Source organism: Grus americana, chromosome 8, assembly GCF_028858705.1.
Source record: "Grus americana isolate bGruAme1 chromosome 8, bGruAme1.mat, whole genome shotgun sequence".
NCBI classification, from domain to species: Eukaryota; Metazoa; Chordata; class Aves; order Gruiformes; family Gruidae; genus Grus; species Grus americana.
The window spans coordinates 35,831,806-36,074,281 of NC_072859.1; the positions used below are offsets into that span (position 1 = coordinate 35,831,806).

Sequence of the window (242,476 nt, forward strand, 5' to 3'; positions counted from 1 at the left end):
GGGCACTGCCACAGCGCTGCTCCGCCGGGGCGGGGGGCTGCCGGGACCCCCCCGTTCCGCTGCCCCGGGGCCGTGCGGAGATCCGCGCACACCACCCCGGCGGGGGGGTCCCAGGCAGGGTCCGCCCCGGTCGCTCGGGACACTTTCCCGCTGGTGAAGCCGACAGAGTTTATGTCTCAATCGCTCTTTGCGGCTTCTGGCTGGAGTCAGAAATTTAAGGTCGGCTGAGCGCCCGCCCCGTTTCGCAGACACGCGAGCTCTGCTGAGCGCTCTCTGCCCTTGGCCGTAGCCTGTCCCCCCCCCAGGGCCGTCAGCCCCCCCGGCCCCCTGCTCCCCCGGCTCCCGGGGCCGGCTCTGTCCCGGCAGCGCTGCCGGCGGGGGCGCAGGCTGAGGGCGGGCAGCGCCGGCGGATCTCGGGGTGCCCCAGGCCCGAGGGCCGTGCTGGCGGCACAGCCACGCAGCCCTCGGCAGCGCGTCCCGCGGGGATCCTGCCCTGCCCGTCCCGGGGGGAGGTGGGGGGGGGCTGCGGCTGCCTCTGCCCGGCACCGGCACGGGCGGGGGCGGCGGGACCGGCCGGGGAAGCGCTCGGGTCCTGCCACACGGTGGGGGGGTGGGGGGTGGCAGCTCCCTGCCCGCCGAGGCTTCCGTGGCGTGGAAAGCACCGTGTTCTCTGAGGGCTCTGCCGGGTGGGTAAACTCCGCTGCTCCCCCCGCCCCGCCGGCTTTGGGGCGCGTTTCCCGCGGCCCCCCCCGTGCTCTGCCCGGGGCGGGGGAGGAAGCGGCGGGGGGGGGGGGGGGAGCCGAGCCCGCACCGTGCCCCCCCCAGCGCGAGCTGCGTGTTTCTGCTGGCCCCACGTTTCGGCTGCGACACGCCGCTGTGACCGCGACACGCGAATTAACAACGCTCAGGGTTTTCAGGTGGATGTCGCGCTTTTTGGTGAACGCCGTGAACTCTCGGCGCTGCCGCGCTGCCACGGACCCGCGGGGAGCGGGGGGGGGGCGAACCACGGAGCGGTGCTGATGCGGCCGCGCGGGGCGAGCAGGTCCCTCTGCAGGGTTCAGCTGCACCCCTGAGCTCTGCAAACCCAGCGCTGCCAGTGCTGCCAAAGCCGGGTGATCAATAATCAGCCTCTTCAGCTTCCCCACAGCTTCCCCACCTCCTGACAGTGGCTTATGCATATTATAATCGTGTTTCGCTCAAGTGCGTTACGGCTTTTTTCTTTTTTTTTTTTTTTTTTTTACCAATGTCCTAAAAATAGTCCTTTATTAAGCTTCAGCTCAAAAATAATTTTTAAAATCTTGTAACTTAATCAGTTTTCCAAATCTGCACAATCAAATCTACTGACAAAAAAATGGCGCACAGCAATCATCACTTCTATTTTCAATAGTAAAAATCGGTGTGGCTATTTACAGGGCTTCAGAGATGTACACAATACATGTCCCACTTAACTGAGCAAACAATAAAATAGCAATAATTGCGCCGTCCCATATGTTTCCATTCAGATATTGATAAGAATGTTATCGCACTTTGGAGACACTGATTCATTGTGTTATGGAGTAGATATGAAAAAAAAAAATCTTGATGGAAGCTCTTAATGTGAATTCCCTCCATGTTAAGCATATTAAAGGAATTTCAACCCATCAGGAACTAATCACATTTCATTTTCTCTTTTTTTTTTTTTTTTTCCTCATGGTCAACACATACCAGCACAGCTGAGGTGTATGATAATCAAAGCCTTCTTCATGGTTGAATAAATTTAATACTCTTGCTTCATCAGTGCAGCGTATTAAAAAGTCCCTTGACATATTTAGCTTGATTGTTTAAGGCATTACTCTGGAGCCATGGTATTACAGATTTCACATACAATATGGGGGGCCTTTGCTTTCATTTATCTGTAACATGACATAAGAAATTGGATTGAAATAAGTTTCTTTGAAAAAAAAAGCCAATTGATAAAGCCATAATACAATCTCCACAACATAAGTGGAGAAATAAATGAACATTAATTCGGTATTTGTAATAGCAGCTAGCACAAATAACACAGGTATTTTGAGCTGTAAATAAATAATTCAACAATGTAATGTAATATGAAATAGATATTTGTTTTCTAAACAAACAAGTTAAAAACAGTTCCACTATGTTTAAAATGCTAACTTGCTTTTCTACGGCATAATTTAATATGGGTATTAAAAATGCACGGTCGGCTCCTGTAACTCCACGTGTGATTTCAGTTTGAATCATGCCTTTCTCCTGCTGTAACTTGTTGGGACACCGAACATTTGTGTTGACTTGCCGTAGAGGAGCCCCGGACTCGGGCTGAGTGGAAGCTGATGCCGATGCACGGTGAGGATCCATCCCGGCTCCAGGAGCCGGGTACCACCAGACGGAGGGAGAGATGCTCCTGCTCTAACGTTTGTAAACAGGTATGTGCAAAGCGGTTCGGGATGCTGACCTGGACGTGGTCATACAGAGGCAGTAACATGTCTTCACTATTGTTTTCTCTGGTGTGTTTTTCCCAAATAAAATGGTCTGAGAGCTCTCTGTGCGACTGCAGGAGACAGCAACGGATTTCCTCTGAGCTTGACCCGTTTCTTCTCAGGTCCGCCTGAGTCCCCCTCCTGCAAACTGAGAAATGGAGAAGTGAGAAGTGCGCTCAGCATCCAGGAGTCGCTCAGCACGAGGGCTCGGTGCGCTGGAGACTTGCCGTGTAAACCACCGAAAATTCACATCACAGCTCGGGCACGGGGCTCGTGCCACCGAAACAGACGGGATTCGCGCGCCGTCCGCCGTCACCGCATCCCTCCGGGAGGAACCCCGCAGGACACCTCCTCAAGGCAAGGATCTCGGGCCGTTGCAGGAAGGTCTGGCTCTCAGTGCCGAGGCAGCACGACTCACGGACAGGCACCTGGACATCCCTTCTGCTGAACGTCGAACGGCCGATTTATCCATCTTAGCTGCTAGACAATTTGAATGACTTTGGGCAAAAAATGTCAGAGATTTGGTCCCTGCTCAGCATGGTTACATCTAAATTAGAAAACACCAAAGAAGAAAACATCTTGATTTTCTAGTTAAGGTTTCTGCATTCAATGCCAGAATGCAATTGGAGTAAAATGTCTTCAACGGCATTGGAGAGTAAATCAGTGAGCCTAAAGCAAATGCCTGGGTCTGTGGTAAATTAAAATGAAGCCTTTCTGTTAAAGGCCAGGTTGCAACTTATATGAAATTCAATTAAAGTTAAAATATCTATTTTCCAGGTCTTGCTAATAGAACGGATGGTAATGACCCTGCCTCAATAACTTCAAACTTGCTTTGGGATATATTCAAGGGCGCAGATTTTCCTGTCATTAATAAATCATTTTGTATTCCACTGTGCCACCAGAATTGTCTCAGTACACCTGTGGCTGGAAATAAAAGGATATAGTGCTGAAATGCCTCTTAGTATTGTTTTTCCAAGAGCAGATTCCCTCTGAGATCGGGACAGAGGTTTTGAATCCAGCGGTCTGGACGGCGTCCCACTGCCCTGGACACGGACTGGGAGCCCTGGTGATAGACCAGCAGCGGAGATTTCTGCCGCATTAAAGACTTCTAAATGCCAGAGGGGAGAGAAATTAATTTCTTGCCAAACAGCCAGTGGAAATAGAATAGACCTAACCCTCTTCCTCCGACTTCAGCAATATGTCTGTCCTTCTCCCTCTCCTTCTAAACGCAGGGGTGCAAAGCCGTGGGTGAGTTTGGGGGCTCCAGCAGGATCTGGGGTCTAGATCCCTGGAACACAGCGTCGGTTGGAAAGAAGAAGTGCAAGTCTCCGTAGCAGTCCGTCCTGCGCTCCAGGGGTTTTGTTGGGAGGATGAGCAGTGACTGTCCTGGCCTTGAATGACTCCAGTCTAACCAAGCCCATCCATCGATAGCCGCTATATGAAGTCTGCATGTTTAGCTTCTGCTGGGGACGAAGCCACCTCTTTGCTTCGTGAGGTCGCCTGGAGCAGGGGACAGCCAGCCTTCCCCAGGGAACCCCACGCCCGGTGCAAAACGCCCAGAAAACATTCTGCTTCATGCCTCGTTATTTTCAGGTCACTCAGGCAGTGCTGAGGTTCAGTGTTGTTACAGAAGAGCTTGCTCGCAGACAGGCTTGAAAATTTGGGCTCTGCCAACCAGCTGCGCAGCTGTGCAGTGCCTGGAGCCGGCGCAGCGCGTGGAGTTTGGCACAGCCTTTGATTTCGTTGTGTAGGCTGTGTCCGAGGCAGCACCGTTCCTCAGATGATTTTTTGGAAAGGCTCATGCCATCTCTACATATCAATGCAGTTGTGCTAAGAGCAAGAAGCTAGTCATTAAAAAAAAAAAAAAAAAAAAAGAAAAAAAGAAAAGCCTGGCCTTGGGGGCCTGTTCGTATAAGCTTCAGATAGCCCGGGGGGGAAAGGAGACGCTGTGCCTCCCTCTAGAAGCGACTCTTGATTTATGAGCTGTTTTGGGGAGTCGCCGTACTCACAACATGAGCGCTGCACCCTCCAGATCTCGATCTGCATCCTTTTGCGTAGGAAAAAACTTTCAGGGTGGGTGCGGAGAAGCACCGAAGCACCGAGCCGCGCCGTCTTGTCCGCAGGAGTCGTCACTAATCCGCTTCAACACCTTCGGGTGAAGGAGAGTTCCCACCGCGGTGAGACTTCACAGCACCGCTCTGGCCAGCGGGGACCGGCCCTTTCAGGGTAGATCGGCCGCGAATGCCTCTGCCGAGGGACGATTAATCAGCGACGCGCTGGGCTTGCAGGGGAGATCTAATACCTGCGCTTGTGAAGAAATTCATTTGCTAGGTCTTGTTCCTGGCGATACTGAAGCGAAGGCTGGACAGGGTTTCTCCCCACCCGGGCGAGGGATGGGGACGGGACACCGGGAAGGCAGCACACACCCCCCACACCCCCACACCCCCCCCAGCGCTGGGGCTGCTGCACCTCCCTGCCCTGCCAGGCCTTCAGCAGACACCGCCGGCCAAAGCGCTCGCCGCACGGAAACGGCCCAAACCCACAGCGCGTGGGCCGGCACGGACGCGCAGCGCTGGGAGCGCCGTGCCTGCGGAGGAACGGGCTTGGTTGCCAGCTGGCGCACGAGCAGCCCCGGCACGAGGCGGTGTAAGTGTGCTTCCGCCGAGGATGACACGAACCTTTGCCTTCAAGTTAAAAGGGCTATTAAGTAAAACACTGAACTTATGAAAAGATATTTATTGTTAGTATGGAGTCTATTAGTATGTCATTAGTAATAATAATACACAGATAATGAATTGCACTGTTCTCCTAATGACTCGGGGTGTGGAATCATTCCTTCTAACTTCTGTTCTTCAGAAGACCACACGCCAGGCAATTAATATTGTCACTTGCATACCAAAGATCCTAACCCCACTGTGATTAGAGCAGATGAATAATTTGCCATTCAGCTATACTGAGAATAAACCTAGGATATGACTGAGAACAAAATTCCTGAGTTGCAAGCTGTAATAATTAACATCCAGCAGAGAAGCGGGGGAACGCTTTAGAAAGGCCTGATCTAAAGTCTTCTCAAGGGGCTAGGAAGCCTCTCCTCTCTTTTTTTTTCTTTTCTTTGGCTTTGGATCAGACCTACCCTGTAAAAAAAACCCCACGATCATCATCCTGCATTTTGAAAAGCAGAACAATAAAGTCTCTCTGCAAAATATTGTGGCCCCCACCACCGTGGGCAATTATTTGTGAATCACCCAAAATGCGAGGAGGGTGCATCTGTGCTCAGCAGAAGTTGCACATAAAGCAAGTCAAGGAAGAGGAGGACAGAGAAGGGGAACCATTCGGCACCACCAGTGCCAGGGTACGGCCACGGTGCCGCCATGGTGCCGCCGGTCACGCTTCCCACGCTCCCTGGCACGACTGTTAACAACAATGCCTGTCGTCCTGCGGCAGCACTGGGCTCTAACATGGGAAGGAGTTTTTGTTGGTAATTAAAGGTACGGGTTAGCACGACAACCCAGGTGACCCTTTCCAAACTGGATTCCTAAACCTGAGGTCCTACAGCCGCGTCCTTCAGAGGTGACGAGTACGCTAACGCTCACTGGGAATGTCACTTTAAAATGAAGCGAGTTGTGAAGAGCTCCGACCACTCTCCCTAATCAGCTGGCAGAGGCGCAGGGAGATGGTTCCCCCCACGCAGCCTGCAGCCCCTCCGGGCAGAGCCCCCAGCTCCGTCCCAAACACCCTCCCTCCTGTGGGAACCTCTGGCTTTTCTTATTCTCCTCCGCTTGCTAAAAGCTACTTGAACTGATAGCGTGTTTCCAGGGGAGCTGAATGGCGACTGATGACATGGGCGTTTTAAAGTTAAAAAAATAAAAAAGCAACCAGAAAGACCTTATTTGAAGAGGAAGAGAAAAAAAAAAAACCCATCACATAACGTTTATCATGGAGAAAAAACTATTAAAAGTTATTATGAAAGGAAATGAAGGATGAGTCATTTAGTGCTATGATGTTTTTAAAATAACAGTACTTGTTTAACGTTAGCCCCGAGTCTGGAAAATGGGATTGAAAACGGATCGAGGAGCACCTGGGACCGCAGAGGATCCGTAAGAAATAAATGAATTAAATACCCTCGTAGCACAACAGCGTGTAATGCGTCCTGCCATCCCAGAGAGCGAAGTAGCAGGTTGTGTTACACGGGACAGCCGTGCCGGGGGCCGGGGGCAGCAGCCCCCTGTGCTGCGGGAACGCGCCTCGGCCTTCGTTTGCTGTAACGGCGATGTGGCGAGGTTCGTTAACAGGATACGTTTGCTCTTTTGCATCTGGATCTAATTAGAAACGGAGTTAGCTTCATTTTTGGGTGTAAACCGCTCCGTTTTGTATTCTCAAGACTGTGTCAGGAACCAGGCGTGCCATTACCCTCCCCGGCTGGGTCTGACTTGCTGGGAGGGCTCCCGACTGCAGCCTGGGAGAGACCGGGGGGGTGCGTTCTCTGAACATTAGTGTGCAAATGGAGCCTGAAGTGTTGGTCATGTCCCATAAACCCCTAAATAGACCAAAGAGATTTAGGTGGGGAGTGTGTCCCTGCCCGGCCCCGCAGGGAGCACACGAAGGATGCCTCCTGCACGGCTGTGGGGAGCGGGACGTCAGCGGGCGATGAGCCACGCTGCTCTTTCAGTCATTCTTTTAATGCTTTGGGGATTTTGCGGTACTTACCAATACCGCGTTGGAGAACCTATAGTCCCTGTAAGTGTACTTAACAGAAAAGCACCTAAACTGCTCTACCGTGGGCTGGAATAGCAAGAGGGATTGGCAGCCCTGCCCTTACAGCATCGCTGGGAACGTCGCTCACGCCATGCACCCGAGGCACTGCTCGCACCGGCCCCTCTCCCCGGGTGCCGCAGCATTCTGCATCCCGCGCAGGCAGGGCACCGGTGTCCCGACTGGAATAGTTCACACAAATGAGGGCAGGCACGGGCTGTTTCAGATCTGCTCGTGGCGTTCTCTAACCACCTCGTTGGAGTTACACTTGTTTAAAGCCACGACCAAGCGTGCTTCAGATCCAAATTTCACCACACCCAAACTGGCGAGGGGACTAGAGGCTTGAGTACCAATTTTGCCTGCTGTGAATGACGATGCAGGACACCGTTTAGCCGTGCTCTGAAGCGTAATTGCTGCTCTTTATTTCCACAGGGGCTTTGACCTAGAATTACCCCCTGTTACCCACTCCCACTCGAGCAGAGTGGGAGCCGCCTCTTCCCGCAGCTCCAGCTCTCGGGCGATGCGGCAGTGAACCAGAGACCGCTTCCAGCCCCTCGGCTCAGCCGTGAGTGTAACTCCACGGCGTGCACACACACATGTTTTATTTTTATTTTACCTTTTCTGAATAATTAAAATTCCAAATCTCTATGAAACTACTTCATTCCCATTTCCCAATGCAATTTCCCTTTGCTTTGGCTTCAGGAAACCCCTTTCTCTGCTCCGTCCTGACATCCAGCTCAAACTTCCCAGGTTTTGCACCACCGTCACCACCGACAGCCCGCTGGGCTCCTGGTCGCAGCGTCAGATAAGCGTGGCTTTGGAAAGCTGAGATGCTTTTGGGAGCTTTCTGCTGGTGATGTTGACCTTAGCATTTGCACAACCGTTCTGCAAGCACAAAGAGCAGATTGGCCAAACGGTGCTGCCGTGGCCCTGCTCTCCGTCCGCACTTGTGCGCTGGGCATGCACGGGCGGGTCGTGTCCAGGGGTGGGAGCACAGAGACATCTTGCGTTGCTGGGCTTTTTGGTTGGGTTATTTTTTTTCTTTTCTAAAGGGCTGCTGCATATGGCACTTGATCAGAAGTGAACCGAGCTAAGCTTATGCCAGCTTGCTGGGCAGTCAGGCCAGGTTTGGGGCTTTATGTTCCATCCATTTTACCCGGACCTCACCGACGACCGTAGGAGCTGTGCATGCAAATGATGACACAGTATGACCTCCACCAAGAATGATTGCTAGCTATAATTGCCCAAGCAAAAACACAAGCGGCCAAGCTTAAAGTGCTCTGAAAGGCAGGCAGGGTCTGTCTCGGCGCAGCCCTGCAATCCCATTAGGTTGTAGTAAACCCCCATGGCTGGGACATCTTCTTCTAACTCCTCTGTAATGCTGTTTCTTTCTCTGAGGACGCAAAAGAAAAGCGCTTTTATTGCCACATAGGGTTCCTGCGAGTTTATTCTTCCTGCCTCAGGTGGGAAGAAATCCCATTCTCAATTGAAGCTTACTTATGATAATTCTGGGGTTTGGATTTTTTTTAAAATAGCAATTCCCTGTAGCCACCGGCTAGTGTTTGCAAACTAGGGTGCCTCAAGTCAGGTACCTCAGATCTGTGTTCATCGTATGCTGACTTATCTTTTCAAGGCAAAATAAATAGTCACCAAAGTACTTCTTCATGACACTGGAAATGCATGAAATGGTGTTTGTGCAGTTACAATCAGCCCAGCAAATTTTACAAGTGAATCTTTAAAAATACCATTTGGGTTCTCAAATGTTTTTAAATGGAAAATGAAGAGCTGCTGAATACTGTTAAAGAAAAAAAGCAAGCAAGACAAGGAAGGCGTTGTCTGAAGAGTCCTGCGTGCACAGGGCTTGGCCGCCTCCTCCAGCTCTGCCGCGCTCGGACCCAGGGACGTGCTGTACGATGGGGCAAGCGGGCTCTCGCGCCGGTGCCAGCCGTGCCCCGAGCAGCAATGGCTCGGGAAGCAAAAGCTCATGTTTTATTTGCAGTAAAAATTTTACATTTTACAGCCATTCAGATTTGTTCTTTTCCTCCCTAAAACTAGATTTAAAAAAAAATATTTTCTGTTTTTTGGTTATCTTTTTTTATTTTCACTCCTGCTGAAAACAGGAAGAGGACAAGCTGTTAAACTCGTCTGCCTCTGGTCTGTAGGAAAGAGGTTCCCAGGACAGCACAACCCATGGAGAAAAGGAAATACAGAGTAATACGGAATTTGCACGTTTGCCACGTTTCGCTGATCATTTAACAGCATATTTTGCACAAGTGTAATTTGATCGTGAGGAAACATCTTTAACCGGTATTCATGCAACTTCATTTTGCTGAAGGTTTTGTGCAGTCTGAACTTTGCGGCAAGCACAGATTGATTCTACACCGTGCCCCCGTCCCTTCCTGGAAATGATTCATGTTGTGACATTTTCTCTTCTTGCTACAATTTTTGTCACTGCACTGGGGTATCTGGGATGGTATTGTCTCATTTTCACATTGCCATGCCATCCTCTGTTGACCTTTTTAATATTCCATAGATTGAATGGTTGACCGTTGCACTCCTCCTCTTCCTATCAAAAGGGGAGCCCAACCTGTTGCAAAGGACTGGGGTGACCAGCCAATTGAAATGAAAAATTCTGAAAAGGTCAGATTAGTGCAGTGCTCCATATATTTCACAAAATATATTAGGTATTGAAATCCGTACGCCTCCTCTCCGTGGCAAAGGCTGTTCCAGCAGCAAAAATAAAAATAGGTACAACATCGATCTAGTGTTATGCTAACAGCAGTGCTAGAAAAATTGTGGGACTGTATAATTTATCCCATTGTTATTATGGTTTTTAGCTTCTGCTCCTCTTTGGATGGATTATTACAAAAATGTAGCAGAAAGCTTAATTTACATTTGATTCAGGAATCTATTTATGGTGCTGTTCAGGCTCCTGGCATTTCTGAGAGACTCCTCAGCTGTACGCCGTCTCCAGATGAAAAGGTAAAACGCATTCAAATCAGAGACATACATTTTTCTGCTTCTTCAGCAACTTTGGAAACATTTTCAACACAGCATCTGCACCGACACTGCCGTTATCAATGGGCATCTGCTCCCCATTGTCCCCTGCCCAAGCAGCCCAGTTAAGCCCAGTTTAGCACAGTCAGGACCAGTGCTGCTCCCAGGAACTCCCTGCGGCTAACAGGCCGCGCTACAGAATGCGACAGCATACTTCCAATTATCTTCTGATTCATAATTTACTTTTAAATCACTAAGAGCACAACTGATTGAATTAGATCACATCATTTTTTTTCCAGATCTGTGGGGAAAAAGGCAAGAAGGGTTGCTTGTTTCTCTTTCTTCTCCAAGGCAGCAGTTACACCACCAGTTACTGTCCAAGAGGTTTACTGCGCCCTGTAGGAATTATTCCAGCCAAAGTCAAGTCAGGGTTAAAGCCCTGGTGCGGTAGGTGGTTTAGAAATAAGAACACAATGAATTAATATTATTACCATTTAAATTTGTCAGTTTATCAATACTATCACCTGTCACTCATAACAAATGACAGCCAGGTCAAATTTCACTTCTTTTTCTTTTTCCTCCTTCACATAACCAATTTAGATACTGGTTTACACGTTGCGCTGAAGGCAACGTCGGCTGTAAGGATCAGCTTTTCCAGCCTCTTAAACAGGAACAAGAGACCCGAGTCAATTTGCAACCCAACTGTTTTAAAAAAAAAAAAAAAAAAAAAGTGAAAGAATCGTTCTTTGATAGGAGTTTCTTTTGGCATTACATGTGCTTTCTTGCCAAAATTAACCGCTGGGCGCACGGGACGGGGATGCCCTGTGCGAAGGCAGAGTTCCCGGCAGGCATGGGCTGCGTCACCGCCCCGTCACACCCAGTCCCCGCCGCGGCTCGTCCGCACAACGCCGGGCTGCGATGCTCCGAGAGCCGGCCACCTCCGGCTGGGCTGCTGCTCCCTGTCACCAGCTTCAGCCTATCCCACGCTTCTCGCCGCTTTGCCGGCATTAGGGCTGTCATGAAGCTGGTTTGATTGACCAAGTCCTTTTACACACTCTGAGCTCTTACCTCTTACTCTGCCACCAACGTCATTCAAAGACTTTTGCTCGCCGAAAGGTCCGATGTTCCCCGACGCCGATGAACATCACCCAACTCCTCCTTTGCACAGGGCGCATAGTCAGCTGCTCTCCACATAGCAGAAAAATTACAGATGGATTCTCAAAACTCTTTATTCCTCTCTGCCCTCTTTCTCCCAAGAATTTTGTGGAAGGGAAGAGGAGTTATGCACAGCGAGCAGACAGGATTAACACCAAATCTCTGACAGAAATTATTTGTAAAAATATTTCTGAAATTAATGTAATAAGGAGCTAATATATCGATTGTTTAAACAGATGCAGCTACCCAATAAAACTGGATTGCGGTGGCATCAGCTCCCTAAAGGGCAGCTGTAAGGCTGTGTCATTTCGCTGTACAGGCCTTGCTATATTAAGCACATAGCATGCGTCTTTTCTAAGATATAGCGAAGTTTTACAGGCCTAAAAAATAAATTACACTCATCATTTCAACTGTTGCAAACATCTGCAGCGAAGATCCCTGCAAAGCTGCTGCCAGCGCAGCGACCTCAGCGTGCTCCACCTCTCGCTTAGATCCCGCGGTAAAGGTTTATCTTATTTCCGTCTGTATTTCCCTAAAGAAACAAATCTCAGCCTCATCTCGGTTTCCCAGAGGAAACGGACTTCAACAAAATCTTTAAAGCCCAGAGGGCAGCGCCGTGTCGGCAGGCAGCTCTGCCGGGGACAGTCCCTGGGATGCTGTGCCGGGCGACGCCGGGTGCCTGTGGGGAGCCGTGCCCCGTGCCGGAGCGGGGACAGCCCAGCCGCGGGGCGTCACAGTGCGGTCTGCACCCGCGGTGCGGTAGGGGAGACCCGAACCACCCGCCCGAACCGTCGCACCCACCAGCCCGCGGCAGGGCCCCTGCACGAGGGACCACGTCTGTAATCGCTCCTCTGCTTTGGAGCACGCGTGGCACTAGCAGCGTTTGGGTGTTTTTAAGAGATTCTGAAAAAGTTGCCCTGGTTTGCAAGGTCCTGTTGCTCTAGCACTAGAGACGTGTCTGTCTGCTTGTTTCGGATTAAAAAGTATAATGTTAAAGGGAACACAAAACTCTGGGAAGCGCCTGTAAAATAGACAGTTCCTATAAAAGTTCCGATGCAAGAGTTATCACAGCCAGAACGGAGATGGCCGCAGGTCCATTAATGTTATTCCTGTACTGGAGAGGAGAACAGACAACAACGAGAATAAATTCAAGCCTTATGAAATATTTTACTTTTATGCCTCACTTTTCTTTTCTAGAATTATATTTGTCTGTAACCATCAGCCTCAACCTGCTTCTCCAAAGCCGGAGAAGGACCAGCATGAACGGCCAGACCTTCGGTGGGTTACGTGGACGGCTGAAGGTAGCGGTGGGCACAAGAGGAGCCGATCGGCCGCCTCTTCCGAGGACTACCGACACAATTTCCAAACCTCCCATGTTTGTGTCTGAGAACTGCTGCTGTCCACAGGTGTTGATTAAACCCTTATTTGAATGACTTCGCAATTTTTCTGCTCTAGCCCAGCGCCTTCTGTAATAGTACTGTCTGTAAAAACTTGCGTATTTATTACCTCTTTTCTGACAAGATCACAGAACTGGCCCCAGCTAAAGAACAACGGGTTTAAAACAATCACCGGAGCGTGTTAATCAGTGAAAATGCTTTTGTGCTGCAAGAAGCAACGTACACTGCATGCACCTGAGTGATTCAGTACACAGTTCTCCAAGACACATTTTTTAACCTTCACTTTCATTTTATTATTTAAGTGCCTTCAGCATTTCCATTCAGTCACCCTTCACCGTGTCTCCTCGTTACAAGAAAATGATTTCTCCTGTCCTTTCAAATGAATAACCGTGGGGTCTCTTTCTGCACGGGAGGTGATCTCGGGAGTGAGTTTATCTGCATCTCCCAGGGTCTCGGCTGGAGAGGAGCTTTGCCAGCCGGCACGGGGACCGCGGGCTCTGCCTGCTGCGGGCAGCACGCGCTTCGGCGCATTCCTGCAACACGGCGTGAGTTACCGCCGTGACTTCTGGAGCTACCTGCATCCTCACTTTCTGTCTATCCCTGCCAAAGGAAGAAGATGCCGCGTTATTCCCCGGTCACAGCGACGGTCGCGCTGCCCCGTCCCCAGCTGCCCCGGGGAGGGGTGCTGGGCCCCGGCACACGGCAGCGCTCCTTACCCGCTGCTTCTGCGGGCAAAAGGCGCAGCAGCTCGAAACGGTTAACTCGCCTTCCGTAATCATACTTCACATCACGCAAGGCTGATTAGCATAAGGAAATGCAGAAGAAATCAAAATGCGGAGAAGAATTTCCTCAGAAACAGATTTTCTCCTCCCTCAGGAATCAAAGAACACCCCCCGCCCCGACAATTCTGCAATCACCTCTCCACAGTTTGCTCTCCGGTGGCCGTGCTCCCAGGAGCCGGCGAGACATCTCATCTTTTTCTCTGGCGCAGGTAAATTTCTTAACAGGATGTAAGCTCAAGCCCCAGTTACAGATAAACCAGACCGGTTTTTTCCTTTGACACCCTTTCCAATTATATTTTAAAATCTTCTTTGGATTCATTATATCCTGTAATCCTGCCAATTTGCATCATTCACTGTGATGCCTTCCCTTTGGAAGCAACAATCCCTTACGCATTCACCACCCTGTCAGATTTACGGAACGGGGAAGCGTTCAGATTATCTGTGTGAAACGGTTTCCCAGACATTTGGTAGCCCAGTTTATTTTTCTTGAGCTCGACGGAGAGTGATCAGGAAGACACATCAATAACACGTCATTGCACAAAAGCATCTCCAAGAGGTTGTAATTATTTACTATCTGGCCTTCATTGTGCTCACACCCTGCCCCGTTATGGGGAATTACCTCTGCTTTGGTGTACACGCCTCGACAAATGAAGTGCAGTAAATCAGAGACCTGAGAACGACACTGGCTGCGCTTCGCGCGGTGCAGGCCAGTTAATAACGATCACTCAGTTCTAATTGCAGGCGACTTCACGCTGCTTCATAACCCGTTCCTCCAGATACGCTACCTGGGAGACGTTAAAAGCAGAATTTTATTTTATTGAGCTACTGTTGCAATTCGGCCATAGCAATTAATGACTTGCAAACCAGCAATATTAATTTAGTGTTGATGGCTACTACCAACCCTAACTCTTTAAGGTTAAAATGAAATTAAACACCTTAATAGATTGAAAAGAAAAATTTAAAATGCTATTGACAACCTGCAAGTTCCCTAATGCCAAGCACAAATTATGGGCATGACCTCTTTCTCTTTTTATTAACTCAATACTTAATCCAAACTCAAAGCTTACTACACGATACTGGTGAACGTTTCGGAAGTCGCTTCAACGCAAATACCGAATGGGCTGTGCAGAGGCACGAGTCGAGCAAGCGAGCGACCGCCGCGCCTCTCGAGGCGGCTTTTCCCAGTTTCACGTTTGGTGTCTTAATTGTACCTAGGTCACGTTTCGTACATGTTATTAATGAACCTGCTGAACTACTGGAGCGTGGCAGGCAACCACAAACTAAAAGAAATATTTACCCTTCACTTTACAGATTGAAGATGGAGAAGAAAACACTTTATTCCCCTCACGCGCTTCATCCCCCCCATTTCCACCCTTGGCTGCCGTGGGTACGCGAGGACCAGGGTAAAACCCCAAACTCGCCGTGTATTTCTGGATGGTCCCGCAGCAAAGGATGGATTACTACCCTGCGCACGAGGCACCACCGCCTCTCTCTCCGGGGCTGGCCCAGCCGCGGGGTTCTTTTCCCCCCCCAGTAACTTTCTAGTGCAAGAGTTTTGTAGAAGTTCATCTAACTCCTTGCTTCTAATTGCTTCGAATGTCATTAAAAAATGGCAATACATCCTTCTGCTTGTAGTCCTTGCTTTTTGATTGCTTTCTGCCTTGTAAGACGACAGAGGAATCTTGACATTTTTAAAGGAATGTTCATAAATACGAGTTAAGATGATAAATCATGGCATCGCAAAAGCCAAATTTTATCCTTGTAAGACACCCGTACGGTGACAGTAGTTACCTATAAACATCAAAAGAACATTTGCCCTTCTAGAAGCCACGTGTGAAACTAGCCAGCTAACCCTGACCGTGTAGTTTTGCTCTTTACTGTTACCTGTGCAGGATTAGGGTGATCAGAAACACTCGGAAACGAGCGCCCCGATATTGTGTGTGATGCACCAGGACGGTGGGCAGGACGGGAGACCCTCAGCACACCCTTGGTGTCCCAGAGAGAAAATACTCGAGATTCCTGAACAATCGTAGGTCAGAGGTGGCTGAAGGCAAAGAGAAGGGAGAGAAGGAGAAATTTTCTCTGTAAAATGAGCATAGGCGTCAAATAAACGTCCCTACGCGGTTGAGGCCAGCAATGCTAAAAAGGGTCTCTGCCGGCACGGTCCTCGCCGGGTGCTGCTGTACCCGTGCCCGTGGCACCAGGGACCCCTCCATCCCGGCTTCGCCCCCTCGCACGGAGAGTGGCGGATGGTGGGAACGGCTCCCAGCCTGGCTCCATCCACCCCTCCCGTCACCTACAAGCACGACTGCTCCTATTTTTAGAAAAGAAATGTTCCTAAAGAAACAAATACCTTTCTGCTTAAAACCATGAGAGCCAAGGTGGTTCTTCCTTTCACAAAAGGAAGGTGAAATCAGAGTTTGTTTCCTCCCCTCACGGCAGGCAGGTGAGTCGCAGCCGACACGGAAGACCTCGGTCTACGCAGGGTCAAACGGGGGTCCCACAAACCCCCCGTAGCACCCCGGGGCCGTGAGCCTCACGAGAGCGCGGACGCAGGGCTGTCAGCAGGCATCGCGTTTCGTTTACGCAGCAAGAGTTTGTCGCAGAGTCTTTAGGAAAAAGGCAGACTGAGACGTGCTGTATTTCGTAAGGGCATCGTGTGCTGGGTGCGTCGGTGAGACCGCTGTACCCTGCTAACCACCCGTGCGCCTTCGTTAGTACGTAATCGGCTTGTCTGTACGCGTCCCGCGTGATGCCACCGTTTTCCCAGTCTCACCAGGACCCGCGCCCGTCCCCAGCGTCCCAGCCGTGCCCACACGGACAGACGGACCACGGGCTCCCCAGGAGAGGGTCAGAGCACAAACCCAGATGCAGCAGATGGACACGCCAACGGGCAACCGAACGGGTTGTCACCGGTAGAGGAGTCAGCAGCAGCCAGGCAAGAAACGCGACCCGAACGCTTCCGACCGAGAAAACAGCCGCGGCAATGCTGCCTGGGGACACGGATTTGGGAGGCACCCGAGCCCCTTCGCCTCCCCATCTCTTGTCCCCAGCCGTGCACAGCTCTGGCAGTCGGTACCTCTCCTCACGTCTCGGGAAGCTATTGTTTTCAGCGAGCTCCCAGCCCCCTTCCCCTCATCATCCCCGAGCAGGTAACTGGAAATGCAGGTAATTATAGGAAAAGGTTTTCAAACACACACATTTCCTAACTGACACATGCTCAGCTCTTGATGTGTTCTGTGCCTGTTCTCATTAAATTTTATACACAGCAAACCTGAACAAAAAGCTTGTGCAGTGTTAGGGAACAATGATTCCTTTTTGCAAGTAAAGAGGAGATTTATGGAGAAAATCACTTGAATCTGACAGTCACTGACATCAGTTCTTAGTTCATGAAAAGTGAGTGGGACCTGATGGATCCTCTCCTTTTCATCAGAAAGCTGCTGTTTTTCTTGTCTTGGCTTAGAGTGGGAAGTGAATAATGAGCATGTTGATGATTAAAAAAATCTTACCTTTTACTTTAGCCAAAATTCTTTGCACTTCTGACATGAATCATTAAAAAAATTCTGATTACATACCCCAAAGCATTTCATTAAAGAATATTTTTTTCAAGCACCTTTTCTGAAAGAAAAAAAAAATAAAAATCTATTCTACGAGAGCTGCAGCCACAGCGGGGGAACACAAAAGAGGCTGATTTTTAAAAGGTGACCCCCTCCTGTGCCCGAGCGAGGTGAAGCATCCACACCCGTGCGTCCGCTGCCATGCAGCATCGCCGCCGGCACGCAGGCGGGAGCGACGCCTACACCTACCACTGGCGCATTTGTCCAAAGAGCCGCTCGCTTACGTCTGACACCTGCCTGATGCACGATCTTCCCTCCTCCCGCCAGCAATATATCTCTCGGCTCGCTGCAAAGGGAGCTCGCAGGACAGGGCTAAGAGGGAGGAAATTGCCTCTAACAAATCTTCCCCTTCAAAACAGAGCACCCGAAGATTACGCTTCCAAATGCCACCCCGGCGAGCAGCGCTGCTCAATTTTCTAGGTGTGTGAGAGTTTTATTTCACCTTCTGAAGCACCAGCTCGAGCCCTGACGGGAGCAGGCAGCTGCTTTGGTAGCCTATAGCTGCGCCCTACGGCCAGCCCTCTCCTCACAAAGACGTGGTGGAACAGACACGGGAACCTAACGCTTTCTAGTGATCCTTCCAGCCTTGTCCCAATTAAATAAAGGTCAGCTCCAGAGGCCAGACAGGTAGAGGCGAATAGGAAGACAAATCAAAGCACGCTGGTTTCAGCACGCTGATTCCTCCCCATTTATTTCTGTCTGGCGTCCATGCAATTTACTCGGAGCACGGACAGAAAGACAGCCACGTCAAAGTGGAGTTGTTAGAACAGTGTCAGGAAAGGCTGACCTTGTGGGGTGCATTGTCTGACTTCATTCCTTCCCATGGCGTTTTGCAGGGGAAGCTTTATTATACGGACAAAACATGCACATCTGATTGGGGGTTTTGTTAAATGACATTGTAGCAAAAAATAAATTTCCCTAGTGTATGCCTGGGTAAATTTGATTGGAGCTTAAAAGAGCCCCCCCCATTTTTTAGCTGGAAACCCACCTAAAACTCTGATTTTGAAAGGATGTGTCTGGGGAGGAGCGTCCAAGCTGGACACTCCAGATTGCCAGGACCACACGAAGGGTGAGCGTTCGCTTGAGAGGTCAACGCAACCCCCACCCGGAGAGCACAAGGAGGAAGGAGTGTCACTTACAGTCTTGAGCCCATTTTCTTTCTTGAACTCTTTACAGCCAGGAATGACCTTTTAAAGTTTCTAGTCACCACTCACTCATCAGGATTTCACCTTTTTCCTACCCCAGCCACTACCAGATCCCACACCAGCAGCTGGAGTCTCATGGACCAACTTCTCCTGTAACACTTGGGGACTTTTCTGATACTAAAGAGAGATTTTGGGATGTCCCTGGGAAAACTCTTTGACCTTTACAGGAACCATACGTCAGGCTAATTAAAGACTGCAGTCCCCAGGAGCGCCGGCTGGTCCCAGATCCAGGGGATGGGTTGGCAGGGACGCGGCTGCCGTGGTCCAGCTGGCCTCGGACAGCCATCAACGTGCCAAGGGGACCTGCGGGGAAGAGGGCATGCTGGCAGGTGTATGCATTTCTTTACATTTGAGATAGCTGCAAGTTTATACGGCAGGAAAAGAAATCAAGAGAACTGACATTACAGAAGAGTTTAGCTTCTCTGGTTTGACACCTTGGTTTCACAGTCACCAGAATTATTTAAGACTCAAATGGAGGGAATCGATCTTTTTGATCACAGTACGTTCACGTGATATCGCCTTTAAGGCACACCTGCCTGTGGCAAATATACATTTTGTTAGTTTTCTGTATGCAAAGAGTAGGTACAAATATCCACACGCACACAGAGTTTTTCATGTGCGCGTGTGGCGACCCTTGTGCAGAGAAAGCCTTAATTTGCCCATCGCCCACGAATGGGTGCTGTACTGGAAATGGGAGAGACCGCAGGTGCGTTAACAGCCTTTTGCACTTAAGCAGCTCCTGGATGCTCCCGCACGGCACCACCACGGGACCGCTGCTCGGCCAAGGGCACGGCCCTGCCCCGGGAGCCTGGCAGGAGGACACGGCTGTCCCGGGTTTGTGCTTCTGCGTGGCCGTGCCCATGGGGATGGACACCGCAGACCTGCGCCTACAGCACCCGCCCAGATGTGGAAGGACTTCTCCTGTCCCTCTCGACTGCCTGGTGACAGCCCCGTCCGCCAAGAAATAATTAGCCTCCGTCCCCTTACCTTGAGAGGGAAACACTCACAACCAGCCCCGGCTCATCTGCGGCCAGAAATTGGGTGGTTAATTGGTATTTTCCTTTGGTTTTACATGAGAAGCTTTTCAATAATTTTGTGAAATATTTTAGCTCAACCAGGAGAGAGAATGTATAATTTATTTTGTTACTTGATAGAATTAGTTGTTCGTAGCTTGCTGTGGCAGTATAAACTGTGAATGCAATATTTCCTAAAGTGTCCTTTTCCATGAGATTAGTAAATTTAATTTGAAATTCTGTATGCACAAATAGTGCACTGGCTGAAGGCAAGCTGTAGAACAGATGACAAAGGTTATTACATTTTTTAAATCATATTTTAAAGATGTTTAATAACTGTGGAGAAAAGACTTTTATGAAAATGGAAATTGGCAGATTAAAGAATAAGTTACACAAAGTTATTTTAAAAACACATGAAGTTACTTTTCCTATCACTCCTTAAAGGGCCAAGGTCTTGTTCTCAAGACCAAAATTCCAATTTGGACCAGCATTTAGCTGAATCCACAATTATATTCTATAAATTGATTCTAGATACCGATACAAAACATACAATGGTCATTGACGGTCAGCAATTTTCAAAAACAGTTTTAGAGTTTTTTCTTGTCGCCAACATTAGAATTTAAGCTGGGTTCAGCACATGGGTGTTTTTCTGTTCAAACCAAAGTTAAGCTTCTCAGAGCTAAATTCTACCTTGATCTTGAGCCAGCGATGTAAACAGGAGAAAAAGCCAACTCCACAGTGGGAATTTACAACTTGATCATACAATTTTCACATAACTGCAAGTTTTCTGTGAGTACGAATTCCAGTAGGACAGAGCCTGTGGGGGTTTCTGTACATAACACAGAGCCCACCCACCCCTTCATAGGCTTCTGCTGCTCCCGAAAAGAATAAATCCTGGTAAAACCTCATGTTTTCTGCTGAAGTCAGCAGGTACAACTGAAGACACAAAGGAATAGATCGCGCTTCAGAAAGCGACTTGCTGGTTTTCACCTTATTTTCAAACCACTTCCCTCTTGCATTTGAGAATAAAAGATAACAGGGAATAAATGATAAGAGAACCTCTTACCTTCCCACACAGAGGTAACCTACTAAAGCACACGTTGCTGGTGCTCACCTCATCGCCGGGGTGTGGGCACTCGCGTCACACACCCGCACCGACACAAGCAGCGGCTGTGCCAGCCTGGACACACCAGCCCCTCCCATCGGGTGGGAGCCCACCACAAACCTCGCCGTGACCCGTGCGCTCAGCTGGGCGGCCTTTGTTCTGCGCCACTGGCAGTCTGCCCCCCCCCCCCCCCAAATCATATATGACATCAAGTTGTACCCTGCAAGAGAAGAAACACGCACGTTTTGGTGAAATCTTGGCCCAGAGCATATTCGGCACCCTGTCTATTAGAAATGCCTTGGCTTTCTGATAAGGCTCCCAGGGTTTAATTATGGAAGTGACTCTCAAAGAATTACGTGCTTGGTGGCACATCAGTATCTGCTCGACACCCCCAGCCCCCCAGAGCAAGGTGACCGTGAGGAAAGGCAAGATGCAGCGGGGACCTGCGCACCGGCTGTCTGCCGGCCAGCGCCTGCTCACAAACCACCCCAGTGAGGTGTCCTCCCCCTCCTCCTCCTCCTCCTCCTGGGATAAGCAGATGTGGGAAGTTCCAATCAAGTCACAATCAACTGGTTTTACCCTGCTAAAATAGAAAAGCTGTTTTTAAGAGGGCGATCTCTGAAGCAAAGCACCTGCTCAATCTGCAAAGTCAGCCCTACTAGTCAAACCTAAAGAGCTGGTCAAACCCAAAGAACTAGTCAAACCTCAAGAACTAGTCAAACCCAAAGAACTAGTCAAACCTCAAGAACTAGTCAAACCCAAAGAGCTAGTCAAACCCAAAGAGCTAGTCAAACCTGAAGAACTAGTCAAACCCAAAGAGCTAGTCAAACCCGAAGAACTAGTCAAACCCAAAGAGCTAGTCAAACCCAAAGAGCTAGTCAAACCCGAAGAACTAGTCAAACCCGAAGAACTAGTCAAACCCAAAGAGCTAGTCAAACCCAAAGAGCTAGTCAAACCCGAAGAACTAGTCAAACCCGAAGAACTAGTCAAACCCAAAGAGCTAGTCAAACCCGAAGAACTAGTCAAACCTGAAGAACTAGTCAAACCCAAAGAGCTAGTCAAACCCAAAGAGCTAGTCAAACCCGCACACCCCCTGTATTTGTAACCTTATAAACTGTACTTTGGACTTTACATACATTTCCATTTCTTTGGTCAACTTTGTAGTACACATTAAGCTTAAATTACAGTTTGTGCTTCTAGCATTGTCTAAGGTAAAATCTGTTATCAATAGATTCATATCATTACCACTTTCTTCTCTAATTATTTGTGGGAGTAAGGTACAGCAAGTAGGATCCTTTTAAGTGATAATACAAAACATTTTCTACTTGTCAGTGTAACCGATATGTTTAACCTTTTTGTAGCCGTGGTGCTGGGATAGGTCGTGTAGAGTCTTTGTAACCAGGTGATGGGATCAGCAGCAATAGTACGGCCATGGTCGCATGGTTGGGGTGGCGGTACCCAGCTGTGCACAGCCCCCACCTCACCGGTAACCGGCAAAACCATTGTAAGAACGAGACCCCCAGCGCTGGGTGGTGCCGTGGAGCTGATCGCTTGCCTCACGTACCGACCGTACAAGTGAGATTTCATTTGCTGTCAGAACCGTGTCCTTCGAGTGCCCTCTGCTCGTTATAATCTCATTACAGCCCCAAACCCCCCCTCCGCTCTAGAAGCTGCCCCCTCCAAGGGCCGCCCCCCCCCCCCCCGGGTCTGAACCTCTTCAAGCCCAGAGCTTCAACGGGAGAAAGTTTTGTGGTAATGGGGAGGAAGGAGCAAAGGAGCTCTGGGGGGGAACTGTAGGGAATAACACCCCAACTCTGTGCTGTAACTGTAGGGAATAACACCCCAACTCTGTGGTGTGACTGTAGGGAATAACACCCCAACTCTGTGCTGTAACTGTAGGGAATAACACCCCAACTCTGTGCTGTGACTGTAACGAATAACACCCCAACTCTGTGGTGTGACTGTAGGGAATAACACCCCAACTCTGTGCTGTGACTGTAGGGAATAACACCCCAACTCTGTGCTGTGACTGTAGGGAATAACACCGTAACTCTGTGCTGTAACTGTAGGGAATAACACCCCAACTCTGTGCTGTGACTGTAGGGAATAACACCGTAACTCTGTGCTGTAACTGTAGGGAATAACACCCCAACTCTGTGCTGTGACTGTAGGGAATAACACCCCAACTCTGTGCTGTAACTGTAGGGAATAACACCCCGACTCTGTACTGTAACTGTAGAGAATAACACCCCAACTCTGTGCTGTAACTGTAGGGAATAACACCCCAACTCTGTGCTGTGACTGTAGGGAATAACACCCCAACTCTGTGCTGTAACTGTAGAGAATAACACCCCAACTCTGTGCTGTGACTGTAGGGAATAACACCCCAACTCTGTGCTGTGACTGTAGGGAATAACATCCCAACTCTGTGCTGTAACTGTAACGAATAACACCCCAGCTCTGTGCTGTAACTGTAGGGAATAACACCCCAGCTCTGTGCTGTGACTGTAGGGAATAACACCCCAACTCTGTGCTGTAACTGTAGGGAATAACACCCCAACTCTGTGCTGTAACTGTAACGAATAACACCCCAACTCTGTGCTGTGACTGTAGGGAATAACACCCCAACTCTGTGCTGTAACTGTAACGAATAACACCCCAACTCTGTGCTGTGACTGTAGGGAATAACACCGTAACTCTGTGCTGTAACTGTAGGGAATAACACCCCAACTCTGTGCTGTGACTGTAGGGAATAACACCCCAACTCTGTGGTGTAACTGTAGGGTATAACACCCCAACTCTGTCCTGTAACTGTAGGGAATAACACCCCAACTCTGTGCTGTGACTGTAGGGAATAACACCCCAACTCTGTGCTGTAACTGTAGGGTATAACACCCCAACTCTGTGCTGTAACTGTAGGGAATAACACCCCAACTCTGTGGTGTGACTGGATAACCAAAGGACCCTGTGATGTAACAAAGTAACACAGTAACACTGTGATGTAACAAAAAGTGACACAGTAATGCTGTGATGTAACAAAGTGACACAGTAACGCTGTGATGTAACTGTAACACAGTAACACCCTAACTCTGTGATGTGATTGTAAAGAACAACACAGTAACCCTGCACTGTAACTGTAACAAAGTAACACCGTAACTCTGTGCTGTAACTGTAACAAAGTAACACCGTAACTCTGTGCTGTAACTGTAACGAATAACACCCTAACTCTGTGGTGTGATTGAATAACAAAGTGACCCTGTGATGTAACAAAGTAACAGTAACTGATGTAACAAAGTGACACAGTAACTCTGAGATGTGATTGTAACGAATAACAAAGTAGCTCTGTGCTGTAACTGTAAGACTGTAACACTGTAACTCTGTAACTGTAAGGCTGTAACACTGTAGCTCTGCGATGTGATTGTAAAGAACAACAAAGTAGCTCTGTGCTGTAACTGTAATGAATAACACCGTAACTCTGTGCTGTAACTGTAAGGCTGTAACACCGTAACTCTGTGCTGTAACACCGTAACTCTGCGCTGTAACACCGTAACTCCGTGCTGTAACACCGTAACTGCGCACTGTAACACCGTAACTCCGCGCTGTAACACCGTAACTCCGCGCTGTAGCACCGTAACTAACTCCGCGCTGTAACCGTACCCGTGTGTGTTTTGAGACCATGAATCCGCGCGTGGCTGCAGGCTGGGTGGGCACGGCGGGAGCAGAGATCCCCCGTGCTCCCAGCGCTGAATAAACCACCGTTGGCTTTGGAACCGCGGTGCTGCTGGACAGGGTTTGTCGCCCTCGGAGCGGTGACATCGGCACCCAACCCATAGAAAGGTCATATGAAGGTTTTACAACTACTCTCAATCAAGGAGTAAAATTCACACAACTAGTTGCTCCGAGCAAATCCACTGACGTGACCGTCTTTAACATCTAGAAGCCAGTTTGCACCAGGGGAGGGGAGAGCTCTGCTGCCCTTGGGCGAAGGAGGGGGCGTCCCCTTCATCCCCACCTCACCTTCCTCGCGGGACCACTCCTCTGTGCATGCAGAAAGGTGCTGGGGGGGTCCCATCACCCCGCCCGCCACAGAAGTTGAACTTGAGACGCTGCCCCGGTGCGATCTCCGAGCCCTGTCCTGCCTGGTACCTCTGCTTGCCACCGGCTGCTTCTCTCTGCAACATTTCCAACAGCTTCAGAAGCGCAACTGCCCAGAGCTAAGGAGAGGTACGAGTTATACTCATGAGACTAGATACGAGAAGCACGTTGTTTTAAAATCGGTTTATTAAAGGCCCAAACATCCATAATCAAGAAAGAAAACTTTCAGCTAGCAGGAATGCAATAAAATGCTATCTGCTAATACTGATTATTTTCCAGTTTCTAACTGATAGAAGAAAATAGGCATCTCCACAAAGGCCCTGGCAGGAAGAGCTTTGAAAGAGGAACAGGTCCAGACAGCTTGAATTTCAAAACTCTAAAGGCCTGGTGAGAAAAGCCATAAAAAAATTTCATTTTTGTATGTTTTAACATATTAGGCAGATTTCAATGGTGCAATAGCACCAGAATCATACCAGCATTTCAAACTGTCCGGCCAAATGACCCAAATCAGTCGGCATTAAATTTGGACAATGTGTTCAATGCTACTAGGCAATTAAATTCAAAGTGCTAAAAAGGTAAAAATATACTTAATGCGATCAACATCGCTCTACAGGTTAAACAGCCCTGATTACATTATCCCATGTCTGGATAAAAAACCCTGCACAACTGGTGTGTCCTTAATTTTATTATGAATTGCTTTGGATGGGGAGCTTTATAAATGAGATCTGAAGAAAGTAGGGTTTGGTAGTGGAAGTGCTTGGGGGAAAGGAAGGTTAAGCACAGAGGTTAAACCAGTCCAACTGAAAACACCCACGTCTGGTACTGGCAGGGGACATTGCTCTATTAGGCACCAAGTATGCCGCTAAAATAACCTAAGCCAAGGCTTCATCCCTTTTTGTGAAGCGTTATTTCCTTATCCCTGAATACTGGTAGTTGTCCTCACCGAGGACCATCTCTGTGATCAGCATTAGTCACTAAACACTTTCACCACAGCCTTTTCCCAAAAACACACTCATCGTCGTGATAAGATTATTCGTCCCCCATCCCAGTCTCAGAGCTCACGATTGTTGAAAACTTGCCAATAAAACAGAAAACGAACAAACCCAAGAGCATTGCCCGCAGGCAGATCGGGCACAGAAGATTTCGGCCCAAGAGGGACATGTTCTCGCAGGTCAGGAGAGCGTGGAACCATCCTCACGTGGTGCTAACTTCCCATCACTGTTGGTATTCGGGCTGTCTTGCCTTGCACCCCCCCGAGGATGAGCAATTTAGTGCATTCTCCAGGTCTGCAGACTATCAGCAGAGTTTCACAACAGCACTACTTGCAGCCCATTTTTTGTTTATGTTACATTAGCAGCTGATAATTGTGCGTGTCTATTTTCCCCTGCCAACAGCTGTTACTTGATTCCTGCGACTGGCTTGCTTTTTGCACTAGCCGAGCAAGGATAGGCATTGCAGAGATAGAAAAGTATTATCTTTTGCTGGAATATACTTGGACCATCTTCAAAACTTGAAGTAAAAATAAGCCCGCAACCTTGGATTCAAATTCACATGTATTCATCTCGGTTTTTAACGTGAATGTTTCTATCTGGTATATTATAAAAAGCCTCCTTACACATACCCTGTTTCACAGTACCCTAAAACTCCTGTGCATCCTGAAAGAAGTTCTGACTTGCTTTAATCCTTCAAAATAAAACAAAATTTAGAGATAGTCTTAAACGCTTAGCCAAGTTACAGAGAAGTGACTGGTTTTCTTACTACATGTTTGTAAGACCTGAGGAGAGAACTGACACAGAAATGGCAGAGACGTTTGTTAGAAGGCTGGCTTTCTCTTCAGTCTACCAATGGACTCATGGGTTAACCAGGAAGAAGATATATCCGCTATTGCATGTTTATTCTGTCTGCTGACAGAGTTGGGGGGGTTCAGTCAATTATCCAGTGCTGCTTAGCACTGACAAGTTATTTCCATCAGTCCTTCTGCTTCCTGACTCTCGCAAAGCCAGAAAATGCAGATATTTCACAAACATTTCTAGAACATACTGAATTCTGAAAAACCCTGATGTTTGAGTGAACATTTGGCTGGCGTTTCACCTCCGCACGCATCCTGGAGCGGGCTGGTTGTTAGGACTGTGGATCGCCTGTCTGCAGCACTCAGCACACCGAACAGGTAGTCACCTCCGCCTGTTGTTAACTTCCCGGAGGTCAAACGCACACAGACCTCCTCATCACCTCCTGGATACCTGGGCTGGCTATTCTCCACCACCTCCTGCCCGCCTCAGCTCCTATTAATCAGCAGGAGGAGAAGGTGGTCACAGCCTGACCACACTTGTTCTGTGCAGTGTTTCTCAAGTGATAAATTATTGCTGAACAAATACTCAAGGCATCCAAGTTTCAAAATGTAGATTCAGACATCATATCTCTATTAACGGAGAAGTTTGTTCACTAGAGAACTCATCATACACAGTTTCTCAGAGCAATATTTCACCAAGTATCAGCCTTTCATTTCCTCCAGAAAGCACTCCTGGCCAGTATAATCCAGTCTCAGGAAACACAAGAAGGGTGCAATTAAATTCCCATTCGTGGCCTTGCTCCAACTCTTCTCATTCGTTACCACCCTGGAGTCCTGTGCAGACTTTGCTCTCCGGACGCCCACCTTCTGTTTGTCCCTCCGGTTTACCGGGGAGCAGCAGCTGCCCAAAGCCTCTCCTATAGCTCTGCCATCTGGTCAGAGAGAATTTGTCTGCAAACATGGGAATACCACTCCATGCCTTTGTTTCACGTTCTAGGAAAAAAATTGGCTCCTTTCAAAGCCCAATAGATGGATTTGGGTTTAGGTCTGCTAAAGATACCAGATTAGCCAGCTCTCGTGGGGAGGACTGAAGCTGCTCTACCTCGCTACAGAAAGGTTTTCCCTCTGGAGTCCCCGATGGAAAGCACTGACCACCACCCTGGCACATCTCACGCCAGTGGAGACAGGATGAGACCCTAGTGCTATGTCCCAGAAGAGGATGAGCACCCTGTGGGAAATACAGAAACCAAGTGTTCCTTTGCTCATGCAAATATTACCCATCTAGGGAAGAGTAATCCCGGCCTCATTCGAAAGCAGTCGCCAAAGCAAGGCTCTCAAAGGACTCAGACCGTGAAACCACGAGACCACAGCACTGGGTAGAGTTAGAGCCTGTACTCACGGTAGATTTACAGAAATTCAGCAAGACGTACTAGATCATGAGATGGTGCCCACAGAGCAGCGCTGTGGACACAGCAGCCGCGCATGTCGTGCTGCTCTCTGTAGCTGCCTGGATGTTTGTGCCCCAGCACAGCAGGCAATCCTTGCTGCAAGGTCGGGTCACCCCAGGGAACACAGGGCAACCTCGGTCTTGGAAGGAAGGGTTTATATGATGTACTCCAGCCATATCCTAAATAAACAAGCCACTTGAAATTTTAGCTTCATTACGCATGGTATAGTGTATCAGATCAGGAAACATTAACTCAGTTTAAAAATTTTCCAGATAAAGTCAAAAGATTCAGAATCTGGCTACAGTTTCCTTCCTTCCCATCGCTGCATTGCTATAGGCAGCGTTAAGCTGCTTTTGTGTCTGCCTCTCTCGAGCAAGTGCAGCAGAAGCGGCTCCACGAGCAAACACCTCCACCCCCCCTGCCCGTCAGCTCTGGTTCGGAGGTGAAGAGGAAGCTCAACATAGCCCCAAGTCGGTTCAAACCCCAACTACACGCCAAAGTCAGGCAAGCCGCAACGCCAGAAGTCCAAATCATTGCTAGCGGAATGCCATCAGCCTGTTTGTGCGCTAGCTACAGGAGTAACTCCTGTCCAAATCTCGCCAGCCTTGGTTTTAACAACCCACACCCCACCCGACTCCTCCAGTGTCATAGTAAGCTCATAAATCAGTTCTGCACCTCAGATTGTACTGGATGCATAGAAACATTTCTTTTACCGTCCCGTTTTGCTGGCCTAGCCCATTATTCCTGTAACAGTCGGCACCAAGTACGCCCTCCTCCCAGCATTACACGTGTGAGTGCTCAGTGCATACCATGAAATATTAAAGGACAATACCAAGATGATTTCAGGGATCTAGAAAGCCCGATGAGTAACGAGGCTGCCGCATCAGAGCTGCTTTCTCAGCCCACGACTCGCAGAGCTCCATCTTGCCTTTTACAGAGAAGCCTTAAAGAGCGAGTCAGCTTTTCCTGGTAATTACCAAGAGGTTTTGTGTTCCTGTAAGCAAAGCCAATCTTCGCAGAAATACACATGCTTTAATGCTGAAATACATTTGGAAACTATTATTATTGTTCCACCAAACAATAGATCCCCTGAGAAGCAAAACAACATTTTCTATTTACACATCTGTACGAACTGCTGTTTAGAGGGGGAAAGGCTGATTTGCTCGATACACGGGAGAATCGGTTAGTGCTCTTACTAACCCAAAGCGTACATTATGAGGGATTAATTTGTGTCACAAGGGAAAAAGCATCATTCGGCCCTTCGTCAGAGTAAGAGCTGGGGCCATCTTTCCTCTTGATACAAGACTCCTCCAGCAGCCCCATCGACGCTCTCCAGACCTTTGTGCTCTTGTTTTGTACTACAGCTCCGTGGAGGCGCAGGAGCTGCACACGCTGCAAGACACAGCTGGGAAGGGACGAGCCCAGCGGCTGAGGGAAGAGGGCTGCGATGGAGCGGCGTGGATCCCACCGGCGGGGACACTGCTGCAAGGCCCCCTCACCGCCAGCGAGGGAGGGGGCTGCTCAGGGCACTGCAAGGAAGAGAGGGACAACGCTCCCACTGCAGGCGTGGCTGATGAGCCGTTCCTGTGTCACTGCAGGCCACGATAATCCCGTGCTCCCTGCAGGGATCTCCTCTTCCCCCTTCCCTGCTGAGAGCATCTCCAGCTTGGCCATTACAGAGCTTTCTGGAAGCGCAGCCTGGTGAAGCAGACAAGCTTTCTAGTGCCATACGGGCTGTGTGTGCAAGACCCGACGCACAACAGATCTGCATGGGACATGCAGCAGCAAGGGCACAAGAAGAAATACAGCAAGAACCTTGCTGGGTGAATTTAAAACACGCTCACGCTGTGACACGGTTCAGCCCCAGCCCTGAGCCCCAGGCGGCCCCTCACTCACCCCCCCTCCCCCGGCGGGATGGGGAAAACAAGGGCAAAGCCCATGGGTCGGGGTAAGGACAGGTCACTGGGACGTGGGTCGGGGTAAGGACATGTCACTGGGACGTGGGTCGGGGTAAGGACATGTCACTGGGATGTGGGTCGGGGTAAGGACATGTCACTGGGACGTGGGTCGGGGTAAGGACAGGTCACTGGGATGGCAAGGGAGAGGAGCCACAATCGGTGACGGCACCAGAGAGCACTTTACTGATCCCAGGACCGACCGGAGCTCAGCCCGTCCCAGACCACGCCGAGCCGCCCCTCCCCACGCAGCCCCTGTATGGGGAATGTGACGGCACATGGCATGGAATAGCCCCCGGCCAGCCTGGCTCACCTGTCCTGGCTCCGGGGAACATTAACTCTGTCCTCGCCAGGACACGCTGTGTCACGCACATTTGTAAGGCTGAATAAATAACGGCTTTAAGTCAAGCTGAACTAAGGCAGGGCACCTATCTGATTTTAGCTTAACAACAAGGAAGAGACACACCTAGAGCTGGAAAGGTCCTGGTGAGAAACACAAGATGAGCCCTCACACCCTGCTGCAGCCCATCCTCATCCCCCACCGCCTCCAGCACCCGCCTGGCAGCCCGTCACCCACATCCCCACGTGCTGCCCACGTTGGTGCCAACTGCATGACCACACAAAGCACCCACAGCCCAGACCACCCTGCCTGCTCCTGCAGCACACCCTCCCAGCACCTCCTGCCCCCGCTCCTTTTACAGCCTCCTGGAGGAAACCAGTTAATTCTCCGCAGCTGGCCCGAGCCGGGCTGCCCCACAGATTTTCACACTCGGGAGAAGCCCCTTCTCCTGCTCGGAGCTCGCTGCCCTCCTCTGCGGCAGGCTGCAGCATTGCTGCCTTCCCTCGCTGGAGCAGCGCGGTTGCGTTCCCCGTCACGTGCGGTTTTCCCAGCGCGTTGCTCCTCGGCCACCTAGGTGTAAGCGCGGTGTCCGCGTCTCCGCAGCGCAGGTGGGGCAGGTCTGGAAGAAGGCATCCTCTGCTGGAAGGGCTTACCTGCCCGCTGCAGGTAGAAACCGTGTAATCAGGGTGTTCTTTGTGCTCTACTGTAATTCAATTTTAATTCAGTTGTTATAAAAGCGCTATTTAAACATGGAGTTGCATTACTTGTTTTGGAGATGTTAATAAGTCATATTTTTGGAGTGCTTTTTTCAGCCTTTTCTCCAAAAGGAGCTTGTCTAAACTTCCAGATTTCTGTACTGCTGTACAACTGGAAGAGACGGTGCCTCTTTTGAGGGGTGCTTCTCTGACAGTTCCGAGTTATTGCTGTCTCATTCACATTCCTCTCTAGCTGTGCTGTTCATAAAGGTGCAGATATGACATTATTTCACAGAAATTCATTGGGTAACTGAATAGTATCAGAGCATTGTAAATAAAGGTATGTATCTGACTTTCAAAACAAGTTTCAAATGCACTGAATTCCTATACATCCTATCTTTCTTTTTCATATTTATGTCTTTTCTTTTGCATTTTCTGTTTGAATTACTATTTTATCTGAGACATGATTTACATTTAGTATAGCTCAGAACAACAAAATGTAACATTACTTTATACAAGGCTAATCTTTCCTTATACAAATCTAATTCCAAGGAGTAGCGCATATTCACTGATCTAATATGATCTAGGATGGCAGATTGTTATATTTAAACAAGTCCCGGATAGGAATTTGTTACAGGTGACAGTCCCTAAGCTGTTACACATACACTTGAAACACGTTTCTAATGATAGCATTATGATCATGAGATGATGGTTAAAGAGTAGATGACATTCTGTTGACTGTGCTTTATGTTCCCCAAGATAGTAGGACTTTAATGACAGGAGAAGAATTTCACCTACTTATCTGTTTCTTGTGCTACCACATGCTGAAAAAATAGATACATAAAAAGATTATAACTAAACCCGTCCTCCTCTAACCAAAATATAGTTTTGGAAATATTGATTTGGGAACATTCTATAAATAAAGTTAAATTGGGGAAAGGCAGAAACCATACAGTGGGGTAATAGGGTCGTACTGAAATGCGCTTCTGAGAAGGATGCCAAGAGCAAACGAGGGAGGTGGGAAGGCGGCTCCAGCAGAAGATCGTTAGCACGTTAACTTCTTGTGCGAGGAGAGCAGCGAGACTCAGTGCTCCCGCCCAGGGCCCGTGCAAGGCTCCCACCATAGCGGTGGCCGGAGTCACTCGTGGGGTCGGGCTGCGGGTCTGGGGGGCAACTCCCGCCTCAAACCCCGCCGATGCCTCGGGACCCTTTGTGCACAAAACCACGTGCAGAGGAGCTGTGAGGTCTGTGGGCGTAAACCCTGTCGCTGCTTGTGAGCAGACCCAACGTGCGGGTTGCTGCTGGACTCCTCCCAAGTCTTAGTGCACGGAAAGACCGGAGCCGGCGGCTGCAGCAGCCTCGGCTGCCCTGCGCACAAGCTCTGCATGCGGTCGCTTCCTGTGGGGTCATACGGCACGGCATGTTTTGCAACCGAACCAGAATCGGGTCTTCCTGTAGGAAAGCTGGAGAACCAAAAAAAAAGGAAACTTCTGCTGGGTTTCTCTGACTCTTTTTTTTTTTTTTTTTTCTCCCTCAGCCACTTGGCTGGGGATGGGAAGGGGAGGGAAGTAGCCTTGATTTCCAGTAAGACCCAGCTCCCCAGCCCGGTGGATTTCTCAGCATTACTCAGGATGTTGGGGCTTCAGCCAGCAGCAGGATCAAGCTCCTGGTGCTCCTGCAGCCCACCCGCTCCGGGACGGGCACAGTCCCACAGCTCCTGCGGACAGACACGGCGGGTTGCTGCTTCTCCTCTGGGGATGGCAGCGATGGAAAATCCCTGTGGTCTGAAAATCCCTCAGCTGCCTGTCCGAGCTACCCACGAGAGGACCTGCTGGACCGCTCCACGCTGCTTAGCATCACGGTGTGGTCCAACCAGCAACACGCCTGTTCCGAAAATTGCTAATTATCCTAAATCAACTAACTTGGCATCAGTCAAAACTGGAACATAAATTTGGGTGTATAAAACTCGAGTGATTTTAGTTGGAGTCTAAACATTGACGCTTTGGCCTGTCTTTAAATACGCTGTGATAGAAACGGACAGGCTTGTTTCCCTAGAGGAGCTCTAAGCTGAATTGGCAAATAAGCTGAAGTAAGGATGGATGTGTGTTTTAAAAACCAGCTTTCTTTGAAATTAACTGCACAAACCAGAATATCTTTTGATATTGCTGCCCTGCCATAGCGTATGTGCGTGGGGGAGCGGGGAAGGGACGCCCTGCACCTTCGCTCCAAACCCTGCCAGCTTTGTGTCGTTGAAATCTCGCCCAGGATCTGGCATCGATATGACTTTCCCATCATATATTCTGAAATTGCAGTGTCGGGATGACAAAGCACTGACAATCTTAAAGTCAGGCCGTGGCTAGCCTAACCCTTCAACATTAAAATGGATGAAATGGAAGTCAATTTTTCAGCTTCCAAAGAGTCTGTGGTAGGGGAAAAATGTCTCCACTCTACTTGACTCTTATCTCCTTTTTCATTCCCGGCATGGCTGGAGGATTTAACATGTTTCTCGCTATCGCCGAGTGCTCTGCAGGAAAGCAGCCGGCGTTGCAGCGCAGGCAGCGTGCGTGGCACGGCACGTGCCGTGACAGGGAGCATCCTCCAGCCCCGATACCTCTGCCCTGTGCCGCTCCCCCCGCGGTGCCGCGCTCTCTGTGGTGAGGAAAGGCGGCAGATACTCGCTAATTCTGACTGCATCTCCCTAAATGCTGCGTGTGCCGGGGTCACTGCGCGGCGGCCGGGGCTCCCCATGGTGTGACCCAGCGGATCTGCTGGTGGAGATGGTACCCGGCCACTGGCTGCTGGGAGGTCAGGGCAGTCTGCACAAATATCTGGCAAGCTGCAACCTCCGTACTGAGGGGTTAAAAAATAGTCTAAAGAGTAACGCTAACTAAAAACTGAAGAATGGCAATGCAACTACGTCTGTGTTTACAGGGAGGTGACCAGGAGCACTCCCCAGGACAGTTACGTACTTTGGGTTGTGGGGCAGAAATGCGTCCGGGCAGCCCAAATCCCCGGCTGTGCCTTTACACAGCACTGCTCGCTCCTGATAACCGGGACAAAATACTTACCTTTCATTCTGGGACAAACCACTGTATAATAATCCTGATACTTGCTTTCCTTTTCTTCCGTTGAAAGTGGTGTCATAACAAGGAAAATGAGGCCAACCTCATCCAAGTTTTTGTGTTATGTCCCATTGCTTATTCCTTCTTCCATTAGGAAACTGAGCAGTGTCTTAAACCCAGAGTCCTTCCCTTGTTTCTGGCTACAGCACAAATGTATGTATTTAGGGACGGTACTTTTGTCATCCACTTCCCCAGTCTAACACTGGACATCATCTGATTTAAAGGACCAGAAAGATACTTTTCCATTAATTAAGTTAAAACTCCATAGACAAATATCTGGCTTCCTTTACCAACCGCTCCCGTACCCACACTCGGCTGGAGGGATAGGAGCTATTCACGATTCTTTTGTAGCAGTTAATTTCTCACCACAAAATACCCGCACGGGAAATAACCAAGTCCTTGGACAAGTGTCTGCAGGTTATTGTTAGCTCCATCACCAGCCTTTTGTTCAGAGATACAGGGAGTGTGGGGGAGAGCAAGCAACACATCTGAAAATCCAAACTTAGTATGGGACTATGGACGAGAGGGTAAAGGAACAAGATAAAAGTGAGAAATAATTTGGAGCTGGGATGTGATAAACAGAGGGGCAACAAACCCAAACGCAGCAGAAAGTGTTTCTGCCCAGCCTGGCACAGAGGATGACCTCTGCAGTGACTGGGCATCTCTCGTTCCAGATGGGGTGAATGGTTTGTGACAGATTTTTTTGAAACAATTACAGTTGGCTGGGAAAATATTGAAAAAAAAAAAAAAGGAAGGAAAAACTTCATGCCTGAAGGCACTTTCAGCAATGTATAAAATAAAAAAAGTATATTTGAAAGGATGAGGAAGAAAAAAAAATGCAGTTACAAACAGAAGTGGGGCACAAGTGTTTCTGTAAGTAAAATGAAAGATAACGCAGGTAGTGTCAGGGACACTGCCACCAGTGCCAGACCACCATGTCACCTTTGGTGCTGAAGACCTTCCTGGTCTGCAGAAATTTGCCTTCTCCTCTGAACAAGCCTTCTTCTCACCGCAGAGCCTCGGGCCCTACCTCCCTAACACACCAGGCTCTTCCGCTCCCCCAGGCAGCAGCCAGAATTCGGGCTTTGGACACGCTTCTAGATGCTGAAGGATTCACCGTACCAGGGCACAGCAGACAGACGCTGAACTGGCACGGCCGAGGGCAGGGAAACCTTAAAAATGGAGAACCGAAAGGGTGATTGAAGAGGATGCTTTTGGTCAACTACACAACACGGGTGCCTCACCAACACCATTGTCGCAGCTCCATCGCACGCATCCCCACCCATCACCAACCCTGAAATATTAGGGGAACAGTGACAGGCAACCTGAAAACCCTTTGAAATACGGTGAAAGTATCTAAAATGCATGACTGGTGATTATGCGCTCACCTCGTGCCTTTGGGTGCTACCTACTTTCTGTGGAAACCAGGAAACTCAGCTGGGGCTTCCCAGGCAGGTGCATCTCGCTTCGTTGACCTGAATTCAACCTGGAACTGTTGCATTTCATTTGCATGATCTTGTAAATGTGCGCTGTTTGTATCAGTCACACAGAAAACCTGGGACAAGCTACATCCCTGGTTAAAAATGGATGGGAGACTCGCACGTGCTCTCAGCTGCCCACGAATCTGCTCGTCGATGAGCGTTGTACGTGTCACAGGAAAAGCCCGGTAAATGCACATTTGAAAGCAGAAGAGAGAAAGTCTGATGAAGTTATTATGGACCCGCTGCATTTCTGCATGTGCAATCTTGAAGGGGCAGCTCCCCCAGCGAGGGGTTCCCAAACCAGACTTGGACATAAGGGCAAAAATCCAGGTGGCTTCCTGGGAATGGGAGTCACGATAGACACCCCCAACGATGAGTCTGCCTCAGCTGTGGTTCCTTTGAAAGGTATGGCCAAAATGTAACGATGCTCAAAAACAGTGTTTGCGTTCCATGGGTAGTTTTAATTCACATGTATTTTCTAAATTTCTGTTATTGCTGCTAGATTTCAAATGAACATTTATAAACCTAAAATGTTTTCCATTGCAGAGTTACTATTTTTTTATTGAAGATATTTTTTGCTTGTGCAGTTAATAAACTTTTGTGGCAAATTGAAACATATTAGCAAAACCAAATATTTCACATAATACATTTTGGTTCATGTCAAAAGCTCTTTGTTCATTGAAAAAGCACTTAATGGAAAAATTTTAATCAGAGCTTTAAAATATCAGATGTCTTCAATGAAAGGTCAGGCCTCCAGAGCAAAACAGGGAGCAAATAGCTCAGGAGGGTTAATTAGCAACGAAAGACTAAACAAAAGCCGGGAGTTTGAAAGAGAGTCTCTGAAGGAGAAAAAGCACTTAAGATACATTAACGGGTTTTGAAAAACAGGATGGAGTTTTTCCATAATAAGATCCCTGATGCACCGAGATGAAGTTCCAGCTCATGCTAAACAGCACGTTATTTAATGTAAATATGGGTTTGTGCTTACTAGGTTACTTAGTTTGTTACATTTTTTCACGGTCACCTGAACCATCCCAGGATGACTTGGCAAGGCGGCCGGCCTGCGTCCCGTCCCATCAGGTGGAGGGATGCAATGCCGGGCAGAGGGATGTGGTGGGATGCAGAGCTGGGTGGTGAGATGCGATGCCGGGCGGAGGGGTGTGGTGGGATGCGGTGCTGGGTGGTGAGATGCGATGCCGGGCAGAGGGATGTGGTGGGATGCAGCGCTGGGTGGTGAGATGCGATGCCGGGCGGAGGGGTGTGGTGGGATGCGGTGCTGGGTGGTGAGATGCGATGCCGGGCAGAGGGATGTGGTGGGATGCAGCGCTGGGTGGTGAGATGCGATGCCGGGCAGAGGGGTGTGGTGGGATGCGGTGCTGGGTGGTGAGATGCGATGCCGGGCGGAGGGGTGTGGTGGGATGCGGTGCTGGGTGGTGAGATGCGATGCTGGGCGGAGGGGTGTGGTGGGATGCGGTGCTGGGTGGTGAGATGCGATGCTGGGCGGAGGGGTGTGGTGGGATGCGGTGCTGGGTGGTGAGATGCGATGCCGGGCAGAGGGATGTGGTGGGATGCAGCGCTGGGTGGTGAGATGCGATGCCGGGCAGAGGGATGTGGTGGGATGCGGTGCTGGGTGGTGAGATGCGATGCCGGGCAGAGGGGTGTGGTGGGATGCAGCGCTGGGTGGTGAGATGCGATGCCGGGCAGAGGGATGTGGTGGGATGCGGCGCTGGGTGGTGAGATGCGATGCCGGGCAGAGGGGTGTGGTGGGATGCGGTGCTGGGTGGTGAGATGCGATGCCGGGCGGAGGGGTGTGGTGGGATGCGGTGCTGGGTGGTGAGATGCGATGCTGGGCGGAGGGGTGTGGTGGGATGCGGTGCTGGGTGGTGAGATGCGATGCTGGGCGGAGGGGTGTGGTGGGATGCGGTGCTGGGTGGTGAGATGCGATGCCGGGCAGAGGGATGTGGTGGGATGCAGCGCTGGGTGGTGAGATGCGATGCCGGGCAGAGGGATGTGGTGGGATGCGGTGCTGGGTGGTGAGATGCGATGCCGGGCAGAGGGGTGTGGTGGGATGCAGCGCTGGGTGGTGAGATGCGATGCCGGGCAGAGGGATGTGGTGGGATGCGGCGCTGGGTGGTGAGATGCGATGCCGGGCAGAGGGATGTGGTGGGATGCGGCACTGGGTGGTGAGATGCGATGCCGGGCGGAGGGGTGTGGTGGGATGCGGTGCTGGGTGGTGAGATGCGATGCTGGGCGGAGGGGTGTGGTGGGATGCGGTGCTGGGTGGTGAGATGCGATGCTGGGCGGAGGGGTGTGGTGGGATGCGGTGCTGGGTGGTGAGATGCGATGCTGGGCGGAGGGGTGTGGTGGGATGCGGTGCTGGGTGGTGAGATGCGATGCTGGGCGGAGGGGTGTGGTGGGATGCGGTGCCAGGCAGTGGGATGCAGTGGCACGCGGTGCCGGGCAGTGTGGCGGCAGGGGGGCAAGGAGCATCTCACAGCCACGGGACAGGCAGTGTCCCGCTGTGGGGGTCCCTGCTCCGGGGATCCTGGAGGAAGAGGTAATCCTGGGAAGCTGCCGTTGCTGCACAGCCCAAGGCACTCCGCAGAGGAGGGGCGTGCTCTGTCCCCCCGCCAAAGCATGAGTCGCAGACCGTGTTGGGAGAACCGCGCCTGGGAAGGGATGCCATCGCCCACCGAGGTACGGCTGCCACCTCTAACTCATAGCTCACCAGCCCCCGTCAAAAATGTTCTTGTAGAGGTCTTGTAGGGAAATAATTAAAGACGAGGATTTCTTCAGATCCCTACCCTCTGTAGGAATCAGTAGGTCACAAGAGTGCTGAATCTATTAAATATTTTGTCTGTGAATTTTTACAAAGATCCTTGGTGATGTGATGGATGCGTTTCCCCAGCAGTGTCCATAATAACAGGCACGGAAGCTGCCAGCAGCATCTGAGCAGCGTGCACGGGAACTGGGATGTAATATCAGACTTTCAAGTAAGAACAAACCTGCCATAGATATGTCTTACGTTCCTGATCCTTTCATGCTGTACATCCAATTAACCTTTATTTACTGAGGAGTGATGACACTCTAATTTGATTGGCAGCGCTGGTCCTGGCGCCAGTGGCTGGAGTTCAGAAACTCTGCTGGAGAATCATGCTTTATTAATACATCATTAAGCACTTTAAATGGATTCCAATGGCGTACGTCTAAGGAAGGAGATAATTCAGCATTTGTTAGTTACTGACAGAATACAGAATTGGAATTTATGGTGCAAGTCTTAATGTCAAAAACCCTAATGTGCCAGCAATTGAATTACAGTATCATTTTGTAGCTTGCACGTCAAGTGCTCCTTTAGCAGAAGGAACGGTGAATGCTAACGACAACGCTCCTCTCCTCGGACGTAAGGATACTGTAATACAGTTACCCCATCACGGCAAAGCTGAAGACAGAGAGCGCAGCAACTTGGTGCCTTTGTGATGTGTGTATGATGAGCGTTTAGTCCGCACCAGCGTTAACGGAATGGCATCCTTTAGAGGCAAAGCATATCGTTAGCATTATTTTTTCTTTAATGAGTGTTGAGGCTTTTCCAGCCTGAATCAGCATCTCCAACTTACAGTGAATTTTATCGATATATCTATATGCATACATAATTTAAGCAGCAAAAGGAGGGGTGTACTCCACATGATGCAACTGATGCTTACAGCATATCAATGACTAGAAGATACAGAGCAGCTTCCTGACCAGAGATGCTTTATGTCTTCATTCCTTCTTTTTTATGAACTCTGCAGAGACTTCTCTTCCTGCATCTCTTCTCTTCTTTAATCTCCACCCAGAAAGCATACAGGGCAAATAAAATGAGATTATTCTGCTTTAACAGAGACACCAGTATATTGACTATTTGTTTGTGAAACAGGAAACCAAAAGAAACTTCTGTCTAAAACTGGTGGGCAGCGCTATGACTGACATGCCACTCATGAATAAATGGATTCAGTGCTCTGCTATATGAAAGCGTGTAGGATTTCTGCCGAGAACACATTTCATGGGGATTAATGCGATTATTCGTGGCAGGCTGCTGAAGTGCACCAAGGTACCGAAGAGGCAGAAGGTGCCGCAGAGGTCGCTGCCCCGGTCAGCCTCCCCTCCAGCAGCACAATGGCTGCAGCGCGATGCAAATGCAGCGGAGCTGGAGACCCCGTCCTCCCCGAGATCACTGCTTTGAAAGCAGAAATTACAGGCGCAAGGGGTTCAGGCAGTAAAGAGGTAGAAATGGCAAAGGTGTCGCATTAGACAAGTGGAAGAAACCCAAAGAAAGAAATGACAGACACAAAGAGAGAGAATAAAAGGATGAAATGAAGAGAAAAGCCAGTTTGGCTGTACAAAAGAAATTGCAATCACGTAAAAATGGAAACTGAAGAGCGGGTTGTTATGGGGGGGCAATGGACCGACCATCAGCGAGTGGAAAACTCATGTGACAAATTATTCCATCTTTTTCTACATTAAACATTTCTGCCACAGAGTCTCAAACAATCCGTCCTCCCTCCTGACGCCACCTGGATCTCTGGATGCTGGCAGGGTACCCGGCCAGGTACGCTCGGGAGCTCGGCACCTGACAGCCCAGCCTCGCCAAGGGTCCCGCCCAAAGCGCTGCGAACTTGGCCAGAGTAAGTCTTACAAAAAGATTTCTTCTTACAGTTTATGGCAGAAACACTAACTCTGGGCTGGACACGGCTTTGCACTGGTTAATATATTCGCCAGAGGGGAGGTCTGACGTGAGTCTTACCGAGGGGCTGTGATTAGTAGGGATACCCCGAATTGCCTGATGAATTTACGTGCTTTCCAAATTTTCACGCTGAAGTGAGTCTATCCCCCGCCCCCGTGCCATGGACGTTGCGGACGCTGCGTTGCCTGTCCTCCGGGAAGAGCGTTCCCTTTGGGGAATCCAATCCCAATCCCGTTGTGTGGAGAATAAAAGCGGAGCCTCAGTGAGCAGAATTATGTTAATGGCTTCAGAGTCCACAAGTAGTTTGTGGGAAATCAAAAGTTCCTTTCTTCCCTCCCTGGTAGAGAGGACTTCGCCAGATTATCGGAATGAGCAAAACAAACTCGGATAACAGAATGATGAGGAGGAGGAGTGCGAAATGAGCAGTAGGAAACCCATCAGATAGCTGAGGGAAGAAAGCGAACATGGGAGATAAAGGGGAAAGCACCTATTTAGGTGTGTACAATTATTTCCTCGCTTCAGGAACAGAGCCTGGTCTATTTATCTGCAAAAGCAATTCACAGAAACACTGTTATTGCAACTCTCTTCATAAAAAAAGGAAATAATTGGAGGAGATAATTTTTTACCTCGAGGGGAAGGAGGTACTGGCGGGCCCGTGCAGCAGCATTTCGCTACCGCGCTTGGCTGGTGGGGTGGAATGCAGAGGGCTGGGGGCGGCGGGGAAAACCCCGACAGCTCAGGGGTGAGAAACGCTGGTAACGCTGCGGGTCGTGTCCTGCCACGTCGGGTGGGCTTCGGGCAGAGACCGGGAGGTTACGGGGTAAGGTCTGAAGGGAGGCGTCCGTTACATCTGCAGCCCCAATATTGCTGGAGGGATCGTGCGGATTACGGCAAACGATAGAATCAGTAGGGAAATGACGAACCGCAGTGGGAACAAGGGGAAAAGGCAGATTGAGAATGCGTATGAGGATAAGCAGAACCTGTGGCAGGGCTGCTGCTTTAATCAGGCAAGACTTTAATGACCCACGCTTTTGCCAGGCTGGTGCTGGAGAGCCAGGGATCAGCGTGTGAACAGAAGTCCCTGAGTAATTAGGAGCAAGAACAAAAGCTGACACCGCAAGGGAACTGGCTGTGATGATCGAACCATCCTGTGACTGATCTCTCATTTACAAAGACAAAACAGCCCAGGCAGTGTGCTCAGGGTGAAACCCCTTCGGCAGGATGGGATGGGAGTCTGGCACAGCCACACCGGACCGTGCAGGGTACCGGAGCTGCGGAAGCATCCCCGCTCCCACCAGCATCCCCACTCCCACCAGCATCCCCACTCCCACCAGCATCCCCGCTCCCACCAGCACCCCCACTCCCACCAGCATCCCCACTCCCGCCTGTGCCTGTGGCTCAGGGGCGTGAGGGCCGTGGGGATGGTGCGGCAGCCGGTCTCTGGCTGGTGAGGAGCCGGGTAGGGCTGTGAGAGGGATCAAGCTCCCAGAGGCATTGCAGGAAATCCTGTCTCTGGTGAACAGTGACAGCTTCTGCAGTGCCCAGACTCTCTCTCCCTTCCCACGCACGGATCCTGCAGGAAGCCTCCCCGCTGGGCTGCAGTATCGCTTTCCTTTCCCACCGTGCAGATACACCCCAGCACGTGGAGGGTAGGGCGGCACGTGTGCGTTTGCCTGTGGCCATGTTCCTGCTGCCAGCAGCGTTGCCTGTTGCTGCCTGGCTCTGGCAGGAGCGATGCACGGGGCGCTTCTGCATCCGCAGAACGGCTGCCCCCCCGCAACACTGACCACCGCTCCCATGGGTGCACACCGTCCCAAAGCCCCTGTCTGGACCCTGGATCAGGGGCTCTTCCCTGCGCCCCAGCGCTGGCTGATCTCCACCTCACTGTGAAGAGCCAGGGTCATCCCCTCCGGCTGGATCTCACCACCGACTTTGGGATTTTCCAGAACAGTCTCATTTCATCTCGAATAGCATCACTCCGTTGCCCTGTCATTACTGCCTGCGAAAATTGGATCCGGACGAGCTCAGGGTGACACTGAAGACCTGACTTGGCACAGTCAGATGCAGAGATAATATACTGCCGCTGGTCCTTCAAAGGAGCAGCACTCGAAAGGAGATTTCTTTTCTCTAGAAAAAAAATCGACACTGTTCCATTGAAATGCAGCTACGAGCTAGCGGCACGCTTTTCTACATAATGCGCCCTCAAAATTAGCTGCAGGAGGACAGGGCTGAGCATGCGTTTTGCTTCTAAATAGTTGCATCATTTCAATCGTGTGCAGCAGCAATTACAGTTTCCTGTATCTCTGTCATAAGTTCCTCTCTGCCCCTTCTTAATTTATTACTCAAGTCTTGGGTAGCTCGTCTAGGCTCTTTGTTCTTCCCGCAGGTTCGGACTCCTTAGGCAGCGCTGGGTGTATCGGCCACTCTGCTCGCCGACGCTTCTCATGGGGAAGATGATGCAGAACTGCAGGCACGGAGGATGCCAGGTTCACGCGTGGAAGCTGCTCACAGGCGTACGGAGAGCAACTGCTAAAGTTCGGTGAACGTGAGAGTCGGACGATGTCAAATCCTGCAGTCACCCTGTCTGAAAGGACAGTCACAGCCACTTTGATGGAGCGGTGCCTGGTCCGTACCCCAGCCTGGAGAGCATTGGCAGCTGGGACTGCAGTGCTGCTGCCCCGGGCAGGAGCCTGGGTACAGAGTTTTAAAGGTATTAGATATGCAAAGGTGCATACACGAGTCAGCGGGATGTTCAGAAATGCAATTCAAGCAGAATATCAGTTATTTCAATGGGCATTAGCTGGTCTTTTTCGTTTGTTGGTTTGCTTTTAATCCCCTGGAGTGATTTGCTCTAGAGTTTTGCTCATAAGCGTTACAGGAAGCATGTCCCTAAATGACCACGGTTAACGTTTTGAGGGTGGCTGAGTGCCTTAGGACCCAAAGTCTCATTTTCAAGACGTTCAGTCAATTAGCAGTTTAACCCTCTCTGAACGGCAGCAGAGTGTGCCCATTCAGGAATCTGAGTCCCGCTGATTTTCAGAGGGATTGGCTGTGTTTACTCCGCTGTGCACACTTTTCCCCAGGGTTGTGTGCCGGCGCTGTGTATATTTGCAGTCCTGAAGCCAACCTAGCTGTCTGTCTGCTCAAGAGAGAGCATGAGACCAGAGAGGAGCAGCCTTGCTCCCGTTCCCAGCCTGGTGCCAGGGCTTGGCCCAGGGCTCAGCCCCTTCCGCCCCTCTCTGCAGGGTGAGCACCGCTGCCATCGCCCCTGCGGCGCAGCACGTCCTCTGCAGGTTGTCATTGACCTGCGCTGCTTTGTACAACGGGACGCGTGCTGCTACACCACTCACCGCTGGGTCTTGAAAGGCGTCCGCGTGCCCCGAGGCAGACGGCTAATGGGTCTTTCAGTGGTGGCGACCTGCAGCCCTGCGCACGGGGTGGCACTTGGCCCACGGGAGGAGACGGATGGGCGGTGCGTGTCTGCCCACTTCTTTAGGTGTGTACCTGCTCCCTCGTCTCTCTCCTCTTTAGAAACTTTCAAAACAACCGCAGAACATCAAAGAGCCTCAAAAAGGCAAAAGTGCTGATCAGCAGGTACAGAGGAAACGTCGCCTTCCCTCCCACTGACAGCCCCTTTGCTCACTGCACTCATCCGTCTGAAACGGTAACTCCATGTGAGCATCTTATCAGCTACACGCACTTCTTACTCAAACAAATGAAGCCTGAATCTGAAAGCAGTGGAGACAGTAGTGCGGTAACCCTGGCAAGCAATGGGCTTTTAACCTGCCATAGCTCTGGAGCCAGTGAATCATTCGACAAGGACTGATACAGCCTGGTACGGAGTGCAGGAGAGAAACCACAGTATCAGGCAGAGCAGACATCACTCAGGGAGAGCACCGCGGGTCCTGCCACCCCTTCATCCCGGGGGGCATTTTCCCCTTTTCAGCTGGTCCAACACGCGCCGGTGAACCTCTCTGGGATGGGCACAAGCCTGCGGTGGGTGCTGAGGAAAGGCGGGTCTGGGTGCACGGAGGGCTGGCGCAGCAGGAACCTGCAGCAGCGGCACGGCGCTGGCACCGGCAACGCCTGTTCGGCCGCGGCACGGCCCGTGCACGGACGCGGCAGGTGAGACACAACCGGCCATGTCTGTCTCGGGCTGCCCTCCTCCGCCTGGTCCCTACAGGTGGGAGTGACGTGTGTGCCGTCTGTGCCTTAGGAGAAGGGTACTGGTATCAATATTCATGTTCTGTTTTAATTTTAAACCCTAGGAAGGCTACAGAAAGTGTTAGTAATGTAATTCTAGGTAGGAAATGGGTATGAGTAAGAACACACACTCCCTTGGGACTTTTCTAATCTTCTCAAGCAAATAAACAAATGAAATCCACATGCAAAAAAAAAAAATCCAGCATTAAAAATAAAAACCTTGAGGTGCAGCTAGAGCAGCTGTATTTGTGCAGGGGAAGTAACCTGCAGAGGTGACAGCGGGGACTGTTCCCTGGTGAAGGGGTGCAAATCAGAACGGCAGTGGAAGGTGTCCCTGGTCCCATGTGCCAGGGGGTGGTGTGGGCCACCCGGGAACCTCTTGTGCCGCTGGTACCATCCCCGTGCCCGGCCTGGCACCCCCGACGTTTTGCACGCTGCTCGTAACGTGCCCCGTAGCAGCCCCGCCGGCCCCTGGCACAGAGGCTTGTGCTGAGCATCCCCGAGCGGTGCTGCGACGGGCTGGATTGCCGCCCAAACGGGGCATTTCGCTCCTGTCAAAACGAAGCTGGAAAATCCCAGTTACCTGGCTGCCCTTTCAACGGGGGGATCAGAAACGGCGGCACTGCCCGTGGCTGCAGCCTGCACCATCGTAGCCGGGTGCTGTCACAAGCGACTCCGTCACCGGTGGGGTCCCTGCTGTGTAACGCAGAAGCGGCACACGCAATTGGATGCTCTGAGCCTTACAGCGAGCACGCTGATGAGCGTGACGTGCACCACCGCCTCGAAGAGGACAGCTTGGGTCAGTGCACGGGCTCCAAAGAGGACACAGCGACGTGGAAAGGCAGCCCTTTCCTTTCGTCTGCCTGCTCCTGACTAGTTTTTCTCTCACAGTGTCTCTCATTACGGCACTGATGAGACTGAGCGCGTTGGGCTGACCACTGACGAGCACATGGCAATCTTACGGCGTAGGAGGATTATAGCAATGAGCCAAGTTTTTCCTTTGGTGCTCAAGGTGTTTTCTGTCTGTCTTTGCCTGCTAATGAATTAAGGTACCAAACCGGGCTCCCTTTCCCCAAGCAATGACCGAAAGCCTTCCCTCCTGCCCATACTTCTTCCTCCGTCACGTTTGTGCTCGCTTCCCAGAAAGCACAAATACTTGTTATGAGAGTGAGGACTCAAATGTGCCAAAACCTGTCCTTTGTCTTCCGATTCCTCATCATTTATTAGCAGCGTGTGCAGATTTGTCTTTTGAGTCCTCTACTCTTCTTTTATTCTTCATATTTAATGAGGCGCAAAGAACTGTGCAATAAAGGCTCATCAAAGCTGTCATTTATCTATGTTTAACTGTCTTTGTTATATATTAGTAATAAACGTCCTAAAGCTTTCTGTATATGGATACATTTCTCCTCATTATTTCATGTTGTTTTCTCCAGAAATTCATTAACATACTCTTTTTTTCTGGTCTTCCTTCTCTGGTCTGTGGCTGAGAGGTGCCGAGTGAGCTGTGCGGCCATCGTGAGATGGGACCCAGGGTTTCATCCAACCCTTTCCCGAGAGTTTAGCACGGGCAGGGAGCTGCAATTTCCCCACGCCCCAGCCTTTCTGCAAACCTTCCACCGGGATGGACGGACGGGGCCTGACGAGGCGGAGCACCCCTTCTTCGGACCAGCGCTGCCCAAGGAGTGGATTGCAGCCGCAGTTCAAATGCCCCAGGCAGACGCAGCCCGGGGGGGTCTGGCAGGCGGCGGGGGCTGTCGCAGTCCTCCGCGCGATACCCCTGCTCCCCGCTCAGATACCGCAGTGATAAGTGCCGTGGGAACAGCATCAGCAGGGATGCAGATAAGGAAAAAAGCCGGATAGCCTAGTTTTTCTCTGCTTATCTCCTCTATCAAGGCAATGCCCGGCTTTCTGGCACAGGGGGAGGAAAAAAGCCATTACACCGTGCATGGGACAGAAAACGCCAGGGAGAGGGGAAGGGAGCAACACGCTCAGTGAGGACACGTCTCCTGCCCCGCACGGGGAAGGTGCCCCGTGGAAGAGCAGACCAGAGAGCCGGTGCAGCCCGGGGCCGCTCGCGATGCTGGTGCGAAGCACCGATACCTCCGGATCTGCGCTGCCAGGGACGATGCGGGGCCGTTTCTGCCTCCACGGCTGAGACCAAAGGGAACGATGTGTTTTGGCCTGTTCCTCCTCCCGTCACGCCGTCTCTTCCCGCCGCCTTGCAGGGGGGTCTGTCCCTGCCTGCGGCGAGGGAGCGGCACCGGGGCTGGAGGAGGCAGGGAAAGGCGAGGGGTCTTCAGCCCAAGCGAAGGGCGGGAATTAGTTTCACACTGCCCCAAGTTCTCACCGCTTTTCCTGCCTTAATTGTAGTTACATCAATTAGTTATATTTACTCATTAACTAAAAGAGCTCTTCGGCTGTTAAACCAGACAAATGAGGAGCCACATCATTTCACGCAGCTACCGCAGTAACGACAGGCTCGAAGCGGGGCTGATCCTGCCCAAGGCACCAGCAGGAGCAGGCACCACGGGCAGGACCACGCTGCTGCAGGGGCAAGCGCTGTGGCCGTGGCCGTGCTGGGGGTCCCGCAGCGGGACAAGACTCTGTCCCCAAAGAGAAAGCACGAGTGCCCCGAGCCCTCCTGGCCAGACACCTCGGAATGGCACCACCGACGCTTCTGAAGAGTTTCTCTTCAAGTTTAGGAGAATAATAAAAATGCATAAGTAAGCAGGAAACATAAACAGAGCAAATAATTAGCTAATTACAACCTGCTTTAGCAGAACATTTTTAATTATTAAAATAATTAGCAAGATTAAATTCAAAACAAAAACTCCATAAACTCAACCTGAACTTGTCCTTGAAGCTTTCAAGTGTCTCAGCTGAATGCACTTACCTGGTGATACTTCCACTAGCACAATAGAATTCATAAATACTCCTTTTTTTTACCTTCCAGTTTATTTCATTTGACATTCCTGAATATTGTTAGCGTTTCTGTTTTAGTCTGGGTATTTAAGAATACCTCTGTGTGTTCCTGAACTAAAAAAAAATATTTTCATTCACTTTTTTTCTGGTAACCTCTTCTATTTGTTTACTGTATTTTTGCATAGAAATCATTTCTGCTTGAGCACCCTATTTATCTCAACTTTCCCAAATCCTAGGACACTGTGTTTCTTCAGTAGAGTATTTTAAAAATATTTCATCAGTACGGGTCATTCATCTTGATCAGCGTTACAATCTCTGTTAGCGTTTCAAATCCCTCAGAAATTCCTATTCTCCGCTACCATGCTGGGGATGTCTTTGACATTAAAATATAGGACACTGTAAATAATCTAATCCTCTGCTTTCCAAGCACTTATTGCTTTTGCAGGACCTGGCTGCTATATTAATTTTTTGTGGATGTGATACGCACATGTACCCATGCCCCTGCATGTGAGAAGAGCCGTCGTGGACAGAGCGGTGCAGGTAGGAGGGATGGGAGGAAGCAGCGGCGCGGTGCTCAGCAGTGCAGTGCTCAGCGGCGTGCTGCCCGTGCTGGCTGTGGTTACGTGGACGTGCCCGAGGTCTGCAACACAAAGCGGAATGTCACTGTATTTAGCCGTTTGTCAGTGCTGATCGGCTTGTTGCCGAACTTTTGTTCACCAGAGAATGAAATTTCAAATAAAAATCCCTGCCAGCTCTCCGCGGCTGGAGCTGGAGCTCTCCCCCAGGACCCCACTGCGGATCAGGCCCTTGCTAATTTCCTTCTCTCTCCTCTTATCTTTAGAAGCTTTCCCTCTACAGAAATTTCCTAGCGTCGTCCCCCATTTTCTTATTTTCTCCTATTTGAACCTCTGTGGCACTTTCCGAGTTTCCAACCATCCGCGCTCTCACCCATGTGCTGGCAGAAATAAACCCTACCAAGGGAGCAGAAACGTCTGTTGGAAATAACGAGAAGGACTTGCTTCATGCCTCAGAAAAAATGCAAATCTGGAGTCAGAAAAATGGCAGGGCTCACAGGCGGGTGGAGGGTGCTGGCATGCAGATCCATCCCCCCTGCCCATCCTCTCGCAGGCAGGCAGCAGGCAGCAGGCAGCAGGCAGCAGGTAGCTCCGTCCTGCCCGCACCTTCCCCCCGTGAGCTGGGCCGTGCTCCCCACGGCTGACGCCTTGCCGGCCCCCCCATCCCCGCCACGCCGGACGGGTGCAGGGCCCTGCTTCTGCAGGCTCCCGGGGACGCCGATAAGCAAGCTACAATTTGTTTAAAACTCCATTACCGGGACAGGGTACGGTACCAAACAATAAATAAAAATCTGATCCTATCTCGCCAGTTCTGGTACCTTCATCCATCACCTCGTGAGACAGAGGGCTGATAGTACCGGTGTGTTTGATATTCAACAATCAGTCACTTCTTTCTATGCCCCAATGCATCTCTGATTAATTGATAAGATATTTATCGCTTGGATTTTTATGAATAAATATAATCTCCAAACACTGAGGCTTGTTCTGGAGCGTTCCTTTTGGCTCAGAGCTAATTACAGATAGAAGAAAAACGCAGAACTACTTCAGAAAGCTGGAGATCAGGCCAGCACAGAGCATGCTCTCTCTTTCCCCCCTCAGGACTTTCAAACCTCTTTGCTCATGAGTGACGTTGTTGTCGTTACGTAACTTTGCTGCTTCCTGACTTTTCAGAGCTCGTTAGGAATGGTTATAAAACCAAACGGAAGAATGAGGAGGATTCGAAGAGAGTTGTCCCTCTCTGGTGCTGGCATGGACCTGTGGCACTGCAGCCCGTGTTGGCTGGCGAGAACCTTCCCATTCTGTCGCTGGTTTGCCAGAGACCTGGGTGCAATTCTTTTCTAAAAATTACCCTTTAGAGTGACCGTGTAGGACCACCAGTACATTTCTGTGCCGCTATTTTGAAATCAAAATGGCAAGTCCGCAGTAGGCAGACGAGTCACCTCAGCCCTGCCAGCTTTGGGTGTGCCGTGCGGGCAATGAGCTATACAGAGTAATTCTGTAACTGGTGCTTCGTGGAAATATATTTGCTCAGCACGGTCTCAGTCAAGAGAGACTGCCATGGGCAGAGGACTCTGTGAGGTACATGTCTGCCGGGAGAAAGTGTAAGCATTCAGGAAGCAAAAAAAAGAAACTTAAATCAATGGTTAGTCTTCTGGCTGTGCAACCATCAACCTTCTTCCTTTTCGCCCTTCCTGCTCTAAACGTCTTTGTCCATTAGCGTCTCCATACATTGCGTTAGAATGAATCATGGTTAAATTAACCCTGTGCAAAAGGATCTACATTTAACTCTCAGATAAAGGTTAATCTCGTGCTTAGATGACAGGTGAAGATAAGTCTGGGGCAAGTCTTCCCAAGCAGACATGGGAAAGCCTTGGTGGGCCGCCATGCCGGGCCAGCATCACCCGCTGCCGTCGGGGGGTCGGGGCTGCCGGGCGGCTGCGGCCAAACCGCCGGTGCCCATCCCCGGGGCCGCCTGCCACCTCCTCGCTCTGAGCCGCACCGACTCCTGGCGCTGGGTCTGGTTAATTGGGTACATAATGAGTCTGATCTTGTTCTTAGTGGAGTCAATAGCAGGTCTGGGACCAGCATGTCATGCTTCTTTTCCTGTTTTAATTTACATTGATACTTTGCTTCATTTAAAGGCGGCTCCTTACTTCAAATGACTCTTGATCAAAGGGTGAGTCATCTGGGCTGGTTTAGCTGCATACATAAACAGGCACATATTTCTTCATTATCTACTTCGGGAAGCTCCTTGCATAAAGATCTCTCTGTCGGTTAGCTGAACTGAGCTTTTCTCATCACTTCCCAGAGAATTTCATCTTGGTCAGACAGAGACCCGTAGCTGCCTATTGCAGGAAAAGAAGTTGCAATATTAAAAAGTGTCACTGCTGTAAATATAGCAAAGATGAATAATTGAAATGATTTGTAGTCTCATTACAGAACCTATACGTTACACGCACATATGCAGCTAACGGTCACACTAACCATAAATAACTCTTCAGTGCGTTGCCTTATCTGGGATGTCTGTGAAGGTGGGAGAGAAAATATGAGATGATAAATGTGTTCGTAATGCTGTTACGGTCTTAAAGAACCTTGAGATGGAAAGTTCCCGATTACGGGTCAGACCCTGCAAGGTGACAGCTCTTCATTAGGGGCAGACGGAAGCTGACTGTGCCTCAGAATCACAGGTTTCTGTTCCAGTTCTCCTTGCCTGTCCATGGAGGTTTTTTTTCTTCCTCTTGCATCAACAACCATCTCATATCTTGGAGGGAGAACATAGGTATGCTGAAAAAAATCAGCATAGTGTAATCTGAAGCTGACGATTAAATCACATTAGTACCTGCACGGGTGGGTGCATACGCGTGTGCAAAGCAGAGAGAGAAACAGAAAAAAGGCAGGCAAAAAGCAAAACCTGTGAAAATTAGGTGACAGCGTGGATTGCAAATGAAACTTTTGGAAGAGTTTGTATCATCCTCGGGAAGTTAGGAATGAGTCTCCATCTCTGGTGTCTGCATCTAAATCAGCCTTGCAGCGGGAGAAAGATGGCATAGCTGCCTTGCGTGAAAAATATATCATTTTTTTTTCCAGGCAGGTAGAAAATGGCCTTAAAAAGGCCTGGAGAAGTTAAACGAGGAGCAGAGACCTGAAGTCACTGGTACAATCGACCAGACCCCACGTGAGGGAGGAATAAGGTGACCCCAGGCTTCCGCTGCTTCCATTTTGCGAAGACCCACCCCGTGGGGCACGCTGACTCAGGGCTGACTGCGCTGCTCGCCCCGGAGGATGCGTTAACACCAAGCGCCTCGGGGCAAACGGCTCGGCACAGCGGGCGTCCCTCCACGCACAGCGCAGGATCCCCGCCAACGGGGGCTTCCTACGGTCCTCATGCATCTTCTAAAGCAAGGAAAGCATGAGTCAGAAATCATTTCAGAGCAGTTTATTACCCAAGAAATTAAATCTGTTGACTCACACAACTAAACCCTCAATTTAACAAACATGACATGATTTCCATATTACCAGATAAGTTATGCCACATCCTAAATCACGAGATAATAGCGTAACTGGAGTGTATAGACGCTCCTCAGAGTTCTTGCAAAGCTTTTAGCACAAAAATAAGCAAACAAACAAACCCCAACAAAACTGGTTGTGTTACAGCAGCAGAGGCAGGATGTCAGGAGAAAACCAAGATCTTTGGTCTGCAGCTGAATAGGTGGTGAGCTGACTCGAGCTGAGATGAGAGTTGTCTGCTATTTAAAAGCATAAATTCTGGATGCACACTCCTATTTCTCACTGTGCTGCATAAAATGAACCTTCCCCCTATGCAGGTAGCCAACTTCTCAAAGATAAACCTCTACCTGTCAGAAAAGCAAAGCCCATGACGCTGCCTGAACAGATGTGTTATGGTCTTTCCGGCACAAGCTAATTTTTGAAGAGATATGCCCGAGTGCATTTTGTAAAATGCCCGTATCTGCTAGTTGCAAGCTTTTGACTCTTACGTGTTGGGGCTGGGGGAATGCTATCTATTAATTAAACTCCAACACCCGAGGGCATTCGCTCCAGCTGTGGGGTGCTCCTGGCTCTGCGCCGGGTGGGGGGTGCCTGTGGGGACGCAAAGCCTGACTCCTGGCCGTGCCGGAGGCTGTTTCGGGGCACTCTGCAGGGCCGGGGGCGCAGGGACCCACCGGCTGCAGGACCGGCCGGTGCGTGGGCAGAGCGAGCCGCCGTGCCGTGCCGTCCCCGGGGAGCCCTGCCAAGGGGCGAACGCTGCACGGGGAGGAACGGGACGGGACGGCCCTGGGCTGGGGGACCCCGGGGAAAAGCAGAGAAATGTGGTACCATTTGCAATGAGCTCTGCTGCCGCATGATACCTGACACACTTGGGAAAGGCTTCCTGGAAAAGCCTTTTTCAGCCCCATACAGAAGGACTATGGAGAGGGATTCCGGTTTTTTCCCCTCATTTGTTTATCACAAAATGGGTTAGTCAGAAGCTTAATGCTCATTGCAAATCCCTCTCTGTGAAAGGCTCCCTTCCTGTCGTGTGCACAAAATAAAGACACAAACAGGGGTTGCAGCACTGCGAGTTCACCCAGAAGCCAAATGGAAAGGCACAGCCCAGTCCGTGTATGAGACCAAGTGACCGCATTGCCACGTGCTGGCGCAGATATCCCACAATAAACAGAAGCACAGCGCGCTGTGAACCTCGCACCCACGGTGCTCGTCACCATACTCACCCAGAACAGATCTCGGCTCTTGCGCACGTCGAGTCGCAGTGTAGGAAATGTGTGGGCAGCATAGGCACCACCCGAACTTTTGCATCAGAGCCTTGCGATTCCCCACGAGGAATGGACATACGCCCTCAGCACCCTGTTTGCAGCCAACGGTCCCTGCCTGTCTGAGTGTGGGAGGAGAGACACGGGGCTGCTGCCGCCAGCATTGCAGCCAGGGACCCCAAGCAGCAGCGTGCTAGAGCAGCGCTGGGGAGGAATGGTGAGAAACTGTTTTATTAGCGTGAGCTCTTTGCTGAGAGCTTGGTTGGAAATTATCTCCACAGGTGAATCAGTTGTCACTCCCAACACAGTCTCCTATAATATTCTAGAGGCGCATATACAGTGTTCTCATCTGGCTTCGTGTGTTAATACTGCTTTAATCCAAAAAGGTACACATTTCTCGCCCGTGATCAGCACTGGCTTTAATGAAATCATGCAGATGGTTTTTCCCCCGGCAGAGACTAACACTCCTGTTGTGGCGATGAGGTTTATCGCTGCCATCCAGGCTGGAGTCACGTACGAGGGAAATTGTCCTCAGCACCAGAACGTGCCATCTAGCACAGAGTCAGGGGTCAGGAGAAGTCTGAAAGCTGCAGGCCTCCAGATAATCATTTCGGCCAAGTCTTTGACTGCAATACTGGATGGAGATATTTAAACTAGTTGGAAATCACCTCTCCTGGACCGAAGCTAGCAGCACAGCAGGCAGAGGAGCTCCTTCGCTCCTGCCTGAGCTGCCCACCAGGTTCCTGCTTGGCTTGAAGGTGGCGTTCGTGTGGCTGCTGCCTCCCAGCCCCAACCAACCGGCTGCTCGCAGGAGATGGGGCAGCCACGCCAAAATCCTCCTCTGTGGACCCCGAAGCACACCCACGTGCTAAGTCATACCTATGGGGTGAAAGCCAACACCAAGGGAGTCAAGGAAAAAAGTCATAAGGCTTCTTATGGGACCTGAGACCGGCACATGCCCTGGGAACCCCATCCGCACGGGTATGAGAGCAGCCTCGAGCCACTGCGTGAGGAGGGAGAAGCTAACTCCATCACTGGTAGGTACCCCTGGGGTCCCACTTCACGGACTCCCCGTTTTCCTGGTCTCGTCTGCCTCTGAAGGTACATTTTTTGTGTGCAGTAGATAGATAGCAGCCTTGACAAATGTTTGTCTTCAGCATGTATTCTGCTGCCTGGCATAAAAGAGTCAAAGATTAAAATCAAGAGAATATCATATCATGAATAATTTAGTCACTGAATTTAGCATCTTACTCTGCAGAGGCTGTTTGGAAGGAAATATGAGTTCCCTGGTATTTATCCTATGCACAAATGTATTTGAAAAATCTCAAAATATTCAGTCATTGGGTTGATCATGAATAGTCAAGATTAATACTGGTCAAATAGCTCACCCATTTTTGCTTCCTTCTCTGAATGAGGTATGAAGGCATTTCTCATATGCACATTTTTTGAAAGAAAATTTAGGGATTGACTGTCATTAGGTTTAGCCTTAATAAGGGGTGACACACAAACGAGCTGTCTTTGGAGCAGCTGGGTGAGGAAAACTTGCATTTGTAATTTTTCCACCAATGTTCCTTTGTTTATACCTACGAGTGCATTGCGGGACCCCCGGAGCACGTGCATTTATTTCCCTGTCCAGGTTCAGGTGAGGGTATGAGGTGTGTGAGAGCGTCTGGTGCATTTCCGTTCAGGGAGAATAATAATTAACAGGGCAGCTGATAAACAGAGTCACAAGCTGATAAGCTTTTGATGCGATGCTGGCAACAAAGAAGCCCAAAACTCTTCCTGTGAGACACTAGTGGGGAGTGTGTGTGTGTGCACACATGTGTGTGTGTGTGCTTGCATGTGTATGTGCACGTGTGCAATGCAGGTGTGTACATGTGTGTGCATGCACTTGCGTGTGTGCATGCATGTGTTCGTGTATACCTGTGCATGTGTAAATGTGTGTGTGTGTGTGTGTGTGCATGTGTAGTGAGTGTGCCCGGGGCAAGCGGTGGCCGGTGCCCAGGGCTGGGGGGCCACCCCACGTGCGGGGCAGCGGGGCAGGAGCCGCCCCTCCCCGCAGTGACCCCAGGCGTGTTTCTCCACGTGGCTGTAACGTGCAAGTTCATGATCTAATACTAAACATTCCGTTTTTCTAAAGGCCTATAAACAGGTCTTAAAAACATATTTGTCCGAACTTTGTTCAGATAAACCTAATTTTAGAAGATGGAATGAACACGGATTATGAACAGTTCATAAAGCAAATTCATTAAAAAAATCCCAATGCTTGTTGCGGGCATTTTTATTTTATCTTGTTTGAGTTATTGGATCGGCTCTCCCAGAGATTACTCACTCATTATGAATGTCTGCTGTTTCTCAAGCACTTGCTGCTCCCAAGTCCGGGCATCAATCAGCTGTCTGTGCGCAGCTCTGGTTGTGCCGCACGCTCTTGTTTTCATCTTTGGCATGGCATAATAAATTGGAAGAGAGAGATTTAATTGAGTCTTTTTGTTTCTTGCAAGTTTTTCCTTTTCTATAAATCTGTTAAGTTTTGCACAGGCCGATGGGGAATAAAGGTCTGGGGAGCCCGGAGCACTGGATGCTGCTGCTGCAAGTTCTGCCTTATCTCCATAAAAATCCTGTTGCGGTACCTTACCTCCGTGCCACAGCGCTTCAAAGGATTTGAAATCCTCCCTTGCAAATAGCAGATGAGCCGCTGTCGAATAAGCAAGCTATCTCGCTCAATTCTTTGCTACCAGGCCCAACCCGGGATAAGCGCGGGCCTCCCGGCGATCCCGGTGGCAGCGGGGCCGAGAGCCCCCAGCAATGCCTCCGGGGCCGGGGGGTGAGCGGGGGCCCGTCCTGCGGCACAGCTCCCGGCTCGGCAGGCGACACGCGGCGCGGGTCCAACACCGCTCCGCTCTGCCGGCGGTGACTTGAGTGCAGCAAATACGCGGGATCGCCTCCAGAAGAAACTTCGGGGAATTCGCCAGTCATCTGTACTTTTTCTCAAGGACAAACTGCCTGGGAGAACTTGGAATAAACCCCCCACCCGGGCAACCCAGCTGATTTTTATTTGTGTTGTTGCAGCGGAAATCTCATTTTCATCTTCCGTGGCAGGACTAACACCGGCTCTGGCCATCTCTGCGGCCCCCGTTAGGCCGCTAGGAAAGCCCCCGCAGGTGGTGAGCGTCGCAGGCCTGCACTGAGGTGCCCGAGCTCTCTGCCCCCCAAGCTGGGCAGGGTGCCGCCATAAGCTCCGCTCTCCGCAGCCGCGGGCCGCGCGTGGGGGCTGGCGCTCGCAGCATCCCCGCCGCACCGCTCCCCGCGCCAGCCCGCGGCGCCGCACCGGCAGGAGGACGGCAAACGCGCAGCCCCGCGCCGGTCAAGAAGCACCAAAATCCTCCATGCTTAGTGCTTAATTTGGGGCACGCCTGCTCCTGGAGCACCGCACGTGGCGCTTCCCTGGATGCCGCCGGGCTGCGGCCAACTGTGTTCACCCTCCTGGAGGTGGAAAGCTTGAAGGAAATTAAAATGCTTTACACAAACATACTTTCCATCCTATTTTTTTTTTTTTTTTTTACAGCATGTATATAAAAGGCATGAGGATAAAGCACTGATACGAATGCATGAGTGCTTTCACATCGCATCAGCAGATCGGGTGCCCACTTCTGCAACGACCTCGGCCAGCTGTCCCTCCCCCAGCGTAGCTGGGCTTTGCTTACCGACTGCTGCGTCTACAATAAGCGCTTGAAATGGCAATCAGCTTATTTGTTTAAAAAACAACAATACGCTATCAAAGTTTCACACATTCATCATGAAATTGATTAAACAGTGTAAGTAACGTGGTGGTTTAGAATATTAGAAAAATATTAGAAAGAAAATTAAAGCATTACAGGATTAGGACTTATCTGTTTGACTTGAAGTTTGCTATAATTCAATTAAAATTAACAGTTTCACACTGATTAGTGACAGCGTTATTCATCTTTCCATGCTTTTGTTTTTCTAAGTGGAGCGGCATACTGTTCGTAATGAGGTTAAGCTTTTTGACGGGGATGCTGACAAAGGTTTCAGCTTTATATGTCAGGAGGGCACCCTCCATTTACAGAGGTCCCTCTTCTTCATCCTCCTCTGACATCTCTCGGAGCAGCTTTTCTCCCATAGTCTTCATTTTTGTGACTCTTTGAGTTCCCTACCGTCATTTATTTTTCCCTACATGAAGCACAGGAGTATTTGTTTCATGTTATTGATGATGAAGTGTTCTCTGTTCATTTTTATTATTGTTACGTATTGATATTTTGTTTTCACGGAAATTCTGATCCGTGGCACTAAAATTCTATTAGGGATATAAAAAATATTGAATTACAATGTTGAGTGCAAGGGGGACGGCAACCTTGGGTTTCTTGGGTTAAGGACAGATGGGTCTGTATTTGCGTGACTGACGGTTTGTACGTACCCGCACTGTTTGCACACAGAGCCCCTGAAATCTCCCTTTTCCTAAGGCTGCGCGATGCCCTCGGCTGTGCCGTGGAAAGGCGGAGGGTCTGTTTGCCGGGACGGGGCAGCGGTCTGCTCCCTCTCCCGCCGGCCCCCACGTCTGGCCACGGTCGGTGCCTGCCCCGGCGGTGCTCGCCCAGGCTTTACCAGCGCCCTGCAAGGCGGAGGCTGTCCGGGGTGGGGGACCCGGGGGGAGCCCTGCCCCGCGACTGCTGCGTGCCCTGCGGTGAAGGGGGCTGCTAAAATAAACCGCAGTAAAAATGGGTAAGTGTATTAATGATGGCACGTGTGTCGCGTTGGCTCCAGAAGCTGGTAAATCAGCCCCGGAGGCCACGGGAACCGGCTTCTGTAGCTGTTACGCAGCATTCAGCATCAAGGGACCACTGGGAATTCACGGCAAAAATAAATGTTATAAATTTGCAGGGCTGAGTCAGACTATTACCTGACCTAAGTAGATACTAGCAAGTCTTAATGCTTACGATGATATAGTTCTGCAAAAGGAAAAAATATAGCTGAGATTTCCATCATTTGCTCGTTCATTTGAATCCACATTCTCACATATTTTTCACAGTGTGTATTAATAAATCTGAAAAGGTTAATCTTGAAAGGTGACAGAAGCTCTGCGTTTTCCAGTAGAAGTCCTGGGGGAGGGCGGCAGCGGGGCGGGCAGGATGCAGGGTCTGCTGGGCGGGCAGGCATGGTGCTCCCCCGCATCCCACCCGGCCACCGCACCCTGCAGCCCCACACTGGCACCCACGGCCACAGCACCGCTGCACCCCCAGCACCCAAACTGCTCCTTTCCGCTCACAGCAGAGGAGTCACTTTTGCTCACACAAGTATTTTCCGGCAACAGCAAAAATCAGTGGTTACATATATATATATATGTATAGGTGTATATGGGGCATAATGCACCTTGTTTTAACAGGGGAAATTGTGCTTTGACACAAATGACAGTAATCCTGTCTTTTGCAAAATTATTTCAAAGAGAGAGACAGCAGTTGTGATAAAACAATACTTTGTGAATGAATTTCATTGTTCTTACTTCTTATTTTTTTCTTAGCGAAAGGTCTGAGCCACGCGATTTATCACTTTGTAAGCAAAAGCGCTGCCGAAGCTGAAAGAAAGAGGCTGGGGCTGGTGTTTGTGCTCCGGTGCCCGCTCGTCCCTGATGACGGAGCCCAAAAGCGCGGAGGGAGCATGCTGAGCTTGCCTGGGCGGGGGCAGGAGCAGTGGCCCCAGCAGCGTGCCGCTGGCCCACGCCGACCGACGCCATCCATCCCGCTGCCAACACGAGGCGAGTTCTGCAGCACCTCGGGGTGGGGGTGTTGTGAAGCCTGAAAAGTGCCTTTTCCTTTTTCCAATTTATGTATTCAGCTAAGAATTCAATATCAGAAGGCTACAGGAAGCCAACCGTGACATTTAATTAATATGTTCCATCTGCTTTTTAGCACCATTTTAATTACAAATGGTTAATTTAGTCATGGGGTAAGTTGATCGTAGACAGAGAAGCCGGCCAGAGCTCTGTACATCCTAAAAGCACTGCGGGGGTCTCTTCCTGCGAGGAGGCTTCTCCACCTGAGAGATCTCACCCACGCTCGGCATAGCAGCGCTCGGTAACGGGGCGTGGGGCGGGACGTGGTACACGGAAACGTGGAAAAGCAGTGAAGCCCCCTCGGCATGGAGGCCATTTGAGATAAAATAAGCTTCCCCAAGCCCTTGGGAGGACCTCTGGGAAATCCAGGTGGAGTTTCCGTAACTCTTGCTAAAAGCTGGTGCCCGCTGAAAGCTGCTACGCCCCGCGGTGCTGGCGATGCGGGCGATGCTCGGGGCTCAGCCATCTCCAGCTCGCCCACAGGCAAATTGGCTGTAAAAAGTGACTTAAGCTAAACTTAAATTCAAACGCTGTTTACAGCTTCAGCACCCTTATTTTTTGCTTCCTTCCCGCTCCCTCTGAAATATTTCCTTTTGATATTTTAATTTCTCTTGGGCTGACTTTAAGGAAAAAATTTAGGTTGAAACAGATGGTTGTCAGCAAACCAATGCCTGCGAAACACAATTGAGAATTAGCGTACAAAAACCTAAAACTTGGCACCATCGAATGCTCTTGATATAATTGTCAAAAGAAATCTGGCTTGGAAATTTTTTTGGAATAATATTTTCAAAATTCAAATGACTGAAACTTTAAACAAACAAAATACAATTTATTTGAGTGGTAGCGGGACCCCCGAAGGTAATTCTAGAAAGGCCGAGCGTGTGACCCACAAAATGACTATTCCAGGCTCTTTTTCGCGAGCGCTCTGGGGTAGCTGGGTCAGCCGCTGAAGAGCAGGACGCGTCGTCCAAGCTTCCGGGTTCGGCATGAGAATATTAAACGAGTAACCTACGTCTTCCAACTTTCCAATGGCCGTGCCCCCCATGCTGCTGGCAGCGGCGCAGCACTGGCGCCGAGCTCTGACACACAGCCCTGCAGATGCAAAACCAGGAGGGGCAAAAGCAATCTGAAGCAAGCCACGTCTATCTTCCAGTACGAAAACGTTCATTGCTAGGCTTCTATTAAAAGTTTATTTTCTGTTTTCTTTTTACAGAGAGAATTTGATTACTTTGGCACAAATTTCCTATGTGGCCCTATTAGACATTTTTGTCGAGAAGACAAAAAGCTCTGTAAATTGTTGCTTACTCCAGTAAGGAGAGCGCTGGGTTTTCTCAGAGCGGAAGCATGTCCCAGGTTGAACCTTTTGCTCTTTTGATCTTCAGCCGTTATCGCTTTCTTTATGGATGAGGAGGTGCTTTCCCACGAATCCAGTGTGAATTTATTCCAGGCTGTAAAAATAATTACAGATGAAAAGCGTGAGCACAGGAAAAAGGAAAAAAAAAAAAAAAAGAAAAAGGTCTCTCTTCTGGTTTCATTTTTCCATTTAAGTATGATATTTATTTTTTTAAAGAAGAAAAGAAACTGAGAATGTTTTAGCAGGAAAGCCAGCAGCCCCAGCAGAGCCTGGCCGTGCCCGGCGGTGCCTGGGGCGGCAGAGTGGCTCCGTGCAGCAGCCCCGGCTGGGCAGAGCGCGTCCCACCGGGAAGGACGCCCGCGGAGCGATGCCCAGGCTGCCCCGGGGAACCCTCTGCTTCTGCGGCCTGGGCATGGTTCGATCTGCTTTATGACACTTCTCAAACAAGTGAATGCCACGTGTCCGGCTGACGCGAGAGCCGGCGTATGCCGAGGCCGTGCCTGGTTCCTGCGCGCGGTCCCCGGGGAAGCGCTTCCCTCCGGGACGGGTGGAACTGCAGCCCGCATCCTGCCTGGGTGCTGAGCACGGCAAGCCAAACGCCGTGCTGTCCCGCCCGGCACCCCCAGCGACGCCAGCCGAGCGTAACCCAGCAAGTCGGGGTTTGTTAGAGCTTCGCCCACGTTACGGCGTGTTCAATTCCGTTGCGCTGCGGTGGGTGTAAGCGCTGGCCCGCCTTTGCGGGTACGCCGGGGGCTTCCCCAAAGACCGTACTCCCAGAATAGCGTCAGAGGGAAGAAGTTTTCGGTCAGGAAGCTGGATGGGACCGTGATGACGTGTAGCGATGAGCCGTTATTGCCGTGCTTTCCCGTGGAGCCCAGGACTGGCGGGTGGGTGTGGGCACTGCCCGGGATGGCGCCCGCTCTCCCAAACACCCTTTTTGTGCGGCCGGGACGTGACAAACTCACACGTCGAACGCGATGGACGGGGCCGGCCTCCCCTCTTGCTCCGCTGAGGAACGGGCACCACATCATCCACGCGCACAACACGAGCGGCCGTCGGGTCTGTGCTGAGGGAGAGGAGGGTGCCGGGAGCACAGAGCGGGGCCGCAGCCCCCCCCCCACCACGTCCTGCCGCAGCCCTGCCTCGTCAGTGGCGATGCTGGGTCACCGGTAACGAACTACGCGCAGCAGATGAGGTGTAGGTGACTTCTTGAAGGATTCATGGAATTTATCTGATGCCTCCATTAACATTATTGTCAGGTAAACAACTCAAAATGCACCACCTAATTGTTATACGTGTCATTTTGTTTGACAGCTTTCCTAATTTGATACTCACAAGAAAACTAATACCCTGTATTGTCCCCTCTGCCTAATTAGCAGACAAAAGGCCATTCATCACGCGGTGACGGGCGGTGTGTGACGAGGTCGAGGTAATCCATCACTGCTCGCACTCCTCAGACAGACTCTCCGGGCAGCTCTCCTGGGCTGCGGCGGCCGGGTTCCCAGGACGGTGCTGGCTGCTGGTGCTTGTGGGGGGGGTGACGACTGACTTGGGCTTGCAAAGGCACGATGGGCACGGGCCGGGGCTCCTCTGCTCGCAGCTATGCCCTGGTACCGCAGCGGCCAGACCGCTCCCCGCGGGGCACCTCCAGCTTTGGCTCTCGCCGTGGTGGCCGGCACATCCCCGCGCCGCCGTGCCAGCCTGCCGTTTACAGACACATCCGCAATACATGGCCAGTGCTCGTGGCTTTTTAGCTTTTTCTCTTCAATCTTGCATAAAGAACACTGTTAATTTCAGTATATTTTCCCAGATTGCATTATCTAACCATCGTCTATGTAACCATGAAATTGAATCTAACCTTCAGGGTAATGTTTACCATTTCCATTAGTAATGATCATTAATCCATAGGTTTGGGGTTGAGCACTTTTAATCATCAGAGGAAAGGTAACTTTTTATTGCAACAGGAAGCAGCCTGTGAAAATAAAAGCAATATGACAGCCAAAAATACAAAAGGATAATTCAGTGCGAGCAGCAGAAACTCATTTGTGGGGCAGATCCAGTTTAGTGTAAATAGTAACCACTGTGGTAGCCGTAGGTGCTGGGTTTGGTCAGGACTCGGGTGTGAAGCGATGCGTGAATGTACGCGGGGTATGAGACAGACCCCGTCCCGGCACCCCTGCGATGTGCGTGGTGCGGCTGGATAGCAGGACAGCAGCTCGCCCCTGCACCGGGACAGCGGCCTCCACCTCCGCTGCCGTCACCCCCCTCGCACGGGGGAACTTTTCTTTTCTTGTGGAACCTCAGAAGTTTGAGGGAGAGGCAGAATGCAACTCGTCACTCAGCCGTAGCCATGGGGCGAGCAAAACGAGGATTTCTGTCTAGGGCTGGAGTTAGCGAAGCTCTGCTGGTGTCCTCTAACAAAGAGCTGGCTTGTGGCTAATTCGGCAAGCGAGATGCTGTGATAACTGCAAAAGACAGTGAAAAATTAATCAAATTAGATGAATCTGTTATTTTTAATAAAGGAATAAAAACACATATTCTTTCATTAAATTCATACCCAGAAGGGACCATTAAGATAATCTAATGTGATCTTCTGCACTTCATCTACTAATTTCTTCATATCACGTGACTGCTTGTTCCAGCTTCAGCACTGCTTCCAAATAATCCCCCGGTTTTCATGTGGAAGATCTTTACGGTGTGCAGTCCCCGGGTCCCTGGGCTAGCTCTTCCGGCCGCTAATTGCTTTTGGTAATCAGAATAGTCTTGTCCCCAGTACGAGTTTGCTGCTTTTGTTTTTTAGCCATTGCAGCCGACTGTGCCCATGCCCCGAGGCCCCACATGCCCGGTCTCCGTGGGGTGCCCGCGGACGGTGGTGGTGCTGCCCGCTGCCTGTCAGACATCCCTGGAAGACCTCCCTTGGGGGTCTCATAACGGGAGGACGTTACAGGTCCCACCTCATCTGGCACCTCTCTCCAAACAGTTTGGCAAAAACGTGCTCCACGGAGGAGTCTGGCAGCGTCCCCTCCCTGTGCTGCCTCCCTCTTCCATCCTGCCCGTATTTCCACGGGTCTTCTTCACCCTCTCAGCTACTTCAGCCATGGGGCTTCACACCAGGAAAACTACATCCACCACCTGCCCTTCATCCACCGGGCAGGTGACCTTGTCATAGAAGGATATCAAATTAGTTAGGATTTTCCCTTTGTGAGCCCATGTTGACGGTGCCTGATGATGTCATTGTCCCTTAAACGTCTTTCAGTAGCACCCAGCAGGATCTTCTCCATTTTTCCAGGTGCTGAGGTTAGACTAACAGGTCTGGATTTTTGGGTCCTCCTCCTGTCCTTCTTGTAAATTCTCACTCCTGCTGCATCCCTGGACTTTGCCTCCTTCCTACCAGAACATTCCTCATCTCTTCCACATGTATGCCCCGGACTGGGCTCCACCGAGCGGGATGTCCACGTGAGCCCCCCCTGCCCCCCCATGGCTGATCCGTGGGGCTGAGCTGTTGCCACCCAGACCATTAGCACTCGCTGATGTATGTCCTCTGCAACGCAGTATTGTGTTAAGGAGAGATCCCTATGGCAACTTGCTAGAAACACACCAAAGAATGATGGCTTCCTGGTTTTGATTACATTTTTAGATCATTTAACTGTTTTTAATCCATTTAATTTCTGAGGCATTACTGGGTATAAGGCAATTTTTCAAAGTGCCTGGGGCAGTAAATCAAATTATTTTAGGAAACCTGTTTTGTGACAGTTACCTTCAGTCAGCAAAGTTATCATCTCCCATGGCAATTTTCTTTAAGACATATGCTTCATACAACCACTTTGCTTGGCATTAATTGCACTATAGAACTGAAGAATTCATTAGTGATGACATCTCACATGAGTTTTTCCATTATTATTTCTGGGCCTGACAACTGGTTATTGGTTACCAGAATTTTTATATTTACCCTTTTTAAGCACAGATACTAATATAATTTCTCCTTCTTAGGAATCGACCCATTGTTCCGGGGTTTGTTAAAAATTTTTATTAATGGCTCAGAGTGTTCAACTAATTTAATTTAATTCTCCTATGTACAAGCTATCCGATCATGTCAATGCGCGTGCTTTTAAGCATTACCGTGCCCAAATAGGTAAGACAGGATTTTGATTGTTACTGAGATGTGCAGATAATTTCTTTCCCTTGTTCCTAATTTTACCAACCAGCATCGTTCTCTCTCACGCTCCCCTCCCCTCCCTGAGGACCCCTTGCACTCATCGCTCTCCAGCCCCCATTGCCATCCCTGAGGTGCACAAGGGCAGCGCTTGAAGCCCTTTCCTCCGCGTCTCTGGTGGCTGCCAGGCACGCGGTGCCAGGTGCCCCTCCGGTCTTGCGCTCTGTTGCCACTCTCTCCTCGTTTTCCCAAACCTTTCCCAGTTTCAATACGAAAGAACCCACACGGTTGGTTGTTGGTTTTTTTTTTTCCCCCGGTGTGATTGCTAAAGCTTTCTTGTTCTTTTCCAAGAGTGTAGCACTCTCGTCTGTGTACTGAGGATCTTTCTCTTCTTATGTGTCTTGAAGCCTTAATTCTCTGCGTTCAGCTGTGTTGTGTCTCAGCCATGTCTGAGCATATGCACCGTGTTTACCCCCTCCGCATCTTCGCTCTTCCCTGCAGGAGACGGGGGGAACAGCATCACGATGCACCTCGTCAGTACGTTTTGCTGGAAAGGTGATTGAGTATATCTGTAGATAATATCTCAGAAAGCAAACAAAACCTCAGAAGAAAGAAAAACAATTTGCTCTGGAAAACAATACGAATTTCTCATTAAAAGCTGCACTCAGGCTTGCTGCAGAGTGCTACAGTTATCCCGGCTGGAAAACACCCAGTTGCTGCCTGCACATCTCTTCTGTCTCCTTTGACATCTTCAACTTAAAATCTTCTTTATGCTTTTCCAGCAGTTTTTCTTCAGCATCACCTTTTCTGGCAACCGGACCAGAGCCCAGATAACGAGCTGGAAACCTTCCAGACGCCAACCCCGTCAATCCCACCTCGCCAGACTCCCGGGTGCAGACCGCAGCGCAGCCCGGACCAAGACCCCGGGCAATCCCACACCCCGCCACGATGCTCTCCGTGGGGGCTTACATGGTTTGAGTGACGCCTTCCTTGCTAGCCATTGCAAAGCGACTTGTCGATGGATTAAGCTGGCAAAACGGAAGAGGAACGAGAGCGGTCGCGGCGCTGACTCCCACGGCAGCCGCGTTTGCTCCAGCCAAGCAGCACGACAGCTCCTCGTGCAGAGAAGGGGGGAACAGAGAGGAAAATCATACGGGATTTATGTGCCCAGCAGTGCACAACCGACCAACTAATGCCCTATACTATAAATATAACATTAAAGGCTATATTGCATACTCATAATCTGGAAATTCATAAATTCCCATGGCTATTTTGGCTTGATTTTCGAGGTATCGGCTGATCCGCAGAGAGGTATTTGCCTGCTTGGTACAAATGTACCCCGTGACTAAACTGTGCTCACAGCAGACGACTGAAATATTAGCAACAGTATCACGCAAATGTCCTTTATCTTTTGCTATAAATTCAGAATTCTTTAAATTATTCATTAAGGTCCATAAAATCTCTAGAAAAATTAGGCGGTGTTCTTGTTGAAAAAAGCCAATGTGATTTTGTGAAGAAAACATGTGAAAAGAGCAGTCTGAGAGACAGCTGATGTCAGAGGTGTCTAAATTAACTGATCCTGATTAAATCTGGCCTTGAGATAGCGAACGAGTTCAGCCCCGAGTCTCACAGCAACACGTGGAGGGTGCGGGCTGAGGTGGACCGAAAGCCGGAGCAAATCTTGTCACAAGCCCCCGTCAAGTGAAACCAATGAGTTTTACACAGCTCTACTTAAGGGATTTATGTGTGTAAAATCTCAGCCGTAACACCGCGCTGATGTCTCTTTCTTCTTCATTTAGTTTTCATGGTTCTCTTTTAAAAATACACGAAATAAAAGCAAAAACATGCACGAGCAATGGTAAAATATGGAATAGGATCCCAGAAATCACACACGTATAAATAATGAGCCGGTATTTCCTTCTGCACCAGTGGAGGACCCAAAGAAAAGGGTCTGCGGGTCCCCCCCAGCCGCCCCGGCCGGGTCTCTGGCTCTGCCTTTCCCGGTGCCGGGTGGATGAATTGGGAGGAGGAGGCAAGAGTCCGACAGATTTTCAGGCTTTAAGATTAAATGCTTGAAAATACAGTAAATAAAATATATTTGAAGAAATACAGCAAATAAAATAAACTTGAAGAAAAATGATCATTTCCCCACACATTAATATTAATACAGGAGTATAGAAACTTCACATGAAAGATGCTCCTGAAGATTGAAAGTACAAATCTGTTACAGCTCCGCAGCTGCTTGGGAGAGGCTAAAGCTGCTGTAAACAGCCCCGCCGCAAAGCGCAGCTACCTCGGCTGGCAAAGCCCGTTTGCGTGTTAGATAAAACCTCTTTTTTCCTCATTTCCTTTTAATCTATTTCTTATTCTGCAAGGAACGCCTGAAAACAGTCATAACAATGTACTCACAGCTAAGAAGCTGTAGACATATTTTAAGAGTGCTCAACACCCCCCCCATGTGAAGTTCAGCGGCCAACACGGGGGGTCTGCGTGGGTGCAGCGAGATGGTGGAAACCAGGAAAGGAGCTGATCCGCCCAAAGCCCATTGCCTCTGCCAAAGGCTGTTATGGTTTGCTGCAGCCCAACTACACCTTTATTCTATATCATACAGATTCTAGCTCTGGATGGTAAAAAAACCAGACGACGTGGTGTTTTGATTGAAAAGTTCTCGATTAATCACTGTGACAGCAATGAAATCAAGTTTCTGTGCTGACGATGTGGACAATGTGGTTCTGTGGTGTGTCGTCAACAACTGACAAGGTACTGATTTGGTCAACATCGTAATTTCACTATTAATCCAGCCCAACAGTTTATTTCCCCAAAGATACGTGCAAGATGCTCTGCTTTTCTTCCCCTGAAACGAAAATGAAGCGGTGACTAAGCAACAGCTACCACGCTGCGGGGCTGCGCGGTGCTTCGTGTTTCCAGAACAGGGGAGGGAGGCGTTCGGGAGGAGAGGACCGATCCTCCGGCCCTGGGGCCCCGCGGGCAGCGCCGGTGGGTATCCATCAGTCCGGCCGCCTTCGCCCGAGGGTCCCCTAAGTGCTGCTCGGAGCAAGGCTTTCAGGCTTACCCAGGTGTCCCTCCCCCTTCCAAAATTAGTGACAGATTGCAAATGGTTTGGTTTGATCTGCTCTAAATGCAGCGTTATAAACTGAAAGATAACGGCGAAAGCAGAGATTACATTAGCTTTCGCACAGACGTTGCAGAGGGAGAGGCCACCACCTGCAAAGCTCATTCCCTGCTGCCTGCATGCCTCTCCTCCCTCTCCCAGGCACGGCCACCACCGATGACGCTCGTCTTCATCTCACCTGAAGGCAGGAGCAGCCCTGGACCCTCCGAGGGAAGGCAGAGCCCCGTGGCCGTGCCCAGCCCAGCGCAGGGACCCTGACCGAGGCAAGGACGTCCCCGCAGCAGGACCCCGCGTGGGACCTGCTCACCTCAGCCCAAAGCGCGTCCGAGCTGTGGGTGAGGTCAGAAATCACTCCAGGCGCTGAGCCCGAAGGAGGTGCAGCCGGAGGCACAGGCACATCGGATCCACCGCCCTGACAGCCAGCGCCGTGGTTTTACCTCCGCGGCTCCCTGAGCCCCCACCCACAGCCACAGAACTTCTCCTAAAACATCGGCGTTGGTCTGCTAACATGCATCAAATAAATATTCGGATACGTTTGTACCATCAGATGGATAACCCGGTGGTGTTTGGGTTTGGCTTTAAAAGCCAAATTACGTACTCTACATTCCCTCGGCAACTGAGGAGCAGGCAGAGAAACTCCTTTTCAATTTAACAACTTAGAATGTGTTGACATACATCAAATCCAAATCTGGGGTAGCTTTAAGTGACACATGTCATCTGACTGGAGGGTTTATGTGTTTGCCAGTGTGAACACAAAAAGGCTCAGTGTGTCTGGGGAGAAACAGAAATAAGATCTGCAACAACAAAATTTGCTTGCAGATAATTAATCACTTTTGTAAATAAGTAAGGCCATATTTGCATCCCTTTTGTTTCTTCTTCTTACGATCTACAGGTCAACTCTTGCTGTGAAAATATTAGCAGCAAGCAGATTTCCCCGTCACACCCCCAAGGACTCACTGAAGACGTATTCCCACGTCGCAGACAGGCGTGTCTATAGCAGAAGGGCTCCCGAGCCCATGCAGCGAGGGCTCCCGTTGAGCAAAGCGAGGGACGAGGTTCACCCACGAGGGTTGAAGCTGCAGAGCCAGAGCCATAAATAACCAGAGCAAGCTGCTTTCTGCTCCGGAGAAGGAACCAAATTCTTTGAATAAATAATAAGGACTTGAATGAAACCTTCCTACACACCTAAATGTTTGCCTGTGTTTTTCCAGCTAGGACATTACATTTTCCCGGCAGCGCTTCCCTTGCTGGCTGTACCCAGCACATCATCGCTATCGCTGTCGCCAAAGAACGGGGCAGCAAACGCTGATCTGAAGGAAACGTGCACCAGAAGCGTCCTGGGAATTAGTGTGCCCAGCACCCCGAGCACCCCTGACTTACTGCCAGCAGCGTGAGGGTGACGCTATAGCTCTCGTGTATCTAGCGTGAGTTGTAAAATGTGTCTATGCATGTGAGGAAACTCATCACTAAATTCTTGAAAGAGATTCTGAATCAGAGCGAGATAAGATTTTGCATCTTCACTATGTAGGTTCTTTACACCAAGGATGTTACCTCTTTATTGGGTCCAGCTAATGAACCTGGACTCAAAAGCCAATATATATTTTCCACAGCACAATTGATTGCAATTCTAGTATAATTCTTCCATACAGTTTTCGTTTTAAAAAAAAAAAAAAAGTCGTTTAAATGCCTATCATAGTGAAAAATGAAATTGTAGTTAAGTCTCTTCAGGACTCTTAAATGCCATTATTAGAGGGAAGAATTACAGAACAGGTAAGAACACTTAGATCTAGTCATCTTATGCATTACACAACGGTATTTTTTTCTCACTTACAAAACATCCAGAAAACATCGGGATTCAATCGCTCAGGAATGCCTAGATGCAGACACACAAATACGCCCAGTTAACCTTGTTCTCAGCACATCTAATTGAGTTTCAAGAGGGAGCAGCAAACTGCCTTCATGCACAAATGAGGGACAAAGAGAAATAAACGTTAGGAGAAGCTGTAGGATCAAGCACCAGTTATTTGCTCGTGCTATACAGAAGATCACAGTCCATTTATTGCCCATACTAATTTAGATAATCGCATGTATGGATATATGCAAATTGATGCGTGCATAGTTTTTAACATTCATAACGCTGCAATATTTTTTATAAACCTGTTGAGAGTACACTGAAGTTTCATTCTCTTCTTAATTGTTTGGAAACAGATTTGATACTTATGACACATTTTTCTGCACTTCTAATTGCGTAGAAGGCAATCTGCAGCAATGGGTTTTGCATATATTTCACTGCCTTTTCTGACATGAATGTTGATGCAATTGATTAATGACATGAATTTTCTTATGTGTGATGCTTTTACGAGCATTTGCACATGGCTGCGTAATTCTCTCATTTGTAAAGCTGCTGCAAGCGGCAGGGGGAAGCTGAGGAGAAAGGCGGCTGTGGGGGTTTTGGAGGGGAGGAGCTGGTCCTGAGAAGCTCTCCAAAGCAAGCCCCCTGGTCCAGCAGCTCTCAGAGAACCAAGTTTCTGCAGCAGATTCAGAGACACTGAGGCCACCTGAGCAATTGCGTACTGGTTCAGGGTGGTTTAGGGCCGTACGGACAAGCCACTCGCATGCCCCTCAGACCCACCACGCTTCGTCTCACAGAGCCGTAGGGACCGGCAGGTTCCTGCCCCCGCCAGCCTTCAGCAGACCTGGGGGTAGCACCTCACTTGGCTCCTGAGGCTTGCTCCGTGGACAAAGCTGTGTCAAACATCGCGGCAGACGTGGACGCGTTTTTTGGCAGACGCGGGCAGCAGAGCAGGAGGGGCGATGCAGGCACTGCCAAGCTGGTCCAACGGGAGCGGGGCTCTCCTCCAGCCGTGCCAGCTCCCCTCGGGGCTCTCCTCCAGCACAGCACTACCAGCCCCAGCGCCTGCTCTCACCGGGGCGTTGCTGTCGAGGCACGCTGGGCTTCCCGCACACCGACCGCTGCGGCTGCGTGCTCAAACCTCCCCATCCCCGCTCCGGGAAGTGTCCAACGCCCGTGCTGCTCTCCGGCTTCGTGTCCATAGCGGGCAAAGCAGCACACGAACCTCCAGGGAAACCGCAGACACCTCTCCTGCTCATCTGGGACAGATTGCCAGCGTTCGCTGCAGGAGCAAAAAGCATTCCTGAATTATAGTATTTAGGTTCATTCAAACTGAAAGCAAGATGGAAATTTGAAAACAATCTGAATTTGACCCTGGAGTTTCAGGGATTTGCATTAAAATCCCACAACCACCACCACTGAAATCGGATTGCCAGGCTGCTCAGAGCACATAACTATAATTTAGCATGGCAGCAGATTTTTCGACTCATTTTTTGTTGCTTGTTTTGCAGAAATGTGTTTCTGCTGAATTCAGTTCACAAGCCAAACTTTGGCAAGATCATTCTTACATTTCTTTCACATCTCCGCTTATATGAGGTAAATAATTCTGACTTGTTTAATTCTTAATCTACTGTTTTATAAGAGAACCCATTTGACCTCATCAAATTTTGAGTCTAAGAATGACTGGGAAGTTTAAAGGGACTGAAAATTTTCCTTCCTACTTTACGTGACTATCGGTCAGTAAGAACAGTAAGAAAGATGTTAAGGCATCTTGATTCGTGCTGAGATTTAATTCCCCTCTTGTACTTTCCTTGGGAAAGAAGTCTTGCACAGACACAAAAGGTCAACAGAAGAGCCATAACCTGCAGAAACTTAAGTCCAGTTTCCAGAAAAATACTAAAATAAACAACTGAACCAACTGTAAGTCCTCACAAGGAAACAAAAGGAAAATAAAAAGTCAACATTGATTTGTCAAGAGCACCTCATGTCAATTCACTCTCATGTTTTTCTGAGGCACAGTGGTAGACCTCGTGGGGAGGAGCAGCAGTGCCTTGAGCAAGGCTTTCTCTGCTCTTTCACGGGGTGTTCTTCTTTAACTGAGCAAGGCAAACACTGCCCAGGTGAAGCCATTGCACCGGAGAGGGGAAAGACCTTGGCAATCCGGCTTGGAGAATAACAGTCATTATCCAAACAGAAGAACGGACAGGGCAGAGCTTTGTAGCCCTGCATCCTACATCAGTTTCATTAATGTTTTCATCTAAAATCTGCAGACTGTGCGCTACTGGACTGTGGGAATTGCCAAGCTAGTGTGCCAGGAGCCAGAGGCCAGGTGACCCACTCAGATTTCAGAAATGGCTGAAAATATGTTTCACTAGGAACAAATTATAACATGAAACACTCAGAGAGCAAACAGAACAGCATAGCCTGAAAGGTGACGGAGCACTCGCTTACCGTAGGCATTTGGAATGCTCTGTCCAATTCTGGGCACTGAACGTCAAATGGTGAGATCCAGGAGAAGATTGTCTATTAAGATTGAATAGGGTTGTTTAACTGAAAAGAGAATGGGCACAGTAGTCTTGAAATACATACAAGGTTTCGGTAATGAAGGTGGGATAATCTGCTCAAACCCATTAAGACCCATGGAGAAGAGCTCAAACTCCAGTTTAGATGCAGTCCTCAGCCTAGACGTTAGGAGGAAAAACCTAATGATCATGTGCACCATGGCAATACATGTTTTGGAAGTCTGTCAGCAGGAATCTTTATGAATCCGCTACATAAGCTCACTCATTGGCAGGAAGACAGGCTTCACAGTTTTGCAGTCATGAATTTTTATGGTCCCAGAAGGAAGCCAGCTTCCACAGCATGGTGTGGTCAGGGTGAACCTTCAGGCCAGCAGCTCCTGGGCCAAGCCAGATCTCGTTGAAGGTCAAGCGAGCTGCTAATTTAGTCTCAAATTCTTTCTTTTAGAAACTTCTGCAGTTCAGTCACTGAGATCTGTTACAACTGCTTCCAGAACAAAACACATGCACTGAGGACACATTCACAGATTGGCAGGGGTTGGAAGGGACCTCTGGAGATCATCTAGTCCAACCCCCCCCCACTAGAGCAGGATCACCTCGAGCAGGTTGCACAGATTTGCGTCCAGGTGGGTTTTGAATCTCTCCAGAGAAGGAGACTCCACCACCTCTCTGGGCAGCCTGTCCCAGTGCTCGGTCACCCTCAGAGTGAAGAAGAAGTTCCTTGTGTTCAGGTGGAACTTCCTGTGTTCCAGTTTGTGCCCGTTGCCCCTTGTCCTGTCACTGGGCACCACTGAGAAGAGTCTGGCCCCTTCCTCTTGACACCCACCCTTTAGATATTGATAAGCGTTGATGAGATCCCCTCTCAGTCTTCTCTTTTCCAGACAAGGGAGAAGACAGGGTCCCTGCTGCTCAAAGTCCACGTGATGCTCTACCAGGGCAGGTCATCGCTGCAGACAGGATGCATCAGGACTTTCACCCTGCGTCCTGTTGGAAGGAGTCGAGCCCCCCAAGCTTCCAGCTAGCATGCCACGATTGCCACGCCGTGTTCATGGTTCCTGGCAGAGGATGGCCAAACTCCAGCCGACGTGAGGGTGGACAGGAGTTCGCAGCTGGGGAAAAAAAAAAACCCAAAACACCAAAAAACCTCCCCAAAAAAAAAGCAAAAAGCTTTTTCATGCAATGCCCTGAGAGTATCTCATAAATATGTACATCCTATTATAAATCACTTCTAATGGCAGGAGATGTTAAGCATGAAATTGTGTATACTTTTGGAGAGTGCAAAGATCATTGAGAGTAAAAAGGGGGAAGGTGGAGCTGGTGGAAGTGATCCAGAATCACCCACGTAGATGATACAAGGAAGTTAGGGGAAAATATTGGACACAGCATTCAGAGAAACTCATCTGCAAAATTATCCGTGTGCCTCTGCACTTTGTTCCCATTCCTTCAGTGAATACTCTGTGCAACCGTTCACATCTAGATGAGGCACAAATATTTAATGAAACCTATAAACAGTCCTCAGGATGTTTGTTTTAAATAATGAATAAATCATGAACAGAGGTTTCCCATCACTTAGCTTCTAGACTTTTCACCCACTATAAATTTATCTGAAAGGCCCCACTAATGTTTGGATAACACCAGGAAAGATGTTCCTACTGTCCTGAAAGACAGGGGAAAAGCAGACACCTAGTACTTTTGTTCGAGAGGTTACACGGGAGGATGTGGTTTTGAAAAGCACCTCACCCCACTACAGGTGGTGTTTTATGGGAAGCGTTAACCACCACGGAGGTGCCTGGAGCTGATTAGTCTTTACTGGAACACAAGGAACAAGTACCTGCACGAAGGCGGGGAAAAGGTCTCTTTATCAAATTAAAGGGATCGGATTTAACTCTTTAAATTGATTGTAAGCTTTAAAGATTTTTGTTCCAGTAAAAGTATTGATCAGTAGGAGATCTGCATGCTCCCCTTTCTTTGTATGGGGCATTTATGCCACCAACAGCTATTGCAATGTTGATTAAAACAGAGGAAAAGGTTAAAGGCTACATTTGAGCCGTGACCATTTTTTTTCACACTACCAAAAAGAGATTTTTTTTTTCTAGAATAAGGGTAAAATTATTTAATGTACATTTTGCTTTTCAACAGATTCAACTAGCAATAGATACTGGCCTTGCTACAACATCCCATTACCTTTAATGGCTTGCCAGATTTTCAGCACCAACATGAGAAGTAAAATAATGGAACAGCTTCAGTCCAATTTTTAGATCCTTTTAAGTATTTCTCAGTTACCAGCGCTGTAGCAGGAATGCCATTTTTAATTACCAGAGTTGTGCTGTATACGCATCTTAAATCACAGTCCCCTGCTTGGAGGTGGGAGAGAAGGCTTCCTAATGTCACGGGGAGAAATTAGAGTCAATATTTAGACATTTCGGGTGGCTTTTATTTTCTAATTCCGATAACTAAAAACAGCCTCCCGTTGATCCTTACCTTTTGCAGTGTGCTAATGTATGCTCAGACGTTGGCAATTAACAGTAAACGCAAAGAGGGTTAATTTGAGAGCCGTGGCTCGCACACAGGCAGCAGCACTGTGTGACTCCCCTCCAGCAGCTGCCGAGGCAGGTGAGGACCGTGGGGTCCGGTGAGATGCTCCCACGGGAGCCCTGACCCCACGCTGCACCCTCCGACCCTTCCCGACGAGCGGCTGCCCCTCTGCCCGGGGCTCCTCGCCCAGCCCTGCCTGGTAAGCCGGCCACGTGCTTCCAAACGGCCGCTTCGAACACACGTGAAACTGAGCCCTGTGTCTAACGGGGTGCTCGCCCCCACCCCAAATCACATTTCCCTGCGAGCCCCTCCAGGAGGGGGAAGGCGATGCACGCCAGCCCACGGCGGTCACAGCATTGTTGCCCTTTTCCCCGCGCACTCGGGTCCAGCAGAGAAACGGAGCCCTGGCCTTGGGCTGGTCCCTGCAGCTTTTCTGCCAGGGGATGCTGCGGGGCTGGGCTGGTCCCAGGCTGTCAGCCGAGGAACCCCCTCCCTGCCCTCCTGCACCTTATTTCTGACCCGCAGCCAGGGTCTGCAGGGGCAGCACCGGGGGGGAGCACGGGGAGGGGGGAAGGACGCACTGCAGGCACAGTTCCCATCCCATCCCCGCTCACGTGTGGTGCTTCTGGGTGGCGATTTGTATTTTCCCCTACAAGGTGTCAAGCCCCGCTGCCCACGCCCATGGCTGGGTAAGGAACGCTTCAGAAAAGCATCACTTTTTTCCAGGGCAGAGACACTAATTTAAAGAAAAAAGAAAATGGCCAAAAGACTTCCCCCTGCCCAGCAGTGGGTACGTTAGAACGGGGATTTCTTTCTTAGGACAAGGCCCAAGAAGAAAAACTGTGAGATTAAAAGTCAGACTTTGAGTGCCAGGAATCAAAACCATCTAAGCAGCAGGCATTTACCCTTTCTCCCAGGTTTTAGGAGGGCGTGCAGGAAGAACTAGCAGTACTTTTACACCGCCGTAGCAGGCAGCACGATCCCAGACCCCTGAACGGCGATGTCAGCGCAACGTCTCGGCGCCCGGGGAGCTGGCAGCGTGGCTGCTGATGGAGACCAAAGCGGCAGCAAATCCTCTCATGCCCAGAGATCAAGCAGAAAAAGTTCACAACAGGATTCTGGGCATGTAGAGTGATGCTCACAGTCATAATCACACCGTTAGTAAAATTTGATGTGGCAGATGGGACATCTTTTGCCGGGAAATAGAATCTGATCTTTAGAAGATGAGCTCTTGGTACGAGTCTGCAGGAGCATCCCAGGGACGAGCCGCAGCAGCTCCACGCCGATTCACTGCGCTCTGGAGGAAGTGTTCCGAAAACCCTTAAAATGGAGAATGGTTTCTCTTTTGTCTGCACAAGCTCTCCAGCAGGACCAATTCTGTATTTATTTCTGTAAGGAAGAAGACAAGCAGAATCACCTCCCTTTACAATTACGTTACACAGGATTTCTCAGCCAGGGATCTGGGAACTGGTAATTGCAGGTACTCACCCAGGAATGGCCAGGGACATTTTGCTTTGCTGTCTTCCCTCTCTCTCTCCATCCTCTCCAGTGGCCTGCAGTCCCAGAAAACATCCTCACAAGGGAGCACAGTTACTACAGCCAGAATTATTTACCTTAAAGTGAAATTCAGGATTTGCTCTTCTTTAAAACCCTTTCCTCACGTGTCAGACACTTCAGAAACAATCTGCTCCAGCACCAAGATTTCAGGTTCAGCTGAGGAGAACTCAGTTTTGTTAGAGATTTGTCGACTCGCTGCTGTTTACGTTTTTGTGAAGTTGAGATAACGCCCCAAATTTGTGGCAAGCTTGTGATATACAAATAAGAGCACAGCTTTCTTATATGGCTAGACTTCAAAGCTGGAGCTGAACTTCAAACCAATTTGTGTGAAAACGTCTGCACGAGAGGCACGTTGTGATGTTACAGCTGCTGGTGCATTGCAAAGGCCCAAGCAAATTTTCCCATGGTGGCTCTGGGCAAAGGGGACAGGACCTGATGAAATGGCTGGAGCTGGCCCACCAGCTGCCAGGCACGGGGTGGCACCGTGGAGACATCTCTGGGGTGGGCTGCCGGCCCACCAGCACCCTGTCCCTGCCCCAGGAGGTTAAAGCTGGACCCCGGGGATCCAGGGTGCTCCCGTGGCCAGAGCCAGGAGAGCAGCGATGCCAGAGCCCACCCTGGCTCTTCACTCCTGGAGAGAGGTGGTGAGCATCGCCTTCGGAGGTTCCTCCTCGCTGCTGCAGCCTACAGTCTCTCCACTCCAATTTCTCCCCCAGTTATTGCCCCTCCCTGCCATTACCCCATAAAAAAGTATAGCCAGGTTTTTAGCATTATTAGGCAAAGTCACTTTGAATTTATTCATAATGGAGAGAAGATCAGAGGTTTTCCTTAGTCACAACACGAAAAACTAAAGGCAAAATAGGCTCTGGACAGACAACGTGGTACTCACAGCTGCTGTGAGCTGATGGAAAGATGCATTAATAATTTGCGTGCTAAAAATTCCTAAGGTACATGTTTGGAGAGTTGAAGTAAACCAGTGGGTTGTGTAGGAGGTACACGATCAGAGAAGGACAAACTCTGACCAGATCAGCTGTGCCAACGAACACGTGCACGCAGGGCTATCCAGGCACGCGCCGCGTCCCCGGGGCGAAGGCAGGCTGCGCGCTAGCCCTGGCGTCAGAGGAGGAGGTCGGGAGCTTCAGCTGCTCTAAAGAATATGCTGGTAACAGACAAAAAACCAAAACACACCAAAGCTTTTAGACCCTTCTACCGGGCTCCCCTTCCTAAACAGACATTGGTTTCCTTTGTCCTTGAATGTGGTCTCCGAGATGTCCGTACATGATGGCTCCTGAACACTTGTTCTGAGCTGGACGGAGGCAGAGAGGGCTGGGACCGCTGCGGAGGGCACGCCGGCACGGGGAGGTGGTGCCCCGGCAGAACCCCCAGCGAAGGTTCCGCACCGGCACCGCTGCCTCACCACCACTTGCCGGAGCAGCCGCCGTGCGGGGCGTTCCCGGCGCTTCGGTGAGCTCAGCCACGTGCGCTACTCTGCCTGGGCGGTCTTCAAGAGCTTTTACAGACAATGATAAAATAAACTAACGAATTTGAAATGTGGTTTAGTAATTGACCATTTTAAAACAATAGACTACAAAGGACACATTTTCTTCTGGTACGTTTTTTAAATTCCATTTGCTATTGTAAATAATAGACCTCCCGCAATCTGCGAGCGCGTGAAATCATAGCCATACTTCTTAAAAGCTGAATACTTCATAACAGAAAACACTTTCATTTATATATGTTATCATTCTTCATATTTTTTGAACATAAATAGTTCATAAGTGCATATTAAAAACACAAGGTATATCAATATATTACCACCTCATCAGTAACTGAGAATCTTACTGAGCACAGGATTTTTTTTTTTGTCAGGTAACTATGGTGATACGCAAGGTTGGGATTTTTTGTGGGTTTAGTTATAGATTGGTTGTTTGGGGTTTTTTTAGGATGGGCACTGTCTTTTCCTATCTGTGTTGGAGTCCTGGTTAACAAAAAAATCTTTTTTGCTAAGATAATATAAATAGAAAGACAAGAATAGCTGTTGATAAACACTGCGTATCAAAAGCTGAAGCAGACTAACAAACAGTTGCAGCACTTTATATTTGTCTTCATGTATATGCATTCATCTTTACATAGTATTTATGCATGACACACGGCCACCAAGGTCAAAATTTGGAACCAAAAAATGACATATATGAATATAGAACAGTATGAGTTCAGAGTGGATTTGCCAAACCAGCTCTTGAACAAAAGTTTTCAAGCCACATCACTTGGAGTAAGGTGTTCTCCTGCTGCTCCCCTGCATTTCGCAGATCAGCTTTTTACAAGAGCGCACATTTCAGATAAATGTTCCCTAACACACATATCTCACAGCCCTGTGTGGCTCATTTCTTGTGCAGCCTTTGGGGATTGTACAGGCTGAACTGCTAAAAATGAGATATCCCTCCGATAATAGCGATCACCATCCTAAATGATGAATGCCCCAGCTAGCTGCATCAGCCGTGAGAGCATCCCGAGCATGAGACTTCTGCTCGCTTTCTGTGGAAGAGCAAAACATCAACGCATCCCCATAAAATGATTTCCTGAATGCAGATGCAATGTGGTTTAGCTTTATTATCAGACGGGTCAGGGTAAAGAGGTTATTTCAACAGGCTGAGCCGTGTTATTGAACACGTCTATCATGGTCAAGAACCTACTCCGAGGATCTTGGCACCCTTCCCTCCTTAACCCACACCCCCGTTCTCGCAGGCAGCATGAGCCAGGGCCCAGACATCCAGGGGGCTGAGCAGGGACAGTTAACGTGCAATCAGCAAAATAAAAAGCAATAATGAAGTTGCCACAAGGGTTTTGTAATGTAATGACTACTAACACGTAATGTCTATTTACCAGGTACAAATGCAGGGTACCTTGAAGATGAATATCTGTGCTGATACCACATTTAGCTTTTTATCTCCTTCCCTCTGACCCTGGCGCTCTCTGCAGCCCAACACCTGTGTGGAGGCACCGTGGACTTTTCTCAGACACAGGCACACGCACCGTTTCAGAGCGCTGCTCATCCAGACGTGCACAGGAATAGCAGCACACACATAGATTAAAACAGTTTAGCCGAGCAGAAAGGTCAAGCGAGCGCTAAGTTTTTAAAAGTCTTGCAGATCTCCCTTTCTCCACAGCGCCTTGCCACTAACACCAGCCCCTTGTGTTCAGCCCTGCCTCTCCGCCAACGCCCAGCCCTGAGGTGACGGCGGCTGGTCCTGGGACGAAGGACGCACCACGTACCTTGACCCTCCCGTTAGGGCTGCCCTGCCTCAGACGACACCGCCAGGGGAAAGAGAACTGGTGGAAAACACTTGTACAGCCCCAGCCCAGGGACGGTCCCTCAGCTGGAGGGAGGTCGGGGGGCACAGACCGACCCACCCTGAGCTGGGCTTAACGCACTCCAGCTGGGCTTATCTAGTGGAAATGATGGGAAGAGGGTCGATGCTGAGCAGAGCTGCTCCCCAGGAGACCCGCAGCTCCTCCGCTGCCTCCGGAGCACGTCGATGGAGCCCCGGCGCTGCCGTCGAGGGACGCGTGACAGCGGGGGCTGGAGCCGGGGGTGCTCCGGGGGGCAACAGCTCTGCCTCCCCGAGGCTCTGCAGGCATCGCGAACACGGGAGAAAAGAAAGGCGTATAATCACGGAAATAATTGCTGAGGAATATCAGAAGGGGTTTGTTTGCAGAGTGTTCTCTGAGTCTCACAATAAAAGGACATAAAAAGGACAGTAATTGGCCACTTGGGATAAAGTTAATGGTAAATACTCTAATAAAAAAACCCAGACTGCACTTCAAGTAGATCACTTATCATAGTATTCCTCCAATATAAAGACTTTTCCCCACACCTCTGCACTTTTATGCTTAATTTGCCAGCGACTTCTACAATTATAGCATCTAAACAAACCAGAAAAGAACCTTTTGTTGTTCTGAATTAGAAAATGTGTCTGTCTGGGTGGAGAACCGTTATCATTTTAAATTGCCTTCTCCGGAGCTTGGTGTTCTGGGGTTTGGGGCTGGGGACGTGTTTGACTTGGATGTTAATTTTTTCTTTTTTTTTTTATTTTTTTGACTCAGCTGAACACAGAAACATGTGCCTGGGAACCATGGGGTCTAAGAACCATCATTATTTTATTAAAATGCAGTAATACTGTTATGGGACCAGTATCACGGTGCAAACTGTGTGGCTGCACCATTAAACATCGAGTTATTTTGGTTCCAGACATTTAATACTTGAGACACCCAAAAAGAGTATGCTAAAGGACTCATCCTGCTCTTGCTGTTTCTGCTGAAATCAGAGGGAATCTTGTCAATGTGTTAATGGAAAGAAGCCTCTGCTGTGGTCTTACAGGCAATAGAGCAATGTTCCTCTCAGTGACCGTTTAAAGGTTTGAAGGATATTTTAAAATATATTATAACATTAACTTAAATTCTTTCCTGACTTCCATTTGATATTTATGCATGCTAGGCAAGAGAATGAACTATTTCAGGCTCACCAAAACAACACTGCATGCTTCCCAGTTGCTGCCGCTTTTGAAACAGCAAGAATACAATGCAGCAAAACGAGTCCTAACCCCAATCACTGCTGGCCACACTTGAATTTCCGCTACGGAGTACAGCACTTAAGTAAATTTGCCTTGCTATATTCGGTCGTTCCAAGCAAAGCGTAGAAAAATTGCCAGTGGAGATCTATGCTCTTGCTTCCCCTTTTTGACATTGTTTGAAGCAACTACATATTCAACAGCGAATGTGTCTGAGAAATCCATGCAGAAAAAAAATCAGCACAAGGCCATCAAATTAATCTAATAAGGGCAAGCACTGAAAAAAAGCCTGTTGATTTCACACCTGGAGAAATTTGCAGTACTCTATCAAATCTCCAGTGCTGAGCGTCAGGTAACATGTAAGATGTTATACATCACAACTGGGTACAGAAAAGCGCCCTAGGTAACACTGCACGGTCTGTGACAAAGAAAAGCAGATTGCAAAACCGTTATCCTCTTTAAGTCTCAAATTGGATGAAAGATGTTATATTTGTTAGCACAGTATATGTGTGGATAATTCACAGTGAATCGTAAAATCAATGACTTGCACCTCTTTTTGCTTTAGATATTGTCTAGGGTCACTTCTCTTGAATGCACTGATACTTGTGAAATTAATCTCTGAATTATTTGGTTCATTTGTTCATTTTTCCAATGAAATTTGGTAGTAATCCCTCTGACTGGGACATTGATGTTCAGAATCTGCAGATACACAAATGGCATTATATCTTCATGCCGTTTGACTGGAATGGAAAGAGCCCTTCCAGTTAGATTTCTGGTGCAAATACAACTTGCATGCTAGATGTGTGACTATTTATCATTGTTCATCTCAAAAGATCCCACTGTATCTTCAGTAATAAATAAGATCTACCATCTATTTACTTTTCAGATACAGGATCATAAATCCAGACTGACTCCAGTGAAAATAACGGAGCCCTGGACATGTGAGATCAGGGTAAGAGACACCAGATTTAAGCAATGAAGATCTATGTAATGGAGAGCAAATTGGACAGAAGAGATGAAAACTGCTAAGTGCTAATTGCTGCAAATCTCAATCCGGCATGATTAAGATACCCGCTTGCTTACTTCCCTTTGTTAGAGTGTGGATAATGATTTTTTTTTTTTTGATGGTAATGGTTTTCTTTTCTGTATTCATATTATTATACATGACCTATTTTCAGAACAATTATCCTTTATGTGTCATGGAAACTAAAATTGCTCTATGGGATCCTGGTTTTGTACTGGTCAAATAAGCTAAGAATATACTTCCTATTTAAAAAGGCACGGTCTATTATCACATTTGTCTTCTTGAAGGAAAATCAGCAAAACCTGCATGGTGTGTTAAGACCTCTGCCAAAAAAAAAAAAAAAAAAAAGAAACTCTGGTAAGATATTTCCTTCAATGTTTTATTGCCAATACATCATTATGCAGGAAAATGCCAAAAGTAATCACTGCCTGCTGCTGTTGCAGTGTTAAAAGGGGCACCGAAATGGCACTGTGCTTCCACTCCGTTTCCAGATCAGATTCGCACAGGTTCTTGAACCGTGCACTTTTAAGGTTCGTTTCTTCCTGCCAGCACTCCCACTTATGGCTATTGACATTTATTTCCCTGGTTTTGTCTGAATAAATGCAATTTATTGGAAACAGCTACACTATCAAATCAATGAGACATATGGTACATGTCTAAATACAAATGAAGTTGCACATGTAATAATTCCTCTAGGATTTTAGAGCCGCATCTTTCGAAATGGTAGCTGTGAAAATCTGGCATAGTGATCAGAGTGCTGCAACGAAACAGAAAACGGGGTTGTATCACCCCAAACTGACATCGGGCAGTCGCATCCACTGGCATTTATGGATTATTCTTTCCTCTTTTGGTATCAGCAGGCTTTCCTGGGCTGGAGAAGTCCTTTCTAGCAGGGAGCCCCAACATCTCCCCGACCAGCCACGCGCCCACTGCCCGTGCCCCCAGAGCTGGCCGCCGGGCCGGTGGACACAGCGTCATGGCAGAGCTCAGGCGGGACAGAGAGCCCGGGGGTCCCCAGCCCACCCGCCGCTCCAGCTAGGCTTGGCCACTGCGGGCCATCGTGGTGCGAGCATCTGCCCCACTGGACAACCTGCGCTGGCATCCTTCCTTAGAGAGCAGGTCTGTGCTCAGAACGGAGGAAAAAGGTATCGTCGCAAAGTCAAAATAATGCATTCAGATGCCGCCCGGACAGGAGAGCAATGGCCACAGCAACAGCAGTGCGCAAGTGAAGAAGACGCCTCCCGGCACGCCTTGCCCCGGTGCAGACCAAGCAGGGTTACCGTGCCGCGCTGGATGTGCCGGGCATAAGGACCCTCGAGGGGTGAGGTCTGCGGGTGTGCGACTGCACGGGGCAACGGAGCAGGGAGAGAGGGTGGGGTGGTCCTTGCTGGGGACCAGGTGCCCACCAGAGCCGCTCTCTCACTCCCCTCCTTCACCAAACAGGGGAGAAAAGGCATAACGAAATGCTTGTGGGTCGAGATAAGGACAGGGAGAGATCACTCACTAATTATCGTCACGAGCAAAACAGACCAAACTTAGAGAAGGAATTCATCTGATTTATTACTAGGCAAAACAGAGTAGAGGAATGAGAAAATAAAATCAACTCTTAAAACACCTCCCCCCACCCCTCCCATCTTTCCGGGCTCAACTTCACTCCCGGCTTCAACCTTCCCCCCCCTCAGCGGCACAGGGGGACGGGGAATGGGGGTTACGGTCAGTTCAGCACACGGTGTTTCTGCCGCTTCTTCATCCTCAGGGGGAGGACTCCTCTCATCGTTCCCCTGCTGCAGCATGGAGTCCCTCTCACGGGGTGCAGACCTTCAGGAACTTCTCCAACGTGAGTCTCTCCCACGGGCTACAGGTCCTTCACGAACTGCTCCAGCGTGGTCTCTCCCACGGGGTGCAGGGGGATCTCTGCTCTGGCGCCTGCAGCACCTCCTCCCCCTCCTTCTGCACTGGCCTTGGTGTCTCCAGAGTTTCTTACACCTTCTCACTCCTCTCTCCGGCTGCAAAAGCTCCCTCTCTAACTGTTTTTTTCCTTCTTAACTATGTTATCACAGAGGCGCTGATTGGCTTGGCCTTGGCCAGCGGCGGGTCCGTCTTGGAGCCGGCTGGAATTGGCTCTGTCAGACACAGGGGGAGCTTCTAGCAGCTTCTCACAGAAGCCACCCCTGTAGCCCCCCTGCTACCAAAACCCTGCCACACAAACCCAACACAGAGGGAAATGCCCGCTCTCACTCTCTTGGAAGGAAACGTCAAGTTTTCTTATATTCTTAATTCTCAGAAAGAAAAATGCTTTTCATCACCGCTTTGATCTGGAGCTGTGGCCATTTACATTCTCATGGATAATGCCAATTTTAAGAAAAATTATCTGGGGACCCGAGGACCATAACACTGACCTCACTCACGCAGATCTTACATTAGTAACTCCTGGTAATTAAAGCATCAATGAGTATGGAGCAAAAGGACACGATGTGATGTCCTGATCGTACATTCAGTGTTAGGACAATGCAGCACTGGATGCTTCTTACGGACACGCGATCTGGGTTCCGAAATGCCCCTATTTGCTGAGCGCTAGCACTGTGTTAGAGGTGTCCAGTGAATATCAGCAGCCATGCGAACTGAATGGTGGGAGAAGTTTTCAGCTCTTAGTATTTGCTAGCGTAAGAGAAAGAAAATTCAGATGATTGCAATAAAACAAATAAATACTAAAGCTCCCTGTGCAAGGACTGAAGAAGAATTTTGACATTGAAAATGCATGACGAATTTGACCTTTTATCCTCACCTACCCTTTGCCTCCAAGCTAACCCCACAATATTCAGACCCTGACGGGGCTGCACTACTTGCCATTTTTAACACATCTGTCAAAGAACTATTTCTCCCTAACAGCACTGAAAATCCACCCTCGCCTCCAAAATATATTGCCTATCTGGCAAGAAAATAATACTGTTCCTTGACATTTCCTGATTCAGAAGGGTAAAAAAAGACTCAATAACCAGGCAAGTTAATATGGCTTCAAATCCAGAAATGCCCACTGCTTTATCCTGCGTCCTGCAAGACGAAACGCAGCAACACCCCTGAGCAGGGACAGAGGCTCCGGGTGATGGGCAGGTGCCCTCTCGTCCTCGCCTGCCGCCCCAGGAGCCCCGGCACCCCCCAGCACGGTGGCACGGGGAGGGGGCACGAGGGGTGACAGGTACCGGCTGCTCCCCCGGCCCCGGATGGCTGCCCTGGCCGCGCTGGGATGGGACGCCCCGGCATGGAGCAGCCCTGGCCGGCCGTTCTCGGGAGGAAAGGAAAATGCCCTTTTCCTGGGAAAGCTCTCTTGTGCATTTCAAATACAGGGGGTTTGCTCCTAACGCGTGAAAGAAACACCCTACTGCTCTCATCCAGGTTGGGTGGGGCTTTGGGCAACCTGGGCTAGTGGAGGGTGTCCCTGCCCATGGCAGGGGTGGGACTGGGTGGGCTGGGAGGTCCCTGCCCACCCAAACCAGGCTGGGGTTCTGGGATTTCTTTGTACCATTTACCCTACTACAGTATTTATATTTACATATATTATTTCTACAATTTATATTATTATGCTGTATTATTTATATTATTTATATCATTATATTATTCATTACACTTAGCTCAGCTTTTGTCAGCCCATATATATTGTAGATATTAATTAATTTCATCTCATAGTACTTTGACAATTGAAGTTAAATAGGCCAAGATTTCTTACTTCCACTTTTGCTTCATATGCATGCATATATTCTTATATATCCAAAATTACATACGCGTAGATAATAAAAAGCCTTTTGAAAAATCCTTATTAATTAAAATGTCTTTAGATTTAAATGAACAGTACATAGGAAAATCCATTGTCCAAATGTATGCAATTAATGATCAGGACTCGGCCACAATATTTTTGTCTTTCTGCCTTAAGGACCAAGGGCCCTTTTTGGCTACAGGAGAAGGAGATCAAAGAGCCATCTGGGCTGGTAAATGCCACCCAGCTACTTACACCACTAAAGCTAAGCACGCGCATAGCGTCTGGGCTCGTTCTGGACGTTTGTGAAATCTGTGGTTTGTCTGAAGACATTTCTTGAACCAAAATAAGGTAAAGTCATCGAGGCAGAAATTCACTGCAAATCGCTCGCTCGGCTCACCCACCTGACGGGACGCTTGCCATTTAGCTGTCTAACGGTGTGACTGCTAGAAGCCTGCATGCAGAAGTGAACTCTTTGGCTGGTTAAATAACCCTTGCATAAATACCAAAGTGTATTAAATCCTTTTCTTTGCTAAAATGAAGTAAAAACCAAGCTATTTACAACTGCGCACCAGTGACTTCCTAACTTAGTGTGCAACGTGAGGGAAAAAGGTTCAGAAACTATTCTGGAAACACTGTTGGACGTGAATTCTGCGTCACGCATGGATGGGACAGCCGAAACAAAGTCACAGTCACATTTGGATGGTTGGAAAGTACTGCCTAAGAGATCATATTTTATGTTTAATTGAAGAGTTGTTGGAATTAGAAAAGCTATTTCTAACATTCAGGGAATTAAAAATGTAATTTAGCTTAACTGATGCGATATCGATGGCCTTCCTACCTCTCATCAGAAAAATCGTAGCACCCGTTTACCACACAAAAGGACAAATTTCAGAAACGGCAAGAGGGGAGCTGTATACACGCGGTTTTACGTGACTTTGACCACCAGTTCTGCTGGTGCTCAGTCACATCTCTACAGCGGGACGGTGAGAACCTGTGTCAAAACAGGGAGAAGAAAGATCAATAAATATTTAAATTAAATGAGATGTTAATCAAAGGCAGGAAGGCTGGTGACATTTACCCAGGCAAACCTGGGGAACTCGGGGAAGCAATCACTTACGTCCGTGATTATCTTCAAGAGCTCACGGGTGTCCCAGCGGACTGGGAAAGGAACAAGAGTATTTATTTTTAAAAAGAGGGACCAAGGGAATTACAAACCAGTCAATCCACATTCAGATCCAACAAAGACAGTGAATCAAAGCATCAAGCAGGTGATTTGTTAACAGCCGGCGGTAATAAATAGAGCTGGCTGCAGTGATTCTGTTTCACACAGATTTTGGGGCTTTACTGCTGGTGTCAGTCTAAAATGATAGGTAGGCTTATCCAGAAGAATAAGAAAGAGATAGAGCAATATCATAAATATTGGCAACTGCCTATTTGCTGCGGCCAGTGCACTTACAGGAGCTGACTAAAGCGGTTATTGCAGTCAGATCTTTCTTTCATTTCTTTGGGACTTTCATAAGTTTCGCAAATTCAGGTAATTTTTACAATCTTCTGTACTTGTTCATCATGGCATGAATGTATTTTATAAATGCACTGGGGATAATGGGCTGTTCATCAGCATTTTGCATCAAGTACCTCAAAGAATAAATGGAATTTCTTACAAGGTTTCCGTGGCTGGTCCCCCGTATTTATCCTGATGCTCCGATGCTCCTGCCCCTGCAGCGGCCCCCGGCTGTTGGGAAGCAGGATGCTCTCCGGATTGGGTTAGGGAGGGGGGGCTGCGCGGGGCAGCTGAGGCTGCTCTCCTTTTGGTGTGCAAAGGAAGGAGTGAGCTGACTTTGGGTTTGACTCCTTAAACACCAAAAGTCGTTTTTCTGATCACGCTGCACTCAGAGCTGTGCCCGATCTCTCTTGTGCCACCCTTGGGAGTTGGCCATGAAAATAAAATACCTTAGTATGGTGCAGCCAAAACTCTTAAAAAGTCTTATTTGAAATTTTCTTGTTCTGAAAACATCAGTGCATCAGTAATTGACTGAAAGAGTCTGGAAACTTAAATAGACTACAGACGTAACCTATTCTACGTACTTCAAATTCCTCAAATAGCTGCTTGTGTTTTCTCAAACCTGAATTTTTCCTCTCCCCTCTCTCTTGCACCACTCCCTCTCTTTACTATAGACTTCCAGGAGAGGAAGGTTGATTTCGTTTTTTCATAGTTAAATTATTCAGCGAGAGCTTAAGAACTACTGCTGCCATGTAATTTTACTCTTTGGCATGTCACAACTCGCGCACCGAGCGTCACGCTGGAGGAGCTGTAAGTAGGTCGCAGCAGAACCCTCCCTTGGTGCCTCCTTCGGCGGCACCGCTCTGCACCTCCCGCGCCCATCCTGCTGCACTACGGGTTTTCTCTCACGAGACGCCTAGATCTCAGCTTGCAATTCTTATTACAGATTGTCCCAATAAAAGTATTTTTTAAAAGCTTTGGTCAGCTTGAAAGCCCTAAGCCAGATGAACTCCAACAGTATCGCACCGGCATTTTGCTCCAACATCGTATTGTTACTCTTCCACTCATCACCTTCAGGCAAGAGAAGCAGGATGGCACAAGAGGTGCCAAGGAAAAAAAAAGTAAAAATATGAGCAAAGCAAAAACTTGTTTTGAAGCCCGTCACACAGAGAAATACTGAGTGATAAGTAAATTGCATTTATCAACTTTTAATTATCAGTTTAGATTCACAACTGACCTGAAGGAGGACACTGGGATTGCATCCCTTCGAAGCGTGTCCACTTCACCCAGAATTAGTCTCCTCATGGTCCTGAGGCAGCTCAGTACTCAATGCAAATATACAACCCCTCCACGTCTTCTTGATGAAACAGGATGGTGTTTACTTTTTATTAAAGTGCAATTGATTTTTACTTCTTCTTTCTAAATTATTTTCTGCTCTCTCTCTGAAGTGCTAAATTCTGCTGTGTTCCTAACCAGGATTTCCCTGAATAAAACTGGAGGAAATAAGAATTTGTGTTTATTTAAACAAGATCTAGCTGTAGCATGCTGAAGTTACTGCACTTGAAAGGTGCAGATGTAGAACCTTAAACGTTTAGAGTTGTACTTGGGACCTGCAAACGCCCATTAATTACAAAAGCTGATCAGGCTCATCTGTGACGGCTCCTCACAGAGTTTCTGCAGTAGCCTGGCAGTCCCTGGGGCATGGGCAGTCCCGTGGAGCCGGAGCGGGGGACACCCTCGCCCCCCCACGGCTGGGACCCCTCCGTGCCCCGTGGGCACACGTGTGCCCACCCCCAGCAGAGGAGCAGACCCTGCCCTGGCACCGCCGGCTCCTTCCCCGCTCCAGCCCGGCTTCTGCCCTTCTCCTTTCCTCGTAGTGAAGTGATGGCTGGTAGTCCAGTCCACTCATTATCCAAGATTTGTGACATTCCAGAAGCAATATCTTAAGGATCAACAGGTTTCCTTTTCCATCCTGCTGATATACAAACGTTGTATACAACTGCTACTAACAATTAGCTAAAAAGTTAACAGCGCGCTCCTAAAAATCTCTTCCTATGGAAGACATTTTGCCACATGATTCCAAATATTGTTTAATTGGCCAGGATCTCAACCAGAAAGCAGACAATTCTTTGCAACATTGATACCAAGTGACTCTGCATAATAAGAATGTGAATTAATTTTGCAAAGCAACACATTTTGGGAGAAGGAAATGGCTGGTATATTTGCATTATGAGATTATCTATATGAGAACAGTTGCGGCTGCTCATTATTCTGACTGCAGAAGGTCTGGTACCATGGGTGGATGGGCCTTGGTATAATAAAAATTATTGATGAGCTCTGTACGAGTACTGAGCACTGTACGAGCACTGTCAGAGCACTGAGCACAGAATGATAGCGTGTCTCTGATGTAGCATACAACTCAAACATCTGTCACCGCACTAAACGCTTTCCTAGGTACCACTTTTTTGCCCAGTAAAGGGGACGGTACGCTACCTCCACTGGCGTTACCGGGTTTCCATAACAAAGCACGCGCTTTCACAGCGCACGCGGAAGGGCGGGACGGCTGGTTGCAGTAAAAATGCCTCTGGCGGGGCCACGTATGAGACAAGAGCAGCGTTATGTAGTTGGAGATGACAACCAAACGCTCCCGTGAACTCACACTGGGATCTGAGCCCGCGGGGTGGGGGCAGCGGTGGGCTTTGGGCTTCATCCCCGTTGTTTCCCGGGAGGCAGCGGGGCTGCAAACGGTCCAGAAGCCCCGGGGACTGGCTAAGGACAGTGGGAGCTAAAGATAGCCCCAGCCCTCCTGCTGCTGCCTTAAACTATGCTGCCCCTTCGCAGCATTTTAATATTTATTTTGTACAAAAGTATAGCCATGTATTACCACCCCGAAAGCTCTTTATTTTAAGCAATCATGTAAGTACCGGATGTTTCCAAATTGCGCTGCTCTCCTCTAATCTTGTTTTCATAATGAAACTTATTTAAGTCTAATATAGGCATAATGTAGAGTAATGTATCTTCTGCACCTCAGAATGAATGTTAAAAGTGTAAATTCATTATTTCTCCTTCAGTAGATCTCCTTTTTATCTCCGTTCTATAGACATTAGAGTAACATTTTTCTCCTGAATACACTGATGAGGATCCAAAACTAATTTTCACAAAAATGAGAACTCCTTAAAAACATGCTCTTATCATCTCGTGCAGGCTCTTTCAGTGGTACCAGTGTTCTTCACGTTCATCTCAACTTTAATTTTTAAGTGGGTCTTTTTTTTTTTTTTTTTCCCAGCTTTTCTCTCCATCTGCAGCGGCGAGGGCCAGGTCTTCTCCCTTCCCATGCACAACCCTTCGGAAAGGTGAGTTCCTTTCATTAGCGCAGGGGATTCACTTGCCCTGGTCCATCCTGGGGAGAAGGGAAGGGAACAAATGCATTAGCCCAGGAAAAATCTGGGAACTCAGCAATTTGCCCTGATTCAAGTCCCTCCCTGCTTCTGATCCTGCTTTGAGACAAAGCAAAATCAAATTTTTAAGGGAAATTTATACTCCTTGGGCAGTATATGTCATTCACTATTCACTCACACACACTCATTCATCACCTCAGTCATTCACCAGAGTTAATAAAACCTTTGTTGAAAGGTCTGCAGATAGTAATTGGGCTTAATCACTTTCAAAGAAACCTCTTCAGCTTTCAAAAAGTTTGTATTTTAAAGAGAAGCACCAAAACCCCAGCCCTAAAATAATTACGATTTAAAAATAGATCAGTGTAATTTTATTCTTGCTATACCTGGCTCTTTTTGCATTGCTGTACAGAAAAATAAAGAAAGATTAATTCCAATAAAGCAGTTATCCTGAAAGTTATTATCACAAGATTGATTAACTTATACTACTTTGTTTGAACAATAGGTTCTAGAGAGAGAAAAAATACATTTCCCCTCATTCTTAATCCATGAAAAGTTATTAGACATTTATTTCTCAATTGGCATGGCAAAAATCAATGCACGTTTTGCAAAGATGCGTGCAATTTGCTTTAAGAATTTGTACTTGTGTGATCTTCAAGTACTATGAGTTGTTTGGTAATTATTTGTTTCTCAGCTTTTATAGATTCTCCTTACCCATGATTTTACATTGCTATAACTTTTGCCGACTTACTGAAGTGATTCCTGATTTACAGCAATGGATGGTTAAAGGAAAATTAAGATGCCACTCTATTCATCAGCTGGGTTTGACTTTAATGGGAAGACAAATGATGCGGGCATGATAATGACTCCAGCCTAGATCAGTACCCAGCTACGTAGGTGGCGAGCCTGGGCACGTGTCAGGCTTCAGCACGATATGTCGCATCCTTCTTGCCAGTGGTGGGCCTGGGTCCCCAAGCCTCCACGCAGCCTTTTGCCGGTGGTGCTGGTGGTGTATGTGTTAGGAGAGGGCCGTAGTCTGCATACAGATCAGCTGCTGCCTGGCTCCGTCCCCACCGTGAAGCCCTCAGGACATGGGCACCTGGTTGTCAGTCCTTTGCAGCAAGAAATATCTCTCCTTGAACATCAGTAGAGCAGTTAGCAAGGTAAACTAATCAAATAAGCAACTTAGGGGCACAGAAGTTGCAGGGGACTATAGGGCAGACTGAGTAAAATAAAAGACCTTTCCTTATATACATCCTATCCCTATATAAATACCCTTAGGGTTGTTCGGAAAATTTTCCTTTTTTGCATTTCTGTCCTAGTTTCTTCTAGGAAGTTCAGCAGTGCCATGAGACCACCTGCTATATCACATCCGTAACCAATCTGATATCATGAATCATTGAATCAGGTAATATAATGTAATAATAAGCAGGTTGGACTCCAGCGTTTATTAGCTGATGCTCTCTTAAATAGGTTCATGCTGAAACAGACTCCTTCAGCCAATTTTTTCCACTTACCCTGCTGTTCAGGGGCAAACTAGGAAAACTAAGGAAAAAATCAGAGCTGAGACAGGCACCACTACATGTCTGAAACCTGCTCGGCCATACGAGGAGATATTAAAAGAATACAGATATCTGAGCACATTTCACTAAAGAAGGCAGCCTTAATTTTAGCTGGCTGGCAGATGGGGTTTCTCATTAGCCTGTCTTTTCATCTTATTTCATGCAATTAAGTAGGCTCGGGAGGGACCCTACGGTACTGGCCATCTTCCAAAGGCTTGCACAGCCCAGGCTGCATGGCTTCCCGCTCCGGAGCCAATCGCCCTTTCTTGTGGAGTAATTTTTCTTGACATATGGAGCTGAATGAAGGGCTTTTCTGGGGGGGTCGGGTTTGCAGGACTGCAGCGCTGGTCTGCTGCATGGACCGGGCCGCCCACCCTGCGATGGTGGGCCTGGCTCTGCACTGTCCCCTGGATGTGTCAGACACGCAGCGTGCGTGGCAGGGCTGGCAGTGGAGATCTGAGAGGTACCGGATGCGTTACACCCTGTTTCAGCTCTCTCTTGAGCATCAGAGTCCCTGCCAAGGCGAGGGGAGATCTCTGTCAGGTTCTTCCCAGGAGGGGCAGGAACAGTTTGATCCAATGGAAAAACCTCAGTAGATCCATATTCCCTCTACATACCTGCAGTTTATAAATGACTTCTTCAACATCCTGGGAAAGACCACTCTGACTTTGCTATTAGAGCCCAGGGAGATGCTCTAATGGTGCCGCCACACTGGGCAGTGACACGCTGGCCCTCCATGGCACCCAGCCCTGGGAAGAGAGAGGGGATGGGAATGAACTGTCTCGGGGTGGACCTGTGGCAAAGCTGCTCGGCTCCCAGCATACCGCCCCGAGGGAGCACTCTGAGGCAGCAGCGCACCCCGGGGAGGTGACGGGGGAGGGAATGGAAGGTCGGTAGTGTGCCCTGGGTACCAGCATCATGCCCTGGGTACCAGCATCGTGCCCTGGGTACCAGCATAGTGCTCTGGGTACCAGCATCATGCTCTGGGTACCAGAATTGTGCCCTGGGTACCAGCATCGTGCCCTGGGTACCAGCATCATACCCTCGGTACCAGCATCGTGCTCTAGGTACCAGCATCGTACTCTGGGTACCAGCATCGTACTCTGGGTACCAGCATTGTGCTCTGGGTACCAGAATTGTGCCCTTGGTACCAGCATCGTGCCCTGGGTACCAGAATTGTGCCCTGGGTACCAGCATCGTGCCCTGGGTACCAGCATCGTGCTCTGGGTACCAGCATTGTGCCCTGGGTGCCAGCATCATGCTCTGGGTACCAGCATCGTGCCCTGGGTACCAGCATCGTGCTTTGGGTACCAGAATCGTGCCCTGGGTACCAGCATCCCTCCTGGCCCCTTCATCCACCTTGGTCTCGCATCCCCCTTGGCATCTCCTCCCTCTCCTGCGCGCGAGCATCGCAGAAACATCAGCTCTCTCTCAGGCAAAGCCGTGGTGTCATTCTCTCATGTCGGGGCCAGTCCTGAAAGCTCTTATCTATGGGAGTAATTTCAGTGTTCAAAGGGACTATTGGTATGAATAAAACCCGCTCCTCGGGATTTATAGGACAGGCCCCATATTTTGCAGTCCATTGATTCAGTATTATTTCTTTGTTCCCATAGAAACGTGGGGGTTTTAAGGAGTAGTTTGAAGCTAAGACAATGAAAATAAAACAAAACAAAACCCTATCAAACCTTTGTATATACATGTATTGGGGGAAGAAAATAAAATCCTTGACTCCTTTCTGCATCTGTAAAGCAGGGTAATTTAGTTGGGGGGGGAAAAAAACAAAAAAACAACCCTCTCATAGATGTGATTCTTTTGAATTGTTTGCTTTTTTTTCTGAGGCAATTTCAGCAAAATGCTTAGCAACACATATAGAAGGAAGCTGCTAAATCTTTGTATTAATTCTAAAAACCTCCATTTCTTATTAAGTCACAAGAGATAGCTCTTACTTTGTTTCCAGCAAAAGGTAATTTGGGCTTTATTTTATTTAGAATGTTGCCCACCGTGCTGGAGAGGCGAGATTTCTTAATTGCTTTGTTGCAAAAACAATTTATGTGGGGTTTTTTAATGAGTTTAATTTTCTTTAAAGTTTTCCATGTATAAATGTGGCAGCATTTTGAAATCAAATAAATTATCCACATAGCTGCCTCAGTGCTGCCATCATTACACTAAACACTTGAAGATGCTACCTCCACAAGGCTTATTGTATAGAAAATATGTGTACAAAGAGGGAGTTCGAGTTGGCGTTTTTAAAAACCCCACACAATAAGCAAGAGAGAAAAGGAGGCAGATTATTACCTGTATGCTAGAAGCTGTCCTCCTACTACAGAGCTGGGAGCTGAATCCAAGCATGGTGAGTTCAACACGGAGAGGAGGTTTTGAGAAGACGGCAAAATGTCTGATCATGCAAAAAAATCACACTGTGTTTTTCCTCAGCTCCACCTTTAAAGCAACCAATATAACTGATGCTAGACTGGGATGGCACACAGGTAAAATGAATCTCGCTGGCCTGTATCTGTGTTTTCTTCCATTGCCACGGACAAGATCAATGGCAATCGGTGATAATCTGGCCAGATTATGGCAGTAAAATAAATAAACCAGCCGTGTGGGACTCCGCTTACAACACAGAGGTTAACAGCTGCAAAAAAGAAGGCAAGCTGCAGCCTACGGGCTGACAAAATACAGAGCTACCGTGCCCAGTTTGTATTTGACTATATGTACGAATATCAGCTTTTCTAGTAATTAAGTAAATATTTGTGGTTAGCAAAGATGGTGACTCGCCTGCAGCTTTCCCTGCCGTCAGCACTCCGCTCTGGTAAATAATCCATAAATCCGGTGCCAGCGGTGACAGAACGGTTTGTGCGAGAAGGAACATTTTGCCTGCAGGCGGGGTGGGGGAGCGGGGGTACCGCAGCTACCGGGCAGTACGGAGGCGGGAGGGTCTCCGAGCGGGGATGTGGGCAATGCCTCCTGGTCCCAGTACTTCTGGATTGTTCTAACTTCTTCAGAACCTCAGTGGGAGAAGGAGGTGAGAAATTGCTACCACTGAAATCAGGTTTGGGTGGAAGAGAACCTCTCTCCTGCTTCACCAGGTACTCTGATGGAAAGAGAGGTTTATCACAAAAAGAGGAAAAAAGAGCCCCAAAGTGGCTGAGGAGAGTATAAAAGGAACTATTGCAAAACAGGAGGGAGAATGGTACTCCCAAGCTCAGGTCAAGTGTCCAGGAGGATGTGGTCGAGTCTCTATTTTTTAGTGCCCGATGGTATGTTGTAAGGAACGAATGTGCATCTTCTGCTGGGATCCATATCAACAGGTCTTGTAATCTACGGTCTAGGATGGAAGGAATAGTTACAGACCAAGACGTTAAAATCCAGCACTGAAAGAAATCCATAAAGCTGATGTTAGTGATGAGTGGTAAGTGGCGAATCCCTCAGCTGGGTTAAAACACCGCACGCACAGCGCAGGTTAAAGTGCATAGGAGGGAGGAGGTGGAGCTGAAGGAGCAGTGGGTTAACGGCAAGCAAGAAGGCAGAGTTATCTCTCTGCATCAACAAACACCCCAAGACTTTGTGAAGCTGAATTCTACTCCAAAACCAAGAGCAGCCTCACACCTGGATGCACAGCACGCCACGTCTCAGTGAGGTTCTTGCCTGAACAGACGACTTACTAATTTCATTGAGCGCTGCGATGCTCACGGCAGGTACCTGCACGTCCTCCTTGAGAAGGGAGCCAAATCTAGGGCAGTTTCTCCTCTTCTCATGGGCTTCACCATTTAAAATCTTTGCCTGTCAGCATCCGTAGGTGTCTTTGGCTTTTTAATGACATATGGACCTGTGCTGTAACTGCATACAGCACGTCGCTGTATTTCAGTGAGGCAATGATTTGTAACTTGCTGTTGGAGCTCTTCTGTATGAACGTCAACACTCCAAACAGCTCAGGGACCAGCTGTTGACAGCGGGCAGCGTGAGAACGAAGCGTGAACAGGAACCTTCACTGTCCATGTGGGTCTGAGCGATGTCCTGCCACAGCCATGCAGGAGAAGGACCCATGGGAGGCGTGGTGCCGTGAGGATGAGGATGGAGCCATCCCCCTCAGCCCCAGGTAGGAGCCTCCCCAGAGCCTCCAAACCCCGAGCACGCTGCCTGCACCAGGGTCTGGCGGGGACACCAGCTGTGTGTGCCACTCCTGGTCTGCACCCCAGAGTCTGGCCGGACTAGGTGATCTCCAGAGGTCCCTGCCAACCCCAACCAGTCTGGGATGCAGTGATGTGTCACCCCAGTCTGGACCCCAAGCTCTCAGGGCCTCAACAGCCCAACAAATAGGCCATAATGGCCCCACCCCACCTCCATGCCTCCCCCCTCCAGGGCTCAGGAGCCGACTTCAGCCCAGGATGGTGCCCTTAGTCCTGCCTGAGCTCCATCCCATGTTCTAGCCCAACCCAGAACCTGCCCTGTCACCTGCCTGGCCATCCCCACACTCAGAACTGCCTGGTCCCACAAAGGCAACTGCAACACAGGGTCCAAATGGGTCACAGCTGGATGAAATTCTGGAGAGGCTTCAGGGAGAACAAGTGACCGCAACTGAAATCTCAGAAAGTGCCTTAATTTCCTCACCTGGCTGCTGACCACAATTTCTCAAAGGTGTAAGACCTGGCCATGAAATATATGCACCATTCTCGTTTGTAAGCTGCAGGCACTAGTAGTTAATTTACATGATATATAAGTTTTAGCGATAAAGAATTCATGAAGCAAGGGTTGAATCCCTCCGCTGCCAAGCAAATGGGAACATTTCCACCACTGCAGGCTAATGATTAATTTATACACAAGTACTGGGACAGCAGACAAAAAGTCCTGTTTGTTGTCTAGACAGGAGCCAGTTCCACCTTTCTTGTCCTAAAGAGCATTGCCATTTCTAAAAGTTGAGCAAAACCCATCAATAATTTTTCAGGAAGAGCATTAAAATTAACCTGCCGGGTCAGTTACATGAGACAGGAAAGGAGGGAGGTCTAGCTGTATGTAATCATATGTTTATCTTATAACTTGAGGCGTAAAGTTTGTAATGACCCTATCACAATCCCAAAACTGTGTAAAATCCTAAAAACTATCTGAAAAGAAGAGGTTTGTGACAAGAGGAGTTCCTGTCACTTGCTGCTTGTCTCCAGCCCCGAGGACTGCGTTGGTGATGCTTTGACAGCAGTGAGCTCTCCTTGCTCTTTGCTCCATGGTGTTGGGGGTGGCTGCATGCTCACCCCGTGCCCCACTTCCCTGCCCCATGGCACAGCCACCCCCGGCACACCCGTGGGGCTCACTGGCAGGGCTCTGGGGGGGCAGGTGGTCCCCCACCTTGGCTGGCGGAGGATGGAGGGACATCCCACGGGCCAGGGCACGCGGCAGGGCACCGGGAGCCTTCCTCTACCCTGAGGAGCGGTGGCAGATGGGTCTTCTCAAAAGATTCGCTCAAGCGGATTAGAAGAACTTTTTACTTGCCATTGGAAACCTGGTGCCTGCAAAAACTACACACGGCAGTGGGAACTCTCGGTCAAATAACATGGAGTTTTCAGGTCAACCTGGTTGCTGCCTTCCTGGCGACCGCTCATTCAAATGCTGACTAGCATGGGGCTGCTTAATTGTGGGATTTGAGAAGTTCACAGCCCGGAGTATAAAAATTTAACTCTGACTACGCATTTCATAAGTATTTTGAGCTTTGGCATTTCTGGTCTAGGGGATACTAGAACTCTGGTTAAAATATTGTTTGGGTAAAAAGCCAGAAGATCTCCTGTTGGAAAGGGACAGGGAAAGGGGAATTAAAAATCATGTTCATTAGACTAAGAGACACATTTTCTGCCCTTGTCTTCCCCAGAAGCCCTTCTCAGACAAACAAGGATGACGCCACCAACGATGTGTTGCGTTGCTCGTGCCAGTCAGCAGCCACCCTTTACTCATTCGTGATCCAGACACGCCGGTCCATGGAGCACATATGGGGTTGGGACTTGTGACTCACCATGGGATGAAAGAACCCTGCACGCTGGCCTGTGAAGGAGGAGGCAAGCAAAAGGAGCAAGTTGTGCAGCTTCTCATCTCTCCTCCAGCACGGCCAAACATTTCACTGGTAAACCAGCTGAAACAAGGTGTTCCTCTTGAGCTGGTGCCTCCTCAGGTGCTTCTGCACGCCAGCACTGACCCACCCCTTCCTGAGAACAAGGGTCCTCTGACCGCTGACACTTCATGTCCTCCTGGACGTGCCACCTCCATGAAATGGCAACTCTAAGAGTAATGTGACAGTGACAGCTAATTAGTGGTGTATGACACTGTAACGGTGTCATTCCTGAAAGTACCACTGTCCAAAATGATGAATTAACGTGGTGGATCTTGTATGGTAAGAGTCTAAACAATGACAGCTCGGTAGCCGAGCAGGTCACCACCTGGTAGACGCTCTGGTGCTCATTATGTTCAGCGGTGCCTCGCTATTTCAGAACAGTGAGGCTCATTTTTTCATTCATAATAAATAAAGTTGAAAAGCCATGGAGTTGGTCGGCCTGCCCAGGACAGCCACGAGCATTGCCAGGCATTTTGCTTGTCAGGCTGTTACCCTCAACATGGTTTTTCTGCATAACAATGTTACAGCTTGAGAAATGCTGCTTCCTAAGTGTCTATTTCCAGACGAGATATTATTACTTATTTATATGCCCACAATGTGTGCCTGGAAATTAAGAAATATTCACGAAAATGAGATCTCTGGTGACCATCAAGTGCGTGATGCTGCCAGCGCATCTTCCTTACATTTTATTTGCTCTTAACGTGAGCAGTAAGCACGATTTTGATTCATTTCTTACATGGCTTCCAGTGATTCATCTGGATTGCCCTTCAGTCCCAATAATTATGCACGATGTGCTACCTGAACATGCACTGAGCGACCAAGAGGGGCTCTGCCTGAGAGCGAGACCTTGTTTCGTCCACACATCAAAGCCACACGGGTTAAAAGTTGTGTGTTTGTGTACACGTATGGCATGTATTGCCGAGAACCTCCTCTGCCTCGGCCCCGCCACGGGGCTCGGTCGGAGCGGTGGCAGTTGGTCACCCCTCGGTGTCCTCTCCACGCAGGCTGAGAAACACCAACGGCTCTTCTCCAGCCCTGCGGTCACTGCCAGGCAGCAGGCGTTCGGAAACACCCTCCATACGCAGACAAACAAACAAAAAACTTTATTTCCAGTCCGACCAGCGTGTCGGGCTACAGCCGGCGGCAGGCTCAGTGCCACGGGAGCTGCGGTAGTGACCAAGAAAATAAAGGAGATAAGGGCATGCCAGGCTCCTCCTGTTACTTCCCTTCCCCAGTTTGCAGCCACGCACGGGTTGCGCAGCCGTGTGGTCCAGCCCGGGGCAGCGGTCGCAGCCACGGAGAGCCCGGCCGAGCAGAGCGGGATGCCTGGGACGGGACGGGACCCAGCGCGGAGCTTCCCCGCTGCAGAGCCAGCAGTGTCCCATCCAGGCAGCCAGCACCGCTCCCCGGCCCCTCCGGCCCCTCGGCCCCCCGCGACGAGCTCACCACTCGCAGCAGGCAGCCCCATCGCCCTCCCGAAGAGCAAACCCTTGTTTATCTCCTCCTTTGTGAGCTAATAATGTTTTTTTAATTGAAACATGTTCGGCTTCTCCTTCTTTCTTCTTGTTTCAAATAAGTTCTGCCTCTGCCAGCAAAATAAGAGCCTGTGTTGCTGGGTGGTTTTTTGTGGGTTTTTGGGGGGGTTGGGGTTTTGCTTCAGAAAATGCAAGGGTTTTTTCTTCCTCTTTTTTTTGCAAGATTTCAACTCTTTGACTTTGGAAAAGAAATCATTGTGGAGAAAGTATTTCTTGAAATGATGACAGAAGCAAAATTATATTCCTTTGTAGAAAACAGGGACATTTGAAGACAGGCTTAACATCTTTGTTCTTTGTTCCGGGAAGTGTGAATTCTCAGGCTCCTGGACCATTAATCCTTCCCCGTTCTTAGTTTTTGAAGATGAACATTGCAGAGAATGAGGCATTGTGCTTGAAAGGTCTTTTCAGAAAATACCTTTTCCTCCACAATATGCTCCAGTTCTCTGATAATTTGCAGGATAACTTGGCAATTCGTGGCTTTTCCTCATAAATATTTATTTTCCTAGGACACCCCGTCGCGAACTGGCTCCCAGGGCTGCTGCGCTCTCCCCGTCGCACCCATCAGAGCGGGTTTAGCAGCTGCCCCGAGCACGGGCACCTACGGGGCTCTTTCCCAAAGGCTTTGCCTGCCGGAGGACGCTCCAGCCACGCCGTGCTGCCAGCAGCCCGGAGCCGGGACGCCGGGGTCTCCTTCTCTCGCTACGTGCCCAGTGTCCGGAGAGTGAAACCCGTTCCCCCTGCTTGGGATCGGTCGTCTGTTCCTCTGTAAATAATACAGCTCTGCATTTGTTTTCCTCTACATTGGTGGCTCCTACAGGTTTTCCCACAAGTTTTCAGAATCTGCTGTCATGAGGTTCAGAAACCTAATTTACTGACTCCCTTAGCACCTTAGCATGAATATCAGCTGAAACGAAATCACGCTTTCCACGTATTTCCTTTATCAAGTGCCGCTCTTAGGGTAACTTCTAAAATTCTTCAAATACATCTACCTTAAGCTAGATCTTAAAGAGGACGCTGATATTTCATTACTTTTGAGTCAGCTTTAAGTTTGGTTTATCCCATTCTTCATTTCTACTGGATCTGCTTTTCTTTACACAGTTATTCAATCCTGGTGTACTACTCCATGCTTTTTAAAATACTTACTCCATCTTCAACATATTACCATCAATATTTCTAAATGCCACCTCCTTTCTCTGGAAATGCCACCAAGGTTCCCGTATGGAAAAGCTCAGGCCCCACATCACAAACCCGACTTGTCCCTGGTTTATCCCCAGGTCCTCGGCAGGCTGCGGGAAAGCTCTCTGAGTCCCCGCAGGGTTTCCAGCAACTTCTGGCGTCACCCAAAGCTTTCACAAAACTGTGTGTCATGAAAAGCAAAGGAAAAAAGCAGGGAAATGGGCAGTGCTTTTAGAAAGCCTATGTTTAGACTTCATTCCTGTCTCTGGAACATTTTCCTTTAAAAGTATTATGCAGTTTTTCAGTCAGTTTGAAAAAATGTTGGCTTTTCCATAAAAAAAAAAATAATATTTTGCTGGATTTCTTTTTGGTGATCTTTACTTAAATTATCCAATAGTTACATGTGCTGCTGCAGGAGCAGAAACCCCATCTTCAGCAGTGCCCCGGCTGCGTTGTACGTGCACAAGAAAACCAGGCAGGGCCCGGAGCCGCAGGCACGGTGCGAGTGCTGCCCTGCCGCCGTGCAGAGGTTGTCCCCAGCCCGTCCCGGCACCCCGGGGCGCCCAGCCAGGGCTCGCTGCCGAAGCGTCGGCCAGCACCAGCCAGCTGCTGGTACTCGTGCCGCAGGAAAGCCGGGCGCGCTTCTGCCCGGGGCAGCAGAGACCTGGCGGGGGGAGAGTCGCCCAGAGGTCAGGTGTAGCACCCACATTACAGCTGGGTGTATCGTTAGTCTGTCCCGAAGGCGAACTCTTCACTGCATAAAGTGGTGTGTTATCCTGCTCCTCACAATGGATTTTATTAAAAAAAAATTTAAAAAAAAAAAAAAAAGAACTAAAGTGAAAGCCTTCTGGAGCTGGGGAGAGGGGTCGGGTGGTGGGTTGTGCGGGCACACCTCGTTCGGGTACGACACCGTGCCGCCGGCTCTGCAGGGCGGGCGCTGGGCATGAGGGAAATTGCTCCTTTTGTAAAACTCACCTGCAGACCAAGCGACAATTTCCCTGCAAGGATTGATTGCAGGAAGATCTGAAACAACTCCAAGCTATCACTGGAATGAGTTTATCTTTCTATTTATCTTTCCATTTCTACTTAGGTCTCACATTCTCTCTTTCCTGTATTATTGTGTCTCTTTCTCTTCTCTACCTGCACAGATATTTTTGGATAAAAGTCATCCTGTATTCAATTTTTTTCAGGGCTTCCACGCCTTCAGTTTCCTCACCATGTTAGAATTATGATGAAACCATTTACATGGTTTACATAACAGTTACGTGAAGATTTTCCCCAGCCTATTAGAAACCTTTTTCATTCCTTCACTTAGAATATTCTCCTTGTGTATAATCGTTACACCTTTTTCTTGTCCTCATTTTCTTTTTTCACAGAAAGCTTTAAGACACATTTTCCATTTAGAGGAATTGTAATGTTGTGTTTTATTATGGAAGATTACCTATTTTCACAGTTGCCTTTTTCACCTGCCTGTGCTCTGCTGACGTCAAATATTTTCTCCAAATCAAATGAATTTCCAAGGGTTTCCATACAGAGTTTACCCAGAGTTATCAGAAATATGTTAGGGGACACATCCAGCTCGGGCTGATGGCTCTGCAAGGCTCGCAGTCCAAAAAACCCTCATGGGATTTTTGCTCTTGCCCCATTTAACGAGGGGAAGTGCCGAAATCACAGACAAGCTTTACGAACGGCAGGAAGGTACGTGAAACACGAGCACCGTGCACGCCCAGCCGAGGGACCTTTCCTGCGGGCAGTGAACTCACGGTGCTCGGGCAGGGGCTGGCAGCTTTTGCACTCGCTGTTGTGGCAAAGCTCTCCATCACCGCCAGCGAGGTGAGAACCCCCAAGACAAGCGAACAGCATGGACAGCACGGGAAGAACTGGCAGGTTTCGTTGCCCAGCCAGAACTCTTACATGTTTTGTGTTATTGCTCAAAGCACATTAACACCAGACTACGACACCTGTGGAAGTGTGAATCTGAGGACCACTCAATGCTGTGAAGTTTCCCACTTTATCAGTTACAGAAGCATCTCTGCTAACTTTGTGCTGTGAAAATTCAGCGTTCGATCCGCTCGCAATTTCTCAGCTCTTAAATGGTGTGGAGCGGTCTCAATGAGGGGGTGCTGAGCGGGTCCCTTCAGCCTGCATCTGCGTGTGGGCGAGTGTGCATGTGCGTGTGTGCACACACGTGTGCGCTGCCGGGCGAGGGCTGGTTGTGCCCTCCGTGCCAGCACTGCTCCTGGGCCAGGCTGTGCTTCTGCCACCGCAGCAGACCTAGGCTGTCCCAGCCCTTCTCCACTTCTCCCGGCGGCACCAAGCCCCTCTGCGGGAAGGTGCCCACTGTCGGCTCCCAGAATGCCGCCGGTAATGTCTAAAAGCAAATACAAAATGCAAGGAATAGTAGCAAAAAATTGCAAAAAAGCCTGCACAAAAACAGGCGAGTCCCTTCTATAGAACTGCTTGGAACGTCTGTGATGAAACTGTTTCCATCAAATGCGTTGCTTTAGCAAAGCCAAAGACTTCAGTTGACACACAGGATAGCTACCCAAATCTGTAGGCAAGCGTTAGAGGTCTCCGCTCATTGCAAAGAAAGGTAATTGAGATACTTGACCAATTTAGAGCAGAAAAGGGTGCTTATAGAAGTACCGAAACCACTCCTGGAATATTCACGCCACTTAACTTCAGAAACCTCCCCGAAGTATCAGCAGTAAGACCCCAGCCTCACTGGGCTGGTGAGCAGTTGGTTTGGAGATGGAGAAGGTTCCTTTAAAAGTAATTCCAGAGCCCTCAGTCGAGGTGCCGGTCACAACGCGGTTCATATATTTTATTCGCTTTTCATTCCAAAGTGAAATTAAAACAAAGTCCAAAACCTTGCAAGTTTTAAGAGAACAAAACTATTATTTCTTGCAGCTTCGGGCGATGCAGATGAATACATGTTGAAACTCTCTTTCAGCTCCTGAAGTTTCCCAGTTTCAACCTCTTGACCTGAACAGCATATCGATTTCAGGTTTCTCATTCAGCACTAAAACCTGAAGATTTCTCCCAGCCTTTCCCTGTGTGTTAATGAACTACCTCAAGGTCCCAGTTGCGGTGAGAGAAAAAGATGACACTTGATGTCAAACCCAAGTCAAACTTTCTTATTTAATTGTAAATAAATGCATCTGCTCCCCGGTTGCATCTCCCGAATGTCAGGGAAGTCTGCCATGGAAACAACCCCGTGCCATGATGCCAGCACCTGGCGGTGCTGGATGCGGCAGCAAAGCTGATTTCTGGGGTGGAATCCATGTCTTGGTGTCATCACGGAAAACACAACCGTCAGCTTTTGTTTCTTCAAAATGTGGAAACAGGAAAATAAAATCTGGATGCCCTGCATTCTCTAATTTATGCATGATGAGTGAAAAAAAAAAAAAAGGAAGGCTGGAGCCTCCTGGAGTGTTAGCCATACTGTACTCATAGCAGATGTCTTGTTTATTTTGTCACGTGTTACTCGAATAAATAAAGCGAGCCACAGTAGCAAAGTCCACTGACAGCAGAGAGAGACCACGGAGGCTGAGCAGGACAACACATCATAAAATTTATAATTTTATAAATAGGGCTGACATCTCTGTATTTAAAAAAAAAATAATCAAGACGCAAAGTGTGGTTTTAGCCTGTAAATTCCCCAAAATAAGGATTAAGTCATACAGTAGCTAATACAATAGACACCAATTTATGCTTGGGACTTTTTAGCTAGCAGCAGCAGAAACTGCAAATAAGACTAATTATGAGAGCAATTAGTTGCATTAGTGCGGTTAAGATCAGGAGGTGCAGCCCAAGGGAGGAGCACTGAGGGGGTGCAGGAGCCTCCTCCGAGCTGGGAGAGGGCAGCGAGAGCAGAAAGCAGCTGCCCCACACCGGGGAGGAGAGACCTGGAAAATGGGCATTCTGTGTGAATGGTCCCCAAGAGAATATAGCTGCACTGCTGTGTTAATCAAATAAAATAAATCATATCGGGCATGTGCAAATTCTATAAATCATATACATATGCACCTGGCTGCCTGGGAGCAAGGCCCCATTAATTGCTTAGATATTCCCAAAACAGTTGTCCCAGATCCAGTATACACCCTTCATATATATCGCATGTGCTTGTGACAGTAAAAAAAAAATAATACATACTATAAAAAACAAATTAAAACAAAAGGAAAAAGAACAACCCAGAATCTTCTGAGGAACGGTATAAACCATCATGCCTTCTGACATACTGGCCATAAAGATTATTTAAATAAATTTTCCCATTACCCAGCGTATAATGGGGAGAACCTGATTTTTGTGAGGTTATGGCTCCAAGGTTAGCTGACTTCTGCAACGCTCTGAAAAATCAAAACACCCTCACGATCACATCTGTGTGTTGCTGCCAAATTTTGTTTGTTTCCTCTCCTAAAAGGGTCCTTTAAACTGCAGCTAAGTGGGAAGTGAAGAGAAAGGCACCACACTGACATCTAAAGACATCAATATACATACAGCACAGTACATAAAATCCCTGAATGAAATGAACTGGCACATCAGCCTGTGCATCTAAAGCAAATCCTCCCCTGCTCTGCCAGTGAGATCAGCAAAGAGTTATCCCAGCAGTGGGTTATCCCAACAGTGGGTTATCCCAGCAGTGGGTTATCCCAGCAGTGGGTTATCCCAGCAGTGGGCTATCCCAGCAGTGGGTTATCCCGGCAGTGGGCTATCCCAGCAGTGGGTTATCCCGGCAGTGGGCTATCCCAGCAGTGGGTTATCCTGGCAGTGGGTTATCCCAGCAGCTGCTGCACCCTGCGGCACCCCAACACGTGCCCTGGAGCCACCGGTGTCACTGCAGGGAGGGAAGCCCACTCTGGGGTATTCCCCAGGCAGGGGCTCCCCAGGGCTCTGGCACTGGGACAGGGACAGGCATGGCAAAGCCCAGCACGTGCCACGGTGAATTTGGCCACAGACCATACCCTGCAAGAGAGTCGTCACACTGGTATGGTCATGATGCTGCTGGCGACTGACCCAGCAGTTACATACCTCATCCCACTTCTCAAGAAGTGGTCATTCTGAAACGGCATTCTGGTCTCACTGTCGTGGTAGCTCAATGTCTTTTTATCTCCAGTTTTGAAAAAGAAAATGAATCAAATACGATTCGCTAGAACACTTTCATCCATCAGATTTTGCACATTGCTGGTTCGCACACCTCGGCCATGATGATCCCGACAAGTGGCACCAGCAGCGCCAAGCCAGCACAAAGGCGGAGGGGATGGGAAAGGCGCACTCAACGCGTGTGCTCCGCGCTCCCTGGGGACAGACACGGTCCCCAAGGTGCCCAAGGCTGCTGGTCCTGGGCCATCGGAGGGGCCCTGACGCCGCTGCGGGGGTCCCTGACCTGCCTGAGGCAGGGAGCCACCAGGAAGCTGCAGGAGGGCAGGCTTGCACCCAAATTTTTAACAAGGAAAAGGCTTCTGCTGGCGGACTTCACCTTGGTCTCCTCTGAAAGCACAGAGAGAAGCTGGCAGGGAAAAAATCCAAATTCAGGCAAGTCAGGTGCCACCCATCTCTGCCCAAACTTGACAGGCAAGCTCAAACCAGAAGCAAAAATTGACCCAAATTTGCAAGAGTTTAAGGGAAAGTGATTATAAACAACACTAAACCCCCAGATACCTGGAGTACGACATCCTGCGGGAACTGCTGAGGCAGCTGGATTCTGCATGGAGATTATTTTATGATAATGCCACGAGGTCAGGGAGCTTAGCACAATTCACAGCTCTGTCTGAGCACTGATAATTTCAAGAGCAAAGCTCACAATATCCTCCCTTGGCCCGCTGTGAAGGCTGAGCGACGAGGACGAGATGTCAGGCAGAAAACGGGGCGCAGCAGAGACGAGCGTGATGCAGACCCCGACCCTCCGGTTTTCTGTCCTGCTCAAGTCCTCCAGGCTCAAAAGGGGTATATGTAAAGTCAGCCCCCACTTCTGAAAATGTCAGTAGTACAGCCAGACTTAACATATTTATTCTTAATGTTCTAGATTTTGAATTTTTACATCTTACTTTATTATACTCAAAATAGGGTGTGAGATGTAAACCCAACATTACATCATGTTTTACAGTCCCACTGAGGAACACACGAATAACTGGCAGGTGCTGGCAACAGAAGAAGACCCTTCGTGTACTTTGCACACAGATCTCAGCCGCTGCTCACCCACCAAATCTGCAACCTAAATACAGGCTTATTTTTGTTGCACTCTGCAGCTCACCACGGCTCTTCGTTCTAGCATTTCAGTACTCCTAAGTTTGAAGAGCCAATGTCAAAAGCCTTTTGAACCGGTTTATGTCTATGACAGGTGTTTGTGTACGTGTACAGAAATATATATAATGCTTTACAGTAGTATCTGCCACCATCCTCTAGTTCAGGGTCTGGGGAAACGTTCTTCAAGAAGGAAGTCTTAAAGACGCAGGAGCAAGCAGTCCCCACGTGCCGGAAGACGGGCTGGGGGGGAGGACGACCGGCCTGGCTGAGCAGGGAGCTCTGGCTGGGACTCAGGAACAAAAGGCGAGTTCATGGCCTTTGGAAGAAGGGGCAGGCAACTCAGGGGGACTACGAGGATGTCATGAGGTTATGCAGGGAGAAAATTAGAAAGGACAAACCCAGCTAGAACTTAATCTGGCTACTGCCATAAAACATAATAAAAAATGTTTCTATAAATACATTAGCAACAAAAGCAATCTCCATCCTTTATTGGGTGTGGGAGGAAACACAGAGACAAAGGATGAGGCAAAGGCCGAGGTCCTTAATGCCTTCTTTGCCTCAGTCTTTAGCAGTAAGACCAGTTGTTCTCCAGGTACCCAGCCCCCTGAGCTGGAAGACAGGGACAGGGAGCAGAATGAAGCCCCCCATAATCCAAGGGGAAATGGTTAGTGACCTGCTACACCACTTAGACACACACAAGTCTATGGGGCCAGATGGGATCCACCCAAGGGTGCTGACGGAGCTGGTGGAAGTGCTCACCAAGCCACTTCCCATCATTTATCAGCACTTCTGGCTGACCAAGCAGGTCCATGTTGACTGGAAGTTAGCAAATGTGATGCCCATCCACTAGAAGGGCTGGAAGGAGGATCTGGGGAACTACAGGCCTGTCAGTCTGACCTTGGTACCAGGGAAGGTTATGGAGCAGATCATCCTGAGTGCCATCATGTGGCATGTACAGGACAACCAGGCAATCAGGTCCAGTCAGCACGGGTTCATGAAAGGCACGTCCTGCTTGACCAACCTTATCTCTGTCTATGACATGGTGACCCGCTTAGTGGATGAGGGAAAGGCTGTGGATGAGTCTATTTGGACTTTAGTAAAGCCTTTGACACCATTTCCCACAGTGTTCTCCGAGGGAAGCTGGCTGCTCATGGCTTGGACAGGCATATGCTTTGCTGAGTAGAGAACTGGCTGGATGGCCGGGCCCAGAGAATTGTGGTGAATGGAGTTAAATCCAGTTGGCTGCTGGTCACAAGTGGTGTTCCCCAGGGCTCAGAACTGGGCCAGTTCTCTTTAATATCTTTACCAATGATCTGGACAAGGGAATCGAGTACGCCCTCAGTAAGTTTGCAGATGACACCAGGTTGGACGGGAGTGTTGATCTGCTGGAGGGTAGGAAGGCTCTGCAGAAGGATCTGGACAGGCTGGATCCATGGGCCGAGGCAACTGTATGATGTTCAACAAGGCTCAGTGCCGGGTCCTGCACTTGGGTCACAACAACCCCAGGCAACGCTACAGGCTTGGGGCAGAGTGGCTGGAAAGCTGCCTGGAGGAAAAGGACCTGGGGATGCTGGTTGACAGCCAGCTGAATATGAGCCAGCAGTGTGCCCAGGTGGCCAAGGTGGCCAACAGCATCCTGGCTTGTATCAGAAATAGCGTGGCCAGCAGGACCAGGGCAGTGACTGTCCCCCTGTACTGGGCACTGGTGTGTTCAGTTTTGGGCCCCTCGTTCCAAGAAGGACATTGAGGTGCTGGAGCGTGTCCAGAGAAGGGCAACAGAGTGGTGAAGGGTCTGGAGCACAAGTCTGATGAGGAGCAGCTGAGGGAACTGGGGTTGTTTAGTCTGGAGAAGAGGAGGCTGAGGGGAGACCTGATCACTCTCTGCACCTACCTGAAAGGAGGTTGCAGCCAGGTGGGGTTGGTCTCTTCTCCCAAGTAGCAAGGGACAGGATGAGAGGGAACGGCCTCAAGTTGCGCCAGTGGAGGTTTAGATTTGGTGTTAGGAAAAATTTCTTCACCAAAAGGATTGTCAAGCACGGGGACAGGCTGCCCGGGGAAGTGGTGGAGTCACCGTCCCTGGAGGTATTTAGAAGACACGTAGATGTGGTGCTTGGGGACATGGTTCAGTGGTGGGCTTGGCAGTGCTGGGTTAACGGTTGGACTTGATCATCTTAAAGGTCTTTCCCAACCTGAATGATTCTGTGATTCTAAGAAAATTGTCTTACAAATCTGCATTTTTAAAGGTTTATGGCTTAACTTCTACAATTTGCCTGGATGAGACCTGTCAGTGCATTATCAGCCTGGAATTGATATCACAACCCCCTCCCCACCCTCTAAACGAACCATACAGACTGTGTGCACAGGAATATACAGAACGTAATGCAAATATTTCTTATGATGCAAACTCAAACAGGTGTACATTGCAGCGCAGTGACACCGTGGGCTGCGACGGCCGCAAGGAGCTGGAGCGATCCGCCGTGCCAATGCTCGCTGCTCGTACCGCGCGCTGACCGACGGACCTTGGCAACAGGAGCTGCCCGTCAGTCAGCAGCCAGAGCGCGCGCTGTTAGTCACAGGCAGTCTGCGCATCGCCGTGGCAGGGCCAAGAGCGAGTAGCTGTTCCGTTTAAGAAATTAAGCAAAAAAGGAGTTCAGATTTAAAAGGAAGGAAAGCAGGGTCTGGGTTGAGCAGAAGGGGGAATGTTACTTCCTCTGCCACTGGAAGAGAAACAGTCGGTGTTACTATTAATAAATTTTAAAGGTGACCATTCTCTCCTGTGTCTTGAGCCCCGATTCTGGCGTTAGATCGGCAATCTTACCACCATATTGCTCATAAAATCATTTTAATAATTACTTTTATGCTTGATCACACTCTCCTATCATTAATAACACTGGCCCTGTGCAAATATAGCAAATATTAAATGCTGGAGATTATTTAAGGATATTACTTTCAAGGCTGAACATATTACTCACAAGCTGAACAGCCACTTTCCTATTGGGGTGCGTTTTCTAGGGAAAAAAAAAAAAAGAAAAAGCTATACTGCTTTGTTTACAGAACATAAAAAGGAACTATAACACTGCGAAAGAGAACATGAACCATAAAATGCTGTTCACTTTGCCTGTCCTTTTTTCCTTCCTAGGGTAACTAACACTTCTTGCTGTTTGTTGTATGCATCCTATTGTATTGTATTTGTCATAAAGGGGCTTTCTACACACACCCCTGCTCTGGAGCTCCCTCCCTCCGGGGCTTGGCTGTGCAACGGCCGTGGAAGCCAGCTGTGAGCGCCCCGAGACTCTCCAGACACACGCGATATTTCACAATAAGGCTGCATTTATTTAAACAAGACTTCCCACACGCCCGCACCAAATAATTTATGCCGTGCTCGCGTATTTGGCTTTGTGTCCTTCGTATGAGCGGCAGTTTCAGGTTCCTGATAAAGAGTTTCTGGGAAGTCCCTTTATCTTTACGTGGAGGTCCCAGCACAGCTCACGTAAGATCCACTAAAAGCAAAATTGCACGGGGAGGAGAAAGCCCTCCGCAGAAGTAATGACAACCTGTAAAAGTGAAGAATGAAGTGACAGAAGTAGTAGCAAAAATTTTATCACACCCAGACAGTATGGGCCCAGGGAAATTTATAGAATAAGGTTAATAAAAACTGGATGGAAAATAAATAGTGGAAGGAAAGACAGGCACAAATCAGTGTTTATTTATCTATCTATCTATCTATCTATCTATCTATCTATTTATTTATTTATTTATGCCGAGTGCCTCATTCACTGCTGACCTACTAAAGAGAGATCCAAAGAAATGCCAAAACCGCGCAGTGCTCAGCCAGTGAAAGCCACGCAGGGAAATGGCAAGTGCCGGATGCAAAGGCACAGCTGGCGTAAGTGCATCATCTCTCCGTGTTTTAAAGTCAACCTGTGAAACTAACCCCGTCTAAATGCTCACATTTTCCAAGTCCTCAAAAGATTGCCTTTGCAAACACTATTCTTATCAGTTGTGATTCTTGCCATTAATGGCTTGTGCTCGGCAGTTTCAGATGACTAATGAGCTTGCTAACAATGTTCTCATGCCATCTTCTTGCTCAGGATATGTTTAAATGATCTCTTTGTAAAAACCGTGGTAGTTAACATGAGTTCATGGTTATTGCTACTTTTTCTAAATGCACTGTCAAGGTTCCTGAGACTGTGTGCTTCCAGGTTACCATGAATTAAAAGCTATTTTGGCTTACTCCAGAAGTCCAACTACAGTCACCCTATATGCAGTAAATCAGCCCTCAAAAGGTATTTACACAGCAGACAACATGTGGACAAATCTTTCTCCCCACCAGCACCACAGCCTGGTGCATGTCCTCCCGCACGGGTCTGCCTCGGCCAGCAGCTGCCGTTCAGACCCCAGGTGGGTGCACTGTAGCAGAACTGGCTAAAGAACAAGGATGAAAGTAAGAGATTTCCTATCAGACTCTTCCAGAAATTCATTTTTGTTACTTAATAAGCAAAAGCTTCCAAGAACTGAAGGAGGAAATACATCCCACTCCTGCCAAAATAAAAATAAAAATTATTCACAAATGTTGGCATATCAGGTCAAAAAAAAAAGTATATTACACAAGCTTTACAAGCTTGCTGTGGAGAAGACATCAATCCAAATCCATCCTACGTGTGCTGGCTCCTGCCCTTTCTCCTTCTACCATCTCTCATTGTCTCACACGCTCAGCGTGCTGAGCCAGAGAGGTCTTTCAGGTGTTCCTGCCGAGTCTGCACGAGTTGAAGGAGTAACTGAGGGAAAACAGTGAATTAAGGGGGGCGGGAGGGGAAGGGTGTGTTACTTGCCTAGTTGGCAATCCAGCCGCCGCGGATGTCAGCAGAGCTCAGGCGGTTCCCGGGGAGCACGGCAGGCAGCCGGCCCGTGCATTGCTTCCCAACGCAGCTCCAGCGTCCGGCAGAGGTGGGTAACTGGGGGTAGGCTGCGGGAAGCGGCGTTTCGGGTGAGGAGGGATTCAGTTGCCTTCAGAGAGGCATTTCCTGCTGTTCTGGTCACCTGAGCACCTCTCTCCAGGTCTCCAGACACTGCTGGAGCGTGGGTTTACCGGCCAGCCCCCCCAATGTCTCAGCCACCCTCGGGTGGGAGGAACATCCAGATGCTTTTGTTTGGGGAGATGAGTCGCACACCAAGTAGCACCAGCAGTGACACCTCTTAGTCTTGCTAAGATCCATGCCCATATTTTGCCCTTTCTCTGTCATTGCAGAAGAAGTCAGAGTACTGCCCTTAGCATTGCTCTAGGAAACCAGTTTTCAGAAAGAGAAGCTAGGGAACCATTTATACAGCATATTTTAAAACGAACCAGTGTCTTCCTCCATGAAAGAATCTCTTCTGCTCATTTTAAGTCTCATAACATGATCGATAGTCAAACAATTTTTCAGCTCCAGCTCTCATGTATGTGTTAACTTGCAATTATGCTCATATAATAGGGGCATAGTGCGGTATTGACAAGAACTGAAATATCTTTCTAACTCTACTGAAATATTCGCCCACTTCCTGCTTGTTTCCTCTTCTTAAACTTGCTAAAATATACATTTCATCTTTAAAATGATGCAAATGTTGCTAAACAAAAATCCGTACCAGACAATTAAAAGCTTTTCTTTATCAAGTTGACGTAAAAAGCACCTAACCGCATGCCAAAATTCCTGCTCCTATAAGGTAGTCTCCAAACCTCAGGACCTTCCAGCATCTAAGTAATGAGTCTGCAACATTAGACAACAGTATTTTCTTCAAGCTTCTCCTTTCTTTTCTTATTCTGCTTTTATTTATTTCAGTGCTCTGCTGAGCAGCCTCGAGCATCCTGAAAATCCCAACCAGAATCCACTGTGCTGCCCTATTTTTGAACTTTGGTTTGAAAGTCAACTTTAATTATCCTTGCATTGGCTTCCAAGGCCAGATAGCCTACAGCTGTCCTGGCTGCAGTGGTCAGCATCACCAAGAGAGAAATCACCCGGCTGCAGGCAGAAAAAACGCACTCAGGCTCTCTCTTGGCTGCGGTACTACATCATCATCTCGCTGAACAGCTTTGGACTGCGTTAATGTGCTGGGCAAATTAGTCAGCTGATCCGCTGGGGTCACCGAGGGTCTTTCCATTAGTTTTAATGGGCTTTGGGTCAGACCCTTACACAGGAGGAGTTAGCGAATGACCAATCATAAAAACACCTTCTGGTGACATGTTAAACATTCTCGACCATATGCAAATGTTCTCAACTGTTTATGACAAATAGCAGTCATCCCTCGCAACACCACGCTTGCACAAAGGCTCACCACACACGAATGCAGGCGCAAGATTTCCATGGCGTTCTGTGACACCTTCTGTAGGGGAGTGCTGCAGCAATCGTTTCAGAAGCTCACTCAGACGTACCATTGATGGAATGGGGTGGCACTGAGAGGGAACCCTGGGATGCGCTCAAACCCCAAAATATCCCCATGTTAAAATGAACCAGCCGACAGCAAGTGAACAGCCAGGTAACAGCTTGGCTGCTGCTTCTCATGTGATGTCTACGGCTTTAGACGAGAAATTAGAGCTGTCGATGAAGTGCCTAAAATGACAACACTCTCTATCGAGACGAGGTTAAGGCTGCGTGAAAGACTTTCTGCGCAGCGGCGTGCCGACCGCTGAGCTCGAGCTGCTGGGCAGAGAGCGGCCACGGCTGCTGCATCTTGCTGCGAGCGGTCAGGGACCCGAGGCTGGATCGTCACTGCCGGGCAGATACTGCAAACGGTGCTGCTGGGAGTGGGGCAGACGGGGACGGTGCGTCAGGACAGCGCAGGGTAATGACACCACCTGGGGAAAGCCCTGCCTAACCCAGCTGGTGCTGCAGCGTGCCCTTTGGGCTGCCCCAGCCCTGCCTGGGAGGGAGATTTCTGCAGAGCAGAGGCAGCATCGCTGGCTAAGAGAGAAATCCCAGGTCTCCCCTCTGCTCAGACCGGGAGATGTCAATCTGGAGCCAAAGTGCCGAAACCAGAGATTTATTTCTCCTTTCTTGTCCTCTTCTTTGTGCATGTATGTAATTGACTGTAATTAAGCTCACATAGCTTCTAAACCGTGAAACCTAAATGTCTCTGGGATCAAATGACAGCATCAGCAGAGAAATTACTGCAGCGTAACATATAAATATTACTTCACAAATAAAAAAGTCTTAGGTTGTTTTTCTTTTCCCTAGATAATTTTCTTAAACTTTTTGCCTGCTTGCTCTTTTGCTTCTCCTTTGGTAAGACATCACCAGCAAGAGATAAATAGTACCCCAGAGAGAGCCAAAGTCAAAGTTTCGGAGGAAGCCAGGCTGCAGAAAATATAAATATTGTATTAGTCCATTTCAGTAAAAGGTCTTCCCAGCTGCTGAAACTGAGTCACAGCACCAGGAATCCAGAAAGCACCGTGCCGTGCTGAATCAGTGCTGGGAGTTTGCAAGCAAACAAACCATATTTAACACATTTAACCAAAAAAAGCAGAGACTCCGGGAATTGCCTGGCTCTCCCAGCCTTGTACAGATCTGCACCTTGTCACGGACGACAGCAGCGCCCCTTCTGAGCAGCTCCTCTTCCTCGTCCCAGTTAGTCACACAGCCTCTTCGCTGTTTCATTTAAGCTGTCCAGCGGCTGTTCCCGCAGGAGCAAGGCAGACCGGCGTGCTCTTACTAAATGTATTTTCTGATGCAATAACTATTACTTTGAACCTTCTGGCTCAGCGTAAAGCCTTGTCCTGTCCCCAGCCTGCTTCCTTCCTCCTCCTTCCTCCTCTGCAGGAACCCTCTCCCCCCGGCCGGCACGGGCCACCGCGCTGCCGCCCTGCACTTCCGCAGCGCCGGGACACCCTGGGCGTCAAAAGTCCACGGGGGGAAGCACGCGGAGAAGAAATCTGGTTGTTGTTACCAGGGAGGGGCAGGGGCAGCTCCTGCCTCCCACGGCACGGAACGGCGCAGACCCGGATCCTGGCGCATCCCAGGTGGATCATTTTGAAGCCAAGATAAAGAACCAAAAGAGGCCATGGCTTCCCGCAGGACACGTGTTTTGACTAAACTTTCTGTGCTCTGGCAAAAGCAAAAACCGAACCAACGCTCTGAAAGATGAGGCTTTTCCCCAGAGATGCCCATAATTGCACCAAGCCCCAAGCCAGCAATGATGTGCCTTACTGTGTGGCTGCTGCAGCAAACAGGCATGAAACTTGTCACATTTTCTTTCATAAACTACAGAACCGCTACCTCAACCACCAGCTTTGGAGTGGTCAGGACCAACACTCAGTTGCTCCCTCTCGAAGCCCACGCTCACGATCCTCCTTCTCCCCCGCAGCAAGCTCCCCGTGCTATCAGAGACCCGAGTAGCAAACCAACACCAACTGTTCGTGCAAGAGGAGCCCTAACCATCAATTACTGATTTCATCTCTTCCATTTTTTATCGATTCCTTATTGTAGCTCAGATCACTCATTTCTAGCTCCAACCAGACTCCCACTGACCGTGGGCTCGGGATCAGTAATTACTTGAACTTCACAAATATTTCAGACAGCAAAAAACACGGAGTTCAATTCACATCTCTTTTGTGTTATTAAAATACCAAGCAATTCCACCAATTTCAGCAGTTACCCTAGTTTACTTCCAGTGCGGCAGTGATCAGAAGTCAGCTGGTAATTAATTTAGTCTAATTGCATGCTCACTGTGTGTGCGCGCGCGTCTTTAAAGATCCAGATATTTATCTGTTTCTGCCAAACCGCTGAAAATATTTAGTACAAGGTGTCTACCCTGTACTAAAGCATTTGTACCTCGTACTAAGAGCATTTCAAATTGAACAGTTAAAATTTGTCGTAACTACAACAAATTCAAATAGAGGAGTTATAATTATTTGCTCGGTTCAGCTATGGGAGTTGTTATATGCATGTGCAGGAGAACTGGATGCCAAAGAACATTACTATTCTGCTATATTTTGGCCTTACTCTGTGCAAAAAATTCCTCAGAAGCTCTGGGTAGAGGACGTTAGCAAGGATGGGCCCTTAATTTCACCGTGAGGACCGATTTGCTGCGGAGCTAGCGCAGTACAAACCCAGCGAGAAACTCGGGTTTCTTTTGGGTGGCTTTTTCCCCCGGAAGACGACGTCTGTGCACGCAGCTGTAAGCCTGAGGAATGCAAACAACTGAAGCATCGGTGCGAGCTTCGCTTTCAGTCAATGTACATAACTAAATAATTAATTGCTTAAAATATTAATGTTGATGCCTGATGGTTTTTCATGTCTAGGCATAGCTGCTTGTAAGATCAGCAGGTATGTTCAAATTTAAAGGAAATGCTATGTTTGGCATCAGCTTGTTGCCGGTTTGAAAGAGACGGTACCTGGAGGTAATTGCTTCAAGAAGTAGCACTAATTTTGTTTTCACATCCTGCTTACAGAATAAAGACTTATTTTAATTTGTACGTTTTACAAAGGCATAAAGTCTAATGCTGTAATCCTCATTGTGTTTTGACATGGGCCATTAGGATAAACAGCAGAACTTACACGCTGCAAATGCAATAAACAACCCCAAATGTGCCTTACTCATCTATGTCTTTTAAAATTACATTTAAATTTTGGAATATGAACAATAAAAAGGACAGAATATAGGGGAAATGGAAAGGAATATGCATACTGTGTGACGTCTTTAGTATTCCAGGGTGAGAAAGCAGCAAACAGATAGTTTACCATGTGCCCTTTCATTCGAAAGGCCACCTGCCAACTCATTCCCATTTTCCCTTCACTGGGTTATCAGATGCATATAAATGAAAGTATTCCTGGGATACGCAGAAGCGCTCATCTGTAGGAAGAGCTCACTGCCTTTTGTGAATGAGTCTGGCTGCAGTGGCTGTTCTTTCATACATGCTAAACAGAGCATCTTTCAGAGCAAAACTTTTAACATATATCGTCTGCGTTCTCTAAATTAAGCAGCCCATGAATTAAAAAAGTCTTTCTATTCTGACAGTAGCCGCAGTCCAAATATCTCGATGGCCTTTGATACAGTCCTGAGTTTAACTTCTGAATCGTCCTTTGGCAGTCAGCGTTGCTCTCATTACTTCGCAGGCATGCAGAGCGAGGCACAGCAAGGAGAAAGGATTTTGCTTTACTCAAGTGAAAGCAGAAAAGGCTGCTGCAGTTTTGGCGTGGGAGCCTTAACCTCCAGTGCCAGCCCGGGGCTTTGGCAGGAGGGCAGCTTGCCACCCAGAGTTTTGCTGGCAAATTTGCAGAAAAGGTTTTCGCTTCCTGTCACACTACAAATAGCCAGAAAACAGATTATTAATCATTGGCAATTCAGTTTGAAACAGGCAATGATTGTGTTCACGGCACAGAAATATAGTAGGGCTCAGAGAAATCCTATAGAAGCCACCGAGTGCCCCCGACACGCACTTGCGCACACACACACACGTGCAGCACACAGCGCACATCCATCGATTCAGAAAGGCTCTGGGAGAGTCTCCCAGGTAAGAACACACCCCCCATCTTTGTCTTCCAGACCTTTTCTTTCTCTGGTTTTGTAGAGGAGACACAATAGACGCGTTGTGGTTTTTGACTATGCTAAGTTGCTGTACTTGTTTCTCTTGGGAAAATATCCTTGCTCCAGCCCGAGGGTATATCTTCTTAATCCCCCTGCTTTGTCCTGCAAGATAATCCTGAAAGACTTCAGGAGGTATTTGAGGAGAAGAAATCAGAGGTAAATGGTTGTTAATTGTACCATGACTGCTTTTTATTTTGTGTGAATGTTCCTCCTCTTACTTTTGTTGTTTTCTCTTGCTCTCCAGTCCCTTCATTTTCTCAGTAAATGAATGATTAATTGCATTAGGCAACTGCTGACCCTATCATAAGTGGTATTGAAATGTTGGCTTTATTAAACATGGTTTTAATGTTACCGGACTCACTTAGCGGTGTCTAGTGATGGATGATATCACACAGAACAAGAAATGGATCATTTATAATTGTTGACTCTGCCGCTCTCCACACAAACTGCATGAAGCATCATCCCGGGAAGCAGCACCCAACTGGCTGGCACCGTTTCTGTGTGCTGTCGGCTCGTGTGGCAAGGACGGGGAGCTGCAGGGAACTGCTGCCCAGCTATGCCGACCCCCCCACGCGATGGCAAACCCCCGGTGACGCTGGAGTTGCTCCTCCACACGCACATTGCGTGAACCAACCGCGGCCGCTCTGCGCGTCGCTCACTAAAAGGTGATCCAAGGGCTCGCCTGCTACCGAGGTAACAAAAACCACCAAGGGATCAATTTTTGGTGGCCTCAATTCTTATTTATTTCTTGGTCTTTGTTTCATTCTGCTGTCACTCCACTGCTGGCTCCACAGAGCTGTCCCGAATCGCTGGGTGGGCACGGGCGATGCCCATCACCCGTGGCTGGTGGATACTCTCCCTTCCTATTGATCTCATGAGGATCCACGAGTGCTCAGGGACATACCGTGAAGCTCCTCAAGTTCACACCAGCTATCTGAGAGGGGCTTCTCAGACTAAGCACCAAATACGGGGAAAGGACAGCAACATCTCTGACCCCTGTCTCCTGAGAAGCTCCAGTGGTGTTCAAATAATCTGAAGAACTAAGCACAATATTGACATCAGCCTCAGCAATATTGACTATTCCCCAACAGCACATGTCGCCGTATGATCTGCAGCATGTCATCACAACCACGAATAACACAACCAGCTCAGGCTCCAGGAAGGGAAATTAAGTCAGAGGCACTGGTCATGCATAAAGCATCCCCAGACTGTTGCTGGTCACAACTTAGATGCGCAGCATGGGAAGAAAAGAAGCATACCTAAATCGGACATCAATTTCAGAATTACATCACCAGAATGACTGTCTTGGCTGCCTTTGAATTAAAATGTAAATGTAATGGGGCTGGTGGCTGCCCTTTATCAAAAGTACTCTGCTTGGGTTTCAGTGTGTTGTTCTTAGCTGAAAATTTCTGTATGTTCTCAGTGGACACCAAAATTAAGCCAGGGTGAAGCTACTCTGGAAAAAAAAGCCACAGTGCTTAAAGGTAGATACAAGTTTCTCAAAGGATATTACAAAAAATTGAGGGTGTTGGTGGATGAGAAGCTCAACATGAGCCAGCAATGTGTGCTCACAGCCCAGAAAGCCACCCGTGTCCTGGGCTGCATGTCCAGCAGCGTGACCAGCAGGTCAAGGGAGGGGATTCTTCCCCTCTGCTCCCCTCTGCTGAGACCCCCCTGCAGTGCTGCGTCCAGCTCGGGGGTCCCCAGCACAAGAAGGACATGGAGCTGTTGGAGCAAGTCCAGAGGAGGCCACGGAGATGAGGCGAGGGCTGGAGCACCTCTGCTATGGAGACCTCAGGCTGAGAGAGTTGGGGTTGTTCAGCCTGGAGAAGAGAAGGCTGCGGGGAGACCTTAGAGCCCCTTCCAGTCCCTGCAGAGGCTCCAGGAAAGCTGGAGAGGGGCTGGTGCCAAGGGCAGGGAGTGACAGGCCAAGGGGAATGGCCTGAAGCTGCAGGAGGGGAGATGGAGATGGGATGTGAGGCAGAAATCCTTCCCTGTGAGGGTGCTGAGGCCCTGGCACAGGGTGCCCAGAGAAGCTGTGGCTGCCCCTGGCTCCCTGGCAGGGTTCAAGGCCAGGTTGGATGGGGCTTTGGGCAAGCTGGGCTAGTGGAGGGTGTCCCTGCCCATGGCAGGGGTGGCACTGGGTGGGCTGGGAGGTCCCTGCCCACCCAAACCAGGCTGGGATTCTATGAAAAATATCCATATGTTAATGGTATACTACTGCAGAGTATCAGGCAGACAATTAATTGACCACAAAAGTCATCCAAAATGGACAAACACTGAGTAAACGAGTAATCATTAAAAAGAGCACTAGATATTTTTCATGCAGGATTCTCTAAAACTCACCGAAGTTCCCTAAAGTTTATTTACATTAAATTCCATATACAAGAAAACAAGAAAGCTTTGTACTTTAACTCTTGATGAAAACACAATGTATCACCTATGGAAGGAAGTATGACAGGCCGAGAAATGCTAAATGGGTTCTTGTATCAGTACTATCAGAGTGATTACCAAATAAATTTATAATTATGACACACTTAAAGTATTATGAGAAATAAAAGATCAAACATACCTCATTATCAGGGAATATGAGCTGAAATGACAGACTATATCAACATGCCATGCTGAGAAGATAAAGATCATGTTATCACTGAATTTTTCATATCCTCCAAAGGTCAAAATCACTTCACCATAAAATTTTCAGTGTCACAAAGCTTATAAGTTGTAAATGTGTTTTTGTTCTAGTCTAGTCATGCACACAAATTATTGGAACCCTTAAATTGCTAGAACATCAAATAAAAAAATCAGGATATGATAGTTGTCATCATGACATTAGAGTGAATATTTCTGAAAATCTAATCCATTGGAGATGGTCATAATTACTGTAAAATTGCTTCTGAAACTAATTTGTTCATGCACACGCAAATGAAAGAGAATTACATTTCCTTTTTCTCTCTTTTTTTTTTTTTTGTACAAAGGAGAGAAAAGACACCAACCTCCTTTAAATATTAGGGTTTTACTCAGGTTTTGATCCCTCTTTGAAATTTGCTAATCAAGGACCTTGTTAAGGAAGCAGACTTCATGCTTAAAATCTTGTGGCGCTGTAGTCAAGACATTAATTTTAACCACAGGTTGAGAGCAGCCCTGCTTTTCTGTGCCGACTGCGGCACCGCGGCCTGCCAACGTGCCCTGCCATCACCCCTGAGCACGTCGGGTGCAGAGCGGAGGGGCGTGCAGCAGTTTTCCAGCGGCTCTTTTCTGCTCAGCGATCGGATGCTGGAGCAGAGGTCGTCGGCTTGGAACGATGAGCCGTTACAACGATTGCCTGCACCATACCTGATCAGCCTCTTGTCAACGAACAGAGTTGACACATGCCGTTTTCTAAGAATAACCGGAGGCTTTGCATGCCCTGCAAGTGCCCGTGCTTCCTCCATCGGATGCTTTCGCATGCAGCAGCAGACCCTCAGCATAAAGCTCAGAGGAGTACTTTGGGGTATCAGCAAAGATTGATTATCGGCTTTCTTTGCTCTTCCCTTGCTTCACGTGGCGAGCCAGGACTTACATATTTTTGCATTTTGTGCACCTTGCTTCTGCCAAGAATTGTCAGGAATGGCTTTTGTTCGGTTTCAAAGTCACGGTGCAAAGTCAAGCCAATCAATTTCTCAGAAAGCCAGCACAAAATATTGAGAATGATCCGCTGGTATCTCCTAATCCTAGCTCTGTTTGGCTACAGCAGCGAGACTTCGCCAGCAAGTGAACCTGCTGGCTTTCGTGCCACGCACTTCGCGCTCACCGCGCGGCTCCCCAGCACGGGCACGGGGGGCCGGGGACGCGGGGGGCCGGGGGCGCTGCTCTGCTCGGGGGGCAGCCACGGGCTGGGGCTCAAACCTTACGGACAGATTTCTGCAAGGCTGGTACTTGTGCCACCTTGGAACAGCAGATGACACTACCACATCCCACCGTACTGAGATGTGTATGGTCTTTCCGTACGGTCTTCCTCACGAGCTAGCCCTCAGTTAGCACGTCGCTTTGGTTATCTCATGTAGTTTAGGACTTTCTGGTTTCATTTTGTGGGCCGTTGCTTTATTTGCAACAGGAAGAAGAGCACATTCAGTGTCTAGGCCTGAGGTGTGATTTAAAAACAATTCTGAAGCACGTAATGAGACACCATATTAAGGAAAATGTGGGTTTCTCTCAGAGGTATGAGTTTGTGTACGCTTATCTTAAATATTTATCCCATGTTCATTTGACAAACTCCTGATTTCACAAATTGCAGATAAGGGAGTCAATTCTATTGCAATTTTGTTCTTTAATCATGACAAATTTTGCTTCTTTACTAATAATATTATCATTCCCTTGTTATTATTTCAGTGTCTTCTTTCTCTGCTGCTGATAAATGAAACTTAATTGAATTTAATATTGTAAACCATAGGAGTAAGCCCATTAGCTAGCGTGAGCTACTTGAATTGTAGTCATCGGTATAAATTAACTAACCAGGCAACAAGGGAGTTTACAACTTAGTTGCTGACTCAGTAGACTAAGATCTCCTCCCCATTTTTTTACCAGCATCAGCTCCAGGACATGAAATCTTCAGCACTGGCATATTATTTATGAAATTAATGAAGCCCTGTCCTTGAAAGACAAGATAGAAATTTTTGGTACTCACTGTTAATGAGATATTTTGCTTCATGTTGTCGAGCACGAAGGTGCCGTGAAGGTTACTGTGGTCTAAGGAATAGGTATGGAGCAACAGGGATGAGCTGGGACTTCCTGCAATTGCTGGGACTTCAAACTTCCATTTCGGCTGCACGGTCCCTTCACGTGGGAGATCAGGTTTTCAGGAAGGGGAGAGGTGGGGGACCTACTTCCAAGGTTTGCCCACAGTGCCTGTAGTCTGTAATATTTTAATATTTTCAGTGTCTCTACTAAAAAGGTGAACCGGTTATGGAACTAAGAAGGTCTGCTAGATTTTTTTTTAGACTGGGAGTATTTTTTGTAACATTATCTTGAAAGGAATCAGCTCCTGCTTGAAAACAAGGCTTTTCATTTCTTCCCTTACCTGTGGGTTGGAGAGCGGTTAGCACATGACGGGGTCCTTCATAGTAAAATCCTACAGAAAAAAAACCCAGTTTCTTGCAAGTCATGCTCAGTCTCGACAAGAATAGCATTTAGGCAGGGTGTTTGGATTTTAAATTTCAAGGGTGAAAAAAGGGTGTTAAAATACTGAGCTAAAGTGTGTTTAGTCTTCCAGCATAAATTACACAGTTGCTTAATATTATTTACTAGTGTAAAAAATGTGCTTATAACATTCAGGCAAATATAGCAAACATCCAAATGCACATATTTGATAGATCTCTCAAAGAAAACAAGGTATGTACTGGTATCCATGACAACAAAGCCACTAAGATCCATGGGTATGTGAGCAAGATACTGTTTAGCATTATGTAAATTTAAAAAAACCTGGTGCTGTTAAGGGCAGAATTTTTCATGCATACATTTAAAGTTTATTACCTATCCCCAATTAGGCGTCTTGATGTTTGGTGGCCACGATGCTGGGGGGGTTTGCTAGAAGGCAGGAGCCCCTGGGCTTGCTGCAGGAGGGGCAGCCCCAGCACCTCGGCTCTGCCCGCAGCCGGGCGAGTGGTCGGCAGCCTGCACCCCCACCATGGGCACCGTGTTCCCCGCCATGGGCAGCCCGCTGTTCTCATCTGTGGGCAGCCCGGTGTTCTCATCCATGGGCAGTGTGTTCCCCGCCGTGGGCAGCCCGCTCGCCCCGTGGGGATGCCAGCGGTTCTGCATCCCCTGTGTCCCGCAGCAGCACGGGCAGCAGGGTGAGAGGGCAGCGGAGACCGCATGCCGCTGGCACCATCGGGCCGCCCAGCCAGCCGGGCCAGGCCGGAGGCCGTGCATGAGGCCGACCAGCACTTGTCCAGCCCCAACGACCTGCCCGGCCGGCCCTCGTCCCTCAGCCCCAGCTTTGCTGCCCGCGGAGGCTGCACGCCGCTCCCTCGGGTGCCTCTGCCGTCTCCATCACCCAGCCCTGCGCCCAGCAGTGCTGGCTCGCCGGCACAGCCACATTTTCCGTGACAGGAGCAGCAGGCAGACCCCGGGTGAACAGGGGGGAAGGGGGGGCTTCTAGGCACAGATCTAGGTTCGAGAGGTGATATTCGTGTCAGAAATTAAACCCTGTGATGTGCTAAGAAGGGAACGGTGCCAGGGGAAAATCAAAGCCTCCTCTGCCCCGTTCCTTCGAGCGTCATCTTTTTGATCTGTGGACACCTGCCATATAAAGAAGCACCAGTTCAGAGCTGCCTTAAACCGACGTTAAAGTAAAAATAAACTTGAAAATTCAGGGTAGGCCACCACAAGACCCGCAGATCTCAAAGCACTGAGGAAAGGAATGAGGTTACCTCAGCAATCCTTCAATTTTAGATCCCATAAGCCCAGAAACTCACGTGGAACTCTATCTGCAAGAATCAGAGAAAAAGAACAAAACCAACCGAAATATGGCCAAATACTTGGTTCCACTGAGCTATTTTTTAACTTCTAATGCGCTCTTATTCATGAGTGCTCAGGGACCTCTTCAGGCATAATAGTGACGATAAAAACCTTTGCACACCACTGGAAGTTACGGGTCTTCCCACCAAGCCTGCCCTTATGAAAACCAACCTGTCGTGGGAGTCATTCCCTGCTTGTCACTGCATGGGAGGAGGGCTGCTGGCATCCCTCCTGCACAGACGGTCGCTGTGCTCTGACATAGGAAACACGCAGGTGCAGCGGGAAGGGTTTGCAGGAAAGGTGGCCTTGCCATGGGGATAATCGTGGTTTATAGAATCTTTAGTAGAATCATAGAATCTTTAAGGCTGGACCTCTAAGATCATCAAGTCCAACCGTTTCTGGCAGGTGGAGCCCTGTTCGGTGCCAGGGGGGATAAAAAGATCTGATATCCTCTTTAAAGCATGTGTCTGGGCCCTGCAAGAAAAACCTGGCTCTAAGTGTGTTCCCCGCTCCACAGGTACAAGCCTGATGGATTCGGAAGAGTCACATCTGGCAGAAATCCAACCTCACTCTGCCCGATCCTGCCCTACCACACCTGCCAGGCCAACAGCTGACGTAACTGCTCGAGGAAAAGTAAATTCAGATTTCCCTCAACGATTTCAATAGGCAGAATGCAAACGTGTGCAGATGTGAAGGACAGCAATACCACCAGGTCCTGCCCGTGGTGCCCAAAGCACGTCAGCACATCTCACCCGGCATCCCCACAGGTTCCTGCACACTGAGCAGCCACGGCGGTGTCTCAGGCACCAAAGGGGCCGAGCAGAGCTGTCGGCACGACTCTGCGGCTCTCACGGCCACCCGCCCCACCATGGATGGGTTTTTCTGGGCATGCTTTAAATCATGAAGTCCCACACGCCGTTGTTTTCAAAGTTTGGCCTTGAGGGTAGGTTGAAGGTCAGCCTTAGCCAACAGCTTGGACATGCTCTACGTCAGCATGACAAAGACTCAACAGGCAGAATACGTGCCATCTGTTATTCAAGCAAGAAACTTTAGATAAAGCCGAATCTATTTTTAGGGTAAATAGTTCATTCTATTGCCTCCGTTTCATCACTCTTTATTTCTGACATAGCAAATCCTCAAGAGCAAAAGTGAGTAGAAAATGGGTAACTTTGGGGCAGAAATTATGATGTCCTTTGAAATGAGGGTCACTGGATAATGCACGAGTCCAGTTTCTCTCTGAAGGGTTTTGGGGGTTTTGATGTGGGTTTTTTTCCCAAAAATAGCTTTTTTATTTCCCGAGAAAAAGGCTGTGTGAACCCAGAGCTCCCGGTGAAAAATCTGTTGTTGTGTTTATGAACTGTACAACTGGCCAGATTTTGTGACATGAGTAGTAATTTAGCAAAGGAACAAAAACAAAACAATTTATGCCTGGGTGAAAACCATGTATGCAAAATGTCAGCTCAGGGCAACTTTTCACAGATAAAATACAGTAATTATAACTCCTGAGAGCAAGTTCATAATGGAATCGTTGGCACGACCTTAACTGCAGTAATAGGAACAAGATGCCGTTAGGTGTTGACGAGGATGAATTAAGGAACACAAGGCTCTGTGTGATACCGCCGGCTCTCCGTGTCCAGGGGTGAGGGCATTACCGCCAGCTGCCCATCAACAGCTGGAAGAGCCAGCTCTGGGGTGTGGGGACCACGCTCCCACGGGCAGGGCTGGGCCTGGACCCCCACACCCCCACCGGGAGGGGAGCAGCTCCCCGCGGCTGGTGCTCCCACGGGGCTGGTGCTCCCACGGGGCAGAGGGGAGGCAGAGACGTGGCTGTTTGCTCGGGCCGCAGGCAGAGAGCCGGCAGCTCGGTTCTCCTCCTCCTCACCGACAATTTCGTGTCCTCACATGGCGGGATCGGTACGGGGACATTTCATGCCACGGCTGTGGGCACCACAGCTCAGTGCCCAGTGGCAGCGCCTTGGACCATGGACAGACTCGTTAATATTTGCGTGCGTACATCACCTCGCTTTTGTGCTGCTACAGAAAAAAAATCGCTTACGGCAATTGCGGGCTGATGGGGACACCCCGGTTACGTGCTCACTGCCCTCTGCCACGGGCTCCGTGGAGCCGTCCTGAAGACCTGCAGCCACCTTTTTGGTTGAACTGCTTGCCCCCCCGAATGTTTCTCCTGGCTCCCGCCCAGTAACACGGCAAATACGAGCCCCAGCGCAGTGCCGGTTAACCCGCCGGTCTGCGGGATGGGATGCTGCGGGTCGCTCGCAGCCGCGCCAGCCCCGCGCCCCCCCCGGCATCGCCCTCCTCCCCGGCACAGCCGCCTGGGGATCTTCCGCTGCTTCGGCCCTTGTGCAGTGGGGAGGGAAACCAACAGCTTCCAGGCTGCCGCGCTGCCCCGACTGACACACCCTGTCCTTATGTATCTAGTGGGGCTGGAAATTTTCAGCACGGCATAAATTAATTTAGCCTGCAGTAGTAAAGTGCATTACAGAGATGATTATATTCCTGTGCTAAAGTGTATGCACCTTAATAAAAGCCCAGCTAAGCTACATATGGAAAAGGTAACACTGCAGATTTATCTTTTTTTTCTGTATTCTTTTATAGCCTCCATTTGCTTTTGTTCTCTTTTTTTATCCCTTTTGCTTTTATGTTTGCAAGTGATAAATTTTTCCATGTTTTACATTTTATATGTGGTTTATCTCTTTATTTTGTACTCATTTTGCATTGAAAATGGAATGAGTCTTTAGAATAATACAGCTGATATTGAATTTTTTAAATTGCTATTGGGTATATACTGCATAAGGTGGTTATCTGATCTCTAACTTAATCATGTGAAAATATTGCTATGGGGAAAGCTGGCTTGGTAACAATGAGACCCCTATGCTTTCATAAAATTTATTTAACTATAAACCCATTATAAAGCATTAATATAGATTTCTCTTACTTTCTGTCGCATTCAGGTCAGATTTATTGTCTACCATTACTGAATTCACACCAAAAATGAATTCGTAAATGTACAGTCTCTATGCAGGATGTGATTTAAGCTTATCAAGAAATACGACTGCACTCAGGATTTCCCAGCTACCAAAGTCAGTAAAAATAAACAAAATGGTGGTTTTGTTGTAGTTCAAAAGTTGAGATTCAGGGCCGAGATAGAACATTATGTATTTGTTCTACTAGAACTGCTGCCTAAGCAGAAGGAGCGCCAGTAGATCAAAACCCTAAATTTCTCCAGTACCTTGGACAACCCTTCCCACGGCACTGGAGTTGCAAAGGCCACAGCCACATCTCGCTCGTGTCTACCACAGCTGAGAAACAAGCACACCACCTTTTCACGATAATCATCTATTGCCAGTGTACTGTTAGTGCTGGTTTAATGCTCTGCGTGAATGCTTGTCTCATGTTCTTTAACGGCAGCTCTGCAGTGTTAACTTGACGCAGCACTACGCAGTGCACGGTCTCACTTGGCGCAACAAGCAGCAATCCTGCTGATGGAAACCTCCGTTCAGTGTCAGTCCGGACAGATCAGACGTTGCACGGGGAAAGTGGAACCATACATCTGCACAGCGCTCTTCTGCCAGCAGCCCTCGTTACTGCCACAACACACCAAATTACTTCTTGGTGCTGGGTTTGAAACCCAAGCACACGGCCGTGATTGTCACGAGGAAAACGTGGCGTCACTCTGCTGGCGTAGCACGTCCGTCTGCACTCACGCCGGGGTGACTGGGCACAGAGCTCTGCCCTGTGCGCTGGGCTCGTGACCCCCACCACTGTCGCCCAAAGCAGAGGTGCCTCCTCCGGCTGCCGTGAGAGCAGATGGGAAGAGCGGGTCCTGCCAGGTGAACCGGCGCCGAGCTCGGTCCCAGCCGTGTCTGAGCTCTGCTTCGTAAACGCCAACAGCAACTCAGGCACAAGGCACAACGCCTGCGCTGGCTGGGGCACCCGCTGCTCACCGAGACGAGCTGCTGCTGAAGAGGGCTTCCTGCTGGACAAGTTTCTGATTTTCACCGGGCCAGATTTACCTCCACAGATCCAGCCTGCAGACATTTAGGTAGAGATGACAAGTCATGACAAGGCATGTCGCCCTCGCTTAACGTCTGCAGGCATGGGCGTTTCACGGGAAGCTTGGACGCTGCAGTCTTGTAAAGTTTCTTGTGTCACAACTGGTTTTTTATTGCTACTTTAATTCAGTCTGTTAGGGGGTTCTAGATGAAATTATTTCTTCCGGAATTTTTACTCAATGCAGTATCAATCACGATGCAGAATGATCGCGGTGCTAAATTGCAGTTTTCACCATAGCTGACCCTCAGGTCACGCCGTCTGCAGAGGATGCTGACAAAACCCGGTGGCTCTGGCCCCATCTGACGGCAGTGGGAGCGGAGGAGAGGCAGCAGCTTCCATCCGTAAGTGCCCGGACGGACAAATCCACACACGTACGGGCACAGGGGAGGGGAGAGAGTTTGAAAGTAAACTGTCCCTTTTTAGATATTTTTATGTTGATTTCTCGTCACATTGCTGAATATGAGATATTTTACCTTAAGGATGCTGTATATGAAGTTAGAGAGTTACATTTAAATAATATGAATCGATAAAGTTCATTTTCGCATTCTTAACTCACCCTAAAATGAATTCTGGAGGCGTTTATGTCAGGCTGAAGAAGCAAGCAGGGATTCTTTATTTTCTGTGTAACCTAATCACTCCATTTTTTGTGAGTTTATCGCTATAGGAGCATCAGATTTTCCATGCTGTATCGGCAAATCCAGCACATCTGCTCCAGCTCCCTTTTCCTCGGGTGTCCGACGTCAGAGGTTTTACAGGGAAGGCGACAAACCCCCTCAGCTGGTAGTTAACAGATGCAAGACGCACAACAAACCTACTGTCATGCGATGATAATCTATGCTCTGAAGCTTCTAGATAATAATATTCAATATTATTAAATATTTTCTGTATTTTCCACAGTTACTGTATGTGGAAGTTCTCTGTATTTATTATGAATATTGGATGCTGATAATGACTCAGATGACAGTTTTCAGCAGTGAATTCAACAGTTATTCATTCTTGATGTAAAGTCAGAGCGGCTTTGATTGCCATCTCTTTTATGAGACATAAACGTGTGCCTGACCGTCCCTGGATCTTTGCATTTATTACTGTCCCAAAAGAAAAGGTGAATATTTTTCTTCCTTTTGATTTCAGGGGTCATTCCAATTACCAGTACAAGTTGTTAAACCTCTGAAACCAAAGTCAACCACAGCATCAATCAATGGATGGATCTGGTCCATTAGCTTCTGCATGTATCAAGGGGAAGTACTTATCACATTTGATTTTTCAGGCAGTTACCTGCCTTTGATTTCAAAGGCGTTTCTCCGGTATAAAACCAAGGTAACAGAGTGGAGAATTAGTCTACCTGAATACAACATCACTTTCCATATACTGATGTGAGGGTACAGCTGCGTCAGCAGAGAGTAATGGGTTAAAAAGGTAAGATGCTGAAGAAGGTGAGGGGAATACTTCTACAAATGAAAAGCAAGTATAGCAGAGGACTTTGAATGTTAACTTCCCTTTGAGTGTAATTTTTCTTCCATTATGGAAATGGTTAATACAAAAGCATTTCATATTTGTTTTTCGAGAAATTTTCGCTCGAGTACATCGCATATTCCCAATAGAGAAAAGCAATATCATCCAATTGATGAAAGCACTGTGCAGAGCCGTGCTCATTCAAGTCTCTGCAGTTGTGGCATACACTGGGATTTTCTGCATCTCATTTCCCTGTGCTAGGTGAGATCCGCAGCTAAAGTTACCTCCCGAATTCCTAGGTGGAAGTGTACCAATTTGAGCGAGTTTTACTGATTATAGTTCTATAGCCAGCCGCACTTTGGAATGTATTAGATCTTACATCTTGCATATTTGGCTCTACCCATGAAGCTGATTTCCCGCACCACCATGAAGTGAGGATTTGGCCCTTCATATTATTTCTAATTTGGTCATTCCCAGCTGAGTCTGAAGGGTCACCGAATCTTTCTGAAAGGGGTTCAGTGATGTGAAATCCCAAACCTCATGATCAGGAATCTCCTGGTCAGAGCTGCAGGAGAGCCTGCCCAACGCCTTGCATACCTGACCTTTAAATTAATGCATATTTTGACTGCTTCTCCAACTTACCTCCTCTCCAGGGTTTACTGGGATTTCAAGCAGTGAGCAGAAGTAACCATCGAATCATAGGACATTCAGCACAGGGTAGTTTTAATGTCACCCATCAGAAAAAATACAGTTCCTCAAAATCCAAACTTTTCTTTCAGGGTTCCTGAGAAATGGCATTGAGCAACGTCTGCAAGGAGCTCTGTGGTGATGGAAGGGAGGTATGACACCTTTCCTCACCATCACTTCTCAGGATGTTGGGAACTCAGAAGGTTTCATGTAGATTTCCATAGTCCGTAACCGTTAAGGAACACCAGATAAGGCTGTGGGTTGCTGTGGGCTGGCACACAGGCACCAGGAATCACCGCAGATAGGGCATGCTTCATGGCCACAGCACAAGTCCAGACTGCACAGAGGCCTGATGGAGAGACGTGGTGTGCGTCAAACACGCTGACCACGAGCCAGCAACGTGACCCTGCGGCAAAGGAGGCCAACGGTACCCGGGCTGCATCAGGAGGAGCAGTGCCAGCAGGTCCTTCTCCACCCGGTGCTGGTGGGGCACCCTGCAGTGCTGGGTCCGGTGCTGGGCTCCCCAGGGCCAGAGAGACGTGGACAGACTGGAGAGAGCCCAGCAAAGGGTCACCGAGACGATAAAGGGGCTGGAGCATCTCTGCTACAGGAAAAGGCTGAGAAAGCTGGGACGGCTCAGCCTGGCGCAGAGCAGGCTCAGGGGGATCTCATCGTATTTAAATAAAAATAAATAAAATTTACAAACCAGGCAGATTAAATATAGATCAGTATTTTATTATAATTGCAGGCTCCTTCTCAGCAACATGGTTTCTCTAATCCTACCACGGGCACAATGAGTACCCTTCATTTCAGGTGATCTTTCCAACGAGGCCTTTTTGGCCTTCTATATCTTGATTATGTTAATTGGAGTCTAACTACTGGGTTTAAGAAAAGCAGCTAAATTTGTAAATCAGTTTTTCTTGACAGCCCAGACCTGCAAGTCCTGGGAATTGTCTGTACCTAGAGGCTAGGGATAAAATTAATAGAAATGTCTGATAATGATTCAAGAGGGGGAAAAAAAATTGCAAGTGAAAAACTTTAAAGGCAATGGAAGTTTTGCCGCTTTGTTTAGCAGGATGAGGAGTTTACCCTTGGTATTTCGCAGCTCGTTCAGCTAGGCTTGAGCAGAATCTTGCTGAAAACCTTTGTGCTCAATGCCGCATCGAAGATGGTTGCTGAGGAGCCCACCCAGCCCAGCACGTTCACCTCCCCCCGGTGCAGGTCGCGATGGCGCTGGTGCCGTGTGCTGGGCACCACGTCCTGCTCGGGACGCTCAGCACTGATTGCCAAACTGCCCCCCCCCGGCAGGGCCACTCTCCCCTCCTTGTGGGGAACCCCACGGCTCTGCTCCGCACAGTGAAAACTGACGTTTCAGGCACGGGTGCCTCGGACGGGGCTCTGGAGATCACACTTATTGTCTTCAGGAACCGCAGTCTGAATTCCAGATGCATCAAGCATCAATAGCTCCCAGTGACAGCTCAAACGCTGCCTGTCTGTACAGTTTCTTAAAAACCAGGATGCATTAAAAAAAACAAACAAATGAGCTGCTTTTTAACTGGGGGTGGGATAGAAAGGAAAGAACTTTCTCAGCTTTCAATCAGCTTGCAAGTTAATGAAGATGCTGACCTAGATCCTCCGGCCCTGCCAAGCACACCTTGGCGGAGAGGTAGAATTCACCGAGGAGTGCTGATCCACGGAGCGGTCTTACTGCGAACAGCCCAAGGGTTCCGTACATTGAGATACGAGAGCACTCCACCTCCCGCCCGCGCTCTCTGCCCTCGCCTGCTTTCCCGCGGCCGCCCCGAGAGCAGAGCCAGGACCGAGAGCTCCTCACGCGTTCCTTCCCTTCAGCTCCTCAGCGCCTTCCAGGGAGTCTGCGTATTTCCAGTCGCTTTTTGTTCAACAGGCTGTACGTAAACAGTCATTTCCAGCACATTATTTTGGGGTTTGGGTAGAGGCTGGTACTCCTTTTACCTTTGCGACTGGCATTAACGGCAGTGACCTGGCTGCGTTAGGAAGGGATGCCCTCAGAGCCCGTGATCAGGTATTTCCCAAGTAAATCACGCAAGACCGGCATTATGTATTGTATGCCAATGAATCAAGTGAGATGCAAATTGAAACATAAGATTTTTCTCTGTAATGTACAATAAAAATTCAATGGTTAGCAGTTGATACAAAGCATATAACTGTGTTTTCAAATAAGTACAACAGCTATGAAATCAGGAATCAGTAAGTCATAATGCATTTCAGCACAATGCTGATGAACCCATTTTTCTGGCACGTATGAAATAACTGGCTCATTTTAATTCTTTATAAATAACAGATAACAGCTTGAGAGGCATGCTCCATGCAATTCATTTTTATGACTCCATCTCCTCCACACTTGATGCTCCCATGACATTGGGGTCGGGAGGAGAGGGTGTATTATGCATTCTTTCTTCCTTTCCTCCTCTTTGCTGCTTTATAATGTGGCTATCATTTAAAGAAAAAAAAAAAAAAGGCAGCAATTTAGTGCATCAGAGTACCAGTTGACTGATGTGGCCAGAGATCATGTCATTAGTAACTTTTCTGCAATTTATTTCATTTATCTATGCTTTATATCCCTGCTGTTGCTTTCCAATCATCACTCCCACCAGGCATTGTTTTCCTATTGAGGCAGCAGCTAAATGAGCTGAGAACTAGATCTGTATTACATCAGCAGCGGGCATTGCAGATATTACCAACACATTAAAAGAGAAGTTCAAATGAAACGAACAAGAACGTGTTCTTTCCTCTTCCAGAAGCGGATCCTGATTCCCCAGTTTAGTGGCTGAGCAGTGTTCAGGAGAAAGGGATGAGCTTTGTCGCAAACCAGCCATTATATGGGATCATTAACTGGAATAAGATTACTGTTCCTCTACAGTTTCATTTTTCTTTGTTCTTAGAAGATTGACTAGGCTGGAAAAGGGTAGATACTTTGTTGTGGTAACAGTTTAAGGCTCTAAAATGTAAAAGTCTTGGTTGTCAAGGGATTATACTTTTGCATATAAGGAAGGCCAGCAAAAATTATCGCTGGCCCACGGCTGGCGGAGGTAGGCAGTGTTTTTCCTGTAGACAGAGGTTGTGCGTGCCCCGTCCGTTCGAGAGGCAGTGCCGCTGTAACGTGGAACGAGCCGTTCCTCCCTCTGCTCCGGAACAGCACGAGAGGAAGACGTCAGAGCAGCAGCAGCCCCGGCAGCATCCATCGTGGTGCCTTTGCCGTTTCCACAATGCAAGTGAAAAACCATGTTCTGCACCTCCTGAGTCCCACGGCTGTTTCAGAGGGAGCCGGACCGGAGGTGCCGCGGAGCCGCCTCACGTGGGTCTGGCAAGGGTCTGGCTGAAGGCGGTGAGCTGCACCGCCGGACGCAGCAGCCACGTTTCTTTCTTCCCACAAGGAAACTGGTATAATAATAATAATAATAATAATAATAATAATAAATAATATCAGGTCTCCATTCAGAGAGAGCTGCCGAGTGTCTCTGCTCACCTGAACGGGCAGCTCCTTCCCCAGCAGCTGTGGACCCCCCCCACGTTCCCTGAGCAGCACGGCTGGGCAGCCCCCGGCCCGATCCCTCCCTTGCGGGCAGCGCTGGGACCATCCTCCTCCTCGCCAGCGCCTGGCAGCAGCATCCTCCCGGGCGGCCGGTCCTCCTCCCGGGGCGGCTCTCCCGGAGCTCTGCCACGAGGTCCCTGGGCCCTTCCCGTGCTCGCCGGTTGTCTCGGCCCTCTGCCCCACAGCCCCACCAAAGCATCCTGCTCCTCAGTGGTTTCCTCCCTTGCTGTATCTCCTCTCACCCTTGGCGTATACCATTCCCTTCTGCTGACTCTGTGGTGTAATCACACCTTTCGTAAAGGTCATATTCCTGCAGACACCTCTTCCTTCATCTCTCCATAACCCGAGGAGTGGAAATACCTGGTTACAGGTAAAACCTGGAGTACAGTAAGCAGCACGCAGGACAAAAGCAAGCAACGCCAAAGCAGTGAGATGTGCAGCACCGTGCGCCTCGCCCTGGTGCCACGGGGGCTGCAGCAACCTCTGCCCCCACAGCCGGCTGCCCCGCACTGACCCCGGAGCCGTCGCGCAGCCGCACAGCCGACACCGCTGGCCCCGCACTGAGCCGTGCAGCTGCAGGGACGGGGCCGAAGCTGGGCTGCTGTTTGCTGAGGCTCTGGACGGACCCCCAGTCACTGGTTATTAGGCTTGAACACAATTAGCTTTCCCCTGTTTCCCAGAGTCGTTAGCACGAGGGGAGTGCCTCGTCATTTGGTACGCGCTGCAACAGCAAACGAAGTGCCAAACGACAGCGACCCAATGGAAACAAGCTGCGCGTACGTTAAAAATCACAGCGTCACAGGAGACCTGAGTTTGTTGTGGGGTGCCTCTGTGTAGCTGCCACGTGGACGATGGATGATGAATGAATATATATTAAAACATTGAGTGGCACGGCAGCAGACAGACACGTAAGAATCTCTTTTTTTACCCTTGGGCATTGTTTGCTCTGTGACAAAGGCCACCGAGTGATGCTGAGATTGATCTCTGGTAATGCCAGGATTGATCCTCCATCCCTACACCGCAGTGAGAGATAAACGCTGTGAGCTGTGCAGGACGCAGGCATAACTTTCCTCGCAGCCTCCACCGCAGCAGTTACGGTCGTTCACCCTAATTTGGCAGAGCTTGTGCAAAAAAACGAGTAATCGTACCAATCGTACCAATCGCACCAATCGTACCACCTCTACGCCACCAGGACAGTTTTTTGAACATGGAGAGAGACACAGCAAAACCAGGCGATCGTCAAATGGATTTTCACAGCCTCAGGTCGCGGCTGATCCTTCTGAAAAGAGGCAGGAAGAGGAGCCCCGAGCGGCGGCTGGGGAGTGCAGATGCTGCGGAGAGGGGCCCGAGGCGGCCACCCCCCTGCTGGGCACCCGCCTTGGCTCCTTGGACAGGCATGCTTCGGGCTTGCCTTGCTAGCCAGACAGGATTTAAGGTAAAATTTAGAGACAGTAAAACAGAGAAGGTGTCAAGTGTAAATAAAACTGTTGAAAATACGGTTAAAAGTTTAAAATTGAGAAAAAAATGCAAATGAAATCCTGAACAACTTTACCTGTTCCTACAGCCTTCAGGGAGGAAATGTTAAGGGCCAGGTGGTGCTGTCGCTACCCGCTCAACACATTTGGGCCACTTACATGTTTTAAGAATCCCATTTAGACAATTGTCAATGACTGTTCAAGCAAAGCTAACTCTAAAATAGCAAATGATAAAGCTAAACGGTTATTCAACTCCCACGATGTCAGTTCAATCTAAAAATGCTTTCTGAGGTAAAGATAATTCGTACCCATGACTTTCCTTTCATACATTTACATACAAATATTGCACAATAACCTCTAGTAAGCAGTCAAAGAACAGCTTCTGATTTCTTTGCACTTCACCAGTCAAGTGTTAACAACGGATATTTGTAACCCTATCTGCAGCTTATTGCATGCTCTAAACTTACTTTAATCAAATGTTAAAACAGTAGTAAATGCTTTACCTTACCATTTGTAACCCATTAACTCAAGCTTTTCTCTGCTCACCGACAAGCTATCGATTTTGTATGATGCTCCCACTCATGTTACCTTGGAAAACAGCTGGGGTGACCCTTGCCACACGCGCTCGCTCCCAGCTTTGCTCGCCGTGCCCATGAACACGCACTGGCACAGCGCCCCGCACGCCCCTGGGCGACTGTCCCTCGTGGCCGTGCTCCCTCGGTTGCGTCTGCGTCCCGTGGGGCTTCTGCCCCGGGAAGAGCAGCGACCGGGAATCAATGCGTACTTCACTGAAGGGAAACATACGCCCAAAGTTGTGCCGGGGACATCCCGGTGGGCAGCGGCTGCTCCCCGCGGCCGGGGGGTGGCAGAGGGCAGCCACTTCCCCAGCCTGGGACCACGTCCTTCTCACGTCGTTCTTCACGTGAGGGCAAAGGGCCGATGAATCCCTTCGGTCCGTCCATCCACCGCTCCTGCTGCCCGCGCTGGGAGACGCAGGTCCTCCAGAGACATGGGCTGATCCTCAGTGCTTTCCTATTGCTAATTCTCAGAAATTTGGTGCTGAAACCCAGGACACAGAAATCTCCCTGTGCAATTTCCACTACGAATCCGGTTGTAGGATGTGCAGAAAGCATAACTCTGCTGCCTGAGCTGTAGCTGTGCAAAGGTGATGGAAAGCAAGCACGGAGAATCTTTCCCTAAAACCTCTTATTTTATTGTTTAACAAAACTTCAGGTTCCCTCCTGATCAGCTCTGAAGGCCTCTCTCTTTCTCTTTCACTTCATGCGGTTTTTCACTGATACTAAAAATCATCTGAATCAGGCCGGTAATATTTACACACAGTTTTTAGCTGCATTGCAAGAGAATCCTCTTATTTCTTATCATCTCTTAAAAACATCAGCAGCACCTAATTGCCTATGGTCTGTAACTTTTTTGGGCGCTGAATATACCCCACGCTTCTGAAAATGTCCTTTAAAAAACATCTTTCATGTGTCACAGTCATATTTGATACCCTCGTTAATACCCACCAGTATTTTGACATCGAGGCTGATGTCATCCCTGGTGTACGTGTTTCCCGGGGCAGCAGATGTGCACCCGCTGCAGAGAGATGCAGCCCCCCATTTGTTACCTCCTTGCAAACAGGGACGCTACGCGTGTACGTATTTCAGTAGAGGGTTTGGCAGATGGCACCATCCCAGCTGTGCTGCCGTAGTGAGAGGAGGCTGCTGCTCACCGCTCCGACACGAGAAATGCTCTCCATCGAGAACGTGCCCCAAAACACAGGCTGGGTTTTGAGGTAGCACTAAAGATAGTGGAATATTAGAGCCTTTGCCTTGTTGGTATTTTGGTGCATCACGATACGATGTTTTTTTTCCCCCTCGTGTTATCTACTCAAAGATTTTGAATATTCCTGAAAATATTTTCAAATCCAGCAATTGGGAGCTGAGGAAAACCACAACAAAATGTTTGGGGTAGTGTTGGCCATCATTGTTCTGTTTCAGAAACGATATCACCTGACCAGCTGCTGGCTGAAATAATGGGTAGCGGCCGATTACAAGCTGATCCAACGTGTAAATATTAGACAATTAAATTTAAACTTATCCGTGTACTTTTCAGCAGAGTTCAGTCCGTGTCCACGTTTCCTCTTAACTGCTTTCCCTTAACTCCCCCTCTCTTGCCTCTCCCCATCTGCGGAGAGGAGAGGGGACCGAGGACCGCCTGCCCCGCCGGCCCCTCAGCATCCCCTGCCCGTCAGAGCCGCTTCGCCTACTCTTTCACCAAACAGCTCATTTGTCCAAGCTTCGCTCCATGAATGCCTGTGTTGTAAATCGCTCCTGGTCTGCTCCAGCGGACGGTTTCCCGATTGCAGCGAACAAGAAGCCGAGGGCTAAGGAGCGGTGGCACGCTGCTCGAGGTCTGCGCCCCGGGGAGGAGCGGAGCATCCCGTCACCCTCCGCCACCCCCCTCCGTCCCTTCGGCCCTCGCGCTGATTTTCTTCGTCCTGCCGTTGCCAGCTGAACACGTGCCCGTGTTCCATTACTATAATTCTGGAAATGTGTAAAGGCTGCAACCCAAAATCTCTGCAAATATTTGCTTTAATGTTTAATGAATTTGCTTCAGCTGTGTTTACCCTGCTTTTGTATTCACTTTCTCCAAACACTCATGCATGAAAGCCTCGCAGATGTGATTCAAGGCTGAAGCAGTGTTCGAAACAAGAGTTTCCTCCCCAGCTCCACGCACAGCGCTCCCCAGCAATGCCCCAGCACAGACAGACTCCTCGCTCGGACCGGGGAGGAGTGACAATTCCTGCTGGGCAGGAAGGGAAGGGATGCAGCGCCGTCACCCATCCGTCACCCATCCACACAACCTGTGCAAGGGCAAGATATCCCCTGTGGTGCCTCAGGGCGGCTGCCTGCACCCCAGCCCAAAACTTCCCGTTCTGGGTTTTTTGGTAGTTAGCAGAGAGGAGCGCTTTGCCGTGCACGCTTCCCCAGGGTGAGGAGAAGCAGAGCTGCGTGCGGCCGCGCTGACGGCATCGCTCTCGGCACAGCGGGCACGGCCGGGGCAGTCCTCGCACCGCAGCCAGCCTGGGCAGGAGCTCCACGGCCTCACGACTCACCTCTCACTGAGGGGCTGCCGGGGTAATCAGTGTCTGCAGAGCGCTCTGGAGCAGGTGAATTCCTCTGGATTGCTGGGTAACACCAGCGGCCACGGGAGACTTCATCTCCCCCTCGGGCCGCGCTCCTCCGCTCGTTTGTGCTCGTCGTGAAGGGTCACAGCATCCTCCCCACACGGACTAACCCATGAGTGCACTTGGTTATCTGTGTAACGTAGTTTGTGTCGCAGCTCATCAGGCTTCACGTCAGAAAAGAATCTCTGCTGAAGTGAGAGGTTAAACGCGTCTTGTTTTGCGAACGACAACATGCGCAGCTACCGAGAGTAAAGCTGTCTGAAGTGGATGCTACTCCCGCTCCAGGAATCTTTTGTTAAGGGGGAGAATTAAATTGAACCACTGATATCCTCAGCTCTAGAAATGCAAAATAAAATGTATTTTTGTGTGGATTTGTAAGAACAAAATAGAGTTCATTGAACCTCAGTATATTCGAGAGTGATTAAAATCCATATCTAATCACAAAAATGGAGTCTGCTGTTTTTTCTAGCAAGAGGTGATTGCAATTCCATTGCTGTGTTACTGAGAACAACGGTGGCACATTGTGTATTATTTTTATTCACACTGACTTCCACCTCACCCCACGATAATCAATGTTAAAATTCAAATCGATAGGACTGTGCATACGCCTGAAGTTGGGTTCATGCATGAAGGTCACCCATGGATCAGGGTCGAACAGTGCCATCATAAATCTTCAAAAAGAAAATAAATGCTAAAGCATAACCATCTGACCTAAGCATACTTTTTACAGCAAGCAATACCCATTCTCCATAAATAGTGTGAAACCAAAATAAAGCCTCTCCCCGATGGGGTATTTGTTCCCATTTAATGTGCAGCTGGATCCAGATAAAATAATTGCCGGTTTCTGTAGCCCGGAGGAACACGTGCACGGCACTCCCCTTTCCTTTGGCTTCTTGTGCTTGGGTCTCTTTGTATTAGATGTGATACTAAAAAGTTTGATCCATGCTTTCCCATCGTGTTTATACATCATTTCCTTTAATAGAGGAAATAAAATGTGAGTGGGTAGTGTATCTTAAGACAAATTCATTGCCAAGTTAACATTAGATGTTATTTTAAAAACTCATAAAATTGACAAGTGGCATGGCTTGATAAGTTGTAATAAAGAAATTTTGTTTGCTCTGAACACCAGTCAGAAATAATGGTTATGTCTTCAGACTTACAACAAGAAAATGTTTTTGATGTATTTTATAATTTGTACAAAGAGAAAGAGAGAGAGCAGTAGTACGCGGCGAGGCCAGATGCCTGGAGATTGCAGTCTGAATGAAGCCATTTCGATTAGGTCTGGCTGGTTTTGTGAGTGTTTCTCGAGAATGGGTGAGAGTGAAAACATACAGGGGGAAAGGGGAAAAGGTAAAACTCTCTTGTGAGACAGACCTGCTGATGCTGAGTAAAAATAAAAAATACAATTGGGAGCACAATGCTACATGGGAAAGCTCTCTGCTGTTGGTGTTTTGTTTAAGCCAGGAAAAAAAGCCGGCAGGATACGGCGTGGCGATGTGCAAAAGTCACGTTCCCTTTGACTGCATTCACCTGGACTATTCAGCTGAAATGCAATAGTTTCCAGAATCTGGCTGCCTCATAAGACCAGGGAATTTGCCTTGCAGAGGTTTCCCAGCTGTAGGCAAAGTCACTTTTGCGGTCGCTGCTGTACAACCAGAGCTCTGCCCTCCCAACAGCTATGTCTGTCGAGAGTCCCGGGGCTTCCGCATTTAATCCGTGGCTGCTCTGAGCGCGGCGTTTTGGGAGCTTCCTTCCACGGGTTCCCAACGGAGATGCTGCTTTGAGGACGCTGCTGCTCTGCTAGTCCTTGTGCTCTGCCAGGCGTGCCGAGTGCCTCTCCACCCAGCGCCGAGGGATGCGCGGGCAGAATTTTAAACCAAGATGAAGTTTCACTGCTAACACTCAGAAAAATTGTCTCTGTTTCCTTAAAGGGGAGAGGTGAACAAATAATACTAGCGCAGCAGTCATCAAGGCTGCGGCAAGCAAGATCAGTTTCAAAATATTTTTATTTCTTTTAAAATTAGGACAACGCACAATGGGTATTACCTGGTACTTCATGACGGAGAAGTTTCTCAGGTCTCTATGCTCCTACTGATGATTTCAGAGACCCACAAGCACACCAAAACAAGTTTTCATCAGACATTACGCTTCCCGCTGTCTGCAGCATGGAAACAAATTACACACGTATCTTCCTCAGGTTTGAAAGAAACAATGCATTTGTTTTCTTTAAAGAAAGAAAATATCCTTTAAGTGCATTGTGATAATTGAAATCATTTCAGTCGCTGGAGGTCTCTAAAGAGCACAGCAATAGGTGCCCACGTTCCCCTGTGGGGAGAAGGCAAGGGCAGAGCCCCTGGAGCAGGGATCCCCCCCTGCCCCATCCCTGGCATCAAGGGACCACAGTCTGCACTTTCTTCTCACAACAGCATCACTCCCCACACCGCTTTACTACTCGTGAGAGATGTAGCCTGATAAAGGATATAATAGCAATCTTGTTTTATCATAAAATATTGTATTTTTAAGTAGGTACGTGCTGAGCCTCTTATTTCCAGCTCTCCCTGCAAACCAGCACTGTCACACTGCTGAACATGCATGTAAATCTTTGCATGTGTGTGTATATATATATATATATATATATATGAAACTTTACATGTGACTGGCGTGATGAAATTATAGAAGGCAATGGAAATGCAGTGGGGAAAACCATGGCTAGCCCTGCATCGTGGTGTGTGCATCCCAGCTACGGCAGAAAGAAGGAACTTGAAGGCACGTGAAGCTGAAAGCTGCTTTTGCAGATCCTGTGCCGTATTTCAGGTGCGGGGAAGCCTGCACACCAGCACTTGAAGGAAAAAGTAATTCCCGCTGGTGGGAGGAGGGGAGGCAGCATGTCACATTGGCAAGGATGGGTTTGAGCGTGGAACGAGCCAGTTGTTCAAGCAGCAGTCTGCAACGAGCTCTAAGCCGTCAGTCTCCCGCGGTCACCTGGATGCAAGCGATGGATAACACCGAGACAGCTCCTGAGGCACCTGGGGCATCCTGCCACACCAGGACCACGGCAGCTTTCGGGCTGTGAGACCAGCGGGTTTGAGAAGGGCCCTGCCCTTCCCGGGAGCTCAGCGTGCTGAAGAGGACCCGGGTGTCAGCCAGCCCCCCTCCTAGGTGAGCGCTGAACAGCCAGACCCCGCGGGCATCACCCAGCGTGCTGCCCGCTTGTAAACCGCGGTGCTCCGCCTCGGTGCCCAGCCGGAGCAGCGCACCGGGGGGTCTGGACCTCGCACACACCGAGGGCTGCGCCTGCATCGCCACGCGGCGTGGGAGAAGAGGCTTTCCACGGGAGATGCTTACAGTGCGCGGCTCTAATGGTTAAATGAAACAGGTTCAGAGAAACGCCGACACATTTTATAAAGTGTGTGTTTCTGTGCCAGACGTGACAGAGTACTCAGGAATGTGCTACAGATATTTACGTATATCTTCCCCTTCTCACGGGTAACATTTACAACACTCAAGGCTTAAGAAATTGTGATTTAGGGAAGGGAGGGCTGCACAAACGTTGTCTTCCTTGCCACCTGTGTCCTCGTGGCAGTGCAGCTCAGAGGTCTGTGAACACCCATCCATCCATCCATCCATCCCTCCATCCCTCCCAGCACCGCTTGTTCGGAGCTGCACTCACCCCGCACGCGGCCAGGACTCTGCAGGCGCCGTGCACCGGTCCTGCACAGTGGCAGGTTGACTGTCCTGCCTATTTGGGGGAAAAAAGGACTTTTTTCTGAGTTATCAGCTCTGGTAAAAGCCTCGGTCCCATTATAAACTGTGTCTCCAAGCAGGTGAATCATCTGCCGGGGAAGTATCTCCAGGCTCGGATCAGAGGCTTCTGGCTGAACGGAGCCTCCTGACTCGAGTTTGGCCTGTTCCCATCCAAGGAGCTGGGGTTCTTTCCAACATATACATTAAAATTTGTACCTCTAGAGTTGTAAAAACAGGAATGATAATAAATTTATAGCTCAGCTTGCTTGTGGAGTATTAACTTTACAATGCTGAGCAAAAGGGGCATTGCTCACAGAAACCGATGTCGGGCAAGTGCGCGGGACACGACGCCGGATCTCAGCTCCCTGACCGAGACGGCGTGGCCGGCCATGGGCCCGTGTGCCCGCAGCAGGGACCCGTCGCAGCCCCGGGCACCAGGGTCCCACAGGACCCCGCGCCGCAGACCGGGCTCCGTGCCGACGGAGTCTGCTTTCCAGCTGAACGCATCCCAGTCCTCCTCTTAATTTTACCTCCAACCAACTATAATTGTGCAAAACCACGCTGCTAATCTCATATTTTTCAGATTAATTTCAGCAGCAGCAGCATATTGGCAATTCAATTAACTAATTATTTAATGTGTTTGTTTTCTTTTAAAATTTTCCCAGTAATAATTGTTGGCTCTGTTGTTATAAAAGATGCCAGAATCTATTTCAATTATTATTACTTTTAAAGCACAAATGACATTTTTAATATCCTTCTGGATGCTTATTACCATAGGAAATTGCCACAGGAGTCCAGTAACATCTCTTTCTAAAGCTGATATTTATATTCTTCTCATTACTTCCTTGGCCTCACGGAGCACTTATCCAGCAGCAATCAGATATGATCAGGGACGTTGTCCTGTACCCCTTTTACTAAGTTACAAGGCAATGACAAGAGCAAGACTTTTCTGCGAGACTAAATTTATGACAAACTGTGAAAAAAAAATTAAAAAGAGTTTATGATGGCAGACAGCAATCCAGTTGTACAGGAATGTTGGGCGGGCATCTGGAGCTGATCCTTGCCTTCGCTGAGCAAAGAAATGAAGCAGTTTGGCTGTGAGCTACCTGCTTCCCGTGTCACCTGGCAGGGAACGAGCCAGGTGAGCTTTCGTAGGTATGCGTCAGTAGGACCCACTGTGACGTATGTCGGGCAGTCACGAAATCCAGCAATCGGCATTCACAAACATCTGAGAACACGCTGCAGAGGCAGGAATTACTTTACATGTGCAGAAGCACAGGGCTGGCAAGACAAAGGCCTTCAGCATCCTGGGGTTTGGACCACTGCACTGGTCCAAAGAAGTGGAGGACTTGTGACCCCTCAGCTCGAGGAGAAAGACCTGCAAAGCAGCAGTGCAATGGGACCGCTGGATCCAAGCAGAGGTCTGCAGAGCAGACCCTCAACCCTTCGTGTGCTGCGGAGCGATGCGGGGGCTGTGGGACACCGAGGCCATCGGGTAAAGGCTGCTCCTTCTCAGAGACTCAGGCTCCAGCTCCCCGGTGTGTGGGACCATGTGCCTCACTCCCACTCCCAGCGAGGCAGAGGAGTTGCAGTTGTCCATCTTGAGCATCCTTGTATTGGATAGAAGGAAATAGAAAAATGCACCTTCAGATGCTAATCTGCCTTACCTTCTTGTAATTTCTTTCTCTCTTTCACTCTTAGGACAGAGGGACTGTGAGGGATTGGTCTCTGGAAAGTTGATGTATGAATCCTCGCCTAATTGCCTGTTTATTTACCCGAATCCAGACATGGACCTTCATGGTGCACTGAACAGAGCAGCAGAGAGAAGCATCCCCTCTTTGTTTGCTCTTTCAGGGCAATGCTGAATGCAAGCTTTGGCAGTTTTGCCCAAAATCCCATTTTACCCAATCAACATTTCACAGGAAAACCATGCCAACAACACGTGAGGCATGAAGCTACTGATGTCCTCAGTAAGAAGACATGCGCCTCCTCCTCGTATAAGTACTACCACTCAAAACACGCTGATGTTTTTGTGATGGGCTCAAAGAAGGTGCTCAGCTTCAGCCACTGCCTCTGCCCGCACCCTGCCCAGCCTGCCGAGCTGCATCACGGGCAGCCAGACGCCGCTTTGCCGTGCCGGGAACATGAGGGTCATCAGCGGCGTCCGTCAGGAAGGGGCACTGCTGCTGTAAAAAGTCATCAGCGCCCAGTGTTTTCTCCGTGGACGCTGAGCTTGAGAAATAAATATGGAAAGGCAAAAAGGAACCTGGATCATACTGAAGCACGCACCTTTCATAAAGTTACTGGGACAAATCTGCGTTGCTCCATTGGCTTCCCCCAGCAAACATGAGACTGGGTCAGTGGAGTAGAAAGTGCCCACCCTCCTCTCATCCAAACCACATTAAAATTGGGGTCTAACAGGTGTTGGTACAGTCAGAGCATCACCTTAGGACAGTAACTAAAACCAGAATCCGCGACCAAATTAAGAATAAATGTACAAAAATAACACACTAGAGATATGCATTAAAAAGATCCATTTACAAATGTACCTTTTAGTATCTGCATCTGCCTTGGCAACGTGCGGAAGATCGGCTGCTTAGCATTTGGATTGGAATTTATCCTGTGAACTGAAGTGAAAAGAGAGGAGCTCAATGTTCATGTTATTGATACGCTGGACATCCCAAATTTCTCACTTCACTACACAAATTGCTTTCTGCGGACCCGATCCAAAGCCTGCTGAAATAAAGAGGAGTTTTTCCGTTCACTGCAGTGGACTTTGGATGGAGCCCTGCCTCTCTCAGGGACTGTTGCTGAAAGCCATCGCTGTGTAGGAATCGGGTCGTGTTTTTATGAACTAGTTCAATAATATTCTCAGGCTGAGCCCTCAAAGCGCAATGCATGAAAGAGATTGTTTTTATACAGTTTTGATCATAAACCCTAGTATCTATAAACAGAGAAATATATTCTCCTTCACCCACACCTGACAGGTCAGATGTCCATCACGCACCCCTCACTGCAGCCTCGGTTTCCTGGGCTCGCTCCTGATTTATTGCTCCTCCAGCTGCCTGGGTTACGTTTACAGTGTGCTGTCCACACGGGCTATGATAGAGATCCGGAAGGATAAATATTGAGGTTCCCATACGGCTGCTCTGTATCCAGGGCTTCTGAAGGGCTGAAAGATGTTCCCATCACTCCGGAGCGCTCCACTCTCCCAAATTGCTCCAGCCAACTGTGCAACCCAAACTCACGCACGGCGTGCTGCAGCAGCATACTCGATCACGGACGACGCTGCGTACAGAGCAGCTCTCTTATTGTCTACGGGAAATAACTGATGTTTTAGCCATTTTCCACCAGCATTTTCCTTAGCCTGACTTTCAAACACAGTCCTGCTTGCAGAGCCCATGACCAGCTGCTGCACATCAAAAAGAGTCAAACCATTGTAGAGTTGAGCTTAATAATTAAAAAAGTGAGACAGTATTAAAAAAAAAAAAAAGAACTTTAAGTGAAGCTGGCCTAGATTCAGCATCAGAATATCAGTTTGAAAGCACAAGGCCAAAACCTGCATCCTACACGGCCTTACAGCTGTCGCGATGCATCTCTGAATTCCTGCGGAGGGGAGCAGCTTTCTACTTAAACTTTGTCACATCCTCCTGACAGGAGATCCGCTTTCAACTTGGAGATGTCTCTGACTTCCACTGTAAATTACTGCAACTGCGTAGTGTAAAGGTAGTAATTGCAATGCCAGACTTTGGCAGTTTGAAAGGACTGCATCAAATGCTAACAAATAGCTCACTCTTCTTCCCGCGTGAGTTAAGTGTATTCAGTGGTCAAAAATAATTGTGCAGATAAAAAGATACCGGGACTCCCGTCTGTCCGTGGGATGTATTGGCAGACTTGTATCATGTAATCAGCTTCGCCAACCGCAATCTGACCTCTTCTTCCTCCTCTCCCTCCTCTCCTACAAGACCCAGCACTTGTTGGCAGCAACAGGCATGTGTCTGAATTCCAAAGTTATGCACGTACAAAATTGAATCTACTGATCCCAGGTGAATTGGCTTCAATAACTCTCTTTGTCCACATGACTAAGAATAAGATTGCACCTGCCGGAGTAGTACTTCAGCTGCTTCCAGAGGAGAGAAACTAGTGCACAGAACCCAGAGATGTGCTCTTGGCGACTGAGCCGGGGCGGGTGAAGCAGCAGAAGAAAGAACGTCGCTGCGTCCCCTTCCCTCCGGTCCGCAAACCCTTTGAAATAACGTTTGGTACTTTTCTGCAGGGACAAGACACTGATGTGACTCCAGGCGCTGGGTGCCCACCGACACGACAGTGTGCTTTGCCTGCTGCTGGTGGGACGATGCTCCGACCCCCTGCCCAACGCAGCCCGGGGACTCCCCAGGCACCGGACGCCTCTGCCGAAGCCAGAGCTCCTGGAGGAGCTACACGATGAGCTGGAAGCAGAGCTCCCGGCCGTGGTAGTGCTGGCACATTTTCTGTGCACGTGCGACGTGGCTCTGCCGCCTCGAGGGGTCATATGGTAAAAGGAGGATGAGCCAGGACGGCTCAGTCTGTCCTACCCCTACGGAATTCTCCGCTAGAGAAATGCATACCTGAACCTCACCACAAAAGTAAGTGCACGTTGGTAATTGTGTTAGTCTCTCAGGGATGACGTTAAAGAGGATTGACCAGAGAAAGCAAAACGGGACAGCTACGAGGTAAATTTATTTTACACTGTAAACATTTATAATATCCATATACTAGCACATTAAAGGAAGCATACAACTCCCTTGGACAATGGCGGCACTATGTTCGACACTTCCAAAAGAGTGAGAATTAATGATCAAAAGCTTTCTGCAAGTTGAACATCTCACATTTTCTGGGGCACATGTCTCAGGTGACTTTTTCATACCCATAAAATGTATTTGTCAGGAAATCGGTTCCTCGGAAAGAAACATTCAAATTTACCAGTTCCAGGTTCGGGGAATTTTTCCCCATCCGTGAGGAGCACGGCTGGCTCACACAGCTGGGAGAAAGGCCATGGAGGGGAGAAAGATCAAAGACTGATGAATCCTACAGGGAATCACTGAAATCCACAGCGAGCTGACAAGGACCTGGCTTTACTCTCCAAGACCCGAGCGCCTACTTCATCGCCAGGGAAATCAGTGTTTTGATCAAGCCTTTTGCTATTAGCAGTCCCCAATATGTGCTTTTCCTTTTGCAAATGTATTGCAGTTTGTGCTTCCCAGGGTGTCCAAAATGGGCTGATAGCATCAGGTTTTCAGAGTGAGACATTTTAGCAGCAGCAGGAAAAGGCCACCTCTCCTGGTACCCCACGTGACTGGCTGCTTTGTCGTTCAGGATTCACTTCTTCTTGTCTTTTTTTTTTTTTATTCCCTCAGAGACCACTGATGGAAGTTTGTCTGCTGCATTCTCCATTCCTGTACTTATTGCCATCCACAGGACAGAAGAGATTGCCCTGCACAACGTTTCCTAACCTTGGAGTTCAGACCAGGGGCTTTTTTACACGAGATGATTTCCAGCACAATGTGGCACTTGCTGAGCATCCCTGGGTCACACCGAGCCTGCAGAGCCCTCAGCAAGCCCCAACGGCAACAGCTCTTCCCTTCTGTACCATCCTCATACATAAACCACCTCAGTCCCACCTCTCCTTACCCCTCAATTGTAGTTGCGGTATTTCTTTGTGGGAGACTTGCTGGGCTTCCCTTTGGCTCACCTTGCAACTGCTTCAGACCTGATTTCATTTCTGTGCCCCTCAAAAAGAGAGCAGGGAGGAGTGCAAACAAACTGCCTTTTTCTAGTGCACTTATTCTGTTAATAACTGCTCTATTTTATGCCTCATGAATCGTCTTGTTCTGCATCATCTCCTCGGAAGACAGCTCCAGGCACTGGGCAGCGAACAAGCCACAAACGAAAGCAACCGCTGCTGCCGACGCTCTGCCCACGGCACGATGGACGACCAGCACCCAGCACCCTTGACCCTCCGCCAAACGCCTGGCTCATGGCCTTCTCCCAGTGCAAATTCTCTGGTCCTTTGAAATCTCCCAAAAAAGCACGCTACTTCATCTTTTCCCTCAAACTGCCGTCGAATGATAAATGGTTCCTTCTCCGAGAGGATCTGCCTAACCCGTTCTGTCACAACCTTCTCTTCTGGGAAGATGCCTGTGACTGAGCAGTGCCGTGGGGATAAATTAATCAGGACACCACGGCTTTATGCACTCAGCCTGGCCGACCCCCTGCCCGGGGGGCCTGCGGAGCCGCGCGGCGTGCACGGCTGGGTACGGGTGGCGCAGCCCCCCAAGCCCTCTCCTGGGTGGGACGGGGTGTGCCACGCTCCTCGCCGGGCTGCATCACTGCCCAGCCGTCCCTGCCCCTCCACAGAGAGCTGGCTTTCGTACTCACACGTAACGCCGGCTGAGGTAATCTCACAGCATAGCCTTCACGATGAAGGATGTTTCTAAGTCAAAAAACTTCCACAGCACAGGTTCCACCAGCCGTTAAATTTGTGATAGTTTTAATTTGTAACCGTGTCTGCGTAAGAGGAGACAAAACATTTAAGTGAGGAAATGATAAAGATATTAACATCCTCTCCTAAGGATTTTCTGTGTCTAATTTAATCGCTTTTAGCTTTTTAAAGCATTTGCCAATACAGTTTTCTCACTTCAGCTGGGCACAGCTTGCGACCTCCATCTGAGTAATGTCAAATCATAATGTGATACACATCATGAGTGTACAAATAAAAGCCTGTTTTCTCTTTCTCTGCTTTCCGGACACCATTTGCAAATGCAGCCTTGGCACGGGAACAAGCCTGGCGGGAGACGCGGCTGATCCGGACCCTGCAGCTGCAGCTACCCCAGCGTTTCCCACCCGCGTTCCGCCTGGGGTCAAACGGCAGCGTGGAAGCGTCTGCGCGGCCGCGGGGGAAGAGCCTTCTGCCCGTGGGCACCGAGGGCGCAGGCAGCGGGGAGTTCCGAACACCCGAGGCATGCCGTACCCCGGGGTGATATATCCTAGGATTGCACGCACACCTGGGAAAACTCCTGGTCGTGTAACGATGAGAAGGCGGGAGCAAGAAGGGAAGAAGAGAAATCTCACCCCAAAAACCCAAAGTAAATGACAAGAGAGAAAATAAATCCCAGATTATTCATATTTAAATAGGAGCTCGACATCTAACTGAGACTAATTTCTCTTGCTGAGATTAGATACACACACAAGTAGTCAGAAAAAGGATTTTTTACATCTTTATCTTCAGTAGGCAAGAAAATTAGCTCCAAATGTAGGTATCCTTACACGGGACTGCTGTGCTGAACCATGAAGGGTTGAAGAAGAGGGAACTTTCGAGATACGCGCTTTTTATTTCCATCGCTTTGCCAGGTTTGCATCATCAGCATCCCGTTTCCAGAGTCAGCAGTACACTCAGCATGGTGAGTCAACCCTCAGCGTGTGCCTCGTAGGAAACAGAGGTGTCCTCTGAAATTGGGGAACAGGTTTTCAGCATCCTTCACGCTTACGGCATCTTTAATTCTGCATTGTCCTGGCAGAGAGATTAAAAAACCCAAAATCCATTACAAGCCCTTAATTGTTCCTTTCTCCAGAAAAGAGATGTTTGTATGCGTGAGTCATAATAGTCACCATTCATTACGATGGCGTTCTTGTGCTGCTAACTTTAAATAAACAGCAATGTTTTGATAAAGTTTGCAAAAGCATAATTAGTCCTACAGGCACAATATTTTCAGATTTCAAATGCTTGTTCTCCAGCTGTACTTTTTAGATTTATAATTTCAAAAGCAGCTGATCGCAGTCTCTACTGAAGCTCAAGATACGGGGCGGGGGGGCTTGAATTTAATGGAATTCAAAACCTTATTAAAATACATGCACACAGAGAGATGCAGTACGTGTTTCTCCATTTTCTTTGTTATATGCATCTGTCACAATCTAAAGAGAGAAAGAAAGAAAAATCTAATATAAACACATACTTTAACATTAATTCTGTTGGGATTCAATAGCACGTAAACCTTTTTTCATGCAGTTCTTTATTTCTTTAATGGACCAAAACACACTCAAGTAAGAGAGCCGCTCTTTCAGAAGAGCTGAAAGGGAAATATTGTAGTAAAGGACGGCAAGGCGAGAGGAGGAAACCACAATAGGTGCCTCTCGCTGCACAGCTGCGAGGGGAAGAGCAGAGATTTCGCCCGGCTCGCGGGATGTGGGGGCACGAGGGCTGGCGCGGTCCAGCGCTACAAGGATTGCAAACTCCTTGAAAGCCGGAGATTTTGTGGCTGCAAGGCCCCGTGATGTCAGTTATAATCAACCTCCTCTTGGAGAAACAGACCGCTACAGTGTGCTCGTTTTCAAACAAATTCAATATTTTGCTGGTTAGCTTGACTTTTAGATTTATTTCCCAATTGACTAACTTGTAAGAGCTTTCCTCGTGCACGGTGACTGCTATTCTTAGGCTTTACGAGTGGTGCAGGTTCTGCTCGGGCTATAGTGAAACAGTGAGTAATTTTATATTTATTTTATTCTCTTAAAATGTCAAGGTTGAATACAGCTTCAACCTTAGCTCAGCTGCTTCGGTGCAAGAGCTCCACAGCTGTTTGCCAAAGCCGGACTCTCTGACGGCCCCAGCGTAAATCCAGCCGCGGGGAGACAAGGTCTTTCCCCAGCCAGGAAAAATGCCCCCAGCTCCGGTACGGGGGTTCGGCGACGCGGTGTGTCCCCTTAGGGTCCAAATGAAACTTATGTTAGAGCTGAAATCCGGCGCGTTTCTCAGGGTGGAGGGATGGAGCCTTGCAAGAGGCACAGCTGCATTTCTTTGCCGCTCTGTTCGGCCTTAGAACAAGGCGCAATCTTTGCATTCCAAGAGATAACCCAACTGAGCAAACACAGTAAATTTAAGGGCAAACTGCATTTTTGAGGCTGCGGCCGGTATTGCAGGTGCGGTTTCCCGCCGCAGGGCTGGTGCAGCGGCACAGACGATTGCGCCTGCTGCCTGCGCGTGCGGGAGCGGCGGAGCCCGGCACCCCGCGCGCCTGCGTCAGCCCGCGTGAGCAGGGGTGCAAACGGAGCGCGGCCCCAGCAAGGGTTTTGTGTCCTAAGAGGCGACGCAGGGGAATTGCCTCTGACTTCACTGCAGTCGCGGTGGCATCACTTCTGTGGCCTTTCCTCCGTCCGGGCAGTAAATCCTCGCCGTCACAGAGCGCCGCTCCCACACCTGTTGACACGAGAAGAGCAACGCCTGTCACGTCGGCGCTCTGCGCAGAAGGACGTGTGACTTACAGGCGCCGTCTCTGCTGAGGGCGCGTGGGCTGTGGACAGAGCAGGTTACCCCGAGGGCTGGCGCAGGGCAGAGGTCCCTGCGGTTTGCAGTTCTGCTGAGAAAACACAGTTTCGATTGGGTTTCTGTGCTCTCAATGGCGGCATCCTGCAAGCATCCCGCAAACATCCCTGCGTCACCCGGCGCCGGACCTGCCCTGGGCTGGTCACGTCACGTTACGTCAGTGAGTTCCTAACGGGTGGTGTTGGAAGCTCCCTGCGTTTTAATTTGACATCAGTTTTACAGTTTGTTATCTCAATTGAATCCGAACAGACATTTCTATACGCGCTCACCAGCTTATTTCTTTCTACAAAACTATAGCGGTTTGGGTTACAGTAATTTACTGTGTTTCATATTGGGAATTCTCTGTATCTTCCAGACAGCGAGCTCAGGGTTTATCTATGCCTACTGATTTTTGCTTTTTTAATTCAACCAGTGACCATTAACCCTGGCTTATCCTCAGCTCATGCAAGCTGCTGCTTTCCAGAGCCAATAACAGAATGTGCTCTTTAGTGGTTGGACCAGATTTATTTCCTGCACTAGCTAAAGTAAATAGCAATTACTTTTGAAAACCACGTATTTGCTTGTATTTATATTTGTACTCAAAACCTAGGGCTGTTTTCTTCGTACCGGCCACAAGATGATTCCCCTGAAAGGGCAGAGCCCTTGGGAAGGTTGAGCTCCAGTCTTCAGGCAGCCCACGGGCTCCATGCTGCTTCTGGGGGCTTAGAGCGGGGTGGGCTGCGAAGCTGCGTGAGGCACCAACAGAAAAAGCGCGCGCGCTTGGGAAGGGTGCTCACAGCGCCAGGGAAAGAGACAGCGCGGAGGGGCCTCCAGACCAGTAAAAGCTTGGAGCAAGCCGCAACCTCGGCAGACCTGACCCTACACCAGAAATGTAACGGCTCCCAGCTTGGCTAACCCATCCTTTCTCTCCCCTAGCTTTGATCCATCTTTAATCTAAAAAAATAAAATAAAATAAACCATTGAAACTGCTCCACAATCGCGTTAATGTACTAATGTGCTAGTGAGGATGACAAGATTTACTCATCGCTGCTTTAAGGTTTTATAGATCATACCTAACATCTATCACCATGTCTATAGTGTAAATTCCAATCATTTGGGAGCAGTTTAGCAAACTGCGGCAGAAATGGAGAAAATGAATGCCTCGGAACAAAAGAGCCTTAACAAACCACCCAGGTTTTCAAAGCAGGCTGTGTTAGAGGTCTCTAGTTATGCTCCTTCATTTGCTATAGCAACGGACACTTTAGCTGGAATGTGTGCGATGTCACAGCATTTTCTGCTTTATTTTGTGGGGTTTTTTAATGTAACCTCTCAGATGGCCTGGAAGTCTGTAAGCATCTCTTAATAGACTCTTGTTATGAAAATTCCTTCCTAGGAAGCATCTAGAGATAAAGATCTTTCACTCAGGAAAAAAAAATAAAAACGGAATGGGCTTTCTCTGGTGCAACTGTAAAGCGATTTGGTATGCAATCAGTCAGAAAGAAAGAAAATGTTCTGTTCTTATTTATTTTTTAAACTAACAAAGGAGAACCTAGTGCACGCTTTTTGTAGTCCAAGCATTTCAAAAATGAGAAATGTCCAAATATTTTAGCAGAGATGACAGAAAAACTGAAGGGCACCAAAATGACTGTTTTCTTCCTACAGCAGAGAGTTGTCCTCAAAAATGGGATTTCTTTATTTTTGGTTTGTTTTCTTTCTCGGGCCATTTCTGACCCTCTCAGCCAGGGCAGCTGCATTGGCAGTGATGGCGATGGATGCGTGCTGTTGTTTCCATGTGTGCAGTTGTCTCCGTGCGTGCCATCGTCTCCATGCGTGCTGTTGTCTCCATGTGTGCCATTGTTTCCGTGTGACGTTGTCTCCATGCGTGCTGTTGTCTCCATGTGTGCCATCGTCTCCATGTGTGCCGTTGTTTCCGTGTGCCGTTGTCTCCATGTGTGCCGTTGTCTCCATGTGTGCAGTTGTCTCCATGCGTGCTGTTGTCTCCGTGCGTGCTGTTGTCTCCATGTGTGCCGTTGTTTCTGTGTGCCGTTGTCTCCATGTGTGCTGTTGTCTCTCAGTGTGCCGTTGTCTCCATGTGTGCCGTTGTTTCAGTGTGCCGTTGTTTCCGTATGCCGTTGTCTCCATGCGTGCCACTGTCTCCATGCGTGCCGTTGTCTCTGTGTGTGCCGCTGTCTCCGTGTGCCGCTGTCTCCATGCGTGCCGTCCAAGGCGGCTCCCTGCACGCCCGGCTGCCATCCGGAGGTGCGGGATCCACAGCGAGGAGCTCCTGCGTCCCGGTGCTGCTCGGGGACGCTGCTGAGCAGGACCATCACCAGGCTGACCCCAGCCCCGGGCTGACCCCGGCCCCGCGCTTCGCGGTCGCGACGGTGGGAGCGGCTGATGCAGAAACCCGCGGAGCCCGCGGCAGAGGAGGTCGGGTGTTCAGCCCGTGCACAGGCTGTGCCTGGAAGCTGGTACCTGCAGAGGCTCTGGCACAGTTTTTTATGAAAATTGCTTTCTAAATGGCGGCTTATTGAGATATTTATTGGCAGTAATTATTCAAATGAAAAAATAAAGCTACTAAATTTGGTTCTTCAGAAAATTTGTGCTGATTTGCAGCGTTAATAAACACAGATACCAAATAGTTACTCGAGTGCAATCTGAAACTCCTTTACTCCAGTTTGCATTGTTCGTCGGTTTGACAGACTTCGAAAACCTAATCTGCAATATCGTGGTAAATCATTTTTTAGCTTGTCTCTGCCTGATATTCATTTTATAAAAACATATATGGTTTAGACGTAAAGACTTGTAATCACCTCCCAAATCAAGGGAAAGAAAGATAAAAAAATAAAAAGTGCTTAAAAACTGATTTTCAGAAGATCAAATTAGCTGCATGAAAAAAAAAAAAAACCACCTTTAAAAATGTTTAAGGTTGACTTGAAACAAAGTATTCACTATTGCTACTAAAGTAAAATAATAGGGGATCTGCTTTCTGCAGTGTAAACATGGGAAATGTCTAAAGGCAACATGTTTGAAAAAAGAAAGAATCATCTGAAGAAAAGTTCTGAGATTGTCTCGATTTGTGAATGGCACACTTGATGATAGACAATTTGACAGGGCGCACATTAATTTGCTTTTAACTTTTTATTCTTTCAAAGCAGAAAAAGTACAGGTTGCAAAACTTTATCCACCTCCACTGTGAGATTTGCGGTGAAATACTGAACGCCGTGCTGTCATCAGGACATCAAAATTGTGCTGAAATGGTAGAAGCAGCACAGGGAAGAGCTACAAGAATAATTTGCATCTGGAAGCCTCCTTGCAGTAAAAGATTTGAGAAGATCAGCAATTGATTTGATTCTGAAATGCTCAGGAGGTGACTTAAGCTGATAGTGGAGGACTCCAACCCAGCACACAAAACAATCTTCACGTTGTGAAGAAATGAGACAGTTCTGGATAAAACTGTTGTTCTGTGGGTTTTTTCCTAAACAAGGAAAAGGGCTTCGGGAAGGATTTTCAGGTTTAATTTTAAAGCTTCTGTTCTGCAGGAGGTCAAACGAGGTGACCATAACAGACATAATCCACACATCTGTCGACAGATATTTAACCTGTCTCCCACCATTCAAATTTAAAAGCATGATATATTATTGAGGCCGGTGTTTTAACTGGACAGAGCGTAAGGTGTTATCAAATTGAAAAGTGGCAATAGACACCAAGAAGCTCTGCAATAAATCATTCGGCCTCAAGAAGGAGAATATTTAGAATCGACCTCCGAAGAAGATCCACCCCAGCAATGCTTTGGTAGTCGTCCAGCACCAAACTTCAGGGTTCTGCACCGCCGCCAACGCACACTAAACCAGAAACGTCTTCCATGAATCGATCAGAAAAGTCTGCGCTGTGAATTACGTGGGGTTTACACAACACATTTCACCAGCTTTGAGCAAATTAACGCAGGGCTGTGATAGATTCAGTGACCTGAAGCCGGTCCTCGACATCAAGTGAGGTGGCGAACACCGAGCAGATGCTTACGGCAAGCCACGCCGGACACGGGTACAGCGGTACCAGTCTGGCCGGGGAGTTGAGGTCTGTACCTGCACGGCGGCAGCGGTGAGCACCCTGTCAGGGGCGATGCTGCCCGATGGGCCAGGACCTGCGCGAGGACCCAGATGGTGGGAGATGGAGGCTCCTGGAGCAGCGGGTGTCCTGGCACCCCCACACCAGGGCAGGGGCTGGTCACAGCGGGGCGTCCCGAGGGGACCCAACCGTAACGTCCCTTCACCTCCCACGCCGGCAGCTGGGACGAGCCCGGCGCCCTCCCAAACCGCTGCTCGGCACGCTGCGGGCAGGCGGCGCGGGAACCAGAGCGCGACGGCAGCCCCCCCGGGGGCCAGCGCCGCCGTGGCACGGGCTTGGTTAGCTGTGGGTGCTGTGCCGCGGGGGGAGGCGGGGGTGGCAGAAACCACCAGGTTCAGAGTTTGATCAGTAAAACTGCCAGCTCTGAAAGCCGTGATGCGAAGGTACAGCAAACACTTATTGTATGTTAACGAGCGTATGGTAAAAGTTATCAAACATTTTTTCTGTCGATACGTGACTGTAATACCCTAAGCTGACATGCAAGAGGGAAACTAGTAAATAAAAGTACCTCGTGCCTTCTTTCACAACCAGCAACGACACAGAAATAATCCCTGCCAGACCGAACGGTGCGGCCCCGCCACCGGCACGGCGCTCAAAAAGGGACGACAAGGACGTGAATGGGAGCGACACGTATTTCACACCTCAATAATAAAACTGCGTAGGAAGGGTCTGAAGTCTGCAGTTTCACAGGCACTTAAGGAGCTTAGAGGAAATTAAAGGATATTATAGAAAGATGAATTATAAAGAAGGAAATACTAAAGGATTTTTCCTCCATTATGTCCTACAATTACTTTAATTCCTCTCTAAAGGCAAGAGGCTTAGCGTGATCCCAGTAAATCACCGAGGAGTGTTTGTCGGGAGCACCGAAGTGGGTCCTGGTCCAGGCCCTCGGAAGCCAAATCCCATCCCAGCGCTGGCGCCCGCTGCCCTCGCCCTGGGTGCCGTGCCTTCGGAGCCGCGGCTCACCGCTCCGGCACAGCGGCTGCGCAGCTCACCCGCCAGCACCACGTACCGCACCGGTAACAAGCTGTATTCTCCATCCGCGTAACACGGGCATGGGACAAAGGCACAAAATTAAAGGCGCCCCTCCTCCTTTCCACAGCCTCGCATTTCCGACACATTTAAGGCCATCTTTTAATTATATACACCAGAGAAATGCAACAGGGTTGAAGAAAAACAGATGCAAAAGGGAAGGAAGGTCTTGAATCTATTAACTAAAATATCAATATCATCCAAAACTATAAATATCTTTTTTTAAAACCAACAGCGACCAGGGCTTCTAGGCAGGAGTAGTCCTCAGAGAACAGGTACTATAGGAGTGCCATATTCTTACCAAATAGCTTGCTTGTACTGCTAATGGAAACGAACGGCCCTGGTGGGACCTGGACTGTTCCCCAAGTACCTGCGGGGTTCAGGATGCTCCCGGCCGCCCGGGCAGGGCACAGGCACGGCTGTGCCAAACCAAGTGTTGCCTCCTGCGGCTGATAGCAGAAATAAGCCCACTGTGTAGATTTCCAGTTGGAAATTTATCTCTGAGTAAATGGTAAGTAAAAATTCTGACTTTGGACTCATCAGTGTGTGATGATCTAGCAGCCTTAATAATGAAGATAAATTTCTGAGAATGTCAAAACATTTATGGAGAAGAGTCAAAGAATTAAAAAATGCGCAGCGATTCCTTAGACACTCAGACTGAAGTTTAAGCTTGTATCCAATCTGTAAGGTTCAGTTTCATTTCAATTTCAATTATAAGATTTTATTCTTGCTATTAATTTCCACTGTCAACTGAAATCTAAGGATTTGACGTAGTAAGACTCAATCGTGTTGGGAAACAGCAGCTTCTCTACTGTTTGCTGTGTACAGTCAAGAAGGGCTTGGGTTTAGTATTAAACCAACAGAAATACTGGCAAGTACTATGCAAAGATTGCTAGGACTTGTAAACATACTGCTTTATACAAATAGTGAGTTCGGCTTAGATTAACTTCCGCTCACATTGCTGACTATTTTCTATCATCTTTAAACTCCTTTTTCCTTGCTGATGCTGATTCGCCCTTGCTGAGACGCCGGCTGCTGCCCAGCCCCACCGTGCTGTTCACCCCCCTCCTCGTGCCCGTTTTGGGGGGGGCACGGAGGGGCTGCCGCTCTGCTCTCGGGACTGTCCAGCACTTTGTGCTCCCTTTCCTGAAAAACAGCGAATCTTGTACCGCGCACGGGAGTGTCGCACCAGCACGGGTCCGTCTGGCCAATCTGAGCACACGGGCTGCCCGGCTCAAACGGCGGCTGCGGAGAGTTTAAAGATCTGCCCTCGCACCCATCCTCCTCTCCAGGCTCCTGAAGTCATTGCCAACGCAGAGCTAAATGAAACCAAAATCCTCAGAACCTACAGAATAAGAGAAGAAATCAGAAAGCAGGGCTCTTTTCAAGTGCAGACATCAATGAAAGATAACTCCAGACACAGCTCTCTGCAGGAAACTTTGAGTTCAGACCCATCCTTCCCTCTTCTCCCCCGACCAGCACCAAAATATACGTTCCATTTTTCATGTCACCTTCAACAAGCATGCAGAATCAGCTGCTGGAGGGTGCTTTACAAAGATAAATTCATGCAAGAGATGAGCACCAGGCTGCAAATGTTTTATCGGGACGGAAGCATCAAGCCGTGGGCGAATCCGTGCACCACGCGGGGCTCGTGCCCTCCCTCGTTCGTCCACCAGCACCTTTGTGGAAAGGCCCCGGCTCGCCGCTGCAGCAGGCTGTCGGTGCGCAGGGATCCACTCTGGAGAAGTCAGCAGAACACATCATCGCTCTGCGGTGTTTGTACGGACGCCTGAGCTGTCTGGCCCTGAAGGGACCAGAGAGGACGGGGAGGGGGAGACTGCGGCGGGACCAGTGGTGACAAATTCCCAGGGCTCACCACAGCTGGCGGTTCCCAGCCTCTCACGGCCCGGCGTCCAGGCCCAGACAGAGCGGGATATCCCCCGGGATGGGGACCCTTCCTGGGGCTGCTCGGGGACGGGAGCGGTGTGGGGAAGCCCTGGAGCGGGGAGGTTGGGACTGAGGATCTGCACCCTGCCCGCTGTCTGCAACCCGGGGGGGGGGCTACCCGCTGCAAACAGGGAGGAATAAACACAGGGGACTAGAGGAAAACACATAATCTGAAGGTGAAGTTATACTGTTTATTAGATTAATTATTTTCTGAAAGCAGATGGAAAGTCTAGACAACCAATATCAAAAGCAATTCTGCATTTTGTCAGTTCTCCATTATGCCACAAGGTCATCTCTAATTGACCTACAAGCCCATCTTACAGGAGGCTTTGCAAACGAGCCGAGAGCCTGTCCCACTGCTGCTGAGGGCACTCGTGCCTCCCACAGGTCCCCTCTCGCTGCCACCCCGGGGACACCCGCCTGGTGACAGGGACCCCGGGGCCAGCGCCTCTTCCCGCCGTGGGACGACCCCCCGTTTCGTCAGCCCGGGAGGCCGGCGGGGCTGGAGAGAGAGCAGGGCAGCGTCGCAGGGCTCTGCTGGGGTTCCAGCCCTCCCGGGGCACCGCTCCAGGCTGGCCGGAGGCAGAGGTCTTCGGCTCGGATGTGGGGGTTGCACAACTTAAAGGGGGCGTACGGCTGCACGTCTTTGACATTGCGAAGCCAATTTGAGAATCAGTGGGGTTTCACCTTCTGCAGACGAACGGTGAATTTCTTCCTTCGTTGTTTGGTTACCTTTGGGATTATTATCACCGAACTGCACTGCAGCCGCATTTAGGAATCCTTTCTATCAACCAGGACCTTCTTCGCACAAGCTTAACAAAAAAAAGTAATTCCTCCCCGAATTCAGAACATGAACCTACTGTATGAATTGCTGTGAGGGCTCAGGGAGTTCGGGCGATGGCTCTTATGAGGTCAGTCTGCAGCTGAGGACAGACTGCCACCGGGGCACGGCCAGGGCTGACACCCTGTTTCAGAGGTCGCAGCCCCCGCGCCGGGGAGGGACGGGCCGTGCATTCGGGAGTGCTCACGGCTGTACCCCCACGGCTGCAAGGACCATGCCACACACGTGCCACCACCTCCCCAAAACCCGTCCTGGCTCGTCCTCGCCGTGGCACGAGCGACTCGCTGCAGCCGGTGCCCCCCAGTGCTCCCAGTTTGCTTCCCTTGGCGAAGCGCCTGTTTCCTGGCGGTGAAATGGGACCTGCCCCTCGGCTGCTCGCGTCTTCCCTGCGAGTCCTGTCCCGCAGCACAAGACCGGCTGTCGGATCCCTTTTGCATAGGAAACTTGGGCTGCTACATCAAGAGCAAAGTTTTAATCCAACGAGATCAAAGGCGGGCACGTCCAGAGCCAGGTTTTCCAAACTATCCACGTGCCTACTGAAGTCATTTTGAACCCTGCACAGTATCAACCGCTATATTTCAACCACTACACTCTATTAACCACTCCCAAATCAGTTTTCACACAGAGAGGGTGATGATTATACTTACATGACCGCATTAAATAAACGAGTAGCCTCAAGGCCAAAATAACTGGCCATGAAGGAAACCCTTAGGGCTTCCGCTGGCGCGGCTTTTCTGGTGCTTCCCGGGAAGCGCACGGACTCTGTGTGCAGAAGTGCACGTGTCCGCAGCCCAGGTCTCTTTGGCCTGGGGCTATCTCGTTTTCCCCAGCAAGGACGGCGCTGCACGGGGTAGAAGAAGCCCTGGTCTCGTTTGCAGGAGCCTCGGGACGATCCATGAGGGCAGGAGGCTGCCACGCGCGCTGGAGGCCGGACCCCAGAGGAGCTCCCAGCATCTCCCCAGCAGGCACGGCGTAGTCCAGAGACGGGTACGTACCTCGCTGGCACTGCCAGCTCTGGGAATCGGGCTCCAAATGTCTGTTTGAAATCTGACTCTAGTTTCCATCATCCAGTGCTCGTGCTTTTAAGTGGCAGAAATGCGGCAGAGAAAGGAGAAAGGAGAAATGTGGGGGGTGGTGGATGCCTGCCCGCAGACTGCAGCTGCAGGCACAGACCTGGAGCAAGCACAGCAGCACCCGTGTACAAGCACATTCAACAGCTTGATAAATAATCCTTACTCATCCCAAAGGTGGATTTGCCGTTCCTCAGACGGGGTTGCACGACTGATTTCCAGGTTTTGAAGTGTGGGGATGGGTTAGGAGAGGCACCGGTGCCTCCGCTGGGACCCCGATGTGGCAACAACCCCCTTCACGGGGGTCTCCGGGCTGCCGGGGTCGGGCTGCCTCTTTGCCTGCCCTCTGGGGGCAAACACAACCTGCTCAGCTCTGCGGCTGTTGGAAACCGTCTCTTCCCTCTGCGGGGACGAGGCCACTGTCACGAGGTACGTGGGGCCAGGAGGGACAGGCCCTCAGGCTGGACAATGCCTCCACAGTGGTGAAGCAGCATCTCCCTCCCAGGGCAGACACCTCCACCCGCCCGGTTCGCGGGGGAAGGGGTTTCCTTCGCACACCCGTACTCTGCTTCGTCATCCCTTGGCTGCGCACCCCCGGTGACGAAGCTTACCCGGAGCGATGCTCCTGTAGACAAAGATCTCCATGGACTCAGGTCTGCCACCCTCACGCACGGAGAAACAGCCCCACATGCTGCCAAATTTAAAAAGTCTGCTATTAAACTTACGGACTCAAAAGCTAAGTCTTAAACTTTTAAAGTATTTTTGGCAAAATTGAGCTCTTCTGCAAATGTAAGACTTTCTCATGCACTTTTTCCCATTGTGGTGGGGATTCTGTTTCACTAGAAAAAAATTAATCCAGCAACATGCACCCAAGTTAGTGACTAGTGGCAAAGTAAAATCGGGGCAGGGGGGAGGTTCAGCTTATGCCATGCAGTATTCATTTTTAAAAAGCAATTTCAGGTTTTAAAACACTTGCTGATTTGCTTTCCGTACCGTCACGCCAGCCCAGTTTCACCATCCCACGGCCGCGGGACCCCACGCGAGCATCCCCTCTGCTCCCCTGCCCCCCTCCCGCTCGCCCAACCAGCCCCCGCCGGCGCGACGGTCCAGACGGGAAACCTGGCTGCAAACCTGCGACGTTCCGCTGCACAAACCACTTCCCCCCTTCACCCCTCACGATGAATGAACCACATTCACTGCGAGAGCAGGAATGATTTTTTACCCCCAGGAGGGAGCACGGACAGAGGGGTGTATTTCGGTTCTAGGTGGCGGTCCCCAGGACAGCGCCGGGAGAGCCGTGGCGCATCTCCAGGGCTGGGGCTGCTGGGCGCAGATCGCGGGAGTGGGGTGCGGGAGGCGGGGGGACGGCCTGGCAGCCCAGACTGTCTCTAATGGGGCTGTTAACAAAGTTATCAGGTTTGTGTTCAAGGCACTGAAGATGCGATACTGACAACAGCACAAATAAATTGGAAGTCTGTTACACAAACACTCCTGAAAATTTTATATTTACATGGCAACCGGCTTATTATATTTACATGAACATCTGCTGCAGGTTCACTAAAATCTTTAAAACAGATGGACACGAAGAAAGAGCTAGTAATTAACAAAGCTATATGTTGATTAAATCAGCATGTGGTTAATTTTAATGATTACTGATCTTTATTGGGGTCCATAAGACTTCTCAAAATCAAATCCACTTTAGCTGACGTGTTGATTAGCCGCGGAGCCACAGACACCAGCGCTGCTCGCCACGTGCCACCGGCTGGGCAGCACTCTGCGCTCCTCCCTGGGCTGAGGGCCTGATCCTGCTTCCAGAGAAGCTAAGTGGAGCCAGTAACTGTGGGTCCGTAGCCAGGAAGGGCTGTGGTGAGCATCCATCGTGGCTTGGACGGAGAACTTTCCAGGATAGAGCACTCTTTCTAAAAACCACAAACCAATCTCCATGAAGACATTTTGGCAACGAGGCACCAGCCATCAGCTCTGGCAGGATGCTCCGGTTACCGGATTACCCCCGCCGTACATAAAATGTGCATTTATCTCAGCTTCCAGCTTTAGATCTCCTTATATCCCTTTCCACTAAATGGCAAAGCTCCCCGCTATCCACCTTCTGCTCCCTGTGTTCATACTCCCAGGCTGAGATCAAACCCTGCCTCCCCGTCCCGTTCCTGACTCCGGCAGACGGACTCCTCCGCACCCCTCGGTGCCCGGCTCCTCCTCCTGGCCCCCGCCTGCCGCTGCCCACCGCCCTGCACGATCCCGCTGCTCCTGCCCCGCTGCAGCTCCGCAGAGGGTTTCCGCGGTGGCGGGACCCAGCGGGACCACTCGGCCGTCCCCGAGCCCCGTCGCAGCCCCGCGCAGAGGTGAGGGCCGGGCGCCCACCGCCTGACGCCCAGCAGCACCCCCGCTCCCCCCTGGGTGTCACACCACTGCCAGAGCAAATGCCGCACGGACGGGGGGTATCGGTACTGGCCTCATCGACCGCGTTTGTCTTCTCGTTAAAAAAACCAGCCAGCCCTACCTACTGGTCCTATTTTCCCTACCCGCAAGTTGATTGACACTAATTAGAATACATTCTAATTAATGATTCATTAATCAAGTCTCACATCAGCTATTCTGCTCCTGCGCCCGGGATCGGCGATGCGCTCCCTGTGCGGCACCGAGCAGCGTGGCAGCGCCCGCACGGGTTTGCGACCCCGCAGCTCCCGCCCGCGCAGAGCCCGGCCCCCGCAGCACCACGCGGCCCCTCGCGCTGTCCCCTGCCCCGCTCTGCGGCTGCACAGTCGCTGGTGAGAGCCGGAAAAATACGGCACTTCAGCGGTGCAAATCGCCTGGCCGCTACAAGGTACCAACGCTGGCTCATCGGGGGGACTTACCAGTCAAGTCACCCTACTTCTCTACAAGTACGTGCAGGGGGAGGAGAGTTTCCTCTTTCTTCTTATCGCTATTTTAGGTGAAAAGGGGAAAACTACTTCAGAGTTTAAAAAAGAAAAGAATTTTAACAGGGAACCTAGACCAGGAGGTGCAAAAAAAAAAAAAAAAACCCTCTTCCTGTCGTGCTATCTGACTATCATTTCAAATGATCAAACTGCAAAAAGGGAAGGCCAGTATCATGGGGTTAATTTATATTGAGGCAATTATATTTTTTCTATGGAAAACAAAACAAAATGCTACTTCCACACTGTCTGGAGCTTCTCCAGGGCAGCAATCTGCTTTACCCTAGCAAATTTGCCGGCAGGTATGTTCGTCAAGTCACATTCACAGGACACCACACGAGCACAAGCTTCTTTTAATTATTGGTGGAAGAGTGCTAAACAGCCGTATAAGCATTTTGGGATAAAGCATGAAAGAAAACTCTCTTGAGGCAATTTCTGCCACGCAACATCTCCAGATAGCGTTGTGGGGCTTTCTGCACATCCCAGAGAGGAGACGTAGAATAAAATTGGCCCATCCCTGGGGGAAAAAACATGCATTAAAATATGCGGACCGATTCTCTGTTTTGCAAGTGAAAAATAAATCAAACGGGAGTAAGTTTTTGACAGGTTCCTTTGTCACCAACATAAACAACTGCCCCAGAACAGGGCTAAGGGGAAGGCAAAGCCACTGGTCTGCGGTGGGAGCACGAGATGCTGCAACAGGGACAACACAGTACGAGAAGTACAGTACCTCGCACTCCAGCTGCTGGGGCTCCGCGGGGAATTGCGACGGTGCCCGTGTATCAGCAGCGCCAGGGAAGTCACCGCTCCAGCGGCACAGGGTCCCTCTGGCGCGGGGGGCAGCCAGGCTGCGGGTCCGCAGGGCCAGGGAGCGGCCGGGACCTCTGCCGCGGCGCTGCTGAGGAACCCACCGCTGTTTCCATAGGGCTGGAAGAACACCTGAAACCACCCAAACAAAACCAATGTTTGCATTGTCGGTGGTTTAAAGTTTGATATACTTGAAACAGAACAGCTTAAACAGACTTGCAAATCAGCCTGGTCGTACACTAATTACTGCAAACGAATTCACCAAACGGTGCAAACTGCTGAGTCTGTACTATAAAAACTTTCTGTAAATACCAGCCACTGGGATCCAAAATGCTCCAGCGCATCCTTGGAAGGCAGGATTGTCATTGTAACTCACAAAGCACTGGTGGTTTATACGTAAAGAAATATTACCGAGATAAAATTACTGCTGGTATGACCACGGAGGGCCTGACACCATACCATTACCGCTGCTGGGAATAGTCCTGGATTAATCTAGCCGGGTACTTATTTTACAAGCATTGTTCTTTCTGCAAACATTTAAAAATAAATAACAATTTTAATACTAAAAAAAAAAAAAAAGCCTGTGCACTACTGTGCATTTTACTGTAACAATGCCCTGTAATTTTGTGTATGGAATTTGCTCCCGCAAAAGTCTGTGGGAACACAGTAGGATTTCACAGAGCATTAAAAAGTGTGGTTTTATCAATGACAAAACACACAAAAATGGCCTAATCTCTAAGCAAATAGACAACTCTGATGAAAAGAAAAAGGACTAAAAAAAGCTAAAATGCTAAACTTAGCCATCAGAGATAAGAAATACCGCCATATGCTGCCACATAGCTTCACTCTTATTCAGCAATCTCTGGGATCAACAAAACATTGTCAGGAATTACTCCAGTTAGCATGGATGACACTGCGGAGATTAGATTAATTAAACCAATAAATCCCAAGCACGGATCAAAAGCATCCGATACGGAGAAAGCGAGCCGACAGACAGACGGGAAGCGCTGCCGAGAAGATTTGCGAAGGTCCCACCAGTCCAGCGTGCTGCAAGCCCTGAATGCCAAAGCAAAGAAACGGGAGGAAGGGAACAGGGAAGGAGCCAGGTAACCACGGACGTGCCGGGGGCCGACTCGGCCAGAGACCGGTGCTGAACCACCGGCGCTCATCTCGCCCCGCGCCGTCGCCAGGACCCGCGGCGCCCACCGGTGCCCGTGCCGGGGCGAAGGGGTCAGCGGTGCAGGGACCCTCCCCCATCCCCATCGTGTCCACCCCAGTAAGGAGCCGCCTGAGCTCTGCGTCCTCCTCCTTCACTGCCTGCTTGGTATTTCCTCTGTCATCGTCAGGGAAACGGTGCAATCGTCAGGAAGAGTGAATTCATGAAATGCCATCAGGACAATATTCAGAGGTAAAAGTAAGGGAGAAACATGCAGAGAGATTTTTTTTTTCTGCAGACACTTTTCCCATTGCAAGCCAGCTACTTACCAAAAGATGGCAATGCCAGAAAGAAAGAGGTCAGTAATTCCAACCACAGATTTCAGAGAAAAGCCTTTACAATATACTTTAAAATGTACTTTTACAAATATACTTTAAAAATTAGAGGCAGTAAGTGTATTGTAATTCCTTTTACATAGCATCCTCCTTGCCACTCAAAGGAAGTGACACAGCATAGTAATAACAATCCCAACTGACACCACTTGGGAAAATCAGCAAACCAGCAAAAAAGATAAATAATACCAGTATCATCAGAGGAAATACAAGTGTAGGCAGGAACAGCCAATAAACCTCCAGAACAAACCTGCGGAACTCATTGCCAACGGATATTACCGAGAGGGAATTCAGAAAAACATAGTTACGTACACAGGTGTTGAGACGAAACACTTATTTCAGCTGGGTATTACGGGAGAGGATATAAACCCTGCGGTGTGAGCACAGAAATACACTATGGATTTTTCCTATGGACAAAGGTTTCCATAATAATCCATTTCTGTTTTTTCCGTGCCTTCTGAAGCATCTGAACCTGGTAAATTATAGAAGAAAGGATAACAAAACAGATGGATTGTTGGTCCGATCACATCTATCAGTCCCTAAATTTCTGAGTAATAAGATGAGACTTAACTGGGAAAAAATGACAACTATGAAGCACGGGGGGGAAAGCACATATTGAATAGGAAATGGAAACCTGGAAAGGTAGTAAAACCTAGAGACCTTGGGGCTGGATTGGACAGTAAATTAGAAATGAAAATGCAATAGAATTTGGCAGCAAAAAAGGTCAATGCAATTTGGAACTGTGTGCGCCAAGCCTTTCCATCACAGAGCAGGGAGGACAGAGCCTATCACCAGTCTTCTAGATTTAAGCAGCTTGAATAAGTTTCAAATAAATATCCAAACATTTGGATGCTTAACCAAATCAAGCCTCAAAATCCTTTTGGATTTTCGCTTTGATTTCTAACATCTTTATGTTTGGCCTCTTTTCTGAGAATTCAATCTGTTGTAAAAATGAATCTTTCAAGATAAGCATCTGCAGTTGCCAACAGACTATTGTGTTAAGCCTGGGGATGATTTAGCATCTCGCAAACTGGGATTTTGGAATTAGAAAAAATTGCTTTGCTCTTAGTAACAGATACATTTCGGATGCCTGAGAACACGGCCATTGCTTCTCAGAACTTCTGAGGTAGCTATTCCCCCCCAAACCACAGCTATTTTACTTAAACAGCACTTTCTTCTGAGGCACGTTACCCCGGCCACTGGATAACACACACCACTAAATAACGAGAAGCCTCTAAACGAGACCCAAAACGGTCCTTTCGCTTCCAGAGCCCTGCAGCGACCCCCCCGTTGCCAGCGCTCCGTTTGCTGCCGTTTACTGCTCTGTAGCGCAATGACGAGCACGGCTGAAGAACAAGATTTCCTGCACGGTTCTTTCTCTGAAACTCAAGGATCTGACAGGCTGAGTGGGGACTAAGCTTCAGAGCCATCAGCTGCCTCTAAAAATAAGTCTTACTAATATTCAGTGCCGTAAGTATTTAAACATAATGGTGCGGCGAACAGTAAGAATTATTTTGTCTGTGAACATGTAGCCGCTGCACTCTTTTTATAACCAAAATTACGTCTTTCAGCTGTTCATTATTGTTTGATGTAACTAAATCTTCGATGTCAAGGAAGTTAAAATCACTTCAGCCTCAACATTCACTAGTAATTTTCTTTGAAGAAGGTAGAAATTTATTTGGCCTGACCTAATGATTGAAGTAAGTGGGTTTTCTTCAAGCCGTCTGCCAAGCCAGACATATTTACTTGGTGTGCTCTAAAGTTGCATTAGAAATGTTCCCTGTAAGTACAAACAGCTCAGGAAGCTTTTAAATGACTGTGCATTGTTGAGATAAATCCAGTGCTAAAACCCGGGTGGTTTTTTGAACCCAGGAGGGAGGGCTTCCCATTATTTCCCTTGAAGGCTACAGAAACACATTTTCCCAGGGATTTCACCTAAATGCTAAGAAGCAAATGCAGTCATTTAGAAAAGGTAATCATCTGTAAACAGCGTATGACCTGACAGTATGGGGGAAATATTAAAAGTAAAATTTATTGAAGGGATCATTTATAAAATTTCAAGTTAGTCGGGCACCATAAATGTCATTTTCACTTCACAGGTATAGGCACATTGAAATACGGAGCGCTGAGAAAGCCCGGGCAGGTCAGCAGAGCGAAGGAGGGCCATGCTGGGGCATCTCCTCTCCTCTGCGTCGGCAGCAGAAGCTGGGGGTGCTCGCTGCCAGCATCGCCCCGCGGCACCGTCTCTCCCAGCGTTTCCCACGGCCTTTCCGCACTGACTTGGCTTCGCCGCTTCACGCAGGCGCAGACCTGGGGGGACTGCAGGAGCCTGGGCCCGAGGTGAGGTCTCTCTCCTCCCCAGTGCCATCCAAGACCGGTGTCAACACCGTTGCCCAATTATCTTACTGCTGCTCCCAAATAAAGCAGCATTGCGCCGTGCAAACTTAGGCAAGGGAGTTCGAGAGAGGAACGGGTTTGCCGGGAGAGGTTTGAGCAGGAGGGAGAGCTGGAACTGCCCTAAAAGCAGGTGGGATGGGCACCACAGCTCCTCACGCGTGGCGAGCCCGTCAAAGGGCGGGAATGATGTGGGGCTTTCCCTGATGACCCAGCAGGCTTTGAACGTGTGAGGTTCACCATTTCCAAAGCCCCTTAAAGCCTCCACAGTCTGACTCCACAGCTGCAGCTCTTGCTCTCTTTCATCCACTTCGTAAGAAACTCACAATTATTTCTTGCTGGTCGAACTCTTTGAATTTTCCTGTTGTTCCTTTTGACCTAACCTGCAGGTTAACTGAGACCCAAATTATGTCTGTTGGATAGAGCAAAGCACGTAGCAAGTAACCTTAAAAAATGGGAGATTTTTTAAAGATCAAAAAGGCCTGATGTAGTTATCCTCAGTCTTTAATTCTTGGTCATTACACCAATAAATTATAGGTTCAGATAAATGTACTCTTTTCTGGGTTCTTGGAAGACAGCTTCAAAAACCCGAGAAATGCATTATCCTGCTCAGTATAATAATAAATGGAAATTCATATTGGGTACCAAACTACTGGAAAAGAAAACGATGCTGAAGGAGCTGTAGCGCAGAATTGCCCCAAAGTGTTCGCCTTCACTCCACGCCAGCCGCGGACACAGCTAATGATGATGCTAGAACAATTTGCTGACTATTACAGAACAGTCTGGAGTACCTTAAATTGTCCCAAATGGCAACGATTGCGCTATGATGTGGACAGAGAGGTCAGAAATAACGGAACTTTGCCACTAAGCCATTCGCAAAAACACATCGCAAACTCGGGGCAAGCTCCCTCTGTTTCGCTGGGAAAACAAAGCTCCGCTTCGTTCCCTGATTCTGCACCTTCGATGACTACAGAGGTTCCTGCTCTCTGCACTGCACGCGGGTGAGTCTCGTTACTGGGAGTTGCAAAATTTGTATTAGAGGTCTGCTGACTAAGAATTCCATGTAAGACACGATACCGAGCATTTAGTGGACATCAGAATGAAGACGCATTACAATGAGGATGTCAAACTAAAAACCAAAAGTTAAATTAAAAAAAAGTTGTCGTTCGGTAGGAAGGATTGACTAGAGTGTATTACAAGTTAATTTTTAAAACAAGTATAGTGAAATATTGCCGGTTGCTATACAGATCAGAGTGAGACAGGCAGGAAATTAAAACCTGGGGTTTGTACCTGACCTCATCTCATACCCATGAAATGTCTATTCATTATACGGTCAAACAAATGGGAATTTGTCAAGCCTTCAGGTGGTGTAAATTAAGAGCCCTTCCATTTGTTTCAGTGTAATGATACCTGTTTACACCAACAGAGGAAACATGGCTTGAAGTCCTTGTATTTAATCTTCTGGCTTTTGCTAAGCTATCAAAAGATGTTTTTACAAAAAAATTACTCCTGCTAATTTTATCAGGCTACCTTCAGAGGCTAGAAGCACTCAGTCTGATTTTAATCTTGGCTAAGTTGGTATAAAATCGGAGGCGCACGCTGCTGCGGTGGCAATACCCTGAACTTCTGCAGAGCAGCGGAGATAATCCTGACAGCCCTCCAGGGTTTCTTGTCTCGTCGAGAGCCCGCGTTCAAACACCGATGAAGGGCAAGTGCTGCCTGGCTTCCTTCACGCTGAAAATCCACCTAGTTCTGGTGGATCTAGCCCCGCTTACTGTTCCCGGACCTTAAAATACTAGCTTTTTCTCTGCCTTCCTTCTCGGCAGGGCAGGGGCAGCAGGCTGCAGGCAGCAGAACGGAGCGCGGAACACTGCAATGCTGCTTCTCGAGGGGTCGTAGGTATTTCACGTACAACGGCATTTCAGTGCACTGCCACGGTTCGCGTTCTCTTCGCTCCGCGTCAGCCCTCCCTGCATCTTGCCCCCGTCCCGGTGCCACCTATTCATCTCTGCCTCGGCCCTGCGAAACGCAGAGCCGCCCTGCCAAGCCTGCAGCGAGGGACCGGGGCCGTGGGCAGCGGGGGCAGCTCACAGCCCGCAGGGACTAACTCCTGCTTAGTGCCATGAGAAATCAGCTGTCTGTGCGCTTCCAGAGGACTTGCCCAATATTTTGCAGGCAGTCGATAGTGGAGCAAGATGTTGGACACAGATGGAGAAGTAGGCTGGTGAGTGACTCGCCTGCGACTGCTGTGCTGCTGCTTCGTCCAGCTGATGACCAAGCACCCAACAGACCGTTTGTAAGAACCAGGCTGGAAGACCTTCGTAATGCAGCAGCAGTGATACAGTCGATGATGGCATCAGTAGGAGCAAAAAGAGTGACAATATGAAACTGGAAAGCCAGTGAATGGTGGGAACGCAACTGGGATTTCAGAAGAGCAATTAATTGGAATTTATATTAGTTAGGGGATTCACAAACCTATTTAAAACATGCTTATCACACACAAACATGAAGTGCCATCTACTCCGTGGTTACACACTGGGGTTCATAGCGGTGCCACAGAGACACCATTCTGCCATACTGGAGCATGCCCATCTGCTCTGGTATGGAAATCTCATTGAAACACATGCTATGGAAATACAGCATATGGTTACCTTCAGTCAAAGCAGCGATGCTCTAAAGCGAGCAGGAGCTCCATCCGTAGCCAATATAATATATTCAGAGGCAAATCCACTACAGTCCCTATCTTCTTTCATTCAGTCAGAGGTTTCTGGGAGAGAAAAGCTGCCAGGTGCTGCAGCATGCGATGGAGCGCCCACCGACACTCGCACAACGGACAAGCCACACTGCGTTTGCTGACGATCAGCCCCAAAGGCTGGGAAGGGGCAGCAATCCTCACGATGCTACCTCTGCCTTGGGCAGCACGGGAGGAGAGCAAGTCGAAAACTGCCTTCACACCTAGATCTGGCCGCTTTGAGCACATGTGCCACCTGAAATATGTTTCAGGGTCATGGACATCACCATCATCAGAAGTTCGAGACATATTTACATCCTTCACAAGGTGTGCCCAGCCCTCTCTTGGCGCTGGGGCTCCCGCTTTCACCCGTCTCTGGAGGCTGGCTGGGGCTTTGGCCTGGGAGGATGCTGCTGCTGGAGCAGCTTCACGGCGTTCCTTTCTATGGCAGTCCTGATGGGCCCCATCCGCGCTACCCGGTGCAGGGCAGGTCCAGGTGGCCGGGCAGGGGATGCTGTGCCCCGCATCATCCCCACGGACCCACTGCTGCCTGGAGGTTTTTAAGGGAGTGGCAGCAATTTTTCCACAGTTGTTTTCCATGCCAGGGTTGCTTTGCTAAATATCAACTACAGCAGTGACTGCTCTCAGCTTCTGTTCTTCTGTACTTTTATTCTCCAGCCATGCCCATCACATCCTCACGATCACATTCAAGCAGTTCTTGAGATACACTACACATATCATTTTCTCTCCAAGAGTCCTGATGGCTTTGCAAGTTAATTAAAATAGAACTTCAAAGGCTTTTTGTAATAGATTATAGTATCTTCGGTTTCATTACATCTGTTAAAATTTACAACTAGGGATGTCATTTTTGGTGAAAAGCATGTTCTTTTACACCCAGCCCATTTATTTGTGTATTTATTTAGTGACAGAGCGTCTCATTTATAAGAAACATGCAAAAGCAATCATTAATCATACTTCTGTCATAAAGCAGCTTCCCCAGCAGTAAACTAAAAATCCACAGACAAGCTGCTCGAATGCGGGTGTTCTGAGGACAGTCAACGAAACCTCAACAATAAAGCTGACAGAGCCACCTCTTTTTGTTCAAAGTCTAGCAGAGATTTCGTAGAGGAAAACAAAGAATTGGCAAATTAGACACTGGAGTTATCTAGAAAGAATACAGCACTGTGGATGAGAAAGAAAAGTAAATCAAAAGCGTCAGTGCAATCAGGATTTTCAATGTATCGGACCCATTTTGGGATAAATTAAAAACTGTTTTGATATCACTTACACAGCTCACAGGCTGTATCATGGCAGCAGTTTGATGCATTCCTGCTCAAGTGATCTCAGGCACTGACACCCCTGTTTGACAACGTTACTGCGCTCGAGCCCATGCCTACTTCAGCAGGCAGGAATTGCCCAAACCCTCCTGCCTGCTGGTGCCTCTGCCCAGGGCCCCGCGCGCGCCTGGGGTACGGGGCTCCGGCAGTGCCCTGGGTGGCAGCCGTGCCATGGAAACCCACCGCTTCACTGGGGACACTGCCGTGACGGCGTCCTTCAGGCACAGTGGAAGGTCAGCACTTCGTTAAGTTTCGTCTCGTTTCCCCCTGCCATGCCTGGCTCGCCTCAGGAGACCCGCACCGACAACGCCGTCCCTGGGCACGGGGTAACCGGTCTTGCGTTCGCCTGGGGGTTTGCATTTGCGACGCAGCTCCCACCCCCACCAAAACACCACAACAGGGGAAAGGAGAAGGAAAACTGCAGGAAAAAAAAAAAAGAGAGAAAAGGCAGAAGGTTGGGCTGAACTTTAAGGTTTGATCTCACTCTGAGAGACATGGACAAAGACCCAGTTGATCTCCATGGTAGGGGATTCGACTGAATCCACACACGCTGCGGGTGTAAGGACCTGTTTAGGAAGCTGGGTCAGACCCACATCCCGGGTTAGCTGAGTCCTGGTTTTGTAGCTCCACAGAGCATCTTCAACATCATCTCTCCACATGGCGCATGCTTTGGCTGGGGCTCCCTGCTGAGCATCCATCCTGCCCGTCCCTGCCTGATGCACACACCCCGAGGCACAGGAACTGAGGTCCGCCCTCAGCTTACCATCACGGCTCCTGCCGGGGGGCTCTTCCCCGCGTCGCTGATGAGAAGGCAGCGCACGAGGGAAGCACAGACCCTCCTTCAGAAGGGCACAGGACCATGCTGGGGTTCGCTGGCTTCCAGACTGCTCCAGGCTGGGCAGCGTGAGGGCAGCATGCGGCTCCTGCCTACCCCCAGCCCTGCCTGCAGCTGCGGGGTTGCTTCCTGCAATAGTCCTGCAGAAACACAAGCCAAATATTGCTGCAGAAAAGCTCTGATGTAGGGGACCAAATCACTCTTTAACATCAAGTGGTGAGTCCCTCAAGTCGTACGGATGCTGGTTTTGCCACCTACAAGGGGCCACGGTCTCTTCTTCACAAGGTCCCACCACGTTGGAAGCAGCCCACTGCTGCAGGAGTGCAGGACAAGGCACCAGCACAAACAGAAAGTTCGCTCAGGCTGAACATCGTCTTACGGCTGTTTGTCCTGGTTTTGCAGACAGTTTTTGCACTCTGTTATCAGAATGGTTGCAGAAAAGGTTTCATGCTTTTGTACGTAATTCCCTTTAAAGAAATACATTCTGCCTTGTTCTATGCTGTAACCACCGTTTTGAAATGCTGGCATGATCACTGAAACAAAACATGTCTGTTCGTTTGATTTCCAATCTGCCTTAACGATCATTCCTAGCCACTGGAAAGGACTCTGGACACGGAACAGTCCATGCAGGTAAGTTGTGAGCAATGTGCACAGGAGTAAATTTCGGTATGTCACAACACTAGCCTCCTCTCTCTGTGGATATTGGCATTTTAAAGAACATCACCTTCTGTTGGTGAAGACCTCTCAGTGCTGCGTTACCCCCGTGGACACCCCCAGCTCCCGCAGCGAGGGTCGGGTCCGGCATGGGGCTGAATGGCAGGGAGGTGGCACGGGGGCTGCCTGCTCTACCGGGGTCTGCTGGGACCCAGGGCGCTCCCGCGGCTCTTCGCTTGCGGCCGTGCTCTTTACGTCCTGGGATCGCCCCTTCGCACGCTCCCCCGTTCCGCGCAGGACTCCGTTCCTGCTGTGGCTGCCTCCGCAGAGTGCGCGGTCCTGCCTCTCGCCTGGGCTGGGAGTTAACGTGTTTTGGCGTTGCCACGCAGGCTGACGTGGCTGGCTGCTGTGAGATACGGGCATGAAGGTCATTATATGTGCAAGTGATTAATGGGCTAATGCCTTTCCTGAGTTCTTCTCTATGCTTTAATGAATCCATTTGGTATTCAGCGTGAACCTAGAGGGTATGCAGCTCAGCTGATAAAACCCATCTTGCAAAAATCAATGAAAGATGAAAAGACCACTGTCCCTTACCAGAAGGGTTAGACGCAGTGCAGCATCTTCACAACACCATAGCGGTACTAGTTTGTAAAGTACCATTTTATATCTGCACCTTGCTGTTTATTAAACATTAATGAACAACAAAAACCAACTTTGTGTCTGGACTGGGCCGCAGCAAACTGGAAATCGTCCTTGTCAGTCTTTGATTTAAAAGTAAAAGAACTCAACTAATCCAAAATCCTCCATTATTGTGACTTTTTTTTTCTTAACTATTATCTCTGCATTTTGGAGAATACAGACTTTGAAACCCAAACCCCAACTGACTTACAGAGACTTGCAGAGAGCCGGTGTCCAGGAAGGAGAACAAAGAGTGGGTGGCAGTTCCACAAGATCATTCTTCTAAAATGTGTGGTCAACAGCAGGGACTGCTCCCAATGCCTTGGGATCTTGAGTGAACACCCAGGAGTGGTGGGGAGCAAACCAAACCTTGGCTGTTGATGGTTGTCTCGGGCGACCAGCCCCTATCACTCGGTATGGAATTCTTCTTGGTAAGTGCAGAGGAAGACTACAGTGCAGGATGAAAAAAGCCCACATTATTCCCGGTAGGTTTTGTGACAAACTCTGCAGCAGGATGACAAAAATAGCTGGTGTGAGAGGACAAGAGCAAAGTCACCCGCCAGAGTCCCAGGCTGCGGCGAGGTCCCGCTGGGGTAAGTCAGACCTTAACCAATGCCGTCCAGGGCACAGGTGGAGGGAGAGGAGCTCCAGCCTTGTTCCTGCCCCGCGTCTAACGCCGCCTTCAGCCACGGAATGCAGTTCACATCGTGTGGAGCTGCAGTTGTCACTCTTTTTCATAAAAAGCTAAAAATATTAGCCATGTTACAAGTGAATCTCAGAAAAGTAATAAAGATTTGTGTTAGTGCTGTAAAAATGTCCTATACCTCCCATTTTAAAAGGATGTCTTCAACCTCTCACACTTTGATTTCTGAACTTTTGTGCCTTTTAATTATGTAGCAGTGAGAAAACAGCAAGGGCCATCTTAAAAAAAAAAAAGGCTTAAAACTGAAAATAGGTTAGATCACTGATATTATGAAGCACAAATATAGACAGCACCAGATTGCCTAGGCTACCTACACCACCTCCATGCATCACAAAGCTCAGATGGCCTCAAACTAGCCAGATCTAGCATAATTTTAGTTCAGCTATTTATTGCTAAACTGGCTGGGATATTCACAGCCTCAAATACTTTGAGCTCCTTGTAGATAAAGGACTTTTTGCATTATGACATGGGGTGATTTGATACATAACTTTCCTTGACTATCTTTCCGCACTCGGCACAATGCTGCAAACGCAAGATATGCCAAGTAGCATACAGCCATAGCAATTTTTTGGAATCTCTCTTGTATACTACTGTGAAGTGAATTGTGACATCTTTTGAAATAAAACCCTCTTGCAGAAATAAAGCAGACTCCTAAAGAAGAAGGACGGTGGTATTACATTAGTTCAGTGTGGCACAATATTATTTCCTAGAAAATGGCATTTAGCAAACCTTGTATTTGCTTTATCATATTAGAGAAGACAGAAATCCAATAACATTCACATATTTTCATAATCTGTTGCGAAGTGCATATATCTACGTGATATCAGCATGGGTTAGAAACAAATATCGTATCATCTGGAAGTGTGTTGGATATGAACACTGCTGAATGTGAAGGAGGATCGCTGTCAAACTACAACGACGTAGGTCTTGATTCATCCTGATCTCAAACATGTCAATATCTTCATGTAAATGAGTATCCCAACTCTCTATTGTCTTCATTAATCATTAGCACAAGGATGACCAAAAAGCACATCTTTTGTGTAATTCTTACAAAATTCCCTCTTGACACTTCCCCATGACCTACTAGATACAAAGGCCAGAGATACAACCATGGTCATTGCTCAATCTGTCCACCACCAGTGACCTGCTTCAGCCTCATGTGCATTATATTTTTCATATAATACGTAACTTAAAACATTCTGTGACCTTCACTTGTTGCATGTAGAGTTAGTAATTAAGAAGTGGGGGTCTATCTTTTGAGAAGGTCTTTGCTACTTCCTCCTTCAGCTGCAATGCTCAGAACCAGCGACCTTCCCTATGGGACTGCTTATACGCTTTCTCAAAGCACCTCTTCAATGATCAAACATACTCTTAGAAGAATGATACGCTCCTAATGTAACTTGATGGGGCAAGGAACCTTTCTTAGGTAGTGTTCCGAACGTGCCAATAATCACAATAGCCTCGGCAGCATCGCCCAAATGTAGGTTATTTTGTTCTTCGGTTTGCCCCTAATGCACTCAACATGAAGTAAAATTGTTGTGAATTAAGGGCTTTCATTCGGTCTTCCTGTAAAATCAGCTTTTATCACACCTACCAGGGATGGTTCATGCATTTGTAAATGCGGAAATGGGTCATTAAGATGAGATGCCTTGGTGAAAAGTCAGCCATTACACGCAGGTAGCAGACCTACTGAACCAGAAATGCCGTGGTGCAAGGCCTGCCAGGACATCCTTACCTTCACCTTCTTCCTTCAGCCCGTGCCTCTGGGGGCGGGGGGAGCCATTCATGCCACAATGTTTTGTAGAATCAAATCACCATTTCTGCAGTCTAGGGCAAAATATATCTAAATCAAAGGGCATCTGTAGCAATAATATCAAATATGACAAGGCAAATATGAACCGGGTCTAATAGCTAAAGACTTTTTGACTTTTTAAGATGTTCAATTGAACATTTAAAAGGTTTAGTCTCATATCAGGTCTAGAAAGCACCCTGGGGGCAGGCTTAAGTAACTACGCCATTAGGCAGTGAGCTGCAAATTGCCTATTAAGTCTGACTGAAACTGTAAAATTGCTTTTCACAATGCAAATTAATGTAAATAAGAACAATTGGTTACACATATCACAGACTATCAAATTGACGACAGATGATGCATACTGTTTTTTCCCCCTGAATTAGCATTGCTTTAAAGTTAAATTTAGTGCGTGTTTAAGAGGTCTGGATGTTTCTATGATAAATTCTACCAATGCATTATAAACAGCATGCACATCAGGATGTATATCCTCTATTATATGAAATAGAAACCTCTTTTTAGGCAAGTCAGTGATACTTTCTTTCAAGCCTAATAGAAATACCACAAAGCAAGCCATTTACTCAGCAACATATTCAGCCATATCTTAACCTCATTCAGAAGAGTGAGATTATGAATCAGTTATAAAGCCATTAGGACGGAAGGAGGAAAGCTGTGCATTTCAAAAGCATCGACAAATGATCAAAGCCCCCATGTCGAGCCTTTGGGCTCCAGTCAGTCACTCGTGGGAGCAGCTGCGTGCAGCAGCTAACGCTGTCATTGCCAGGAGCTTTCGCTGGGCATCGTATTTTTTAAATTTGTTTCCCAAAGATGCCACACAACGTAAATCAGAAAGGTCTCCTTCTTTGCCTCATCTTAGCTTGAACCGAGTTGCCGTACACAGGCACAACTAATTTAACTGCTTGGGAAGAACGAGGTCTACGTCAAGTGACGGACACCTTCAGTCTTGGCAGACTACTTCTATTCCACAAATTCATCTTTCAGGAGAGTTCCTCGCCGACAGCAAGGGGCAGAGCCGCTACAGCAGTCAGAGCAGAGTTTTCCTATTTAGCGGTGGGGGGTGTTCTTATCAGAGACTTTGCTTATCAGTATTAACATATGTTATCTGAATTTTTACATTCCCATTAGCTACAGAAATAACTGTCATAAGTTTATTACAGGCTCTTGCATAAATTGGGTATCCTGATAGCTCCCCGAGGATTACAGCTTACCTTGCTGAGGGATGTGAAGGCTGCAAACGAGGCGCGGGTAGCCACAGCACCTGATAACGGCCGCCGTACTCCCCGCGTGCGAGGGACCACGTGCTGGCTGCGGTGCCGCGTGCGTGGCACAGCCCCGTGCCGAGGCCGACGCTACTCCAGGCTTGCGGGGCCGGCCGAGCCCAGAGGATGGACAGGGGCGGCAGGCAGCTGCGGTCATGCCTCGCTCCTGCGGAAAACAGAGCAGGGGCACCTCGCAAAGCGAAGCGGAGACCACCCCCCGGCAGCACGCTGCCAGGCTTGGCTTCCCTGGAAGAAAACAGCAGGTTTCACGAGACCCACGAGGAAAATCAGCAGGGCTGGAAACACAGCCCACGTCTCGCATGGCCACGGGCAAGGGTGGTGAGCATCCCGATGCGGCGACTGCTGTAATTTCAAGCCGTGTTCATCCCCTTCCTTCATTGTTGTGCTGCTGTGTTTTCAGCAGCATTTTCTTCTCTTTTTCTGTCATTTTAATTGCTGTTTTAATGAACGGTATTTGGAAAAAAAGTCCCGTACAAGGTGCACAGGCCAAATAAACACCATGTTTGCTTATCTTTCAGAGTAATAAATTTTAAGGAAAAAAATAATTAGCCACAAGCTGGGACTGTTTTCTTTCAGCCTTGGGGACCTTTCAGTGGCAGTCAGCTTTCTGTGTCTCCCTTTCATCAACATTTTGGTAGGTATAGATTAATTAGACAAAAAGAACTTACACCAAATTTGAAAACATTGACCTACATTTAGGTTGGTTGTCTGGGTGTCCTCTGGGGTTTGTTCAGGTCTTGCTGTGTTTGGCTTTGCTGAATGCATTAGAATCTTTTTATATCACATCATTACTCACTATCTGGGACACAACATTAAAAGATTTTAATCCCTGTATCAGCCAAGCCGCCCTTCTTTTCCTATAACATTGTGACTTTAACTGATATGTTACAGATAAAGGTTTCATTTAAATAAACTACAGCTCGTAGTCATTCAACAAGGAGATAAAATGGCATTGACTACGCTGTGTTCAGCAGTCCCCTTCAGGTCAGTCCCCTGGAAATGGCTGGAAGCTCGGTGGCAATGAGCAGCAGGAACCTGCACGAAGGGGCAGGGGAGACCAGAGCCGCTCGGCTGCAAAACCTCCCCATGGCCTTTCAGCAGCTCCAAATGCCAGCACGTCTGCCAGCTGCCTCCACCTTGCCTCCACCAAGTCCTTCTCCGCTCCTATCTTCAATGGTTTGATGGTTACGGAGCTACACCTCCAGCGCTGACCCATCAGGCGCTGCTCCCGAAGCTCAGAGGAGCTCTGCTGCGAGTTAGGAAGGAGGTTTGAACATCACCTGCTTCCCCATGGCCTCCAGCCGTGTTACCGGCAGGGACCCGGCCAGTGCCCGGTCCCATGGCCCTGCCTGACCGGCGTTGGCTGGTGGCATCAGCCTCGGTGGGCTCCCCCAGCTATCGCGTGGCTCGTGCTGGTACAAACAACGCTCGGATCAGCTTCTGCAGAGGATGGAAAAGTCTTCCATCCTTGCAGGGCCATCCCGTCCTCCCCCATGGAAAAATCAATAGCCCAGAAACTAAAAACTGTCTGGATCTGTAGCATTCCCATTGCCCCAGGTCTCAGCTGTGATCTTCTTTACGGTCAAGCAATAATCCGATGGAAGCTGTTATTGTGCTCTGTATTTGAATATATTTCTTTGATAATAGTGTTCAGCACATGCACCTGGTCTGAAAACCTGTATTACCCGACAACAAAGTATAAAATGAATTCTGAAAACCACCAAATTTGAATGTTAAAAGGCTGTTTTCTAAACATCATGGCATTCCCTGTAAATCACTAATGGTAAAATACAAGACTTGATGATACGATTACTAACAGACACAGTTATTTATCAGGATTTTTGAAATGCTGGAAACAGGATCTCTATGCACATAAAATCACAGTGATTTATTTTAATGCATTTTGTAAGTAAATTCTTAACAGATGGATGGAGCACCAGAAGGGTAACACAAGGGAGTCAGCAGGTGGACAGAGGAGCCAAGAATGGACTGGCACTGATCAGATTATCAAATCCAAATACCTTGAGACAAGCACAAGCTGCCCACAAAATAGGCTGGCGCTGACCAGATAAACAAGCAAAAATAGCATGGAACCGCGGACCTTTCACAGCATCCTTCTCCAGACCCAGAGCTCCTGCCGGGGACCAAGGCATCGCCGCAGAGATTTCCGACAGCCGCTCCCCCTGCGCCCAGGGCTGACGAGGACGCGCGATGGGAGACCAAGTGCTGTTGATTTCCAGGACCTGCGGCAGGACCTCGCTGCCTCGCACGTAGGCACGAAGGCACGCCCGGGCTCTTTGGCACTATCCTATACACACACATATACACGTGTCTTGAGAGCTCCCCGTTGCTAACGTGTCTTTATAAATGCTCTTCCCAGAGCAAATAAAAATTGAATTATCAGGCTGTCATTTAGTTGTTACAAATACTCCTTGTAATTTTGCCCAAATAAAAAATTGCTTTTTTAGAGCAATTATAAAGCTAATGACTAAATATGCCTCTGCCTTCTCCTGCTTTCTGACGTGACCTGTCCCGTTTCACCCGTGCGCTGACTTCTCCGACTGTCCATGCCTGACACACAGCTCCTGCCTAGGTCCAGCTGCCACTCCAGAGGTGGGGCTTCACCAAGTCCATACCAGCATCCCCACGGGAGGGTACTTCCACTTTGGTCTGAAGGGCCGGCCAGGACTCAGCTCTACTCCTGGAGAGCCAAAAGGTTTGAAGTATATTCCTGACCTTCAGCCTCCACTCAGAGCAACAGCTTTGGCTTGTTTAGATAAGGTTATTCCATGTATACGTTATGCCATGATTGGTAACGGGTCTCTTCACCATTTTTATTGCCTTAGCATCCCATTTCCCAACTGAAAAAGTAACTTTCATCTTCCCTATAACATTATCTTTAAAAAACGAGGGAATTAAGGACTCTGGCTCCAGACCAGCAGAGCTCTCGCCCACACGCGTCGCTCTTGTCGTGGATGCTGGCCCATTGGACCCGGGGGGGATTCAGCAGGCACAAGGCACAGCAAGGACCTGACTGAGAAACAGGGAGACAGAACATTCACAGTGTTAAGAGCTCAAAATAAGGAGACTCAAAACCTGCAGAAGAAATCAATCTTTCTGTGTCTCTTTTCTGCCATAATGATTGTAGGTGTTGATGTAACAATTACAAAACCCCTTTCCATAAAACCTGTAAAATGTACGCCAGTAGTACCTTTTAACAAGACCGGCCTGAGGGACAGTCAATGTGAGCCATTCCACTTGTTACTTCACATCTTTGCATACGCCTTTGACAGGCCCTTCTGCAGCTGACAAGATTGTTTATGATGTTTTAGAGGAACAGGAGCTTTGACTGGCTAAACCAAAATCCTAACCACAACTGAAGGTCTGGTTTCTTTTTCTTATCCTTGAAAATAATCATTTACTCAAACCACTTTTCCAGAGACTATTACTTCCACGTTACACACCTGCAAAAAGAGAAGGAGTTTTGCTTGTGAAAGAGAGTTAAGAGCCTCACATATTAAAATGTCACTGAAACAAGCTTTTGCTATCTTATAAACATTTCCTTGCTTAAATCTTGCCTGGCCCCTTGCTCTTCTGGAAGCAGTTGCACAGTTTAATAACATCTAGATGGGATTACTGCAATTCCTAGTTTGCTGTTCTGCCAGCATCGCCGTTGCAGAAGCTGCGTTTTGTGCTCAGCCTCAGCTGGAACCATCTAAGAGTGGTGGCTTCGCCACCGGGTCCTCCCCTCACCGCGGCACCACTTTCCTCTCAAGCTCTCCAGACAGAAAGAGGCTTGAGAATAGATTACTGAAGTGAATTTTTAGCTACACACTGAGATCATTAAGGTCTCATCTTGTAGTCCAATGAGAATCATTAAATACAAGAGAAGTCAGCTAAAGACTGAGAGCCTCGTTTCATTAGTACTTAACTATTGTTCACCATAAATCTTGAACGAGATCTTTCGGACAGTGAGCTTTACCCTTCTGTTTCGTGGATTTATTGCTTTCCGGTGGCTCCTTCTCCCAAACCTTCTTTCCTGTGTTCACTTTATTTTACATTTTTTAACAGAAAAACTTGCCTCAGCTGCCTAAAATATAATTTTCAGCCACAATCTCTTTAATACTTTAAATGTGATTGCAGCAACGTTCTTTCAGTGCTGATACAAATAAATAAATCAACACCTTTTTACGGTTGGTGTAAGGACTGATTTTTCCCCTTGGCTGAGTTTTCTACACAGTCGTGTATTGACTTAATTCTCAGTGATCAAAGCACATATTGGCTTCCGGATACAGCACTGATATGTGTAAACTGAGATGTGCCTAACAAGTCAAAATATTGCTGGTCAAGATTTCAAAAAATGACTTGACTGCTTTGTGTGGTCAGCTTGCAACATTTTCAGCATGTCATTTCTCAGCACACCATTTCATTTTTTATTTTTTTAGAAATGCAGGCCCTCAAAATAACTATTCCTTTCAAAAAAATTTGGCTGCATTCTTTCTGCAAGCAGTGTTCCCACTAGATACGAGACATGAACAAGTGTTACCGCTAGCCTTATCACAAAACAGATGACAATCCCATGTACAGCGAAGCCGTAGGAACCAACAGGTCCTGCAGCATCCAGGCCACAACAACAGGGCCCAGCGCATCTGCACATTCATTGCAAACAACCTCGGTAGTGCTGTTGTGGCAATCACGCAGGCGAAACGATGCAAAAGCCAGCAAGATTTGCAGGGAGGAATAGCGGCTTTTAATAAGTCAAAGGATACTTGACTTCTCGTATAGTTGGAAAAAATATGCACAACTTCTACCTGAGAACTGAAACAGAAGCTGTAAATGTTATTTATTGTCATAATTTAGGGGAAAAATTGAAGTTCTAACGAAGACTTGAAGTCAGTCTCAGTCTGCCATGACTATAGGCAAAAGGACGCCCCATGTTACTTTATTGCATTTAAGTGCTTTAACAGCACTCAGCTGAGACATGCAATACCTAGTTAATATTCAAACACCAGGTATTTTGCTGCCTGAAGTTTTACCAGTGAACTGAGAAACCAAGGCTTAATCTACCAGCAAGCCCAAGGCAAAAAAGAGCACTTTGCTGTCTTTATCCCCAGGTTAGGACGGAACAGATCCTAGGTGTTTGGCCATGCTACAGCTAATGCTCAGCTGCGACGCATCAGCCACACTAAATGATATTACCCATGCCTGAGCTTACCAATACCAGCTTAACTTCACTCTGAGGATTTGTTCCTGGATTATACCCACCTAACTAATTAAGATTATGGTCTGCCAAGAGAACTTGGATGAGCATAGTGAGGGGAAGATAACTCCTCAGACAATGTGGCCCCACTTCTAATCTCTTGGCCAAGATCTCCAATTTCCTTTCACGTCTGGTGGAAATACATACAAAATACAATGCAATACAGGCTGAAAGAGTTGGGCTTCTTCAGCCTGGAGAAGAGAAGGCTGCGGGGAGACCTTAGAGCCCCTTCCAGTCCCTGCAGGGGCTCCAGGAAAGCTGGAGAGGGGCTGGTGCCAAGGGCAGGGAGTGACAGGCCAAGGGGCATGGCCTGAAGCTGCAGGAGGGGAGATGGAGATGGGATGTGAGGCAGAAATCCTTCCCTGTGAGGGTGCTGAGGCCCTGGCACAGGGTGCCCAGAGAAGCTGTGGCTGCCCCTGGCTCCCTGGCAGGGTTCAAGGCCAGGTTGGATGGGGCTTTGGGCAACCTGGGCTAGTGGAGGGTGTCCCTGCCCATGGCAGGGGGGTGGCTCTGGGTGTGCTGTGAGGTCCCTGCCCACCCAAACCCGTCTGGGGTTCTGGGATTCTATGATCTGTCATGTCATGTTAAGTAGCATCTTCCTTTTCAAACTTAGTTTATATTTCTTTGCAAGTCCCCAAAAAGTGAGATTCCTGGCAGCTATTGTCACTGTATTGCAGCACAGAGAAACCCCCCCGGCCCGTGCCCGCCTGAGCACTCATTAATAAGCCTTTGATGAGGAGAGTCAGCAACATCTGTGCTGTGCCCGCCCTGGGCGCTGAGCCACTGCGCCGGCTCCAGCGGGTCCTGCTGGCCAGGGCTCTGCAGCCGCCACCAAACCGCGCTCAGAGCGGCACGTGGCCGCGGCGGGGGGAGAGGTGGCCAAGCACAGGAGCTGCCTGGCACTCTTCTAATTACACAATGAGCTTACATTTGGGTCAGATAGGCTGACAGATGAAAACTGAGGCTTTTCACAAGAATGACTGCTCGGAGACATAAAGGGAGAGAGAATTGCTGCTTTGCCTCCTGCGGAAGAGGAGGGAGCCCGACGGCGCGGGCATCGCCTGGGACGGGGGGATCCGGCTGCGGGCCCTGCGCTCTCTGGTTGAAGGTGGGTCTCTGCAGCCGGGTGACTCGTTGAACGAGAAGGCTACAGAGTCAGTGTCTCTTTAGTGCCAGTTAGCAATTCATTTTTTATAGACGATGGGAGTTGTGTAACTGTGAACATGTAATCAGAGTCTTGGTCTGGAATAAAGTTTAGAATCAGGATATAAAATTGTTTCAAAATAAAGAACTGAGCCTAAGTTTTTTTCATCCCCAAAGACACTCTAGCAGAAAGTCTGCTCCAGTTTTCCTCCCTCCTCCTTCCCCTTTGCAAGGTGTCTCACTACTCCAGGGCTAAACAGAAATTGAGCTCACAATCCCAAGCAATGTAGAAGTTCTGGCTCTAGTCTCAATTTTATCCTTTTAAGCCCTGGCTTTAATTTGCCAGCCTGGCATTCCACAGGAGATGGAATGGATTGCTGTGTTGGCGTCCGCAGGCACCGTGTTCGTAACACTTGTGTCCCAAGGACCACGGGAGCAGGATGACTGCTCAAAAACCCACTCCAGAGATCCAGGGGAAAAGCTGTGGCCAAAGACTACAGGCAGAACCAAGGGCAACGTGAGCTCTTGCATCCAATTAAATCAAAATCCTTCCCCAGCAGCTTGTCACCTGGGCAAAACAAGGCACTCGTCCAGTGTTTGACCTCGCCCCTCCTTAAGCACCAGCGTAGTCATATGAAGGGGGCACGTCAGTGTTTTGCTGGAGCAGCCTTTCCCAGCCTGATCTCGCTGTGGCTCCAGGCACGTGGTCAGGCAATATGCAGGTGAAAGAGCTCCCTCAGCCAGGGCTTGGGAACCGCGACAGAAAATAGCATTCAGCTTGTCAGCAGCGCGGGGGAAGCTAGACGGCATAAAGTGAAAAGTTAATCAGTTGTGCTCGATAAGATGCCAAGAGAAAAGTTCATCCTGGCACGCGTGCTGGACTTGCAGTGAAGCAGGGAACACTTGCAGGAGGGCTGAAGTGTGCATCTTTGAGATGACAAGCCTGTCACTCCTTCCAGCCTTAGAGATGTGTCTGCTGGGAATATAGCCAGGGATGCCATTAATGGATTAGAGTTAAACATGTTAATAATGGACACCCTGGGGAACCACCCCCTACCAAAAAAAGAAAGAAAAAAATAATAAAAGAAACCTCTGTAACCACTGTAATGGGCCAAAGTACACCAAAAAGCAGCATGAAAGCAATTTCCACATACGTGCTGTCACTGCACTTCCTCTGCGTTTTGCAACAGAGCATTTAAAAGGTCAAATAAAAAGACTTTGTTTGCAATGTAAAAGTCGATGGCTTGAAAACATGTTACACGGTAATCTGCCGTCGCGGAGTGGTGCCTCTTTCGAGCCGCCTTGCCACGCTGATTGCAATGCAATTTACACAGCTGGGCAGGCCCACGGGTGGCCAAAGCGTGGCAGGCAGGCAGCTGCCTGTTAGAGAGTGAAGGATTAAGCAAAAGAGAGGACATTTCCCAGGGAACGAGATTTCATCGGCTATCAACACCGGTGACCACCTAAAGCAGGTGGCGTAAGTACGGGGAGGGGCATAAATACAGGTTTCGCTGTAGTGCAGCGCACCCACAGCAGCCATCTATCCGTGGCAAACAGTGACCTGACAACTGTCACCGCATAAAGACATCCAGAAGGCCCCCTGTCATCCCAGAACTTTAAAAATCCCCCCGGCTGGTGAAAAGTGGAGCATCTTTAAAGGGGTCTCTGCTGGCACATGCTGAATGCACCCTGCAGAGAGAGAAGCGCACAGTCGGGTTTTACCGCTGCTAAACCAGCACCCCAGCAGCATCGTGGGGAACATCTGGATTAGAGAGCAATCCACTTAGGGTCATTTGAATTTCTCTGCCTTATTTCTCTATGTGCCTAGCAAGGCAGCTGTTAGGCTAGCTACCACGGCGCTTACGGATACCAAGGAAATAACTGTCCCCACTTAGTTCAGGCTTGCGGCGTGCCTGTAACTAGGTAGAACAAGGACAGGTTGAAGAGAGAAGCTAAACCAGCTGGCTGAGTGTACGTGCAAGCCGTCAGTGGCAGATTGCCACTCTCTGGCCTCACAGTTGTAGTTAAACACGACAGCAAAATTCAGACTAGATAAATACACCAGTTGCTTAGTCACCATCAACAAAGATTCCTCAGGTTCCTCAGACAGCAATATCAGACAATATCTTAGCATAGTTCACAAACTTATGACAAAGATTTAATATTGTATGTGTACCAATGCCTCTGGTAAAATAAAATAAAGGCTAACAAGCCACCTGCTTCATGACACAAACTTCCATAAACGTCATAAAATTTTATGCGATCATAAAATAGTGCAATGGAAAAAAACTTCCATTATTTCACTGCAAGTGGCAAAAGCTTTCATGGTACTTGCCAGGACTTGTTCAGAGAAATGCAAAAATAAGCACACAAAAACATATCGAGAAGGACAAGGCAGTAAAATTCCCCAGAAAGCAGGCTGATAATTGAGGCTTACCAGCGTGTCTTTGCATGATGGTGCTCTCACATCACAGGTTTTGATTGCAAGATTTCTGGGACGCGAACTGTGTCATCCTCCCTCCTAATAATGATTTGTGGGTTTTTACCACCAGATTTACCCTAGCCTGAGCAAGAGTCATGAACCACACCTGTGAGGAGGAAGAGAACGACAGCAGTGCATTTCTTTTGCAGACAGACAAACTGAAGCCAAGCTGGGGCACAGTGAGGAGGGAAACCCCGTCCATGGTCCGCTTCGTCCCAGCAATAATTTTGACACAATCACAATCCAGATTACTCGCCTTCTTTTCTATCCATTGCTGTGCACATGGTCAGGTCCTGAAAAAACCAACAAGAGAATACTCTGCAAGAGACCAAAATATTAGTGCTTTGTCCCCATGTTCTGCGTTGTTTGGAAATTTTCTGTTTGAACTTTTCTGCTCACAACGTCATTTATATGAAAAATGGGAAATATGCAAAGTTTGAAAAAATTAAGCTGCAGAAAAATAAAAATTAAACAAAAGAATTTGATAACGTCACAGCACCCTGTTTTGAATATATGCATTCAAGAGAGCGCACTAATCTTTCATTTCAATTTTTTTTTTAACTTTATTTACATCTGTCTCAACTACTTCATTCACATTCTTTGAGAGAAAAAAGAAAAAAAGGTTTGCATCTCAGAATTCTTTGCAGAGCAGAAAATAGAGATGGAAATGGTTTTTCCCTGAAGGAGCGCTCATCCCCCTGCTGCGCTCCAGCAGCACCGGCTGCCCTGGCACCTTCGCTGGTCCCCGGCCAGCACAGCTGCACCAGCGCGTGCGACTGCGGGCACCACACAGCTCACTTTGCCGTGTCGGTGGTCTGCCGAACCTGAGACAACTCAGACAAATATTTCCAGTAACATTCTTCAGTGAACTTCCCTTTCATCCGCACCACAACACCAAAAGTTTGACCCGCTCTGGGGTAGGACTGGCTCTGTTTTGAAAACCTCTCTGCATGGCAGAAGGAGAAAAGCCGTCCTGCGGGCTGGTCGCTCGGGTGTCTGCGATGGGTAACTGCTGCCCAGCGGTGGTGGAAGCTGGTGGAAGCTCCTTAGTGGTCTGCAAACATGAAGGACAGCCCCAGACAGGACAGGTTAATAGGGGTGATGCAGGCAAAAATGTTAGGGGACGCAGAATAAAAGCACCAGCCACGGAGGTTTGCTGTTTCCCCTGTTAACGCAAGTTGTATGTGCCCTATGCGTAAGTTACTGGTAGTTGAGAAGAGTGTATACATACCAGATGTCTGAAAGGCTGTGTGTGATACATCCTTTGAGGCACGCTTGCTAATTAATATGAGGTTTCACTGTGTTGCGTTTGCTATCGTAAACTTCTTGACTAGAGGTGCTTCCAGAAACAAACAAACGGAAAACCCCCAGTTTGTCGGTCATAACGTTTTACCTAACGTCCTGTTCGGGCTCTGCTGCCATTCACTCCCTGAGGTTCACCAGAAATAGTCGCCCGAGTGAATTACCGCAGGAGGCCCAAGGGAACATTCTGCCCGACCCAGCAGGTAAGTGGGTGGCATCACACGTTTCAAAATCGGTTTGCGTACTTCAGAATTTGGGGCCACATGCAGCAAATATCTGGCAACTTTCCACAGAGCCGAGGAGGGAAACAGAGAAGCAGCAAGTTCACTGTCCACAAATACCTGTGACGTGTTTGGGATTTTACGTAACATTTAAATCCCAGCTCCCAGGATTCAGCATCCTGTATCAGCAATAATGACTAAAACTGTTGAAAGTCATTAAAGAACTTACTAATCAGTCTTTTAGTTGAGGCTATCTGCTTCCCAGTACACACAGACAAATTAAGCAGGTTAAAACAGTTCCGAACAATCATTTGCTGAAGCAAGTCAAAATTAATGATAAATAAAACTGAGTTCCCTTTGTGGTTGATTTTTCTCCCATTGGTACCTATGAACATGCTATCCTTACTCATCAATCCAAAACAACTTTGAAGCACATTCCCAGCCTCTCACAACCTCTTCCCAACAGCCTTTACGAAAGGTGAACGTTAACTGACGCACTCTGTTCCCCACCCGCGCACGTTCGCTTGCCCACTTGCAGACAGCGACGCGGCCCCACGCGCGGCAGCGCAGCGTGCCGAGCCGTGCCAGCACTGCCGCCAGCCTGCTCCTGCCTGGGCACGGTCTGCAGAGCAGCACGCCGGCGCCCATCCGCCCGGGTCGGAGCCGAAGAGAAACATCGGGGTGTGGAGCCTTAAAACCGCAGGGCGCAGGGAGCTGCATCTCGGTGTCACCGCCGGTCTCCACGTGATCCTTCCCTCTGCGCCCCGCGGTGCAAACGGCATGCGACGCGCTGCAGATGGCCCGGCAGTCACCCGTGCCGCTCCCTGCTCAGGCAGGACCTAGCAACACAGGTGCTGGGTTTTGCACTTGCCAGCTAGCTGGTAGCAGCCAATACATTTTTTTAAAGGAAGCAGTAAAATCCCAATACTAGACCCACTGAGAAAGTGCTAGCAACCATCCACACTGCCTGCTCAAATGCTAATTGGTACATTGGAGAAATAGATGTAGTACACCATCTGGGCAGATCTCCAGAGTCATTTTCGAGAAAGGTATGTTCAGCACCGCATGTACCGGGCAAGGCTCTTCCTCCGCCTCAGCGCTACCAGCACCGTTCAATACAGCACTCAGCATGCTCTGCGTATTGGCTGGTGCCCGAGTAGATAACCATGATCTTCCTTCCCCCAGAGGCAGCTATCTCCAGACGTCAGTAAATTAGAGAGTCTCCTTGACACTGATAGACAAGTTGTCATGGAGCTATTTTTCTCTTTAACAGAGCTGCAGAGCTCTGCCTGCGTATCTGGCTCATGATAAATGGCCCGAGGTATTCATTTGCTCGCCCGCTTATTACATTGTCCACTAATATCTTTGCTCCAAGTACTCGCGCTGCTATTGCCGTATGGTGCTCCCCAGGGGCAGCAGCTATTTTGGCAGTAAGAAATTCAAAAGGGCGCTGAGATCAAAGACCTTCTACAACAGCTTCTCGGTCTAGCAGACAGCGACACAAATGACGTTCCCCAGCCCAGGAGGAACTCCCCCAGCCCTCTCCGAGCACCAGGCACCCGACAGCTCTCGCCGCCCGCCGCTGCAGCCTGCCCTCTTCCCCGGCTCTGAAGGCGGCGAGCGGAGCCGGCCCGGGCAGCTGGCCCAGGCTGAGCAGCGCTGGGATAAACAACCCACTCGGGAACCCACCGCCGTCATCCGTCATGGCAATATTTGTAGGTCTGACTTCTGAGGGGCTTGGGGTATAAACACCTGCTCATAACCACTCAGACTTTGAAACTACCTAGATGCCCGGCTTACATTGAAGTTGATGAAAAAAATGATATTAATAAGAATTAAGCCTACTTCCAGAAAAAGGTAAGCTTTGAGAAAATCCTAGTGGGCACCTAGCTGCATCTTTAGGAGCCCATCACCTTTTAAATAGCGTCTCTCAGTGACAAGAAATGTCTGCCTTTGTTTAACGCACCCGTACAAAAGCTCAGATAAAATTCCACAGAAGATGGCCAGCGAAAAGCTGCATTCAAAATTGAGTTGCATTAGTGAACAGAAGCAAATGAACTTGGAAGGTCACTGACATCCCTTGGCTGCCAGCCTGCAGTCTGGTGTGGAGCAGCGGATGCGAGTAGCCCCGGCGCTGCGCGCAGGGTGCCCACACGTGCTGGCCAGAGCCTCGCTCTGCCGAATGAGATGTGCTTATTGCACACGCAGGCCGATAAATTGGGAATCGTGTGGTTGGTTATTGCTGAAACAAGGTCATTTGAATCTCCCATCTACTACAGAATTTTGGCATTTACATTTTAATAACAGTTTTCGCCTCCTTTTCATGTTTTACATGTGCAGATGGATTTGACACATGCTACCGAATGCTTTTTTGTGAATGTAGGTTTTTTGGGGGGTTTTTCCTTTTCAAACAAGAAAGCTGTTCTACGAAATCTAATGCATGAGTTGTCTGTCCTCCAACTTCATCAGTGCCAAGTTTCTAAGCAAGAGCCATCAGGAAGCTTTCAACCATATACATTCAAGACAGAGCTTTTACATATGAAATGAAACAAAAATCCCGCCGATGCCCCAGGACCGGCAGGGAGGGGATTGTTCGCAGGCACGGCTGGCAGCGCTGGCATCGGCAGTACCTTGCTGATTAGCCGGGATGTGAGGAAGAGCAGGAGCCTGAAGTTTGAACTGCAGCTGTGCAGCAGGAGCAGGGCAAGGCTGGGGGGAGCAATCCTGGGGAGAGCACGCTCAGAGCTTCCTTTAATTGTATATCCTTGAGTAAGTCAGCAGCAGAGCTGCTAGTTATCCTGGCTAGGCACAGACCCAGCCCAGCGGTCCTTCTCAGACAACGGATTTCACATCAGAGACCTCCCAACGAAAGCAACCTGCTCCTAGCACCTTGGCATCTGAACCCAGAAATTACTGCTTTCAATTACGGTCTTACCTCAACAAACATGGCAATTCACAGAGGACGAGAGGATTTTCAGAACCAGCCTCAGCCTCTCACACACCAAACTCAGCAGTCCACATTAGAAAAATCCTCGGCAACCTTGCATAAATGCGCCTTCGGGCTGGCACTCCAATTGCACTGAGCTGAGCTCGTGCTTTTTGATCCTGGGAGAACAGAGAGGAAAGTGCATGGGAAATACGGGGGGTTTACAGATACAACACTGCTCTGGAGAGCTTACTCAGAATCCATTATTAATGTCCAGATGATGGTTTGGACAGTTAACAGCATTGAGCCAGGGATGCAGGCACCTGGCTTTCTGCAGAGAAAAGTAGACCAAGCCCTGGGGGTCTGCTGCAGAAGTGCTCTGAGCACCCAAAGTCCAAGGCTGAAAATACGTAAGGAACGGTGTTTTGGAGGCATTGCATGACCCCACTTCACAAACAGGATTCAAGCACGTAAAGAAGGAAATACATTTTTCTTTTCTTTTGATCTACTGCTAGCAGACTACTAGGCTGAATTCCTGCTGCTGTGTCATATCCTCGGTCTCCTCTTCCCACACCTTTCATGTGCAAGCAGGTGTATTAGCTCACCTCAAACACATCTCAGAGACATCCCAGTCTTTTCTGCACAGCCGAGACACAAAATTTCCTAAAGTAAGAAGCTGCTAGGGCGTATAAAACAGGTCAAAATAGCAAGACAAAAATACTTAAGTGGCAGAAATTCCTTAGTTAGAGTTACTGCTGGGTCTTAATAGATCCTCCATGTCTCGAGAGTTTTGTATTGTCATATTTTATAGAATATTGGATGAAAGGTGTATCAGGAGAAATGGTGAGAAAAATGGGAATAACATCGGAAAAAATGAAAATAAGTTATTGGAAAACTTAGGAAAATACAGATTTAAAAAATAAGTTTGGTTTAATTTCTCCTGTTCTCCAGACTTACAGGTACCGAACAGTCTCTCGCAATCAGCCAGGGAATGTGCACCTTTGGAGGGCTGTGCAGAGCTGGCAATTCTCATAACAGGCCACTGCTAAACCAGTATTTTTAAAGTTTTCTACTCTTAACTGTCTATATCACCACCCGCTATAACAGGGGCACTGCACAACTGTTTTTCAGAAGGCCGCTGCTTCGTAGCCCTCTGGCTGGAGACAGTCCATACCGCACACTGGCAGCTTTGGATGTGCTAAACACTCCTGTACTAGCAAGGCCTGGGCAAAAACCTTACTCCTTCTTCTGACTCTGCTCCATCTGGTACCACATGCGGTTACGAGCACCTGATCAGACCGAGTATCCGATATGAGCTCACAAAGAGCAGGAAAAAATTTGCACAAATATTTGATTGCTAGGCTTCCCAGAAAAGATGAAAAAATGTTTGGAAAAAACTTAGCTCCACATTTATCCAAAACTCATTTCTTCCAGCCTTCACAGTAAAAAATGCCCAAGAGGGAAATAGTCTGATTCAGCTCCAGCACACCACCAAAGTCGTCCTGCCTACCGCAGAGTGGTAAACGGGGTTTTTGACTCCTTGTCGCCATCCCGTTGGAATGAACTGGGCAGCCATGATGTATCTGCATCCGCTACTTTCAATGGTTAAAAAAAGTTAATTGGAACTTCTGAAACAATGAGACATCCAATTTTTCAAATATGATTCATCCTGTGTCTGAACTAGTCTCCCGAGGGTCATTTTCATAGTAAATTAATCTTTCTAATGTCAGATGTAAATTATCAGCAGTGACACCGTGACCACAGTGTCAGCAGCAGCGATGGCCTTGCTGCAGATAGGCGTGGTAGCGACACTGATGATATTGAGTCTGACAATATAAAAAATTAGCTTAAAATTAAAATAACTCCGATAACATCAAACGCAACAGAGGCTTATTCGGACCCTGACCATGTCTGCCTCTAGCCGCAAGCATCGTCTGGAAATGATGGGAATAACACCACTCGCCTTCTCTGTACAGTCCCCCAGAGGTGCTGTGACAAGCGCCCAGACAAAAGCCACGTACTCCGGCCGCTCCTCGCCCGTGGAGAGACGGGAGCTGCGGTGACTGGTGCTAGCACCTCTCAGGGAGGGAGCAGGCGTATGGGTAACCGACCAGCTGATGCATCGCTGTCGGACATGCGTCGATCACCTGGCCTTCTAGTCACTCCGCCACGGAGGAGATGGGCCTTAACACTGCAACGATTAAACAGTATGTTCTTGTAGCTTGAATTGAAGCACTGAGAGTTACAGAACAGGAGTGGAAGCCCCCGAGCAACGTGCACTTGTGAAATTCTAAGAGGTCACAATATGTGTTGGGAGTTAGGTAAATAAAATATAGCAAATAACGATTCTAACTTTTCAACAGCCTTCGCCTTGCAGATTGACGCTTTCTTGTGGGGTTTTAAGCCGTGCACTGAATACATCCTGGAAGTAATTTTGTCTGCTGCCTGTTTGCAAGCAAGTCAGATAATATTTCATATCTTTCTTGGCAAGATGAACTTCAGAATTGTGTTCTAGCAAGTATACTCTGGGATCTACACCCTCATTTCATGTGCCATCAAAACTCTACAACATTTGACCAAAATTTTCTTTTTTGGCAAGCACTCTTGCCAGGAAATTCATTAGCCAGAATTTGCAAAGTGTGAAGAAAAAAAATCAATATTAGCACAGGCAGAGCAAATTCATTGGCTGATTAATGCAGGTATTGCTTGCATTTTCTTTTACGGTCTCAGTTATCATTGGCAATATACAGGATGCGGCAACTGTTTAACCACATAACCTTTAGCGTCACTTACAAGCGAGGCTTAAATCATGGCCGGGCTCCAAATTTCATTAAGCCTGGAGAGGCATTTTGCTGAAGAATCCAATAGTAACACTCATTTAAAAAATATGACAGTTAAAAATAAGACGTGTGACTTTTTTCCTTATGCATTTCCCATCTGACTGGCAGGCCGAGTTTCCCCTTCCGCCCCGGTTCCCGCCAGGTGCCGAGAGGGGCTGCCTGCGGCTCTGAGGCAACGCGCCCCGGCACTCTCTGCAGCAGCTGGAGTGGTGGGACCCCCCAGGGCAGCTCAGCGTGCCCCGAGCTCCCGTTTCACCTGCTCAGAGTCACCGTCCTGCCACCATGGGCACGGAGTCTGCAGCCCTGCTTTCGGCACCACGTCCCAGGGAGGGGACGCTGCTCTGCTCCAGCCTGTAGGCACAGCGTTATGAACCCGGCAAGGCAACGAGCAGACAAGGGGGGTGGGGGGTTGGACGCAGCAGGGTCCGACTGTAGCCAAAAAGAAAGGCCTGTAACGAAGGCCTGCTTATATTATACGTAATAAGAAAACGTAGCCAAGAAGAAAGGCCTGTAATGAAGGCCTACTTGTATTATAGGTGATAAGAAACTCTTCATTATTACTTTAGGTAGAAGGCTAACGATTCTTAGAATGAGCCCCTGCCGCACATGATGATAAAAAGGAGGAGCCAGAAGCCACTTCAAGGTCCTTGTGTACAGACTTTTCAGAAAGGGAGGACATTAATTGCCTCCAGCAACATCCTTATCTTGCTGCGGCGTATAGCAAACAATTACCAACACCGAAATATTGAGAAACTAGGGGAAAGGTAATTTGGGCCAGGGTCCCACCAACGCATGAGCCCCCTACCCAAATTATCCCACCTACTCAGGAGATAGAGGCGGAGAAAGGAACTGAGCATGCGTTCTAGTTTGCATGCTAGGCGAAGAAATATGAACCAATTACTGTAATGGGGAGCGTACCACTTTGTAATCTTTGTGACATTTGTGTATAAATATGACAAGAGAACCAGCGTTAGGGGTGCCTGATTAGAGGAACTATCCTCCTGACACCCAGCGCTGCAATAAAGGAAATGCCTGCTTCTTAATGCTAAATTGGTGTTAAGGAGTTTTCTTTATTCCCGAATTTCGGTGACACGGCCAGTTCCCCTGCGCTGGGCGTTTGATAACAGGCACCCGCTGGCGAGGTCGGCAATACCACGTTGGAGCTGCCCTCCTCCAGCAGCCACCAGTCTGAAAAGGCAACGCCATGAGGAGAGGGGAACGGAGCACCACAATCACACATGCAGAAATATTTCCGATAGCCATATTAAGTGGTGGAAACTTTCTCCTAGCAGCAAATGCCTTGCAGACAAAACAAGAGCAAACTCAACACCTCCCTGCACCAACATGCTCATCCTCAAGTAGGTGCTCGGCAAAAGCTAATCTAAATTAACAAGAGCTGTGAATCTAGAGCAGGCTACTTAAACCTCATTGAATCTTTGTGCGGACACTCTTATTCCGAAGTAAAATTCCCCTGGTTGCCTTAAACTAATTCTCTTACAAATTATATTGAACTGGCAGCTTTTAGCCTACTTTTGATTTGCGGACACCCCAAAATGTCGGAGGGAGACGCTGCAGACCAGGAGCAGTGCACGGCTGCAGACAACAGGCTTCTCTTGGATTCGGTTTTCAAGCAAACCCCAGGGCTCCCTGAAACAGAGACTGAAAAGTGGCTGACTCAGCCAAAGAAAAGCCACATTAGTTCTGCCTAGGAAAGTTTATGCATTAAGTAATCTACGTTAACTCTTAATTTGGACCATTTTCTCTCAGTTCCCCACCCAGACGGATGATTAGTACTACAAGGTTGGCTGGCTTTCGGTAGGAAACTGATAGACCTATAAAGTATTTTGTAAACTTCAGAAAAGCTTTGCAATTTACATTTTGTTATTTTAAAAAACCCTCCCAGACGTGCAGTTTAGCACTGCATTCATAAATCCTACACACAATTAAGAGGCACATTTAAATTCTGTAGATTAAAAGTCAATGCACGAAGTGTAGCACTGATAAGTCATGCGACCTCCGCAGCACTGAGCACCATTCTGGTAGGAAAAACCATACACCATCTACCCTGCTACAATTGTCCCCGTTGTACCAACGATTCAAAAACCGGTTTAAATCCTCGAAGCTGAGTGGGTCACAGCGGGCTGCGGGCAACTGCAGAGAGGCCAGGCGAGAGGCCAGCCCTGCCCCAGGGCGCTGGCACTGGCGAGGCGCCGGGCCCGGGCGCTGATGGAAGGACGGTGCTGTGCACAGCCTGAGAGAGAGTGAACCGCCTGCCATGAAGGCGCTGGTTGTTACGGCACAGCTGTTTCGGTAGGCAGCGACTGGAGCTGTGCCGTGTGCCCGGCAGCGTTACCGGCACAGCTCCTTCCCCTCGGCCGCCCCAGCTGCCGGAGTGGGCCTGGCTGTGGCACTGCCGCAGGCCGGGGGACGAGCCGAGGGCGCTGGGCAGGGCCCTGCCGGGTCCCAGCCTGCTCCTGGTCCCAGCCTGCTCCTGGCCGGAGGGACAGAGGGAGGGCGCGGGTTTCTCCACAGCCCCAGGGCGCTGCAGAGCACTGGGCTGGGGGCGGCCATCACCACCAGAGGCTGGCAGCCGCGGGGCCAGGCCACCAGAGCTGCCACAGCTGCCACCACTCCGGCCGGAGCCGCCTGCAGCCTGCGGGCCTTCCCGTAACGGCTTCATGGTCAAGGGGTGACTCGCCCACAGAAACACACCACCAAACGGCACGGCCAGCCCTCCTTCCAGCCGGAGACCTCCAAGGGCTTTGCCGGCCTTCCTCCGGGGGTGGCTGAACACCCGATGCCGCGTCGGAAGCGTTCACCGCTCCTGGGACATGCTCAGCCAACGGAGCCCAAGAGCCAGCCCTGCCATTCAGCAACCACCATCATTCGATAATTGCAAAACAAACTATGCAACGAAATAAACGAGGCTGGTAATTTGTTATCGTTTTACTGCTTCATAAGTGTGCTGAAGATTGTAAATTGGGTGCTGTATTAAAAATGACAGAAACACATTGGGTGCTGCACTAAGTTGTTTGTGCATTTCAGCATCTGCAGACAGTAACGGGGAGGATGGAAACGGCAGCGCAGAGATGCCGAGAGGTAGCTACACTGCTAGATAACACACAGAAACTTGAATCAGATGGGGAAACGACTACGTGGCCCCAGTGCATTTTGGAGCAGGGTCCTGATGGTGGCGGCACGGCAGGAGGACGAGGCAGGGCAGACAACAGCGGGCAGACAACAGCGGGCAGACAACAGCGGGCAGCCTGAGGAAGCCGCGTGCCCGCAGGGATGGATCCCGAGCTCCACTGCTGCTCCTGGGGGAGCAACTCTGAGCCACCCTCGAAAGGGCGCACGGCCTCCCTCATGCACCGTGGTACCCTGGACTGAGGGGCACAAGGAGCACTGAACAGGCGGCTGTAGTCAGCCGTCATCCGCGCGAGCTGACGGGGGCCAGGGAGCACATCGCCCAGCGCCTGCAAAGCGGCAGCAGGAGCACAGCCAAAGGGAGCGTAGGAACAAAAACTTGGCACGCTGGGAGGACGCTGGGCCTGAAGAGAGCGATGCAAGCCGTAACGATCAAATGAGTCTGGAAAGTAATAACAGAGGAGCTGTCTGTCTGAAACAAAAAGATCAGTGGCTCCAGACACTTTTTGTTTATTAAGGTTTGTTCTTCCTACAGGGCTTCGCTTCGCAGTGATCTTGCATTATAAGGCAGGATTACCCTCACTTCCTCAATTCTGCCAAGTACAAAGCACTGTTTATGAATTATTGAACTCTTCATTTGCTGTGCACACTCTGGGTAATGGCAAGCCTGTGCCTTAAGAGGACAACCTGCCGATTATTCAATTTTCATGTGCTTTATTAACATGGCACATCAAGTATACACACATCAACAGCACACTGAAAAAAACCTGTTTGCTTTAGACTCAAATATTATGCAAAGCAAAGAAATTATTACAAAAAGGGCTTCCCCCCCATTCTTTACCAGGTTCAATTACTGTGCCACTTAACCTGACTATTTTAATGTTCATCTCCTTCTTACTCCACATGAAAGCTTTATTACCAGCACTATAATCATTTAAAAATAAGCTAAAGCCTTAGAGCGCTGAAGAGTTTTGGGTTTAGAGCTTAAGTAGAGGTGCATAGCAAGAATTACTGAATTGGAAGAAAGTTGGCATGTACTGTGCCTGCTGTTGGATACATCTCCAATACCATTGCAGGGGACAAATTAAACAACCCCCAGTTTTAATTAAAGGCAAAATTATGGATATAGTTCTTCCGATGCCAGCAGGAAACAGAGAGGCTCAACTGTTACCTGCGTCCCTTCGCACTGGGCAGGCAACTTGGTAAGATGCTATATTTTTTTGGTTTGTATTTGTCTCTATCAATCATGGGCAGCAGAAAACATGGCCAAATCTAATTTCTTTCCAGATATCAAACAGAAATTTTCAAGCACTCGTTGCACTGTTCCCTCAGCAAGAAGCCAGACTGCACTGATGGCAACTACTGCAGCTACGCTGCAGCACCAGCGTGTGGCTGCCGGCAGCACCAAGTGACAGGCTTTGCTGCCTGCACTCCACGAGCTGCTTCTGGGGTCCGTACAGACTGGTCACCAGGCTATGCTTTCACTATCAGATATAGTCTGATAACTGAACAAGTCAGATAGCAGCACCTCTTTGATAACGCTATTTTGGAACGGCCACTACAGCTCGGTTCTCCGTAAAACAACTGCATGCCAGAACTTCATGAAACTCATTAAAGTAGCATCAAAATTTCAATATGACTTCCTGACTTTTTGGCTGCTCTTCAATTCTCTCCTAGACCTGATTCTTCCAAACATTTAAACAGGCGTTTAATGAAGTGCATTCAAGGAAAACAATCAGGAGGGCACTGAAGGACACGACTAATTGTCGACATGTAGAAACGCTGTCGACATACACGGGACTGCTCGTGTACGTGACGTTAATTGTGCGTGTAGGAATCCTGCTGGATCAGAGTCGACACACTGTGAATCCCAGCTGTACGAATTAGGTCTGTGCCTAAGGATGCTTCTGAAGAAGGATGTGCTTCGGGAGCTGCCTACGTCTAACGAGGTACTGCAGGCTTTGTGGAAATGAGGCCTACATAAAATGGAAGAAAACTTTTTTTAAATTTGAAAGGGAAATGTATTTAATGAGATACATAAAGATGCCATCAGGAGTTAGTAAAACTATTCATATAAAATAAAATTATTCAGTATACTTATTCAATCATACTCTTTGTCATTTATCTGTCTTTACATACGTAGAAGAGAAAGATCTACTTCTATTTGTTAGATGCTTAGCTCTTTGAAAGAGTAACATAATAAGTGAATTGATAAGTAATGAAAGCATTAACTGTCATATAAAGATTATGACTCTGGTGCTCGGTAGTGCAATTAAATTTAATGTTTGTTTCTCTGTCTCTGTGAATAACGATAAGATTTCCCTTGTGAATATCTAAGCAGCTGACTGATAACGTTAGGACAACTGCTCTGGGTAGCCAATGCAATTCATTACTAACCATGTCATTAAAACTAAGTTTTGCAATTACCTTAAGTGACCTTAGGTGCTAAGCAAGGAGGTAATATTTAGGTGTGATTACCTACACAATAAACATGCATAAAACTATCCCCAAACTAGGTCACCCATTAAAAAAAAAGAAGAAAAGAAAGAAAAATACAAGCTCGTTTGAATAATAGTGAGATGTAAAGATGCATTCATTTGTTTGTGCAAACGGTATGATTACATTCAGAGATATGAATGTATAGTTCTCATTTCTGGATAAAACAGCCAGGAAGGCATGAATAACAACTGAAGATCAATCAAAATCAGAAATGCTTTCTGAAAAAAGGGTAATTGAGAAACAGAAAACTTGACACTTCCAACAAATGGTTCTTGAGGGAGAGACATTATTTCTGAAATATGTTGACTGTTATCTAATTAAAGAGAGGCAAACATTCTGGTGGCTAGACTCCCAGAACCCTAACATCACGGTTGTTCTTCAGGAGTGCTTATTAGCAACAACAGCGGTATTGTTTTAGAGTCATGTGCATGCTCTTACAGAAGAGCTCAATATTATTCAATAAAACTCACCCTTTCGGAGACAATGAGCATCTCACAGGAGAGCAGAATTTGAAGACTTCAGGACTGCATAACTGGCCAAATCATTTAATGCGGATCGTTTGTCTCGCTCACATTGGAATTTCTGCGGAATACATTACTCACTGTTTTCTCCTGTTACTTGACCAACCTCAGTGATGCCTCAGATGTCTGGATGAAACGATCGGTCTTCAGTAATGACAGTAATGATCACCCTATCCTCTGCTCATACAAACTAAGATTCGCCATCTCACACAATAATGCCGTGACAACCCTGGCTGCAGCTGGTGCTAACGAGAAATTAGTGATGCCCTAGCAAGAGGAAGAAGCTGAACAGATTTAAGTCAGGTCAGCTATAATTGCACTGGGCTAATCACCAGGATCCCCCTCCCAGCAAAGCTGGGGTTTCTGTCCTGCTTCCCACACGCCCATTCCCCTGCCCCACGCCGGCAGACACCGGGTCCCGGCGTGCTGGGTGGCTCTGGAAGCCAGGCAGCCATCGTGCTATTCCTCTCCGGTCTTCGGAGTCCAAGCTGCTTGTTTTCCTTTCCGCTCATTTTCACAATTACGTGCATCCCGTTCATGCCTTATGCCTTACGGCAGCAAACCGCCCTGTCGTTCAAAACACAGTGCAGCACTGCAATACCTATCAAATTCATTGAACGCTTCCTCGATCACCTGAATTCTTGGTGATCTGAACTTATTTAATGTCCCCGGGAGATTCAGTTAGTCAAGGTGGTACGATACATGATATACGGGATGTGACTGATGTTAAATTGACTATGAGATAATTAGATGCTAATGTCACCTTTGTGTCAGGATGACAGGAATGTCACTATCTAACACATCTGTGTAATTTCTGAGTGACTACGGTGTCACCTTGCAGCTTGTTTAAGGCACTCTGATGGTGGCAGTGATGACATGATTGCAATATTGCCCCATGCCTAGGGTGTGCCGTTTGGGTGTAGGCAGACGCTGCGATCGCTGCAGCGGCACAACACTGTTTCACTCACAGTCGTCAAAAAGCCTACAACCAAAGCAAAGTTAAGAACAAAAACGAAGCGCAACAACTCTCTTTACTCTCAGCTTAGCTCGCAGCTGACCTCCTCCCACACGTGTGCTCACACACTTGGAAACACTCTGTTTTCTCCGTTCTCTGAGGCTTAGATCCGGTAATCCTGAGCTAATGACCACAGTCCATGCGATATGCAGAAGCTAGGTGAAGAGTAGGCAGATTTTGGTGGCTTTTCTCTTCTTTTCTCTCTCGTCAGCCCTGGAGGAGCACGCTGACAGACGCCAGCTAGGAGATGGGAACGCAGCCCTCGGGGGGATCTTGGATGCCGCCCCGCGTCCCTCCCCCAGAGCACTCGGGGCTGCACTCGGGCTCCGCGGCTCCATGCCGGCTCCAGCTCTGCAGACCTGGCCGCTCGCTGACGCCGGTGTGCCGCAACACGCGAGTCTCCAGCAGAGGAGTCGGGGTAAGAATTAGGAAACAAATCCTCTGAATGTATTACTTTGGAAGAATGAGTTAACAGAAGTTGTGGAAATCCTTATATTTGGGGAATTTGAGGGAGGATATTTTTGATCAAGAAATTGAAGGATTTGGGGGCGGGTGGAGAAAGAAGCTGCTGGAGGACCACCAACACAACGAGTGGTACACGTCGAATGCTTTGATGGGTTCACATAAACAGAGCTGCATCTCACAGCACGGCACTCGGCACTCCTGTCCCTCCCGCTGCCCACCCGCCTCCTCCTGCCCGGCCAGCCCTGCTCCCAGCCTTGCAGGAGCGGCGCCTGCGGGAACACCTTGGGATGGATGCATTTTAATCCCCAGACAGGTGAGGACATAAAGCCTGGCCTTGAACACATTACTTAATGCGTAACTGAAGAACGAGGGTGCAATCTGGGGTATTTTCCTACAATGCCTATTAAAAAGCCAGACAAGCACAGAAGGACCATGCCATACCCATAAAAAAAAAAGAAGGTCACGATGCTTTAAATGGAAATATCAAGAAAGAAGAAAGAAACTGCCCTACTTGAGGCAGCCAGGTCTAGGTAACTCTGCCTCCAAGGCTTGTTTTCCGAGCTGTCCCCCAGGCCAGACACCCGGACGTTTCCCAGGGTGGCAGTTCCTCACGCCGCAGCCCTCCTCTCGGGGAATGCCGTCCACCCGCGCCTGCAGGTCTCTCCTCTCCAGGAACACCTTCCATCCGCGCCCACAGGTCTCTCCTCTCCAGGAACACCGTCCATCCACACCCGCAGGTCTCTCCTCTCGGGGAACACCGTCCATCCACACCCGCAGGTCTCTCCTCTCCAGGAACACCGTCCATCCACACCCGCAGGTCTCTCCTCTCCAGGAACACCGTCCATCCACACCCGCAGGTCTCTCCTCTCGGGGAACACCGTCCACCTGCGCCCGCAGGTCTCTCCTCTCCAGGAACACCATCCACCCATGCCTGCAGGTCTCTCCTCTCCAGGAACACCATCCACCCACGCCCACAGGTCTCTCCTCTCGGGGAACGCTGTCCATCCGCGCCCGCAGGTCTCTCCTCTCGGGGAACACCATCCACCCATGCCCGCAGGTCTCTCCTCTCCGGGAACACCATCCACCCATGCCCGCAGGTCTCTCCTCTCAGGGAACACCATCCACCCATGCCCGCAGGTCTCTCCATTGGCTGCGGCCACGCCACAGGAGCTCAAACACCGGCCCCAGCCCAGAGGGAAACAGGGAAAGCCCAGAGCACAAAACAAACTGGGTGTGACACAAGAAATTCCACACCGTCGGCAAGAACCTCACGTGGGTAATGACATCTCTGACTCCTCAGCGTCGGGGAAGTGTTCATGACAAAAGAAATGGCTCTGTGTTTAAACGCAGTAATAAAAGCCTTCCAATGTCCTCTGCAGCGTCAGGACCGAGCACTGGCTTCCGTTCCAGGCAATATAATGTGAGGGTAAAAGAGTTCAGCACCCACCACGCGTACATCTCTTCTGCTTTTATGAGATCTGATATGTAAAAACTGTTCTCTTCTGTACCACAAAACAGAATTTATTTTAATCTCAGTTGGATCTTATCAGACATGCTGTACCTATCAGCTCTTTGACACAAAAATCAAAGAAAACACTCAAAATAAAAGGAGACGGACATAAAATGAAAAAAGAAGAGGATATCTATAAAAATATTATGAGCTTTAAATGCACAAATATATTTCGGAACCCCCATTTTTTTTAGAAAAGTTGTTGCAGCCAGATGTACAACTCAGAACAAAGACGACCAGGAGTACCCCCGTTGCACACAATAAAACCATTCCTGCCGATCCTGGCCTTGAATTTAATTGACAAGTCGATATTGGCCTTTGCATTTTAATTACACTCTGAAAACTTTCTTAGGGAGCATTTAGAAGTGAGGACAATCCATGTCCTAATAAATAGATTTGCCTGTGATTTGTGAGATCCAGGCACGTACATCTGAAGCTTAAGTGCCTTGTGCCGGGAACTCTACGGAAACCCCAACATTGAAAGTTAAGCGTACGAGGCACCAAATCATTGTGTGCTAACTAGCAAGAAAATGAACTCTTTGTCCTTGCGGCTGTGCCACGCAGGCAGCCGGGTCACGGCTGGGCTTCACGGAGGCGGCCAGGGCACCCGGTGCCGTGATGCCCGTGGCAGGGCAGGTCCCCCCGAGCGGGGCCGGCTGAGCTGGGTGGCCACCGGCCACCCCCCCCGGAGAGGTCCTGGGAGACCGAACCAGCCAGATCATCCACATCTGCCGGCTTCTGTTTAAACCCCCACCACTCCGAGGGACGTGTCCTCTGCCAGTAAACGGTATTTGTATGTGCAAGTGACCAGTTAGGTGCATAATTGCCCCTTTATATTCATTCTCAGTTGGAGCTTTTGAGTGCTGGGCATGTTCAGAGGCTTGACGCTAAAACATGCAGAGCGGTGCACTAACGCATCAAAAAGGGTAACTTAAAAGTCATTGCCATGGCTACGTGACAACTTATTTTGCAGTATAATATGTTTTATGAAATATGTATGATCCTATTTAATATATACCATTTGTTTTTTAGCATTTCATTTCTGATAATAGCCTTTTAATGATAATCATGGTCTTTTAATGATTGTAATAATTAGACTTTTATAAATCAACATGTTTTATGTTAAATATGCTGGAATCCTTTAAAAATATTTATTTTCCCCTGCACTTTAGAAGCTGCTTTGCTCTCTTGCAGTGTCTGGAATCTGTTTAGAGCCGCATTCAAAAGTTTTCCTGAGCCTCATTTCCTTCCCTGGCTGTGAAGGGCTCCTCACACCTATTTCTTCTTTCCTTAAGGATGTGATAAAGAGGGCAGAATCAAGCATCCACTGTTTGCATCTAAAACACCATCGATCACATTCTTCATCTTTTTATTAACCAGAAACCATTACAGGACTAAATCTTGGCAATGAACTTGTAAACAAAGGGCTCAGAACAACAACAACAAAACACTCAAGAAATACTGTATGCAGTCAGCTAAAGACATTGCCTGGTCTCAGGTGTCAATACAACCAGCAATATTTCTTTATAGACTTCACTTTCTTTCTTTTAGAGCTAATATGAGAGAGCTAAGCAGCTTATAACTTTCCCATTCTTTGAAAAACCAACATCCTTTCAGGCTTTCTTGTTAAAAAATATTGACAGCTTTCAGACGGGTTTCAGTAAGATTTCCAGAAGGGAAATCTCATAATTCATTTGATCTTGCCGTGCCCCATATTACACAGGAAGGTTTAATTATACATCTAACAGCTACTCGCCCATTTTGACATAGTTTCATTAGACTTTTATTAAAGACAGGGCTAGGAAAAGAGAGAATTATTTGTAATTCTTTCTACTTTTTTCTTTTTTTAAAGGGAAAAGTAGCAGCCGTGAAGGTGTTTCCATATGTCTTCCCAGTGGCCACAGGTACAGACCAGACAGATCTCCTCTGCTGGTCATGCAAGAGCATCAATTTATTTTTTTTTAAATAAATAGGAGATTCACCAAAAAGTTTGAAATTGGCTTGACTGAAGCTATGCATGGATTTGGGTCCCATTGAGGGTCTGATTTTATCAGATGATAAACACTCGCGTTTGGCTGAGCTGAGGTCATTTCCCACCCACCCAGCTTCCTACCTGCTTTTGAAAGCAGGCGCTTGATTATCTTAAAGATTTCCATCCTTCTTTCAAGGTTGCTTTGGCTTAGCCAAGAGCTTCAAAAGACCTTGGGAAAAGACCTAGATGAACAGAGCATATCACTGTTTAAAGCTCATTTTCTCAGCAACCCGTTTACAGCGATGAATACAAAGGGTCATTCTCTAAACCCCAGGCGTTTAAAGAAGTGCCTGCACACGCCACGAAGGCTGCGGAGCTGCAACTCGGGCTGCACCAGCAGGTCTCGCATCAACAGGTCCAACATCTGCCCGGGTTTGTGGGAAAAGTCCAGGACCTTCTGGTGTGGGCTTCAGCTGTGACTGGGGCGCGCTGGAAACCGGTTAAAAGAGGAAAAGATAAGCCCCGTTCTCCCCTTAGCTGGCTGCGTGAGCACCTAATGCCCCCACAGTGAATAACTAGGAGGAAGGATCCTACCACGGCGTGTGCTGCAGACAGGGAGCAGCCGACACGCCGAGCCCGTGGCGACGTGCAGACCGCGCGGTAGAGCCAAGGCCCCGCAGCGGCATCCCGTGGAGAGGCACAGAAAACCTACGCTACCTCCCGCTCTCGAGCTGTTGCTGCTGATGCTGAGGCAGCAGAGGTGGGGGTAGCATTGCTCCACAGCAGTTTTGGTGGCAATTAATGGGCAGTGCTTCAGTTTCCAAGAAGTCGCTTAACGTTTTCTGTAGTCAGAAACAAAGGGACTCTGAAGGGAGAAAAATGGATTTTCAGGGTCCTAGCAAGAACCCCAGGACAGGTGAATGCCATCAAACAACAGCCCGGCCCGTGGCTTTTGTGCCTCTCTCTGCTCAAGTCTTCATTCTGCAGCCGCCTCAAAGCAGCCATTTGACGACTTACCAGCATCAGCTTCTCCTCTCTGCCGCTGCCACCCATTTTCAGCTGTCTTCCCCTGCTCCCACCCGTAACGGCTTATGGCGTTACAAGCTGGCACGGAAGCTGCCGCAAGCCCTGCCCACCTTTAGGGATAGTTGTACTGAAACCAGACAATACTAAACCACATTGGAAAGGTGACAGCACTCCCAGCAGCATCGTGTCAGGCCGGGTCTGAGGTGGCCACACCTCGCACACGCCAGAGCTCAGTTGTACCCTGTAAACCGCTGCAACACCACCGTCCAGCGACACGGTCGGACGGTAACCAACCAGCATAGTTTTAAATCCCATTACGGCAAGCAGCACCAGCACTGGGACAGCTGTACCTGGTGACAGCTCAGACGCCGAGCAGACGGCGCTGCTGGAGCAGTGTTTTCTCAGATGCTTTTCGGCAGCATAAACGCCGTGCTTCTGGAAAGGTGTGGCAGAAGAGGTAAGCTACCTGCCGCCGCTATCGACAGCGCCTGGGAAATCAGACGCTCTCTCAAGAGAACATGGAGCGCTGCGGCTCTTTGTGTGCGCACGGAGGAGGCAGCCCTCGACGTGCTGCTGTGGCTGGTGCAGCAGCACCTGCCTGTGCTGTGTCTCACGCCTCCTCTCCTGCCCGTGCCCCCAGCGTGGCCCGATCCTGTCCCGCACGCCTGCGGCAGCAGGATGACTGCGAGATGGAAGGAGCGTCTCTGCCTGGCCTGGAAATGGCATATGTGGTAGATCTGTGAATCCATTATCATGCATCCACAGATATTTTAACATTTTCAATGAAGACAAACTCAGTTTAAGCAGTAATTATAGCAGATCCCCTCTCTATAGTAAGAATGGAAAGAGAACATTATCACCACTGCTTGTGGCAACAACTTGAACAAAAACGGGTTAGAAGGGAAAAAAAATAATTAGAATGAGACATGCATGCCTGACTCTGAAAGCAAGATTGTTTATGCCTAATACATTAGAGAAATTGCTGAAGAAGAGTTCAGCGAGAACCTGGCTTATCTGTCACGTACAGCACGCCGCGTGCCGGCTCCGCGGGCTGAAGCAGCCCGACGGGTACGAACCGACTCCGGCAGCCAGCGGGAGCCCTGACAGCACGAGGGCGACATCCCCTCCAGACGGGTATGTAAAACACACCTCACAGCTTTATCTCTAAGAGACTCTTGGGAAAAACAGAGATGGAGAAGAGCAAGAGCATCATCCAGCACTCCACCTGCCTCAGGAGGATGGCTCCATGCTGCTCCCTGTTGTAAGGGGATGTGCCTTACCAGGAGCCCGACCACGCGTGCTGCACGCTCACGCTGCCTGTGGGCACACCAAATCCCCCAACGCGGACTCGTTAGCACCGCAACGGACCACTCATTTCACTCTCTTCATACAGAGGTAAGTGGGCAGAACCTACTGTAACGCCTGGGCTCGTTCCAAGTGGAGAGACATCAGGACCCCACCAGGAGCGCCTCAAACGACGGGGGGAGGCGGCCAGTGCGTGTCCGTGCATAGCATGCATTCCTATCTACATGTATGCATACAGAATACAGTAGGTATTTGTTTAGGTGTGCACTGGCACGCTTCACGTGCACGCGAGGTTTCTCAAAGCACCTCCCGTCAGCGGGGAACCCTCCTGCCCTGAGCTGTACCCGAGGATGGGCGAAGATGAAAACATTAACTTCAGTGGCTGGGCTTTGGTAACGGCTGTGGTACCCGCGCTGCATCTGTGCCTGAAGCCTGGAAGGAACGGGCCACTCCACAGCACAGCTCACTGCCACCCCGCGTCACGTCTCTTGGTCTGAAGGTCCTGCTTTAGTAGTTTTGAATTACAACAGTAATTTAAAAAAAAAAAACACCACAAAAAAAACCCCAGAATTCTCTGCTTAATATACAAAAGAGTCAAAAGCCTCTAGAACTGCAGCTGGGGTAAACACCTCGACTCTGTTTATAGAAAAAAACCCAACAGTGCAGACATTTCCCAGTCTGAGTGCTAGCGAAAACTTTTAACTGAGAAACGCCATGAAAATGTTGAGATTTATCTGGGCTGTGCTGCTTGCAGAACTCCAGTACTTTAGGGTGGAATGTGAGTTCATGGCAACTGAATACAGAAACGCCCGTTCTGTCACCTAAACCCACTCACCCTTGTGCAGAGTTCATCATTTGTCTGCCAGGCGTTCTCCAATTCAGTAACAAATGCACAGAGGAAACGGCTGTGGATAACAAACCGGGTTCAAACGCGGGACGTCGATCCCTGCGTTCTGCTGGGGCCCTGGGAAGTTACCCCGACTCCCGCTCTGCAGGCGCAGCCCGCTCGCCTCTGAGGGGAAACCACTGGTTGCTTGCAGAGGCGGCAGGATGCTCGTCAGCAGGGGATGACAGTACTTCCCAGTTCACACGAGAAGTACGCAGCATTCCCGCAGGAACAGAGCACCGCTCCGTGTCAGAGGCTATTTTTTATGTTTATATACTCAGTGGTGCATAGCATAGGGTTGTTGGGGCTTTTTTGTAACAGGAGAAAACAAAAAAAGGGACTTCGCTAGTTCTCTGGGTATCTGCCAAAAGCTATAAAAATAAAACCAAACAATAAAGACACAAGCTGCTTCTAACTCCCCAGGCCAGGTATTAACCCGCCACAGTATATCAACCCTAACCATTGCATCCTCCCAACACAAACATTTGTCCCTGCCTTGTTTCTCCATCCTCTCAAAGTCTGAGCAATCCCACGCGCCCTGCAAGCACGTCTCCAGGGACCAGGAGGCAAATTCTTTTGGAGCGACGGGTGCAGGCAGGCCTTAAAAGCGCAGGAGAACGAGATGGTTTCTCTGGTGGTTAGATCACACATGGCTTTATGTAAACGCCGCGCTTGACAGGAGGCGTGCTGCGCCCATTTGGCTTCCGTTGCCCTGGCAGACAGGCTCAGGCTGGCCGTGTGTTGGGACAGTTGGGAAGGGTGGGATGAGCTTGCACACGTGGGGTTTTGGCAGACAAAGCGAGCGACCTCGCCCCAAGAGCCGTGTCATCGCCTGTAAGCGCGGCGGCAGCTTCCATCAGCAACGTGCCGGACATGCAGCAGGCGTAGCGTCGGTCTGGACCCCGCGCCCCGTCCAAGGCAAGCGACCTCCTCTATCAGCACGGCCTTACGTAAAACCAAGTGCACGCCTTGGTATCTGGGTACCTTCCCGTAGCCTCAACAGTCAGAGTCACTGACGGGTAGCAGTATGACGCGTGGTTTTTTTGAAGGAGCCTCTCCTAAAAGAAGCTGCTAATCCGCCCATTCTGCGGGCAGCACTGACCAGCCCCAAAAGCAGAAGACAAAGTCTTCTCTTTCCCACTCTCCTTCCCTATCTTACAAGGAAAAAGTCCCCAAAAGACATTACTGCAACCAGTAGCAGAATAATGCATTTATAATAAATAAGTGTAACAGAAACAAAAGCCATGCGTTAAAGAAAAAACGTACAGCATTGAAAAGGGAAAAGGAAAGTGCTGGCAATAAACAGAAAATAAGAATATTGCAACTACTGCCAAGAGCAGTACAAAATAATCATTCATGCCCTCCTGCATTAGCGTCGCTGTTGATGGGCCATACCTAGACAATGCAAAGCACACAAGATTTGTTACAAACCCCCTCATTTCCACAGAAGCTCGAAGTTACGAGGTTAGACCTCTGCAGGGCCAGAGTCCCCCGGCGACGCAAAGAGCCGGCCTCGCTCAGGGTGCCCGGGTCAGCGCCACGGTCAGCCCTTGGCCGCGCGCAGCCGGCCGCGGCATCTCCCCGCAGACGCAGCGCGCCGCCGTGGCATCCCGGGGGGGCTCGGCATAGCGCTGCAAGGCAGGGCGTATAAATAAAACAACAACAACAAACATTTCTCAAGGTGCGTTTGATCTGAGGGAACTTGAATCAAACCCTTAGTGCAGCATTACTTTTACACCAAAGCACGGGTCGTGGGCCTTCATTTCCCCGGGGAAAGCCGGCCCCGCACCCGTGACCTTCTCGTCTGTGTTTCAGTCCCGAAAAATACCCGACAGCCAGACACAGAGACTTTCTTCCACTTACTGCACGTTTCACTGAATTTTCTCTATTGAGCTCCTACAGCGTGCTTCTCAACAGCAATTTCTACAAGGATTTATTAACATTAAGACCAATAGTTATCAAATATTCAGTGATTATATAAAAAATGGATACTTGTAAACAACATTGTGAAGATTATATTTCGGACTTCTGTAAGCGTTTCCTTCATTCTTTCTAAAGATTTTACTTTTTTTTTTTTTTCTTTTTTTTTTTTTTAAATAAAGACTGAATATATGCTGCCATCTACTGGAAAGCATAACTTAATCAAGCAAAATTTAAGTGTTTTTCCCCAAAAACCCTGAGGGGATCAAATTTCCCTCCCTACAGTTGCTCCACTTACTTCCAAAGGACTAACTCTGTTGCTTAACATTAAGCATATAGAAGGACTAGATTTAAAACACTGAAAAATAAGCTAAAAGGGTAAACAAAAAGTTAACTAATAGGCCTCAGTGGTTTGTCTGCCCCACGCTAGGAGCAAAACTGACTGCAGAAGCTCCTACTGCACCTTCTGCAAGTTTTTACTTGTTGCCATTGAGGACAAATAGGCAAATTACATTTTTTTCCTGGAATACCTCTCTGAGCTTTCGGTAAGTGAGGCGTTAGGGGGATTCCTGCACCCCCTACAGCCTGCTAACTCGGAGAACAGTCCCGAAGCACGGCCGGACGCCACGTATTCATCTCGGCTGAGTCTCTTCCCCGCTCAGACCGATGCTTCTCACCCTGCTCTCCAAGGCAGCAGAGGCTCAGCCCTTGCCCGCGGGCATCCGACGCGTCGTCCTCCGTGGCGGGCGCCAGGCACGGGAGGGCTGCGGCCAAGCCCAGCGCCCAGCGAGCCTCGGGCACCGCTCCGCACCCCGCCGTGGCGTACCCTGCACAACAGCCCGCGGTGCTGGGGCAGCCTTGCCAGGGCCGTCATCACAGCACGGGGGAAGCAACAGCGACTGCTGCCGCCGGTTTCGGGAGGGCGTATCCCAAACGTCCTTCGCCCTGCTAAAGCCAAACCTCCAACGCTCTTGACTTGCATTGCTAAATTGTGGTCTCTGAAGCCCTCGCTGGTGTCTCAGGAGAGTCACACCATTCTTCTGCAATTCCAGTTATTTCCGCATGAGTGAACCGGGGAAGACGGCTGTTTCTCCGCTGGTTGCTGCGGGTTTCTCCCAGGCTGGCAGAGGCTGTAGCTGCCAACACAACAGGATGCCAGACAGGAGCGGTGACACCAAGGAGAGCGGATGCGCAGGGGACTCCTCGCTCAGGGGCAATTGCATTTGCCCCGTCACTCCCGTCCCTTCTGATGTCTCCGCTCCTGGTGCGATGTCTCAGGCATGCCCTCGGGACAGCCTGCCTCCCCTCAGCTGCCCTGCACTGCTAGAAGGGTGCCAGACCTGCAGCACCCACCCGGCCTTTCCCGTTGAGAGAGTGCAGCTCTTTTGGCATTGGGTAAAGGAGAGGCAAAACATTTAACTGGAACTAGAGAACATATGGAGGGGAAGAAAGACATAGCCATAAGGTCTAGAAGCAAACATTAAAAAAAAGCACAAGCCATCATGTTAGTGAAAAGCGTTTACAGAAACAAGAGCTGTCTACAGATTCAGCTGCAAATTCTGTTAAAGGACGGCACTGGGGGAGAAATAGAATAATCTCTGTCAAACGAATTTGGGAAGGCAACAACAGCAGATGAGGTACAGAGATGGAAAATTACAAATGGAAGTAAAAGAAGTCCTGCACTTAACTATTCATTGCTGAGTAACCACAGCTAGATGATGACAGAGGCTATTCGGGTAAAAGTATCAGTGACAAATTTCCTTGGAAGCAATCGGGGGTGTTAAGTATACAGCCCCATATGGAGGGGCAGCAGGAGCCCAGTAAACACCACAGTAATTGCGATGCCCAACAGGAGAAATGCCAAGAGGGTCTCAGCTCAGGGGTGCACAGCGGGACAGCACTGACCTGTTCAACTCCACACACGGAGAGATTAGGACCAGCAGCAAGGGAATTTCAAAGCAAGCATTAGGAACAAATCCTCTTACGCTGAAGAAGAGCAACAGGCAGAGAAAGAATAGGGACTAATGAAAGCAGGGTCTGGGCAAACATTTGGCCTAACGCTTTAAAAAGGGAATTATCTTTGCAGCATCAGACAGCTCAAACAAACTAGGCGTGATTTAACTTTAAAATATCATTAGCTGGTAACTTGATTTACTGAGAAGATGAAAACAAACCATTGTCTGAACAATTCAAGGAAAAATATGACCAAGAAAACTGCCACAAGCAAGTAGCTATTAACTAGCAAAGTACGGTGATTCATTTTCTCCAGATACGGAGGGTTCCGTAGAGCTGAGTCCTTAGCAAGCAGTACTTTCCACTCCCTTTGCTAGTAATGCAACGGACACTGCAAATCCCACATAAATCCCGCATGAGAGGGCTGCGCTGGAGGAGATGGTGGGTCCGACCCAGAGGGGAAGGCAGACACCACCCCCCTCCCCCCCACCAGACCACTGCGCTCGGTGCCCTTTTCCTCTTAAAAAGCACAGACAGCACTGCTATCACCAAACTGCGCTTCTCAGCCAAACGAACTGAAACGGCTGCCTGCCCTTCCTTCAGGGCAGCGCCGGCGCCAGCTGGAAAGCTGCGAACGTGACCTGGTGTCCTGTGGACGTGTCCGTGGGCACCCACGCCACTGCCCAAACCTCCCCTCCCAGGGCAGCAAACTCTCCCGGCCCAGCATCCCTCGCGGCGTCAGCACCCCGTGTTGTGTCACCACCAGAGATCAGAGCTAATGACAGGACCTGGAATGCCAAGGGGGCCTGATGCAGGACGCACAGGGGAAAGGTTTTAGTGGCTTGCACAATCAAACCGTAGGATCAAAACCACTGACTTAAGGTTATGACTATTTATTTTTCACTGAAAATTAACTTTTCCTGTCCTTCATGAAGTTGTAAGCAACTGCATATTCACAGACAAAGCTACTCAGTGGGATTTCATTTCATTTCCAAGCTCGCGTGGGTAGCAGCAGGTCAGCCTGTGACCTGAGAAATAAGGAGGTAACGGAGATGCCCGCCCAGCTGCATCCCTGCCCCTCCAAAAGCAACAAATTCCCCGGGGAGCTAGGCGCATTTGCTGCAGCTGCCATCACTGCTTCAGACGCAGCTGAAACCTCGGTGAGACCTCCCGGCTGCCCCAGCACGAGGTGGGTGAGATCAGGTAAAACGGCCCATTTCAGGGGAACCCACCCGCGTCCTTCTGTCGACAAGCTGCGACGGTGGCGTCTGCAGTGGAGCTGGCATCGGCACCGGCACTGCACCGGCAGCACGGCGAGGGGAAGCAATCACCATGGAAGACAAGAGGCAGCACCAAACCCTTCGTTTCCAGAAAACACGTTATGGAAAGTCCTTGTATGAACCCGTGCTGCTCTCACCAGCTGACCGACCCGCGCTGCTCCGAGGTCCCCGTCGGCCGAGCTGCTGCTTGGGCAGAGAAGTCTCGTGGGCTAAAAGCTCTCCGACGGCCAGCCGGCGAAGGATGCTCGTGTCTGGAGAGGAGATGTGCGTGCCGACGGGCACTCACCGCACTCGCTGCCAGCTCGCCCCGACCCTGGTACTCTGCGGCACGGAGGGAGGGCTCACAGGGTGAAACAGCACGCCCAGAGCAAGGCAAGGCTTGCGGTCAGACACACAGGCACTCGCTGCGTCTTCACGGTGCTACCGTTGCGTCCCAGGGAGGGCAGGAGCCCCGGCCAAGCTGCGCCGTGGCTGGGCAGGCACCAGCAACGCGTTACGACACGCGGCCGGCTCGCGGCTGGATGCGCCCTCATGGCGCTGGCGTGCAAAACCGCTCCCTGAGCACCCAAAGGTGCTGGACCTGCACGTGCCCCGGCCCCAGCTCGACTCCCCGAGCCCCGCTGGACCAACGCGTCTCACCTCCCGGCCAGCTCGGCTACGCCAAAGAAACAGCGAAGGCAGCCCTAGTCCTAATCTATTGTTTAACAGCAGAACTTAGTTTTATATTTAGTTTTATAGAGAGAGTGAGACTTTTTGTTGTTGTTTTTTTCTTTTTTAATTTATAACAGGTATTAATGTATGTTTAATTTAAACATATTGCCCTGTGGGACTTGTTAGCAGTTTAACAAAATGCCTGGGTAAAAATACTCAGCAGATAAAAAGACAGAATTTTAAAATATTGTATGCCTACAAAAATAATCTAGATGAATGATGAAGGGTGTCAGAGAACTGCTCGACCACATCAAACAATGAAAACACTCTTGGAGATGGGCTATTTAAATATTAAATAAATACCCAGAACTTCTGTAAATGCTGAACAGGAGATATGATGGAATGTTATTTTTCCTAATCTGTTCACACTGTAATTATGGACTCTAAACTCCAGCTAAAAAAGATCATTTATCTTATGCTGAGTATTTCAATTGCTTTTTCTCCAATAAATTACAGATATTACCTTCAACTGGTAACTAAGCACAGCAAAGAAGTTTCAGGCACAGCTGATATGCTTGTAAAATATTTGTCATTTGTCTAATATATGACTTCTACAAAATATTTTATCTCTAATTTTGTGAAAGCTTTTTCTAACCAAGTTATGTATTGCTAAAAAATTAATTGATTCTACCCAGAAATACTAATCTTAGGGGGGAAAAGGCTATTTACAGCAAATATTCTGAACTGCATCCCCTTTTTTTATACCGCCACCGGTGGTATTAACACTAATAGCAACACGTGCTTTGTTCTGGGGCCAAGAGGATGTCGGTACCATCAGGCGTATTTCCACAGTGACACAGATACGCAAATAATTTATGCAAAATAAACCCGAAGCATCAGTAACTGTGTGTACGAAAACAGACAGGGAAACCCATGGAAGAAAATACGTTAATGACAGTTAGCAGCTAGAAAGGATCACTGCGTCCGACGTGTCCGGGAGGTGAGAGCGCGTCCTGGGGAAGGCGCGGCGCCGGGCGCTGCACGTCCTGGGGCTCGGGCACAGCCCCTGCACGGCCCCCGCAAGCAGCCCCCACAAGGCTGGGATCTGTGCCGGCCACCTCGGCAAGGGGGGCACGTCCCCCGTTAGTACGCAGCGTTCATGGTCTAGTTCCAAGGAAAAGGGCAGGTAACCGCACAGATCTGCAGTACTCGTTTTATCAGCATAAAGATTTCATGCCGCACCATGCAATCTGAAATACCAGGTATTTGCCGTTCTGGGTGGGATTACAGAAAAATCTGAGCTCAGTCAGACCACAGTGCGGTAGTTAATGTTTTGTTTGGTTTACTCTGGCAAATATGAACGGTGGGTCCAGTATTACAGTTCTATAACTTCTAAGTGCGAGTGCTTTTTCACTGCGTCTGTATGAGAGCTCAGTTCAAATTGTAAAAGTGACATCAAATTTCAGCATTTCCATAAATATTCAGAGTTTGAGCACGTTTTATCCGAGGCACCAGAGTGACTACGTGTCTCCCACTGGAAGCACGGCTTACTGCTGCTCGTACTGCAAACGTAGGGAAGCTGTTCCCGGTCGGGGCACGCAATTTGATAGGATTTGGGTTTAGCCTGATTATGTGGAATAATCATGCTCAGAAATAAATGCTTGTGCTTGTTTTAATTATTATAGCATACTCTAGTGAAGTAATATGCCTGTTTAGGGGTAAATCCAGCAGTGGGAGAAACCTGACCAGAGGGGTTTCTCCTCAGAGCTGCAACCTGCGCGCATTCAGAAGCACACCCACTGACATTTGCGACAAAAACAAGCATTTACCCATTTGCTGATTTTACAGCTAGAAAGAGCCTATTACGATTATCTAGTCTGCCCTTCCAGATAACGTAACCAATCTTCAGTCCGTGATTCCCACATGAAGCCCATCATTTCTGGCTGACCAATGCAGAGACATCCATGCAATTTGATTTAGTGACTTCAAGTCATCGACCACATCTCCAAGTGAGCTGTTCCTACAGCAAATTGCACTGGCTGTTAAATAACCGCAACTTATTTATTCCCCAAATTTACCTACAGCATCCGCTTCCAGCCACAGAAGAAATTCCCCACAAAGGTTCGGACAGAGCAGGATCTCATCACCCCCTCACCGTCTCCTGGACAAACAAGACAAACCCAGCTTCTCCCGTCAATTCGCATGTCTCACTCTAACTGATTTGTCTTTTGCAACACCGTTAGTGTTTCCTATTAGCCTGAGCGGGGCTCTGTTACATTTTGTGCGTCATTTACCTTTCCTCACACATGTAAATCAAAAGAGCACAGTTGCTGGGCGCTGTTGGCACGGAGGTCATAACTCGAGGAATCAGTGACACGGCTGTAACTTCGTCCTACAGAACTTGTGCAAACACTAATGAAACGGAATGGAAATGGATTAGCTCATCTCGCAGACCCAACAAACACGGAACTTCACATTTATTTTTAAGTCAATTTTCAGAGCAAATGGCAACTTTAAAGTGCCTTTGAAAACAATACTTATAAATGAAATGATAAAAAGGCAATTTCTGGGTATAGAGAAAAACTGTATTAGGCAATTTACTTTTACTGTTTGGTTTTTTTTTTAAAAAAAAACCTTTCTGGTTCAGGATCTTATCCTAACTGAACCCAGATATATTCCAAAATACACGGTGACATGCTCGGTTCATTTTTTCAACACCCAGAATGGCTTAAGTTAGGAAACTCTTAGAGTTTTGCATCACTACTTTCAATTCAGCATTCAATTTAACAATGCACCGTGCAACACATAAATAGATTCAAGTGCTTGTGTCTAACCTAAGCAAGCCATTACTAAGCAAATATTTGCAGCAGCAGCATGGCAGAGCATAAATAATCATTCTTTTCTGTTAGTCAGAGATGCAAAGGAAAGAGCAAGGCACCTGCTTTAGTTTTAAGCGAAGCTCCAACCCTGCAATTTCCTCTGGCCGTGCAGCGAAGTACAGAGCATCCCCGCCCCAGCGGCGCCAGAGAGCGGGACCCGCGCCCAGGACTTCTCATCCAGCCCTTCCTGCACGCACCGGTGCTTCACCACAGAACAAAGTACCAAAGCACACGAGCTACCTGAGTCCCAAGATCATCTCACTCTGCCAATTCACAAGAGTAAAAACATGGCATTTCTTTCGGGTTTGCATTTTTTATTTTAGAGGAGCTTTTTCTTTACAATACTATAAACAAAATTTTGCTCTATTTGTGAAGCTGAATCTGATTTGGTTTATTCAACAAAAAGTAATTCCTGAAAATATCCATCAAGCATACAGATGTATTTAAGTATACAAAAATAATCTCCTTTTGTGCGATACATTCACGTTTACAGTACGGAGTGTTAAAAGAGACATACCTCTCATCCTTAAAATTTTTGATCAACTGCTAATATTTCTTCATCTGTTCTCTGTTTTCCTCTACAGTTCTTTGTCTTGTCTTTACGGTACCTTCACATTTCCTCCATCTGTCAAGTCTTAACCAAGCCTGTGTCAAAGCAACACATCAATCACTGAAGTCTTGACCTAATGAACACTGAAATGGTTTTTGTTTCTTGCTTTCTATGAACCAAGTATGCCTTTGCCTCACATTTCAAATAATCTTGATCTTTTCATTTGATGCTGCTGTAAAGCTCTTTCAGGTAAGACCTCTTCTTCACTTGTTTTCTGAATTCCGCATTGTTTCTCTTCAAGAAACTCTTGAAAATCCTGTCTGCCTTTCTCGGTGTTGACTTACATTTGTGTAACCCCGGTGCAGCAGGCGAGCGTAGCTGTCATGTTGTTCAGTCTTTGCGCAGCATTATCAGCAAAACAAAATGGGTCAAATCTTCTAGATCCACGCGCTCTAGCAAAATCGCTCTTTTCTAAGTGAACCGAGTGGTGTCTGGCATCGTCCTGCGGAGCAGAACGACTGCAGACTGAGATTTGTCGAGCGCTGCAGGCATCCCGCTCAGCCTGCAGGGACGCCAGCTCACCCCTTGCTGCTGGAACGGCTTCGTACAGCTGGAAAAGCCAAACTTCATTTCCGTTTGTTTCACTGTATCACTGTTTTCCATTTTCAGTGGACCAATGAAGAAAAGAATAGAGCATTAAATCCAGCCTCTGGAATATAGAAATGTACAATTACAATAATTCTCAGTTTTAATTAGAATGTAGTATTTGCTGACCACAGATATATTGTGTAAGAGAAGTTACTGTCTTGCTGTGTTGAATTAAATATCATAGTGTTTTGAAATATGACGTAAGCAGGTTGTCCCTATATACCCTGCCACCATCTCCAGCATCGGCAGGTTCAAACACGCCATGGCTCAAAGTCAAACGCCAGCACGGACCTTGCCCGGGGACAGCACCGGTGCCCCCTGCCATGGCCCAGCACTGTTCCCACCAAAGTCAAAGCAAGCCTTTCCATAAACAACTTCCAGACCCTAAACTCTATAAACAAGGTAAGTAAAAATTAATGATTTCCTGAAAGTTTCACAGCTTCCTACAGTAGCTACTTTTTAAAAGAGATTTTAAAAAAATCTTCTGACAATGCAAAATTCACTGCATAAAATTGTATATGAGTAGAAGATAATAATATAAATGATAATTCTGCATGTCCATATTTGAAATGCATTCCTTCTCTACTGGTACAATAGTTCTTTTGGTATTTCCCTTGAAATTATGCATCAGATTTATGTGAAAACATATCTTCCATCTACTGTATTAATACTTAAAATCCAATTTTTCTGTTTTTATAATCCAAATACTAACCAGACTAAAATAGTGTCTATGTCACTTTATTTATGAGGAAAATTTTCACAGCATGACCATATACAAGACTGTGAATTATTTTTGCAGGGGGTTTTGTTTACAAAACAAGCGTTCTGTTTCCAAGACTGCTATGAAGCCTTGGTTCTTCTCCTTGTGTGCCGTAAGAAAGAGCAATGCAAACCAAATACAGAGCTCCAAAAGTTACAGCACATCCTTCGTCTGCCTGATTTTTTGTACTTCCCACTTTGGAGATAGTGTGAACAATTAATCAAGGCCAGATTAAAAAGGATTAGCCTTTCCGCTCCCCGTACAACCACCCCGCCGGGATGTTCTCCTGTTCAGGGAAGGAAGCCGGAATTCAGACCGCTCTTCCCGAGCTCGTGCTGCTCACACCGGGAGAGAATTGGCAGCAGGCGAGAGAACCCCAGCCTCCCCGTGTTTAAACTCCGCTTACTCCTTCGATGCTACGTAGATCGGACGGGTCAAATATCTGCGGCAAGTTCAGGTTCTGTCCGGCGACAGGACACTCTTTTCTGGAGCTTTTGCTGGAAGGTGCCAGCCTGCCGGTACGCAGCCGGCCACGGAGCAGCCCCTTGTGCGCTGTCACTGAACGAGGGACACCGGGCAAAACCACGGGGCTCCCGCGAACGCGGATGCAAAGCTGCAGGCAGGGAAAGCGTAACTCGAACGTCTGGTCCCTGCGGGGCCACCAGCGACAGGCGAATGGAGAGAGGAGGAGCCCCTCGGGCTTGGGAGAGGGTGGCCGGCAGAAACCAGGCTGCAGGAAGGATAAAGTTCGGGCTGATCACCGACTGAAGGACTAGCTAATGTTAATATTTTAGAAACGATGCACTAGCTCCAACTGCTTCACACCCGTCCTCGTTAGCATAGCTGTACTAACTGGTGCTTGCCGTTTACATCCAAGCACCTCCCCAACACCTAATGACAGTTTTATATTGTTCTGGGAGATGATGCACGATGTGACACACATCAAGCATGAATATGAGGATGGGTATTAAGAGGAACTAAACACAATTAGAAAGTCTTTTTTTTCTTTTTTCAACTGAAGGGATAATCATTATCATCTTTTCAGTATTTGTGTATCTACGGCTGTATGTTTTATAAGCATCAGCACAATTGTCATATTTGTATCCAAATGTTTTCCTTTTCATTAACAGAACATAAAAGAATATCGGAGGCCATCATACTCAGAAACAAGCAGTACAATCAGCTCCAAAACAAACTTTCTTTCTAGCCCACGTTATAAAACCTCCCCACAACACGACCCGATCCGCCGCAGGAGCACGAGGCCGTGCCGCAGCCAGAGGAGCCGGGCAGGCGTTGCCGGCGGAGGACGCCGGGACATCCCAAGGCCACCATCTGTCCTGGTGCGGCAGGGCTGGGGCTGCAGCAGCGCCGAGCGGCGCTCACCCCTCTGGACACAGCAGCCAGGGCAGCGTGGCGCGGGGACGCGGGGACGAGCCCGACGTCGGAGCACGTGCTGTGCCGGCGCAGGGGGTACGGCACGAGGCAGGACACGCCAGGCGTGGGCACGTTTCTGGGGATAACTCTAATCGGGCCAGGCCCAGCGTGCCAAACGCAAGGTCTGCCTCGACAAAGGCAGGACATCTGGCAGCCGCGATGGCGGCAGCACTGCCGCTCACCTTGCTGCGCGTGGAGGCGTGGGGCACAGCCCGTGCTGCCTGTGCCCCGTTCCCGAGCACGCGCGGCACTGGAAGGCAGATGGCCAGCATGGTGCCACGGCCCGGGGGAGAGAGGGGGCCAAGGGACCCTCCCCAGCCCCTCCGCCACGCCACAGCCCTCTCCTCCACCACCCCCTCCAACCACCGCTCCTCTCACTACACTTCTAACATTCCCCCGAGGCCTCGTGTTTTCCTCCAAGCCAGACCGTGATTCCTTCCCCGCAGGAGAGGGGCAGGCTGAGCGCGCAGGCGAGGCCAAGCAGGCCCAGTAGACCCCGCAGCCTCGTGCCAGCCCCTGGCCTCGGCCCGCACCGCTCCGAGCGACCCCCTCAGCCACCGTGCGGAGATGGCACCGGCACTCCCGGCCTGGCCAGACCCTCCTGAGAGCGGAGCACAGGAATCCCTCCCACCGTCCAGCCCTGCCAAGCTTTCCAGCCACTCTACTCAAAGCCGAATGCAAGAGGAAGAGTAATTCTACCTGGTTTTTCTTAACGTGGATAAAAAGCAGTGTTTTCACCACATTTTATGTTGGAAATAGCTAACCTTCTACTAGAATTGGACCCGCAAATGTCTGCTCAAATGTCTAAGCTTGTGTTTGCGAAAGCTTAACCCACCTGCAGACGGATTGCCATCAGCTGGGGAAACAAGGGGTAGGACCTTGCCCGCCGCCTCAAGGCCCACAGGCAGAGGCATCACGAGAAAACCTGATGTATCCGATGAAAACATCAAGTATCTTGTTGCTGGATCATGACCGTCTGGTTTGAAAGCATTTCAAACCTTACATCAGGGGTAACTGCCGTTTATAAATACTCCCCTAACAAAATTCCGTGCTTTCTCCTACGATAAAACCAAACCAGCACACACCTGGTTTAAGACACCGTACCTGTCCGTTACACCAAATAACCCTCCACACATTTAAACAGAACTTCTCAAAAGGCTATTTTGTTCACATTTATAAATCCTCAAAAGCACTATTGCTGCAGGACTTAATTTAAATGAATACCTCGGTGTACTTAGAGGCGGTTCCAGCCCGCTGCGCAATTGCTGCTGAGACAGCTGCAGGCTGTGCGGCCTCCTCTCCGTGTCCCGCTCCACAGCAGCCCCTTCGGCAGCACGTCTCCCAGCAGGGCCCGAGTTATTCCTTTCCAGAGTTCAAAACTTCATGCACGTACAGTCCATGTTACTGATGGACACTCGCTCCACTCATTCTAGACCTGTGCCAGAAGGCACTGCTGCACTGAAAGAACAGCGGCAGTTTTATACTCCAGTAACTCACAGCAGATGGATGGAAATTAACCCTGTGCATCGGGGGAAGTTCTGCTGTTCGTTTGCTTCTCTCTGCCCTTTACTCCAACTCCAGCTACAGCACGTATGGCCAAACAGCAGGTTAGGAGCAAGGCGACACGTATGTGAAACCTCTAAAAGTCACTTGATCAAATGGGAGAAGCCAGCGACCAGACTCCTAAGAATAATGCACGAAGCTGCTCCTCTCGTACTTCATCATATACTTGTTAAAAGACAGGAAATTAATCTAGGCAGCAAAGTCCTAATAAAAACTTTCGTACGTTAAGGCCAGATATTTCAGCAGTCATCAAAGATTCAGAAGAAATGCTCTGTGGACTTCTCTGCTCTTCTCGGAGCAGTGGAAAGCAATGTAACATGCTTCCTCTGGAAAGGCATGCGATGAGGAAAAAACCCGAACTTCAACGACTGCGTAAGTGGTTACTTCATTGTGTCTATCACTGAACACTCGGTTCCGAGATGATGGCTGAATCCATCTCTTCAGCAAAGTTTGCTTTTCAGGTTCAAATAATCAGCAATGTTAGTTCAAAATTAATCATAATGTCGCTCCCCATCACGGCAGGGATTTGCTATATGAACGTCATTATGAAATTAAAATTGTAGAATATAAGCCCATTTAAAGAAGGAACAGAGTGATGTTGTAGATAAATCACCTGCAGAAAAAAGAAGGGACCAAATCCAACAATTCTACCAACCCTCTTGCTCTGAACTTCCTTTCATCTTTCTCACCTCCTTCTTCTGCCATATGGCCTACATGGTATAATTTTGTTATTTTTAAACTTAAAAAGAAAAATATCCTGGTTCTGTTCTCTGAGGTAAAAATTATCATTAACTGAGAAGAGCAGGACAATACCATCCTACCTTGGAAGTGTAAAGGGCAAAAAGGTGTTGGAAAGGCAGAAAAGCAGAAAAGTTGTATCTGAAAATGAAGCAAACTTTTTCTTCTATTCATAAAAATGGGGTTTCTAATGCTCTTTATACTTGATACCACTAAGATAGCACAGCAGTTCTTATTTAAGCATCGTGAAAGACAGCACACCTAAATGCACACCTAAATACACACCTTGTGCTCCGTGGCAGGGAGCTCACGCAGCAGCAGCTAACAGCAAAGCACCCTACACGCACAGACGTAACCTAGAGATGACTGCAGTAGATAAATACACAAAATATACCATCCATACCTGCGGTTCGGCTGCAGTAGCAATGGGATCATATTGCAGTAAGGGTACAACAAATCCTACCCCCAGCTCGATTATTCCCTGTACGCCCTCTCGGCTCCCCTCTGCCTCCAGTCCCCCATCCGTTCTTCAAGAACTTCCTTTCGAGCACCAGGACATTTAAAGGCCAGTTAACTTATCAACTCTTCAGATTTCACATACGTAAATACAGTATTTAAATGTCGAGATCTACCTCTATCTTGCATTTGTGTCGTATGTCAACATAACTGTAAGAAAGCCAGCGGTGTCCTGGGCTGCATCAGGAGGAGCGTTGCCAGCAGGTCCTTCCCCTCCACCCAGCACTGGTGGGGCCACCCTGGAGTGCTGGGTCCCTTTCCCAGTGCAGAGACACGGACAGGCTGCAGAGGCCAGCGAGGGGCCACCGAGATGCTGAAGGACGGGAGCATCTCTCCCGTGAGGAGAGGCTGGGGAGCTGGGACTGCGCAGCGTGGAGCAGAGCAGCTCAGGGGGTCTCATCCTGCGTACAAACACCCGCAGGAGGGTGCAGAGAGGACGGAGCCAGGCTCTGCCCGGTGGTGCCCAGGGCCAGAGGCCACGGGCACAGACTGACACGCAGCAGGGTCCCTCTGGACACCAGGGAACACTTTGTCACCGTCAGGGTGGCCGAGCACCAGCAGGGAGGTGGTGGAGTCTCCATCCTTGGAGATATCCAGAACCCATCTGGACGTGGTCCTGGGCCACCGGCTCTGGGTGGCCCTGCCTGAGCAGGGGGTTGGACCAGACAACACCCAGATGTCTCTACCAACCTCGACCGGTCTGATTCTGTGACAATTTCCTATATGTAGTCTCTGTTTTTATCAGACTTTCCCAGAATTCTTAGAATGGTTCTTTCCTCTGTTTGCAGAGTTCATTTTTCTTAGAAAAAAATGTTTTGAATAGTGCACTGACTCGTTTCCCAGATGAACGCTTTTCACCCTTAGTGTTCTGTTCTGGTTTAATGATGTGTACGTAAACTTTTTCCTATCACACACTGAAGGTGTGCTTTGACTGTTAATTCGTTTATCTTCATCTCTGACATAATGTCTCTGCAGTGGAAGTTCAGGCAAAGGAATTCTACTGTAAAAACAACCTTTGTGACTATTTCACAGTATATAAAGAAGTAGGTAGCACTCAAAATAGGAATAAAGCAGAGTTAATTCTTTTGTTGCAGCTGAAATTAAGTGAACTGCCATACTGAAAGGTTTTATTTAATATTAATGACAGATATACCCAGAAATTTTAGAAAGTTTAAGAAAATATTATTTAAACTCCTCAAAGTTTGTTTAACTTATCTCATCAAGGTGGATGAACAATGAAGGCTTTTTTCATATACAATATGCAGTGATATACACAGAGCCAATACAAACACAAGCGTCTCCTCAGACCCCCTGGGTCTGTCGAGCTGGGGTGGATGACCGGCTGCCACCAGCGACACAGAAAACAGGCTACAGCGAGGTCTGCTCCTATCAGTCAGCGTCAGACCCATCCCAAGTAGGAACTGCACGGCCCTCTCGTAAGGCGAACCCATCTACGGAAAAGGGAATCTGCCCCAGGGTTACCACTTGACCTGTCACGTAGTTTACTTTCTTTTTAATGGATGTTACCATGAAAAATGCAGTATTCTGCTAAGCATGATTGGGTCTTCCCTCTCTTTACCTACTTACAACCAACAGTCCTACAGAGGTACAAGGAGTGACACACTTACTCTCACTTGGAGAGCATTAGACGCGACCAGTCTCACACAGATGCAGCCCAAGGAACGATGGCAGAGTGGTAACAGGAACCGAATCCATGACGGACCACCCACAGGAGCAGTTTTTCCCACAGCGCTGTAGCACCATTGTCAGGCAGCGAGAGGAAATCTTCCTGCTCTCTGCTCCCAGATTTACTCCATCTCACTGACACGAGAGCCCACAGCTCTATTTGTGCCCCTTCCACCCTTGTCCAGGGTTCACCATGCGACAGAGTGGGTTCTCCCACCGAAAGCGATTCCGGGACCTCACCCCGTGCGATCTGGGGCAGAACTGCGGTTTTAACTCGGGGGTTTTAACTCGGGGTTTCTTTGAAGTACGGTTAAGCCCAAGGGTGAGATGCTAACAGAAAATACTCCTTCTTGTCTAAAATCAGGGGCTACGTACGAGTGCCAGTGCATGGCAAAAGCCACTTGTCGTCTCAAGGTGCCAGCAGTAATCCTGCAAATTAAGGACCACTAGTGAGCCCCATTTCAGTGCCAAATAAAATGACTGAAACTAAAACAGAAATAAAAGCTCCCATACATTATGGACAAAGCAGCACAGTTTCTGAGCGGACAGAAAACTGCCTCCTTGCTCTCTGCAGGCATTTTAACAGGGCAGCACGCTAGCAAACATGGTTGGTGTAACTTGGGACACACTCTCCAGACCTCTAAGGAGGTATTCATCATCTTTAACAACTATCATTCTGTGAAACGGCAAAAAGTGCACCTCATGAAGCTAATGAGGTAATACAGTCTGGAGGATCTTCAGAGGAACCTAACAGAGGTAAGCTAATGAACAAATAGCAGCTGGTGAAATTCAGTGTTGAGAAATGCAAAGTAATGCACATTTAAAGGAACATTCTGATAATATGATCTGCTATTTATAGACTTCATTGATTTCTAAAATACCCATAAAATTGTGAAAAGAAACAGTGCACCATCTACAAAAAAATGTAACAATAATATGTAATAAATGTTGGGTACAGTACACTTCTAAGGTCAATATTATATTCTCACCAATACCGTTCAGTTCTGGCTACACCAACTAGAAAAGATGTGGTGGGGGAAAAGGTCACTTATGGAAAATGGAAATTATATAAGGCATTCAAATGAAGAGCACAAATATTGATAAAGAATAAAATAAATACAAAACGCACACTGAAACAAGTATTCAAATAAATCCTGCAAGGATCAGAAGGGAGACTGGAGATTCCCGCAGTTTCCATAGCACAAACCAGGCAAACACAGCCCCAGTTAAAAACGCCGAGAGCAAACGCGGTCCCAAGAGGGGTCTGCAAGGGACGTCTGACGGCCGGCGGAAGGGCAGGACGAGCAGCTGGCGTGGCCGGGGGACAGCAGCTCCCAGCCCAGGCAGGGGGAAGCCCAGGCTCAGCTCCCGGGAGCTGCGGATGGGCGCTCCGGAGTCGCGTCCCCTGATACCACTGCCGCTGCCTACAGACTGGCTTTTAACGCACAACGTGTCAAACAGGGGTTTCCCTATATTTCACGTTCATATGTTTCCATGCGTTTAGCATACGCAAATAAGTTAAATTCTAGAATTACGGTTTTTCATTAATTTTCTTACTCTCCTGCTCATGCAGCTGGCACTCATAAATGAAAAAGACACAGTACCAAGTTCCTCTTTGGTTTAATTTAAATCCGAGTTTGTTACTGAAGGACCATCGGTCATTCTAAATTAATTTTACACAGGTATTCCTTGCTTAAATGTAGAGACTGATTTTAATTCATCAGAAATGAGAAAAAATAGCAGTTTTTTACAAAAAGATATTTTTTTTTCCCAAAAGTTTTGACTCTGGTCTGTCAAAAAGAGAAGAGTTTAATCAAGTGAAACATTGTCTGGAAGAGATCTTCAAATTTCAAGGAAACCCTTGCTAGTCACAGTTAATATTCAGTAAGTATAAAGAATAAGTACATAATTTTTAGAATGTAATGCACAGTACTTCAAAAAGATTGACAAAACATTGTCTGCAAAGGACTTCGTATTAACATAATAATGAAACAGTTTTCAAGCCATTATGGAGACACCGAGGTTTTTATGGTAATACACAATATGGCAATAAAAACCCGTAAAATGCATAAGCATGAAGAACAGTAATGTTAAAGGTCCCCGCTTTGAACAGCCATTCGTTTAAGAGCGCAGCTGTGCTTAGGAATTGCAGCTACTTGCCTCTGTCTGCAAACGGTCAGGGCATCGGCACCATTTCCCTTCTCTCCTGGAACGACAACATGAGACTGGGACAGAAAATTCTGCCAGACAAGTCTTGTTGCTGCGTAACAAACACAGCCCAGCTGCCACACTGGGATAAGCAAGACAACGTGTTTTGTGTCCAATTTGCAGAAAAATGGGCAAGCTTTGTCACCGCGGCAGTGATCGTACTTGATCCTGCTTTTTTTTTTTTTTTTAAGACCCCAAAATTACCAATGTACAGTAATGCTCCTTGTACCTACTTGGAGTATTTGGCATCAGGCACCAGATACCGCTGGCAAGCATCAAGCCCACGTCCTCCTTGGAACCACGTCAGCACACGCATCATCGCCCAGCAAAACATAAAAGCAAGGTAGCGTTCCTCCCCTTGCACAACCCCACACCACCTGAAAGGTGTTCGATAAGCCACCCTCTCACTGCGCTTTGGACCCGGCTGTCTCGGGGAGGGAGCCGCTGTGGGGACCCTGCCGAGCTGCATCTCCTGATGCTGGTTCCACTTCTGCTGTGCCAGGCTCCCTGCTTGCTCCCTGCTGCCTCTGTCACAGTACCGCTCCTCCTCTCCCTCCTTCATCTCCTATCATTCTTCTGCTCACTCTTCTGACTCGCCGCAGTCCTCCAGGGCTGCCCGGTGCCTCCCACCCATTCCACGCTCGCTGCCAGGTGAGATGAAGGGATGCTGTGCCGTTGCCAAGGTGTCTGGCTTGCTCGGCCACTCTGCTGCACACTACCCATCCCACAGCCAGCAGCGAGAGGGCGCTCAGCCGTGCTGCAGAGAGATGTTCTGGGCTGTTCTGGGCTGTTCCGGGCTGTTCCGGGCTGTGAGCTCACCCTGAGGCACATGGCGAGGGGGCCCCCGCCAGCAGCCCCCACTTTACAGGACTACCCTGACGGCCCAGTGCCACTGGCACCCACCGCTGACCTTGCACAGCGCTCACCCTCCAGCCACGGGGCACTGGTGGTTCATCACCTTACCACCCATGAGCTAATAAAAATCAGACTGTTATTTTCTGGATCACTTGGAATCGAAGTTACCATAACTCAGGAACTATACGAAATAACAAGCAAAATCAGGCAGCCCACTACAGAGGAACAGAAAGTTCTGGAGATGTTATTTCTCCATTTTAAGGCTTTTTCCAGAAGACATGTTTAAGAGCTGCAGACGGTGAGTGAACTCGTGAGGTGGCTTACCTCTGCAAACAAAGACTACGGCTCTTCAGACACTGTGCATCAAACAGCACGAGGAAAACCCCGTCCCGTCATTTCAAACGCAGCTTCTGAGACACCAAAGGAACCTCGCAAGGTCCTCCAGGTCCCAGTCATAGCGCAGTGGCTAATAGCCAGCTCCCCCAGCTTTCCCCGAAGGCTGCGCGCTACTGTGCATACCCACAGCATTAGTGTTCCCAGATTGCTTTTAATTGTGTAGCTGGAGTGAGAAAATGTCACTCTCCCAGAGGAAAAACTTGATCTTTCAAAATAATACAGACGCTGTCACTCTTCACAAGCTTAGCAGTTCAGGAAAACCAACACTGGGGCCCAGAATTTTTTTATCTTTTTTATTTATCCACTCAGGAAAAATGGACTAAAATATCACCGAAACAAACTGAAATAAGAAGATCAATAGGCAGAAAAATAATGCCATGATCCTCTGTCTGTCATGATTAAAATTCTGATGGACAGAATAGAAATAAAAAACAATCCTCAGGAAAGCAATGTGAGTTGAGGGAATACAAAAAATACCAAAAAGATCCAATTATAGCACCAATCGTGAACAGGGAATTTTTCAAAAGATCACCCAAAAGGCAAGTCTTCCTCTGGAAAAAAATAATCCCTAACTACAGTTCTGAAAAAAATTGGTAACCAAAGCTAAGGCTGCTCTTAAACCACCACCCATTTTGGGGAGGGAAGGAGTAACCTGTCCTCAAACCAATCTCTTATTGTCTGTGTTGGACGATGCTGCGAATGTCACCTCCTCCCCCGGCATTCTTCTGCACTGCTGCCCCTCTGGCTCAGGAGAACAGGGTTTCATGCCAAGGAAAAGGGCGTAAATACATGACAGGCTACCAAAGCTTGTGAGAATCAAAAGAAGTAAATTCTGTCAAACACACTTAGCCCCCTCTTCCCCCTTTTGACGAATATTAATACTTTGATGTTCCATTAATGCATTCGTACGCTAGACAGTAGAGATGGTAAAGAAAAAGCGTAAGGTACAACCTCGTTCTAGAAAGCTGCAAGAAAACAGCCTGCTCCATGAAAATAAGACGACAACAACTGTATGTTAAAACGCAAACAACCTGCAGAACGCCTCCAGGCCCAGGAAAATGGCTCCAACCCAAGCACACAAGTAACGGTGGGGAATGGCACAAATCGTGGTACCTGGTAAAAGCACAGCTGAACACAAGCTAGAGAGAAGAGCACACAAAACAAACCAGGTCACCTACAGAGCCGGGTGACTGCTCTGACTTATCGAAAAAGGCTTGAACGAAGAAATGCGTTGACCAACAGAACTGCATCTACTAACTTCACCAAACAGTAAAAATCCATGAGTCTGGATAACTTCTGTAAACAGGTTCAGCACTGGGATCTGACAAAACACTACAGTCCTGATACACAAACTTTTTGATTAAGTCATCCAACTGAATAAATATAGATATCAAATACTGTCTGCTTTTTAATATTATTACTGGAGTGATTGCTCTTGTAGTTATGAAGTATGGGCAGTTTTATATGCAAATGAAGTTATGTTACATCTTCACAATGAAATACAATCAAGTTCTTACCAAAGTATGAGATAAAATGAAAATGCAGTAATGATTTTATCTGCAGTAGAGATGCTAATACAGTACTTGTTTCCTGCCATTCATCTGACTTTAACAAATTAAACTAAATACATTAGTAAACAAATGCTGAGACTCCAAAAGTTCATCCTCAATGACAAAAGACATATCTTTTGGAATGCAGCATATATAAATCTAATGCATATAGTTCTAATGTAACGTCCCTGAAAGCGTATGGTATGAAAGAGACCGAGTTCAGAGTTGTGCAGATCCAACGTTCTGGCTCACAGTGTGGTCATTGTGTATTTTTCATTTTCAGGTAGTATCTCATGTTACCGTACTTTGGGAAAAGCAAATAACGTAGAAATTTTCATATCTCATAACATCAGTGGATTCACATAGCCTATAAAATCAACCTATGCTACGTTAAGTAAAAGCATGGTCTGTTCTACGCACAGGATTTCTCACACCTTTTTTTTTTTCACTTCTGAAAGTATTATTTTTTAAATCACTAGCATATTTCAAATTGTATAGATTAAAAAATGATTGACTATTAACAGGCCCTTGAAATGATTTCCATAAGCTATAGTTTTGTTACATCAAAAGGGACCTGAGTAAAGCTGAGCGATCATTTACAAAAATACAGTCAGAAATTTTAGAAGACAGTTTAAATGTTTTTGGTGGTGTCTTTGCTATCCTTAGTCACCAAGGCAATGATCGATTTACAAATACTCTATGAATAAATATTGTCCTATACACAAACAGTAACATGAGAGCCTGTCTGTATTTAAGTCATGGATTTTGACAAACATTTGTAATAAAAAATAGCTTTATCATGAAACGTCTCCAGGTAGCCAGTTTTGATGAAAGATTTATCATATCCCCACTTGCCTAGAAAATGGAAAATATTTTCCAATAACTGCTAGGCTTAGAGAACGGTTAGGAGCAGGAGAATGAGTTTTTCCCTATCTGCTTTCAGGCAAAGGACTTGGGTTCCCCAAAGACAAAGTAACAGAAGTGATAATGAAAATGTTTAGAAAGGACTCGCACAAAGAATAAATGGGGAAGTTTTAAAAAGCCCAATGGAAAGCCTCAAACATAGAGGAAAATAAATTAGTATGACTTTGCAGTAAACAAGAAAGATTCCGTTCAGCTGCAGATCTAGCCAAGGTGAGAAAAGGCGTGCTGAAAGGACTTCTGCGAGATGCACAGGAGGGTGGGACGGGGTGGCCGGAGCCAGGAGGACCCCCAGAAAGCAATAAGAGGCAGGCTCCCTGTCCCTCCACGTCTGCGTATTTCTCGTCTTGTTAAGAAAGCAGAGAGGAAGAATTAAATGACTCCTAAAAGATCTCTGTGCCTTTTGGCCCCAGGGCCAGCACGCCGTCCCTGGCCTGTCCGACTGGACGACAACCACAGCAGCCACGGGCCGAGCCCCGCTCCCAGCAGAGCCCCGGCTGCCGCGCGGGCCAGCGCTCTCAGCGCCCAGCAAGCCAAGGGCCGCTCGGGGACCTGGAAAGAGAACCCCAGACCGGACCCAGCACAAGTTCCGCAAAACCCCCGTTGGGAAGCTCAACCGGTTTCACACGTACAATGGGGTCGTCTACCACCTCCGACCCGTCCAACCCACGGATGCGCCGGGAGGTGCCAACAAGCATGACGGACAAAAGAATCAGGAGCTTAGTGTGAGCCAAGTGGACTACGTACATTCAGCTAAGCGTTGTTCTTAATACACAAATGTTCCCTTCTGGAAAAGGAGACCTTACGGTCCCACTGCATCACCTGAAAAATTTTATGCAGCCACGTTAAATAAACAATTTCAGTAACGGATCCCTAATCCTATTAGATTGAACGCAGTTCAATAAAATATTGTGTTAATGAAGCTCTAATCAAACAAGAGCTGTGCAATTAGAAAAAGCGCCCTCACAACTGACCCTTTCAGAGAACAGCGTGCTACAAGCTGGCTCACCTCCCAGCAACAGGAGAGACGTCAAGGACAAAATAATGGCAAAACCACGTCTATTTGTCAGGAAGTTCCCATCTCCCAACAATTTCCTCATCACAAATCACACAGTAACGCAGTGCTTTGAGGGAGAAACTGCTGTTAACAACAATATGCCTGCAGGCTATTTTCAGGCTCAGTGGAGTATCAAACGAGGTGAGGCCTATCAGATTAGGCCTGAAAGATAATGAGTGCACATTAGCCATTTTCCCAATTTCATTATCACAAAGATACAGTAGACTTAATTCCTTCATGCCTTCCCAAAACACTGGACCTGGAAGATGCCGTACCTGAAATAATGATGAAAATTCATCCTTCAGAGAAATGTAATTTATTAACACCTACGATCATAAACCATCACATACCAGCTCAATACTGGAATAAACAGAAGTAAATTTTCCGACCGGACAAGGGCTGAACCTGGCCTTCATGACTGCGGATGACCCCATGAAACTCGGAGCTCGCCATGGCAGCTACCGACACCACCAGGCACTCTGAGCCATTCCGCACCACGCGTCTCTTCACACATGGAACAACCGGACCTACTGCTCATCACCCACCAGACTGGAACTTTGGACCAGGTTGTTCTAAGCCGCGTTGAAGAATTTTTGTGTTTCTGGCCTGTTCCGTCTCATTTTATCTCCAGCACATATAGAGCTCGGAAGGCCAGATGTGAAACTGCAGATTAAAGTTCAACTTTTGCTCCATGAACTGAAAGATTAAATAGTAGATTAACAGAAGATTAAAACCGAGAGCTGGAGAAGGTATACTGAGTATCTACAGAAAAACCCTCTGAGTAAGTCTGGGGATAAGGGCAGCAGCAGATGCCTTCCTGATTTAACCACTCAGAGAGACAGATGAAGCACTTCAACGCACAGTAGGAACAATAAATCATTACCGGCTTACAATACGTAAGCTGTCATATGGACTTTTCCTATTGTTTATTTATGTCATTTAAACCACGTACAAAATACTCACAAGAAGTTGTTTTATCATTTTCTCGGTACAGCAAAGATTTTTTTTTCAAACTACAGCCCTTAAGCCAAATCCATTTCAATACTGAAAAATCTCAAATTCACACGTAACTAACCATGTTATCATCCTCATCCTCTCCACTCCTAAAGGAGGGGAGACCTCAAACGCTGAAACTCCTGGTATCACACCTCCTCACCAAACAGCAGGGAAAAACACTTGCCTTTTTGTCACAAACGGCAGAAATTCTGTGAGCCCAAGATGTAACCACCTGTTTCTAGTAAAAAAATGAATATATTCAGTCAGAAGAGCTTCCTCCGTGCAGAAATCATACTTTATTCAAAATATGTATTGGTCCCAAGGAATACAATTACAAGAGTCTAAAGGCAAATCAACTTTGTTTTTGCATCTTCACAAAGCATTATTATTTACCCGACATGCACAGAGATCCAGCACAAGACCAAGTGAATCAATATTCATAACATAATCATTTGAGAGGATGCATATTTTAAGTGAAAAAACAACATTGCAAACGCCCTGCGTTCTTCAGATACAGCCCATTTAACTGAACTATGGCCAAACCTTCTAACTTTTCTCCAACAGACTTTGATCAATAGTTTGTCAACATTCAAGTATCAGATTTTTTGAAGTAGAAACAAGATACTCAGTATTCAGTTAACTACTTCATGATAAGCTCTCTTCTTTGATTCATCCCTCCGAGATCCAGGAAAAGAAGAATACAAAGACTACGTAAAAGGCTATGTGTTCAGCTTTAAAAGGAGAATTTCAGATAACCAAAGAAGATATCCAGGAATTTGTCATAATACTACTTATGAAGTACCATACACCCCCAGGGCAGAAAAAACTCCAGCAGCACTAATTGTTTAAGTAAGAAATACTGCTGTGCTGACAACATACTGTATAGGACATATTGCACTCTGAAGGGTCACACACAGTACTTTGCTAACTACTGGCATGATTCCACAACGCTCACATTTTATTTACTCAGCCAAGCGCTCACACAGAAATACAGGGAGTTGCACGCTAATCCAGCTTCTCTGCCTGACACCAGGGCAGCAGACCCGGGCTCCACCGACCGCTGGTCGCACCAAGCACGGACGGATCAGGGACACCAGCACGACCAGACGGGAGGCGAGGCAGCTACCTGCACACACGACAACGCGTGTTTTCTCCTGGTTTGTAACCACGATCTCCATAGAAAAATGCAATTTGGGGACTTCAGTTAAAGACCAGCGTAAATAGTTTTGCTCTTCAAAAAGCTGCCCTGGGGCTCTTTGCTAAGCACCACCAGTGAACACCTCTGCTTCCATCACTCGGACAACATGTAGTCCCCGGAGCGGTTCACTGGCTCTGCCCCTGAATCTAATGAATTGCCACTGTTACTTTACATATTATTTGAAATTTGGGGAGGACAGAGCAATGCAGTATTGATGAAAACATGTTATTTCCTGGAATCAACTATCAGGTTATGTGATTATAAAATAAGACTATTAAAAATATGAATAACCATCCAACTGAAGTAATTTTAAAATAAATTATTACCATGAATAGTTGGATCCAATAATTATTCTAGACTTGGATTATCTTAGCGCAAACAGAAACATGTGCATTAGGAAGTCTGACTAACGATGGAAAGTTCAAAACAAAAGTTCTGTTGAACTGCAGCAATATTTCATTGCAAGCATTAGGGTCCCAATTATAGCTTCAAAGTCTCCCTGCAGTTAAAAATAAATTAGTATTATTGTCAGTAAACCATTAATTATTTTGTATCTCTAGTGGTTTCCTAAATGACTTGTAAATTAGCATGTATTTTTAATCACATTGTGAAAACCGTGTCACTATTTAGCGAAATATATGAGTTATTAAAGACATCTCTCCCAAGCTGTATTTATTCTATACAATGCCTTAAGACACACAAGCCATAGATTAAGAGCAGCACAATCTGTAAGGGGGGATCTACCATACCACACCAAAAAGATTTCCCAACTTCAATTTGTTTTTTCCAATTCAGAAAGCTAGGGATTCTCCCTTGGCAAATAAATTACGCACATGGAACGGGACACAGGAAAACCTGCTAGTTAGTATGTGAGGGCTCCCAGCTCTGTTAAGAATCACTTGCTCTTCTGACTTAAAATAGAAAACATTTGCTTCATGTCTAGAGCACTTTTTAATGTAATCAGGGCGATGTGGTTTTTAATTGGGCTCACGAAACACAGTCAATTGATCGATAGGATTCATCACTAATGCTACATTAGCCCGAAGGGAAGAACAGGGAAAAGAGTATTAAAAAGCCCTGTAAAAAGCAGTGAATCCTCACCAGTTGTAATGAGACCTTACATCTTTACAGCTGGAACTTTTCCTCATTGAGGTCAACAGAGCTGTTGTCAACAATGAAAACTCAATGCAAAAGAAAGGGGCAAAAGTATAGTTCCAACAAAACAGACTGCGTTCCTTACTAGAGTGAGTTGAGAACATAAGGAAGGATCAAGCAGATCTCTGCGGTGTACATTACTCTGATTAAGGCTGTTATCACATGCATCACAGAAAAGTCTCAAACTGATAGCAGCAGTGAAGTATTCATCTTTTTTTTGCTTTAATCTTCTGTGTCAGCGGTTTACAATCATGAAAAACTGGATTTTTTAACTTTTTTTTTAACTTCCTAAATTCTTTTTTTCAGTAGCTCCTATAGTGGCTTTTACAGCTACTTTTTATTGTAAGATTTATGTATAATGAGATCTTATCAAGACAAACCCTCCTTTCATTTTCATCTGTTTGTATTTGGTATCTGTAGTCTCAGCAGACTCTGAATTCAGGAAGACAGATGAAGTCCACAGATCAAAACGCACAATATCCAGGGCAAAAAAACTGCAGCGGGAAGAACTTTCAGCTGTGTGAATACTGTAGATAACAGATACTTACACACAATAAAAGAGCCTGCAGTTAGTCCTTGTAGGATCAATTCACCAAACCCAAACCCTGCTCGGCTCCATGCTCTCACGCGCACTCCAGGTACGGCTGGGGGGTGCCACAGCAAATGCAAACAGGGCGGGTGCGGACAAGCAAGACTGAAGTGGACTAGTTCATGTGCAATTAGGATTCCGTTCCTAATCGCATGACCAAACTAGCCATCTAACTCATCCTACTCCCTCCTGTGACTGCCACGGAGATGTAAGCTAATCCTTAAAACGACGATGCTCCATTCCTAGGAATGGCGAAAGGCGTCAGCCCGGGGACACCCATCCAACCCTTCGGATTCTGCACTCAACACGGGACCTGCCTTCTGAGGCAGCAAAGCCTTCCCGAATTTGAGCCCGTACGTATGAACGTATCTTCTACAAGTTGTATAACTCAAAAGAATGGGAAAGAAAATTATTTTCTTAAAGATCCTCATCCCCGTTAATCAGCCCAAGGGCCGCGGCAGACCAAGCGCAGCGAAGGCGCTTGCTCGCAGGCAGCGCAGAGCTCCAGCCGGGAAGGCCGGTGGAAGCGCCGTATTTTCCTGCTGGGAAAAACGCCACTGCAACACCTTTAGACCCGAGAGTTTAGTGAACAGGTACTATTTAAAAAAAAAAAAAAAAGACCCGAGAGCCAGCGAGCGAGGCGGCAGGGCAGAAAGGGCCTTGACAAGGCCTTTATCCACCCGCGCCCCTCTCCCTCCAGCCCCGCAGGGACCCGGCACGGCAGCGCACAGCAGGCCGAGGCCAGGAGCGGGGCACCTCGTACGCCTGCGGGCAGGCCCGGCCCCGAGAGCGGCCCCAGGCGAGGCTCCCGTCCGGGGCTCCCGTCCGCTCCGGGGCAGGCGGCCACCCCCCTCCGTCGGGCTCGGCCCGGCCCGGCCCTGACCCGAGGGCCGAGCTCAGCGCCAGCGCCGCGGGACCGACCCAGGTACCGAGGGCCCCGCCCCGGGTCCCTGCCCGGCTCTTCCGGGTCGGGCGCTGCAGAGCCGCCTCTCGCCGCGGTTGCGGCACGGCAGCGCTGGGGCCCGGCCCCGGAGGACGGAGCGGCCATGCCGGCGGCGGACGAGCGGAGCGCGGCGCGGCGGGAGGCCACGGGGCGGCGGCTGGCGCGGTTCGCGGCGCTCAGAGGTGGGGCGGCCCCGGGCGGGCGCGGGGGGGCGGCGGCGGCGGGGAGCCGGCCCAGCCGAGCCGCGTTCGGCCCCGGGCCTCGGTTGTTCCGCCGCGCCTGACGCGGAGCCCGCTCTGCCGACAGGGAAGGCCGCCCGGCCCGGCGAGTTCTGGGACGTCGTGGCGGTGACGGCCGCCGACGCGGAGCAGGCGCTGGCCTACCGGCAGCAGCTGGCGGAGAAGCTGAGCAGAAAGGAGCTGCCGCTGGGCGTGCGGTACCACGTTTTTGTGGATCCACCTGGACCGAAAATCGGTGGGCACCCGCGTCCGGCTTTCCCCGGCTCCCGCGGGCAAGAGCGGTTCTCCAGGCCCAGCCGGTGTCAGCTCCACGGCGGCTCAGAGGGGCCCGGGGTCCCGGCCGGGCCTCTCCTCCCGCCCCGCTGGCCGCAGCGAACCCAGCACGCAGCAAAATCCTACAAGTAGTCTGACTGCCCGTAATATCTTCTGTAATTCTTAATTCCTCTGCACTTTGATGAGGAAAGTAATTTCAGTAGCCTGTCTGCAGGGTAGAGTAATGGGCAGAGATTAACTTTCAGAAACCTAGCCGTTGTAAGTTGCAGGAGCACATCAGAATATCCCAAGCCATTTCCTCATACCCAAACGTTTTTCCTCATTTCCATGTTGTAGAGGTCAGAAGTACTTTCCAACGCCTGCTCCGGGTCGTTAGTGGACTTTTGTGTGACTCGTTTCCTACTGGAGCTGGTTTTTAGGGTCAGTTACGGGCTGCTGAGGGAGGAAATGCTGCAGGTGCTGGTGCCATTGGGAGAATGGCTGGGAAGGCAACACGCGATATTTTCCCAAGAGCTGTCTGCTCAAGATGCCCTCCCCTCTGAGTGCACAGGGCTTCCACAGTTACTGTCCATCATCATCTTCGCGTGATTGTATCAGCTACGATGCAGTAGAAAGACCGTGCTGTCAGAACTGGTTCGGGGAATTTCAGATGGGTATCCATGTACCCTCTGATATTCGGTTTGTTTAAAAGATCATCTCTGCAGTCATAAGGACTTCTTAAAAATCAATGACAACTTCCTTTCTACAGCAGAAGGCAGCATTTAAGACATGCTTACCGATCGCCCTTCCACAGCACTAGAGCCCCGTGTGCTTCACATGTCACTGCAGGTATTACTGGTTTCAGCAGGCACTAATGTATTTTTTCTTTAGGAAATGGTGGATCAACACTTCACGTTCTTCAGTGCTTGGAAGATCTGTATGGTGACAAATGGACTTCTTTTATCGTGCTGCTAATTCATTCTGGTAAATTCTGGTTTTTGTTTCACATTCTAAAATTATATGCCTTTTTTATTTTTCTGAAAATGATATGATGGCAGAGGAGTGAGAGTTCTGAAATGCATTTCCCTCAGAAAAGTAATCCCAAGTGGATCTCATCTGATCATTTGAATTTAGATTGATACTTAGGAGATATTACTGCCACTTAAGCATTTCTTCTCAGCGCTAAAGTTGTTTGATCACACAATGGAGAAAGAAGCGTAATTCAGAGTATCTGAAGTCCCCATTGGAGGAACATGTCCCTCTCGGGGTGCACCTCGGGGTCATGACCACAGGCAGACTGAATACTTGCCTTCTTATCCAGGTAGTCAGAACACTTCCGAAAGGGGCATCAGTTTTGTGGACAGAAAGAAACCAGGTAATAACAAGTCGGCTCACCAAACCACTGCTTGTTTCACTTCTCTCTGACTTGACATTCCTGGCGGGGGCCCTCCTTTTTTTCAAGCGAAAAGCAGGCGTCATTTGCTTGCTTCACTTTCGTTACAGACGAGTGGTCCATGCTCCACCTCTGAAGCAAACTAAAGGTAATGAAATCAATGACAATTTTAATATAAGCTATTTAAGGCATGCTAAATTTTGGATATAAGGTCATATCTGCTTTGAGAAATGTTTGAAGAAGAATAATTGATGATTTTTTTACATTTTTTGAGGAATACTTAGTATATGACCAAGTTGGTTTTTTGTTGTGTTTTGGGTTTTTTAATACCTTTGTGTGTACTTAAAATAGCTCTATAGGTTAGTTTTTGCTTACTTCCATACAGTGTCTCTGTATAATTAAAAATGTCTTTTTCTTCAAGGTGGTTACAGTCAACGTTTACCAAATGCAAGTGCACTGGGAAAGATTTTCACAGCTTTGCCTTTTGGCGATCCCGTTTACCAGATGTTGGAACTGAAGCTCGCCATGTACATTGATTTCCCCAGTCACATGAAACCAGGAATTCTCGTTACGTGTTCCGATGACATAGAACTCTACAGCACTGGAGGTACAGAAACCATCGCATTTGATAAACCTGGGTTTACCGCGTTAGCTCACCCTTCAGATTTGGCAGTTGGGACCACTCACGGAGTGTTTGTTTTAGATCCGTCCAGTTTTTCAGGAAAAGGAGGACTTGAGTACACGTCTTGCCATCATTTCCTGCACAAGCCTGATATTGAGACGATGCGCCAGTGTGGCGCAGTATGCGTAAGAGGGAATTGTTCTCAGCTAAGCTCCTCCGGAGACTGCAGTGACTCAGAAATGGAGTGTGTGTATACAGACAGTATATTTTACATGGATCATAGCATTGCAAAACAACTACTGACATTTTATAAGCAGATGGGCACTCTTTGCTGTGAAATAGATGCATATGGTGACTTCCTCCAGGCCCTGGGACCCAGAGCCACTGAAGATTACACAAAAAATACGAGTAACGTCACAGAAGAGGAATCGCGGTTAGTAGAAGTACGGCAGAAGCTATACTCTCTTCTGAAAGGAACTATGCTTCATGTTATAGTCTTGAACAACTCCAAGTTCTATCACATTGGAACTACTCAAGAGTATTTGTTTCATTTTACGTCTGATAGCAACCTGAAATTTGAGCTCGACTTACTGTCTGTGGCTTTTAGCAGCTTTTCCAACAAAGCCAAGACCTTGGGTCAATCGGCAAGTGTCATTCAAAGCATCCTCGAGCCTGGATGTTTTGTAGGACCTGGATCCGTTATTGAGTACTCTAGAATTGGACCTGAAGTCTCAGTAGGGAAGAGCAGCATTGTTAGCGGAGCATACATAAACTTGAAAGTAGACATACCTTCAAACTGTTTCCTGAGTTCATTAAGTATAAAAATTAACGATCAAGTAAAATACGTAAGTATGGTGTTTAGTGTAGAAGACGACTTGAAAAAGAGCGTGAAACTGTTGTCAGAGATACATTCACTTCAGTTCTTCGGAGTCAGCTTACTAGAATGCTTGGACCTCTGGGGAGTAAAGGTTTCCAGTCAGCTCTTCTCCAGTGAGGACGCCCGTTTGGGGTTGTGGACTGCCAGGATTTTCCCTGTTTGTTCTACTTTAAGTGAGTCGGTTAGAATGTCGTTAAAAATGTTAAATTCTGTGCAGCACATGTCAGCTTTTAAACTAAATGGCTTTAAGCTCTTGTCTGTTGAAGAAATGCTCACCTACAAAGATGTAGAAGACATGTTGAAGTTTAGGAAGCAAATTTATGACGACATCCATCTGCAAAGACCAAAAGAGAAGTCTGATTTGTAGAAGGAACAGTACTTGAACAAATTTCTTGTTTTCATGTGTGGATGATTGGTTACTTCCCAGCTTGTAAAAATCACAAGAAAAAAGTACACAGATCTTTTCTCTGATTTCATTGAAGTAGAAATAATGAAACTGCATTAACAATGTTGTTGTAGCATAACATTAATAATGCAGCAAATGCACTTAAACTACTCTTTTGATGAAAGTAGTAATGAAATATTTCAGATCTGTGAAAATACTAAATGGTGACTTTCCTTGGGGTGCATATTATTATGTTGTGGAGTCTTCGTCAGTAAGAATATGATGCAGAACAAATTAATTAGTAATTTGACTGAAAACTGCTTTAAAAGTTTTTCAGAGTAGAGCATTAGCTCCAGCAACATGGAATGATACAGCAATAACTTAGTATTTCTCTCTTTTCATGCTGCCTTTTTACAGTAGTGTTTCAAATAGGTAGAGATAAATTTATTAAAAGTATTTTTTAAACCAAGAAATCCTGTCTTAAGCATTAATAATTTTCTCTCTATGTTTTTTTTATTTTGTAATTTTTTTATACTTTCTTGTATTTCATCAGAGGAAAAAGATTTGCACAAGAGATCATTCTTTCCCTTGTGACTAATAATATTGAGGTCAAAACCCAGCATCAAGACCTGCTGATAGTTTGAGGGTTTTTTTAATGTTAGTCATTTGGAAGCTGGTAGTTTGATTGGGCAGCTACCAACTTTTTGTTATCCACAGATTTACTGCTACGTGCCCCATGAAAACCCACATTTCGTATTTCTCTAAACTGAACTGTCAGTGTCCTTGGGGTGATGCCTAATGCTCCTGCAGACCAGTGGAGTAGAAACAGAGAGGTTAGCTGTCGGGAGCGGTACCACGAGGCACACCTTCAGAGAACACGCAGTATCTAGTCTCTCTTCCCCTTCTCCACCCTTTACGAAAGAAGATGTCCTCTTGTTTCTAGTTTAGGGGTCAAAGATCCAGCTCCAAATAGACAGGTATGCTTTTTATACTTTCTGTTCTGGCCTGACCAAAAAGGAAGGTGCCTTTTTTATGTGTACAACTTGAAATGTACTTTTCTCTGTTCCCCGCCCCCCTTTTTTACAAATACAGGGAGTGCCGTAGCAGGTCGTGCCAGTGCTCCCTCTGGCCCTGTACTCTTAGGCAAAGGTGCTGCGCACGGCGAGCGTGCAAGCCTACCCGGTTCTGTGATCCTCTGTGTTTTCAACAGCTCGTTATGTAAACTATCAGTATGTACTTCAGTGCTACTAGGTGGAAAAAAGCTTGTTCACACTATGTTTATATGCAGATACCTCAATTTATTTTTAATTTTGCTTCTCTAATGACCGCATTTTTAATTTTTCAATTTCATGCTATTTTTAAGAATGTGCTGTGCGTTGTATCAATGTAATTTGACTGCAAACATAATGCATCTTTTTCTCTTGCATTTGTCTGTGGGTTTTCATGTTTTATTTAATGTTTCGTTATAACAGTGTTTATCTCCCTACTGACTGAATTCCCTAATAGCATCGTTCTTGCACCACCTACAAGGTAGTAGTTAGTATTTCCTGAACATTACCCAAGCTGGCTTAACCTTCACCAAATTTCTTCCTCATTGATAAAGAAACCTTTCAAGAGACGTAGTATTTTTCCAGGGGATCTCTTCTGAGCAAGAAGAAATACAATAGAGCTAGACAGGGAGGTGGGGAATTGCTGAGGTTGACTTCAAAGGAATAAGGAGAATTTATGAGCGCATAGAGGTTTTAAAAGTCATTATAAAGTACTAGTTTAAGGTTGGAAACAGCAGTAGATCAGAGAACACTAGGGTCCAAGACAAATGCGTAGTCACCGAGTGAAATAGTCACGAAACTGTGTTTTTTATATCATCCTATTTGCATAATCTATTCACCTATTGTTGAATATACAAAACATTTTGGGAAAAACAAATGTTTGACATAGACTTTGCATCTTCAGCGGGAGACCAAACTGTCTGAAAAGCCTTCCCTGATGATTGCTTTACTGCTAGACAA

General features: G+C 48.5%; 1 protein-coding gene and 1 long non-coding RNA gene across 6 annotated transcripts; one reads left to right on the forward strand and one right to left on the reverse strand.

Moving 5' to 3' along the window:
* Positions 1-141,897: 141,897 nt before the first annotated feature.
* On the reverse strand, positions 141,898-216,260 carry LOC129209639 (uncharacterized). Its single transcript, XR_008578128.1, has 5 exons — positions 216,136-216,260; positions 148,925-149,220; positions 148,089-148,217; positions 144,221-144,298; positions 141,898-143,281 (listed from the first exon to the last, which is right to left on the reverse strand). It is a non-coding gene; the product is annotated as an uncharacterized LOC129209639 (long non-coding RNA).
* Positions 216,261-236,677: 20,417 nt separating this feature from the next.
* FPGT (fucose-1-phosphate guanylyltransferase) lies at positions 236,678-241,893 on the forward strand. 5 transcript variants are annotated; one of them, XM_054834526.1, is made up of 6 exons: positions 236,678-236,881; positions 237,006-237,173; positions 238,082-238,174; positions 238,512-238,565; positions 238,694-238,731; positions 239,005-239,142. In XM_054834526.1, exons 1-5 carry the CDS (start codon positions 236,803-236,805, stop codon positions 238,717-238,719), a joined length of 420 nt encoding a protein of 139 aa, XP_054690501.1. In that variant the 5' UTR covers positions 236,678-236,802; the 3' UTR covers positions 238,720-238,731; positions 239,005-239,142. The 5 variants fall into 5 exon arrangements, with proteins under 5 accessions (XP_054690501.1, XP_054690498.1, XP_054690496.1 ...); XM_054834521.1 differs by lacking the exon at positions 238,694-238,731 and having other exon boundaries at positions 236,703-236,881; positions 239,005-241,893; XM_054834523.1 differs by lacking the exons at positions 237,006-237,173; positions 238,694-238,731 and having other exon boundaries at positions 236,701-236,881; positions 239,005-241,893.
* The last annotated feature ends 583 nt before the right edge of the window (positions 241,894-242,476 follow it).

What these genes read in the sequence shown, in the direction of transcription:
- FPGT (XM_054834521.1), top strand. Translation starts at nt 236,803, where the DNA reads ATGCCGGCGGCGGACGAGCGGAGCGCGGCGCGGCGGGAGGCCACGGGG. An exon ending in GCGGTTCGCGGCGCTCAGAG is followed by an intron (nt 236,882 to 237,005) that starts GTGGGGCGGCCC and finishes CTCTGCCGACAG; the next exon opens with GGAAGGCCGCCCGGCCCGGC. An exon ending in TCCACCTGGACCGAAAATCG is followed by an intron (nt 237,174 to 238,081) that starts GTGGGCACCCGC and finishes TTTTTTCTTTAG; the next exon opens with GAAATGGTGGATCAACACTT.